Source organism: Setaria viridis, chromosome 2 (genome assembly GCF_005286985.2).
Source record: "Setaria viridis chromosome 2, Setaria_viridis_v4.0, whole genome shotgun sequence".
Classification (NCBI taxonomy): domain Eukaryota; kingdom Viridiplantae; phylum Streptophyta; class Magnoliopsida; order Poales; family Poaceae; genus Setaria; species Setaria viridis.
In genome coordinates, this window is record NC_048264.2 from 39855271 (window position 1) to 40131667 (window position 276397).

Consider the following 276397-nt stretch of genomic DNA (forward strand, 5'->3'; position numbering starts at 1 on the left):
TTAGATAATGGATGAAAATCCAGCTTCAGACAATCACAAAAGAGGATGCATCAGACCACAATTATTACAAAAGGTAGCCACTGTTACAGCACCAACACATGTAAGAGACAAGTAGCTTAAAACAAAAAAAAGAAAAGGATCCCTCCAAATTGCAGTTCGAGTAGTCATCCTTCATGGCTTGCTTCATAAAGTCGATTCCTGATGATCCATCTTCACACCAAGTAGAGCAAGAGTATTATCAGAGCTTGGCTAATTCCAAACAATGAGAGGTAATTCCATCAAACTTCTTCATCAGCTCGCTCATTAAGGCCATGACCACGAACAACTGGATAGACAAAACCAATTTTCACGACTAACACTGAGTAGAGAAGATCTGAGAACTTCGAAAACGACGCCTCCAAGGAGGGCACGACACCACCGCGTGTCGACACCATCTGTCCTGCACGGACAAGGTTTTCACCAAGAAGAACCCAAAATACAGGGGGAGCAGCCATGATAGACGCCTCACAGGAGGAGTACGGCACCCGAAGGTGTCGCCGTCATTGGTCCGTTGGGTCAACGAATAATGGCTTTCACTCAAGTGCTGCCCTAAAGTCGTCCAAGCGTGTCCCATACCATACCATAGCTAATCAACATAAATGGCCATGCCTCCACGCAACACAACAACCATTGCAGCCCTCCTCGACGAAGTGCGTCACTAAGGTGTTTTTACTTTGTTGTAAACTTTATTCGGGTTAGACAACAGTTGACCACATTTGTTTCAAGGGGGACATGTGGCTCGCTCGTCGGTGTGAATGGCCTGCAAGGCCTGATTAGAAATTGGGCCAAATGGCTACCTTTGAGCCCATGCCAACAACAGGCACGTAAAACTTTACAAAAGCCGGTCTCCAAAATCCAAGGGCAGAGCGTTGTTTTGGAAACCTCAGGTAAGGTGTTTACTGTTATTATAAAGATCAAACACTGAGACACAATTCAAACACCATGTACTGACATGCACTCCCTCCATCCTATTAATATTGCAATCCAAATTTTTTTTAAAAAAATCTTGAAACAGTGCAATCCTAGGATTCAATATCACGGACAGAGAACCAACAATCTAGCCCCTATCTGTCCAAACTCCGAAGTCCAAACACGACAGAATATTACACCATTTTTTTACCAACAGTGTATGGTTCTTATGCTAATATTTTATTTGTGGAATTCAGTAATATTGTTTGCAAATAGCTTTAATACGTGGATCGCTAGTGAATATTTACCAGATGTGCTACACATCTAGCCATCTAGGCATCTAGCTACGCACTACAAAGAACACGTAGACTGATTACTTCATTCACTAGCCGCGAGAGGCCACCATGCCTACTCCACCATCACCTCTCCAATCAAAACCCGATGCCGGGCTGCATGTTGTTCATGCACAGTTTCATGAATTATATATATACAAGCTGAAACCAGCTGAGCTGCAGCAAAATTGGACTAACCTCACATAAAAATTTGGGTGGAGTACGTCTTTGTCCGCGACCAAGGACCAACTGTGAAAGACCGGGAAATTGCATTGTTTTCTATAGGGAGTGTCTACTCCTCGCCCGGGTATTATTGGGCCAACAATCACCCGGATGATTTGCAGGGTGTAACACCCGGTTTTGAAGTAGAAAAAAAATCAGATGTTAGAAATAGATCTGTCACCTGAAAATTATGACTTTAGGATCCTGATCAGATGATGCAGAAAGAAAACAACTATACAAAGCACATAGTAAATAAACTGATGCAAAAAAGAGAAGGAAAAATAACATGCAAAAGGTAAAATTAACAACTGGAACAAATTTTTTCTATAGTTAGTCAGATAACAAATTATTTCTAACTGTGAGAAACCCCTCAAATGCAAAAATACAAATTAGATTTCAAAATTAAAAATTGCAACTCATTTACAAGACAAGTTTAAATAATTTACACCAACTAAAGTACTGTAAATTAATGTAATTCAAACGGTAAATGCTAGCAAACTCTACTGCCTCCCTTCAACTGGGCTTGCACTGCCGAGCATGAGGCCGCACGGTGTCTCAGCTCAGAATCGGTCACCGTGGCCTGGTCGGAGCATTGTCTGCCTGCTTGCAACAGATGCTCAAATGACTGCCTCCTGGTTGGAGCGCTGCAGGAAGCAGAGAGCGGCGCAGGCTGCAGCAGGAGGCAGAGAGCGGTGCCAGCTGCAGCAGGAGGCAGCGGGTAGCAGTAGGTGACGGGAAAGCGAATGAATGAGCACCACACATCATTAGATTGGACGGTACAAAATTCAGGTGTTGGGAGCTCCTAAAACACCCGGGCAATGGATAGCTTTTCCCTTTCTATAGGAACGAGGACAAGGGTCCCTGCCATTTTATTCTAAAAAAGATAAAAATGAAACAGATTTTACCCAAATATTGTCTTAGTTATTAGTCCCTTTGTTCAAAATTGTAATAAGGCGCTTTAACTTTGTCATAACCAAACGTCTCTACGTTTGTCCAATTTTATTAAAAAAATGCACAAATGTCTACAACATCAAACTAGTTTCATTAGGTACACCATGAATATATCTTGATATTGTGTATTTATTTGCCAAAATCAGACTGGTTTGACTCAGGACAAATATAAAACGACATAGCAATTAATTTGAAAAAGGAAGAAGTACTATTGCGGTAGTCAAAAGTGGTTATTATCAGCTTTATACTTCTCACGTTTGTAAATGTACTGAATTTTATACATTTATACTATCTCCAACGTAACTTCGACCTCCACTTTTTATATGAAGATGGTATGAAAATACTTCTACGGCACATCCAATGGCACCATATTTCCAAATGACCAACCTTCAAACCGGTGGTTAAAGTTAGAGAAGATTGGCTGTACCGTACCCATCATAGGATGCATATGCCAAATGATTTTACTCAAATACATTTTGAATGGTGTCGTTGTCAAGATTAGTGGATCAAGACTACGGCTAGTAAATTTCTTTTATGCGCGTAAGGCTTCGGATGGTGGCGTGAGAGGACACGGGGTTAGACTGGTTCGAGAAAGGAAAGCCCTACGTCCGGTATGAGGAGCAGCTCGTGTTACTCACGTAAGGTCTGTAGTAGGGGGTACAAACGGACGAGAGAGGGAGCCGGTCCCAAGTCTCTTGGGTGTGCACTGATGCTCTAGAGGTGAGTGTGTGGGTTCTGTTGGCTTGAGAGTCCTCCCGGTATTGGGGCCCCTGGTTCTCCTTTTATAGCGCAAGGAGGGCTCAGGGTTACAGGTGAACCGGGTGTGTGGAGAAGTAAAAGAGATAAGCTAAGTAAAGTAAAGTACAAGGAGAAGGACCAAGTCCCCGGGTCGTCGCCTCCTGCTCCGACCTTCGTCTCCTGTCAGCGCGTCCACCAGAGGAGGACGGCTGTCTTCGGATCCTGTCGACGATCTTCCTGGCGACTGCTGCCGCCAAGCATGATGATGGTGTTCGATCGTGGCAACTGTGCACATTGGGGGAGACGGCTAACCCCTGTTGTCCTGCTTACGGTCCGAGGGACACAGACGTCGCGTCCCTGTCGCCGGATACGCGGGGCGCGAGAACGGGCGGAGCTTCCTCCTGTGCCGGGCGGCGCATGCCATGAGTGCCTTATGACGAATCAGGGAGAGCTGCGGCCACTGTAGCCTGTGCGGTCGTGGCTACAGTGTTCCGCCCGGGTACTTGTGGCGGTCACGTCGAGGGGCGCGGGCGCCTGCGCGCCAGAGCCACGGCGCATTTATGGCAAGATCGGTGAGGGGCCCACGAGATCCATGCCCTCGTCTGCCGGTCTGCGCCTGAGGCGGACCCTTGTCTTGTGGGCCTGGATGAGTCTGACCCCCTACGCCCGGGGTCGGGCGAGGCGGAACCTTGCGGCGAGGGGTCGGGCACATCCGACCCTGGGACCGTGGGTCGGGCGAGGCGGGAGTTTTGCCATCGAGGGGTCGGGAGTGTCCGACCCCAGGACCCTGGGTCGGGCGAGACGGAGCTGGATGTTCCCTGCCCATGCTGGGCCGGCGGCAATCGTCATCACCGCAGGTGGGCCTGGACCTTCATGATTGTTGTTTTAAGGGGCATTAGGAGATCGTTAATATTTTTCCCATTTGACAGATGGACTACATAGTCACGTACAAAATTAAGGAAGCTCGTCATTTCAAACCATGCACGGCCCAAATCATTGTTGAGGTTGACCAGTTCAAGTCAGTCCCCGGCGGCACCACGTCGCTGTCAGAGGAACGCTCCCGATTCCCGAAACCATCACGCCATACACACAGCACACACGATTACGGGTATAAATCGAACGCACCTCCAGCTTGTCCAAACCACGAAGACGCGAACATCCCTAGCACCTCGTACATCTCACGTGCTCTCAGGCTCTCAGCTACCTAGCTAAGAGTCCAGGGGTGAGCAAGCTAGCTCTTGCTGGTGTCGTCGACGTCCATGGGGAGCGCTCCGGCAACCGTCGTCGGCGAGATCAGGCGCGCGCAGCGCGCGGATGGACCGGCTGCCGTGCTCGGCATCGGCACGGCGAACCCGCCAACGTCCATGGCTCAGGACGAGTACCCCGACTACTACTTCCGCGTCACCAACAGCGAGCACCTCACCGACCTCAAGGCCAAGCTCACCAGGATCTGTAAGCATCCATGCATCCCGTTTCCTTCCATCTTGCTTCGTCTTGTTTCAGAATATCGGAACAAATGTGAATGAGCGCGCGGCTATATATTTCAGGCAAGAAGTCGGGCATCAAGCAGCGCTTCATGCACCTCAACGAGGATCTCCTCGCGGCCAACCCGGACTTCACCGACCGCACGCTGCCATCCCTCGACGCCCGCGTGGACATCGCCTCCGCCGCCGTCCCGGAGCTAGCCGCGGCCGCGGCCGCAAAGGCCATCACCGAATGGGGCCGCCCGGCCACCGAGATCACCCACCTCATCTTCAGCACCTACTCCGGCGCTCGCGCCCCGAGCGCCGACCGCCGCCTGGCGTCGCTCCTGGGCCTCAGCCCCACGGTCTCCCGAACCATGCTCAACCTCCACGGCTGCTACGGCGGGGGCAGGTCGCTCCAGCTCGCCAAGGAGCTCGCCGAGAACAACCGCGGCGCGCGCGTCCTCGTGGCGTGCTCCGAGATCACGCTCATCGCCTTCTACGGCCCGGAGGGAGGCTGCCCGGACAACATCCTTGGCCAGTCTCTGTTCGGTGACGGCGCCGGCGCCGTCATCATCGGCGCCGACCCCGTCGGCCCCGTGGAGCGGCCCCTGTTCGAGATGGCCTTCGCCTCGCAGACCACGATACCGGGAACCGAGGATGACATCTCCATGGAGATCAACAAAGGCGGCATGGAATACCACATCTCCAACAAGGTGCCACGGCTGCTTGGGTGCAATGTTGAACGCTGCCTGATCGACGCGTTCGGCGCGCTTGGCGTCAGTGCCAAGTGGAACGACCTTTTCTGGGCCATTCACCCCGGCGGCCGTGCGATCCTGGACCACATCGAGGGAGTGCTCGGCCTGGACGACGGGAAGCTGGCGGCGAGCCGGCACGTGCTGAGCGAGTTCGGCAACATGAGCGGCACGACGGTGATCTTCGTGCTCGATGAGCTGCGCCACCGTCGGGTGGCCAAGCTGGACGGTGAAGCACCGGAGTGGGGAGTGATGATGGCATTCGGGCCGGGAATCACAATCGAGACCATGGTGCTGCACGCCCCTGCCAGCCTCGAGGGAAATTAGCAATGCAAAAGCTACAAACCGGTATAAGCTAGTATAGATAAGTATTAACTAAAGTCAGGTCCATTATCAATAAAATTCTATAAGCTATGGACCATAAAGGTGGAGCGCTAAATTAGTTCCTTAAATATCAGCGTGATATATCTATGTATTGATTGAATTGTTTAATGATAATGAGTCATGTCATATGTTGCATCTAGCGTGCTGAATTTTATACGTGTGGAGTTAATTTTTTTTCCTTTACGTAATTATATTTAGCTGTTCATTTGTTGTTATGTTTTTTTTACTTCATGAATAATCAAATAAATAATCCGGATCACACCATGCCAAGAAACAATGGAATATTCTTTTTGACTTATTTCAGGTAGAGAGGTCAAATAAAACTAATGGTAGTGTTGAAGTAGAAATGAATTGACTATCGTTTCCTATTAGTTTAACTTCTAGATTGAACTTATCAGGGTCACAGATCTCAAATTCAAATCTTGCCATACGTAATTAAATAAAATAGTTATAAAGGACTCATTTCCACTGTTTGTGGTATGATCGAGCCTGCGTGTGAGGAGTGTTGAAATGCTCACTTTTCATTGTCAAGTTAAGTTTTTATGTTAAAATGGTCGAGAAGGATTAAAATATTATGATTGTGATACAGAGCATCTCCAACAGTCTCCCAATAAATATTTCTCAATAACTAGTTAAAAGAAATATTCCAATATCACTTTCACCGTTATTAGGAGAGTTGCTTTTGCTGTATTGGGAGAGTCACAACCCCTCCTTTATGTAGGAAGAGTTGGGATGAATTATTGTGTTGTCCTAATAATTATTGGAAAAGGGGAAGGTTAAAGAGAGACTGTTGGAGCACTATTTTCTTATCAACTCTTCCAATACGTTAGTTGGATTAGGGATAGGAAGACTGCTGGAGATGCTCTTTCCAGTAAACATGAGTGTTTTATGTATGGCAAAATGAGTTGAGGGGCTTGAGCTCCGTATATGGTTCGAGGAGTCGAGGGGGCCAAGTTCCCCAATGGTCCGAGGGTCCCAAACTTAGTCTCCGGGAGTCTATTGAGTGTCTCAGATTTAATCTCTGAGAGTAATAGCCTGATTGGTCGGATTCCAATTCTTGTCAAGTCAAAAACAGGGCATGTCAAAATCAAAGCTTGTCAAAATCAGGGCATACCCAAGTTAGGGTAAGAAATTTAGATATCCATTGGTTTGGTGCCAAACATGACAAACAATACATTTTTCCCTGTGAACTTTAAGAAGTTTATAGTGACTTGTTACGATTTTTAGTATAAACTAGGATCGTACCCATGCATTTAATAATGAAATAATAATAGTTTGAAAATAAACACGAACATTCACTCAAAGTTAGTTACCTATCTACATCGAGTTGAAATTTGTTACCCATCTATATCATCTACGATACCATCTGCACGGAAAATTAATAATAGTTTGAAAATAAACACGAACAAATTAATAATAGTTTGAAAATAAACACGAATATTCACTCAAAGTTAGTTACCTATCTACATCGAGTTGAAGTTTTTTACCCATCTATATCATCTGCGATACCATCTGCACGGAAAATTAAAATCGCTTAAGTACATTCATTACGGTCATCTTCTTTCTAGTACCCTACCAAAAAAATCTGGATCTAGCAATATCCATTTGTTGATAATCCCCTTCATAAAAGCATATACACACCCATGGTGATAGGGACGCAAGAATACTTGTTTGAATCATGAAGGCAAAACAAAGGAACAACAGATGAATGCAAATCGGGAGAGAGAAAGAAAGATGAATTAGAAATTAGAATCTAAGGTGCAAATATTCCATAAAAGGTAGATAAATAAGTTGAGCGAGACCTCAAAAACTTAAGCAAGCATATGAGTAGTGATCTCACCATTACAGTGGCATGCACCTTATTTTTTCATCAAAATATATTAGGACAAAAAAGCACATGTAGCAGGCAAACTATGTGACAAGTGGTAGTTCACTTGCTCCGATTTCAGTGACAAAAAGACAGTTGGAACATTTAACAGCAGGAGCCCCAAAAGGATACATCAACAATTTATCACACTGTCCACAATACACCTTACCAACTTGATGTTCTGGCAATGAAGGGAAAAAAAGGTAACAACAATCTTTGAATGATAAGAAAGCGCATAGATAACTTTAACTTTAACGTGAGTTTGTAAAAAGCTATGGAAGCATTAATAAGCCTACGAGAGCAAGTTAATATAATTTTTTAGCAGAAAAAATATCAGGCAAAAATGTTGTGTAAAAAATTTCAAAGGGAATGTATAATGCAACTTAAAGCAAAGGATAAGAATTCTCCGCTAACCAAGTTTATGCTGATATACTTGGAAAATCAAACTACATCTGTAAAACTTAGACAATGATATATATAGCAACGAAATTTTTGAGACAAAAAACAAAGTTAAATAATTACAGCAGAATTCCTCCAAGTTCATCTAAGCCTTCTTCAGTCTACTAAATATAACTCCATCCCTAGTTCATGGAATCTTTTTTACTCAATTTTCCCTGTTTTGCTTCTATTTACATGCCACTAATCAATGGAAGTAACGATGCTGGCCACATGCCACATTAATTCTGTCAATGATTGATGGGCAATTTGGCATCTGGCATGCACCTAACTCCCACACATGAGCTTAAATGGATTTATATTGGGGATTAGAGGGACTAAGAAATAAGATGGTTGGTAATGAAGTTATTTCAAAGACAACAATTGCGAATAATGTACCAATAGAATAAGGAGAGACAATGTTTAACATAGAAATAGCACGTACCTTCCAATACAAGGTTTATTGTCCAACAACCAAAACACTGAACATGAACAACACCCCTGGGATATTGCAAGAAGCTAACGACAACGTCCACATACCATTTGACCCATTTCTGCGCAATTCACCAGCAAGGTCAAAAAATAACGCAACAAAACATACAAGTCCCACATTAAACAAAATAGTTTTTAGAAGAATAAATCAACATCAACATCAAAGCCTTTCAGTCCCAAGCCACTTATAAAGAGCAATCCATATGTACCTCTAAACCAAAGAAGCCAGATTCTGTACAAATGACGAAATTGGGTCTGTCATAACTCGTAATAGTATTCCATCTTTATGGTTATATCTAATATTGACTTAGAAGAGCTCTATACAATAGGGATTGTCAAGAAATAGTGATATCATGACATCTATGAGTATTGAAAGAGTTGTTTGAAAAGGAAAATATCATGTCCATCAACTAAGCTCCGTTTCCTAGAAGTTTTGTTCATCTAAATTATTCAAAAGTTCACATAATTATGGAGAATAATACAATTGCAAAACATATCAGGCATATTCAATGCAAAAGTTAATACAAAACCTAATGAATACGAGCATGAAGAAGGCAAAGGATGATGAACTTAAATTCTTTTTTCAGAGGCTGTATTTGTAGAGACTGTGCCTGTTGTTAGGTCAATGATTGATGGCTTCAATGTATGCACATTCGCTTATGGACAGACAGGGACTGGACTGGGAAAACTTTCACAATGGAAGGGGTTCCAGAAAATAGAGGTGTAAATTATAGAGCTTTGGAAGAACTGTTCAGAATGTCTGATAAGAAAAGCACATCCGTTACCTGCACATTTTCTGTAAGCATATTGGAAGTCTACAATGAGAAAATCAGAGACCTGCTTGATGAGAGCAACGATCAATCAAAAAGGTACATTTCCTTTCTTTGTCCTTTGGTTGAGGAAAGAATTTGTTGCTGACGCATGGTATCTTGTTGCATTTCAAGGTTGGATATTAAGCAAAGTGCTGATGGAATGCAAGAGGTTCCTGGAATGGAGTGTGGGAGAAACTCAAATTCGGCGCCAGAAATAGATCTGTTGGAATGACCAATGCTAATGAACTCAGCAGCCGCTCGCACAGGTGACTGCTGTGGTGTTGTTTTACCTCTTGTTTATTCATTCAAATTAATTGACATCATAATCTAGAATATGCTTCCATTTTTTAAGATTGCTCACTATCAATTAGATTCAGTTTGTCAACTTGGCATAGCACTGTCATTCCTACAGCACTGAGATAAAACATATTATGAATTTAAAAATTCAATTCCAACTACCATCCTAATTCAAGTATTAGGCACGAATTTCACATACCATATAAACATACGGATCCAAGAGGCCGCCAGTGCCTGCACACCGCAAGCCACCCTCCTGCTTCAGCAGCCTGTAAATTTGCACGCGCAGAAGCAAGCAGATACGAAGATTTAGGAAGCAATCAGGTAACGATTTCAAAACCGCTTCAAATGTGAGTTGGAGGCAGAGTCCTGCTCACCAGCGTATCGCCTTGCTCGTCCCGGAGTTGTCGCCGATGGCGGCGCAAATGTCGTTCTCCGTGGCCGGCCCAGTTTACGACCGCGAAAACCACTGCATGATTGCTTCCACCCTCCTCGGCGCCTTCTCACCACCCCCACCTCCGCCGCCGCTCGCCCGTGGAGGCCGGCGGCATCTCCCCGATGTGGCCGTGGAGCCCGCGGACGCGGCGGCCGTGACGGTGCTCCCCTCGCTGGCCACCGCGCTGCTCCTCTCGCTCTTGTCCTCGTAGTTGTCAACCTCGATCCACACTCCCTTCCGCTTCTTCTCTGCCCCGCTATGGAACAACGCGCCTGTGGCCTCGGCGAACATCTAGAAGCAACAAGCAGAGCCATCAATGCGAAACTTCAGAAGAAACAGCCTGCAATCGCGTGCTGGTAAGTAATTGAGGAACCGGATTCCCCACCTTCGGATTGATGCGGCGGAGGGAGGCGACGACGGAGAGCACGTGGAGGGGGTCGACGGGGCGGCCGCGCCGCGCCGAGTCGGAGACACACGACCTCGCCAACGCGCCGGAGTAGGAAGAGGAGGAGGAGCCCGAGTAATAGGAGAACTCGTCGCTGCAATGGGAGAAGCGCGCCGCAATGGAGGGTCGATTAAATATCGGGGCGCCGCCTGAGAGGCCCCCTGATCCGCCAGCTCCAGCTGCTGGCGCCCGGGGGGGGGGGGGGGAGGAGGGAGGACCGGGGCCACAGGGGCCGTCCTGCGCCGGTGACGAAGCCCAGTCGAGGAGTCGGCGGCCACCAGTGTCGCCGCCGGAGCCTTCTGCTTGCGCCGGCGGCCACCCGAGAGGAGAAGACGACGGGTTGGAGGAGGCGGATGGCGGCGCGTGCTTGGAGACGATGGCGGGATCGATGGCGGAGGCGAGGCGGCGGCAAGGAGAAGACGATGGGTTGGAGGAGGAAGATGGCGGCGCGTGCTTGGAGACGTGGTGGGATCGATGGCGGAGGCGAGGCGGCGGCGGCGGCGTATGAGCTGGGGAGGCGTCTTGGGCTCGATTGGAGGGACATGGATGGCAGCGGATCTGCGTGGGAGCTGAGGGACAGCTTGGAGGCATCCAAAGAATCAACGGTGTAAGCGTTGAGCGTAGATGGGCGCAGGGTCAGCGGACGGCAATAATTAGACGCAGCGCGGGATGAAGAAGTGGAGGATACTCGATCGTACTAAGTTTTGTCTTGGTTTTAGTTTTTTTAGGAGTAATTTTTAGGAGTATTAGTTTTTTTTAGGAGTACTAGCAGAAATACCCGTACATTACTACAGGTCATTACTTACTCTCACATTATTATACGTTTGTTCATAATATGTTACCTTCGGTTCACAATATGGTAGCATGTTGCTACTTATGCTCAAGTACTCCATACTCATCGAAAGGTTTGCGATTGAGCCAGGAATCACATCTCCCAACTTGTTTCCAGCCAGGCCAATGACCTTCAGATACAAGTACCGACTTGCCCTCGTGTGCTGGAATCCTCTCCCAGCAGCTCCGTGCACAGTCCCGTAGCTCCCGCACTAGGTAGTGCCCGTCGATGCTGAAATTGGCAGCATTCTTCTGCCACTGCTTGTACAGAACACCGTACCTCTCCTTCCCTTCATTCTTCAGCAGTCCTTGGAAATCAGAATCACCAGCTTGTCGCACACAGGCATTTCCACAAGCACCTGATAAGCATTTATGGAGGAATCAACAAGCTAATAGAATTGAATTGGGGCAAGCATTCCCACAAACGCAATGGCAGCACTGCAGAGACTCCACAGTAGAAGAGATAATTACCAGTTCCCCAACTCATTCAGGAGTTCATCATCATCATGCAATTGTCAGGTGCAGTTATTTGGCCCTCCATATAATTTCAGCAGGATAATTTACATGCCCCAAACAACTGTAGGCATCCCTGGAAGGTGGAATCACCTGCACCAAGTGGTGTTCAGGAATTTGTTCACTTCCTTCGACGCTTACAGAAGCAGCGCGTTGGTGCTGCTGCATCAAGCATGGCAAAGGGAGTTCAGAGTTGCTATTGCCAACAATTGTGCCACTTATCTGCTCCCATGTAATCAAAACAGAGAAAGGTATGTCAGATATAAAAAATAAGAAAATACTAAATTCCAATGGGTAATTTTCTTCTGGCATATGCAGTGCTATCAGAAAAAAAATCAGGAATATAGCTGATTTAAATGGCAAAACCATGAATTGGATCATCCAAATCATGGAATGACCTGATGAAATAACAAATCAATGCTACGATTAATCCATTCCACGAACCAATAAGTATTCCTAAATGACAACCGTGCAGATTATAGAGGCATAATAGCAAACATTAACCACCCACCACATGCGGGTGATTCCGTGAACAGTTCAATCTGTACATTAACAGCCAGTTTCATGCAAGGGGGGAGAGGGCATCGGAGTACCTCGGACGACACAGAGCAGGCTGGCGTTGGACAAGCGGGCAACCGAGGAGGAGGTTGAGTGAGCGGAGCCTCTCGTGTGCCCTGCTTGTCAGCATGAGGAGGGCCTTGCCCGTGATCCGGTGGGCAGTGGCTGAGCGGTGGCTCCACGGGAAGGCGCTGCCACGGCGGTTCCCCGTCGCGGAGGATGCGGCACACGCGCGCGCAGCCGCATGTAGCCCGGCGCCAGGAGCAAATGGGAAGCGGAGGTGCGCCGGCAGCGGGCAGATGGGGAGGAGAGATGGATGAAGAGAATGGGGACATCCAGATGCAAATCCTCCGCTCCATCACCAGCTTCCTCATCTCCTCCTTCTTCCCTGCGGTCATCAAGAAGCTCTTCCGTAGCCAGTCCACTGCCGGGCCCTGACGGGCTCCGGCCAGTCCACTGCCGGGCGGCGCCGGCCCGGAGCCGGACGGCCGGACGGAGTACAGCGGATCTTGATCCCCCGAGGGAGGGGGACGAGGGAGCTAAGCTCTTTTCCCTTTAATCCCTCACTTTCCTCTTTTTTCCACCCGAACCCCCCCTATATTCAGAATTGGACTGCGGGTTGATTTCACGAAAGTCTGAGGAGTTTTTTGCAAAACGAGCGCGACGGATGAAATTGTAGTAGCGAACCCATTGATAGCCAAATTTTCTTTGCATGCCCTAATTTTGGTTTGGCAAGAATTGAAACCCAACCAAACAAACCATAAACAAACCATAAGTCCTTTAACACCCCTTGATTTGTTTTCTTGATGGAGCCGACTTGATTGCTTCCATCGTGCAGGACATGGCTCTCTTTTGGCTCGATAGCCTCGTGCAGGGCGCAGACATAGTAGGGAGATGGTTTCGACAGGACGCGTGGAGGCTATCCGAAGGCTTGATGCATCAATAGAATTTTCTTCCCACCCGCTTCATAAAGAAAAGGAATTTTCTTCCCACCATAATAATACGGACCAACTAGAGCTCCAGAAAAAACAGTTCCATTCCACCAACTCTATCTTTTTTTACTCCACTCTATCAACTTCAGAAAAACATAGAACAATTTAATCTGTTTGGCTAACAATGTGACTCCAGCTCTAAAAATGGTAAGATTTGATGGGAATAGTCTTTCTTGCGCTTTCGCGTTGTATGTTTGGGGATATCTCTTTTAAGCCTTTTTTTATTTTTTTCATGTTGCTACAATACTTGTGAGGCTGCAATGGTTTTTGACTGCCTAATTACTTAATTTGATACCCAGGCAAAGAATTAGAACTCGCATAATCCCAATAATCGGGTTTGTTCGCTTCAGCTTATAATCTGGCTGAAAAGCTGAAACGGCTGATTTGTTGTGCGAGAAAAATACTGTTTGGTGGCTGATAAGCCGGCTGAATAAGCTGAAGCGAACAGGCTGATCAACGCCTAATTATTCAACGGTTTGATGCAATGAATATGCACTATTGATCATTATTTTCAGATATTCAATTATCAAATACCAATAGATCGAACACGAAGGCATAGGCTTGTAGATAGGCAGGACAAAGTCTACATAGCCCCTTCACCTACTGCAAGTAGACTATTTAATCCTCCAAACCTATTAAACCGGCTGTTTTATCCCTTCACCTTTGCAAAACCGTTTACTCCTTTGCAAAACCGTTTATGTAACACCTTTTAGTGGTTTTGCATAGTAGTTTTGCCCTGTTGGCACGCTGACGTGTACGGTGTTGCTGATGTGGATCAGATGATATGCTGGTCCCGCTTGTAAGTGGGCAGGTCAGATAGTACCTCCACGGCTCCACTTGTGATCCTTTCCTTCCCCAGCTCACGCGGTGGAGCGAGACCTACGGCGGCGAGGTCGAGGCATGTCGGCAGCCGAAGCATTCGCGGTCGAGGTGAGGCATGCGGCGGCAGGAGTTTGCGCGATGGAGGTGAGGCGCACGACAGCAGGTCTTGCAGCGGTGGCAGGACTCATGGCGGAGCAAGAGCTCGCGGCCGAGACGAGGCGCGGTGGCGGCGGAAGCTTGCAGGATGGAGGCGAGGCTGGGAGCGCGCGACAGCGGGGCGAGCGTCGCACCGGCCAAGCCCGCAGTCGAGTGCCGCTGATATTGGGAGCGCACCTGTCCACCGCCTGGGGATCCTTTTGCCCGTCCGCAGCCATCGACTCAGACGACGATGTCCTCCATGGTAGGTACAGGTACTAGATTGTTTTGGAGATCTTCAACACGTACAGGAACAGCTTGTGCTTGCTTTTGCACGGCGGGGACAGGCTATCATTTTGGAGTTTGGACAGGACGGACATGACTGCAGTTGAGAACACGCAACTGACGCTGAGAGCTGGAGCGAGGTTCCCATCCTCCTCATCTCCTCTCCCTGAAACTCCCAACTCGATCGAATCCGGCGTACTTCGATACAGAGATTTCAACGCTGTATAGCGCCGGTGTGCGGGAGCGGCACGCCGGCCGGTGGATCTGCGACCCTACAATCTCCACGGGGCGTCGCTTCACCGACTTCCTGAGCCTCGCCGTCATGGCCGCCGGCAACCTACACGGCCTCCTCAACTTCTTGTTGCTCTGCGAAGTGTTCCGCCGCTTACAAGTGGACCCACATCCCAGCATGGCTAGTCTGGCCAGCGTGGCATGCCACCGATGCAAAACAGCCTTACAAAACCACCTTTAAGTCTTGAGCAACTCCAAGAGACTGCTAATCTTACTCCCAATACCTATTTTAGGAAAAAAAAAAGAGAAAAAATGAACTCCAAAAGTCCACCAAAACTCCCCCAAAAAATTGGGGACACGAAAAAACGCCCCATCTCCCCGCATATTTTCGCGACCGCAGTGTTCCCCCAATCCGCCCGAGCTGCGTTCCCGCGTCCCCTTCCTGCACTCTTTTTTTTTTGCGCGCTCCTCTCCCGGCGCGATTTCCAGGCGACGACGTCCAGACTCCTCTCCCGGTGGTGCTCCCCTCCTATCCCGGCGGCCAGCTCCTCTCCCAGCGGCAGGCCTCCCCACGGCGGCGCGCCCCTCCTCTCCTCTCCCGGCGGCGGGCCTCCCCACGGCGGCGTGCCCCTCCTCTCCCGGCGGCGCTCCCCTCCTGTCCCGGCGGCCAGGCTCCTCTCCGGCGGCGGGCCTCCCCACGGCGGCGCGCCCCTCCTCTCCCGGCGGCGCTCCCCTCTCCCGGCGGCGCTCCTCCTCTCCTGGCGGCGGGCCTCCCCACGGCGGCGCGCCCCTCCTCTTACCTTGATCTTGGAAGAACATTCCTTTCTTATGGAGTGGATTTAAATATTTAAACATGATGTTACCTACAGATCTTCGTGAAGACAAGCACTACTTGATGGACCATGCTTTGTATTATGAAATCTTGTAACTCGCAGTTGCATCTTGCTTACTTTGGAATATTTCACTAACATGTAGAATGTCAAAGCTGTGTTTGATGCTGCCATCAAGGTAATAATCCAGCCTCCAACTAAACTAAGAGAAAAGAAGAAAAAGAAATCGCACAAAGGATGTTCAATGCTGTAAGTAAACATGTCATTTGTTACTATTCCCTTTCTGCAAGGAAACAGTATACCTTGGTGGTGAATTTGTCCACTGAATATGCAAAAGCATGTACCTTGGTGTTTTATGGCTTGGTACCTCTGTAATCTTGCTATGTTTGATGTTGCTTTTAAGAAACATAGTTTTTATCTAAGTTTGCTTACTCTTAAATGTACAGATGTGAACGAAACATGCTAGATTTCTTTCTGATATGGTTTGCAACTTTTTAACACCATATTTCTTGTATTACAATTGCAGGGACATTTTCTGTGGAAGAAAAATGCTATGCTTCAAATCCTGAATGCTTGAAGGGGGTCTTATACATGAAGGAATATCATGAGTATGACCACAAGTTTCCGAAGCTTGAAATCTGAATGTGCCTGTTGCACATGTGTATATTTGCACCTTTGGTTATTGATCACTAGAGGTAGATGATCGAAACTAGTCTGCTTAAGCGATGTGCACTGCTGGTATGGTTAGCTCTCTGAATTAGGCAGTTGGACAGAGTTCAAAGAGACAATGAGATTTTGTTCTTTCATGGTGGAGTCACAGCTTTTGTGAATCTGATCTCAATATATTATCTGTTAGCTTATCCCTTGATTCCATGTCAGAATCCATTGCACCATCCAAAATTTTGTTTGTCTTGAGCTTATAATTTTGTAGTTGCAGTGGAAGCTTGCAGTGAGACTTTTAAGCTGATTGTTGAAGTTTTTTTAGATGGATTGTCCATGTATATTGCAGTGAGTCAAGCTAGTAGCTAGGAAGGCATCAGGTATTCAAGCTTATTCTGGCGACCATTGATGGTTGTAGGCTGGCTTGTAGCAATGCGGTGAAAATGCTTGACATTTGTGCTTTGGCCATTTTTCCAACAGCTTTATCTGTACATAACCTCATGGCGAGACCGACTCTGACCGGTTCCAAGGGCCTCGAGTGGCTGGTGGCTGATGCTTGCGGGCAAGAAGCTGAACAAAAATGGGCTGGCGACAGGATCTGATCACGGTGGTGTAAAAAAAAAAGAAACGGATTAGGAGCCTAATACGATGACATGGCCTATTTTGAATTATTGGGGGTAGTTTTTAGCGTTCTGCTGTGGGTTGATATGTTTTTGGAGGAAAATTTTTTTTGGGAGAACTCCCAATACCTCGTTTTGGGGAAGAAATTTTTAGCAGCCTCTTGGAGTTGCTCTTAAACGCTCGGTTTTGTAGTTGAGGGTATCACGTAGTCCACGCGTAATAAATTGGGGGTTAAGTAGATTTTTTCCTAGACAGGTCAGTAGTCGATCCCTTGCTGATTCATGCAATTTCTTACTTTCGTTTTGGAGGCTTGCAGGTGTGATTGAGTTATAATCCTTGTCGTTGAAAACAAATATGAAGTCTCCTATTTACGTTCTCTAGTCGCATTTCTGGGCCATGGAAACCTAGTTTAATTAATTGTTGCTTTGTCTACTTGAACTGTATATCAAATACCAAAGTCAACAAGCAACACGAGTTGTCCAGCTCTGAATTTATTACACAAGCAGTCAACACAAGCAAAGTCTTTATTTGCACAATACTTTACACTGGCAGGAACGAAATGTTGACCAAGCAACATGCAAGGAAGCCTGATCCAAACCCAACACAAATACTTTGGTCACTGCACCACGTTCTCAAGCCACAGTCAGTTTCTCCTCTGCTGTGGCGCCTGTGGCCTGCGCCACGCACCGGTGCAGCACCATCGTTTCAACGGTGAGCCCGGGTCCGAACGCCACCATGACCCCCCACTCCGGCGCCCCCTCCTCTTCCCCCTTCTCCATCCGGCGCCGCAGCTCGTCGAGCACGAAGATCACCGTGACGCCGAACATGTTCCCGTAGTCGCTCAGGACGCGTCTGCTCGCCGCCATCTTCTCGGGCTTGAGCTGGAGCACGGCGTCGATCTGGTCCAGGATCGCCGACGAGCCCGGGTGCACATCCCAGAACAGGTCGTTCCATCCGGCGCCAATGCCGAGCGGCTCGAACGCGTCCAGGAGGCAGCGCTCGATGTTGTCCCCGATGAGCGTGGGGACCTGCCTGGCGGAGATGTTGCCGCCGAAGCCGCCTTTCGTGAGGTGCATGGAGACGGCGTCCTCGGACTCCGGTATGATGTTCTGCGCGGCGGACACGATCTCGAACAGCGGTCGCTCGGCGGGGGTCGCCACGGGGTCGGCGCCGACGATGACGGCCCCCGCGCCGTCGCCGAACAGGCCCTGGTTGATGAGCGTCTGGAACTGGAAGGGCCCCTCAGCGGGCCTGGTGAACATCAGGACGGTGAGCTCGGCGCAGACGACGAGCACGCGCGCGCCGCGGTTGTTCTCGGCGAGGTCCTTGGCGACGCGCAGCGCGGCGGCGCCAGCGAAGCAGCCGTTGAGGTAGAGCATGGTGCGGCGCACGGTCGGGCGGAGGCCCAGGAGCGGGACCAGCTGGAAGTCGACGCCCGGGATGTGCGCGCCGGAGTTGGTGGTGACGACGAGGTGCGTGATGTCGGCGGCCGGGCGGCCCCACTCGGCGATGGCCTTCCGGGAGGCCTCCGCGGCGAGCTCCGGCACCGCGGTCTTGACGATGTCCAGCCGCTCGTCGAGGGACGGCGAGAAGATGTGGTCGAGGAACTCCGGGTGCGCGCTCAGGAGCTCCTCGGTGTGGTGCAGGTAGCGCCTCTGCACGCCCAGTTTCTGGCCTGATGGGACACACGAATCCACATCAATATCATGCATCGTCAGAGAGCGTTTTGGTTAGGCCAGAGGTAAATGATACTGTACAAATCTTGTTGCATGCTTACAAACTCTCTTGAACTTTTCTTTGAGGCCAGTGAGGTGCTCGCTCTTGGTGGCGCGGAAGTAGAAGTCGGGGAAGTCTTCCTGGAGCACGCAGTTGCCCGGGTTGGCGGTGCCGATGGCGAGCACGGCCGCGGGGCCGTCGGCACGCCGTGCGCGGCAGATCTCGCGGACGTTGGCCGGAGCGGGAGCCCTTCCCATGGTTGCTGGCTTTCTGCTATGCTACTACTTGCTATTGCTACCAGCAGTAACACGGAGACACGGAGAGAGAGCTTGTTGAGTAGATGTTGCTGTCGCAGGTGGCTTTGCTGAAAGCCACGGGCGTCGTGCGTTTATATAGCAGCAGATCAGCAGATGTGCAGGGCACGGCCAGGACCGTTCCGCCTGACCGGGTCCATTTCGCCGGTGCGGCGGCCGGCGGCGAAGAGATGTGACACGGTCAGTATACATTTCCCGCAGTCTTTTGTATTAAGAGTCAGCGGTCGCCGCTTTGCAGCATAATACTGTAGAAGGGTACTCCATGCGTACGCATCCCTTGGGGGCGGATCCAGAACGGGCTACGCTCTAGCCTGAGCTGCTGATTCACACCTTCTAGACCTTCTTTTCTCTAATTGAGATCATAGGTTTTTAGTTAAACACCACATATGTTAAAGAGACTATATGAGCTCACCCCGGGCTGCAGCCCAGGCAGCCCGGGCCTAGATCCACCCCTGCACCGTGACATCCTGCATCCCGTATCCTTAATTATGATGATAATCATGTACGTGTTAAGTTTTAAAAAGATTAAATTTGTCATGCATGGTTCCTTAGTTGTATGCTTTGTCGTATACTTTAGAAATTAAAGTACGGCAAAGTTTTAAACAGTACATCTACTAATAGGTCATCGTATTCTGACATTGCTGGGCACAGCATTGCTTGTGTGCCCGGCGGCGAAGAGATGTGACGCGGTCAGTATACTCATCCTGCAGTAGTGCAGTTTGTTAATAAGGGTCAGCGGTCACCGATTTGCAGCAAACATACTGTAGAAACGTACTCCATACGTTTGCATTCCTGACATCCCACATTCCGCGCAGTTTATCTTTTTAGCCTGGTTCCTGCCCGTAATTATGATATCATGTAGTATGTGGCAAGTTTTTAAAAATTCAAACTTGTCATGAATGGTTTCTTACATGCATGGCATATATAGTACAAAGTACACATTAGATTGTTTATATATCTAACAGTAGGTTCTCATATTCTGATATACCATTTCTAGAGAACTCCGGTGTTACCGGCCATTCCGGTGCTGACGTGTTACCAAATGTGTAGCACCTAAACCGGTGTATCAAAAATTCAACTAAAATATGAATGAATAGAGCATGCAAGTTTCGTATATCCGTGAGCGCAAATACTCACTTCTTTCATCTCAGGGTAAATGGTAGACGCAGGAAAAACTTCATACAACTCCTCCATAAGGGAGCGGGCTGGATCTTCAACCACAATGACAAACATCGAGAACATCATGAGTGACCCCCCACCACGTACACGAGACTTCTCCTGGTCCGATCTTGATCTCCCGACGGTAGACCTGTCGTCGTTGGATAGACCTTTCTCTAAGGAAGAGATATGGCAGGTGATATGTCAGATGCCATAAAACAAAGCCCCAGGTCCTGACGGCTTCACAGGCCACTTCTTCAAGAAATATTGGCAGATTATACTGCAAGACCTAACTGCAGCTCAACTCCCTCTACAACTTGCGATGTCAGGATCTAAACCTGATGAACAAAGCAAACATTATCCTAATACCAAAGAAAGATGGACCGGAGGACATCTACGAATTTAGACCGATAAGCTTGATTCACGCGATTGCCAAGATCATCACCAAAATCCTAGCCTTGCGTCTTGCACCATTCATTAATGAGCTGATCTCGCCCTATCAGAGTGTCTTTATCAAAAAACAGAGCATCCATGACAACTTTCTCTATGTGCGAAATCTCACCCATAGGTTTCACAGAACCAAGATCCCAGCCCTCCTTTTGAAGCTTGACATCTCCAAGACCTTCGATTCGGTGCGATGGGACTACCTAATATAACTCATGCAACATAGAGGTTTCCCCATAAGGTGGCAGAACTGGATCGTAGCTTTACTCACAACCTCCACCTCGCGAGCAATGCTAAATAGAATCCCACTCAATCCAATCCAGCACGGGCGTGGACTGTGCCAAGGCGACCCGCTCTCCCCTTTCTTGTTCATCCTAGCCATCGACCCTCTGCACCATCTGTTACATGTTGCTATGGAAAGAGGGCTACTCAACAAGATTAATGGCCGCACCGCTAGATTCAAAGTATCCATGTATGTGTACGATGCCGTCATATTCTTAAAGCCCACTTCTCAGGACGTCAAAAATCTGAAAGACCTCTTACTACGTTTCGGTGCGGTAATCGGCTTACAAAACAACCTACAAAAAATAAGTGTAACGGCCATCAGTTGTAACAACATCGACCTCGACTCAATCCTTGCGGACCTGCCGATGGCACAAGCACCCTTTCCTCTTAAACCTCGGCCTACCCCTTTCAACAAGGAGATTGCAAAAGCTGGATTTCCAACCACTAATCGACAAAGCATCAGGCAAGCTATCCACCTGGAACGGAAAAAACCTAACGCATGACTCCGGGTCAATCTCACCAAATCGGTGCTATCTTCACAATCGGTTTATCTAATGACAATGCTAAAGCCAACAAAGGAAGTCCCGGAGGAAGTGGACAAGATCCGCAAGTGATTCCTTTGGGTGGGAGATAAGGCAATTTCAGGAGGGAAGTGCAATGTCAACTGGATCAAAACTATGCTACCAAAGCAAAATGGAAGCCTTGGGGTCCTTGACCTCGAGAGATTTGCGAGAGCCCTGCGCCTTCGATGGCTCTGGCACGAATGGGTTTCTCCTGAAAAGGCTTGGGTGGGAACTGAGGTGCCCTGTGACGAAACAGACATACTGCTTTTCACGGCATGCACACGCATCAACCTGGGGAATGGCAAGAAAACCGGCTTCTGGCATTCGGGTTGGATCTAAGGAAGACGTCCAGAAGATATTGCCCTGCTCCTCTTCGCTAAAACAAAAGGAAAGAAACGGTCGGTAGCGGATGCCCTATGCAACAATAATTGGATTCGCGACCTTAACCACAGGATAGGCTTCACAACGGCACATCTGCTGGAATTCGTAACCTTATGGAACCTCATTATGAACTACAACTGCAACAGGAAGACCATATGTAATGACCTTGGTCTAATCAACCGAGTTAATCTCAAGATAAATCCCAAATTGGCAGTTTCCATCAGCCCGACCCCTGAAAACCCAACAAACACGCACCGACCCAACAAACGGCAGCTCTTCCCTAAGTCCCAAAACCCGTGTTCCTCCAAATCTTGGAGCTGTGGGAGAACCAGAGACTGGATGGTGGATCCAAAACCAGATCCCACGGATCTCTCGAGTCAGACGCGCCAGAGCCCGCGTGCACCCCGCTTCAGAGCTTCTCCGCCGCGTGGCTCAACCTCCCTGACGAGCGCCGCCCCGCCCAGTCGCCGACCGCGACAAGATAGATCAGTGCGCCTCCTTCCCAATCGCGCGCGGAAGCCCCTACAGTCCTTTCCGCCTTGCCTCCCGCACCCATCATCTCGCCCAGATCCCCGGTCGCGCCCGCCGATGCCTTCCAGCTTTTCCATCTCCCCCACAGTTGCACCGCCCACGCGCGCGCTCCACGATGATACTGCCCTCGCCAACCCCGGCTCCGACAGAGACAGCTCCTTTTCTGCCTCGCCAGTAACGTGCCCTGGCAAAGCCGCTGATCTGCGCTCGCTAGCGTCGCCACTCGCCCTGTCACCTCGCCTGCAGTGCCTTTCCTTCCTTCCTATCACACGCTAGTCAAGTCGCCGCACCCAATCCACCACTTGACGTGACCAGACCATGCTCGCCCTCGCCAACTCTTCGTCCCGGCAAAACCGCGCCTGCGCCGGCTTTGTCTCCAGTGCCCAATGACCAAAGACCCTATCCCCGAAGCTCCGCTTTGCCGGCCAATGGAGACGCCGCCCAATCGCCGCCACGGCAGAGCACTCCATCCTTTTCGACCTGATCTTCGCGCTGCTCGAACTCTCTCTCTTCCGCGCAGCTATAAAAGGGAGTACCAGAGCTCTTACCGGAGTTTCCTTCGCCATCGCTGCCTCGCCGCACCTCACTCTGCTCGCACTTGAGCGCTGTAGCTTAAGCTCTTAAGGAACTTCCCCTCTCCGCTCAAATCACTTTTCCCAACCCACTAGCCGCCTGTTTTCCTCCGCATGGTGCTAGAGCTTGCTTGTTGTCCACAAGAAGCACCGCCGCCGCCGGAGCACCGTTGAACCCCGCCGTCGTCCAAGCCTTAGCGTCTTAGTCTTTCCGCCTGAGTCTGTTCCTTCCCGACCCCAAGACTTCACCGGTAGGCCTAAAGGTAAGCTGCTGACCCCCTTCCTGGTTTGCCCGACCCCTTTTTCCATCTCATCCGACCCTGTCTATTTCGCTGACCCTTGTCTGCTTTGTTCGAGAGCTCGGCTGTATCTTTTTATTTGACCCGAGGGTATCTGTGTAAAATTTCAAGGACTTCTCTGTGTTAAGTCTGAGGACCCCGGTATAGTTATTCCTTAGGTCTGAGGGTTAGATCATAAGTTTCTCCAACCCGACCCTTTTGTCCTGTTCTCCATCAACTAAAGCTTGGTCTTCCACACCTTTTCCTGTAGCTTTGCTACAAGTTTCTGAGCAAAATCTTGCAAGTATTGTTGAGATAACCAACTAAATATTTAACCCCTGCATTTGCATTTCCGTGTAGAACTAAATCTCGCTGACGGCACCTACGAGCTGCATTCGGTGCTAGAAGACGGAGCAGTAGCTGAGCCGCCGACCGCAGGAGCTGAAGCAGAACCTGCAGAAGACTAGTTTGACTCCACCCCGCTCGAAGGCAAGCCCCGAAGTATGACCCTAACTTTCTAAACTTGCGTGCCTTCCTTCGTATGTATGTGCATTTACGTTATAGGAGTTGTTTGAAACCATAGATGCATGACTTAGTTCCCGTGATCTGAATACTAGTCTGATAAGTCCGAGTAGTTGCAATGCTTAATAGGACTCGGTAAAAGTCGAGTGATTTCCTGTCACTCGCGAGTTATAGGAGTTGGTTGTCTCCTTCTGGTTACAACTATAAGGATGATGGACGGGGCAGGGCCTGTTGAACTCTTTTGGTGGTCAGTGGATCGCCCCGTCTGTCTATAAGAAGTTGCTTAAGGCCGGAAAGTGTTGGTGTTCGTGATCAAGTGTTTGAAAGTACTAATCTCATACCTATTATGGGATGGGGAAGCCTAGTACCTGATTGAACTAGGGCGTGGCTTATACCCCTGCTGTTTCTGGAACGAGGTTCCCATGGTGCATCATGTGGGTGCAAGTGCGGCCACAGTACGACAAGAGGTCGGGACTGTGGAGCATTGCATGCTAAGGGAAGTTTGGACCTGACACGTGCCTGGGAATTGATGGGGACGACCGACACAGGAAGCGACCCTTTGTGGTGCGCGGATGTCGTGAGATTAGGTTCGCCATGCATGGTTAAGAAACTCGACTCGATTCGTCTGCCTCTCAAAGTTTGAGACTGCTTGATCGCTATGCTACACTGAGTAAAGATGGAACATGATGATGATATGAACTTGATGCTTGTTGCTTGTTCTATATATTGATGTGGAAACTATGTTTGTTTCGCTTAAGTTGCCCATGTAGACTGGTTAATGAACTTAGAATCTGAGCTAAAATATTGAAAGTAAGGACCTACTGTAGACGTTTTTGGCAAAACAAACCCCTCAGCCAAAGAGCCTTGCATGTCTAGATGTTGGTGGAGTAGTTTTCCCCCCGATCGGTTAAGTCTTGTTGAGCTTAGCAGCTCAGCATTGCTTGTGGCATCTCTTTCAGGTGAAGTTGAAGCTTCTGAGTTGGCTGCTGTTGGCACTTGGCTGCCCCAGCTTCCTCCTGGATGGACGGTCGAGTGGGATCCCTCCTCGAACGGCGAGGAGAGGGATCATTGATGTCGTCCGAGGAGAGGGATCATTGATGTCTTGATCGGCCTCATCAGGGACATCCGACCCCCGGCGTTAGCTTCCGCTATTTTATCTTTCCGCTGTTTGAATCTTGTAAAACTCTAATTTTCGAACCAGTGTATAAAATTGTTGAACTAATTATTTGATCTGTTGTATTCTCTGGAACCACTCACCTTCGTGTGAGCTATGCTAACTCGGTCCTGTCTAAGTGGTTTTATCGGATGAAATCCGACGAATCGTCGAGTTAACTTGATTAAAGCATGTGATTCGCGTGTTAGGCGACTTAACCGTGCTTTAGCCAAGTTAATCCGAGGTGCTCCGCCACACCATATAGTTTGGAAACTAACCCCCCACGGCGAATACACTGCAGCATCAGCTTACAGAGCTCAATTCACGGGCTGCATCGCTAGCCAAAGATTGCGACTATCTGGAAAACGTGGGCTCTCCCAAAATGCAAATCCTTCGCATGGCTGATCCTTCAGAATCGAGTTTGATCTCCTGATAGACTAGCATGTGGAGGGTGGGATCACAGCCCATCATGTCCCCTGTGCAGGAGGACAATGGAAACGACACATCAACTTCTCTCGAGCTGCCATTATACGAGACGCGTATAGAGCAAAGTGGGAGCATGGATCGGACAGCCTAACCTCGACCCAGCGGAATGGCCGCAAAGCACGATGCCACTAAAATGGTGGGAAAACATCACAACGACGTCAGACATCTCCTGCAAGGCTATCCGTAGCCTAGCGCTACTTGTCAGCTGGGAAATCTGGGAGGAAAGGAACAGCAGAATTTTCAACCATCATGAATCATCAGTGCCGACCATCATGGCAAAAATCAAGAGCGAAGCATCATCCTAGATTGCGGCAGGAGCTAAGTGCTTGGCGGCCCTCTTAGCATGAGTGTAATTATGTACAGTTTTTTCCTTTGCGGGCTAGCTGGTTTGTAAAACCTCTTCTATTTCAATGAAATAGGCACAATCTTGTACCCGTTTGTTCAAAAAAACGAATAGAGCACGCAAGCATCTACTATCATGAGTTTGAGGTTGAATAAAATTTGTGCAAGAAGAAATAAAAAAATAAATCAGCATATGAATAGTTGTGAGTGCAAGTGTTCATGGCTGATCCGCGACAGTTCTTGGACTCTTTCATGTACTTGTCCTTCGTGAGCCTAGGAGAAAGCTCGAGTTGTTTGAAAGCATTATGTGTCTTGTCGAGCCACCACCGCGAACGTGCCAACCTGGTTATTCGTTGGGCGATAAAACCAAAGGTGTCAAATGTAGCTTCGACTTTAGAAGCTAGTGATTGGGAGCTTAAGCAGTCAAGTGGAGTACCGGCACATGCCATATAATCCAGTGTTTACATTTGTAAAAAAACATTAGTGTAACGATTAATTTTAATTTGAGTGGTTGAGCTATATATACCATCTATCACCACTCGAGTCGGAATTAAGAGGAAGTTTAGACATACTCAGAAGACATCGAAGCTAAGAAAGCTCTCAAATTGGCCATGTATGGCAATTAGCGTATCCTTAGTGAGTGATTAGCGTTACATTAGGCCTAACTAAGCAATCACAAGGTCATGATGCCTTGTGCTTTGTTTCAATGAATATCCATCCACCCTTCGAAAAGAAAATGAAGTAGGGGAACTCGTCCTGGGGCATGCAGCAGTTCGCCGGGTTTGCGGCGCCGATGGCGAGCACGGTCCCGGGGCCATTCCCACGCTGGGCGCGCCATGTCTCGCGGACGCCGGACGGTGGCCGGAACGCTTGCACTTCGTTCCACAGCTGGTTGATTGGTTGCGAATTTGCGATTGGTACCGGTACCTGCCTGCAGTCAAGAGTTGAGGTTGCTGCTTGCTGTTGCTGAAAGCCTGAAACTGGAAGGGCCGGACGTGGCCGCGCAGCCAGCCAAGACTGGGTCTTGTCTATTGTGGAGAGATGTGACATGGTCAATTGGTCAATCTTCAGGGTTAGCGGTCAACGTATGCGTCTGTAGACCGATCACAGCCGGGCAGCCGGCGCGTGTCGTGTCATACGCTCGTACGGTCGGCACGCCTGCGCGCATTCGGCTCGGCAGCCAGTCTCCCTTCACAATGTCTCCAAGGACGAGTTTTGAAAAGATTATCCCTGCCGATGATTCATATATAGCAACCACCGTTATGCAAGTTTTGGAAAGAGTTTCTTCTTTCTTGTACATCCACAACAAGGTCGTTTCTATCGTGACCATGGGCTGCTGCTGGTATGGCAACCGTTCATCAGCGCATTTGGTTCGTGCAATTAAAAATGGGCTATTATATCCGTACCATTACAAATTAATTTTGCCATCTTGAAAAATACTATAATGGTCAGAATCCAGGTGGTGCCATTATGCATGCGACGTAATTGTCATGTCTTTTTTTTCTCCAACCCGTTACCGGACAACAAGGACAATTTTTGCTACATCAGCACGTGGGCCGAATTTTGTGAATTCTCAGCCTACTAAAGCGTTAAATAGTTTTAACTAAGCCAGTTTTATGCTTTTTGCATGCATTGAACATGTTGAATGACTTCAATCAAAATTTTACTGACTCTAACACAACAATTTGAAGTAACTAATTAAACATTTTATGTAAAATTGTTCAAATACTACATTCAAAGTGTTAATATCTTACAGTCAAAATGTTGAACTAGTTCATTCAAAGTAATGGTTTTCTAAAAAAGAAATTTATATAAATATTAAGTTCTCATTTGGTTGCATTTATCATGATATTTTTTTAATTATCAATAGTATCACTATGCAACCTTGGATCTGTTATATGTCATGGTATGCTTGTACTGATGTATCTTGCATGATTGAAATATTGGAATTTTTATTTTGCGATGATGTATGTGAATTTATCGGCCGCTAATATCTCAAAATAGTGTCAACATTGCCTTATGCACGTTTTTTTTAAAAAAAAAACTGAGCTACCATTAAGTTTCAGGGGTATTCGGGTTAATTTTACATTCAGGATTGTCAAACGATCAACTTCTCTAGGCAGTCGCTTATCAGAAAAGCCCATTTCTTAGAAAAGCAAGTCTTAGAAAAGCGGTTCCAAATAGAGCCAGAATTCTGCTTTCTCATCCAGAACTTCATATTTTTCAATTACTAAGTGCTATCTCCACTGTAGTGGGCTGAAGTTCGAATTGGGCCAATATTAAGCTGAAATTAGGACTGCACAGTAATCATGCTGAATAAAAAGGTTTAGGCCAAAAAAAAGCTGAAATTGGGCTTTTTTTAATTCAGTGCACTTCTTATGAAAGAATAATCGATGTAGGTCATCAAGTTATCCCTAAGTTTTGGGCTATGTTTATTGGGTTTTATTGGGTTAGAAGTGTGTGAGGATTTTTTCTTTCTTTCTTTCCCGCCCATTGCAACGGCATATTTGCTAGTACAATACCAAACCAAAGTCAACAAGAAACAGTTGCAGCAAGTTATCCAGCTCTGAATTTGTTCCACAAGGAGTCAACACAAGCAAGATCTTTGCACGATATTTTACACGGATGAACGAAATGTTCACCAAGCAACATGCTTGGGATCCAAATCCAACACAAATTGGTCACCCGCAAAAAACAGTCAGTCCCTCCTCTGTTGGCGCGCCTGTGGCCTGCGCCGTGCACCGGTGCAGCACCATCGTCTCAACGGTGAGCCCCGGTCCGAACGCCACCATGACCCCCCACTCAGGCTCCCCCTCCTCTTCCCCCTTCTCCATCCGGCGCCGCAGCTCGTCGAGCACGAAGATCACCGTGACACCTTGCATGTTCCCGTACTCACTCAGGACACGTCTGCTCGCCGCAAGCTTCTCGGGCTTGAGGTGGAGCACGGCGTCGACCTGGTCCAGGATCGCCGACGAGCCCGGGTGCACATCCCAGAACAGGTCGTTCCACCCTGCGCCAATGCCGAGCGGCTGGAACGCGTCCAGGAGGCAGCGCTCGATGTTGTGGCCGATCAACACGGGGACCTGCCTGGTGGAGATGTTGCCGCCGCAGCCACCTTTCGTGAGGTGCATGGTGATGGCGTCCTCGGACTCCGATATGATGGTCTGCGCGGCGGACACGATCTCGAACAGCGGGCGCTCGGCGGGGATGGTCATCACGGGGTCGGCGCCGACGATGACGGCCCCCGCGCCGTCTCCGAACAGGGCCTGCTTGACGAGCGTCTGGAAGTACCCCTCCACGGGCCTCGTGAAGACCAGGACGGTGAGCTCGGCGCAGACGACGAGCACGCGCGCGCCGCGGTTGTTCTCGGCGAGGTCCTTGGCGACGCGCAGCGCGGCGGCGCCGGCGAAGCAGCCGTTGAGGTAGAGCATGGTGCGGCGCACGGTCGGGCGGAGGCCCAGGAGCGGGACCAGCTGGAAGTCGACGCCCGGGATGTGCGCGCCGGAGTTGGTGGTGACGACGAGGTGCGTGATGTCGGCGGCCGGGCGGCCCCACTCGGCGATGGCCTTCCGGGACGCCGCCGCGGCGAGCTCCGGCACCGCGGTCTTGACGATGTCCAGCCGCTCGTCGAGGGACGGCTGGCAGACGAGGTCGAGGAACTCCGGGTGCGCGCTCAGGAGCTCCTCAGTGTGGTGCAGGTAGCGCCTCTGCACGCCCAGTTTCTGGCCTGATGGGACACACACGAATCCACATCAATATCATGCATCGTCAGAGAGCGTTTTGGTTAGGCCAGAGGTAAATGATACTGTACAAATCTTGTTGCATGCTTACAAACTCTCTTGAACTTTTCTTTGAGGCCAGTGAGGTGCTCGCTCTTGGTGGCGCGGAAGTAGAAGTCGGGGAAGTCTTCCTGGAGCACGCAGTTGGCCGGGTTGGCCGTGCCGATGGCGAGCACGGCCGCGGGGCCGTCGGCACGCCGCGCGCGGCAGATCTCACGGAAGTTGGCCGCCGGAGCGCTCCCCATGGTCGTTGCTATGCTACTCCTTGCTACTGCTACCATAAGTCACTGCGCGTTTATGTAGCAGCAGATATGCAGGACACGGCCAGGTGCCCAGGACCGGGTCCATTTCGCGGGTGCGGCGGCGAAGGGATGCGACGCGGTCAGTATACATTTCCTGGCATCCTGCAGTTTGTTTTTAAAGGTCAGTGACTTTGACCGCTTTGAAGCAGAGTATGTGGCAAAGTTCTGAAAGGATCAAACTTATCGGTTTCTTATATGCTCTGCGTATATTGTAGAAATTCATGTCGTTTTTTTTATATATACATATAGGTCGTCGTATTTTGACATGGCTGCTTGCACTGTTTTTTTTATGAAATGGCTGGTTGCACTGTTGGAGAAGAGGATCAGAGATTCCCGGGGGGGGGGGGGGGGGGGGGGGGGGGGGGCAAACAAGAGGGCGTTTGCAGCCCACGTTTACTATTTTTCAAAGGTCTCTTTCGTGAGCCCAGGGAAAATCTCACATTGCTGAAGTGGAACCATCGCCACGTACCTGGTTATTCGTTCAGCGATACGACTACAGGTGCCAAATTATACCCTAAATCTCGAACTTGATGTGAATAAAAAAAATTGTACTAGTTTCAACTAGAGCTAGAGATTTGAGAATTTAAACGGTTAAGTGAAGTACTAGAATTAGATGAAAAACTTTAGGACCAATGAAGAAATTGAGTTGTACTAGAACAGTGCGTGATGTTGCCACGCAGACATAGCCCTCCATCTATTTGGTTTGGAATTTATATTTTTATGGTTAAATGGAGCACACAATATTTATGCAATATCAAAGAGTGGACTTTGAAAAATATCTTGTAATAAATTCATGCACGTATCAAGATATTGTATTTTGTTGTTTTTTTGCTAGATTTAATATTTTTCATTGGATACCTCTGGTTGTAACGAAGCCAACGAAAACTAACTAATATCATTTTTCTATGTTTCAAAGTGTGTGGGTGCATCATATAAGCCAAAGTGACACTCGATTTATTAGTTAACAAATTATCAATTTGTATCTCTATCATTTTTCTATGTTTTTGTTTCTATTCTGCAAAGTGGCAGTCAATTTATTAGTTAATAAATTATCAGTTTGCATCTCTATCATTTTTTTACATCTTTATTTATATTACTTGTGGGTTGGACGACGAGGTGATTTCGTTAAAGGTAGAGGGTTTTCTTAGGAATTTGTGTGAGAGACCTTGGATGGTGTGAAGGGTTTTTTTGAAAGATTATCGGGGCTCTCTGTATCTAGGCTGCAGGTTGGATTTTGACAAAGTTTGGGGGGTTTTTGAAAAAATTTCTGTGAGGCCTTTGGACTGTTGGTTCGATTTCGACAAAGGTTGGGGTGTTTTTGAAAAATTTTCAAGCCTATGTTTGACGACCTGGGCCTGCAGGTTGGATTTTGACAAAGTTCGGGGTTTTTTTAAAAAAAATTATGGGGCCTTTGGACTGCTGGTTCGATTTCAACAAAGTGCGGGGTGTTTTTTGAAAAATCACCATCCTCTGTTCGACGATCTGGTCTGTCCGCGCTCGATCCAACGGCTGAAATCTTTTATGGCGACGTGATAGCCTCCCTGGCCTTGAGTGCGACCAGGTTTAAGTCATTAAAGATTAGTTTTTGGAAAGTACAAACATGCTTCATTGAATTTGATGAATTTTAATTTGAAAAACTGCAAAGGTACACGCAGATTTTTAAGGGAAATTGGGATCATCTCCATTTCTTCTATGACTAGAAAAAGTTTCAAGAATATTGGAGGTGATTTGATTTACTCTTAATTTCCTATATATACGTATAAAATAGGGGTACCGGTTCCTGAGCCTTATCTAGAATGTCTTTTATATGGTAGAAATTTTAGAAACGCATGGAATATAATTAGCCTGTGCATCAGTCGTCAAGCCGCGTCAGTTTTACTTGTGTGGAAACTGGAAAGTCAATTTAGATGACGGCTTAAATCAATCTTCTTTGAACAAAAGAGTAGGTCTGTTCGCTTCAGCTTATTTAGCTGGCTTATCAGCCATCAAACAGTATTTTCCTCTCACAAAAAATCAGCCGTTTCAGCTTTTCAGCCGGCTTATAAGCTGAAGCGAACAGAACTTGTGGTGTTTAATTAGGCCAGTGCACACTTTCATTTACCAAGAGTGAGAACTAGGTAATTGTGCTAGCAGAGTGTTATGGGGATGAAACTCCTCTCACATCTGATGAAACTCTCCTCATAAATGACCTTGCTAAGTCAGCAAAATTGCTGACGTGGAATAAAATTTAATGCCTATAAAACTCTTTATGAAACTCCATTAAGACTGGCAGCACGTGGATGTATATATGCAATATACCACGTGTAGTCGCTTGAGGTAAAAAAACAATTTTTTCCTAATGGGCTAAGGCATCTCATTAACAATAAATAAAAAGAGCATATGCATCACACAGAGGCTAGAAACAAGCCATAAATTGACCCATGTGATTTTATCCATTGAAATCCAAGAATAACAAAATTATGTCCATCAATGATTCCTAAAAGATATATTTCATCATATATAGCAGTTAGCACAAAACGTGATCAGCTAAATAGTCCATAGTCTACACTGTTATGCAGCAAAATTTGAAAATTGCACTGGCGCATTAGCCCGATGAATGGTGTGACAAGCTTTCTCAGTGAGGTGTGGAAATTCCAACACTAGATTTCTTAAATTTCTAGAATTTAAGAGATTACCCCCAGTCCATTAGCATAAGCATCTCCAAGAAATGCCTAATAAATAGTTCCAATAACTAGTTTTGGGAACGAAAGTGAAAAAACCATGCTCCAACAGTTGTCCAATCTTGTGCCCAATTTTTCTGCACGCCCAATATTGATACCATCTAGAGCTAAATTTGCCCCCCTCCCCGTACTCCCAATCCTAGGGAAAAAATGGCGGAGAAAGAAAATCCCCGAGTTACTGTTCACGAAAGGGGGGGGGGAAAAGGGTGTTGAGCGTGCAGATGGATGACGTGGCAAGCAATTGTATCTTTTTGGGACTAATTTTCAGACTTTATTTAGAATTTTATTTTTTAGATACTCTGGAAGATGCTCTAACTGTCATAAGAATGGAATCTGCTACATGGGTCACCATACAGCAGTTAAATGAGGAGCATATAAAATGTGTGTTTGCGAGATTGGAGATTGGTTTCCATAAAATGTGTTTTCACTCCATATAATCTTGTTTCTGTAAAAAGAATAATTGAATAGATTTGAAAAAAAACATATATCAATAATACTAAACTTTGTATATAGGTAGAATTTTTAGATGAAAATGCAAAAATTTTCATTTCAATTCCACTACAGGCTTATTACACGGCTATTTACATTAATATATTGCGAAACAAAATTCCAAATCTGTCCACCTAAGTAATATGGTGGATGAAATTAAAGTTCCTGCTGGAGCAATCACTAGTGCCGCGAAGTCGCGAACTGGTGCTCCTAAGTGTCTCCACCGAACCTTAGGAGCAACAATTCGTCGGTAAAATGCATCTGAAATGTTTCGTGAAGGCCAAAAACCATCTGAACAAATAGGAAAAGCCATGAGGGGCATTTCTTAATCCAGATGGTACGGCAGCCAACACGGAAGATTACATGTGTGTTGTTAGGTTTGATACGAAGACGTTTCAGAAGATTATGCGATCCCCGTCGACCATATATTTTCCTCATGCGTCAATAACAGTGGCATATAGCTGCATCTACATAAGAAAACCAGCAAGTAGCTTCTGCAACCATCTCTGCTAAACCAAGTGGGTGCAAGTAAGCTAGCTTGAGCATAGTGATCAAGTGCTAGAGCACATATACAGCAGCTGATCGAGCAGCAAGAAGATCATCCGTGGCCATGCATGCAAACAACAGTAGTGCTCCTGCTACTAGGAATGCTGAATCTGAGATCGTCGATAACATGCACCCGTTCCTGCGCACGTACAAGGACGGCCGCGTCGAGCGGCTCGTGCGCTACACGTTCGTGCCGGCGTCCGAGGACCCAGGGGCAACCGGCGGCGTAGCAACCAGGGACGTCGTCGTCGAGCCTGCCACCGGCGTGTCGGTGCGCCTCTTCCTTAGCGTTGGCGCGGTCGCGACGGGCAGGAGGCTCCCGCTCGTCGTCTACTTCCACGGCGGCGCCTTCTGCACCGGGAGCGCCTTCTCCGAGCCGTTCCACCGCTACGCCGCCTCCCTCTCGGCGCGCGCAGGAGCGCTCGTCGTCTCCGTCGAGCACCGGCTGGCGCCGGAGCATCCGATCCCCGCGGCCTACGAAGACGCGTGGGTGGCCCTCCGGTGGGCGGCCTGACCCTTGGCTGGCCTACCACGCCGACCCCACGCGCATGTTCCTCGCCGGCGCCAACATCGCGCACAGCGTGGCGGCGCGCGTCGTCGCCGACGGTGAAGAAGGCATCAGCATCGAGGGCATGGTCCTTCTGCAGCCCTTCTTCTGGGGTCCCGAGCGGCTGCCGTCCGAAACGGACCGCCACGACGGGCCGGTGTTCTCGCCGGAGTTTGTGGACACCCTCTGGCCCTTCCTGACGGGTGGTGCCGCCGGCAACGACGACCCCCGCATCAACCCGCCGGCCAGGCAGGTCGCGTCGCTGCCGTGAAGGCGCGCGCTCGTAGCCGTGGCCGCGAAGGACGTGGTGCGGGACCGCGGGTGCCGGTACGCGCGGCGTGGCTGCGCCGCGGCGAGAGGTGCTGCTGCCGCGAGGTGACGCTCGTGGAGTCGAAGGGCAAGGACCACGGCTTCCACATGTACCGGCCGGAGTGCGCCAGCGCCGTGGCGCTCATGGACCGCGTCGCCGAGTTCATCAACGGGCGGGCAACGTCGTCGTCGCTGATCGCCGACGCCGAGACGGAGCATTTGCATGCGCGGGAGGGCAGGAAGACGACGTGCAGGGCCGCGTTTGGTGATGGGCCAGATAAGAAAGTCTGCGACAGCCCAGCCCCGGAATAATAATGCTGTGGTTGAATGTCCAAGGGGCCGAGCCAGTTCTACTGAGATGACCCAAATGGGCCCATTTGCTCCAGCAGCTATAGGAATGACTGTGGCTAGGAGTCGCCTGTAGCCGCTTATGGCCATCGGCATCGACCACCCGCCTATCGGCCTAATGTGCCGACTTGTGCTTATTCTAAAGCTTAGAGCTCGTGTCATGTTGATTACGACGAGTTGCTAAAATTGCATGTATCATGTATGAATTCATTGTATGATTATTGTGAAAACTAAAATCATAGTTTCATAATTGCTTCTTCGGCAACTCCTCGCGCTATTCGTTACCTGGTCCTCTATGGCACCCGATTCACATCCACAACGATCACACCGTGCACACAAAAATGGTAATGCGATTGAGCAACAATCTATATTTCTGATTGTTTACTATCGCTAATACCACCATCTTTCTCTTTCTAACCCAGCATGTTTTCTTACTCTACGTCAGCATTGGTCCAATGGTCACAATAATGCCCTACCTGCAAGCCTCTATCCCGGTGGTGTTCCCGCCGCTACGTCGACCATCATCCTCTGAATCTGGTAGGACACGCTCGATCTTGCCGCTATGCCACCAATCCGTGAGATGATCGAAAATTCCCTTCCCTTGAGGCAACAAAATGAGATGAAATTGTCCATCTGAGTTTTTCCTTCAACTAAAAGTTTTTCAAATATGAATCTTGATTTGAAAACGGAGTGCTAATAAGCTTTCAACAAGATATTTTCCACCGTGACCATGAATGCTCGCGCAAGTCCAGTCTTATCTCCAATCAGTACGTGTCAATTCCCAAGAGGATCATTTTCGATCAGTTGCAACTCCATTGTTTTTCTTCTTCTTTTTTTCTGGCAACAGTGTGCAGCTGGCGGCTGGCGCCTCCTCCAGTCCAGATGCTACTCTCGTATACTGCCAGTGCCAGAGAAGATTTTGCAGAGGAAAACGGGTGGACCGGGTAGAAGCGGAACGCAGGTGGAGTAGAGACGGTTGGGGCGTCCCCCGCCCTTGTCGTCCAGCCTCTGCCTCTTCCCAAGGAGGAGGAGGAGGCTCCTCGCTCCCATTGACCAAACCGAGCCTGGCTGTGTCTCTCCGGGTTTAATTTTATCTCCGCTGTTGCCGCCGCGCCTGTCGTCGATCGTCCTCTCCTCTCCTGGCGGTCGGGCTTGTCTTGATCTCTTCTGCCTTTTGCTGGCTGGGTGCTGGGTTGCCGAGGTCGGAGACAAGAGCGAGGGAGAGGGAGATGGAGTGCCTGCTGGGGCTGCTCAAAGTGAAGGTGGTGCGAGGGGTGAACCTGGCCATCTGCGACCCCCTCACCCACAGCAGCGACCCCTACGTCGTCCTCCGCCTCGGCCAGCAGGTAATAAGCCGACGCTCTGCTCCCATTCCCGCCGTCTCCCTCTCGCTCTTGCTATGGCGTACACCAAGCCACCAAGGCATAAGAGAAATGTTTACTATCCTCTTCTACAAAATATTAAAGATTTTAGTTTTTATCATGAATCAAACTTCTCTAACTTTAATCAAAATTATGAAAAAATACACTAACATTAATAGTGTCAAAGTAGTTTTATTAAATCCATCATAAAATATGCCTTGACAGTGCATTTTTGTTTGCGAAACTTGACAGCACATTTATTGATATTATAGATGTTAATAAATTTTATAGATATGATCAAAGTTAGAGATATTTGATTTAAAACAAAAACTCAAACCTCTTATATTTTATTCTAGAAAGGAGGAACTAACAAAGACTACTGATTGAGATTGAGAGGCCCGTCAGTATTGGTTTTGACTTTGAACTTTTCTTGTGACAACACTAAATTACCGACTCCGTTAATTATCAGGAATCATTGCTCAATATTATCGTTGTCGGGCTTTGTTTTTTTGTGAATTGGCAATGCGGGTGTCTCCTTAAATAACGTGCCATCTGAATTGCCAATTCCACCTCGTGGCATTTGACCACAAAAGAAGGGAGCAAGCAAAAGCTTGTTTAGAATCAAAGTTTTGGGAGTTAATCGGGGAGGAAGTCTTTCACGAGATGGGAAGCGAAGGGAGTGATGCCAAGCTAATATAAGGCTCATGCTTCACATTTTAAAGTTTCTGTGTGTATTTCTCTATTTTTAAGGACCTCTTGCATTGCCACCTTTTGCATCGTAGTCCTCCTTTAACATGTTATGTCGGCATTAATTTTCATATGTTGGGCAGAAAGTGAAGTCAAGTATAAAGTATCACACAATCAACCCAGAATGGAACGAGGAGCTCACCCTATCCATCACAAACATGATGCACCCGGTCAAGATTGTAAGTTCATCACCATGATCTCCATGAACACAATGCATGAAACTTCAACAGTCTCAAGGATCGTTTCAGTACCCCTGACCCTGAAAGTGAACTCTTCTTCTCCTGGCGCTTCGGTTGACATCACAGGAGCTCTTCGACCATGACACGTTCACCAAGGACGACAGCATGGGCGACGCCGAGTTCTGCATCCTGGACTTCGTGGAGATCGCCAAGCGGGACCTGAGCGACGTCCCCGACGGCACGGTGATGAAGACGATCCACCCGGAGAAGGCCAATTGCTTCGCCACCGAGAGCCACATCACGTGGAAGGACGGCAAGATCTCCCAGGACATCGTGCTCAAACTCAGGAACACCGAGACCGGCGAGCTCGTCCTGCACCTGCACTGGGTCAACATCCCCGGCGTCGCGCGGTGAACCCTCGGCGGGACGGCGACGACGGCTGCCCAGCTGGTTTTACATGAAGTAAAAGTAATGTAAATGTTGCTCTGTCTATGAGGTATCCAAAATAAGCAAACATCCTGACTCCTGCCTGAAGAGGTCATGGGTGTCTAATTTGTAAGGTATTCGGAAGGCTTATGCTACTGGGAGCAATGCTCTGTTTTCAGTTTGGTTCTGCATAATTTTCTGCCTTTTCTTGATCCACAGAGATATATGTTATGAAGGCATTTCAATTTCATACTGCAGTGATGTGTCTTATTGATCATTTATATTGACATAATTGATCATAATGACAATAACTTCCATTTATCAGTAGGTACCATGTACAACAACAAATAATTGCGTCAACAAAAACTGAAAAATCAGGTTTAGCCCACCGCAGGGCCCCTGCTCCTGATAAAAGCAGTTTTTGCAGAACTTCAGAGAAATCAATCGGTACAAAACTGACAGTAAGAATGATTGAACAATAAGGATAATTCAACGGCTGCAGTCGTAACATCAAATAGGATGAACTGGGTAATTTCTCTCATCTGATACCTCTCCTGGACTAAGTTTAGGAGCGCAAAAGGATACTAGTATATACACCATCCATGACCTAGCTAGTATGTACAATTTTGTCTTTCAAATCAGCAAGGGAGCGTAAGGAAGAACAAAAGAATGGAGCGAAACCAGGTCACCGTTGCTATCAGTCACCTAGCTAGGAAAGCAAATGTGGCGAGCTTTCATTGTTGCTGCTTCGAGAGCTTTCAGACGGTCGCTGATGCTTCGCCATTTGCACATCCCGGGTGAACTGGGTCCTTGATTTTGCATAAGGAGCTTCCCTTGCTGCAATGAAGTTCAATAAAGTTGGTTTGTTACAGCCTGAAACTTTGTAGATCATGCTTTCAGGTCAGATCGCTGTTCGCATTTCTTACCTGCAGCTAACTTTTGGGCGCGGAGAATGTTCTGCCGTCTTTTCCACCAACACGCTGCAAACACAACTAGAAAAAGAATAGCTAAAAGCACCCCGAAAGCCATGCTGATTTTAGCAGCCACGGATAGATGAGGGCCACATTCACGTAACCCAGGAATTCCACATAGTCCAGCATTATCGGTGAAGCTGCAATTTTATCACAGAACTATCAAGTTAACTTGCCATTCAAGTTGGTATTTAAGTAAATGATAACTCAGGCATGTGTATAGATTGGTACGAATGATGTTATGCATGAGGAAAATTTGGCAGCTTGTACACAATTATGTACAGTGAAACGTGGAAGGGGGTAGGTATTTAAAAAAAAAATGAATGACTTCTTACTTGAATCTAGCTCTGTGCAGAGGCCTTCCTCCTAAACTGGCTGGGACTCTTCCTGACAGACGATTGCCATTCAGATTCCTGCATACGAGCAATTCTTTTAGTTTTAGAGGAAGGAAATCACAAATTTGAAATGCCAATTCAGAACAGAGTAATATGCATAACTAATGCACTCACAGGATCTGTAGCGATGTCAGCTGGCCAAGGCTCTCTGGAATAGATCCATTAAGCTCATTGTATGACAGATCCCTGCGAAGATAGTTGCAAAAGTCAGCTTCATACGAAACTAATTATTTGATCCAAGTGTCACATAAGAAAAGAGTAGCTCCAAGCCTGCTGGCAGCTAATAAGCAGCCTGAAAAGTCCCAATAATCATGACATACAGGGGGCGCTGACAATTTTAATCTGAATCATCCGATGATGCCAGATCTATTCACTGCAATCATCTTTTCTGATGTTCTGTATCCTACCGTTACATAACATGCAAATATTTCAGCCAATAAATAAAATTTCCCTCCAACCACCTACCCAAAAGCAATTGGCATCATCTTTCAAACAGCTGGCAACCTAATGAACACTATGAAATATCATTTACAAAAAAAAAAAAACATACTCTTCATTTCACTAGAACAGCATATTATGACTTAGGCTGTCCTTGAAAGAACATAAATATCACATAGACACTGAACTACACAGCACTAAAGTGCACTTACAGTACTTGCAGTGCAGAGATGGTACCCACAGAGGTTGGAATGTTCCCCTTTATGCTATTGCCGCTCAAGTTTCTGTTGACCAAGATAGGCATTACTTCTGTCAGAGTAAATAGAAATGCTAGTACATTCTTATGAAAGTAAGGAACATGGTAACTCCATCTAGATTTGGTCGAAATGCTAGGCATCATATGATTTGAGTCCTTGCCACCATGGACAATAATCCAACCGTTTTTCATATTTTGAAAATTTAGCCTTTGAGTGATGGAAAGAGTTTGCAGTTTTTAATTATCAGAATATGAAACAAGAATAAGTCATATATAGTCAAAATTATTGTAAGTATGTTAACAGATCAACAAAATTAGTTGATTTCCATGCATGTGCATAGAAACATAATCAGTCACTCGGATTTTCTGTAAAGCCTTTCAAATCAACTTTCAGATGCCGTAGAGCAAATACAAAATGACATTACGTTACTTATTGATGCTTCAACACAATTCCTGTGGTCCTCTATGTGGCATGGTTTATACGCATATTAATAAAACAACTGAAGCTAATATTGCGAAAATGTTACAGGTTTCGAAAGTAAATTTTCTAAATGTGTCATAAACGGTAGACCTTCATCCACCCAGTTGAGACAAAATCTAGAGTAGTTCAGAAAAGGTGAACCATTAAAACCGCCACCATTGCTGCACCCCCCAAAAATGACCAACACATCTCAAGAATGGGACAACAACAGAGACACGAAGTGAGACATGAATATTTTTTTTTCTAAAGCTAAACCCATGACCTTTGACTCCAAAGCCATAGTGTTTCATCGACCAATCAATTTACCAAAAAAGTATATTGATGGAAGGCAGACAGTATACTCAAAAGATAATGAAAATTATTGCTTAAAAAAATGCTTTGAAGTGGTCATCTCTTCATGTCGGTGTTGTACACAAAAACTCACATGCTTTGCAGATGTTGCAGCTTAGATATGTCACCAGGTATAACCCCTCTCAAACCTTGGTTGTCAAGACCCCTGCATATTCAAGAGCAGTGTTAAATACTTGCAGCAAAAAGTATACCAATTGTCGTGGATGGAAAATGCATATAGAAAATAAAAAATGTTCTGGTTTAGCCCCTAAAGTCTGACCATTCAACAAGAACTAAGAAAAACCCTTGAACATGTGAATGATTAAATAAGCTTATAAAAGAACATAAATTGTTCAGATCAACTATACACTGGTAGATTCTAGCCAATCCTACGGGAAGTCACATGATCTAGAGAATACAACAAAGGTGCAAATTTTTGTAATGCGTCGAGTCAATAAAATTCTTACTTCAAGTTGTATTCAAAATACCTTAGGACACAATATATAGGGTATGTCAGTTGGTGTCAACTCAAGGGAAAATAGGGTAGTCAGTTAAGGACCAGTATGCCTCAAAGTTTGTCATCTATTCTTGGTTCTGACCTTTTTCTGTTCGTTGTGCTTAGCAATTAGGTTCTGTGATCAGTTTAATCTTGCACATACGTTTATACTAATTCGAAGTTACTAGAATGCATCTACCAAATTTAACTTTTCAGCTTCAAATAAATAAGCAGATAGTATTTGTATAACAGCATTATCATTAAAGTAGTGAAACATAAAAGGTTTTCTCAGTTTCAGATGATCAGAAAACAGAATCTGTTGCAAGATTTCTAACAAGCTAATCATAAAAATATCAATCCTAGTGACATGGACCAGCATGATTTAGAGAACGTACAATCCATCAATAACCCAATTCCCTTTGGTGTTGTCAAACTGACAATCAACTCCACTCCATGGATGCTGCTGAGGAACACAGGGGTCACCATTCCAGCCAAATCGAAGTGGAAGGCCAAGTGAACCCTTCAATGTCCGCAATGTACTCACTGTAGGTCATTGAAAACAAAAAGATTGATACGTGATAGTCATTTTAACAACAGGATATTTATTAGATTCAATAAAAGCTATGCATCACTAAACAATCTTTTAACCTTCTCCATTTTCAATGCTACATGATCTTCTGCAAGACTCCAAATAAAAGACTTGAAACAATTACTATTAAGTTTGTTAGTGCTAGAAACAATAGGAAAGTGAGTTAGGATTTGGAGGGCATTAAACAACCACCTTCTTGAGGCAAAGTCTTCTTTTCAGCTGCGATTATCTCAAACACCTCAATGGCATTAATAATGGCACGGGTTCCTTTCACAGGTTGCAAGATGATCTTAAGTGTTGTCCCACTGACAGCTACGGTTTTATTCAGAACAAGTGCAGTAAAACGCTCTCCTGTAATGCGGACTATATCAACATCCTTAAATGCAGTGTCTCCATTGATGAGTATATCAAATACTCTTTGCTCTTCTGCAGTTACCCCATTATCAATCTCTGCAAAGTGAAGCCATACTGAATAGTTCTTGTTTGGAGTAACATCCATTTCGAAAGACAAGCTCGGTTGCCTATCAGTGCCCACAATAGCTGATTGGTATAAGCTCCGAGGGTAAAAATTCGGAGCTATCAATGTCTCTGCTATAACATTCTCAGTTGATATAGACTGATCATCGGAACTGGATGATAAAGTTTGTAATCCTAACCAGAATCTGTCCCCACCCCAATGGATACCATGCAGATCTTCATCAAAAGCAGACTTTCCAGAGCCACATCTCAACCTTTTCGCTGTTCTAAGTACTGTCCCCTTTCCCCATGAAGGGCCAAAGTTATAGCCATTGTCATCAATTTGGAGAACTTCAATAGAAAGAATCGATGGATCACCATGACCTGTGCTATGGAAGCAAACTGATAAGCTAGAATCCTGAACAAAAACCAAAGCTTCTGCAAATGTCTTCTCATCATCGCTGCTCCAGCCCAAAAGCAAAGAACTGAATAGGGTGCCCTCAACAGAAACATCGAAAATTGGCTCGCTATCAAGATTAGGATTATCCAGCAAGGCAAAGAAAAGCCTGACTTGATAGTGCCCGTTGGGAACGTTGTTGATGTTATAGCAATTCTCAGGGCCATCAGATAGTGGGAAATAACGAAGTGTTTTCAGCGGAGGAATGATATAGCTCGGGCGAGTGGCATTTGCAAACCTGCCTCCAGTATAACCGAAGTCTCTGTACCACAATGTGTCTGTAGGTGACGTACGGACATCATCAAAACTTCCACAGCTTATTCGGATGGTGAATGGTTCTGAAAATAAACATTCATTTACAACCATAAGACATAGAAACCATGTGAGTTAGACAGAGCAAACTGTTCCTTTGAATTAGGTATGCCTAAAAAACTGGAAGGAAGGTTTGCATGTTGGTTTTTCTTCACCCCTACTTGGTTTCACATGCCCCCTTCCTATTTAGTCCTAGCTTGAGTAAGCTTTACCTTGAATATGGCAAAATTAGCAAGAAAGGGCAAAAAAAAAAGGTACTACTTACAAGTAGCAAAGAAAGTTGAGTGAGCACAAATTTTTCTCAACATGGGTAAGCCTCGGTTCCTCATCTCGTCAACGGCCCCAAATGCAAGAAGCGGGGGTGATGCTCAGCACAGAAATGGACCTAGAGCTAAACATAGATGGATATTCTAGGAAAGTTTCAGGGCAGGAACCAAACGGCAGGTTTGGTCTGGGCTGCAACACCAAGGACCGAAACACCAAGAATTGGGGGAACCTTTCTCTTTCGTGCGAGGAATCGGAGGAACCTAGCACTACTGGATTTTGATATAAGAAGGAAAACGCAAAATAAAGACAAAAATTGACTGGAAAGTCATAGATTTCACTACGGATGCAATACCATCAGCACAAATGCAAGAAGTTGGCAGCCACTATGCCGCATTTAGCAAGATTTCAGCAGGGGAACCAAATCTCAAGCTAGCAGCGAGCGAGGAGCAAGAAAGCTCACCTTTGCTAAGGTCAGCCGCAAGAACGCCAAGAAAAGCCGGCAACGCGGAGACCGCCAGCAGCCACAGCCGCAGCTGAAGCAGCACGGCAGGAGATCTCTGCCGCATTGCGCCTCCGTCCCCCTTCTCTCCCTCAGTCTTTCACTCACTCTCGGAAGTACGAGCCTTTTGCCTTCGGAGCGGATAGGATTTTTCTCTCCTTCAGAGCACGCTAACTCGCACGAATTTACGGAAGAACTTCGGTCCCCGTACAAATCCGAGAGAAACTCCGGTGCTTGTTTTCAACCGCTCCTTGTTCCTTTTTTCTCTCCACCAGAAAAAGCCTCGAAATGAGCTGTATGGATTTGAGAGCAGGAATGAGTCGAGCAACGGCGATTAGACGGAGCTAAGCATGGTTGCTTTTATGACAGTAGTAATGGCGACAGAGGCGTTGATGCGGTCACTGGATTTCTTTTTTCTTTTATTTAGTTTGGGCGCCACCAACCCGAGGAGGCGAGGATTTGAAAAGAATTTGACGGATCCGCCTGGTCGTGAGAATGAATGTCTAGCCTTGATCTGATTTATAATGAAAAATGGGCAAAGATGCCACGAGATGACGGAAGTGCGAGGACGTGGCTCAGGGTTCAAGCTAAACTCGGAATGACGGAAGTGCGAGGAGGTTGATTGGATTGGCAGGCCAACTTTGCAGAAGTTTTGCGTTCCGAATAGTAAAAGAACTCCTTTTGCGTTCTTTACTGAAATGGCCGAATCTAGCCGGACGCCGAAGCTGGTTTCGGTGGGTCACGTGCGAACAGGCGAGGGGGAGAGGGGGACAGCCGGGCAAGGAGCTGAGGTGATGGATCGGCAGCGGGAGCGCGGCTCGGCTCACGTCACATGCGAGACTGCGAGCGCGACGCGATCCCAGCGGCGCGCACCCGGACTAGAACGAACGCTGCGGGTGGAGCTGAGCAGACTCGGCTGAGCCGGTGAGCTGAGGTCTGAGGAATAGGTGTGAGCTCGGACTCGGAGGGTAAGCCGCGTCGCCACGCTCCCGCAGCTAAGGACCACCACCGACCGGCGTCGCTCGCGGTCGCGGGTGGTTGGCTGTGCCGGGCCGCCAATGGCGCCGGCATGTGCGCGGCGCGGCCCCAACAGCCGGCCGTTGCGGCGAGTTATGCGCGCCTGGATCGGACGCCAGGTCGTGCAGTATCGTGCGCCTCACGACTCCATGAAGGTTGAAGGACAGGCGCATCCAAAATGGTGGGGTGGCGCCAGTTGACTTGGGACTTCAGGGGAACGCTAAATCTCGTCTCGTCATCTCGTGTGCCCTCTCCACTTTGCGCCATGGGGATCAAATGGCCACCTACACCTACACGAGTACACGACTACACATTAGAACAAGGGCAACGTGATATGTGAAGACTGAAGAAACCTCACCAATGTCTTAGGATCAGGACGATCACATGGCCACATGTAAAGATTACTTCCTTTATTCCAAATTGTAGATCATTTTAGCATATCTAGATTCATAGTTTTTTTTCATCTAGCGTATATATACACTATGTCTAGATACATAGTGAAAACATTAAATATAGAAATGTCAAAATGATCTACAATTTGAAACGGAAAGTACATTAGAACGAGGGCAACGTGACATGTGAATGCACTTCACCAGTGTCTTAGGCATGCAAGGAAACAATAAGACGCGGGAAGACCAGCAAAAGGGTAAAATTAAATAACGAGATGCACCAGTGCCTCCTGCTGGCAGTGTTCGCCTACGCATCCATTTAGCGCGTTTACACACCGTGTAAACGCTACACAGTGCTCAAGGTTTACAGGATCATATCCGAAACACTCAAACACTCTTCTCCTCATTCAACTCCACTGCCAAATGAAGCTGAGGTAAAACAGAATTACCAACTACTGAACGGCCCTGCACTCTAGCGTATCTCAAACCTGAAACGTCAGGATCGGACGCACAAGATCCACTGGGGTCAGAAGACTCCCAAGACAGAAACAGGCCTCGCTCATAACGCGGAATGCATCCGCCACATCCAGCGGCAGTGAAGAAAGCATCACATCTGGAACTCTTTCACAGTGTTAACACCCTTTGTACAACGCTCAGACCAAAACCGGGGGACCAAAATACTTGTAGCAGGCAAAGGCATTAGGCATGCAACAGTGAAAACCGCATCCGCGGCAAAGGACAATTTCTCCATGGGACGCTTGATACAATAGTTTGTACAACACAAGACCACTTGAAATCAATAACATAAGACTTCTCTACAGTTATGTCGATAGCTTTCGCAGTTGCAGCCTCGCCTTATTGTACCTCAGTCTCCACCTATAAACATAAACATACTTGATAAATTGAGGACATGGAAACTAGATTTTCTGGGAAAATGGTACAGTATGTCATAATACCTTGTATAAGCTGAGCTACCTACTTCTTGTTAACTATATGGTACAAAGCCATCATCTAAGCTGGCGGTAGGGAGCGCCTGCAAGTTGGACACTCCATCTTAATGTCCATCCATCGTTGTAAACAGCCTGAGTGGAATATATGCTCACAAGGTGCCACCTACAGGAGGAAGGACAGTGAGTGCCCAGCAGTAACTTTCCACGAAGTCAAATGCCAAAAACGTATCACAATTACCATGTATTCACTTGTTCTCTGGGTAAGATCGATTGTAGTCATGCAAATAACACAATCGATGGGCTGATTCGTGCTATCCTCGACCTTCCTGTGGTAGCAGTATTTCTCAGGCAGGATCTGAAAAATAGCAAAAAGTTGATACAGCAGATAAATATTACTAAAAACTGATACTCATAAAACACGATGTGAGTTATCATACAAGGAACAACTCAACAGTGAGACACAAAAAAGAGCGGCAACAAAAACATCTTCTGAAGGAATTAGCTACAGAATGGCAAGAATAGACTGTATGTGTCATGGTAATATGGCATATTTATTACCTGGCGAGGAATAAAGCAGCGAGAACCAAGATAGTGCTGAAGCAAAAGCACTGCTGCTTGGATACCCATGAATACCGTAACAACTATGCACCATTTCTTGTCGGGCTCAATGCGCATGAAGTTACTGGGGCAACCAAATATATACAGTGGAATAGCAAGGCGAGTAACTGTCATGCCTAAAATATACTGTGGATGCAGAGGTTTTCTTGTATCCCTGATTATATTTGTGACAATTTGAGGTACCCAAAAGGAGTACATCAGGAGAAGAAGTGGGCGTAAGAAATTGTGCAACTCATACATTAGAAGGATTCCTCCCAAAAGAATGCCATCTGCAGAACACAAAGCAAATTAAAGAACATCTTAAAGTTGGTAAAAATGGATAAATATTGTTGAAAATGCAAAGTAGGTTGGCATACACTGAATAACAACATAATACTATAGAATATATGTTGTTTCAAATTAACAAAGGAAATGATCACTCTAATGGCTCTGACAGAATATCCAAGGCTTTCATTGATAGCAAGCATCAGGTACTTTGCCTGACTTAAACATGGGTAGCATCTCACTTGCCATTTACATGCAGCAGGTAAATGGGACAAGAGCCACCTAACAGCGGAAGGGTCAGTATTTGTCCAAGTATTTTTATGTTATACTTCTCGAACCCCACATTGATTGCACATAGAAGTTCTAATAGCAACAAATATGTAGAAAGGAGCATGCAACTGCATTGTATGCAAACTATGTTGATTGGGAATCTATTGACCTACTGGCATTATTCTTAGTGTGAAGAAATCCGATGAGTGTAGCAAGTACTTACAAAAGCGGCTGTAAAGAACAGACAGCTCTCGCCTCATTATCTCCCAACCTTCTCCACTGTTTAAAGGCCTACTTGCTTTCCATATGGCGAGAAGGTACCTCATTTCAAAAATAGAAAATACTACAAATTTGAAGAATGCAGCCGTTGCAAAGGCATTAAAGAGCGACTCTGTAGAAAAGTTAAACATGTAAGAAGAATGCAAGCTAAATAAAATTAAAAATTTCACAGAACTGACATTGACAGAAATTAGAAAATAAAATGGTGTCATAAGATTTTATTATAATCTCATGCAGAAACTGCAATAAATGTTAAGCAGACCAATACTTAATAATATGATTAATTGCAACGGAACTGATTTTTTTTATCTTACAAACATTATTATCACATAGCCACTGCATGTTAGATATGAGTTTTAGCAAGCTTATTATTGGATTAACTTTCCACAATCTCAACTGGGCATGTAGAATTAAGCCATTAACCATAATATACACAGCATTTGTCTTTTGCTCAGATTTCTTTTAAATTGAAAGATTCCATAGATTGAGCATAAATGACCAAGAGGGGACAGGGGACTAAAATATTACAGAAAATATAACCAAATACAGTCCATGAATCCTTTTGAACAACAATAATTGAAATCCTACAAGGTCATATTTTAGTTTACAATCAAAAGAGACAGAAGCAGTAGAGGATATCAGAATGGAATAGCCAGGAAGCACAAACAAATTATTCAAGTCATAAGACTCACCAACCAATATCCCAGCAGTCAGGTGAAGTAGACACAGATATGCATCCATGATAGCTTGTTGGCCAATCATTAAAATAGAAACCTTAGCAGCTCCCTGTAGGCAATACATAAGCACCTCAAACAAATGCGCATGGAAGCCATGTAATGCACGCAGTTTTGTTTTTGCTAAATGCTTCTCAAAGGGAAAAAGAATACTTACTGATTGAGTGTTGCTATGCTCCATTTGTCGAATCAGAAGCAGAACTTGAAGGAAAGAGATCTAGCATACCCTAGTTAAGGAATTCACAGACTGGACAAACCAATAACAATAAAATCAAAAAGGAAAAAGAGAGATGCCACAGAGGATACAAAAGTGACCATCAGTGTGTAGTTGACTGCTTTGTTGTAATAAACTTCTACATTCAAAGAAGTTGCATTTAGTAAGATAGGTGAGAAGCACTCTCCATCATCGCCGACAGCTGGACTCTCAATCAAACCCTCCAACCGGTACTTCTCATGTTCTGCATCTAGTTAACCAAAAAGTTTTTACAAAAGCAGACACTATTTTAGCTGTAACTAAAAGTGAAGAAATTACCAACTGAAAGCTTAATATTGCCACATGTGAATTATGATGAAGCATAACAAGTTGACAGTGGAAGAATGAATTTAATAGTAACGTAAAGAAATTATGTACCATTTGGGTTAGATGACACACGAACCACCTTAGCAGCTATTTCTGTGTTACAGTGTTTCTCCATGTCATATGTCAGAGCTGATAAGAAATAGCACGCATCAAAAATTGCAGAGGAGTGGTTTATAGTATTGAGTGTACAGTTTGAATCTTACAATTCTTCCTTCGGTTCTTCTCTTCAGAAGATTCTTGGAAAACTTGAGAGGAGAAAATCTGCAGCTGTTACAAATCAACCAGATAAAAAGTATATTCCATAAGCATGTTCATTAATTGTAAGGGATCTTTTGGGCATATGGACAAATGCACATTAAGAAGTTTGTCAAATCTCAGGAAGCAAAATATAATTGTGCATGATACATGATGAAATAATTCCCATGTACTATCAACAACACAATAAGTCAGATTTAAGAGCGTACCAAATGGTATGGATTTGAAAAAAAGTAATCCTCTTCTTGAAGTGGCTCACCATCTGCTCCACTAAAAAAGAACAAATACAATTCCACTAGGTCATATGACAAAAGGAGTTTGTCCAGAATATTTACATTTAACAAGAAACTTTCCATGGAAGAATAAAATGCAAACAGACCTTCAGTTTGAGAGAGAAAAAGGTCAGCTACCTGTTTGCTACCATCCGGAGTTGTCTAAAAGGCCATATGTACACTCCTTCCAATCTGATTTGAGCCACTCCATGATCGTGGGCATTGTCAATGACATCATGGAATGTAATTGATCCCTGCCAAACCCATGGTAAGGAAAGTAATCAGACAGCATGCAGAAGAAAAGGATCAAGCTTGTAATTAACATCCATGATTATAGTTAACTAAAAGCTGGTCATTTAAAAGGGTCATTTTATTTACTCTAACCTAAACAGGAGCAACCTCCATACAAAGACCAGGCTTGCAATAGCATTCTTGGTGATAGTTAACTCAGGTTGGACATGAAACAGACACCTAATTTCTTTCATGTGGGCTAAAATAGAATGATAAAAAGAAGGTAGGTATAGCCAACGCACAGCAATCGCCAATCGGTTCATGTGTGACAGTGATTTTATTTTATCAAAGGTAATATAAAATAAGGAACTTGATCTACCTGGACATAATGCACTCCGCTTATCTTTGTTGGAGTGCTCAACAATTCCAGAACCGAATCACCTTTAGATTTCACAAATTCAAGAAACCTAGACGAACCATTTGTGGCACCAGCAAAGGCCCAGCTCCCTAAACCATAAAATGATGATGTCATTACACAAATTGAAGCAATACTGACAAGTAAACAGTATTAATCAGCATATAGCAAAGCAAGAGGGTAATTTCAAGGGGGGAACAGTTGCCCACATTTTATTAAGGTCGTTTGATTATTTCAAAACTATGGTAAACGAGATAGCACTTAATACAGGATCATATAATATATGTACCTGATTCAGAAAATTCATAAGACTACTTTTGCTGAGAGTGACAAGCATGCAGCCATAGCTTCATTTGGTTTTGAAATGGCTTCCCAAAATCAACCCTTTATATGTTTCAAATTTGAATTCCTTAAAAGCATCTATTTCTTAAGTCATTACATGATGATCATGGACAGAGTGGTAAAAGTTCCAGTGTGTAACTAGATTCCAAAATGTAGTACTGCACAGCACAGCAGCAAAAAATGGACCCTAAGAACAAGACAGCTCAAGCCTCTCGGCGGTATTATATGCAAACATGAGAAACCACATTAGGCACAGCGATGTCTATTAAACAGCAAAAGGAGAGAAAAATATATCAATAGAATAATAAGGAGATGACCAATTTCGAAAATATGTGGTATAATACTACTAAAATAACATTTAACACCACTTTAATTTAATGGAATACCCTAGATAAAACAAATAAGCTTTGGTTTATTCCTAAAATCTGTAATGTAAAAACATCACATGTCCTAATAAAGTTTGGAAGACTGCAATGTAATAAACTCGAGAAATTAAGGGACATAATCCTATGCCTTCTATACTATTTGTCTACCAGTCAATTATTTTGGTGACCCTCGTTGGGTTTCATCTCTATCCTACTTAGTTGGGATTAACAAGCAATGTTGCTGTTGTTGTTGTATTTGTGTACCAGCCAACATGGCATATCTAATTTCTGGAGACCTGAAGACATGTAACCATCCTAATTTATGCAGTGAAAATACAAGGTTATTCACATCGAGCAGTGACAAAACTTTAAGAGAAAGGGAAACACAGAAACACAAGCATTGCATAACCATCACAAAAAAGAATGCACAGAACAGAAGTTACCTTTATATGTTCCCGTAATATTCCATGAATAGGGGCCTATATCATTCTCATCCCTTTTGAAGAAGGCGTGCTACACAAACACACGTATCACAAGAAACACGCTGAGTCGCACACATACCAGTAATAACAGATGGTACTAGTATCATCAGGGCTATAATCAGCTAATGTCTCTTCCAAGATAAATAGGAGACAATCAATCAAAGCTAGCATTTAACTACTATTCATCATTCAAGAGAAGAAATGTCCCACACACTTGGGTACTCCCAACTCCCTGGACTCTTTGATTTTTACAGTCAATTGAGCACACAGCATATCCAGTTCAAATGCCTATAATTTAGGTTAGATGAACCTAAGATGATTCCCAGCCGATTCCTACTCGTAGCCATCTAAGTATCTAACCGAAGGCCAAGGGAATAGTCTCTAGTGTAAGTCTCACGAAATGGCACCATCCAGCACCAAATTAAGTCAAAGCAAACCATCTTCCTCATCTCGTGCGCATCCGATTGCTCAACCCTAAGCTCCCAATTCATCAAACCCCCGCCCCTCGTACAAAAAAATGAGGGAAACGACTACCAACAGTATCAATCCAAGTACGGCAGCAGTAAACTCACCTCATCGCCCCACGAACCGGCGGAGGTGGCGGCTCCGGCGGACGCGACGCGCTCCCGGAGCGGCCGCAGCGCCGCGGCCAGCGGAGGGGCCAGGGCGATGCCGACCAGCACGAGACCCACCACAGCGGCCCTCATCACGGCGCCGCTGCCGGCCTCAGCGGCGGAGGGCCTCATCTACCTATCCCCCGATACACACCACGAGCGCGCGCGCAGACCCTCACGCCGACGCGTGGGCCACCATGCGGGCAGGCAACTGCTCTCCGGGCGGCGCGGAGGGGGGGTGTCTGGGGATCGCGCTAAACCTAGGAGGCTAGGACGGGGGCCGGCGGAGGAGCAGGCGGGGGAGGGGCAAGCGAGAGGGGAACGGGCGAGCCGGGGAAGGAGGGGGTGACGGCGGAGGGGAGGGAAGGGAAGGGAGGACGGCGACTTTGGTTTCGGCGGACGGACGCCAAGCGAACGCAACGCTTGCGCGTGGGGGATTTCCGCCTTCCGTGTGGTGCGGGGTGGTTGGTGCTGGGGGCGGCGGGGCTGGAGACGGGCTGGAGTGGGAGCAGCTCGGGGCCCGCCTGTCCGCGAGGGCGTGTAGCGCGAGGCCGCGTGAGGCTGTGGGCGACAGGCTCGTGCGCATTGTTTATGGCACCATGGACATTCGAATGTTCTCGCAGCGCGGAAATGATGATTAGGCGCGTACAGAGCGCGTTTGTTGGACTGTGAGTCACTGAGTCTTTGAAAATGATGAACTAAAGCCCGTTTGAAAAGTAGAGTTTGGAGAGATTTTGTAGGTTTATCAGGTCATTTCGAAGTTGAACCGTGTCTTTGCAAATTTTGGAGCTCCAAACAGACCGTAATTAAAAGTTCTTCTCTTGAAGTGGATGTGAAGTCTAGGCAAATTTGGGCGTGTTATGTTCCTGGCTGCAGTTCGCCACGCCTAAGCTTAGGTTCCGCTTCAGAAAGGAGGTCGCTAGTTGATTCTTTATTAACCTGCGGCCATTTTCAAGCATCAGCCAGTTCAGTTTTTGTGGCAGATTTATGCCGCCAAACATTAAGCGCAGCTACACTTGTCGTGTGGTAAGATGTGGTTAGCTACCGAGTAGGTCCTTTGTAGCAAACTTCTCTATCTAGAAGCAGGTGTGGGATCTAAGTCGAAGTGCCCTAGTTTTTGTGATTTCTCTTATATATTCGAATCGATGTTACTTTTATCTCTTATCAATTCCACCTTTCTTTTTTCCTTTTGTGTTCAACACATATAGGGCTCTCCGGCTTCGGCACCGTGGAGTACTGTAGCGCATCGTAGCGCGTGCGGAGCGCTTTGTTTAATGTTTAGATACTAATTAGAAATATTAAATATAAACCAATTGCATAAATAAAAGCTAATTCACGATACGAATCTATTAAGCCTAATTAGTCCATAATTTGACCATGTGATGCTACAGTAAATATGTGCTAATCATAGATTAATTAGGCTTAATAAATTAGCCACGGCTTATGCAATTAGTTTTATAATTAGTTCATGTTTAGTCCTTCTAATTGGTATCAAACATCCGATGTGACCTGACCTAAAAATTAGTTCATGGATCCAAACACCCTCTAAATTGGGTAAGCCACTTTTTTCGACTCCGCCGACTTCCCCTCTTTCCAGTTCATTTTTGCCTCATTTTGCGTTCCGACTTCACACTATAGTAGAAAATAGTGCAGCATAGTACCCGGCTACTGTAGCAAGAAGCCAAAGCCGAAACCAGTGCCAAAGGGGCCACAGTTTCCAACTTTACCGAATTGAAGTTAGAACTTACTTATTCCAAGTATTTCCCTAACACACTAATGATATGTGCGAAGAGGAAGCAGATATATTGGGAAAATTCTCTTCAAGTTGCATTGTTGAAGCATTCAAGCTGGGTATATATCTTAGAGCTCCAAAACAAAAGGAATTTCTTGTTTAAAAGACAAAAACTGAAAATAGCTACCTTTTTTATGTTACTCCCTCCGTTCCAAATTAGAAGTCATTCCAACTTCCTTGGAGAGTCAAAGCATCTCAAGTTTGACCAAATTTATACAATAAAGTACTAATATTTATGATACCAAATAAGTACCATTAACTTCTTCATTACATATATTTTCACATTATATCTATTCGGTGCCATAAATTTTTGTGATCCTCTTTATAATTTTGGTCAAACATAAAATAGTTTGACTCTCCAAGAAATTTGGAATGACTTATAATTTGGAACGGAGGGAGTACTTAAGTTGCATTGCATAGCTGTAAGAAAAAAAACTACATTTTAATTCAAAATCGGCAGAAACCGGTTCATCGTCACTTGTTTTACTAAAGAATAATACCACATGAACACGCGCATACATATCCCAATGTAACCGACAACTAAAAAAGTGTTAGCTAAAAATGCAAGCACCAACATCGAGTAGCCGAATATTTAAACCTTGATGAGCAAGTTCCATAAAAGAAACGTAACCAACGGTGATTACATATTACACCTTTTAACATGATTTGGAAGAACCCCCTAGCTTCTTGCCCTTAGTTTGTTGTTTCCTCGGCAAGTTACATCATGCAAGCTTAGGAAGCTGGGAGTCGGTAAAACCTATAACTTCAGAGCTGGAAGTTTCTACCTTTCTCATGCTACTTGTGCCGCAGCTGAGTTCTTTAAGAAGATGATGGTATACGGAGTACGCTGTAAACGCCAATCTTTTTTTTCAATCTTACTATCTTACTATTACTAATTGGAGGCTCCTTTTGAAGCCTTCAAGTGAAGCCACCTAGGATTCCTAGGTGGACTCTGAGAGAAATTCTAGAAATTCTCACAAAAAAGCAAAACATCCGACCATCGATCGATAGATTCAAATCATTATAGCCATTGGATCTACTATGTTTTAAAAAAAATTACCCACCTATGCCATTATGAAAATAGCCTAAAGCAACCCCCTAAATCTATATATAAATTACCCACCTCTACCATTATATAAAATTAATTAAAGTAACCCCTAATCTTCATCAAAATTACCCACTTATGCCATTATAAATAATATTTAAAATAACCCCCTAATTTGCAACTGAATTGCCTACCACTATTACTTAAAATTTTTAAGTAACCCTTAAATTTGCATCTATATTACCCACACATGCTATTATTAAAAATAACATGAGGTAATCCTACATTTTTTTCCATTGGAGACTCCACATTAGTTTCCAGAAGACAAGCTAGAAAAAAGAGAGAAATTCTCATAAAAATTAAAAATATTAAACACTAATCATGTAAACTCCAATAATCATAGCCATTGATCTATTATATTTTCTAAAAAGTTACCTACTACTGTCATTGTGCAAATATTAAAAAATAAGCTCTAAACCTATATCTAAATTACCGAGCTCAGCTATTATTCTTTATATAAAGTAACCTCATAATCTTCATCCAATTTACTAATACACATCATTATAAAGCATAACTTAAAATATCATTCAAAATTTTATCTATGTTATCCACGTATGTCGATATTAAAAATAACCTAAAGTAAACACCTAAATCTTAATCTAATTATCTTCATGTGCATCATACAGAAATATCAAAAAAGTAAATTAATATATGATTCTAAATTACCTATTTATGTCATTGTTAATATAAAAATATTAAGTTAAAGTATATACACATGATGAATGCCACCATTTAGACCATTTATACATGTATGTGAGGAATCGATGAAAAATATTGATTTGTATATTAAACATAATGTATGAAGGATTGGAGGTGTGATACAAAATGGAAAAGGTATGAATATGGATGAAAAAGTACATAGAGTAATTATTGATTAAAAAGCAATCATAATTGGAAAAAGATAGGTACATATCTATATAATTATTATGTTGAAGTATTGGAAAAATAAGAGAGTAGTAGGTAAACAATTTTGATTATTAGCTAAAAATTTAATTTTTAAATAATATTTATATATAGTAGTTTCTAAAAATATTAGTCCGTGCTCCCGTTGATGGACTAGTCCTTGATAATGACTGAGAAAGACATCTCAGCCTCGATGGGCCCTTAGTTTTGGTGCTTTTTTTTTCTGAGTCCATCAACGAATTCTTGGTAGACTTGCATTTGCCATGGCTCCTTGTGTGGACCGATTCCTGCCCGTGCTGCTGACTGAAATTAACAGCATGGCAAAGATGTGGAATAAGCAACTTCTAGACGGTTCGTGGAGCAACACGACAGTTTGATAATCGTTGAGAGCCGAGAGCACCCCGACCCCAAATCCCATCAGCCCCAACGACGTCTGTGGTTTCGGTAATCCTACATACATGTCGCATGTGTGAGGTGTCGTCATTCTCCTGGATTTCTGCTACGCTAGACAAAGAAAATTCATTCCTCCAAACGTGTGGCCAGAATGTTCGGTGAAGATACATCTCTGCGTGTGGCTGCCGAGCCAGCTGCCGGACAATCCGTCACATCCGATTGCTCGCTAATTAAACACGAAGTACACTTCACTAAATAGTAGTAGCTGCGAGTGACCATTTTTTGGGCGTTCCCATCAATCACTGATCACCAAACACGTCGTCGCTTCCGGTGCTCCGTTCACTTGTTCAGAGCGGCTGATTTGCACAGGCAAACCGCCATGTGGTCCGCAACGATTTCTGTTTCGCCTTCTACATACACCTGCTGATGATCATCTCATCTCCAGAAACCTCCTGCAAAGTGCAAACCCCCTACAGGCTACAGACTCCTCGTCCATTTTCGCGTGCTTTCGATGCTCTCAACTCCTCTTCTACATACAACATGTTCTCACCACCAGACACAAAAAAACATAGCTCGTGTGCTTTCGATGCACAACTCCTCGTCCATTTTCGTTACTCCTGTTACAGTAGTAAGCTGCGTGCAGTAGTCATGTTTTGCTACGCGACGTAGTTGGCCTTCTCCTCCCGCATGGCATCGGCGAGCTCGGACCACCTGGTGCGGACGGTGATGACCAGCAGGGCGCATGCCTGGCACGTGAGGCCGCAGATGAGCCCCGCCCAGAGTCCCCTGGCGCGGAGGTCCAGCTTGAAGGCGAAGAGCAGGGCCAGCGGCATGCCCACGAAGTAGAACGCCACCAGGTTGGTGACCGCCGCCAGGTGCTGCCAGCCGCATCCCCTGGCCACCCCCGACAGCACCCCCTGCGCCGAGTCCAGCACGATGGACACCATCATCAGCGGCGTGATCGCCGCGAACTCCGACGCGATGGTGGCGCTCCCGCTGAAGAGCCCCGCCCACAGGGTGTGGCCCGACGCCAGGAGCAGCACGAAGGAGAGGGCCAGGAACACCGAGAGCTTCAGCGTCACCGACACCGCGTTCTTGGCACGATCCACGTTCCCCGCGCCGATCTCGTTCGACACCCGCGTGCTGCCAAGGATTCAAGAAGCGATACCATGATCAAATCGCGCTGCACGGCGTTCCGTCAGGAGAAACTGGACATCGCAAGCTAGTGACCCACGTACCTCACGGCGGCGCTGAACCCGAACGTGATCATGTACGCGATCGCCTCCGTGCTAGAGCTGCACACACATTTCGTCGACAAAGGTGGTCATCAGTTTGTTTCAAGATGAACCGTGGCACGCATGCATCTGAACCTGATCGATCGAGACGAGACGTACCACATGGCGATCAGCGATGTGCTCACGGTGGAATTTGGGAGCAGGCCGGCGATCAGGACCAGGAGCTCGAACGCCCAGTACTCCAAGCTGCAGTCAAAATGAGGCACAGCCACATGAGCCAGAGAAGGAGAAAGCGCGTAGTAGTCTTCGCATAGTGGTATACTGGTATACACAGCAGAATGAGACACTACACTACTCACCAGACCATGACGGCTGAGGGCGTGGCGAGCTTGACGGTGGGGAGCACGTACTTGAATGCGTCTGCGGAGAACCCCTTCCACGTCTCGCTGAACGCCCTGGAGCGCGTCACGTACGCGAGCAGCATGAGGCAGGAGACCCAGAAGGAGGCGGACACGGCGGCGGAGGCCCCCGCGAGGCCCAGCCCGAGCACGTTCACCAGGAGGTGCACCAGCGCGACGTGGATCGCGAAGGGGGCCACGGAGCACACCACGAGGGGCGCCACCACGGACTGCGCCTGCAGGTAGCGGAGCAGGCACTGCAGGAAGGAGAAGGCGAAGAGGCCCGGGATCTGGCACCGGACGAAGGACGCCGCGGCGCGGGACACCTCGGGGTCCTGCCGGAGGAGCAGCAGCAGGGGCTCCGTGAACCACCACAGCGACGAGACGAGCACGGAGACGACACCCGACATGATGAGCGACGACTGCAGGTACAGGCCCAGCATCCGGTACAGGCGCGCGCCGTACGCCTGCCCGCACAGCGTCTCCAGGGCGCCGCTCAGCCCCGTCTGCAGGAAAAACACACAGCCATTAGGAGGTCATCATTTTTTATTTTTTATTTTACCTACTGCCCACAAGATAATCCAGTAACTATGGTCGTTATTACTGGTCGATGCTCATATTTTAACCCCAGCCAAACTGTTCTGCAATTGCGCTAGGTAGAAGCATTGATATGATATGACACTGCGACTTCATGAGCCGAGCGTGCTGATGATTGAATTGATCAGAGAACAGTTCAACCATTGATTATTTTTTCTTTGGAAACATCCAGCGGCCGTTAGCATATACTCACTCGCCCATTTCAGCTTATAATAAGCCGCCGTGACTCGTCAGCGTTTGCACGACCACGTAAATAAAACGGAGTAACGGTCTCCGTGAGCTGCCGTCACCAGAAACTTGACCGCGACCCCCAAGCAAAGCAACGTCTGAAAAATCGTGCATATCGCGCCCAGACCCGGAAAACATGCACGCGTTTGACCGCTGCTGGTTTCAGGAACCATAGAAAAGGGGACAAGATCAGAGCCGCCATGTCGTCATGATTCATGCTTTATCTTATTTTTTGCAGCTCAGTGAAGAAAAAACAAGGTTCAATGCATGCTAGCTTCAAGCTTTTTGTACCTAGCGTGCAATGCAATGATAATATAATGCAGTCGGAGTCGTCGGCGTCGCAGACTGTCGATCGAGTTTGAATCGATCAACCGGTTGCGGGTTTTCCATCCTCCTACCGCGATTTTCTACGAGCGGACACTTGCCTCCCAAAGGTCCACGCACGCGCGAATGCTTGAAGGGGCTAGCATCGCGTCGCATCGCAGGCACGCACGGTCAATCGAGATCCGACTACTGAGAAATAGACAGGTAGTCGGCTAGTCGCGCGCATGTGGCACATTCCGGTACTCATCATGCCCGTCGGCCTCCATGTACTACACTGATTGATCATCTGCGGGTACTACGTACAACGCTGCAGCTAGCTACTGTTCTAGACTTCTAGTAGGTACGTACGGCCAGTTGATGCCTAGCTAGGACCGATGACACTCGTTGTTTTCTTGAGGAGTACTGCAGTAGTTAAGTCCAGCCAGGACACGTACATCAGTGCTGAAAGTTACGGTAGACGGTAGTACTGTACAGTATACACGCTCCTGAGTCTGGGGACAGCACACAACGTGTGCTGTACATGCAGGACTCTCTAGCTTTACCGTGTGAGACAGGAGAGTGATGACGAGTCCTGAGGCAGGTGTGCATGCAGGACTCTCTAGCTTTATCGTGTGAGACAGGGAGAGTGATGATGAGTCCTGAGGCAGGTGGGTGAGCTAGAGACCTGACCCGTTCAAGCACCGTAGCCAAAGGTCACTTCTCCAGACTCGACACTTGTCCGAGTTTCTGGGCTCTCTGACCTGACCAGCTTAATTCACTACAGACGAGTTTTACCCACCCCATCAATTATAGAATGGTTTTCCGAGATCTGACGCACGCATGTCCGAACGACGACGACTTCGAACTATCGACCGTGATGATCACTCCACCGAGGCGACCGCCGCCTCGATCGCTTCCTCCGACCCAACGGACGCAAACGGGCGGCCGGGAAAGGAAGGAAGCCAGGAAGGGCGGTGAGACCACTTGCTGCGCTGCGCGGCCATCGAAGCGGCGTGCGACGGCGGCGCACGCACCTCGGGTTTGTTTTCTCTGGTTGGCAGCGACCGCGCGCGGGCCTCCGCGGGCGATTCGCTCGTTCAGGGCTTCAGGCTCAACCCGCGGCTGAGAAATAAAGCCACGGGGAAGGGGCAGGGGCTACAGCCTGCAGCATTGGCGTGGCGCGGGCACGGGCAATTGTGACCGCGAATCGGCCCGGCGCTCGGCCTGGCACGCGTCATCTATTTCAGGTGGATGGGATGAGATGGGGAGATGGCCACCAATAACAACAAACGAAATCAATGGCGTGACGCGCTGCGCGCGGGGGCCTCTGCCTGGGGCCTGGGCTACCAGCTTCATTTCCCAACCGCTCCGTTGTCCTGTCTCTGAACATTACTATACGTAGTAGTACTTTTGAATACCGGTGCAGCGGTGCTATACAACCTGTACCTGGAGGTAGAGTACGTACTTGCTGCCTTCGGAATGTTCCAGCTGTCAGTCGTCCTGGTAAAGTGTGCATACAATTGCCCGCACCCCAAAATGTCAACAAGGTACCGAGCGCGGGCGTTGAACATAGCGGTGGAGATCTATACTCGCATCGCGCGCCGGGATCGGGCATGATGCTGCTGCCGTTTACTTCTGACTACCGAGATGACAAGCCCATGACGAGCACGTCGTAGTATAGTATAATCAAACAAGGCAGCATGATTAAAGCAAACCAAAGCTCCGAGCGGTTGATGCTAATGATAAGTAACACGCTGCTTTTGACGCGATAGATCGATCAGTTACGCCGCGGGCTACGCTGTGATCACTACCATGATGCGTCTTAGCGTGTGCGCAAGAGCGAGGCGAAGAAGAACAGGTCCGGCCGCCGCAGGCGGGTTGTTCATGCGCTGTGTGTGTGCCGTCGGCGGCCGAAGCATCATCTATCACGCACACCACATGCGGCCGGCCGGGTGGAAACGGCCGGGTCGGAGTAATAACTAGCATATGCATGCTGGGATGGGATGATGCGGGGGAGAGAGACGGCCGCGTATACGTACCACGAAGGCGTAGCCGGTGACGGTGGCCCAGGAGTTGCCGAGCGTGGCACCGGCGAGCTGGACGTCGCCGAGGTGACCCGAGAACATCACCGACACCAGCGGGATGCCGTAGAAGGCCATGCTCGTCAGCACCATCGGCACCGCGAACCGCAGCTGCGCGCTCGCCTCCGCCGTGTCCACCACGCGCCCCAGCCACGACGACGCCGCCCGCGCGGCGTCGGGCTCGCCGCCGCCCTCGCCCTTGGCGCCGCCGAGCAGCGGGGCCGAAGACATGCTGCTGCTGCTGCTGCTGCCGTCGTCGTCGGACGGCGGCCCGGCCGGCTGCGGAGTGCTGCTGGCTCTCGCGGCGAACAGCAACGACGACGGATGGCCGGCTCGCCTCCTCCTCCCCGCCGCCGCTGTTGCTGCTGATGCTGGCCGGTGAGGGGTCAGGAAGCGTGGCGCGGTGGCGTTTATATGGTGCGCGCGGGCTCGATCTCGGTGTGAAGCAGCCGCGCCCCCTCTTTGCCTGAGGCGACCGCGGGGGGCGGTGTGGAAATGGGACTCAGTTGTGAGCATGGCGTGGACTAAACGGCGGAGATAAATGAACACCCTTCTATGCGTGTGCGCGCGAGCATGGCGTGGACGAAACGGTGCGCCCCCCTCCCCCCCCCCCCCCCCCCCCCCCCCCCCCCCCTTCTTTTGTTGGTACCTCGAATTATTTATTATTTCAGATTTGGTCCAACATCCTGAATTTATTTATTATTTCAATTGGTCCAACATCCTGATCTCATATTCCTATGCTTATTTCAAATCAGGATCATTCCCATGCTTAATTTTGATTGCTGCACGTCTTGCTCAAGTTCCATCATCTTCCCCTCCAGGGAAAAGACACTTCATGTCCTCTGTTAGAGGTAGTGGATGATGCGTTCTGGCTTGTGATGAGGAAACTTGCACGTGTCTATGATGATACCGATCGATCTGAGCCACACAAACAACGTGCGTTATTTGGTGTTGGTAGTTGCAAGTGTTCATCGTCCCACTTTATTTCCATTTTTAGGAACGATATATATGTCAACAACTCCGGTGAGAACATATACTAGTACCTTGCAATTTTATTTGTTCTGTTTAAGCATAATATGGTTACCTCCACCTAACAATAATCTATACCGGTCAAATCAACTTCTCCGTTTTTATATTATTATTCCAAAGTGTATCAAAAGTTTCACCGATGAGTTAATTTCGTCAAAAACAAATGGAAACAACAGAAAGTGCCAAGAAAACACAAACGTTATATTCATCATTATTGATATCACATATGTAGCCACTGCAAATCTGCAATTATGTCAAACAACTCTGACGAACTTTTAAGGAGTCCTATCATCTGTCACAGTGTGCAACTTGTACATTTAAACTTGTTTGGTGGCAAGTGCAGCATTATTTTTTTCAGTTAGCTAAGAAAGATTTGCAATACAAAAGGTTCTCATTGGAGATTGATAGAATGTATTCACTGGCAACTCGAATGTATTCACCGGCAACTCAGTGGCCAATTTGAATCGCGCCACCACCGACCACCCCAAATTAAAACCTAACTCTCTGGTCGTTGACGTGCGTTGTCATCCGCTCCAATGGTTGCGCATGCACAGGTGCACTGCTTGGCTCAGTCAGGTCGTTTGGTGGCATGTGCTTCATGCTCGATTGTTGGCAACTCTTGTCGCGCAAATTAATTAAGGGCATTGGGATCACGGCCGAAAAACCTTATGCTTAGGTTGTGGCAACAATTGTGACGCTCTTGTTGGAGGTATTGTTGCGGTGACCTCTTAACCTGGTCGTTGGGTGAAAACATAGTTCTTGAAATGCTAACAAGTTCTAAAAAATTCTAAGGCTAATCCCAGTGGGGGTTTCATAAAGGTTTCATGCACATTAAATATAGTGACACATCAGCATATGTGATGACATGGCATGATAGTTATGAAGTGAGAGAGGGAAGGAGTTTCATCAGGATGAAACTGCGTATACACTGTTTCCAAGACTATGAAACTTGCATTGGGGGTTATAGAGTTTCATTTCATCTAACCATATCCAATCACATGCCTCACAATTAAATGTCATGGTCATCCTATGAAATCGTGAAATGAAACTATGCACTGAGACTCTCTGTTTCATTCATGAGAATACACCTCATGGGATGATGTGGCATTCTTGGAAACATTGCGATGAAACCTTGCACTAGGACTAGCCTAATTAGGCTAGTTTCAATGTGACGAGTTTCATAAGCATTAAATTTATTGCCACATCAGTAAAATTGCTAACTTGGTAAGATCATTATGAGAGGAAGTTTCATCAGATGAGAGAGTAATTTCATCCCCACAGCACTTAGCTGGCATAGTTACCAAGTTACCAATCTTAATGCACTGAGACTGGCCTTACAATGGCACACCTCTTGAAACGAGACAATGATATAATGCAACAGCGGCATGTAGTATGTGGGCAGGTGGTTAGATTGTTGCGGCACATTTTTTAATCAATGGTGAGATGGATCACGAGTAGGTAAAAAGTATATGGATAGGTAGAGTTGTATGAATAAAATATAGGTGGATGTGATATGAAGAACGAGATATTGTTAGTCTGTTGGAACGCACGGAAATATAGAACAGATAGCCAAATGGAAAATATAAGAAAATGGAATTCGGCTAGCCTGCAAGCAGGCCATATGTGTTCTACCCATAGATTATGTTTAGGAAGAACGTGTGCTAAATTACTAAAATTAGCGTAGCATCATAATACGTGCATGCCCATGCAGCCATGCGTATTCAGTGTATGGGATCGAGGTGTGGCATGTGGGTTGGGTCTGACCTCGAGATCTAGCTTGATGATATGCGTGCGTGCTGCACATGCGCTCGGTCAAATGGTACCAGCTGCAATTTATCAGGAGAGCTGTGGGGACGCGTGCATGTCGGCCCCGGTGGCGGTTGGGATCGAGACATACCTAAACAGTTGGGCTTGATTGACTGGACCGGGCTGATTCTGACCCGTCTGGGCCAGAATACATACAAATTCACCCTGATCGGTTAGGCCCATACAGGGGTCGCACTCACAAACCCGCCAGTATTCCTCCTCGTTGTCGTCGGCGAGTTCATCATGCCGGAGGCGGAGGCAAAGGCGCCTTGGTGGGCGGAGGCGGAGGCGATGGAGGAGCGCTTGTCCATGATCAAGGAGAAGATCCGTCACCTCTCAATGACGATGAATAATGAGGATTTCTCAGGCATGAGCAAGGCTGAGCGAGCGGCGAAGCAAAGCAAGCCAAGGCCAAGGAGGAGCGCTTGGCCTTGATCCATATGAGTATACCCGGCTCAACTCTGTGAAGAAGTCTCCGGATTTCTCGGGCATGACCAAGGCCGAGCGAGCGGCGAAGGCGGAAAGACCTGCAGGAAGCCCGCCGCCTTCAGGCGGAAGGCCACCCCATGGGTCCGAGGCCGGAGGCCTTGGCTCACATCCGCGACTTCGATCCCAAGCAGCGAGGCGTCTACTACAACCGATGCTCCTTCGTCGACATCCCAACGTTCGACCTCGACGAGGAGTGTAAGTCTCCCTTTCACCTCAATCCTGCATTTCTATTGCTATATATTCCACTGCATCTTGTGCCACCCGTTAAATCTGTGACAAATTAATTAACGTAGCAGTAAATTTTCTGTGTTTGGGGATTGGGTTATTTTCATTCCTCTGACTGAAGGATTTTTCCTATGCGGCTATGCCTCAAATTTGATATGCACGATCTCTCTCGAGTTTGCATCTCCATTGGCCGAGCCAGAAAGCCAATCAAGTAGACGGTGGTTCAACATAAGCCAAGCACAATATACAGTAGTAATGCACACTAATAATGATCAGGCCCAACTGATTTCACATAACCTAATGGTAACTGCAGCATCACATAATCAAATGTGGCTACACCAGAGCATTTGGATCCTACCAATGAAGCTTAACAAGCTGAAATCCAGGGGTTCATTACCGACCAAACAACCTTCACCCTCATCCTAGTAGCACCAACAGTAATTTTATCTTCATCTCGAGTGTTAACCCTTGGAGTAAATACTACTTCAGATTTTCTGTCACCAGTCTGGGCAGCAATTATCAGCATATCCTTCACATAGCCAGATATAATGGGTCGCATAAGCTGGATAACTCCACAATCATAACCAGTCATTGCATCAGCCACTTCGCTATCATAAAGCACAAGTCTGTCTTTGATGCTGCTGGTGTAGGCAGTGGTTTTTCCATAAAAATCTCCCTGCAGAACTTCGACTGCAATAGTTGCCTCCACTGCATGTTTCACAACTGCATACATCACGTCCACAGTACTGAGCCTGGTAGCAAGAGATTTAGTTTCAACCACGCATTCCTCCAATGATCGACCTGCTATGCCCCTGATAGTTACCACTCCTTTACTAAGTTCTCTGCCCTGTCCAAGATGATCCTTGATCTTTAGATCGGTCTCAACATAATTATCATCTAACAATGCAAGTCCCCGTTTCGGCCCAATCAAGATCAATGATTCATTCTATGATAAAATTTACATGATACGTTAGTGGCATATTTCTACAAATAGTGCTGCACTGCAATGGAAGTTAATTAACTTTACAGCCACAGTATATGGAAGCACTTATATAGCTGGTGAAAATGTTAACAGTCTCAATCTCAATATATGGATCATCTAGCTGTTTCGGGAACGTATCCGGTGCAAACCATCTACCCAGTGCAACCTTGAAAACTATGAATCAAGACCACAAGATGCTAATCCAATGGATATAGTTAGTGGTGGGATTATTTTGCAGTTAAGCTCCCCCACCCGCCGGCCACTTTTGCCGCACCTTTTCCATGATATGCAAAAGTGGCCGGTGGGGAGCTTAACTACAAAATAATCCCACCACTAACCATATCCATTGGATTAGCATCTTGTAGCCTTAATTCATAGTTTCCAAAGTTGCACGGGGTAGATGGTTTGCACCAGATACATTCCCGTACCAGTAGCCCAGGTACATAGAGAAATGCAAAATCACCAGTGTCTACAAAAATCGCTAAAACACAAATGCATAACAAGCATATGCATCATTCTGAAAATCTGAAGTTTAGTAACATTATGGTATAGTTATATGATATTCGGATGATTAAACCAGTGGCGTGTAATATTTCCACTTTTGAGCCACCATCTGAATTAAAAAATGAGAAACCGAGTATGCACATCATATCAACTAGCAATGTTTACATTGTCCAGAAAAAATAGAAATCGATTGCAGCTTCGTGCATAATTTTAGCTTTTCTCTATAAGAAACAAAGAGGGTGCAATATGAGGTTAGCACACACATAATGCAAGCTAGAAGTTGTTGGTTTCTTTTTATAAAAGTTGTACCTCAGAGTTGATGAGTTGGCAATGGTCACTGTCACGGCGGAAGAGGTAAATACACTTTTCATCAATGCTATCCGTACACATAGATTGGGAAGCCAACATCCGAACTGGCTATCTTAACAGACAAGATGTTGATAGCCTCGAAAAGCTTGTAATCGCTCTTGCTTCTGTAGACTGCATCGGTAAATCTCATCGGACCAAGGGGCGCTGTGATGTGGAAAAACAAAGGAAATAAGGAAGATCAATTTCACGCTTACAATTGAAATTGATATAAATGCAGAGGGAGCTTAATGGCTTTGACATGCACATGCGAAGAAGTAAAGAACATGCCTCAACGCATGTGCACGCATGGTGACCGGGCCTCCTGGCCCGTTCCACCGCCCACTACGCCAGGGGACGTCAAGCAGCGCAGACGATACGATACCGGCACCGATGCAAATTAAAGGCCTGTTTGGCAACACGGTGTTAAAGTTTAACACCCGTCACATCAGATGTTTGGATGCTAATTAGAAGTATTAAATATAGGCTAATTACAAAACTAATTGCACAGATAGAGTGTAATTCGCGAGACGAATCTATTAAGCCTAATTAGTCCATGATTTGACAATGTGGTGCTACAGTAACCATTTGCTAATGATGGATTAATTAGGCTTAATAGATTCGTCTCGTGAATTAGCATAGGATTCTGCAGTTAGTTTTATAATTAACTCATGTTTAATTCTCCTAATTAGCATCCGAACATCCGATGTGACACTGTTAAAGTTTAACACCTTGTATCCAAACACCCCCTAAATCTGCTTCTAGTGGATTCGTTTCGCTCGGAAATCTAGGCGTGGGGGCCGACCGATGCTGCTTCCCTACGACGCCACCTCTCACTCCGGCACCTCGCCGGCGGTGACCGCCACGCCAACCAAGCAACACAGCGCATCCCTCCTCCATGAGCCCTGCTTGCCAACCACTCCACCATCCAAAACACCATTCACTCCACCTTCCAAAACCTCAAACACCTACCGGGAAGAAGACATCGACTTAGGGGGGTGTTTGTTTTTTAGTTCCTCCTAAAATTTCTGTCACATCGAATGTTTAGATACTAATTAGGAGTATTAAATATAGACTAATTACAAAACCAATTGCACAGATGGAGACTAATTTGCGAGACGAATCTATTAAGCCTAATTAGTTCATGATTTGACAATGTGATGCTATAGTAAACATGTGCTAATGATGGGTTAATTAGGCTTAATAGATTCGTCTCGTGAATTAGCCTCCATCTGTGTAATTAGTTTTATAATTAGCTCATATTTAGTCCTCCTAATTAGCCTCTGAATATTCGATGTGACATAAATTTTAGAAGATCCTAAAGATCCAAACACCCCCTTACTCCTTTACTCCTCACCGGAGTTTGGAGACACCCCATTGAAGAAGTTTGATGCCGAACCAACAACATTGAAGGATGCTGATAAAGGTAAGGCGGGTGTCAGCGGCGACGAGCGCCGCGGCCAGCTATGTTCTGTCATCATCAAGCTGGAGGGACACCATGTGTCATATAAGGATGCGCTGTTGAAGAGCAAAACCTACAAACCACACCACATCCCCAGCTCGGCGACCGTATCCCATCAGTGGCATGAGGTGCAGTCGCGGAAGGATGACATGATTCAGAGGTCAGTCTGGTCCTGGCTAGGCAGTGTGAGGAGAAGCATTCAAGACAACAGGTCAGGAACAGGCGGGGTGTGGAATCGACTCCAACCTGGCCTGAGGGAGGGACATCTACTTGCTCTGCTCAAGGCAAAAGCGGGGCATCGCTGCTTCAACTGCTTGGCGTTGGACCACCAGATTGCGCACTGTAGAGACCCCCCCAAGTGTCTCCTGTGCTCACGGTTCAGCCACAAGGCAAGGCAGTGCAAGGAGGCGAAGTGGGTGGAAACCAGGAGTAAGGAGAGGGGTTCGACAAGAGCGCCGGGTGAAGAAGAAAGAAAGCGGGAGCGGAAAGGTCAGCGGAGGATGGATTTCCCTGAACTTGTTCCGGGAGCACCGGAGCATCGCCCTCAGTTGGTGGTGGCTTGTGCGGCGAGGTCCCAGGAAGTCAGAGATGCAAAGCGCCAGTGCGAACTGCATGCCATCATGGGAGTGCAGATTGATGCTCGTGTCCCGCTTGGAGCTGGCAACGTGGCCCGGGATGTTCGACAGCAGCTTCACATCCTGGACCACACAAGGTGCAGGCTATGGGCCCGGCCTCCTTCAGCCTCAGTTTCGCCTCACCGAAGCTGAGGAACTCGGTGCTGGCGATGCACGCCATCCCGGCAGGGAGCACGGGCCTGCGCCTTATGCCATGGTCCAGGCGGGTGCGTGCTGCTGCCGGCTCTCTGTGCTACTGGGCAAGAGTTTGCTTGGAAGGAGTCCCAAGTCATGCCCGCAATTCGGACTCGGTAATTCAGCTTTTCAGTCCTCCATTCATAGATGAGGTTGATGACAAAGTGTTTAGAGAGGTAGAGAGATCCTGCTACAATCTGTGGGTTTGGTTGGCCGATCCGAATTCCCTGCCTAAGAAAGCAATACTGAAAATAGAGGAGCCATATGTTAGAACTGGGCCAACTGGGTTACCAATCCTCAGAAATGAAGCTACTCGAACTTTACATTATGAGGTCTTGATTCATCTGAGAGAGTGCTAGATTATGCACCACTACCAAGCAGCCCGTCACATGCAAGTTTTGAGAGTGATATCAGCGGCATTCCAAATGACAAGTTGGAAGAAGAGTGGCCGGCGAGGCATCTGTTCACCTGGTATGGTATCCGGGGGTTCCAGACGGTGAGCGTCTTCCTATCATGGGTGGTCGGGTCCCGGTGTGGGACCGCCTTTGTGGCTGCCGGGAACGATCACCGCCGGTTGGAGGGGGCTCCGGGGGTACTGGCAGCCCCCCATTCCGCCAATTTCCTTCGGCGACATGGCGTGACGTGCCGGGTGGCGGGGGTGCCGGTCAACGCCATGATCAGACTTGAAGCTACAGAGGAGGTCGTTTGCATGCTGTCGGTGAGGAACACGGTATGGGAGAGCAGAAGAGGGGCCCACAGCATGGGTGGGGTAGCGTCACTGTACCTGCACTGTTCAGGTCAAATGGGAAAGGGGGCTGTCACCTTTCCCTCGAGCAGATGAAGATTTCCATCTCTTTGATACAATGGCATTGAGGCAAGCTGAGGACCCTATGCAAGAGGAGGCATTTATGCAGCTGCAGCTACAGGGACAGGAGATGCAGATGGTGTGCTATGAAAAGCAAATAAAGAGGAGCAGCACTGTTACAGTGGAGATGGAGTGCCCGAGTGCACAAAGGATGCCAGTACAGATCCTGTATGACGACCCAATGGTTCTAGAGGCCTCCCGGAATTTTCAAACGTTGCAGATAGAAGCATCAATCCAGCCAAGTGAGAAAGCAAAGGGTGTTTCTTTGACAGGAAGTAGGAATGCTGATGAAACAACCTTCAGTGGAGAGGATACTTTACTAAATGTTCAGCAAGACGTAAACTTCCAGCAGCACCGGGAAGGACACCAAAAGGAAAGGCAGATCAGCAGCTGGGAGCCACAAGTGGAGGGGCAAGCTGATAATAAGCTGATGGAAGAAACAGAAGGTGGACAAACTAATGACCTCACCTTAAGCCAAGATGAGCAGCTTGTTGTCGGTCAGGCAACTGTTCGCGCCTCAGACATAGGAATTTACCAGAACGGTGATCAGGGGTAGGGGGAATCTGACGAAGGAAGACAGGTCAACATCTCAGAGTGTCAATGGACTGATGAGCCAGCACAGAAGCAGATAATCGCAAATGGTTTTGCAGCACAAACAACTGATCCTGCTCTTGCCGGACCGCAAATAGTTCCTGAAGCCATAAGAAAATCAGGGATCCTCATCACCAAACCAACCCTAAAGCCAATTATGAGCTTACCAGTAAAGGAGGCTAATACAAACTCTGACAAGGATGGTCCTAAGAGCACGGACTTGAAGGATGGCTAGTTCACACCTCGCATAGAGAAAAGAAACAAGGGGTTACATGGAAAAGAAAATGAACAGGGAAGATCCTCCCAGAGAAGGAGCGATAGAATTGCCAACAGACCGCATTCTGATCTTTCTATTCAAGAGCAAGCTACACAACTATTAATGAAGAAGTGTGGGATACTCAATGAGAAGAAGAAAGCTGATGACAGTGACAACCTCCAATTCAGGACACAATTTGTTGACCCACTAGTGGAAACTACAGTGAATGGGTTCAGAGAAGCTTTTGGTCTGAACAATATGGAAGATGGGCCTCTCAATGCGCTGGCATTAGAGGTAGATGAATAGAACCTCTCCAACAGCATCTGGAGCGGGGGTGGGGGAGAGTGTGGGGCTGTATCCATGTACTTGCTATGTTGTGTGTTGTGGTGTAGTTCGTTTTCAGTTTGGATTGGTGTCTGTAGCTTGTGATCGTTGGGTGTCTGTATGTTTAATTGTAATCCTTCTTTTAGTGTTAGATATTGTCTTTGGTTTGTTTCTCTATTTTGCTAGGTAGGAGCAGTGTCTGGAGGGGCTTCTCATCGTCAACAAAGGGATTACCTAGAACACAAAAAGGGAAATGTCAGCATTCTTATGGAGCAGTTTCTGTCAGAGAGAGCAATTGTTTGCTGATGAATGAACAAAATTGTCTAGTACTGAACTAGAATGTAAGGGGGCTAAATGACAGGGCAAGAAGAAAGGTTGTCATGGACCTTGTGGAGGAACACAGATGCACTATTTTATGTTTGCAAGAGACAGTGATGCAGTTGATTGATCCATTAATGGTCACAGAAATCTTGGGATGCAATTCCAAACAAATTATGCATATTTGCCAACATAGGATACTAGAGGGGGAGTTCTCATAGCTGCAAATAAAGATTACTATACAATGACGGCACATCATCTTGGATATAATACTGTAACCGTTAAATTGGAAGCAAGGATCACGCCTGTCACATGGTGCACGACAGGTATGGGCCACAAGGTGAAGCGGATAAATTGCAATTTCTGAATGAACTAAGAACATGTAAGCCAATGGACTGTGACATATGGCTTCTCATGGGGGACTTCAATATGATTCTGGCAGCCCAAGATAAGAACAACTCTAACATCAATAGAAGAATGATGGGTGCATTTAGAAAACTAGCTGAAGATTTAGAACTTAAGGAAATCAAACTGAGAGGAAGAAAATATACCTGGACTAACAATGTCACTCATATAAGGATTGATAGGGCTTTCTGTTCACTTGAATGGGAGATGATGTTACCAACGCTTATGGCTGAATCTTCCCTTGTATCGGATCACTGTCCATTGATACTGAATGCAGCAAACAAGTTTAAAACTTATAAAGGATTCAGATTTGAGTCCTTTTGGCCATGTATTCAGGGGTTCAAAGAGGAGGTTGTTGAAACTTGGAACAGAAATCTTACAATACACAAACCATTTCTTAGGCTGCATACTAGATTGCAGAGGACTGCAAAAAAAACTCAGACAATGGGCTAGAGCTAAAATTGGAAATAATAAACTTCTCTTGATGGCAGCCAAGCAGCTGATTGGTATACTTGATGTAGTCCAAGAATTCAAAGTTCTCAGCACACAAGAACTACAACTAAAAAAGGATCTCAAAAATAAGATAATTGCAATGGCAGCAGTTGAAAAACTCAGGGCAAGACAAAGATCGAGAATAACCTATTTGAGAGCAGGTGATGCTAACTCCAAGTACTTTTTCCTATCCGCAAATGGGAGAAGAAAGAAGAACTTTATTCAAAAATTGCAGACAGACCAAGGGGCATTGCATAGGCACGAAGATAAAGAAAGAGCTTTCCAATAGCACTTCTCTAAGCTCCTTGAAGATATGCAACCAAGGACTGCTACCTTGAACTGGGAGGTTATCAACATGCCCTCTCATGATCTGCAGGACCTGGAAACAGAATTTTCTGAAGAGGAGGTGAAGAAAGTGGTAATGGAAATGAAACAGAAGGCTGCTCTAGGACCTGATGGTTTCATAGGAAAATTCTATAGAACGTGTTGGGAAATTATAAAGGAAGATTTGATGGCTGTTGTCAACTTCTTCTATACATTACGGCAACATTTCCAACTACTTAATTCAGGCCATATAGCCCTGATCCCAAAAACAGCTGAAGCTTCCAAAATCTCAGAGTTCAGGCCAATCAGTTTGACAAGCAGTGTGGCAAAGATTATCTCTAAAGTTCTAGCTACAAGGCTGTCATAGTACTTACCAAGTCTGGTGTCCAGAAACCAAAGTGCATTTATTAAGAAAAGAAACATACATGACAATTTCTTATACACTCAGAATCTCATAAGGAACTGCACAGAAGGAAACAATCAGCAATTTTTCTCAAGCTCGACATTGCCAAGGCCTTTGATACTGTACGTTGGGACTATCTAATGGAAGTTTTGGAACAAATGGGTTTTGGAGCCAGATGGAGGAATTGGGTATCCATTCTACTTTCCACTGCCACATCCTCAGTAATGGTTAATGGAGTAAGAACACATTCTTTTAAACACAGAACATGACTCAGGCAGGGGGACCCTTTGTCCCCTATGCTTTTCATTATGGCATTGGAACCATTGCAAAGGCTAATCAGAATGGCGGAAGAAAATCAATGGATGAAACCACTAAACAATAGAGCAACTAAAATTAGATTAAGCCTCTATGCTGATGACGCTGCATTGTTTCTGCACCCAATAAGAGAAGACATTGACACCATAAGATACATCTTTGACTGTTTTGGTATAGCAGCTAGATTAAATATTAACTTGGCTAAAAATGCAGCATACCCAATTCAATGCCAAGACCCCAATTTGGAAGATATTTTGTAGAACATGCCCTATCCTATGAAATCGTTTCCACGCACCTATCTCGGCCTGCCTCTAGGCCTCAGGAAGCTCACAAGAGTGCAAGTTCAGCCACTATTGGATAAAATTGCAAATAAGCTGTCTGCTTGGTAGGGGAAACTTATTGGCAGGCCAGGAAGAGTGACCCTTGTAGGGAAAGTCCTATCCTCAATTCCCATTTACTTTCTAACTGTTTTTGCACTCAGGAAATGGGCAATTAAGAAAATAGACAAGCTGAAGGAATTTCCTATGGAAAGGCACTGATAAGGCAAATGGGGGTCACTGTCTCATTGCTTGGAAGAAAGTGATGCTACCCAAAAATCTAGGAGGATTGGGCATTCTCGACCTGGAAAGGTTTAGTAGAGCATTGAGGTTGAGATGGTTGTGGTATGAGTGGACAGATGAAGAAAGACCTTAGGTGGGAACTCAACCACCTTGTGATGAGATTGACAAACAACTTTTCAGCTGTCGGCAATGGAAACAAATCAAAATTCTGGCACAATTCATGGCTAAATGGAAAAGCTCTAATAGACATTGCACCCAACTTATTCAAATTAGCTTGGAGAAAAAATAGTAAGGTCAATGAGGAACTAAACCACCAAAATTGGACTAGGGGGCTCTGGAGGATGAATACAATTGAACAAATGACAGAATTTGTGGACCTTTGGGACCTTGTGCAAGATTACCAACTCAATGATCAAGAGGACTGCATTCGTTAGAAATGGACATCAAATGGAGATTACACAGCAAAATCTACAAATAAAGCATAGTTCATTGGTACCCATCCACCTTTTATAGGGAATGACATATGGCGAGCACACACTGAAGGAAAGCAAAAAATTCTTTACGTGGCTGCTAATGCATCAGAAAATACTCACAGCTGACAAGCTTCTAGCAAGGAATTGGCCTTGCTCTGCAATTTGCCCCTTATGTGATCAGGAGGCCGAAACAGCAAATCACATATGCCTGCAATGCTGTTATGCTAAAGAGGTTTGGTATCTGGTGTTCAATTAGGCTGCACCAGTATTCAGTATACCGGATGCCACTGTGACTGAATTTGAGAATTGGTGGGAACAAAATCTGAATCCAATTCCAACCAAGGTGAGAAGATCAATGGCAGCGATAGCAATGTATGTGGTTTGGAATATCTGGAAGGAGAGAAACAGAAGAATTTTCAACAACGAAGCGCTGCAGCCAATCCAAATGTTTGAGATGATTAGAGAAGAAGTGATGACAAGAGCAAGGGCCTGTGGGACGCCCCGGTTACGAGATGACCTCCTTCTATCTTAATTTTCATGTTTAAGTTTTCTAGCCTTGAGTGTCTGAGTTTTTCTGTTATATGTAATAGTCCCTAATGTTGTAAGTGTAAACTTCTATTCTTCTTAAATGCACGGCATTGCTCCTGCCAAAGTTTCAAAAAAAAATCTGCTTCAAGTCGGACTCGAACTCGACTCTCCTGTTTGCCTAAACACTTGCAGGTTGCAGCATGCCGTGCGTGTCGACGAACTGACGTCCGCTTCATCGTGAAGCGGACGCCCCGCCGGTGGACCGACGTGCCAACGTCCGGAACAAACGGGCCGCGCGCGGGCCTACGCGGTCGCCGTCGTCGCACATGCACCCGCGCGAATCGCCTCACGCAGCCTCTCCAGCGCCACCCGCGTCCCCCGCGAGGACCCACCCTCCTCCACGGCCTTCCGGCACGCGGCCTTCATCTCCGCGGCCTTCCCCCGCGCCCTCCGCCCCTCCTCGCCGCCGTCCATGAGGGACCTAACGGCGCGCTCCAGCTCGGCGGCCTCCACGAAGTTGCCCCGCTCCCTGTCCACCTCCATGGCCACGCCCACGCCCACCGCGGACACGAGCTCGAACGCGTTCAGGTGCTGCTCCGCGTACAGCGGCCACGGCGCCAGCGGCACGCCGTGCCACAGGCTCTCCAGCGTCGAGTTCCACCCGCAGTGCGTCACGAAGCCGCCCACGGCCGGGTGGGCGAGCACCTCCTTCTGCGGCGCCCACCGGGGCCACACGAGGCCCCTTCCTTCGGTCCGCTCCAGGAACCCGTCCGGGAGGAGCTCGCCTAGGTCGGCGTCCGACGGGTGCCGCGACCCGGCAGCGGGAGGGCCGCGCAGCACCCACCGGAACCGGCGCCCGCTCCGCTCTAGCCCCGTGGCGACCTCTCGCGCCTTCGCGGCGTCGAACCAGCCCAAGCTCCCGAAGCACAGGAACACCACCGACGCCCTCGGCTGCGCGTCCAGCCACCGGACGCATGCCTCGTCGGTCGCATCATCATCTCTCACGCCGAGGTCCAGCACCGGTTCGATCGGGTACAGTGGCGGCGACGGCCGTCCCGGCACGCACCGCCCCTCGGCTATCGCCGCGAGATGCCCCGGCTCGAGCTCCGCCACCGTGTTGACGATGATTCCGTCGGCGTCCATGAACCGTCTGCCGTGGTACACGAACCACGTGAAGTTCGGGCTGTCCTTGCGGCCCATGAACCCGGGGGCTCCTCGGCCGGGAGGTGCTGGAACCGGACGCCGCGACGCGCCGGACGTGCGCGTCCACCTCCGACGCGGACTCCGGCCTCGGCGGCCGCACAACGAGGACGGTCACCGTGAGCTCCCGGCGGGGATAGGCGCCGGCGCCGGCGCCGTGGCCCAGCAGGCGCTTCCCGGCTTTTGAATGAGCCTTTTCAATGAGCTCCTTTCAAGGCGGTTATTCTCGCTTAAAACATTTCAAACACCTATCGTGGTATCACATCCGCACTCGCACTCGCACTCACACGCCTCGAATCCTGAAATTTTCACCATTCCAGTCCGATCTAGTAGAAAAATGGGCAAAGCGTCTGTTTTTCTACACAATCGCTTGTATACACACGTACAACATATCCCTATAATCGCCTGTAAAAACTAAAGGTGATGGATCCGGAGATTGATAAAGTCATCGTCAACACCTCGCTATGACAGGCACGTAAAAAATACAGACATAGACGCCAGGGGCGGAGCCCGGGGGCACGCAGGGTCTGGTCCCCCCTACTGCTGTCATAAGACCACACACATGAGCGCTTAAATGTTTTGCTAATCGCGGTATTAACACCTCCCCTCAAACAGGACTCACGATTACCGGAGGCCATAACGAATCATTACCATGCTAAAGAAACCATATTGGCCCAAATAAGATTTTCTTTTTCTCACTAAACCCATCTATATTCTCTGTTATCCTAGGTTTATTTTTACTAGCACTCGATGGATGATCACAGTTAGTAGCATCACTGTGTAATCTATCTATATAAATATATTTAGGTTATAAGACTCATTCTATCGTAGAAAATCTAATATATAGTTTAGCAGACTTGTTTCTAGAATACCTTTGTAATCCATGTTATATCGGAATTCTTGAAAAAAAATATGAGATCATTTTCTATTTAATGTCTCGGCCCTCTCTTGTGAAATCCTAGCTCCGCCTTAACAAACACTCACGTATACTGAAGAGATTGAACCAACAAATCTTGAGATCGATCGAGTGACTACTTATACCTATGGTTGACGAGTACGTTGCTAACCACCGGCGTAGAGTATAAAGATCGAGCTTCGATCCCAAGCGGGCGTAGTGGCTGTCTGTTCTAGCGACAAGTTGTGCTAATAATGATCGCGGCGAGCGAGCACTGAGCAGACGGGACAGCTAAGGCCCCGTTTGGTTACTGGGACTAAAGTTAGTCCTTGTCACATCGAATATTTAGATATTAATTAGAACTATTAAATATAAATTAATTATAAAATTAATTGGACATATGGAGGCTAATTCACGAGACAAATCTATTAAACCTAATTAGTCCATGATTTGACAGTGTGATGCTACCGTAAACATGTGCTAATCATGAATTAATTAGGCTTAATAAATTCGTCTCGCGAATTAGCCTCCATCTATATAATTAGTTTTATAATTAACTCATGTTTAGTCCTCCTAATTAGCCTCCGAAGATTCGATGTGACATGGACTAAACTTTAGCTTGAGGATCCAAACACCCCCTAACAGTCTTCTTCTGTCCAGTCCAGGTCCACAGGGAATCAAAGTAGAAGCATCAAATTTGACGTGTGCAACCGAATTGCACTCTATTCCAAATTATAAGTCATTCCAACTTTTTTAGAGAGTAGTTTAATCAAATTTATACAATAAAGTACTAACATTCATGATACCAATAAATACCATTAGTTTTTTCATTAAATATATTTTTATAGTATATCTATTTGGTGCAATAAATCTTTGTGAATCCTTTTATAATTTTGGTCAAACATAAATAGTTTGACTTTTTTTTATTGGAATTACTTTGTAATTTGGAAGAGTGAGTATATGCCTTCTCCGGAATGGTCTGAACGGCGATGGCTCCGAGATAACACGAGGAATGACTCTTTGCCGGTAGGCCGTAGGGGCCGGAATAAGAGCACGGTTGCGGTTGGTCGGTTGCTGTTGTAGTGTTGTCGCTCACCCGTTGTTTATTTGCTTCCATGCTGGCATGGATAGCACAGCGACACCGTCCTGCGGTTCCCCGAACACCACTACACCAGCGCCACTTCCCGCCGCTTCTGTCAGCGGCAGCACATGATCAGGTGGCCGGAGGCCAGAGCCGGGCTCAGGGAGGAGGACGACGGTTACGTTCGCCATTGCCTCCGGTATGGCAAAAAGCTTCTGCCGAGCGCCCGAGCTAAACAAGCTATGGTGAGTGATGAGTGATGAGTGACGACACTGCTGACTGTTCTACAGCGTGTAGGTTACAGGATTCTTCCAGCGAGCCGGCAGAGAATGGTCTTCGGTAGCTTTGCTGCGAGCAATATAATTGGAGGATCCTAAAGTCCCTAGATAGTAGATACTCCACCACCATGCATGCATGCATATGAAGCACACCATTACACCAGTCCATGCATGCATGCCTGGTGGTCCCCACTACCCTCCTGACATCCTTTCAAACCACACGCTTGTTATTACCCCGAGCCGTTCACCGGGCCGTCCTCCTAAACAGCACCACCTTGTTGTCACCCCGCGACGCCCCTCCCCTGGACCCGGCGGCGCCCGCGCCGGCGAGGGGCTCCCAGGCCTTGCACCACTTCCGGACGGGCCCGCTGAAGGAGGCGGCGCTGCTGCTGACGGCCGTATCGCGTCGAGGAGCGGCTCAGGCGGGGAGCCACGGTGTCCATCTGCTGCTCAAGTGTGGCGACAGAGGCAGCCATTGATGGTCGCTGACTGCTTGATTGGCTTGTAGTAGCGGAGGCAATTGGCGAGCACGAGCAGCAATATTCCGCTACTAGCTGCAGGAGGGATGCCTCGCCGCCGGCCGCGCTAGGCGAGGAGACCGTGGGCGTAGGGCTTGCCCCGATCTTGTCCCGAGCTCTGCCATGCCGCGAGCTCGGCCGTCCGTGTCTCCGTGAGATAGCGCCGTCGCGAGCTGGGGCCCGTGTCGTCGGCGGCGGCGTCGCTGGACCCGCCAACGAGTCCAACTGCCCAAGTTTTAACGGCGTCACTGATTTTTGGGTAAAAATTAACGGCAATGGCACCGTAAGGGATGGAATATAAAATCTGATGGCACTGAAACGATGAATAAATTTTGATGGCATAGAAGGAATAACTATAATTTTCAATGACCGCCTGCATGCTACTAGTGCTGCAGCTCTACGAATCGAGTGCATTATATATTGATACTCGTTCTGTCTCGTTGTTATTGTAATAATTTTATTCTAAAGTCAAATCTCCCTACTATCTTTGGACATCAGTTCCTTAAAACTAGTATAGCTTGACATCATAAGATTTGTGTTCTTGGGTTCACCGGTAGAAGGACTTTCATAATAAATGATTTGCATGCTGTGAGACTATATATGAATTTCTATAAATTTACAATTAAAGATATAACTATTTGACTTAGGACAAGGTAAAATGAACAGAGTATCGTGGACTTCTCTATATAAGGAAAACGGAAAAAGATAAACGGCCTTGTTAGTTTTTCATGCTCTGGGCCTCAGGTCGTTGTTGATAAGTTGTCCACCACGACGGCCGCCTACTACCTTGAAGATGGCCCAAAAGGTTCGTGCGCGTGCATCGGGCCGGCTGTTGTCGGGCGGAAATCGCGTGGAATGGGCTGCAGCTGGATACTGGATCCTCCTACCTCCCGGGCCCGAAACTGGTTGAGGACTCGGGCCGGAAATCACTTTGCCCCGTCTGGCTGGCGGTGCCGGAATTCCACGCCAGCCGGCGAGTCAAACGGATAGGATTTGCCGGGGTGGAAACATTTGACACGGACGGACAGTGACGCGAGGACCGAATCACTCCGGCTTTGAAGCACGGGCAGCGACGGTCCAAACTGGGGGCGTCGCGGCGTGGCTTCACCGGCACTGCGACACCTTGAATCCCGATGCCTCGCTAGGCCCCACGCCAGCATCACTTGGCCAGGCCAAGCAGACGCAGAAACGTGCTGTGCTAGGGATCAGTATTCGGAATCTTTTTTTTTTATTGAAAAAAAAATGAATGATCAGTATTCAGATCTTAGCGGATTGTTTACAACGACCGATCGCGGAATCTGCTGGACTGGAGAAAGCACTTCACGCTTCCCGCGTGCTCACCAATTATGTTATCTTGACTCTTGAAGGGATCGAGCAACCGGGTCCCTCACTCCGACGCCTTCAGCTGCCAAAATCAGTGCCAGTCACTATCGACTAGCTCATCAGTCCGGTGAATTTCGAGAAGCTACGCAATCATCATACTCGTCTCGACCTACTTGCTAGTAGCGCAGTGCAGTAGAGACGCACGGCGGTCAGCACCAAATCAGCAGAGAGATCACACCTGCAGCGAGCGACGACAGAGGGTGCGATAATGGCGACGCCGGCGCTGGTGCTCCTGCCGGAGTGGGGCTCCGGCCACCTCATGTCCATGCTCGAGTCCTGCAAGCGCGTGCTCCTCAGCGGCGGCGGCGGCGGCGGCGGCAAGGCCTTCTCCATCACCCTGCTCGTCGTGCGCCCGCCCACCGACGAGGCCACCTCCGAGGTGGAGGCGCACGTGCGCCGGGAGGCCGCGTCGGGGCTAGACATCCGCTTCCACCGCCTCCCCGCCGTGGACCCGCCCGCGGGCGACCTCGGGGTCGAGGAGTTCTCCGCGCTCTACCTCAGCCTCCACGCGCCGCACGTCCGGGATGCCATCGCCGGCATGGAGTGCCCCGTCGCCGCGCTCGTGCTCGACCTCTTCGCCGCGACGCTGGTCGACGTGGCGCGGGACCTCGGGGTGCCCTCCTACGTCTTCATGTCGTCCACGGGCGCCATGCTCGCGCTCATGCTGCACCTGCCCGTGCTCCACGAGCGGGTCACCGTGGAGTTCGACGAGGTGGAGGGGGAGATCGAGGTGCCGGGCCTGCCGCCGGTGCCGCCGGCCAACATGCCGTGCCCCGTCGTGGACAAGAAGAGCCCCAACTACACGTGGTTCGTACGCCTCGGCGACAGCTTCATGGACGCCACGGGCATCATCGCCAACACCGCGGACGCTCTCGAGCCGGGGCCCCTCGCGGCCATCGCCGAGGGACGGTGCGTGCCGGGGCGCCCCGCGCCGCCGGTGTACCCGGTCGGCCCCGTGTTGTCGCTCGGCGACCGCTCGCCGTCGCACGAGTGCGTCAAGTGGCTGGACGCGCAGCCGCCGGCGTCGGTGGTGTTCCTCTGCTTCGGGAGCATGGGCTGGTTCGACCCGCCGCAGGTGGTGGAGATCACCGCCGCGCTGGAGCGGAGCGGCCAGCGCTTCCTGTGGGTCCTGCGTGGCCCGCCTTCGTCGGAGACGGGCGCCGGCTCCCCGGACGGGTCGGAGCACCCGACGGACGCGAACCTGGACGAGATCCTCCCGGAGGGGTTCCTGGAGCGGACCAAGGGCAGGGGCATGGTGTGGCCCAAGTGGGCGCCGCAGAAGGACATCCTGGCGCACCCGGCCGTGGGCGGCTTCGTGACGCACGGCGGCTGGAACTCGGTGCTGGAGAGCCTGTGGCACGGCGTGCCGATGGCGCCGTGGCCGCTCTACGCGGAGCAGCACCTGAACGCGTTCGAGCTGGTGGCGGACATGGGCGTGGCCGTGCCGCTGAAGGTGGACAGAAAGCGGGACAACTTCGTGGATGCCGCGGAGCTGGAGGGAACGGTGAAGGAGCTGATGGGCGGCGGCGAGGTGGGGAGGAAGGCGAGGGAGAAGGCCAAGCAGATGATGGCCGTGTGCAGGGAGGCCGTGGCGGAGGGCGGGTCGTCGCATGCCGCGCTGCAGAGGCTCGCCCAGGCGCTCCACGACGGCGCGGCGATGCCCAAGAAGTGAAAGGCCCGGCAGCGTAGCCGTGTGCTCGTCGATCGTTCGATCATGGCGCGTCCATGGATCACGGGCTCACGGTGTTTCTTTTCAGGATTTTACCAGTTGTTCGCGAGGTAAAGGTTGGATGCGGCAGAGTGATTTGTGTTCAATCATCAGTCCGCAATAATAAACGCCGGTTGCCTTTTGCGCGCGTCATCCGCATCCACGAGTTCCACGGGCTTTGCATCAACTACAGTGGGCACGGACAGTGATTCCACGCTATCGATCTGTTCCAACGATCCTACGTACTGTGCCGTGCCACACAGCGGCAAGCCAATGTGTGGTGGGGGCGGTGGCACATGGCAGACATGGGCTGACAGGGAGATGGCATGATGCGAACCAAAGACGCGATGCGGCGCCAACACCAGCAGCCTAATTTGACCCGAATCTGTGCAATACCCTTGCCTCACCGGCTCACCGCTCGCCGCCACCACCAAACGCCCTTCGCCGCATCTCTCCTTGTCGTGAGGGAAGCCCCCCCCCCGCAACCACAAAACCTGTCCGAGTCCGACACCTTTGCTAGTTACTCCGTCACCCGCCGCTTCCGGGCGCGCAGGGTTGGGGGGGGGGGGGGGGGGGGGGGGGGGGGGGGGGGCGGGCGGAGGTCGGAGGATAGATGCAACACACGCTGGCAGACGAGCAAGAAGTGCTCTTCTGTCCAGCTCGTGTTGTGCCCCTGCGCCCCTGTGCATAGAGCTAAGTAGAAAAGCGTAAGACTCCTGATCCGATTCAACTTGTTCATACGTTTGCAAGGCAAGTTTATGAGCTATTTGATTAGTTGAAATAAACATGTCATTCAATTTATACGTCAAATCCGCGTGCCAGGGGGTGGCTGCCGCCAGCCAAGCCAAGCCCAGCGCGTGGCTTATTCCATCTCCGGCATCCGGAGCAAGCGAGAAGGGGCGGTGGCAGGAGAATATTCTCGAGGGAGGGCAGGGAGTTTTTTTTTTCACGAAATGGTACGTGTAACTATGATAATGATTCATGAAGAAGAGATAGGAAATTTGTGCTTTTGAAGTACCTTTTGCGGTTGGTCTTTAGATTAACTTTTTTTTAAAAAAGGAATTGTTGGAACTATTGGTGTTTGCCTAGATAATTCGGAAGCGAATTTTTTTTTCCTAGAGCGGAGCATTCCAAAATTCTAAGAAACCAAATTAAACTATCTTTGATATCAAAGGAGGCACAATGAGCTGAGCTTGCTCGTCAGCGACCCCAACCTGTGCAGGCCGAATTGGCCCATTATACCCAGGTCTGCCAGCAGCCCAACTGGAGAGAGCGCGGCCCAAGAGCACCCGGGCCAAGGGCGGCCAGTGTAACGTTAGGAGTTCTTCCCTTAAAAAAAAAAACCTTTTTGCTATTGGCATCGGTGTAGTAGGTAGGTTAGGTTGACACAGGAAAAATGGTCCGTTCATCCTGAAATTTTCTCCCTTAACTCACTTCAACTTTCATCCTTAACATGACATAACAGTCCATTGGCTAACGGTGTTGGACCCTTTTGCCCCTGGGCGCTCGCATGCAGACTGGGCGCATGCAGACGCTGGGCGCATGCACGCAGACTCGCTGGCTGGGCGCATGCAGCCTGGCTGCCTGGCTACTGTTTTTTTCCCTCATTTTTGTACAGCATTTTTTATAACATTTCTACAGCATTTATTTCAACAGATACACAAGCTTTTTTTATAACAAACCTCCAGCATATAGGTCACAGATACACAAGGAAATGTTAAAAATGAATTCGATACACAAGGGGGTTAATTCTCCTGTGTTACAAATTAGTTTGCCAAAAGCTAAGTAAAACAAAGAATAAAGGGAGAAAAAAGGGGGCTAATTCTCCTATAATCAGTTTGTAGTTCGTTGCTGCCTGCTGCTGCTGCTGTCGTTTGTGGGGTTACTGCATTCGTTGCTGTTGCTGTCGCTTTGCTGGTGCTGTTCCTGGTAGTGCTCCTTGCATCTGCTTTTCAGTATGTGGGGCTTCATCTTGCTCATGTCTGATAGCCTCACTGGTTTTAGGAAAAACTCATCCGCTCCTTCTTCCAGGCATCTGATTCAAAATATCATGAAAAATGAGTCAGTGATTTTACCTAGAGTCCTAGATCAAGATGCAATTAAGTTCTTTTTTTACTTTTTTTGTTTCTGTCTGTACGTAACACGGATATCTACAAGATCAGCATGCGTATCATTCCATATCTTTTTTGTTATTTTACACCAGATATGTCGAGATTATAGTAGGACGGTGTGAGCTTGTGTCGTGTGGGGCGGTTCCTCTATTATACAACACATGTGACGCCAAATCACCAAGGATTCGGAGAGATATCCATATCCAGTTTGGTGCTAAACATATTCATTTCTATGCCTCCATACAGAAGAAAAGGAACTTTAACTCTCTAACAGTTTTCTTATCATGAAGTAATTTTCTAATATTTTTTCTTAAACGGTAAATTTGGTTTCTTGATTTACTTCTACTCAGCCACTGATTAGTATATCTTGACATTTGACTTTGATTTGTTCTTCAAAAATCAGGAGATAATCCGAAAAATATTATATAGATCCATAAGAATTCTCACCTATTGATCCTTGAAGGAATGTTCTCGGATGACATGATCAGCACTGGGGTATCTCTTAGAGACGATGATTCCTGCTTGAACAAAACAAGCATGTACATCTTTCTTCTTCAGCGGATCATACCAAGAAACACTAGAGAGAATATGGTAGTTACCTTGACCTTCTTGAGCAGATCATATCCTGTCAAGATCATATCCTGTCATGCCAGACATGCAGTAGTCTGTGATTATCAGGTTCACCGCGACCTCCTGATTATCAACAAAGCAGTAGCAGGACCAAGATACATCAGAAACCTTTCTTCAGATTAGGAACACAACTACACATGGTTTATTGATTTTATCAGGTCATATCATAGGAAGTAGAAGAGGAAGCCGTCTTCTTACCAGCTGATCCGCATGAACAGAAACTGGGCTGCTGTCCTCGCCATGGATCCCCAGGAACTCGAGAGCCTTGCTCCCGGAATCGAGTGAGTCTAGGGTTCGAGTCCCGTCCTGAATCGAGGGGAAACGGAGAGCAGGCACGGGAGAGAAAGTGACGGAGGGCAATTGTGACCCCCAACGAAATACCTGACAGGTGTCCCGGGGCATCGGCACTAATTAACGGAACGGACGGTGGTGTCATATTAGGTATGGAAGTTGAAGTGAGTGTCAAATAAGGTACGAAGAAAATTTTAGGACAAAGAAAGGAACGAGTTATTTTTTCGGTATCAAATAGGGAATTTTCTCTAGATTTTATTGGTGAGCTAAGAGTGTCTTGCGTGCATTCCCGGGTCCTCAATCATGTGCCATCGAGGAGTATCAAATGCTATTGGTTGACAGGCTTGGTTTGCCAGTGTGGGGCAGGAAATCACCTGTTTTACATGTAGCTGCTAGTACTGAGCAGGCCAAGCAAACACCTGCCTAATTTTTTATGGCTACCACACCTGTGGCTTGCCAAAGGCCAAAGGGTGGCCGAGAACCAAGCAGTGCACCATAAATCCACAATACCTTGTGACCTGTGGGGCTCTGCTTCTCGTCCGTCTGTAGAGAGGCCAAGTACAAAGAATCCTACCGATCTGGAACGAGCGGGTGACATGTGATGGCGTTAGGTGTTCGTCCATATCATATACATGGACATTGAAAAAACGTCCGAGACCGCGATTGTTTGTTTCAACTGAAATGCCAGTCATGGTGTCTATCTGGAAGGGTACAGAAGCTGAAGCCACAGTGGATGCAGTAATAACCTTCAGACTAGAAACTGACAGGATCAGATGAAATCCCTGCCGCAGACATGAACATCCTTGCTGGAGAAGTGCGGAACTGTGGGTTGATTATACAAATTCGTGGAACGTGCTTCAACCGTGCCTTCCTGCTCATGTAAAAATTTTACTGCTACTGCGCCACAAGTGAGCTCCGGGCTCCGGCCATCAGTGAGAAAATCGAACAGCTGATCGACCGTCACCATTCAAGCTTTGTACTGGAACACCGTGACACTGCACCTTCGACCCATCGCCCATGAGGCTGACATTTCACCGTGCTCCTTTGCACGCTCGAGGCCGTGCCTTTTTGATAAAAGAGGTCGCGCCATTGAAGCAGAGACAGCGGATGACGGGTCCTCTGATTTCAGCAAGAGCACTCATTTTGGATGCTTGCCTCACGTCGCCACTCGCCTCATAAAGCTATTCTAAACTTCCCAGGAAGGCAGAAAGCGACGTCTCGTGCGGCATCTCGTTGCCTTTAGATGATTTTTCAAGCACGGTGGGTGCCTGAATAATAAACATCCTGCAGTTGGGTGCACTTTCTGGTGCTTATCCAATCCAAGCATCTCGTTCCGAGAATTCGCGACGCTGGAGGTCCAAATCCTTGCCCATCCATGGCGACCCCGACAGTCGTGCTGGTGCCCGTGTGGGGCGCCGGACACCTCATGTCCCTGCTCGACTCCGGCAAGCGGCTGCTCGCCCGCGCCGGCCGCGCGCTCTCGCTCACCGTGCTCGTCATCAGCGCGCCCACGGAGCACCTCGCGGCCGAGGTCGCGGCCCACATCCGCCGGGAGGAGGCCTCCGGCCTCGACGTCCGCTTCGTCCACCTCCCCGCCGTGGAGCCCCCGACGGACTGGGTCGGCATCGAGGAGTTCGTCTCCCGGATCGTGCAGGTGAACGCGCCCCACGTCCGGGCGGTGATTTCCAGCTTGCCGTCCCCGGTGGCCGGGGTCGTCCTGGACTTCTTCTGCACCACGCTGCTCGACGTGTCCCGTGACCTCGCCGTGCCGACCTACGTCTACTTCACCTCCAACGCCGCGATGCTGGCGTTCATGCTGCGCCTGCCGGCGCTCCACGAGGAGGTGCCGGTCGAGTTCGAGGAGATGGAGGGCGCGGTGGACGTGCCCGGGCTGCCGCCGCTGCCGCCGTCTTCTGTTCCGACACCGGTGACCGACAAGAAGAACCCGAACTACACGTGGTTCGTGTACCATGGCAGGCGCTTCGCGGAGACCGACGGCATCATCGTCAACACGGCCGCCGAGCTCGAGCAGAGCGCGCTTGCCGCCATCGCCAACGGGCGGTGCACGCGCGGCGCCCGTGCCCCGAAGGTCTATCCGATTGGCCCGGTGATCTCGTTCGCGCCGCCCCCCGAGCAGCCGCACGAGTGCGTGCGGTGGCTCGACGCGCAGTCCCCAGCCTCCGTGGTGCTCCTCTGCTTCGGGAGCGGAGGCTTCTTCGCCGCGCCGCAGGCGCGCGAGATTGCCCACGGCTTGGAACGCAGCGGCCACCGCTTCCTCTGGGTGCTGCGCGGCCCTCCGGCGCCCGGCGGCGGGCGGCACCCGACGGACGCGAACCTCGCCGAGCTGCTCCCTGACGGATTCCTGGACAGGACCAAGGATAGAGGCCTGGTGTGGCCGACGTGGGCGCCGCAGAAGGAGATACTCGCCCACGCCGCCGTGGGGGGTTTCGTGACGCACGGCGGCTGGAACTCGTCCCTCGAGAGCCTGTGGCACGGCGTGCCGATGGCGCCGTGGCCGCTGTACGCCGAGCAGCACACGAACGCGTTCACGCTCGTGGCCGTCATGGGCGTCGCCGTGGCGATGAAGGTGGACAGGAAGCGGGACAACTTCGTGGAGGCGGTGGAGCTGGAGCGAGCGGTGAAGGAGCTGATGGGCGGCGGCGAGGAGGGGAGGAAGGCGAGGGAGAAGGCCATGGAGATGAAGGCCGCGTGCAGGAACGCCGTGGAGGAGGGTGGCTCATCCTACGCGGCGCTGCAGAGTCTATCCGAGGCTCTCTACAAAGGCGCAGTGGTTGTCGGCACGAATTAAGTGAGGCAGCGTCATCAATGTCGTGTTCTCCTATGCTTGCACAATGGCACATTGGGTGATTTGTTTGGAGGCATCACATGTTTTTGTATTTGCCAATAAAAATTACTGCCTCTCATACTAAACGATTTGTTTGGAGGCATCATATATTTTTATTTGCGAATAAAAAATACCGCCTGTCATACTAAACTAGTATCTCAACGTATGTTTCCACGTAGGTTAATAATTTTGAGAAATTTATTGTTGGCGCTAGAAATCAGCCGATTGAATCTCTAGCGTCGGACATACGACCCGGGAGAATCTGCTTAACTCCTGTTCGGGTGATTGCCCTGGTGCGGTTCGCGCGGCGTGCCAGCCAATCTGATCTGTTGATTGGCAAGGAAAGAAACGTGTCAGATCCCAGAGGTTGCGATCGGCTAAGGTTCCGATCTCGAGAAAGCTTATCAGCGAATCGGCCGATTTGCTGTAATAAAGAAATCGGTTATAATGCAGCCGATTACCAGGCAACGTTGGTAAAGAAAACTGCTAGAGTAATCTAAACAACGCTATAGTAGCAATACTAGGAATAGATCTGAATCGGCTATGTGGAAAGCAGTAAATTAAGTAACAAGATATGAGAAAGCCGAAAGTTCCAATTCCAAGTTGGATAATTGGTGATAAAACTAGAAGAACAGGTAAAACCTAGAATTCTAGTGATTATCGATAACTAGTGAATAAATCTAAACGAAACGACAGCGATGCGCCCGAAGTTAAAGCTTAGATATTACTCGATAAGCAGAACTTACAGAATGGGCCGGAGATCAAGTTGATGCAGCCCCACCAACCCGTACGAACTCGTGAAAAGAAGAAAAGTATTAGCGAAGTCGCCTGCTCGAAAGTAAGTGCGAGGAAATAGTAGTTTGTTGTATTGATTTGATGATGATTTCAGATCTATGAAGGCGGCTATTTATAGCCTGTTACAACCAATCTCTTAACCAACTAGGACTCTATCTCTAATTTTAAACGAAAACGAATATTTACAAGTACAATTCGTATTGGGTTGATCATCGCGTTCTCATGGGCCGATCTCTTCTTTATCTTCATAGTTCATTTTAAGCCCATATTGGTCCAATTGCTCCAGCCTCCCAATCGGCCGATTTCCACCAACTCCATCCGCCGAAATACTGCAGCACCGATCGGCCGATCCTCAACTGCAGCACCGATCGGCCGATCCTCAACCGCAGCACCAATCGGCCGATTCCCAATCGTGACTTCCGCGTTTTGCCGCGTCTCTTGATTTCTTCCCTTCTTGACGCCGATTCCATACGTGTCAAAATCCGGCGTCAACACTTATATTAAAAATTTATTAAAAAAATAGCATCTACGGCTAATAATAAATATTGTTTACCTTACAACTATCTCTCATTTATTAAATATTTTAACTCAATGCTCTTATGGATACGCGGTTGTGTTATACTTTAGTAAGTAATTACACATTTTCATCATTATTCATAGTTTTTTCTTCATTTTGCATCCCACCTCTATATGTGTTTTTTTTACCGAAGTCAGCAACGGAAGCCCCAACCTATTTTTGTATAATTTATTCATTCCAGGCTCATTTAATTCGCTCCCACTGGGAGTCGAACCCAGACCTGCTAGGGTGCTACTCAGATGATCTAACCACTAGGAGAGACCCTTTCACACCTCTATATGTGTTTGGTTTGTGTTCAATTACTCTTAATTCAAGCTATATGTTTAACATGGAAATCACCATTCTAGTTGCTTCATCTATACATCATCTATACATGTATTCATGGTAACATACATTATGTATATACCTTGAGTTAGTATTTTTATATTAATAATAGTGAAAATAGGTAACATAGAATTGTGTGTTGGTATACTTGGGATAATTTTTTTATAATGTCATAGATATGTTATTTTTAAAGATAACATATGTGGTTAATTTAGATGCACGTTGAGAGTTAGTGCTACTCCAACATGCTTAACATGGAACTTGGTGTTCCTGTCGCTTCCATAATGATACACATCATACATACATACTTAAGTTAGTATCTTATATATTAAAAGTTAATGGTAGAAACTAGTAATTTAGAATCATATATTGGTGTGTTTTAGGATATTTTATATAATAACATATGTAACTTATTTTTAATAATGGGAGGTGTAGATAATTTAGTTGTAAATTTAGGGGTTACTTTAAGTTATTTTTATAATGATATAGATGGGTAATTTAGATGAATATAGGGATGTTACTTAGATTATTTTTCATAAAATGGCAGAGGCAGTAACCTGCTATAGATTGAGGGGTTACTCTAGATTATTTTCATAACAACAAAAAGTGGATAATCTTTTTAGAATATAATAGATCCAATAGCTACGATGATTGAGTCTATAGATTGATCATTGATTGACACATGTTTCTAATTTTTTGTGAAAATTCTAAAATTTATTTTTTCTAAAGCGTCTCACGAGGATTAATGTGAAGATTCCGAAAGAAGCCATCAATTAAAATAGTAAGATAAGATGCCATGTTTTAACTGAGTAATAATTAAAGTTGATCGCTGATGTAAAAATGTTTACAATTTCAAGTAGGAGTAATATTATGTTTTGTAAAAATGTTAATATTGCGTGTTACAATTTTAACTGAGTAATATTAAAGTTGTTCTTAGCCGTCGCTGTTCCCGCCCTCTCTCGTCTCAACTGCTAGCTGACGAAGCATCTTGAACCTAACCCTGAGCCTTAAGCCCAAACCCATCAAGCTCTCACCGAAGCTGAAGACCATGCTATCAGCGTAGGATGATTGGTTAGCGAAATTCTTACGTGGAGAAAAATAAAATTGCTCGAATATGGTTTAGCAATTCCCAATAATAATGCTCAAACTTGCTGTGCGTTATGGACTCTTGCCAATGTCTATAGTAGTAGACACGACAAACAAAAGAAAACAAAGGGATAGTACAGCAGATGGAGGTTGTTTGGATGCTAGGCCCTAGTGTTGACACGTGAAGTCCGCCGCTACGCGATCCGAATGCGACTGAACCATCACCCTCACCGTCGATCCGTTCCCTGAAATAAGATCTCACCGTCCATCGCACCAAACCATGCTCTCGGCTTGGCACCATACCTGTTACTGCCTCCAATAGTGGACCCAAAACGGAGGGGATTTTAAGCCACAGCCTACAAGAACCAAGGCGCGCTTGCAATCTACCCGCGCTCGATTTCCTACTCCTCCAACATCTGTTCCCAATCACCACGACGCGGGCGCCAAAGAATGGCCATCATCTCAACGCCGTCGTCCCAGTCCGGTGAACCGGCGGCAAAGCCGACGGTGGTCTTGGTGGCCCTATGGGGCGTGAGCCACTTTGCGCCCATGGTCGAGGCCGGCAAGCGCCTGCTCGACCTCAGCGGCCGCTCCCTCACCGTCAACGTCGTCCTGGTGCCGTCGCCGACGGGGAAGTGGGAGGACGCGATCTTCGAGCGCATACGCCGGGAGGAGGCCAGCGGGCAGGGCATCCGCTTCCACCACCCCGCCGCCGTCGAGCCCCCCACCGACCACACCGGCATCGAGGAGTTCGTCTCCCGCTACGTGCAGCTGTACGTGGCCGACCTCAAGGCGATCGTCTCCGGCCTCGCGTGCCCGGTCGCCGCGGTCGTCGTCGACATCTTCTGCACGACGCTGCTCGACGCGCCCCTGGAGCTTGGCGTGCCGGCCTACGTCTTCCTCACCTGCGGCGCCGCCATGGCCGCAGTCCTGCTGCGCTCCCCGTCGCTCGACGAGGAGGTGGCCGCCGAGGTCGAGTTCCGGGAGCTGGAGGGTGGGGTGGACGTGCCTGGCCTCCCGCCGGTGCCGGCGACGAACCTCCCGTCGGGACTGGACAATAGGAAGATCCGGACGTACAAGTGGTTCCTGTACAATGGAAGGCGCTACCTGGAAACCAACGGCATCCTCATCAACACCATCGCCGAGCTCGAGGAAAGCGTTCTCGCTGCCATCACCGACGGGAGGTGCACGCGCGGCATCCCCACCCCGCCGGTGTACACCATCGGCCCGGTGGTCGCCATTGCCCCGCCCTCCGAGGAGAAGGACGAGTGCGTGCGGTGGCTCGATTCGCAGCCAGCAGCCTCCGTGTTGTTCCTGTGCTTCGGAGGCGGCGGGGGATACTTCAGCGTGCCCCAGGTGCACGAGATAGCACAGGGCCTGGAGCGCAGCGGGCACCGCTTCCTCTGGGTGCTGCGCGGGCAGCCGGAGCCCGGCATGAAGGTGCCCACGGACGCGAACCTCGCCGAGCTGCTCCCCGATGGCTTCCTCGAGAGGACCAAGGGCAGGGGCCTGGTGTGGCCCACGAGGGCGCCGCAGAAGGAGATACTGGCGCACGCCGCCGTGGGGGGCTTCGTCACGCACTGCGGCTGGAACTCGTCCGTCGAGAGCTTGTGGTTCGGCGTGCCGACGCTGCCGTGGCCGCAAGCCGCCGAGCAGCACTTGAACGCGTTCGTGCTGGTGGCCGAGATGGGCGTCGCAGTGGGGATGAAGGTGGACAAGGAGAGGAGAAACTTCGTGGAGGCGGCCGAGCTGGAGCGAGCGGTGAAGGCTCTCATGGGCGACGGCGAGGTGGCGAGGAAGATTAGGGAAAAGTCCGCGGAGATGAAGGCCGTGTGCCGCAAGGCCGTTGAGGAGGGCGGATCGTCGGTCGTCTCGCTGCAGAGGCTGTATGATGCGCTCATCCAAGGCGCGGTGGAACCAAAAGTGTGATGCCACGGTGCCGGTGCTTCGGAATTATGTGTCTGAGTGTTGTGCTTCGTTCTTCGATGGGTCTCGGAGCTTACGTTGATTTAAGGAAAAGCTATAGCTCACTCAATTTTTTCCCGTCCGATCGTTGTTTGATGGTTGTGGCGGCGTATTTATCTTGTTCCTACAATTGTAGATCTCATCAAAATATACAATTGTTATATAAAATTTATCTCCATTCGAACACAAATGCAAAAGTTACGGATTCTTGAAAGTCTGGCATGAACGAATGAGCTGTCGTGGATGTGTTTCTACAGTAGTGTCGTACCCACGCACCCTAAACCTACGATTATGTGAACCTACAAAAGATTAGCATAGTGATATTGCATTGAGATTAGCAAAACCATCTTAGCTCTTATCTAATTTTTAATGAACACGTCACCTAAAGTTTAAAGAGTTGCATTTTTTTTAACGGAGGGAGTATATATCTAGAAAATTATGGCCACATGTACTGAGTCTAAGGACTCAGAACCCAATAAATATGTTTTATCACGAACTAACCAACTGAGCTAACAAACAAAAGAAAAAAAAGAAAAAAAAGAAAAAAAAGACTATAGCAAATTTTAGGTTGGCACATTTTGGTAGTTGGTTACAAACCAAATCAGGATAGGTCGGCACATTTTGGTAGTTGGGCACAAACCAAATCAGGATAGAGCGATGCCAACTAAACAAATGCATAATAGCTAAAATGGGGGATATCAGATCATCAGTATCCCTTCACATTCTTCCGATTCTTTAAAACTTACTCCCTTCGTTCCAAATTGTAAGTCGATTTAGCTTTTTTATATTCATAGATATTATAATACATCTAAATAGTGTATGTCTAAATGCATAATAATATTAATGAATCTGGAAAAGTCAAAACAACCTACAATTTGGAACTATAGATGGCCAAACGGGTGGCTCGGCCCGACCCGGCATGGCACGAGCATAGTTTGACCCGGCACGTTTAGGCCCGTATAATGACCATGCCGCCCCGTCCTACATGCCGATATAGATTTCCATTTGGCACTAACACTACGGGCCGGCCCGAGCACGACATGAAGAAGCACGGCTCGAAAACGGCCCGGCCCGTGAGCCATCGTGCCAGTGCCAGGCCCGGCACGGCGTTAGTGCCGTGTCTGGGCCGCCAATTCGGCCCGTAGTGCCGGCACGGGCACGGCACGCTTAATGGGCCGGCCCGCATAAGGCACGGCTCAAACGGCTATTAGCCGTCGGATCCTCCGCCCCCGCTCCATCCGACCGTTGGATCCGACCGTTGGCAGGGGCGCGTATATAAGGAAGGCCGAAGGCGCGCGCACCCCCCATCCGTAACCCTAGCTCATTTGCGCCGCTCCTCTCTCTCTCTCTCTCTTCGCTCGCTCTCCTCTCTCTCTCCGGCTCTCTGGCTCTCTGCCTCCCTCCCCGGATCCCCTCCTTTCTGCCCTTCTCCTCCCCCTCCGGTGGCCTCCGGCCTCCGCCGGTACTTGCACACGGCACGACCATGAATACTCCTATCACCTATGGCTATTCTTGATCTCGCATTCTCGCTTCGCGTCATCCTTCTCGTCATCTCCGTGTCGACCTCGCTAGGTCTCGGCCCCGCGTCGATCTCGCCGGATCCGCATTAGAACTCGCCGGATCCGTAGTCGGTCTCGCTGGGTCTGTGCTTCGTCAACGTCGCCGGCGACTCCGGTGCTCCGGCTATCAAGGTAGGAAACCCTAACCCTAACCCTTGCTCAATCGACCCCTTATCCCTAACCGGCTAATCCTAACTCTTGTTTTTGTGTAGCCGTTGAGGAACCGGGGCGCGGGCGTGTGACGATGGCCGGATCCGACGACGACGAGACGGTTCAGGGTGGGTCGAACCAAGAGAGACGGCTTTGCGGGTTGGCCGGAGATGATGACGAGGATGACATGCACGAGGATGCCGCCGAGCTCTTCGGCCGTGTGGCTCAACCTCCCATCGTCCTCGAGCCATGCGATGACCAAGCAGTGGACGGGGACGGGGAAGAGAACAACGGTAAGCGCTCACACCCCTCTACCTCGGCCGTGTGGCTTGATTTCAAGAAGATATTCAAAATGGTGAACGGTAAGAAGGTAAGGTATGGAGCTAAATGCATCCATTGCTCTAAGGAGTACTCTGGGCGCTCTAGTGGTGGCACTGGTCACCTCACCCGCCATAGGGATAGATGCCCTAGAAGGCGTGAGAAAACTCACATGTCTCAGTCACAAATCTCTTTTAATCCTGATGGTAGTATTCGTAATTGGGAGTACTGTCCTATAGTTGCCCGTACTCAACTTGTTAGACTGCTTGCTAGGCTTGATGTTCCTGTCTCTTTGGGTGAATCTTATGCATTTGAAGATTACATTAGAACTTCTCATAATCCTAAATTTGTTGCAGTATCTAGGCAAACCTCCACTAGAGACCTGCTAAAATACTTCAATGATTGCAAGGCTAAGCTTGTTGAGATTGTGAAATCTGCTGGTGTTAATTGTGTGTGTCTAACCTCTGATATTTGGTCTGGTAATGCCAAAGAGGACTACCTCAGTGTTGTTGCTCACTACATAAACTCTGATTGGCAACTAGAGAAGAGAGTGCTTGGTCTTAGGCTGATTGATTGTTCACACAATGGTCAAAATATTGCTGATCGTGTTGCATCTGTGCTTGATGACTATTGTTTGACTGAAAAAGTTTTTGCTGTTACTTTGGACAATGCATCATCTAATGTTTCAGCCATGCAAAAGCTTAGACCTGTTCTTTCTAAATATCTTGGTATTGAAGTTGTGGATGATGATAGGGATGACAATGCACATTCAGTTAATTCTTTGTTCTTGCATCAGCGTTGTGCATGCCATATTATCAATCTGATTGTTAAGGAGGCTCTAACTGCTCTTAAGCCATTGATTGAGAAGTTTAGAATTGCAATATCTTTCTTAAACTCATCTAATCAGAGAATTGCTGCATATAAAATTTATTGCATTGCCACTGGTGTTAGGCCTAGAAAGTTTCAGCTAGACATGGAAGTTAGGTGGAATTCTACATATCTAATGCTTAAGCATTTGTTTCCTCATAAGGTCCCATTCACAACTTTCATCATTGCTCAATATCCTAGGGTTGAAGGTGATCAGTTGCTTTTATCTGATGATAATTGGGCTATGGCAGAAAAAGTGCTAAGATTTCTTGAACTGTTTTATGATGCTACAGTTACATTATCTGGTGTGTACTATCCTACATCTCCACTTATGATTCATTATCTTGTTAAGATTGCTATGCACTTAAAGAATTATGCTAATGATACTCACATCAGACATGTGGTTCAACCTATGATAGACAAGTATAACAAATACTGGAGGGACATACCTTTGCTTTATTCTTTTGCATTCATCCAGGACCCTAGAGCTAAAATGAAAGGTTTCAATAGAGTGCTCAGGAGGTTGGGTACCCTTACCAGTACAGATTACAGTGCTTACTAGGTTAGCACTAGAGCTCGACTTACTGATGTCTACAACAAGTATGAGGAGAAATATGGAGGTGTTAGGTTGAGGAGGACTGTACCTCCTAACCTATCTGGTAAGAAAAGGTCTGCTTGGGATGAAATTTATGATGATGATGATGTTGGTTCTGCTGGTGGCATGCATTCTCTAGTTGCTACTCTAAGCATGGCTAGAGATACATCTGCAACTGCCCTTCTGCATGCTGCCAGTTCTTCAGGTGGTAATGTTTCTGAACTTGTTTCTTACTTGGACTGTGACACAGTGAACCATTTAGATGATGATTTTAACATCTTGAACTGGTGGTATCAACACAAACTCACATATCCAGTGTTGTCAACCATGGCGGTCCAAGTTCCGACTCCCAGGTCGAGATCTCCCATCAAACCGTAATATTAAAACCGGGCCACCTACAGACGCTTTACGCCCAATCATCATCTTGTTCATTATTGAGAATAGGCCTCTTCTCACACCGTACCAGTTCTTTTTGCAGTTGAATCTTCCCGTTCTGGCTTATTGAGCGTATAGATTCTTTTTGAGAAACTTAGCCTCCGACCCGACCAAGAGAGAAGACAGGGTCAAGCCGACGCCGCCTAGCCGAAGTATAAGGAAAAAAATAAGGTAATGGATTTCAAAAGAAGAAAAGAAAAAAAAGATTTTAGCTCTGACTCTCGAGAGAAAGTCTTGCCTTTGGCGGGAGGACTCCTTCTTTTTGCAACTAAAACCTATCCACTTCCTTGAGAAATTCAATACCTACTTCGGTACGATACATACGGCCTCGGCAAAGCAGAGAAGGGATAGCGATGCGATTCCTACTAGTACTAACGATTCAAACCTAGCCCCTTAGACTGTTCCCATCTCCTTCCGAGAAATCCGATTTAGCGCTGGAGGGCCGTACCTCTATTTACGATAATTGCTTTAGGAGCAGGTGCCTTTTAGGATTAGGATTCGGAAGTACCGTTGTTTCCGTAGAGGATTTCGCAGCTTGTTTCGAGTCCTTCTTTTACTTTATCCTTCCTTTCTTTTTAGTCAAGATGTGCTGTAAGGATTAAGAGTGTACCTTATGTGTTTTCAATTCTGCTTCGCATAGCATATCTTATATTAACCCATCTTAAAAGGACTTCCAGACATTGATTTTAGGAGAGTTCCTTTCTGGTAACAAGAGATCCCATATCAGATTAAGTAAAGGGATTACCTAGCTAGCGCATATGAAAGACATTTTTATGCAATTCCATCGGTGCTAGCTCTGTTTTCAGCATTTGCAGGATATATTAACTGTTCCTGTTTCAACCATATCTTCAGAATCCACTTTTAGTATGACTGGCAGGATCATCGAGGAGCGGCGGAGGAAGCTAAAGCCTGACATGGTGGAGATGCTCACCTGCATCAAAGACTGGGAGGCTGCAGAAGCAAGGCTGCAACACATGGTGGAGGACAAGGAACTTGAAGAAGCTTTTGAAGAACTTTATCTTGATTAGTTATCATTTATGTAATGGGACTGTAATATTAAGTACTGGACTCATGGACTGTGATGAACTTTATAATTGGAGCTGGGCTGCACTCTTTTTTCCTGTCTAGGGTTTCTCACAAGGTTGAGTTTTACCTAGATAGGTTTTTAATGAGGCAGCTATTGCACTAAAGCTCCCAATAAAATGTTATTTTGTTATCTCTATGACTCTGTGTGACTGGGTTGTGACTTGTGACTTTCTTACAAATTTGTGAATACAACAAGATAAGTTCTAAATTGCTTGTGAATCTTATTAATTTTGAATTGTGCTTGTAATTCTGTGTAAAAAGAGTGGTACTGTGGTAGGCACACTTAGTGCCAGGGCCGGCACGGGCACTGCAGTGCCGTCGTGCCCTGTGGCACGGCACGGCACGCCAACTGCCTGTTAGTGTCGTGCCTGTGCCGACAGTTAGGCACGGTGGCACTACACGGCACGGCACGGCTAAGTAATCGTGCCATATAGTGCCATGCCAGATAGTGCCCGTGCCAGTGCCGTGCCAGGCGGCTCGTCTGGCCAACTATACATGCCGAAGAAGCGGCCCAGGTACGACACACTGCCTTCTTAGGCAGACCATGCCGGCATGCTGGCCCGGTGGGCCTTAACGGCCTCGCCTTGCTCGTGCCAGCCCGCGGGCACGACATCATCCTACACTTATCAAGAACAGATTCACCAAGAACAGATTCACCGTAGCAATTCAAATTTTATAGGTTTAAAATCAAATAAATTATTGTGCTAACGACATCACAATTCTCACAAGTCATACATACACATGCACAATAACACAAACACGTGTGAATTTAAAAGAGTTCAATATTATTTTGAGCTGTTTGTTTTGCTGCCTCACTAAAAAACTTTGTAGGTAAAAACTCACACGTCATGAGAAAACCCTACAAAGGAAAAAAGAGTACAGCCAACTCTATAATTGTTCAGATACATGACAGTTGCATTATATTTGATCATCAAGATACAAGTTCTCAAATGATTTTTCAAGTTCTAGATCGTCCACGGTAATCTCCTTGCTCCCAATCCTTGATCAAAGCCAGCATCTCCACCATCTTAGGGGCCAGACGACATCATCGCTCCTCAATGATCCTGCCAGTGGTACTTAAATGCAGACTCTGAAGATATGGTAGAAAAAGGCACAGTCATAACATCCCTAGCTAAGATAGAAAGAACATGATAGGATAACCTATACTCATGCCAGCAGTGCAATATGTTGAAGTCATCATCGTACTGGTTGACAATGTCACTGTCTAGATAGGCAGATAGTTCAGATGCAGCAGCAAGAGATGCACCAATACTAGCAGCCTACAACAAAGCACTTGCAATTGTTCTCCTAGATAGGGAAGAGGATGCAGAACCAGAATCCAGGCCAGCACCAAGGCTAGCAACAGCATAGCCAGATGAAGTACCTTGATTACCAAAAATCTTACCCCAAACAATCTTTTTCTTATCCGTAGACCCTGACTGTGTGGCCCTTGGCAACCTCACAGAACCAAACTTAGCATCATACTTGGAAAAGATTGTAGACAATTCAATCCTTACATGAATTAAGTAACAAGAATAATCATTTCCATTGAGCTGAGATAATAGCTAAAGAACATTGCTAAAACCTGTCATCTTAGCTCTAGGATTCAATATAAATGCAAAGGAATAAAGCATAAGTATATCACACCAATAATCTAAATACTTAGCCTTCATGGGTGCAACAACATTTTTGAGATCATCATCATACTCATAGGTATTAAGATGTCCAGCTATTTCAAGAACATGATGCAATACTAATGGAGTAGTAGGATAATAAACACCAGACATAACAACAGTAGAATCATATAACTGTTTAAGAAATAACAGGATCTTTTCAGCAAAATACCAGTTCGTTTCTGTCAGGAGTGGCTTTGCTGAGTGGTTATAAACACAGAAAATGTGTTCTTATGGGGCATTAGATGTTTGAACATGAGATAAGTTGAATTCCATCTCATATCCATATCCAAAGCAAACTTATGAGGACGGACACCAACAACAATGCAATAGGACTTGTATGAAGCAATACATTGGTTAGAAAAATTTAGGAATGAAATTGTTGTTCTAAATGCATTAAGCATAAGCTTGAAAACATCAAGGCCAACCTTAACAATAAGATTAATAATGTGACAAGCACAACACTGATGCAAAAACAGTTTTCCAACATAACCAGACAGTCAAGGACTGAGTTTACCAATGGTGACAATGTTTGCCGATGCATTATTCAACGTAACAGAAAATATCTTATCAGTTAAACCATATCATAAAAAACAGAAGTAATACGCTCAACAATATTATCAGCATTATGAGATACATTAATTAAACGAAGACCTAAGATCCTCTTCTCCAGTTGCCAATCAGCATTCACATAATGAGTAACCACACTAAGCAAATCTTCCTTAGCATTACTAGACCATATGTTAGATATAAGAGCAATAGAGGAAACAGATTGCAAAGAAGTTACAAGATTAGTACGATGCTCATCGAAATACTTACCAAAATCCCTGATGGTGGTTTGCCTCTAAATATACTCCTCAAATGCATCAGACTCACTAAAGCATAAGGGAAGATCTAGTCTAGCAATTAACCTACACAATTGGGTACAAGCAACATCAGCATTGTACTCCCAGAGATGGAGAGAGCCATCAGGATTGTACTTGAGTTGGGACTGAGCCATACGTGTAGCTCCTTGCAAGACTGGGCACCTTGGAAGGTGCCTATGCAAGTGTCTAGTACCACTAGAGGAAATACCATAATAGAGTTTCTTGCAATGGATGCATCGGGCACCAGTTCTTACCCTCTTGCCACTCTTTATCTCGTACAGTGGCTCAAAGTCATCCCATACCTTAGAGGTGCAAGAACGGCTCCTCTTGCTGCCCGTACTCTTCGTCCCTGTCCTCCTCGTCTCACCTACAGCACCAGCTGGAGGCGGTGGCAGATCTCCACCACCGGGCTGACCATTGGCATCGGTGACGGGGATGTTGACCAGCTCACGCCGATCCGCCTCCAAGTTAGACTCATCATCTCCGGTCTCCCCCATCAACCTCAACTCGTCGTTGTAGTAGGTTGGATAGTCTGCCATCGTTGGCTCCCAAGCTCCTCAACGGGTGTGCACTGAAGACCTGTAGAGACAGTCACACAGAGAAGCAGAGAAGCACATCAGCACGGTAGAGGAGAAGCAGAGAAGCACCGGAGTTTGACTTACCTCATCCTCGAGCGCACCTGGAGCACCGGAGTCACATTCGATGTCGTCTATCCACCCACAAGAGAAGCACCGGAGCACGGTGGAGGACAAGCAGAGAAGCACTGGAGTTTGGCTTACCTCGTCCTCATGCACACCCGGAGCACCGGAGACTGAGAGGGAGAAGAGGGGAAGAGCTGACTCAGGTGAGTCCCCGAGAGGCAGCTGCGAGGGGAGGAGCGGAGTCGACGAGGGAGACGGCGGATCAGCGAGGGCCGAGGGGAGGAGTCGATGAGGGAGGTGGAGGGGTGATACGACGGCGGACGAGGGAGGTGGCGGATCTGCGAGGGGAGGAGCGGAGTCAACGAGGGAGGCGAAGAGGCGAAACGGCGGCGGGCGAGGGAGGCGGCGGATCAGCAAGGGCCAATGGGAGGAGTCGATGAGGGAGGCGGAGGGGCGAGCCGGTGGTGGTCGAGGGAGGCGGTGGATCTGCGAGGGGAGAAGGGGAGGACGCGAGGAGCGCAGTCGATGAGAGATAGAGGAAGGCGGAGGGGCGAGGGAGGTGGCGGAATGAAGGTAGGGTTTGGGGGTGGGGGGAGGGGGCGGCTGCCGGCCGGTATGTATATGCCCACGGCGGCAGGCCAGGCCGGGTCAGCACGCGGGCTGAGAGAGCGGCCCAGACACGGCCCGTGGCATGAGCCAGGTCAGCACGGGCATAACAGCTGCCGTGCCATGCTTAGTCTGAACTAGGTTAAAATCTCGTACCGTGAGCCGGCCCACGTGCCACGGGTCATACGACCAATTATATTTGGAACGACTATATTTGAAACGGAGGGAGTAGACAAACTAGTTGAGCAGGGGTCCCGGATCCGACTGCGACGTTACAACTGCAGTGATCGTCAATCTCTTTATGTCGAGAGATCGTCATCGTCGATCTGACCTTCCCAACCTACCAACCTTAGCCGTAGGCTCGTAGCTCGTAGCAACCTAGTATCTGGGTCCCAGGCCTGATTGTTTTCTTTGGCGTCCTTTTTTATTTTATTTATTTACTAAAAAAGAAAAACAAGACCAAGTCTATCATTGATAACGCTTTCCTCACCCCTCTGCCCTCTCTGTCCCGAGCGAGGTCAGCCGATCAGGTCATCATCAGCGCGGACTTCACTAGCGAAGTAGCGATACAGCAATGGCTACTCCGACCGTCGTCTTGGTGCCCGTCTGGGGCATCGGCCACTTCGTGCCGATGCTTGAGGCCGGCAAGCGGCTGCTCGCACGCAGCGCCCGGCCCCTTACCATCACCGTGCTCGTGATGCCGGAGCCCATGTCGAAGCGGGCGTCCGAGATCGCCGAGCACATCCGCCAGGAGGAAGCCTCCGGCCTCGGCATCATCCGCTTCCACCACCTCCCCGCCGTGGATCCCCCCACCGACCACTCGGGCATCGAGGAGTACATCTCCCGGTACGCGCAGCTGTACGCGCCCCAAGTCAAGGCGGCCGTCGCCGCCCTGACGTGCCCGGTGGCCGGCGTCGTGGTCGACATCTTCTGCACGACGCTGTTCGACGCGGTGCACGAGCTCCGCGTGCCGGCCTACGTGTACCTGATCACCAGCGCCGCGATGTGCGCGCTCCTGCTGCGCTCCCCGGCGCTCGACGAGGAGCTGGAAGCCGAGGTCGAGTTCGAGGAGTCGGAGGAGGGCGGGGTGGACGTGCCCGGGCTCCCGCCGGTGCCGGCGTCCTGCCTACCCACGGGACTGGAGAACAGGAAGATCCCGACATACAAGTGGTTCGTGTACAACGGCAGGCGCTACATGGAAGCCAGCGGCATCGTCGTCAACACCGTCGCCGAGCTTGAGCCGCGCGTCCTCGGCGCCATCGCTGATGGGCAGTGCACCCGCGGGACCCGCGCCCCTTCGGTGTACACCATCGGGCCGGTGATCCCCTTCACCCCGTCCACCGGCGAGAAGGCCGCAGCACACGAGTGCGTGCGGTGGCTCGACTCGCAGCCACCGGCCTCCGTGGTGTTCCTCTGCTTTGGAGGCACAGGCTCCTTCACCGCGCCCCAAGCGCACGAGATAGCACACGGCCTGGAGCGCAGCGGGCATCGCTTCCTGTGGGTGCTGCGCGGGCAGCCTGAGCCCGGCACGAAGCTGCCCACGGACGGGAACCTCGTCGAGCTGCTCCCCGCGGGTTTCTTGGAGGAGACAAAGGGGAGAGGCCTGGTGTGGCCCGCGAAGGCTCCGCAGAAGGAGATACTCGCCCACGCCGCGGTGGGAGGCTTCGTCACGCACTGCGGCTGGAACTCGATCCTCGAGAGCCTTTGGCACGGCGTGCCGATGGTTCCATGGCCGCTCGGTGCCGAGCAGCACTACAATGCGTTCACGCTGGTGGCCGACATGGGCGTCGCCGTGCCCATGGAGGTAGACAGGAAGAGGAACAACTTCGTGGGGGCGGGCGAGCTGGAGCGAGCGCTCAAGGCACTCATGGACGACGGTGGCGAGGCCGCAAGGAAGGTGAGGGAGAGGGCCATGGAAATGAAGGCTGCGTGCCGGAAGGCCGTGGAGGAGGGTGGGTCATCCAGCGTGGAGCTGCAGAGGCTCTGTGAGGCGCTGGTCGTTGGCGCGGTGCTGCCGACAAAGTGACGCCGAGTTGCCGACAGAGTTCGGTGGCTTCTGTCCATTTCTTTCACGGCATCAGCATTCAAACATCGAATGACGATGTAGTCCATGTAATCTGTTTTCAGTAATCGCCCTCCTGAAGCTCACGTTGATTTGTTTATCAGGCCCACAGCTCGAACCATTGATTTTATGTACGGGCCAGAGCAAGAAATTTCATCAATAACAGGATTCAAATGGGAAAATGCGATGTAGTAGCTGAAAATCCTTGCCAAATCATGGCATGCAGTCTGCACCTAGTTGCATATGCCTTCCTTTTTTTATGCAGCACATGCCTTCCTTTTAAGAGTATGTTTTTAGATGAATTTTTCCAGTACTTGACATTTTCAGTTATCTTGTTTTACTTCTAATTATGATGTAATAATTTTTAAGATGTTCCATGCTATATTTAAGATTGCTCCAATAGCGAAACCTACTAGTACAATCCTATTATTCTTCTACACTTTTTGAATGTTCCATGCTGTGACTTTTTAGATCCTTTCATTTGTCCTCTCTTTTTTTTTTGAAAGGAACATTTGTCCTCTCTTTTTAACTCTGGTTGCAGAGAAATTGTTTTCTAACTATCGCATGTAACATGTGTCGGTTGTAACATACTGGGTCTGCACTCTGCACTACTAGAGGGTAGGTAGCTTGCGTGGGTCAACTTTTCAAGGGCCGAAACATCAAGCACTGTGTGGGTTCGGGCCTCCTACGTGGCTTATGGAAGTTCTTTAAGCGTGTTAGCTATAAGGTCCAATTGAGCCCAAATACTATCCGGCCATCCTCCGTCTATTTTGTTTAGCAGTCATTGCTGCTGATTTCTCTTTTTATCCGCACGATGGCTGTTGGACGCATGAGAGCACACGTGTGCATGTTACAACTTTTCTTTGTTTTTTCTCAGCCTCATTATATTTTTAATGCTGGTGATATTCACCTTTATCTCTAAAAAGAACATGAGTAAGTGCAAAGCTAGTATATTGAACATTTTAAAATAGTGGATTCAACATTTCTTCAAATATAGTTCAACAATTTATAAGATAATGTTGAAATAGTATGTCTAAAATGTTGAAACAATATATTCACAATGGTGAAACCATACATCCAATCTGTCGAACTTTTTAAATTGATAAATAACAAAAATATATATTCAAATTGGATCTCACTTCGTTGTATTAATTTTAAACAACATTTAGATTCAAACGGAATTTAAAGCAGATACTTAACTTAAGAGATAAAATCATTTGAACGTTCGGTTGATAACAAAATTCACAACAGGCTGGAGCAATCAGGGGCTGCCACGCCGCTGCTTATGGAAAGCACGGATACCGCAGGCTGCACCAGCAATCTGTGTTTAGATACGAGGTGCTAAACTTAACAGTGTCATGTCGGATGTTCGGATGCTAATTAAGGAATTAAATATGAACTAATTATAAACTAATTGCAGAACCCTGTGCTAATTCGCGAGACGAATCTATTAAGCCTAATTAATCCATCATTAGCAAATGGTTACTGTAGCACCACATTGTCAAATCATGAGCTAATTAGGCTTAATAGATTCGTCTCGCGAATTACACTCCATGCAATTAGTTTTGGAATTAGCCTATATTTAATACTCCTAGTTAGCATCCAAACGTCCGATGTGATGGGTGTTAAACTTTAACACCTGAAGCCAAACGTGCCCTTAGTTTTATAGATGTTCGATTTACACATGGTCACAAATGTCAAAGTGGAAGTTATATTAGCTTATCAAACTTCCGGAAGCTATACGCGACTACTGGTGTGGGCTTGCATTGCAAGTCCCCGCCTACACCCAACCAAACTGGACTGTGCGCTAGTTCTCGTCGTAGTAGTATCACAGGCCTTATTTGGTTGAGGGGAGGAGGTTCCGGTGCTCCAACACCACCCCGTGCCCTTCTAGGTTGTCGTGCATCTTTGGATGCATATTGGACGGTGCAGTTCGGATACACTTATGGGATTATGCTCACTGTGACAACGATATAATACACCTAGCTATAGTTGGCCATAAGGCACGAGCCCTATGGGCTGGCCCACGGCAAGGAAATTTGGCCTGGTACAAACCTAGCCAAACACAGCCTTTGACGTGCCCATTCTAGCCCGGATCATGCTTAATGCGGGGCCTGGCCGTTGTGTCAGCTCATGGGCCAACCCAGCCTGGCACGATTAATGGCTAGCCCGTCCGCTAGAGGCACGTTTAACGGCCTAGCCTATTACGGCCCGCATGCTTTCGAATATATTTGTGATTGTCTTTGAGAACCTAGTTGTATTTTGTATGTGTGTTTGTATGGGCAATGCCACTGAATGTATATGTATACGTGTTAGTATGTGCAATGCCTCTAATTTTTTTACCTTTAAAAATTTGATTTGGTGAAAGATTCTTTTACGACCGAGCCGGACTTACACGGGCACGGTGCGCCCTCGTGAGCCCGTTGGGCCACCGGTGTGGCTCGGCACGGCTAACAGCCCTTAGTGCTGGATCCGAGCCGCTGCTTTAGCCATGGGTCGATACGGCACGGTATAGCACAGTTACGATTCACGCTTCACCGGACCGAGCCTAAACGTGCTGGGTCAAAATCGTGCCTGGGGCGAGCTGGACCGGCGGTTTGACCAACTATACACCTAGCTAGGGAGAAATCGAGGTATTTCGAACACCTCAAGGCCACACTGCGACAACGGTACTGTACACATAGCTAGGTCGACCTTTGATCCAAGGGCCAAGTTGCTGTCGACACGCCGACACACTAGCTAGTCTGCTATGCATAGGCTTCCAATCGATCAGCTGTCTAAGCTACAGGACAAAACGGATAACAGCAGTGGGATCGGATGGAGCCAATGGCGAAAGAGGGAGCAGCTTCTAGGGAAAAAAAACTAGAGGCGGTTTTCCATAGAAAACGATGTATATTTCGGACAATTCGCCACGGAAGTCCAAGGATGGTTAGAGCCACAAGTGAGCGGACAAAATCTCACAGCAAGAACCATGCATGCTGACACTTTTTTGCTATCGAACCACAGAATCAAACTCCACGGCCTGATGAAGAGTTCACCAATCTCCAGTGCAAATGGTTGATATCATTGCGCTTGATGCCAATCTGCTATCATCGACAAGAACAACACTCACTAAAATCTTGTGTAATCGAATTACGTCTCTTGCTTCTTCGCATAAACAAAGCCACTCTTCTCTATTTCTTGCGTCCCTCAACCACTTAAGTCCTGCACTGGTACGTTTGGCGACAACAATCCCAGTCCATGATCAATCGATCAATGGCTGCCACCATCGTCTTCATCCCGTGCTGGGAATCCGGCCACTTCATGTCCATGATCGCGGCCGGCAAGCGGATGCTCGACGCCGGCGGCGGCGCCCTCTCCCTGACCGTGCTGGTCATGCGGGCACCCACGGCGGCCAAGGCTTCCGAGGTCGACGACCACGTACGCCGTGAGGCGGCGTCCGGCCTTGACATCAGCTTCCTGAACCTCCCCGCCGTCGAGCAGCCGACCGGCTGCGTCGCCCCCGAGGAGTTCAACTTCAGGTACACCCAACTCCACGCGCCCCACGTCGAGGAGGCCATAGCCGGGCTGGCATCTCCCGTGGCAGCGCTCGTCGTCGACCTCTTCTGCACGCCCCTGCTCGACGTGGCCGCCGAGGCCGAGCTCGCCGTGCCCCGGTACGTGTACTTCGCCTCCACGGGCGCGTTCCTCGCGCTCATGCTGCGCCTGCCGGCGTTCCGTGAGGACCTCACCGCCAGGCTCAGGGGGACGGAAGGCGCGGTGCACGTGCCGGGCTTGCCACCGGTGCCGCTGCCCTACATGCCGGCGTGCCTGTCGAGGAACAAGATCGGCAACTACGAGTGGTTCGAGGACTACGGGTGCCGCTTCATGGGCGCCAGCGGCATCGTTATCAACTCCTCGGTCGAGCTCGAGCGCGGGGTCCTCGCCGAGATCGCGGACGGCCGCTGCGTGCCGGGCCGCCCGGCTCCGGCGGTCTACGCCATCGGCCCCGTGCTCTGGTTCTCGGCGCTCGAGCAGCCGCACGCGTGCGTCCGGTGGCTCGACGCGCAGCCGCCAGCCTCGGTCGTGTTCCTCTGCTTCGGAAGCAAGGGGTTCATCGACAAGGAGCAGGTCGGGGAGGTCGCCGCCGGCCTGGAGCGTAGCGGCCATCGGTTCCTCTGGGTGCTGCGGGGCCCGCCGGCCGCCGGGTCCAGCCACCCGACGGACGCTGACCTTGACGAGCTCCTCCCGGAGGGGTTCCTGACGAGGACCCAGGGGCGCGGGCTCGTGTGGCCGGCATGGGCGCCGCAGAAGGAGGTCCTGGCGCACCCGGCCGTGGGCGGCTTCGTGACGCACTGCGGGTGGAACTCGACGCTGGAGAGCCTCTGGTTCGGCGTGCCGATGGTGCCGTGGCCTCTGTACGCCGAGCAGCACCTGAACGCGTTCGAGCTCGTCAGGGTCATGGGCGTCGCCGTCCAGCTGAAGAATATGGAGGTGAGTGAGGTGGAGCCCTTTGTGGAGGCGGCGGAGCTGGAGCAGGCGGTGCGGGGCTTGATGGGCGAGACGGAAGAGGGGAGGAAGGCGAGGGAGAAGGCAGCGGACATGAAAGCCGCGTGCCGGAAAGCCGTGACAGAAGGCGGGTCCTCGTACATTGCGCTTCGGAAGCTCATGAGCGAGATCTCATCTGGCGGAGGGGGCACCGCCTCCGTGACGGGGTGACGGCTGGGGAGAGGCTCGCCGTGCTATGGTCAGAAATAGCACGTCGGGTATGTGTCATGAACTCATAATCAAATTTGGTGCGATCTAATGGCATAATGGCGTGTTTGCCATGTTAAAAATAATCGAGAATGTTTATTATGAGCATGTTTGGGAGCACTCCACTCCAGAAAAATCAGCTCCACTCCACTAGCTCCACACTTTCCTAGCTCCACTCCACCGACTCCAAAAAAACATGGAGCTCCTGCACGTGTTTGGCTGATGGCAGTGCTCCAGTTCCAAAAACGTGAGCACTTGTTGTGAATGGTCTATTTTACCCTTTGTTAACGGACCCACATGTCATACTCTTCTATTTTCTCCTCTCTTCTTCCTCTCTCTCCTCTCCTCTTCTCTTCTACGGGCACCTGCCAGAAGATGGACATGGGCCGGCCTACGCCCCGGTCGAGCCGGCCGGCCTACGCCCCGGCCGCACCGCCGCGGGAGAGCTCGCCACGGGCGGCGCGGCGGGCGGGCGGCGGGTGGCGCACGGGCGGCACGGCGGGCGGCGGCCGGCGCGCGGGTGGGACGGGGCGGCGCGGCGGGCAGGCGGCGCGTCGGGGCGCGGCGGCCAGCGCGCGGGTGGGACGGGGCGGCGCGGCGGGCAGGCGGCGCGTCGGGGCGCGGCGGCCAGCGCGCGGGTGGGACGGGGCGGCGGCCGTCACGCGGGTGGAATGGGCGACAGGAGTTTTATGTTTCGCGAACCGGTACTGTGTACAGGGGTTTTTTTGGAGCACCTCTTGAGGTACTCCAAAAAAACGTGGATCTACCCCCCGGCTCCACCTTTTTCTTGGAGCCGGAGTTGCTGGAGCTAGACGCGTTTGGCTGCGAAATTTTCGGAGTTGGTGGAGTGGAGTAAGTTTTTGTGGAGTGGAGTGCTCCCAAACATCCCTATAGCTCGCTATTTCTGTGTTTATCGTCAACTAGAGTTGGATTGAATTTCGATTATCGACTTCTTTTTCTTCCACTCTAGCTCTGAGAATTTTCGGCCCTCTCCTGCTGGACTTTTGGCCGTCCCTGTCTAGTGTAGTGTTGGAAAAATGAACCATGAAGAGGCCATTTAATGGAATCCCAGTGGCATTCAATAATCCTGTGGAAGCCAATTTAAACAGAAGAGCTTTCTCACTTCTCTGAATATGTATCTGAAAGAGAGAATGGGGCTTGGGTTACACAATATACGCGCTTGCGTGTAATCTCGCCGGCTCTTCTCCTCGGTGTGCACCGAGGAGGAGGGTGAGCGGTACCTCCGAGCCGTTGCTGTCGGAAAGCCTGCACGAGGGGCGACAATAAGGTTTTTGGACAGCGCAACTGCGCGGCGCTTGAATCGATCGACTACGTTCTGCACTATCTTCATCGACGATCTGCACTGCGTCGAGTAACCCTGCATCCGAGTCTACACGAGGACAGAGCGTTTGATCTGTAAGTCCATAGTTTGGATCTGTTACAGTTTGGGCTACATCATGTGTAGGAAGGTTACATACTTAGAAGTTTTGGTTACATCTGCTTTGCTTATGCTGCTTTCACACTGTTTACATGAGTATGTTACGGGTTACTCCCGTCTGTTTGAACCAGTAGCACTGAGTTATATAGGGGGTGTTTGGGAACACCCTGCTAAACTTTAGCACCTGTCACATCGGATATTTGAATGCTAATTAGGAGTATTAAACATAGGCTAATTATAAAACTAATTGCACAGATGGAGTCTAATTCGCGAGATGAATCTATTAAGCCTAATTAGTACATGATTTGACAATGTGGTGCTACAGTAACCATTTGCTAATGATGGATTAATTAGGCTTAATAGATTCGTCTCGCGAATTAGCATAGGGGTTCTGCAATTAGTTTTATAATTAGCTCATGTTTAGTCCTCCTAATTAGCATCCGAACATCCGATGTAACACTGCTAAAGTTTAGCACAGGTATCAAACACCCCATAATATACCCTCATGTTTATTTCTGATAGATTTAAACACATATTTCCAACATGTAGCGGGCAGAGAAAATTTCAGATCGGTCCGAGTCTTGCTTGACACTGTAATATCATAATTTTACCAGTGCGATGTTGCTGGACTGAGCATTAGGTCCGAAATTAACCGAGCTTTTTATCGACCCGGATCAAAAGATGCTAGATCTATCAGACTACATTAGATTGTATCTTACTTAATATTTGAACTGATGGTCCGAGTGTGATACACTGATATGGACTCAGATTTACGTGAGGTCAAAAATCCAACATCCATCGAAATGAGTCGCATTCTGTAGAAGAAAGCTATCCAAATCTCATATTTCTCGCGCGCTGGCACCATGTTTTCCTTTTTTTCCTGTTTTTTAAACACCTGTAAATCTCTTCTATATTAATAGAAATAGCACAATCTGTACCGTTCGTTAAAAAAAAAATTCTCACGCGGGCTTCGAGTGATATGAAATCCTCGTGCTTTTTTTTTGAGGATAATGAAATCCTCGTGCTGATATGTATGGCTAGATCGGAGCATTTTAGGCCCCACCCAGGCCCATATGGCTTTGGTCCATAAATCAGGTCCGAAAAATATTGGATCGACCTGAACCCACTCTGACAATTTAATTTAATTATTTAACAATAAAAAATAGTGGGAAGTTCAAGCACGACCCGGATCCGATCACCCGGCCCACCGATGTTGTTCACGGACGACGAGGGACCGAGAAGCCCACGTGAGAACGTGACCGAAGAAGGGCTTCTCGGCGACATGGGCTTTGCGCCTGCATTTTGGTGTGGTGCAGCTGGGAATACGGCTCATAAATGGGTTCTGGTTCAGTGGGTCCACTAGTTTGCCGTTGCCCGTGGAGGGACAGGACTCAGGAGCGCATCAGTGGTAAGCTCAAGCTAGCGGTCCATGGCAACTGCATGAGCTCATGTAGTACTGTATAGTGTATACAGTTGTGACCTTCTGGGACCATGAGCTCATGTGTAACCATGTACGATATTTGGCGCGACCAGACATTGAATTATCTGAGCATCTGACATTCTGACCACAGCCATGACGGTTCCGGTTTTGATGATGCAAATAGCGCGCAAGAAAACGTGTGCTTCTCCTTAAAGCATTCGTAGTAAGAGAGAAATTCGGGAATTTTGCTACTCCTTCCGTCCCAAATTATAAGATTTCTAGATTCATAAATTTTTCTACTCACTCTAGATGCATATAAAATGTATGAACCTACAAAATACAAAATGACACATAATTTGATACGGATGGAGTATAAAAAAATGCATGACATATGCTAGTACCTTTCGAAGAAAAATAAATCAATTCTTAAAAAAAGAGCTTCATAGAAGAACGTAAAAAATGAAAAAAATGTACTAATAGAGTAGACCAACCCCTCTAGGTGAATAATGTAACTGAATCATTAACATCTTTGTTGAAAGTACAAAATTTCCCAATTTTGATGGCGGAAGGTTATTTGAGTTGAAAGTGCATCTTTCCTCCCGCTGAAAGATAGAGCCAGATGGATTGGAATCTCATTGATGACCTGAAAGTCAGTTGTGATGTGTGCTCACTGCTCACTATGGTAGGGGCGGACCACACCACCAAAAAGTACATGGAAGAATGGTCATATGTTCTTTTTTTTAAAAAAAAAAGAATGGTCATATGCCTAAAGGACATTTGCGACTCGCGTCACTCAAACAACTTGTGAACGTTATGTTAGATAAAACAACTTGTAACCAAGTGTATAACACGGGTTAGTTGAGATATTGCACTGGCTGTAGATAGAGGTTAGAGATAGATCTCCTTTGTTGTTTGTAATCAGGAGCCGGCCATATCCAAACTAACCTATGACTTGTAAACCAGGTCGGGGTGTGACCCTAAGGGGCAACACGCTTCCACCATTTTACATGGTACCAAGAGCCAACCTGTTGGGGGAAAATATTAACGACTTTGTTATTCTCCTTATTCGACGGTCGTAAGGGTCCGAGCCCACCTCCAGTGACAGTGACCTCCGCCGACTTGGCACGACCAGGGAATATTCCGCTTTGCCTCGCCCGACCCGTGGTCCTAGGGTCGGACGCGCCCGATCGCCCGAGGACTGCTCCACATCCCTCGCCGTAAGGTTCCGCCTCACCCGACCCCGGGCGCAAGGGGTCGGATGCGTCTAACCCCTCGCCGCAGGGCTCCGCCTCGCCCGACCCCGGGCGCAAGGGGTCGGACGCATCCGGCCCCATAGGTCAAAACTTCGTCTCGATCGAGGACATGCGCGGACCTGCATACGAGGACACAGATCTCATGGGCCCTCACCGATCTTGCCATAAATACAGATGGGACGCGCATGTCCGGAATACGGCTCTGACACACGGAGAGGCGCCCGCACTCCTCGACGCGACCCGCCGGAATGTTGGGCAGTGCACTGCTGCCACGACTGCACTGTTGCCACGACTGCACCATCCTAACCCCCCATTGTAACGTCCGCCATAGGGCACTCATCGCCCATGCTACCTGACAGAGGAGGGCGCGCCGCCCGGTTTCCTGCTCGGCCTGGCAAGAAGGGCACATCGGTCGCGCCCCCCGGCTAGCACGCGTGGCTACAGTGGTCAGCATCGCCCGCGACGTGCACGGCTAAGTGGCCAGTCATCATCATCAACTCGCACGGCTACAGTGGTCGGTCGCCACGCACGTCTCGCGTGCTCGGCTACAGTGGCCGACCGCTAGGTCATCGATGGGACCTAACGGCAACCACCCCTCCTCGGTGGCCATACTGACAGGACACAAAAATCAAAAGAGAAGGCGGCAACCCCGGTGGCTTGGCCCGTCTCCCTATGCTTTGCCTTCCTTGCTTACCTTTCTACCTTTTTACTTTCCTTACGCCCGGCTCATTTGTAACCCCTGTATCCTCCTTGCACTATAAAAGGAGACCGGGGGGCCCGAGGGCAAGGGATCGAGAGAGACCGAACCCCGAATTCACCCAAGTACGAACCAACCGAACCACCAGACGAAAAACACCCACAGAGACTTGGGACCAGCTTCCCTCTCTCGCCCGTTTGTAACCCCTACTACAAACTTGGCACGAGTAACACGAGCAGCCTCCCACACTGGACGTAGGGCTATTCCTGCCCGAACTAGTATAAATATCGTGTCCTCTCATGCAACCATCCGAGCCTTACGCGCATAGAAAACAAATTTACTTGCTGGAGTCTTGACCCGTGATTCTTGACACCGACACAACCTCAAATCCATATCCAATCCATCCGATCCATGGCGAGCTCGTCGACCTTCTCTGTGCCGCTAGGCTACCCGGTCACGGAGAAGCTCACGCACAACAACTTCCCATTGTGGAAGGCCCAAATCATGCCGGCTATCCGGGGCGCCTAGCTTGAGGGGTTCCTGGACGGGCCCTCCCAAGGAGATCAAAGCTCAAGTCAATGGGAAGGCGACCAAGATCCCAAATGAAGCCTATGCCAGGTGGATTGCATCTGATCAGCAAGTGTTGAGCTACTTGCTCTCCACCATCTCCAAGGAGATCCTCACGCACGTTGCCACCAAGGAGATGGCGACTGCAGCAGGGACCAGCATCGAGGAATTGCTAGCATCTCAAACCCGAGCACGCTCGGTGACCACCAGGATCACCCTCACCACCACGGTAAAAGGAGGTATGTCGATGGCAGATTATTTCAACAAGATGAAATCTCTAGCAGATGAGATGGCAACTGCCGGCAAGCCAATGGATGATGAGGAGCTGATGGGCCACATCCTCACCGAGCTGGATTCCGACCACAATCAGGTGGTGTCCGCCATCATAACACCCTAACGTTCTCACGGTGTAAAAGTCTACACGTAGCTCCTCACCTTTGAGCAGCGTGTCAATCTGCAGAGTGGCGAGTCTCAGTCGTCGGATAATGTCACCTCCAGGGATGGCCGTGGTGGTGGCCGCGGCTACAACCGTGGCAGTGGTGGCTACAATAGCAACACCAACAACAATGGACGTGGTGGTGGCCGTGCTCGCGGTGGCAACAACCGCGGGCATGGCAATGGCAATCGAGGCGACTACAACGGCAACTCCAACAACAACTACGGAGACAATCATGGAAAGTCCAAGGTGAAGTGTCAAGTTTGCTTCAAGGGCGGTCACTCAGCCACAGATTGCTGGTACATGTGCGATGAGGACTACGTGCCAGATGAGAGGAGTGCTGGAGCCGCCGTCAACTCGTATGGTGTAGACACCAATTGATACATCGACTCTGGAGCAACGGACCACATCAGTGGAGATCTGAACAAGCTCTCCATGCATGACACCTACCACGGCAACGAGCAAATCAGGACAGCAAGCAGGACAGGTATGAACATTGATCATGTTGGTCATGCTACTGTATGTTCTCCCAGTCGTAATTTACATCTCAAAAATGTCTTGCATGTTCCTGATGCTCGTGGTAAGCTTAGTCTCTTTACATCGTCTTGCTTCCAATAATCAAGTTTTTTTGAATTTCACTTTGATTTTTTCTTAATCAAGGATCAGGCAATGAAGAAGGTACTTCTTCGAGGCAAGTGTAGTGGCGGCCTCTACCCTCTTCCTTCCAGAATGCCCACAACCAGCAGCAGACAAGCCCTAGCCGCATCTGCTCCCTCTTCCACAAGATGGCATGATCGCCTATGACACCCATCATCTAAGATTGTTCATCAAATCATTAGTCATAATAGTTTACCTTGTTCAGGTTTTGAGAATAAAGACCTAGTTTGTATCGCATGTCAACAGGCTAAGAGTCATCAGCTTCCCTACCCTAGGTCGTCAAGTGTGTCGCAATTTCCTTTACAGCTTGTTTATTCCGATGTATGGGGTCCTGCTTCTGATTATATTGGAAGGAAGAATTATTATGTTAGCTTTATAGATGATTTCAGCAAATTCACTTGGATCTACTTATTGCATCATAAATCTGAAGTTTTCAAGTGCTTTCATGAATTTCAATCTCTAGTTGAGCGCTTACTTGATCGAAAGATTCTTACAATGCATACAGATTGGGGCGGTGAATATGAGAAGCTTAACTCTTTCTTTTAGCAAGTAGGCATTACCCACCATGTCTCCTGCCCTCATGCTCACCAGCAAAATGGATCTGCTGAGTGTAAGCACGGACACATCATCGAGGTCGGGCTGTCCCTTTTATCTCATGCTAGCATGCCTCTCAAATTTTGGAATGAGGCATTTATTACTGCCACTTACCTTATCAATCAAACCCCAACCAAGCTCTTAGACTACTCCACACCCCTCAAAACCCTTTTTTATGAAAAACCAGATTATTCTGCCTTGCGCATCTTTATGTGTGCATGCTGGTCTAATCTTCGCCCCTATAACACCAAGAAGTTTCAGTTTTGTTCAAAGAAATGCACCTTCATTGGTTATAGCAATCTTCATAAGGGTTTTAAGTGCTTGGATATTTCCACAGGCTGAGTTTATATTTTTGTCGTATTTGATGAAACAATCTTTCCCTTCTCTGAATTGCATCCCAATGCCGGTGCCTTACATCGTTCTGAAATTCTGTTACTCTCCTGGATTACTTAATACTTCTAGGACTACTACAGTACTTGATCACATGCCTCAATGTTCTCCTGATGCCCCTGATCCTTCTCCTAATTTTGCAGAGCAATCTGAGCTAATTTACCCCGTAAACAGCACCTCAGGGCATCATTTTATGCAGGGAGGTGCCAACGCAGAGCACGAGGTTCATTCAGGTGTTGCAACTAATTCGCTTGCAGGCATATCACCCTCGGGATCCAGTACCGATGCGGTCCCGCCTGCGCACGCCCACCCGCCTACTCCGACACCATCTGCTACTCAATCTGGGGTGGCCATGTCGCCTCCACTGTCCACCCGGTTGGGGCCTGCGCACGCGCGTGCCCATGGCCCCTAGTCATCGCCCGCGCGTGCCCATGGCCCCTAGTCATCGCCCGCCATGTCACCTCTATGGTCGGGTCCTGCAAGAACCCACGCGCCATCGTGTTTGCAGCTAGAGGGATCCTCTGTGGCTGCTGACTCTACAACCGCTCGTGCTCCAGATGCTCCTTCACATACCACTACTCCTCTACTAGAAGCTGTCGCTCTTGTTGATCCTGGACATAATGCTGATCCTCGACCCAAGACACGTTCCCAAAGTGGGATTTGTCGGCCAAAATAGTATATGGATGGCACTGTAAGGTATGGTTTCTTAACGGCTTTAGGTGAGCCTCATGATTTGGGTGAAGCATTAAGTGATGACAACTGGAAACGTGCTATGGACTATGAGTTTTAAGCCTTATAGAAGAATAGAACTTGGCATCTAGTACCTCCAGAACAAGGAAGAAACATCATTGACTGCAAGTGGGTCTACAAGATCAAAAGGAAGGCTGATGGATCCATTGACATGTATAAAGCTAGGCCTGTTGCTAAAGGATTCAAACAACGGTATGGTATTGATTATGAAGACACATTTATCCCTCTTGTAAAGGCTGCTACCATCATGTTAGTTCTGTCCATAGCAATTTCTAGAGGATGGAGTCTTCGTCAATTGGATGTGCAGAATGCGTTCCTTCATGGTGTTCTTGAGGAAGATGTTTTCATGAGGCAACCACCAGGTTATGAGGACAAGGGTAAGATACATTATTTGTGTAAGCTAGACAAAGCACCGTATGGTCTTAAGCAGGCTCCAAGGGGATGGTATGCTAGGTTAAGCAAGAGGTTACAAGGTCTCGGTTTTAAGTCTTCTAAGGCTGATGTATCTCTGTTCTATTATCACAAGGGTGCAATTACTATATTTTTGCTAATATATGTTGATGATATTATTGTGGCTAGCTCATCTAGTGCAGCAACCGTTGACGCTCGTTATTAGCACACTTTTACCCCTATTTATCTTCAATAATGACATGAATTTAATACCTAAACTATCGATCACACCAAATAAATCGGTCTTTTTCACAAGTGCAACGTATTTTGGAGGATGTTGTGTTTTTGCATGAAACTGGATCTAAAAGCATATTTTTGGATATAGCACTGAACGAGCGTCGAACCAGATGAAGACGAAGGTCAATGGGCCCAGGAAGGGACTAGGCCGATCGGCCTGGTATCTTCTGGCTCCCCTTGGTGCCCATATCTGGCAAGCAACCCTCCAGCATTGCTTAGGGGCTAAGTTTGTGAAGATATGACAAGGACCAGCTCGGGATCAAAGAGGAATCGGAGAAGATCAAGCGGAGATTTGGAAAGTCATTGAAGATCAATCTCATCTCGAAGCAACCGACGTGCCAGGCCCACATGCAAGTGAAAAGAAGATTCCAGAGCACCTAAGGAGACTTGAAGATGAAGCAGGGCGCGAGAGGGCAAAAGGAAGGCCCAGGCCGATCGGCCTGGGGGTTTCCTTCGCCCCCTCGCCTTCCAATTTTTGCCACGCACCCTCTGGACTATAAATATGCCCAAAAACCACCAAGCCCCCAGATTGGAGACAATGTACTTGATGTGAAGCAACAGAGAAGCAGAAAGAGCTTGAGGGACACCACTTCGGAGAGCTGAGGGCCGTGCAGTTGTCAGGGGTTAGCGTAGGCGAGCCTCTGCCAGCATGATCACCCTGCGAGGAAGATCACACTGGAGTGGAGCTAGGAGTCATCAAGATTTAGGTAGGATCCCGGTGGTGATCTTGTGATGTACAATCATTTATGGTGAAGTAATAGATGTGTTAATATTCTTAGCGATCTAGTCATCTCCTTCTATGGTTTTATGCTCTATTGGGTTTGGTTGCTTACACCGATGTTCCCAAACAACCACCGGATAATAGGTTCGTGTACTTTTCATGGTTTCTACCATGATATTGTTTTAATATGCTTCTAGATTCATTTATTGGTGCATGGCAATTTATTATTTCATTAATATAGCACTCAGTTATGTTGTAAACCATAGGAATTGTGAAATTTGAAACTTGTCTTTGTGTTCATTTTGCAACTTAGTGGTTTCTGACTATAGACTAAATTTTTTCTTGCCATTGCTTGTGTTCTATATATAATATATAGGTTCAGATACAGTTAACTTCACCTGGATTTATAGTGGTATTATTACTATTAATTTGGTGTTCTTGAACTATAATTATGTAAAATTTTCATAAGTACTATTTTAGCAGATAACCAAACACGTTGTTTAGGGGTGTTTGGATATCAGGTACTAAACTTTAGCACGTGTCACATTGGATGTTCGGATGCTAATTAGGAGAACTAAACATGAGCTAATTATAAAACTAATTGCAGAAACCCTAGGCTAATTCGCGAGACGAATCTATTAAGGCTAATTAATCCATCATTAGTAAATGGTTACTGTAGCACCACATTGTCAAATCATGGACTAATTAGGCCTAATAGATTTGTCTCACGAATTAGACTCCATCTATGTAATTAGTTTTGTAACTATCCTATGTTTAATACTCCTAAATTAGTATCCAAACACCTGATGTGACAGGTGCTAAACTTTAGCACGTGGGAGCCAAGCACCCCCTTAGTTTGTTGGCCATATGAATTATCTGTTACATGTACCTCTTTAGTTGTTTATGTCTTCATTTGCATCTTCCGGGTTTCACTAACTCTCCAGAACTTTTGTCATTTTACTGATCATAGAAATCATTTGTCTTTGTATATTCTTTAGTTGTGATTTAACATTTTCATCTGCCGGGTTTCACAATGGACCCCTAGACATTTGTATTTGACTGAACATAGAAAAAATCTGGCATTTTCTTGTTTGCCTAGGTTGTTGATTTTACTGTTTATGAGCTTTGATTTTTACCTAGAACCCCTTAAGTCTGTTATTTGTCTGACCATAGACAACTGATGCTTTGGTCGATGATTGTGATCCTATGTTTGCAGATGGGTTCCCTGTTTGCTCTGTTATTTGCTCTATTTATTTCTTAATTCTTTGCATGTGTCGGGGTTTGCCAGGAGCCCCAAGAATTTGCTATTTTACTGATCATAGATACCATTTGGCAAATCTGGTAGTTTTATCTGTGATTTCATAATTCTTTTTGCGTGTGGTGGGTTTGTTAGGAGCCCACTGAATTTGCTACTTCTTTAATTCCTATTTCACTGACTATATGCTACTTATTTAATTCCTATTTCGTCCGTTTCATTACAGCTTGGTGCTGTTTCATAAGTAAGTCTCCAAATGCTATTCATTTCTGTTATATGAAATATTTGCTCAACCTGATTGCTCTGGTTTTTCTTTAATACTATTTCTAAATTCATATATGATCCATACTGCTAATGTTTTATGATATTCTTGCTTATATGAATTGGGTGCCAATCATAATTTATTGATTTTACAGTTTTAATGTCACTGTAATTTCACCTCTTTAAGCTGTCATTTTACCAATATATAACTATGCTTCATTTCTTAGGTTTTTTACACTTACATTTGCTTTGTAGATGTGTTCTCTTGGACCTGGAGCTTTTGTTAGGGAAATGGTTCCCATAACATGCGATAACTACACTTATATTGGTATTAAGAAGGACCTTAGACAAGTCTGGTCCTAGCATAGTCCGAAGGCAATGCTTACCACAACCATTTCATGGTCACTGTTTGTGCTCTGGAGAGGATTGTTGGATCTAAAGATGTTCCACTCTTAGATCCTCAGCGCAACCATGGTTTCATCCTTTGCCCTGATGATGATATAGCTCAATCCCTGCGTGCTCCGTATGTCATGATTGGTGAAGAAAAGATCTTCGTTGACTTTTTGAAAAGTGTTAGCTTGTTAGCCTTTGATGAGGATGTTAACCAGCATCCTTGGGTTCAGTGGCTCATTTGTGCTCTGAAGGTTTTTATCAGCAACCTTTTATCTGATCCGAAAACCATATGTCATTATATTGACATATGGTTCTAGAAGCCATCATCACCATACATTACGTGGATAGTGTTATGTAATCTAAGTTATGAACTGTAAATTATGATTAATATAGTTATCCTATCTATTTCCGACTATAAAAATGTGGACTGCTTTAATCTCTGTTTTTGTTTCATGTATTTTGTATCTGTTTGTGAAAGATGGATGCCAGCTAATTCATTTACTGTTGCATCATATAAATCTGTTTGTTTGACAAATAAGATTTGTACCAGTTTCCCTCAGAAAGCCAAGTCATTTGATCAATATAAATTTGTAGTACAATTATTAGCCTTATTCTTCCCTTTTATTTTGGGTTGTCAGATTTGAATCTAAGGGTCCCTAATTCGTGTGTCAGCTGCTCTTGTAGCACATGAATTTTGTGTTGGTTGGAATCGTATGTTTCAGCAGCCAAAAACACCCGAGTGACCAGGGCTCCTGAATCACCCGAGTGCTGTATAGACAGTCCCCACTACACTCGTCGGGTTTTTTTTTAGACACCGATCCGTTGTTAATTTTGTAACACCGAATAAATCAAACCAAATTATCGTCGATATAAACCGAATGCCCAGCCCTACTAAATATTCAAACTAAACAAGGATTCCGATTTCGGTGGATTGGTAAGCGCGGCAGAAAGAGAATAGTAGAAGGCGGTGCTACGGTAGGAATCGAGAGGAAGTTTTTGAGCTGAAACGAGTTTAATGATGGTGGGCTCTATTTTCTTTATTGTGTTCCGGACTCCACCTGAGTTTTAGCTGTAGACACGGAAAATGAATAGTTATAGCTCAAAATATTTGAAGCCCACCTTGCTTGTAGTCAGGCCGGGCCATAGACATTATTGTCCTTGCCATACTTTGGTCTCTTGGAGAGAGGGTAACAGGGGCAAAGCTTCAGCACTGGTCGAAGAGACAGCTTCTTCGATCCAGTGCTCGGAGGCGAAGAACAACTCCAGCCACAATGGCAAGCGCAAGCCCTACTATCGTGCTCGTCCCGCTCTGCGTCCCCGGCCACCTCCCGCCCTTGTTTGAAGCCGGCAAGCGGCTGCTCAGCAGCGGCGCCATGTCGCTCACGGTGCTCTTCATGCAGATGACCATGGCCGCCAACCTGATGTCCGACGTCACCGACCTCATCCGCCGGGAATCAGAGTCCGGCTTGGACATCCGCTTCCACCACCTCCCCGCCGTGGAGCTCCCCACCGACTCGCACGGCACCGAGGACTTCATCATGCGCTTCATCCAGCTCCACGCGCCGCACGTCAAGGCCGCCCTCTCCGGCCTTGCCTCTCCGGTCGCCGCCGTCGTCGTCGACTACTTCTGCACCACCCTGTTCGATGTCACGCGCGAGCTCGCGCTGCCCGTGTACGCCTACCTGCCGTGCTCCGCGTCCATGCTCGCGCTGATCCTGCGGCTGCCGGCTCTCGACGAGGAGGTGTCGGGGGATCTCGGGGACATGGAAGCGGTTGACGTGCCCGGGATGCCGCCGGTGCCGGCTGCTCTCCTGCCGACGCCGCTGATGACGAGAGGCCCGAACTACGCGTGGCTGGTGTACCACGGCAAGCGCATCATGGAAGCCGCCGGCGTCATCGTCTACACGGTGGCCGAGCTGGAGCCGAACGTCCTCGCGGCCATCGCCGAGGGCCGCTGCGTGCCCGGCCGCCGCGCTCCAACCGTCTACCTGATCGGCCCGGCGCTGTCGGTCAAGGCGCCCGGCAAGCAGCCGCACGAGTGCGTGACGTGGCTCGACGCGCAGCCGTCGGCGTCCGTCGTACTGCTCTGCTTCGGTAGCATGGGCGGTAGCTTCCCTGCGCCGCAGGTACGTGAGATCGCCGACGCGCTCGAGCGCAGCGGGCACCGATTCCTGTGGGTGCTCCGTGGCCCCGTACCGGCCGGCGGTGCGCCGTACCCGACCGACGCCAACGTCGACGAGCTTCTCCCGGAAGGGTTCTTGGAGAGGACGAAGGACAGGGGCCTCGTGTGGCCGAAGTGGGCGCCGCAGAAGGACATCATCGCCCACCCGGCCGTCGGCGGCTTCGTGACGCACTGCGGGTGGAACTCGGTGCTGGAGAGCCTGTGGAACGGCGTGCCGCTGGCGCCGTGGCCGCTGTTCGCGGAGCAGCACCTGAAGGCGTTCGAGCTCGTGTCCGTGATGGGCGTGGCCGTGGCCATGGAGGTGGACAGGAAGCGGGGCAACTTCGTCGAGGCCGCCGAGCTGGAGCGTGCGGTGCGGAGCCTGATGGGCGGGTCGGAGGAGGGGCGGAAGGCGAGGGTGAAGGCCGCGGAGGCGAAGGCTCTGTGCCGGAACGCCGTGGAGGAGGGCGGGTCGTCGTACGTGTCGCTGCAGGAACTGGCACGGGAGATGTTACAACATTGCGGACGCGAGGCTGAGGATTCTGCAAGCCTGTAAGGCTGTAAAGCGGGCCCGGTTTGCTACTATGGTTTGTTGTGCACTGTCTGCATCTCCAGCATTTGCAGAACTTCCGTAGTTCTGTTTGGGACTTTGGCTTGAATAAATGGTCTGTTGAGTCGTTGTGTAGTGTACGTTGTGAGGCTTTCTTCAAGTAGTAATAATGTTATTTGATATTTTGATGTTCTTTCTGATCTGGAAATGTGAGAATTTCTTTTCTATGAGCAAAACGGAATATAGATGGTTCAAGTGGGTCTGGATGCAGGTTCTGACATTGAGCTAATATGCTACTCTTTCCATTCAAGGTAGTATATCTTTTTTTTAAAAAAAGTCTAAATTACTTCCCTCAAGTATAATTAAAGTATGGACAACTCTCTAAACTATTCCTTGATCCAATTTATCCTCTAAGCTATGATATTTGGTTTACTTTACCTCTAATACAATTTGTCCTTTTTGTTTCTCTATACAAAAGTTGATTTTTAATTTAAAATTTTGGTGAACATCACAATGCATGTAAAAATTTATATATTTCCATTATTTTCCATTTAATTTTGTACATAAGGATTAATTAATTATTAAATATCCCACCCTATCAAAATAGCGATAAAATTTATGATGTATTGTTTCTAACATATATTATGATGTATGTTATCATGTCATAAAATTTTAACTTAAGACTCCACTTGTGCGTTGAGAAAAAAAGATAAATTGTCTTAGGAGTAAATTGAACCAAATGACATATTTTAGAGGTAACTGGAAAAAAAATACTTTATTGAGCATTATCCGGACTTTTGTCTATAGTATAAGGGAAGTAATTTGCTTTTTTTCTTTTTATACATTGCTAGTCAAGTCGCACATTCTCTTATGACACCCAATTAGGAACATCAACCTCCATCAGTTCCTAAATAAACATTTCCTAATAACTAGTATTTGGAGAGATTCTAATATCAATATCAGGGTAAGTACATTGCTACACGTCAGCGGTCTTATAGGTCGTCTCATGCAGTGCCATGTAGGATTTTTGATGATGTGGAGGAGAGAGAGCAAGGAGAGAGAAAGAGGTCGTTGCTTCGCGAAACAACCACCTCATGAGCTAAATTGTAGGACTACGAGACAACTTAACAACCATTGTACGAGTTATTGATGCCATGCAACTCATAATATTTTATTTTTCTTATGCACAAATTAAGGAATTATATACCACTACCAGACAACTTATAGGACAACCCATTGTACAGGTTACCTGTTGAATCGTCTCAAGATTACGTGTCAATGTATGAGACCGCCTATTAGACGACACCAATGTACTTGCCCTCAGCAAGGAGAATTGCTGTCCAGCTAGGGGAACACTATTGAGGCTAGCCAACGCCAAATAACCTAAACCTCATAACTAGATAAAATACTTAGCGGCTGCTCTACCATATTTGGCATGTTCTAGTCTTCTAGAGGGAAACTAGATTGCCTGCCACACACCTCCACTCGCACATCACATTTATTTTGGGCAAAAATAGACATGCGAAGCTCTTTTTTTTTTGAACTAAGCGAAGCTCTTTTTACGGTGTACTCCTACTCATCAATCATCTAGTACTCACCTGATGCCTTCCTATCAGCATAAATTCCTTGACAAATTTAGTGAAGAAGACCGCGGCGCGTTGTGGACAGACTGGCTCGTAACAGCCACACGTCAATAACCCATTTTTAGCCGGGCAAGTGCTTTCAGCGCTACAGTGCGTGGCCACTTGTACTACTGGTTTTTTTAGACGTGTCTGAATACGATGGATGTGTACGGGTTGCATTGCGCTGTTGCGATCTGCCGCTCTCGAGGTCCCTCCCTTGCGCGTCGCCCCGGCTCAGGAGTCGACAAGAGCAACGAGCCACTTCACGGATGACCAATCCCCCCCCCCCCCCCCCCCCCCCCCCCAACACACACACACACACGTGTCCCTTCTTTCGAGAGAGCCCTGAAACCCATCGCCTCCATATAGGTAGGTGCCCGGTAAGACGAAACACCAGCGGAGAGGAATGGACGCCATGACGAGCCCAAGCCCAACCGTCGTGCTCCTCCCGATGTGGGCTTCCGGCCACTTCTCGTCGATGCTCCAAGCCGGCAAGAGGCTGCTGCTCTGCGGCGCCAGCGGCGCTGCAGCATTCAGCCTCACCGTGCTCGTCATTCCCCCGCCGACCGTCTCGCCGTCCGATGCCAGCAGCAGAGGACACTGTGAGATGGTCTCCGGCGGTGGTATCGATTTCCACCACCTCCCCGCCGTCGAGCACCGCGCCGACCTCCCCCGCCACCCTTCCGAGTACATCCGGCTCTACGCGCCCCACGTCAAGGCGGCCATCGCGGGCTTGGCGGCCCCGGTTGCGGCGGTCGTCGTCGACTTCTTCGGGACCCCGCTCCTCGACGTCGCCCACGACCTCGCCGTGCCAGCCTACGTCTACTTCCCGTCCAACGGCGCCACGCTCGCGCTCATGCTGCGCTTGCCGGCAATCCACGAGAAGGTGGTCGCCACGTTCTGGGATGAGAAGCAAGGGGTTATCGACGTGCCGGGGATGCCCCCGGTGCCGGTGGCCTCGATGCCGTCGCCGGAGCTGAATGACTACGCGTGGTTCGTGTACTACGGGCGCCGCTTCATGGAAGCCAGAGGCATCGTCGTTAACACGGCGGCCGAGCTCGAGCCAGGCGTCCTTGCGGCCATCGCCGCCGGCCGGTGCACGCCTGGTGACCGTGCTCCGCCGGTGTACCCGATCGGCCCGGTGCTCTCGCTGAATAAACCGCGCGCTGATGGTGATCAGTCTCCGCACGAGTGCGTGCGGTGGCTCGACGCGCAGGCGCCGGCGTCCATCGTGTTCCTCTGCTTTGGTAGCAGGGGATGGATGGACGCCAGGCAGGCGCGCGAGGTGGCCGCCGGCCTCGAGCGCAGCGGACGGAGCTTCCTGTGGGTGCTGCGCGGCCCACCGGCAGGCAGCAGCTCGATGTACCCGACGGACGCAGACCTCGGCGACCTGCTCCCGGACGGGTTCCTGGAGAGGACGAAGGGGAAGGGACTCGTGTGGCCGAGCTGGGCCCCGCAGACGGAGATCCTCGCCCACGCCGCCGTGGGCGGCTTCGTGACCCACTGCGGCTGGAACTCGATCCTGGAGAGCCTGTGGCACGGCGTGCCCATGGCGCCGTGGCCGCTGTACGCCGAGCAGCCGCTCAACGCGTTCGAGCTCGTGGCGTGCATGGGCGTCGCCGTCGAGCTTGGTGTCGGCACGGGAAAGGATGGCAGCTTTGTTGAGGCGGCGGAGGTGGAGCGCGCGGTGAAGGAGCTGGTCGGCGGCGGCGAGGAGGGGAGGAAGGCAAGGGAGAAGGCCATGGAGATGAAGGCCGCGTGCAGGAACGCCGTGGAGAAGGGAGGGACGTCGTACGCTGCCACGCAGAGAGTGGTGCAGGATATGATAGAAAGCTACGCGCCCAAGTAAAACCAGCAGAAGATATATGAAGATTGGATATGAATTGTCAACGTATATATATGATCGAAAATGGCCCAAGCCTATGTGATCGCACCGCAGGTAAAGTAGAGTGCAATTGTGCAATTTCACTGGTCATATATGTGTTTGTTATTACACATGCATAATATGTTTTCCTGAAATCGGCTCATTCCTATCTCTAAATATATATTTTTTATAATATTTGCACAATAAATGGAGATGATAATAATTATGTTCATGCCGCACCAATCTTATTAGCTGATCGATATCCACCATTGGATGAAAATCCAAGCACCAAAGCATCCTTTTCCTCCTCGCAATCAGTTGCGTAAGTTTTCCTTTCTCGTCTCTTCCCTTATCTCCAACGGGCAGCCGTAATCTGTGAGTAGGAAATTCGACATTTCAACCGTGTGTTTCACAAGAAAAGGAAAAAAGACGTTCGACTGTGCAAAGCTCAAAATTTCGTATAGGAAGCATGCACAAACGCATAAACTTGAGAATGTATGGATATTCAACTTTGTCACCGATGGTACTTCGTAACTACTTTGTTGTTTATCTCTCAAGTGAGAATTCAGTTGTCTTTTGACTAGAAAAATCAGTTGTCCTCGTTAACCATTTTTCACTAGATTTGCTTTAAGGTTCATTGGTTTTGATTGCCCCAAACAAAGCACAAGCGCAAAACATTATGTGATGCCGTATGTTTTTTTTTCACTCGTGGCACATAGACTGATAGACACTTGTCTTTGATAAATGTTGCATGACTTTAGGAGACCAAATTTTCGTAACGGTGGCTTATGTTCACAAGGGGGGCAATAAAAACCATCAAGAATTTTTTTTTTCTGTGACGCGCAAGGTGTGGTCCATGAATTGAACTGCAAATCGAAGGACAACATGGGCCAAGATATGCCCAAATGGGCCATCCAAATCGAATGAAAAGGGCCTTTATGCGAGCAAACGTGATGGAATAGATCGATTGTTTGGGCTTCACTTCTAGCGAGAGACAGTGAATTTTTTTTTTATTTTAGTATTTTGTAAAAATATGTGTCCAAAATTTTTTGCAAATCTATACCCGTAGTAACCTACCGCCAGTTGAAGCGGCTTAAATTGTTTACTTGAAGAGCAATGTCTGAAAACTCAAATGTGTACTCAAGAATGTAGAAGATATACAATTTGTACTTCACCTGAAAAAGATGGTTGGCCGCTAATATGCACGTACGTGAGACGGCAACCGGAACCGACAGAGTGCAAATTGAGCTAACAGTTAGTTTTTCTTTTTTTGAATCAATCCGGAAAACGACAATAATGTACTCTTTGTGACTTTGTTAATCTCAATATCTTCCGCACAATATGTCAATATGTAGCTGACGTTCACAAGGATGGATCTTTAGGGATGTGTGTTGGAGCTCGTTATTGCCACTAAATCTTATACTAACCCGCCATTTGGCACCTGAAATAACTTCATATTTACATATGTGTTGTATTTTGGATCATATTGCAAAATCACAGGAAATACGATATAAATCAATAGTTTTTTTACAAGATTGGATTTGGGTTCGAACTTTGGATATTGGAAGACAAAATCAGGAACATTGGACTACAGTCCCGCAAAAAACTGAACTTGCACGGGCCATATCTTCCTCATCCGAACTCCGATTAGGACGAATTTACAAAGAAAATTGCATGCCTCCAAAAGATCTACAACTTCCGTATGAAGCACTCGGTTATTGGAGGCCTGTAGAGGGAAGAACAATCAGCCTATGGGGTCCTAGCTGATCTGCTTGGCCCATTTTCAGCCCTGATCGATGTGGCCTTCGCCCCAAGGCACCTCTAGACTATAGATATCCCCATTCTCCATCGGCATGTGCATCCATCCACCAAAACTTGACGAAACCTAGAACATTCACTAGAGGGAGCTGAGGGCTACCGCAAGTCTTCGAAGTTGTTTAGGAGATGGCTTGGGCCAAACCCTAGCTGTCATGGCCTCCTTGTGTGGTTGTACCATGGAGGAGTTCAGGAGCAGTAGTAGATCATCGATGGTATGTAATCGGAGGTGATGATCTAAATACATCTATTATGTGAGAAATGTTCTTCATGTCATCCGATCTGTTAGCAACTTAGTGCCTCCTTTGATGCTTTCTATCTATCATGGATATATTTGTTCCTAGTCTAGTTCCAGATTAGATTATCTAGCATGCTTTGTGTAATCATGGTGATTAGATCTGTATGTCGACCCTTCATAATAGTTAGACATGTTCACTTGTGGTTGTGCCCTTAAACGGCTTGCACTGATAGGAGGGATCATGACAGGGTCTGCTTCCGTGTAAGGTGGGGATTTTCGGAGGTTGATCGGAGGTAGTAGTTTAAAGATTATTTTGGATGATATGCATGATGTACTTGCTTATTGGCTAGATCTGCAACTAGAAGATGGTAGGATGTGATCAACTTGTGTTCTTATCACTCATCTTTACATCAGGTTTACCCCTCGTATGCAATCAATGCATCATGTTAGCGTAGATCCGTTAGACTAGATGGAAAACCCTAGCCAGTTCGTTGCTGATTCCATGGATTGATAAACTTTAGATGGAATACTCTAAGACAAAAAGCTATGATGATCCATGCACTTGCGGTTCACAAACAAGCGCGCTAACCGTTGCCAACAATGTGGCAAGAGGTGTGTGGAGTAGTAAAAGAGTAGTTGTAAGGTCCTGTTTGGATCCACCCCATCTAAACTTTAGCCGGCTAAATAAGGCAAGTTAAAGTTTAACTGGGGTTGTTTGGATCATCTAGCTAATTGATGTTTATTTACCATGCTGCCCTTACTTTTGTTGAGCCTGATACGGACACAGAAAAATAGAAGGGCAATTTTATCTTTAAACATGTTTAGCTAGGTTGCAACAGCTAAAGGGATTGTGTACATTTTGACCTCCAACTAGCTGAGTTTTAGCTGCTCCCGTTTGGATCCCTAGCACCTAAACTTTAGCTGCTAAAGTTTAGCTGGTAGATCCAAACAGGGTCTAAAGTTTAGTTGGCTAAAGTTTAGTGTTTCTTTTTAGCTAGCTAAAAGGTCAACTAGCTAAATTTTAGCTAGGTGTGTTTGGATCCACCAGCTAAATGGTGGTTGAGGAGTTATTTTTCTATCTTATCCCTCCCACCTCTCATCTATCTTCTCTCTTGGTGATGAGACAGTCGGTGGGAGGGGATTTTCCCGAGGAAGGTGGAGAGGCAGTTCGGTCTTTTATCACTTTAGGTGGTTTGGCTGGGTTCAACTAGCTAAAGCTAAAATTTAGCATGGTCCTGTTTGGATTTCATAGCAGCTAAATTTAGCTAGCTAAAATTTAGCTGGTGGATCCAAACAGAGTCTAAATGTAGTTACGGCGATAGATGTAAACCCTACGCATCATAGTAATCTACTTCATGCTAGTATAGGGGGTGTTTGGATCCTTGGGTGTCACATCGGATGTTTGGATACTAATTAGGAGTATTAAACATAGGCTAATGATAAAAATAATTGCATAAATGAGGGCTAACTCACGAGATGATTCCATTAAGCCTAATTAGTCCATGATTAGCACATGTGATGCTACAGTAAACATGTGCTAATTATAGATTAATTAGGCTTAATAGATTCGTCTCATGAATTAGCTCTTATTTATGCAATTTTTTTTATCATTAGGCTATGTTTAATATTTCTAATTCGCATCAAGCATTCAATGTGATCCGAGCTAAACTTCTCAAAACACCCCATAGTCACCATTGAGGATCATGACGCCCCTTGCAGACCTTTATCGATTGACTCAAGGACTTGATGTTGACAATAAAACATGGAGTAACAAGTTATATTGCCGTCTACAAGTGGAGAGTTAGAGCATATTTGGTTGTTTGCGCAAGTTAGCCTCGTCTCGCCTCACTTTGTTGGCGCAGGGAACGAGGACCTTGCGAGCCATTTTGGCTATCTCATGGGAGCAAGGCAATTCTTGAGCTCCAAGATGACCTTGCTCAACATAGACGCATCAGCTTGCTCCGGTAGTCTAGCCCTTTATTTTCAGTAAAACATGGACCTTTGTTTTTTCCTTTTTCAAACGAACAGAACACATGGACCTTTTCGTTGACGTTTATAAAAGCTGTGAAGTTACTTTCAGATCACTCGACCACCTGCAGAGTCTTTTCCCTGCTGCCATTTCATTCACCACATCTAGATAAGCAAAATGTTATGTATCTGACATCTGGACAGCAGCTAGATGGATGGACAAGAAAAACTTTGGTACCCATCTGATTGACATGTACCAAAAACAATACGCGTGAGAGCCACCCAATATACCACTGGAACAAATAGCACATATTACCACGATTATCATCAGAACACAACATCATCATCAACACACAGCCTGCACGGATTACTGTTTAGCACAGGCCATCCGGCAATCCATCCACACACACTCACACACACAGAATTACTCTAAGAGTCCCTGCTTAATTTGCCTGCAGGTTAGCTTACAACAATCAGCGTAGTCTACTAGGATTTTGTGGCAGATCGACACACATAGCACGTCACGTTATTACAGGAGGTGATGTGCACTGCCAAGTTAATTAGCACGTAGTAGTGCACAACACAGTGGTAGGGTAGAGACACGCACGGGAATTAATTTGCGCTTAGCTGCATGACAGAAGAGAGAGAGCATGCTTAGATAGGTTTATCTGATCTGGAAGTGGTTCGGCGGCGGGTTCCCCTGGTGGCCCCGGCCGTCCTGGTCGGCGTGGCGGCACCCATCGCCGCCGCCGCTGTTGCTGCCGCCACTGCCGCCGCCGTGCGTGTCCGCCGAGCTCTTCCGGCGGCGCTCGTTGTGCCCCGCCAGGCGCAGGCGGCAGCTGCGCCTGGTCTCGTCGAACTCCGACAGCTCGTGGAACCTGCACAAGAAAAAACAGAGATTGTGAGTGCCAACAAATAAAGTTATTAGTACCAGCAGATGGGTACCATGGATGGCAACGGATGAAAGAAAACCACGGGCATTTATCTGAAAGCAGTATGAGTAACTTTTACTAGCTAGGGTACGTCGTCGGTCGATCCAAACGCACGCACTTACTTCCGTCAAATCTCATCGGAGGGACGACACCAGCCGGCGACGCGACCACGAGGGGACTGCGCCGCGGCAGCTAGCTCCCGTACGGCGAGGTACGAAGTGCACCGGCGAGCATTCAAAACGAATCGCCGAAAGCTATCTGCCTGCCGGCCATGGCATCCCGGGGGCTTCAATTTCACTGCCCGGAATCTGGTGCCGTGCGTGCGTGGGCACATGCGCGTGCGCGCAAAAGCGGCGACAACAAAAGCGAGCGTGGAGGCCGTATCAGTCCTATCGACGATCCATCGACCGACCCCAACTCCAACCAAGGGCTGAAGTAAGGGCCTGTCTGTATCAGCATAAAGATCGAAAAGCAAGCAACGTTGAAACTTCCAAGTTTCAACAGTAAACTTCCTTTAGCATTTCAGTTCAGGGACGTTAATTTGGATAGAGAGCACCTGAAGAAGATCAGAGCAAAGTGTTGTCTTGTCTGCTTCCCATTCTCGTTTCCAGCAGGCAAAAAGTTGTTAAACTTTACTCAATGGTGCATGAGCATGCTACTTTAACATCTAGAGTTTTCTTTTAGTTTCATGCTATATAATAGGGTACGTTTTCATTGATGAGAACCTTAGCATATATAAAGTTATTCTTAGCAACCACTACGACTTAAGGACACAGTCACGCACCTGCAACTGATTAATTAGGTTCATTAGGAGCATCATGGAGGCTTAAAGAACATGATGGACTCTGTCTAGGACGTACACTCTAGCACTAAATCCACCAAAGGACCACAAATATTTTGTTTGTTCTACTTAAAACAACCCCTGATGACTAGTGAGCTAGTAATACGAGAAGCAACTAGTGTAAACGCCATACACAGTGATGTCCTTATCGATGAGAGCCTCAACAGCGCTAGGACAGCATGAACAGTACCACAGTCTGCAACCAGGGACCAGCAAGAACTAGTCCTGCTCCTGCACATTAACATCAGGCTACATAGCTACCACCAAGTTTGCATACGCCCTGCTCATGTGGTGCACATGAAGACTTAGAAAAGTCTCCGAAATGCAGGAGAACAAGATCAACAGTGAAGTGACATAATCCGATCTAGAAAATCCAGTCCAGCATGGCATCCTAGTCTCCAAGTGCTTGCCACTTGCAGTTATACTCTGAAAGACTGAAACATAGAGCAACAAGATGGCCCAAGAAGCATATGTAAAGAAAGCATCAGGGGCAGAGACCGGAACTATTTGTTGTCCCCAACTTGACTCATCTAAGACAACAACTAGCGACGTTCCACATGATTAGCGCGCGCACACACACACATATGCCACTGATTAGGAAGCGAGCTCATCACTCATCAGATATCGCAAAGACGTGCAGGTTCGAAGCTGAATTGGGAAGGCCGAATCTGCCTACCCGGGAGAGCGGCCCTCCTCCTTGGCCGGTCAAGCTCAGCTCTTTCCATCGCCATGCTCAGCTCTCACACCCCCACCGACAAAAAGGTAACGCCAGGGCCCCAACGGAGAGCACAACCCACTATAGCCTTTCAAAGCAAGCAAGGGGAAAGGACAATGATGTCCACCATGTACGCTCTCATGTAGACGAACGAATTGAAATGGGAACGGCGATGCTTTGGTGCACCAGCAAAGCAAGAATCAGCTGAGGCGAAAGCATGAAAACCTAGTCAGTCCCTTTACCCTGCTTCCTCGCTCTTTTCTAAAATTACTACACTGCCGGAGGAAATGAAATGCACACATGATTCCGCTAAAAAAAGAGATGCTACCACTCGCTAGTTACTACTAGAACAGTAAGTTCCACTGATCCATTCTTTGAGTGCGTCAGGGTGTGTGACGTACGGACCATCTAATCAGTTTGGCTCACAGGATCAGATCGCTAGCTATAGACCTGTGCCTGCTGGAGTCACCAAAAGAGGAACTGCTATATCCAAATCCTCCCTGCTATGTCTATGTGACGCCTGATTCTGTGAGGGGTTATTTTGCAGCTGTGTTGGAGAGCCAAGAACAACAAAAACAGAGCATGGTCAGAGCAAGAGCTTGCATGAGAGAAACGGCTAGCTGCAAGATCTTGAGCTGAGACCAGGACGAGAATCTAACAGCTAGCTAGCTAGCTCATCATGTAATCCATGATATATCGAACAAAAGCTCGAAGCTTTAGGAGAATCATGCACCTCAGGGGGTGATGTTCTTTTCCTCTCATCAACGAATTAAGCTCGTTTAATTTAGAAGTACGGACCGAAAGTGGCCGGCGCGCGCTTTCGAGCAGGCCGAGCGCGGATCGCCAGCCATGTGGCGCGCGGCGCGCGCCGTGTGGGGAGGGTTTCGGCGGGGAGCGGGGCTTACCGGCTGCATTGCTGGCAGAAGCGCTGGCGGAGGCCGGCGACGAGCACGACGGGGGCCTTGGAGTGCGTCTGGCACACCTTGTGCCTCCGGTTGTACGTCGCCGCGTCGCTCAGGTCGGCGTTGCACCGCTCCGCCTGGCACCTCGGCCCGCCGCCGCCGCCAGCCGCAGCGCCCCTCCTCGCCGGCACCGGGGACGAGCTGGAGGCGCCACCCACGGCAGCCAGCTTCGCGGGCTTCTGCTCCTCCTCCCCGTTCGGCGTCAGCGCCTCGCCGGCCGACCCGGAGCTCGAGCCCTCGCCGGCAGCCGCGGCGGCGGCGAGCGCGGCCATAGACGATGCCGACGCCGAGCTCGAGGAGCCCCTGCGGGACTTGTCCTTGCGGTCCATGGCGGTGCCGGCGAGGGAGGAGGCGACCGAGGACGAGGCCCGAGAGCTGGCGAGGTGGGGGGTGGAGCTCCGGAGCTGTGCTAGAGCTAATTATGCTAAGCACTCATGAGTGGAAGACGAAGAAGTAGAGGGGGCTGGGAAAAAGGCTGAAAGGGATATAAAGGCGGGTACCGTGTGTGTGGAGGCAGGGCGCACATGTGGGCCCGGTATCGCAGCGGCTTCGTGTACGAACATGTATGCATACACTTGCGCATGTATATATAGTACATGCCTTGCCATCGTGCCTCTGCGTGTCTAGACACGTACGATCATTTCCAGCTAGAGTCACCAAACAGTGAGCCTGTTCCCTTCAGCTTATCAGCTGACTTATCAGCCACCACCAAACAGTATTTTCCTCTCACAACAAATTTCAGCCGGCTTATAAGCTGAAGCAAATAGGTCCACTGTCATAGAAGCAGTGGCGCGAACTAGAGGGAATTAGATTAATAATTTATTAGTGCTTAAGTGGTAGAATTAAGTGATTCTTAAACAAATTGCGTAAATCAGCGTGGGCATGGTCAACTTTGGCCATCACAAAGCTCTGCCACTGCATAGAAGCAAAGGTCAGGTGGACCTGGCTCTTTGGTTCAAAGGCGAACAGTGCCGCTGCCCACTACACCTCTCCCGCAGTTGAGGGCTCAGGGCTCAGGCCAGCGTTTGGTTGGGCACGGACAGAGCCTGGACGCATTGTCCTCTGATGTCGTCCAAACGTGCCTCTAGGATACTGAACGTCCCAATGTATAGCTGCTTAGTTCTTTTTTGCAATATCATGTAACAAACATTCGACTAGAAATAAGAGAATACATAATGGTATAGAATTTTGTTATGTAGCAAGCTGTTCATGGCCTTTTTGCTAAAACATCTCCCTTTGGGTTGAGTCAATACACGTGTGTATTTTGGAGTAACCGCGAGGCAATTTCTCCGTGTGACCAGATACACTTGGATATGCCTCCAACACTACGGTCCAAGATAAACACTACTAGCTACTTGGCTTGAGATACCGGAGATTCTCCCAGCAAACTGGGAGCAGGCCACTTCGGTCCATGAGTGGTGGACGGCTAGAGCGGCAACTACAGGACTATCACGTAAGGGACTACGATCGCTTATCATTCTCATTTGCTGGGAAGTGTGGAAGGAGCACAACGCTCGTGTTTTTGATCGAGTAGAGTCATCAGCATCAGTGGTTGCTTCAAGAATCAAGGATGAGTCTGCCAACTGGATTTTAGCAGGTGCGAAACATTTGGCAAAACTTGTGTATAAGATGTAATTTACTTAGCTTGTATAGCACCTGTAATTACTTTGGGCTTTCTAGCCTCTCTTTCTTTTCAAAAGACAGCTCCCCTGCCAGTTCGTTTCAAAAAAAATATATGTTAAGGAATTTTTAGCAATCAAGTTAGAATTGATAAATTTAAAATATAGTCTACCAAATAGATGCTAGAGATCTTTTTCATTGGTTATTAATTATATTTGACATGAACTTTTTCGATTTGTCTAGACCGTTAGATCTTCATAAAATTTAAGGGTGTACATTCTTCTCTTTTTTCAATTCACGTGATAATTTCTGGACCCTCTCGGCGAACGTGGTGTCTTCTTTTAACACTATTATATAATAAGATAATAGATTAATAAGCATGCTTTTATGTTTATTTTCAAGGCCCATGTACACCAACGACATTGCCACTTTTGCTATCATTAATTTTACTCTTGCTTGAATCTATGTGGCCATCAGATATTTTATTATTGTTATTTTTACCTTGAAATTTACACTATCATAGGAAATCTGAAGTCTGGAAACACTTTGCATGGAAAGACATGAAGATAAATTTCAACTGGGATACCTCATCTTCTCAATACGAAGAGATGCTGCTCGAGTCGGCACCAACATAAACAATAGAGACAGTTCCGAATACCTACATGAACTATCCCGTATGTTTGTGTTTTAACGTAAGATAAATATGGTTCTATCAGCTCTCAGTTTTTTTTAGCATCATAGAGCTTTCATTAATCTGAAGTAGGAGTACAATCACCAGCCGCTAAACATGTAAGCCAGTCTGGAATAGCATCTAGCCAGAAGCATGAATGTTCGATGGATGACACCACACTCGCGCAGGAGTGCACCACCGAGTTAGCTTCTCTGTGAACCCATACAAATTTAAAAGAAGAAAAACTCCTACTAAGCTCCATGATATCATGCCAAAGACCGCCTATCAAGGAACAAGAATCATCTATGGACTCCAAAGAAATTTTCAAGCTATGGCAGTCCACTTCAAGCACCACATTCTCCTAGCCCAACTCCACAGCGTGCTCCAAGCCTTCTTTCGCTGCCATTGCTTTCGCAGTCAGGCATCCGGTATATGATCAAACCAGCGTGCCACCGTTGCTACCACCCTACCAGAGTGGTCTCTTGCTACCACACCACTGCTCCCCATGTACGTCACGGTGTAGAAAGCAGCATCGGTGTTCATCTTAACCCAGCCCTCCTCCGGCGGCTTCCACCCTTTTGGTATTCTCGGTTGCTACACTTGAATCAAGACCTTCAGCATTGCTAGCTCCTCCAACATCTTAGATATGTATCTAACTGCAACTCCTGGTTCCCAGACCTTCCGGCCATGTCTTCTCGTGTTCCACCCTGTCCACAACGACCAAGCGCCACAGACTACCAAGGCCGTGGCCGGAAGCTGCATACGTCAGGGCATAGTACATCCGTCAACCATGTGACCGAGTGCAAGTCCGAAATTTTGATTCCTGTGAATTTCTTTGCCTCCACCTAGAACCTCCTAGCCACTGGGCATAAGAACACCACATTTTACAGGGACTCCTCCGGATCTCCGCAGAATTCACAGTGGCTTTCCAAGATCACATGCCTCCTCTTTAGCTTAGTCTTCGACGGCAGGAAGTTATGAATCACATGCCACCATAAGATGCGAACCTTAGGTGGTACTTGCAGTTTTCATACCATTTTCCACCACAGATCACCCCTCGACAATTCTGATTCACCTGTAGTGGACATCGCCTTTGCCATCTGCTCCTTCTTTAGCAATCTATAAGCTGACTGGACTGAGTACACCCCATTCTTCTCAAAAGCCCATACCTGTACATCAGACCCAATGTTTAGCGCCGGGTCTTCAGCACTTCCCCAGCATCCAATGTCATAAAGGATCTGTGCACCAACTCCTCACCCACACTCGAGTTCCTGGCACAAATAGATCGCTCACCACCTCTGCTGCAACACCCGGCAATCGATATATTGGCTGGAGCGACCGCGACCCCGGAATCCAATTGTCAGTCCAGATGTTGATTGAATCACCAGGCTCAACTCGCATGATCAGGCCCTTCCTTAACACATCCCTCCCATATAGGAAGACCTGCGCCATATGAGAGGCATTAAATACACGGCGTGGCCCCCCTGACCGCCCCATGCCAGAGACATGACCGAGCGGGAGGGGCTGACCTTTAACCAAGGGGTCTGAGGGTGAGGCTACACCCTTCGGACTGCCCAGGACGGCCTGCAGGATGAGGCCACGTGCGGCCGTTCACGCCCACACGCCCCGGCATCATCATCGCCTTCGCCATCAAGGAGACCCGTCAAGATCAAGGTCATGCCACCGCGCCAGGCCCGATACGGTCCAGTAGGTGAGGTGGGACCTAGCGACAGACGTTACGGTGAGGAGCGGTCGTGAGCGCACTAAAGAGGTCGGGGAAAGCCGGGACGAGCGGCGCGCCCCAGGCCACTAATCACGGCCCGTCCATTCGTCACCAGTACGAACGATAGCAATAGCACCCGTCCCGTTCACTGCCGCGGAGTTGACAGACGGGACGGGGGCATGCCACGGAGCTGGCTGAGCCATGCGTAAGCAGCCCATTCCGCACAGGAGCCACCGTACAAGACGTGCGAGGCCCACGACCAGCCAAGGGAATAGGACAAGGAATCCTCTTGGTGCAAGGAAGACCCGACCGTGCCGCAAACCCCGACCTCTGAGGTCGGGGACCCCCTCCATTTCTCAACGTTGTTGCCCGGTCCCTGACCTATATAAAAGGAACCGGGCCTCCATTCACTCTCTCTTGCATTCAACACATACACTCGCACATTGCACGAAAGCTTGCTTGAAAGCACCCCGTTGTAAGTCCAGTGCACTTGATCCAAGGAACACGACTCCTGTCGAAACTGGACGTAGGGATCTTCCCGAACCAGTATAACTCCTTGTCTCTTGTGTGCTAGCCATCGGAAGTGAGGAGAGAGCGGCGTACAATCACTAGTCGGCGGTACGAAACATCGACACTAATTGGGTGGACAAATAGCTACGTGGCATTATGTGTACTCCCCAACAGAACAAAGAGAGGGATGAAGATGTAGAATGCATGTTACATGAATTAGGATATTTGTATTATTTTTATTCTAAAATTTGTTATTTGTTATTTGTATTTGAGGCTCTTTATTCAGCTATTTTGCTTCCCAATTTGTATAGGAATCGACTGCCAGTTTCTTTCTTTAAAATTCTGAAATTAGATATATTTATTAGTTGTATTTGGTACAGACTCTTTGAATTTGTTTAGGCCGTTAGATCTTCATAAATTCAAACGGTGTATATTCTTCTTCCTTTTTTTATTAATGTGGTAATTTCTAGATCCTCTCGGCGAATGTGGTGGCTTCTTTTAATACTATTATATTAAGATAATAGATGCCTGATGATGCGTTCTAGTCGGTAAGTGGAGCGGTTTAGAGTTTATGACTAGCTATGACGGGTGATTCATGGAATGTCATTTTGGTTCTCCAAAACATAATTCTTTTTTTTGAAGATATACAAAATATAATGACTAAAATAAAGGTTTGCATTTTCGAAGTTTCTCATGATGATTATAAGTACATAATTCGATGAGACTCGCTACTCTGGTTCGTTCTCAACCACTCATGCACGAATTAAGCCGATAACCACATGATTACCTAGGATTTAGTTCGGCCCCACCTTCAACTTGCCGGGTTCTTGATGAGTTTGGTCTTTCAGGGCTTCAGGCTGCCTGCAACTTGCAAGACCAAAGCTCTAGGTTCAGCCGTCGAAGCACCAAAACAAACTAGAGAGGTAGCAGCTAGGAGTTATAGCCTTATAGGACGGTACACCACTACAGTTGCTCGCATCTCGTCATGTTTCCTTCACCGTCGTCGTGTGGTTGCAGGCAGCCGGCCGGGTGATGGCCAGTCGGTCGCGTAGGAATTCCACGGTCGCCTAGCAAGCTACTCCACGAAGACGTAGCTATCGAGCACAAGAGCGCAACATTATTCCAGCGGTGACGAGACGGGGCGCTCCCAATCATCTGGCGGAAATTACCCGCGTCCCGTGCGAGACCGGACGCCAGAGCATCGCACGAGCACGACATGGGCGAGCGAGCGATCGAAAGGGAGTGCCGGGGCCGATCGAGCAAGGGAGCCGCAGATCGAAGCGTACCACGCTTTGATGCGTGGGGTTGGGGGCCGGGGCCGGGGCGCATTCATCGCTGACTGGTACGGGAGCGACGACGCGTCGTAGGCCGGTGACTGGCTCGGCTCCTTCTTCGTACCGGGAGGGCGGGCGCCACCGAAGCTGACGCGCGCGGCCGGGACGGCCGGGGCCCCGCCATGTTGCTGCCCGGCGACTGGGCGGCCGGGCGCCGTACCGTGGAGCCGTGGAGAGAGGGTGGCCCTGATCGATGGAGTGCAGCGGGGCGGGTAACGACGAGAGGGGCACGGGGGCGGATGGACGGACGGGGACGGAGGAGGGACCCGGCCGGCCGGACGTCCGGACGGGCCCTGCGCCGGGGTGCTGCTGTTGTTCCGCGGCTCGGATGCCAAATGACCGTGGTAATTTCCGGGGGAAATTAACAGTGGTGGTGGTGCAGCGACCGAACGACTACCGGCGGTGGACCTCGGTCAGCGCTTTGTCTATGCAATAATGCAACATCATCATATACAAAAATGTACCTTTTTTTTAACTTAGAAACGGATTTTGTGTTATGTGAATGTTCCAGCAGACTGTCGGCCTGTTCGCTTCAGCTTATTTAGCCGGCTTATCAGCCACCAAATAGTGTTTTTCTCTAAAAAAATCAGCCGTTTCAGCTTTTCAGCCGGTTTATAAGCTGAAGCGAACAAACCCTGTTTCTTTCTCTTCAGTAACCCTAAAGTAGGAGTACGATACTAATTACTAGACCTGATGCTTAGGGGTTTCCTTTTCTTTTCATTTTGAAATGCGGGACTTTCGAAGAAAATACACACCTAGCTAAACATGAGCTTAAGATAGCTTTGAACATGGATTATAAGAGTACACACATTAACATCTCCCAACAACTAACTAAGTCAAAGGATACGGTTTATGAAGTTCAAGGTTACTTTCATATATAGATAACACAATCCAATAACATGCATCTATTCTTATAACCGTCAAAGTCACCGGCTGACAACACTAGCACACACCCACTCCGAAAATTGATAATTGTGGAAAATGGATGCATGCTCATACTGTATTAGGTAATTTAGGAGAGATACGGTAAGTTGCGTGTCAGTTTACATTTGCTCCATGCCTTGATGAGTGGCTTCGCGCACTCGTGAGGTAGTGCTGATGCCTTCCCATTTTTGGTAATTAAATGTTGGGCTATGCCTCCTTTTGGAGAACAAATGTTTACCTGTGTCCAGTACAAAGAAAGGTGCCGTTTTTTTTTTTACCTTTTTTCAGGATTCCTGCCTGTGTAAGGTGTGTTGCTTTCGTGGTTTCACCGCACCATCAAGAATTTTACACGGTAGCATATCAATCACTGCCGCATGTTTGGTTGTAGATATTCTTTTACAGGACAAGACGGGTATCAATCACATTTATTGGCCTTATTGGATCAAACTTGTCTAAAGGTGTGACTGGAATAGTGTGGCCTAAGAACCACACATCTCTTCTTGAACCTAATTGGGGCTCCTAATTTCCAGCAAAATGAATGGAAGCTCACCAGCTTCACAAAGATAAAGTCTACGAAATTTCTGCATGCCAGGCCAAACAAATCCTGGAGGACTATGTGAGCTTGTTTGGTCAACATCAGGCTAAATTTTAACGTTCATCAGAAAATTAGACCACCATTCGGTCCTTATTAAAAACTAAAAAGTTATTTGGCTTGCGTAAAACCCCCTCCATTTTTCCAAAAAAAAAAGAATGGACTTTGCCTGCCAATATTTTGCTTGTTCACAAACAAACGATTGTTTGTCTACCAAGACTTCGTCCATGTTTTAGACCTACGGTTAGGGCAATGCAAGGAGAATATAATAAATGGTGCTATGCAATTAGCTAGCCAAATATACTGAACTTTTTCTTTAATTAGTCAGTACTATGTATGATTTATTGCTGCTAGATGCTTTACATTTTTTCTTAAGAGAATGACATGTCGTGTCACAGTTGTTCATTGTAAGGCCATGGCATTTGGACATCTCTTTCAGCCCGTTATGCCTTCCCCCTTTCTTTTGTAGAGAACAACCTCTCATAGTGTCACTACTAGCCATCGTTCTCATTCGCCATTCGTACTGCGTGGAATAAAATTAGAAGTGCTGAGTAAATGGTCCCAATAATAAATTCCAGCGATTTGGATTGGGACTTAACTGTTTTGACGAGTACCAAAGGCAACCAAATGACGAACTGAGTGTAACTCCCGTCAGAGTTGGAGTTTTTGACTAGCACGGACACTCATTTATTTTTAGATTGATTTCAGTAATTAACTATACTATTCTCGAAAAAAGGTAAAAGCACTTAAAGTTCCATCTACCTTCACATTTGTTTTTTGAAAAAAAAGCATGATTCTGATTGAAGAGTGATGCACGACATATAACAAATAGTAGATGCGAACATACAACGGGCGATGATTAGCTAGCTCCCGGCACACTCGGCGTAATCAAATAATCATGTCGTGTCCCTTCAATTACTCCACTCGCTATACACGGAGGATGTGGCCAATTGACCGTCACGAGTTGACGTGAGCCGTCGACGCCGACCCAGCCCGTTGGCCGTTTGGTCTGGCGAACCATGCCGAGCGACCGAGCCGAGAAGAAGCTAGAGGTCGGCACGCACTGATTGGGCTGGGGCTGATCGACGACGTGCGGACAGCAACCGCACCGGATCGGGTCGATGTCGATCAGCTACGCGGAGGGCCAGCAGAACCATCGCTAGCCGCAGCAGAGAGCAGCAGTGGATGCTTCCAAGGCACGCGCTGCGAAGCAAAGCCAAGCGACCGACGACGGGCTTCGGCTACCGCTGTGATCTGCGACCGGGGCGAAAAGCCAAGCTACGCTACGCGCCTACGCGTAGATACGCCTTCATTCTGTGGTACGTAGTACGTGTACGAGCGCGCGCACGTTCCTGGCGTACACGGAGTACGGGCTGGGAGCGGTCTCGCTCGGCCCGTGGCGACGCGCCGTGCCGCCCGGGGACCACGCGACGGCCGGGCGGGGCACCAAAGGGCTCCGTGATCGCTCTCGCCTTTGCCGTTTTCCTCTTGGCGGGCAGTGCGCGCGTACGGGCAGCCGGCGGGCTGGCGGGGAGGACCCCTAGGGGCGAGGGCGAAGCGGATGCCATGCCGGAGCGCGGAGGCTGCTGCGCGTGCACGTGATCCGAGGCGGCTTTTTCGGCCACTGGCGAGGACGGGTGGACGGACGGACGGCGCCAGGAAAAAAGCTGATGCCGAGAGAAAAGTCTCCCCCTCCTCTCGTTCACATACTCGGCAGAAACGCTACTGATCTCTGAATGATCTCTGATGCAGAGATGCTGGAGCCGAGGAGAGCGACGATGACGATGGGAAAGCTAGCGGTGACCGCGCTGGTCGGTCGCGCACGCAACGCGCAGGCCGCGGCGTGAAGACGACAAGGATTCCAGTCAGCTGCTGTCCTCGTCGGGCCGATGCCCCGTACGATCTGCCTCCTCTCCTCGCGTGCCTTTCTCCTCACTCTCTTTTTCGCGCGCGGCAAAGACGAGACCGGTGGTGCCCTCGTTTGCCTCCTCCCTCGCCGAAACAGTAGCCTTTGCGCCCAATGTCTCGTCGCCATATTTCCCTACAAGATCCGCTGTTCCCTCCTCCTCCTGATTTCGTCTGCCCCAGCAATCTCCCTCATGTCCGCACCTACTTATTAGTTAATCATTTATTCCTCTGCTGTTATGTATTTCTTCCGTTTCAAATTATAGGTTATTTTAGTTTTATTAGATTCATAAACTTTGTTATGCGCTTAGATATTTTCTATGTCTAGATGCATAATAATACTATACATCTAGAAAAACTTAAATGATACATAATTTAAAACGGAGGGAGTAATCAGCACCGTGACCGTGCAGGTACTACAGACTTACCGCACGAGCTGTGGGGAGGACAACAAGGGGAGAGGACGTTTCTGGCCCCTGGTTAAAGGTAGCTGAGCAACTGGCTTCACAGTAGGAGCAGCCATGCCGGCCAAAGTGCCAAACTATGGTGGTGGCAAAGGGGCGCAGTCATCACGAGGAGCCAGGGCAGTGGGCAGGGGAGGCCGTGTGCCGTACCAGGAATCTACAGGAGTTGCACATTGGCCCCACGCTACGCACCATCACCACTTCACCAGCAGCAGCGCAGGGCAGTCAGTGCTGTTCTGATTCGTGCCCAACCCGGCACTGTGCTTGCGGTCCACGGCCAGAAGGCCGCCTCCTCTTACCTCTCCTCCAGTTCAGGGACTGTGCCGCGCCCTCACCTACGCGCTAGGCGGCAGGACGCTGGACCGGGCCTATACCGATAGCCCACAGTCCTTTTGCGTCGCTGACACGACGGGGCGAATCGCAGCCAATCTCCGTCGCCAGTCGTCTCGCAGTCGCACCAGCAGAGAGAGCCAGAGGCCATGATGAGGCTGCCGATGCAACAATTTCGTAAAGAAATGGGTTAAAAACCACCCACTGGGCTACCACTTCATGACTTCAACCTTAAAAATCAGACTCCACACACATGTTTATATCCTCAAAATGTTAGTCGGAGACATCAAAACTACCTACTCTTTTTTTTAAAAAAAACATGTAACGTTTTCAGTTTATTTTACATTTAAAAATACAAGGAGTATAAGAAATAATGTTTCTTAAAAAATATTCTAATATAATAAACATGGAGAGCGTGCAAGCCTGTAGATTGCAAAAAAACTCTTCCAACAGTTGGAGTTGCAGGCCACCTTATCCTAATGATCAATTCACGGCTGCCTCCGTAGAACATGATTCTAATAACTTTGTTGATAAAGGACTACCCACTGACTGTACGTACAAGATGAACAGGCCTTCCTACTTGTCCTAATTAAGTTTAAAGTGACAGCTTTCAAAAAGACAAAAAAAGTAGCAAAGTTATTCAGTTTAAGCACCGTGCAATTTGCAGCAGGTTATTTTCTTTGTTTCTCTCTTCGTGTCATGACTGTAACTTTGCAGACTCTGCTGGTTTTTAGGATCACATCGCCTACCAAGGTACTATGCCCGATCGAGTAGTAGACAAATGCATGCAACTCAAGGACATGATGTCGACAGTAACATGGAGTACGTGATAACGAGTTAGTATATTACAGTCTTTAAGTGGCAACTTCTTGATTTAGGGTTCTAGGCTTCTAGCTAATTGCATTATTGCTAGAATCATGCTTTGATTTGGAAAACAGTCGTCTTTCATTAGACGCCTTTCAAAGCCGTGAAATTAGTTTCAGATGAGCCAACCACATGCACAGTCTTGTTCCTGCTGTCCTTTCATTCACCACATCACGATCATCAAGTGTTTTATATATATGAAAGAGTACTCTATCTGAAAACTCCACAGCAACTAGGCAATTTAGAACTAGCAGGGAAAAACTTTGGAGTGCTAGGCTGCTAGCTGTTGGGTACCCTCCTATCCACCAAAAGCCATGCATAAACGTGTGAGACCCAGCCAATGTACCATTTGAATAATCAGCAAATTTTACCACAGTTATCAGAGCACAACATCATCATCAATACACAGCCAGCCCAGATTACTACTGTTTGGCACAGGCCACCGGATTACACATCCGATGATCCATACATATACACAAACAATTGCATGCTAGAATTCCCTGCTTAATTACCCGCTGGTGCTGGTTAGGTTACAATCAGCATAATATCGACTAGGTTATTTTGTGACAGATCGACATATATAGCACACACCCCTCCGGTGTAAGTCGATCGATCGGTAGTGCTAGCTGCATGACAGAAGAGAGAGAGCATGCTTAGATAGGTTTATCCGATCTGGAAGTGATCCCGTGACGGGTTCCCTGCTGGGTGGCTCCGGCCGTTCTGGTCGCCGCCGCCGCCGCCGTGCCTGTCCGCCGAGCTCTTCCGGCGCCGTTCGTTGTGCCCCGCCAGGCGCCGGCGGCAGCTGTGCTTGTTGTCGTCGAACTCCAACAGCTCATGGAACCTAAAAAAAAAAAGATCAAGAGTGTCGTCAAAGTTACCAAGAGAGAGATGGAATCATGCAACGCATACATACAACAAAATTAGACCACGTACGGCATCTGGAGCAGTATAATTTTTACTCTCTGGTACGCTGAAATTTCCAAGTTTTAGCCGTAAACTTTTTTAGCACTAAGAACGTTAATTTGGATCAGAGCACCTGGAGAAGATCAGAATGACAAGTGGTTGTCTTATCTGCTTCTCAGTAATCAATTGCCATTATTGCAACAGTGAGAAGGTATAAAACTCCACTTGATAATATACATGCACGATAATGCTACCTAAACATATATATACTTGCAATGTAATACCCAAGTAGAAATTTTGTTTTCCTTCTTTTTCTTGGGTTCTATGATAAGTACTAGAATAAAATGCCCGTTTTCTTTTATGAGGTACTCTAGATGGAACTCTGCTGTATGTATAAAGCCTAAAGTTAGGAAGCACTGAAGGACTGCCACTCAAAACGGATTAATCAGATTAATCAGGGGCATGATGATTGATGAAGACTGAAGAACATGAACGTCGACCCTGCCTAGAACGTACACTAGCTCTAAATCCAGGGACCACAAGTAATTTGTTTGTGCCACTTAATTAAAATCCCTTCTCACTTGTGAGCTACGTGTTGTGTAGTAGTGTACACGTCATATATATGCATGTCTTTATCAGAGCCTCTACAGCACTAGGACAGCATGAACAGTACTACCAGGGACCAACAAGAACTAGTCATCAGGCACATTAACATCAAGCTGCAAAGGCTACCAAGCTGCATGCCCTGCTCATGTGGCGCACATGGAGACTTGAAAAGTCTCAATATGCTGAAAGCCACAAGAATATGTACAAGAGAACGAGATCGATAGTGAAATGACTCAAATCTGATTGGGGAAATCCCAGCATATGACATCCATGGGCTGCAAGTGCTTTCCACTTGCAGTTTATGCTGTTTCATCGAAAAAAACAAAACTTGCAGTTTATGCTTCGGGACATAGAGCAAGGTGGCCCAAGAAGCATACGGAAATCAAGCTCTTCTAAGGTACGTAATACTACCACTTAGTCATATATAATATAGATAAGATTTAACCGTTCATTATTATAGGTAATTTAGTAATTATTACATTGTAAAATATGAGATTCCAAATGGAATGATCTTGAAGACTTTATGCTTATGTCAAAAAATATTATAGTGATATCATTTTATGTTCTTTTACGATGATACTCTTGTATTAACATACTACTCATGCAGGGGCAAGAGCCAAGGGGGACTGGCAGGGGCCATGCCCCCCTAATGATCCATATAAATAAGGTTGCTAGTTACTAAATCACTAATTATTATGGCTATTTTAACCTTCAAATAATGTTTTTCTAGTGATTAGATCTTCTAATTCTCTAGTTTTAACTCGCCGTAGATATTGTCCTAAACTTACCCATTTTCTCTTGGTTTGATTTATCTTAATTCCTGGTTCCACCCCTGTATTACCCCTACCACATGTGAAGTTTTCAGTAGTGTACAATTAATCTTGACCATCAGATATTTTTATACTAGTCCTTTTCGAATATTAGTATAGCCTAGTATTGTGCACAGTAAAAGAGCTAATGAAAATAAGCATCAGAGACCAGCTGAACTATTTCTGTGCTCACAACTTGACTCATCAAAGACAGCATGATGTCTACATTAGGTCGCATGCCACTGATTACTCACACAGGTGGCAAAGATATGCAGGCTTGCGCAGCTCAATCGGGAAGGCCGAATCTGCATGGGAGAGCCAGATCGACCGGCTTGGATGCGGCCGTTCGTTCTAGCAGAAGGCTGGCCGGCCCGGCCGCTCCCTCGGCCGGTCAAGCTCAGCTCTTTCTATCGGCTATCGGCATGCTCACCCGGTCACCCCCACCGACAAAAAGCAAGCAGAGGAAAGGACAATGATGTCCACCATGCTCGCTCTCATGTGAACGTACGAGATACGAACGGTGCTTAATTTGGTGCACCAGCAAAGCAAGAATAATCCGCTGAAGGTGAAAGCATGAAAACCTAGTCCGTCCCCTTATCCTGCTTCTATGTCTCTCTTTCTCTCTATACTAACTGCTGTCATGCTGTGCTGGGGGTAATGAGATGCACACAAAGTAAGGTTAGTTGCTACAAGTACAGCGTCCTAATAAGCTAGAACAGTAACTTCCACTGATCCATTTTTTCAGTGGGTCAGGGGATAGTTAGGCTCAGGATTAGACCGCTATCTAAACCAGTGGCTGCTGCAGTCACGGAGTCACCAAAAGAGGAACTCATATATCCAAATTAACCCAGATGTTATTGTTATGTGAATCTTGAATCTGTAAGAAGCTTGGGGCTATGATTCACTTTAACTAGTTGTTGCAGAGCCAAGAACCGAGCAGAACAGAGCATGTTCCAAGACCAAGAACTTGCATGAGGGAGACTGCAAGATCTTGATCTGAAACCAGGCCGAGAATCTAGTAATAGCTTGCTCATCATGCTATCCGTGATCCAAGAAAAAGCTGTATGCTTTTGACGATCCATGCACCTCAAGCTCTAGCTTTTTTTGTTAAAAAAAGAATTAAGCTCATTTAATTTAGTTACTACGAACTGAAAGCGGACGGTGCTTTTGAGCAATTCATGCCGTCCGTATTGCAAAATTGCAGCCATGTGCTGCGAACAATATCGAGACTCGAGAGGTTTCCGGCAGGACCGGGGTTTACCGGCTGCATTGCTGGCAGAAGCGCTGGCGGAGGCCGGCGATGAGCACGACGAGGGCCTTGGAGTGCGGCTCGCACACCTTGTGCCTCCGGTAGTACCGCCTCGCATCGTGCAGGTCGGCGGCGCACCGCTCCACCTGGCAGCTCGGGCCGCCGCTCGCCGCGACCGTCCTCGTCGCCACCGGGGGCGAGGAGCTGGAGGCGCCGCCCACGGCAGCCAGCATCGCGGGCTTCTTGTCCTCCTCCTCCCGTTTCGGCGACAGAGCCCCGTTGGCCTGGCCGTGGCCGGAGCTCGACTGCCCGGCCGCGGCGGCAGCGGCGAGCGCGGCCATGGACGCCGCCGCCGGGCTCGAGGAGCTCTTGCGGTCCATGGAGGCGCCGGCGAGGGACGAGGCGATCGAGGAGCCGTCCGAGAGCTGGCGAGGTGGAGCTCGGGAGCTGCGCTTGCTAGCTTGCTTTGCTCTCATGAGTGGAAGGCGATGACGAGGGGCGGGCGGGGGAGCTTGGAAGGGATATAAAGGCGGGTACCGTGTGTGTGGAGGCAGGGCACACATGTGGGCCCCCGCACGGTCGCACCATAGTGGGTTCGTGTACCTGCACTGCATGTACGTTCATACGCTTGTGCATGTACATGCCTTGGCAGAGTGCGAATGCGTATGTCAATACAAGGACATTCTTGCTCGAGTCTCTGTCAAAGAAACAAAGGTCAGGTTGACATGGCGATAATTACGGTGGATCTAGAGATTTAGGGGGACATCTATCCAATGTAGAGCTAGAAGCCTTATTTGAAAGTTCTCGAATGAAAATCCAAAGGAGATACGAAGTGTAAGCCTGTAGCTGGCCCTTATAAATAACTTTAAACGTGTGCAGAGAAGTTTGTTTTCAACTAATTTATTTGTCCTTAATTTTATATATTTAAGAATAGAGGGATAGTTACTTACACATACACAGACCTGATATGTTGGGCCTACTTGTTGTAGTTGCTATTCAATAGTTCTTGTTTGGTTAGTCGATGCATTTTAGACTAACTAGTACATCAATCCGTGCTTTGCACGAACTTGTATTTTTAAGAGATGTAAGCATTAGAAATTTATTGAATAATTAGGACTGATACCTAATAAGGAAAATTGATTTATGCACTCTATCTCTTATTTCTTAAATATTGTAACACAATAATCATGACTTACCTTTACTCTGGGATGTGATAGATTATAGTTAGTAATTGCTCCTTACATTTTTTTTATCCACGTGCATAGTTTTTTTCACTTTGTGTCGCACCTCAATATGGTATTTTGTATGCAATATTTTAAGTTACTTTTTATAATGGAATATGTGGATAATTTAGATGAACATTAGGGGTTACTTTAGCTTATTTTTCCAACTGACAGATGTGGATAATTTGGATATTGATTTAGGAGGTAACTTTAACTATTTTCATAATGGCAAAGCTGGGTATTTTTTTTAAAAAAATATTATAGATCCAATAGTCGTGAGAATTTTTATAATTTATCTTTTTTTCTAATATGTTTTGTGAGGATTAACCTGAAGGTTTCAAAAGAAACCTCCAATTAGTAATAGTAAGATTGCGTAAGAATCTTTCTCTCAAAAAGATATATATATGCATGGCATTTACTATGGGCCAAGGTAACACTAGACCTGATGATGTGTCGGAGCAATTTAGAGCCCACGAGGCCAATTTTAATGGGAGGTTTCATATTTATATATCTAGAAAATATCAGCGTATGCATATATGCATTTGGTTGGTGGTTGAAAGTTGAAACAATGTATTGTAATGTATTGCTTTATTTCTGTTGTTTCATACAGAACATATGTAAGAGGTAAAAAGTGTTTCTTTTTTTTGTTGTTTTCCATTATTTTTCTGCCGCATTATTACAAATGCTTCCATGGCAAAGAGTAGCCTAGCTATGACAGATGGTTTCATCAATATTATAAGCAAGCGTTCGGTTCTCTCAAAATATAAATTTGCTATATATTGTTTGATTCATTCTCCACCATTTCATGAACGAGCAAGCCAACAATGACAAGATTACCTAGTATCTCTGGCCCACCTTTCAACTTGCCAGGTTCTTGAATTGAAGCAGCTTTTCTAATCAGGCAGGTCTCTCAAGCATAACCTTTAGGCTCTTGGTTTTGTCGTCGAAGTACACTAAAACAAACTAGAGAGCTAGCAGCTAGGAGCCTATAGGACAGTGCACCACTACAGTTGCTTCGCATCTCGTCATGTTCCCTTCACCCTCGTATGGCCAGTCCACTCCGGCGTCGATCGCGTAGGAATCCGAGTGTCCCACTGACCACGGTCCCGTCGCCTAGGAAGGCACGTACATGCGCGCAACATTCCAGCGAGCGGTCCTCCGTCGTCGGGCGGACGGAGATGGTGGGATGAGACGATCGATCCCCAATCATCTGGCGGAAAGCAGAACACCCGCGCGTCCCGTGCGAGGCCGGGCGGCACTCGGAGCATGGGCGGCGAGCGAGCGATCGCGAGGGTCGGGCCAGGGCCGATGGCCGCACCGTCATCTATGGCTGACTCGTACGGGACTGAAACGACGACGCGTCGTACGTTCCCGGTGACTGGCTCGGTTCGGCTCCATCGTACCGCGAGGGCCCGCCATGTTGCTGCCCGGCGACTGGGTGAGTCCGTGCGGGCGGTCTCCGTAACGTGGCCCGTGGGGTTGGCCCCGAGCGATGGAGTCATGGAGTGCAGCAGGGAGGCGACGACGAGGGGCACGGGGACGGAGAGGGACCCGGCCGGCCGGAGGACTCGTCTCCCGCGCGCCGTGCACCGGGTGCCGCGGTTCGGCTGGCAAAATAACCGCGGTAATTTCCGGGGAAATTGACAGGGGTGGTGCACTGGTGCGGCGATTACCGGCGGTGGATATGCCTTCCCTTTTTCTTTTGAAAAGAGCAATGTTACTACTGGCCGTCGTTCTCATTGGCCCATACGCTAGTACTATGTGGAATAAAATTGGGAATTATCATGGCTAGAAAGTGTAGAGTGAAAGGTTGGAACCAATTCCAGCCTTTCGGATTGGGACTTGACTGTTTCAACGGGTATCAAAAGGGCAACCAATCATATCCTTCAACATATTTGTAGATGCATATATATGCTACCTACTTTCTCCGATGTTTAATATAATACTTTGACTAACAATTTATCTATAATATATCTTTTTTGCCGTCACCAGGTACAAAATTTCAATATTGGTAATCAAAGCTAAAGAATTCACTTATAACAAATCTAAATAGACTTATATTTGTGATCGGAGAAAGTAGGAGTTAAATAGCTCTTGCATATGACTGACCAAGATAAACATCTTGCAAAATTGAAGCAACTATTTGGTATGACAGACGCAATAGAATCCAATAATACATCAAGACACCTGATGTTGGTCAAGTAGATACGCACGGTGGCACACCACATAAACTAGCATCAGGATGGAAACCACGCGATGAGAAAAAACACACACGCGTACTTGTTATAACGAGGTTCGCTAACACACACCTACCTCCAATATCTACATAATACCATAGATTGCATCATACAACATAAATCTTATCCATAGTAGCGAAAAATCTGCTAAAAAGCATCATACAATGGCTAATCGTGACGGTAAAACACTGGATGTCAAGCGGAGAATAGAGGCGACCTAGCGGTCCGGATGTCCTAGAGCAGGCTAATAACCAGGTGAATAAGGCAAGAACAGGGTTTGATCTTTAAAAAAAAGCACAATTATGACCTAAGAGTGATGCGCACATGACAATATATACAAAGGCTGATACTATGCTACGACATACGAGGAGCTAGCGATGATTAGCTCCTCGAGTAATCATGTCGTGTCTCCTCCAGTTGCATCCTCGTTTTGTTTTTTCTAGATAAACATATTTTTCTATACATCTACATATAGATTATATCTAAATACATAGTAATATATATATTTTTAGAAAAGCTAAAGTACTTACAGTTTAAAATAGAAGGAGTACTTCACAGTGACGTGAGCCGTCACGGCCTGTTGGCTCTTTGATCTGCCGAACCACGGGCGGTGCCGAGCGAGCCGAAGAAACAAGAAACTTTTTTTTAACGAACCGAGCAAAGAACTACCGATTATATTAAAAAGAAAATGAAGTCTGGATTGGGTGAAAACAACAAAGGAAAAAATAACACAAACACCAGCATATTGGATTGGGTTGTCAACACATGCCACACCAAGTCATCACACTCAACTCAACTAAACAACACATCGGCCGATTGGATTGGGACATCAACACGCGCCGAACTCAACACATCTCAAGCGGGTTTTACTCCGTCTAACAATGGCAGCAGAATCGAAACCTTACCGCAGCACTCACCAACATCCACACTCATGTAGTCGCTGAAACCTCCAGGTGTGACACAGGGAACCAAAAGAAGCAGACTGCATAGCACTGAGAAGACTACCGCTATGCGGGACCCTCCACCGTAGTGCCATTGCAGCACCACACTCCACCTGACGGAGTGATACCACCGAATCCAGACCTCTCGCAGGCTTCCTTATAGTCGCCACCACGATAACACAACGCGCGGGGGCCTCGCCACGTCCGCCGTTGGACTCTACCTCGCTCTCATTGCCTCGAAGAAACACTACACGTGGGGTCCTCGCCATGCTCACCACAACACTCCACGTCACGGATCCGTTTCTTTTATCACCGTAAGAGAGGTAAGCAATGTTGCCCCGCTCCCCAAGATCTCCATCGATCAGCCAAGCCGCCACCGCAGGTCAACTTTGCCTCGTTGCTTCACCCGCGCACATAGCCTCCACCGTCGTGTCAGCAAGCCAGAGAAGTCGCTTGCGGCATCTTTCAACGATGTACCGCACCAGATAGGCAAGCCAAGCTGAGCAACCCGCCGCGATCCGCTGCAAGCTTAGTCGTCCCACGATGTCGTTGCCGCAAGCGCCGTCCTCCGATGCAGTCCCATGCCGCACTGATCGTTGCCAAGCAACGCCAGCCGCCGTGGCCCGCTGCAAGCAGCCAAATTCGACAACCATGCGACAACCCCTAGCTACCACCATAACTGCGATCGCCTACACGTGGGCTTAGCAACACCCGTCCAACTTGCCACGCGGTGGAATTGCCACCACCGGCTGCGGCCGCCCATGACCAATGGACCAGTAATGCCACAAACCGAGTTGGGTCTTTAAAGATGACACCTCCAAGGAGCGCACGACGCCAATGACGCCGCCGTCGCTCGTCAAGGATCTGGACAGGGTTTTCACCCAGAGAACCCTGTGCAACAGGGTTGTAGATCCAGCATGACACCCCAACGGGGGAAACAACACCCAAGGGCGCTGCCATCATCTCCACCAGCAAGACGCCGGCGAGGGCTTTCACTCGGAGCATCCCATCCCCTCGATGCACGCTCACGGCTTGGCACTCCTGGACCACAGCCCAGCAGCCCATCCGGGGCGGCACCGCCACCGCACCTCCACGCACCACGCCGTCGTACCTCCACCTCCGCTGCGCTCGCCGGCCAGATGCACCACAACTCGACCTCCGCTCCTCGCACGCGGCCACTGCCGTCAGGGATGGCAGTCACACCCATGGGTGCGGGTGCCCACGGGTTTGGCATCCGATGGGTGCAGATGCGGGTGCAAAATTTCACCCATTGATGCCCAAAATCTCTTAAGTCGTTGACCCTAACTTCTGTTAAAATATTAAATTATACTAATATAATGAACTTTTGAGGTTGAATATTTTGTCTAATACATTGTGAGGTGAAAGTGTAGATTACTACCTTGCTGGACTATATTGGTGCAAGATTATTTATATACTATCATATGAAAGTTTCGACATGCTAGCTTTGTTATCGTTGCTATCGTTGCTGGACTATTCTTTTATAAGATGAAACATGAAAGTTTGACCCTAACTTCTATTAAAATATTAAATTATACTAATATAATGAACTTTTGAGGTTGAATATTTTGTATAATACATTATGAGGTGAAAGTGTAGATTACTACCTTACTGAACTATATTGGTGCAAGATTATTTATATACTATCATATGAAAGTTTCGACATGCTAGCTTTGTTATCGTTGCTATGACTATTCTTTTATAAGATGAAACATGAAAGTTCGACTTCATACTTTAGTATGTTGTTCAAATTACATTATGTGTATCAAATTCGTAGGATATTACTTGATATCATATGATATGTTGATATATTTTGAACACTTCTTTAAACAAACCCAGTGGGCACCCAAAACCCGATAGGTGCCCAGTGGGTGTGGGTGTAGGCGCGAAAATCCACCAGTTAGCCATTATGGATGTGGGTGTAGCTAAACGTGGCAGGTTTCGCCATGGGTGGGTTTTGCTCCACCCGCACCCGACCCGACCTATTGCCATCCCTAACCGCCGCACCGCCTCATCACGCGCGTCTCCTCGCACGCGGCTACCGCCATGCCGTCTCTCTGCCGCACGCGCAAGTGCCGCCACGCGGCCTCCTCACGCCGCAGCGAAACGCCCCGCCACTACCGGCGCACGTCCTCGGCACCGCGCCAGCCATCTCGCATTCGCCGTGCCGGCCGCTACCACTTGGCCTCCACGACCCGCGCCGAGCCACCTCACACCCGCCAGCACCAGCCCTCCGCTGGTCCACCTTTGAGGGCACCCTGGGCGCCGCCGCTGTCACCGCCCCGCGCGGGCTGCCGCCAAGCTGCCGGAGCGCCACCTTCCTTGCCGAGCCCCCCACTCGTGCGGCCTATGGCCTGCGCCGCCGGCAGCCGCACCGTGCAGATTTAGCCCTGGGGGCATCGGATCCGGTCTGCCGCCCTGGGGCGCTGCCGCTGTCTCCATGCCCGGCACCGCCGCGTCGTTTACCAGGGGCGGGAGCACCTCAGGTTGACGGGAGAAGCCCCGCCACCGCCTTCCTAGTAGACACACGGGCTTCCGATGCGCTGCTCCGGCGGCGGCGAGGTGCAGAAGAGGCCGTGAGGAGGGTGGCGGCGGAGGAGGGGGCGCCGCTCAAGTCGCCCACAGAGGAGACGACGCGGGGGCAATAACGCAGAAGAAAGACATGATCACAGAAACAAGAAACTGAGGTCGGCACGCACTGATTGGGCTGATAGACGTGCGGGCAGCAACTGCACCACACCTAGCTAGCCCGCACAGCTTCAGTTCGTGGAGGGCTTCTCGCAGAATCGTGTCATCGCCTCCGTGGCCCGTGGCCGCCCGTGGACCACGCGACGGCTCGGCCACGATCGGGCAGTCGGGCAGGCGCCAATAGGTGGGTGGGTCGGTCTCGGATCCAGCCGGTCTCCGGGGTCTCCGTCTCCAGCCTGACGCCGGGCCCTACCCTCGCCTCGATGGCTCGATCAGTCGATCGCTCTCGCGGTCTCGCCTCGCAGCCTCCTTCCTCTTGGCGAGCCGGGCACGGGCAGCGCGCCACGGCCCCACGCGCGCGCGCTCGCTTGTACGGCGTAGGGACGGGGACGGGCCCGGGCGCGAGGGCGGAGGCAGGAGCTGACTGGCGCTGGGCTGCGCGCGCGTGCACGTGATCCGAGGCGGCTTTATCGGCCACTGGCGCCTGCTGCTGAGTACGACTCGCGAGGACGGGCGGAAAAAGCTGACGCCGAGAGAAAAGCTAGTCTGCTGCCCCTCCTCTCGTTCGTCTCTATCGTTCACAAACCCAGCACAGCAGCAACGCTACTGATTAGTGATTACTGAACACGAATTCCTCTCAGCTCTGATCACTGGTGCTGAAGCCGGCCGGGGAGAGCGACGACGATGACGATGGGCTAGCACCTAGCAGCGGTGACCGCAGTCGTTCGCACGCGACAGCGCGACACGCAGGCCGTCGGGCCTGTTCGCTTCAGCTTATAAGCCGGCTGAAAAGCTGAAACGGCTGATTTGTTGTAAAAGGAAAACACTGTTTGGTGGCTGATAGACCGACTGAATAAGCTGAAGCGAACAGGGTTGTCATCGTCGGGCCGATGCCCCCAGTAGGTCAGTACGACCTGCCGCCTCGCGCTCCTCTCTTCCTCTTAGCGTGCAGCCGTGGTCGTGGCGCAGTGCGCGCGGCAAAGACGAGATCAGTGGTGACGCCGTTTGCCTCCTTCCCTCCCCTCCCCTCTCAGGGGATGCGGAGGGCGCCTCCAAAGTAACAGTAGCCGTTGCTGCAATGTCCCGTCGACATCTTTCCTACAAGATCTGCTGTTCCTTTGCGCCTTTCCTCACGGAACCGAACAAGACATGATAATGATATATGCTCCCCTTTTTCTGGCTCTACCCCCGGCCCAGCAAAGCAAATCTCTGCCAAGTTTTTCACTCTGCTGTAATCAGCGCCATGGCTGACAGCGGTAGCGATCATCACCCAAGTACAGAACAAGCTGGGGCCTGGGGGTGGTGGGCAGGACAAAATGGGAGAAAACGTTTCTACCCCTGGTTAAAGGCTTCAAAGCAGGAGCAGCCAACCTGCTGGGCCTGGGCTGCTGGCAAAGTCACGAGAAGGGAGAGGCCGGCAGGTGTGTGTGCCGTACTAGGAATCTACAGGAGTTGCACATGGGCCCACGTACACACCACCACCACCAGCAGTGCAGTGCAAGTCAGTGCTGCCTCCTCCCTTCTCTCTCTTTCATTCATTCAGGTCCCCTACGCGTTGGGCCAGTCACCAGTGGGCCGGGCCTAAGGCTGTAGGTCTGTAGCTCTCCGCACCTCCTCTGCAGTCCTGCCCTCCTGCACTTCTTGCGCCGTTGACACGACGGGGCGAACCGTACGTAGCCCATCGCCGTCGCCACTCATCGATGAACCATACAACAGACCTGACAGTGTTCATGTTTAGTCACAGGCCTCAGAACTACTACGACATATACCAGGAAATGTTTCCTGATAAAACATTCCAATAATTGGGGGGAGCGTGTGAGCCGGTAAGTCCGCTGCCAACAGTTGTTGGCAGCCTCCTCGCTATCAGAGTTCAGGGCTGCCTCTGAAGGACTGTAGCTTTATTGGCAAAGGATTCCCCAATAGAGTGTACTACAAAGATGAACAAGTCCTTGCTACATGGCCTCAGAGATACCTAGCGTTCAACGAGACGGAACAGGCAACTATTCAGTACATGCGTAGTGCAATTTTACAGCAGCGAGAGAGCGTTCGTGCCTGTGCCTGATCATCCCAGACTTCCACGAGCTATCAAATATGCTCGCTGAACGTCTGTCCGTAGGGAAATACTAGTCCTTCGTTCCGACAGAATCCTAGAAAAACAGAGCAGCGCGATATTTTTCACTCTTTTGGGACCTCGGCTCAGCTCATTCGTTCTTCTTCTCGAACTTCGCCCTGTCGGCGCCGCTGTAGGGGGCGACGTGGTATGCGTATTGCTGGATGACGGAGAACACGACCATCTCAAGGATCACCAGCACGTTCTGGATCGCCTCCTGGATATGCTCCACGTCCAGCCAGAAATGGTGGGACTGGATCACGCCTACTTCAGTTAAAACATTGAGCGCAATACCCTGCAACAAGAGTAGACAATGGCTGCCAAGGTGAAAAACTGGAGATCAAAATGGTACTGTAACCAGGTTCCCTCCAAATCGAATGCCACCTGATGCACCCACAAGACGGAGTGCACTGGCTATCAAAATGGTACTGTAACCAGGTGGATGTCCTCCAGCTTTATAAAACTACATATTAAGCTTGCCTCGAAAAAGGATGAAATACCTAATATTGACTGGTTTGTTTCAAAAAAGTGTTTCAACTTTAGCTTTCTCTTCAGCAACACCTTTTCTAGAGCCCTTGCTTTCTTTGTCACACACAAAGTAACATGTACTTGTGAGTTGTGACTGTTTTATAAGGGAAATTATTGCGTCTGAATATATAAATACAATTGCATGGAAACTAAAACTGCAAATGGAGGTGACAATGGTTATAAGCTTCAGGTGAAGGCATGTCCAATCGCTCCAAAGGACCAAAAAATCATCTAAAACTATCTAAAACATTAATTTATATACGAGTTTTCAAAAAAAATCATCTGGTGAGTTGTCTAGAAGCAATCATCAAGAGAATCGCCCATGCAAATTTATAAAAGAGCATTCAGAAACCATGAACGATTATTTTAAAACTACTTCCCATTCAGGTCAAGATGATTTACCTGCCAGAAAGAGAAGAAGACAATCCCTTTGATGCATAAGAACTTTGCAAGCGGCTTGTGAGGTGCCAGCTCTTTAGCAAACAAGTGGTAGAAAAGAACCAAGGCATATAATGCCATGGAGACTGAAAAGTTCAGTATAATTGTAAACGTCCAGCTGACCCAGCTTGGGTACAGCCCAAGAAGCTGGAGGGTAATAATCAGAATGGAGCATACTGGCCTAATAACAACGAATTGCCAGGTCCAGTACTTCAGAAGCTTCAGTGTCTTGTGCTCCAATCGGACAGTGCGAGGCTGCCATAGTAGAGTGCATCAGATTACTAGTTCCTTTCAGCAAAGATAGAAATTCAATCAACCAAAACAAAAGAAACCTGTACACTCAAGTACAAACTGAGCTGCTAACAGTTAATGAAATTCTGATGTAGATTATAGGTGCAAGATATAACCGTTTAAGGAAGATGCAAAGCAAGTTGCCAGACACAGCATTATTTAAGTATATAGGCTGTGGCCTCTGGAAAACTAGAATTAAAGAAACTGGAATTCAAACACACCAAAAAAACATCTAAGTACACCAGAAAATTTGGAAAGCTGTTTACTGGCGAAACTGGATTTCAAATAGAAGACAAATGGTGTAAGATTACTAACCATTAAGTACATAGTTCAATCAGCCTATCTAAACTACACGAATAACTTTGCTAATTGAGAAGTGTAAATGTTCTTGTAAAGACTGGAAATAATTAGAGTTCATCTGAAAAAAAAATGACACATCCTTCAACTCCATAAGGTTTCTTATAGATATCCCCAGGTATGGGCCTAACATAACTCACCATAACACAGGACACATCGCAAAAATTTAAGCACAGATTATAAAAGTTCAGTTATAAAAAAAAAGTATTCTGTTCCAGGGAATAAGAAAGGTACCAGGAAAAGAGAAACAGGGAAGGAATGATGAAGAACCCTCCCTTTGATTTCATCAGGGACTATGTTTTTGCTGATGGATATATTCAAGTAGCTGTACATCAATGCCATAAACTTAGCAATGACCTGCATAATTGAAAGGAAAATATAAATGTTACTGTGTTAGTAAAATGCCAAGCTACATTTAGGCCTAAGAATGATGTTGACCCAAAGAAGACTCACCAGTGCCTCATAGCATTCTTTAACAGCATCCAAGAATGTGAAAAAAGTCTTGCTTCCCTGAATATCAAGAAGACCCACAAAGGAAGAGATAGCATATAATGGAGCCATTAGCACAATAATAAGTATAGCTTTCTGCTCCTTGGGGTTTTTCCAATAGAAAAGATGTTGTGACACCAATTGCACAGTGAAATGCATAGACAGCATCACACCACCAGCTGCCCCAAGGAGGGTCAGAGTTGAGGCATCCATTTTACTTAGATCCATCCCCGGGAACGGAGACATGAGTGACATGGTGCCTGAAAAATATAGAGATTTAGGTTCTTCATCGAAGGATACATTTATGTTGATGACAAGTCAAACATAGCCCCTTGTAACAGGGAAACCAATGACATTATACAATATGATACTGCACAAATATTTGATTGAGCCCAGGTTTAGTACACCCCCATTTGAAATGCACTTTGCGCACTTACAAAGTTTGTAAAAAAGAAACATATACTTTGTTACAAATGTTAGAAATGCACTTTTTTAAGAGGGTATAGGTGACCTCAAGCTCAGCCTGGCTACACAGTCTACTGAACAAGCGATCAATCACATGTTTTGCAGGCACAATTTGAATTTAGTTAGAGCTGTATTTTGGCTTCAAAATTTAAATTAATCCGGCTACCATTCTTTCTGTAACTAGATTTTGTCTAGTGAAGACCAAGCACAGAACTAGAAAAAGATCTAGAGACAGATGCATTAATGAATCCCATGGTAGCTAAACAAGGATATATACGGCCAATGCATAAAGCTATAAATGTTTATAGAGAAGGACAAATCAGAGCTTCACTTTAGAATAGGTACAGGGTATTGTGTGACTATAATAGCTGTGTCCTGATCTTGTGTTTCCTCCATTGGATATCTAATCTTATTAAAAATAGCGTGATTCTTTAGAGAAAATCTACAGCCTGAATTCTCATCAGCACGAACACTAGCACCAGCAGGAGCAGAAGAGAAATTAGCACTACTGTTCAAGATCTGATATTGGAAGGTCCTCCTAGCCCTGCCCTAAACCTAAGTGCTAAATCAAAAATCAGATGAGTGTTGGAAGCAACATCATACAGGCCAATTCACAATCAGTAGGGGAATCAGGCACTCAGCCACTCCTCTCAGGACAGATCTAGAAAAAGGAGGAGGTGGTGTCAGATTCAGGGCCCTAAAGCTGCCGCACGACAATATGGAGCAAGGAGGAGCTAACAGTAGGGTACGAAGGAGGCAAGAGAAAGACGCAACTATGGAAAGAACCACTGCATGCCAGGCAAGGCTGTGAACAATGGCAGTGCCATACAGTATGTGTGGTTGTATTTTACATATATTTCAAGTAATTAGGTGGTATGAATCTGAAATTAGCTTCTGGCCTAATAGTTTGTTTACTTAACTCCGGCGTGCAGTAAGAAGGCTATTTCCTAAACAGTTAAATGGAGGCTTGGTAAAGGAAACTAAAGAATCAAGAAATTTTAGGGAACATGTTCGGTCAAAGTAACTTAACTTTTTTTACAAGAAAACAAATAGCATTATACCTCTATGCATCACCAGCTAATGACTTCACACTATCCGCTCAACTAAAATGGGGGTAATTAAGGCACACTGTTTAGTTGGAAAATAAGGAAGCCACCTATTATGTGCAGAGTGCTATAACTTAAAAATTACTGTTTAGAACAAGGATTGCATTCATCAGAGATGGTTTCCAGAATGAAAGGAGAAGTACCATACAGCTATGACATTTTTCTAAACAGCTTTTGCAGGCTGCTTATCACAATATCAGCATAAGCCTTTCATATATGCACAAGACAGAAGACAGCAAGGACTATACTGAGAGTATTCCACTCGACCAAAACCTCAGCCTCTGCTCAACAACCATCATCAAGAATTCTGCCTTGGACTTATCAATAAGCAGAGTGAGCTATTACATCTAGAAAATTGCATGATGAGATATTCTGTTCTTTGTTCAGCTCACTTGCACAAAAAGGGTTCATGCCGGTTGAAGAGTAAACAGATACTATATTCATAAATCAGAATCTGGTAACAATTCCAGACGAGAATTGGTACTCAGGGCCACATGATACACCAATTCTAACCGCAATCCTACATCAGGCAACAAATTTGTTGGGGGACTGGTTGACGAAACAGCCATGAGGATCCAAAGAGTAGTGGTTCGCAGGCGAATCACTCCTAGAATACTACTGCAGTCAGTCAGTAACTAAGGTAGCAAAAGGTACTTAGGTAGGATGGAACTTGGCCACTCGAAGGTCAGTAGCTGACTATTCCTCTCCTCTGCCTCTACCATCCTCCCTCCCCCCTCTCCCCAAATCTACGCACTGCCCGGACGGCGCCGGCGCACCCGTGCGTCAATCAACTACCCATCCTACCAATCGCGGAGGAGCGTCGCCCGCGCCGGAGGCCGGACCAAAACCCCCCGCGGAGAAACCACAGGGCGATCGAGCCAGCCATCCCAACCAAGGAGTCCGTCGGCACACGGGGAAGACGACGCGCGCGTCCATCGCCGAGGAAAGCGAGGGAGATCTCACCTGTCCGGAGCAGCGCAGCCTGCGCGCGGGGTCGTTGGAGTCGCCGCTGCCGCCGTCGGATGAGCTCGCCTCGCGACGCAGGGAGGCCACTCGGTTCCTTCCGCCCGCGCCGGTATAAAGGCGAGACGACAGAGTCGGGACTCGCGGCTCGTGATTCGCGTGGCAACTTGGCAAGTCAGCTCAGCATAGGTTTCGGTCCACTTAGACCTTGTTTAGTTGTTAACTTTTGAGTGTCAAAATTATTGTAGCGACATTGTAGCGTTTCATTTGTATTTGTAAATTATTGTCCAAATATTGACTAATTAGGCTTAAAAGATTCATCTTGCAAAGTACAATAAAACTGTACAATTAGTTTTTGATTTCGTCTACGTATAATACTCCATACATGTACCGCAAGTTTGATGTGACGGGAAATTTTTTTTTGCATGGTGCCAAAGTTGTATTTGAAGGTGAACTAAACAAAGCCTTAACAAATGATGCGGCTGCAGGTGGGCCCTCTGATTTCGAGAGGGGTGCGATCTGGCCTTCTGGTAGCACCCGCGCGCGGCTCCGCCATCGCCGCCGACGCCCGGCCCCGGCGGTCGCGAGCCGCGAGACAGGTGCGCAGGCTCGGGTTCAATGCCCACCACCGGCCGATCTCCGTCGGCACATGGGTCTGAGCCTGACGGACCGCCCACAAGAAAACGACTGAGCGCTAAGGAAAAAAAAATGCCTGCCTGGCCAGGTCATGTTCTAGAAACGGACGTTTTTCTTCTTCGTCTGACGCGTATGGTTACGTATGGTTTCGGAAGATCGGATTTGGGGGGTTCTCGGACGCCCCGACTGACTGCATCCTGATTCGGATTTGGGTTTCCGCCGGACCTCCTCCACAGACTGCACAGCCCATTAGTTCTTGGAAGCCCATGTGCCAAAAGGGCCCAACAGTATGGGCCGAGCCCACGTGATCGTGTTTGTTTTTCACTAACGAATCGTCCTAGCAAAGAAATAACGAATCCCTCTCAAAAACAAAAAGAATCGGACAAGGTTTTGCCTGGACGCGCGTTGCCGACTGTTGTTAGCCAGTCGCCGAGTCGAACAAAACAGCCGGCTCGGACTCCGGTCACCCCGTCCTTAAAAGCAATCGAACCCGCACGCAATCAAGAAGACATCACGTCGATCCCAAGTATCGCCAGCGCTCGAGTTCTCCCGGTGCTTACTCGAGCTTCTCACCACTCGCCCGGCGATCGATGGCGCCACCGCCGCGCATGGCCGCCGCGCAAGCCACCAGTCGCTCCAAGGGGGACTCCCTCCTCGTCACCGCCGTCTACAGCGCCGCCGACACCTCCCGCGTCGACGTCAAGCTCGTGGACGTGGCCTCCGGCGCCATCGTCGACCAGCTGGACGGACAGCGCACCGGCCACCTCGCCGCGGCCGGCGGCCTCATCTGCCTCGTGCGAACCGGCGGCGCGGCGGGCGTCCGCGTGTTCAACCCGGCCACCGGCGCCGTGACCGACATCCCCGCAGGCACCACGACGGTGGAAGGCAGTAACCAGACCTCGTCGGCGGCATACGTGTTTGGCCAGGTCCCCGCAACCGGAGAATACAAGGTTCTCCGGATCAACACAGCCCGCGGCAGCCATGGCGAGCCCAAGCAATCATGCGAGATCCTCACTCTCCGCGCCCGCGGACAGAGCTGGAGGCCGGCGCAGGGCCCTCCGGCGGCCGTGAACACGACGATCCCCCGGCAGAGGGCGGTCGCCCAAGGGTTCGCCCACTTCTTGACGACTTCTTCCGACATGGGCGAGTACGACGGCATCGCCTCGTTCGACCTGGCGAAAGAGACGTGGAGGCCGAGCCTCCTCCGAGGCCCGCTCCCCTCTAGAAGCCGCAACTGCTGCCACTCCAACCTGAGCCTGGTCGAGCTCAACGGCTGCCCCGTCTTCGTGCACCATGACTACCTCTCCTGCTGCATCGACATGTGGCTGCTAACGGACTTGGAGAAGGGGAACTGGTTGAGGATACAGTCTCTGCCTCTAGGATCGATCCTGCGCGGCTGGGGTGAGCCCGCCAAGGGCCAGCCGGCTCCATTGATACCGGTTTCACGGCTTCCACGAGAGATCTTTGCGCAGCCATTGATGGTGTTGGACGACGGGAGGATCGCCTTCTGGGTGGCAGTTCCGAATGGCTCGGTGAGGGTGTATGATCCGAAGGCGCGCAGATGCAAGGAGGTGGTGGATATGGGGAGAACTTGTACTGTTGTTGGGTTGTGCAAGGGGAGCCAACAGTTGGGGTGCACGAAGTAGGTCAAGGAGAGTGAAAGTGCTACGATGTGTTTGTTGGTTTGATGTAATTCAGAATAATGCATTTTATTTCTCTTTTGTTTTACACGTTTTAAAAATTGCCGCGAGACCACATCAAAAGTTTATATATGCACCATTACGCTTCCTCCGTTTTTGCCTTGTTTCTCCGTATACGACCGTGCCACCATATGCACTGACCAAGAAAAGTACTAATTCTATGTAAAATCTGATTTAATACAATCCATACCTCTATAAAATAATATGATACGATAAACTTCTCTTCTACTTTTAAAACATTTATTAAGTAACAGAAGTGAGTCGTAATAATTAAACCTTTGATAATTTTAATGGACAAACATTATGAACTCATGAGGTCATGGACAAATATAGCAGAAGAGAGATCTTGATGTATTTTGTTGATCTTAACCCTAAACCGCCAATAAATACATTTCTATTTCATTTTCAGTATCTATTTTGCGCCGTCTTATCTTGATCGGGCCGTCCAAACGCGGGCATTGCAGCTACAGAGCCTCATCCCGAGCGCGGCTTCTCCCTGTCCTCCCGCGCAGTGCTCCAGCTAGCGGCCGGCGACACGCTGATGCGCAGGCCACGGCCCACCCCAGGCGCCCCCGCACCTCCAACGCTGCTGCCGCGTCCTCCTCCAGGCCACCCTCCTCTCCTGCTGCAGAAAACGGGAGCCACCGTTGATCCGCAGCACGTCGGCGTACCACTGGATGAAGCGCTCCGGCTCCATCCAGGTCGCCAACGCGTACGCCTTCGATGGTGACGGTGACGCCGCCGCAGGCTGCTCCAAAGCAGCGGCGCTGTGCGGTCGGCCCTGGCCAAGCTCGCTAAAACTGGGCGACGCGCGCGCCATCATCACAAGCGGGGCGGGCGTGCCGCGTGCGTGTGCTGCTGCTGGGGACCGTGCCTTGTGCAGGCGACGCACGTGCGCGTGCTGCACTGGTGGCCAGCGAAGAAGTATGCGCCCGCGCCGTCGAGTTGGTTCTCTCTTGGCAGTTCGGTACTCATGACTCCTGCAGCAAGTAAAGTCAGCTCCTCTCCCTGCTCAATTTTTCCCCTGCACACCAAGTGTTTGTGTTATGTCCTACCTGCCAAGCTTGCATTTTCTTTGGCTGTAGACACTCATTCGTGAGTGTTGAGGCCAGTTTCCTATATTAAAAAAAACTTGCATTTTCTTGGTTACAAAGAGTGGCTGGCGATACCTATATAAAACAACAACAGAAAAGAGTGTCTGCCCGTACAGAATAAGTATCTCAATTTATCATCCGGTTATTGACACCAACATCTCAGTTATTGTTCATACTTCACAGGTCGGTACTAAATTATCATTTTTTTATCTTTTTGCAGCAGTACATTGTTTCAACATGTATCACCTGCTTCTTGCGAGCAGCTTCTTTCTGGTGGTGAAGAAATGGACTTATATCAATACAACCATTGCGTTTCTCAACTGAGTTGTAAGTTGTAACTCCAAGGTTAGTTCGAAACACTTAACTTCACCAGCAAATTTAGTTTGTTCCAATCACAGTGACAAGTTCATAAGGGTTCAAAAATTTTAAGTACGAACTCATAAAAGAAACTGTCAGTTAACTTCTCTTTAACCCATTGGTACTGGTTTTCTTTAGTCCTCCATCTTCTAAACCCCATTGATACTGATTATCTTTAGATACAGCAGGGTTAAATTCTCCTCAAACCCATTGATACAAAAAAAATAGTTTAGATACAGGAGGGAGAAGGATGATTTTCAGATTAAAAGGTGGAGGGCCTATTCTTAGTGTACCATTAAAAATGATAGATGCCACCGTGCTTCAAGCCAAGAAATGGAGAAGAAGCTATCTGAGAATAACCATTATTCATGGTGCAAATGGCACGCCAGATGATTGCTCATGACAGTATTCTTCGAAGACCTATATATTTCAAACTAAGTTACAGGGGGCTCAGCAAAGCACGCCTACCGTACCAAGTATAATATATGGCGTGTTCCTCATTGGTGTAGTGACCTGTTTCTGATCTATCGGTCCATCGTCGTCTCCATCATAATACCATTGCCATTTTCAGGGTATGCCATAGTGGGTGCTCAGTCACCATTGTTTATATTATTGTTATTGTGACAGTAGGACGGCTCGGGTGTGTTTGAGCGATGTTCCTGAGGGCACACTCTGCAGCTATTCCTTCAGATTTTGTGCATTGGCAATGCCACAAGGATACACAAATCTCTTTGAGGTCTAAGAGGTGCTCCATTCCGACAGGCCTGCAACCTTCCCATTTAAGCAATGCCATACTGGTTTCTAGCTCAAGCCGTCGCAGGTTGGGCATGGCTCCTGCCAAAAACATCAGGACCTGCAGAGCCATTCTCCGTTGGCACTTGAACTGAAAATTTACAAGAGTTGGGAACAAAAATCTTGTGCCGCCACGTATGGTGATCTTTTCTTTAGGGACTTGCTGGATCTGGAATTGGAGGTGCATGAGTGAGGCCGTTCCCAAGGACACCAATGTCGTCCTCCATCACCTCCCACTACTGGAAAACTCGGCATTCGTCCCAAGGTTTAGTACCGGTTGATTTTTGACGCGGTACTAATGTGAGCATTATCACCGGGTCTAACGGCTAGTTCCCCAGGAGCTCCCGTGACCCTCTTTAGTGTGTTGGAGGCTTCAACCGTTACTAAAGGTCACCCATTTGTACCGGGTGGAGCCTCCACCTGGTACTAATGTGCCTGAGGGCCTTTAGTACCAGGTGGAGGCTCCACCCGGTACTAACTTCCCTCCTGTAAATCAGGTGTCTTCCTCCTCCTGCCCGAGCCATTTCCTCTAGCTCGGGCTTCATCCATTCATAGCGAAATGGGGGAGGTGTTGCCAGATTTTTGACCATTTCATGCGGATTTCACTCATTCAAGTGTTCTAAAGCTTAGAAACTTCATCCTCCCATGATACATGGTTAGTATACTAAGTTTTATGCTTTAGAGCTAGAGTAATTTGTGATTTTAGAATAAGGTACAATGGAGAAATTTTTCATTTATATGCATGTGTTATTTAGAGCTCATATTTGTGATTTTTAGAATAAGCTACAATTTTTTGGATGCTATGTTTCTTATTAGTCAAAGAAATTGATATGAGGTTAGAGGAATAATTTCATAGTTTAGTCCTTTACAAATATGAGCTAAATAAATTATGGAGAAAATATAATTTATTCATATTTTAGTCATTTGTAAATATGAGCGAGATAAATTGTGGTACATAGAGATAATAAGATGAAATAGAGGTATGTAATTAGTTATTTTTAGAATAAGCTACAATGGAGAAGTTTTTCATTTTATGTTTGAGCTAAATAAATTCTAGGGAAAAATATAATTTGTTCATAGTTTAGTCATTTGCAAATATGAGCTAAATAAATTGTGGTACATAGAGATGGCTACTGCTGCTGCATGTAGTGGCAATGGTGGGGGCGATCGTCGTTCCTCTCGCGGCAAGGGGAAAATCATAGTTGGCCCTCATGATAAGCCAAAGAAAATGAATACGTGGGAGAGAGCAATACTTCGTTATTTGGAAAGATGTCATAAAAATGTTGTTGGCGGGTTACGAACCTCCTTGTTATCGTGGTTGATCGAAGCATGGTCTATATCCTGGACTCTGTGAGAATACATCGACTCATAGACATGCTTAACGGAGCATGAGCTTGCTTCCGTCAACATCACTCAGGTGAATTCAAGGAACAACTTCATATCCACTCTGAATTGCCGGTATGTATTGAATTTGCACATCTCGTGTCACTTCCTTGAACACAACAAATTTTTCATAACTTCATTTGCCATATATATAGTGTTTGAGACAGAACCCATGGCTTTGTACGTCCCAAGTGTATAACTGACATGAATTCAGAGTACGTATACAAATTTCTTAATAATAAATTAGTTCTAATTGTGCAGATCCATTGATCTAATATAATAACATTTGCTAATGACATAGATTATGCACATGAAGGAAAAACTCCTCGAGATGGAAAAAAATCAGGGCAATTCAAGAACAACTTAGTGGGTTTCTTTTGGACGAGGTAGTAAATCCAGCGGGAGAGTTTCATAACGATGAATCAAATCTGCATCACTGTCAGGACTCAGCTTCAGAATAGATGATCCAAAATGTTGAACTTGGAAAGCTGATGCAATGCAATATTATTCATATATGTGTATGCACAATATGTCTATGTATAATATTATCTCAAATGTAATATTATAGATCAAATATAACTTTATATATTGCGTATTAGAACTAGTATACGTAAAGGAAATAAATATGAAATACTAATATAGAATAAAATAAATACAAAATACTAATATAGAATAAAGAAACAGATAAGAAAATAAGAAAAGAAACAGAAAAGAAAAATAATTTAGTACCGGTTGGTCTCCCAAGAACCCTTTAGTACTGATTTAGCAATATCAGTTGGACAACTCGTACCAAGGGGGGTTTGGATCCGATTTTGAAGATGCTTTCCCCAGTGTCCCTAACACAAAGATCCAAGGAGCAGAGGTTATGGAGCTCAGCGAGCCACCTAGGAACCCTGGAGAAACATCACGCTAACAGATCAAGTGTCTCCAGACGGTGGGGAGGAGGTGCCAGTGAACTTAGCATGTCATCCCGGATTTCAGGATATCTCACCACGGATAGACATCTCAGGTTACTGCCACCAAGCTTTCCAAGGGATGAGCGCAATGCATTCATTGATGATCTCCCATGTGCAGTGTCTAGTAAGAATTTCTGAAAACATCATATCTTCAAATTCATCAGGTTTGCGAGCTCTCCTAGTCCATGAATGTTTTCCAATGAGTTCTCTGTCAAGCCAAAGTATTGCAGAGTGCGCAGGGATTTCGCGTTACTGATCCCACCAGGAAAGGCACCAGGTGTTGATGCAATGTCGAGATGCAATAAGCCCGGTAGATGAAAAACATCCGATGGGATACCACCAACAAACCCGCAAGACATTTCAAGTGTCTCCAGATGGCGTAACCCTTGAATCTCCGTGGGTAGCTTCACACAACTACTCCTTGCCTCTACCTTCAAATATCTCATTAGAACCAACTGCCGGAGCTCAAGGACAAGAACTCGGAGAAATTTGACTCCGGAAAAAGATGTGCACACGCAGGCATACAAGTAGTTGCACCGAACAATGCAAGGGATCGAATTTGTGATTGGCTGCCAACTGCCTGAACAGCTGAAATTGTGAAACCTTCCGCACCATTCAGGTTGAGGGAGAGTCGACGGACCTTGCTGTTTTGCAGTTCTCTCATGCCCTGGGAATCGTATAGCACATTAAAATTGTCTTCCGTGCACTTGCTAAGGATCAAATCGAGCATCATGTCATGCACTCGACAAGACAATACCTTTCCATTATAGTCAATCTCTTCAGGTTGAGTCATGCTTCTGTTTACAAGCTCATCAAAGTAGCTATTCGCTAAATCCTCTGCATCTTGCCTGCCAGAATTACTCACAAGACCTTCTGCGACCCATTGTCGAACTAAATCAACTTTTCGAATTATGTGATCCTCTGGATATATACCTAAATACAGGAAACATGTTCTGAGGTGATGAGGAAGATTTCTGTAGCTGAGCCTTAAAATTTGTCTCATCCCTGCCAACGTGGGGTGTGTCCCAAGGTCGGAGCCTAATGAATTTCGTATCTTCTCCCAATCCTCCTTTTTACTTGTTGGTTTGCTGGCTAATATGCTTGCAACAGTAATTATTGCAAGCGGCAGACCGCCACATTTGATGGTATTCCATGATATTGTATCCCACAAATCATCAACTACTACTAAGTACCTGTGAAATTATTTTGAACAGATCCTGTGTTGATTAGGATAGTTGCAATTATATAACGAAAGCATACTAAATTCTTCAATAGACTCAGAAGATGAACATTTAAGGAAAGGCTATTGAATTCGAACCAAGTTCATGAATATTATTTTGGAAATGGATGTCTGCTTAAGGGACCACTCCATGAAAGAAATGGATGTCTGCTTAAGGGACAATAGGTAGGAAGAACAACGAAATCCTTATAGTTTTCTAGAAAGAACAATAAATATATCTTTCTCACGCGCTTATGAAGAGTTTACGACGAATTTGTTCCATTTATCTCTAACATTATTCTGGAAATTGACTTGTTAAAGCTGATTAGCTGAATTGGTAGTAGATACAAGATCGAGTTATCGTCCATGCTGTTAAAGACATAGAGAATAAGTACCTCTTGTGCTGTAGATGTTCTCTAACATTGTCAATGAGGTCCTTCACCTCACGAGGGTAAGAAGACTCCTGCAGGCCAAGTTTTAATCTTATGCTGTTGAGAAGCCTTGCCATATCAGGTCTTTGTGAAACTGAAACAAACGCATGAAAGTCAAATTGTCCCTTAACCCTGTGATAAACCTCATTTGCAAGTGTTGTCTTCCCTAAACCTCCAAATCCTACTATAGTCACTCCTTTCAGTTGTTTCTTTTCATCCCTTGGACCATCAATACCCATCTGATGAGCTCATCCCTTGGACCATCAATACCCACAAGATTCGCTGCCTCCTTGCAGAGTGCTGGCAATCTAGGATCAATACCTGCAGAACTAGAACTAGCGATGCAATGTTCAAGTCTGTACCTCTTACGCCGCTCATTGATCTCTTGCAGGCGAGTCTTGAGCTCCTTGATGTGCTTGGCGGTCTCAAGACAGGCTCTCAAAGTACCGATGAAGTGAGCAATCCTCCTGAAGAAACCTGCCCTGGCATCGACACTGGCAACCCGGAGAGCAAATTCACCTCGATGTCATAGCCGAACTCCCTGACTTGGTTGCTCCAATCCTTCACCTGTGGATCAAGCGCATCTTCATCTTCATGGTCCAGCTTCTTGAGGAGGGCATTTATGGTGCAGAGCTCATCTCGGAGAAAGGCGGTGTCGCTTGACAAGTCTATGAGGTTGCTGCACTTGTCACCCATCAGCTGTGCGAGCTTTGCGAGAACGGACTCCATCGCTCGCACACTTCGATGCACTTAGGTACTGTGTTGCAAATTGGGGAGGTCCTGCGTTTGAGCAACCTTAGAAATGGGTTTCTGAGTTCAGAGAAACCGCACATTTCTGCTTCTGGAGTCAACCCTATCTCCTTTGTTTCCTGGTACTTGGTCCTGGATGTCACACATATTACCATCATCTTTTCTGCTCCTTTTTTCTCCATTCCGTTTTGTTTTGAACTCAAGACTCAGGATTGTTCCTGTCAACATACTACTGGCCCCATTCGCACGTCATGATTGACTACCAAGCACAGTTTTTTCTCGGCGCCCATTTGCACGCCAGTATTAATTTACGGCCCAGTTGATGATGTTATCATCATCCACTTGAAATGCAAAGTTGTGCAAGTGGCCGTGGCAGATGCTTTCCTCCTCGCCTCCTGCCGCAAGTGACCTCCTTGGGCATGTCCGCACTTGACTCCGCAGCACAAGACCCGTGCGTGCCCGGCTCCAACAAGCTACGCACACGTACTGCATGCATGAACGTCGTAGCCAAGCCTGTGATGTTTGAGAGCCCTTGTGGTGCCGTGCCCAGACCCCCAGAGGTTTGCAAGTACTTGAGCATCATAGACAGGTCGGTGCTAGTACTAGATACTCTGCTAAGGGCTGCCTTTGGCACTCTGCAGCTATGGTCCGGTCAGACTTCATTTCCCTAACTAAGCGAGTATCAGAGTATGAATAATGCACAGCAGTTTTCGATGGCCAGTTCAACTTATTAGCTGAGTGGGGACTACACACACACATGATTATGATATATGCTATTCTCAACAAACAGAGGACTACACTAGGCATGCGCAAAAAAGATACTACTAAGCAGCAGCACCACACTAGTCGCTCATGGTAGCTGAGACCCTGAGACGTGACCTTAGAGCCGGCGGCACGCGTTTGTCATGGAGAGATGGAGAGAGATACAGTACCGAGGGTTGTTGGTGACAAGCTCATTACCAGGGCCCAGAAGCAAACGACCTAGCATCACAATAGTCCCTGACATGGTGCTGCACTTGATGGCTGCCCCCGACCCAGCGCTGGCAGCTAGCTTGTGATGAAGAGATGACGAACACTGATAGCGCGCTTCAGGATTCGTCTGATGGTCTGAAAAAGACGGTATGAGGATGCGTAGCCATCTGACATGACGCTACATTGCTGAGCGTGAAGGTGCAGTACACTATAAGGGCTAGCTAGAGTTTAGGGAAATGAAACATATAATCGCTTCATGATTCGTCTGATCGTCTGAAAAATTACGGGTACTTGACTGGCAGCGTTGAAATGGCAGCACGTAGCGACGGATCGGAGCAGGAGAGAGCCGAGACCATTCGCGCTGTCAATCATTTGAGAGATCTTTGCATGCTCTCGACCGCTAGTCCTGGACCAGCAAGCGCGGAGCCAGCGATTTGGTCTGAACAAAAGCGCCAACATATATGTACTATCCAGGAAATTAGCAGGACAATGAAGCTCAAAGTAAGTGCTACTTAGTGAAAGCCCATTTTACTTAAATGAGGAGCCCTGATTTGCCTGTGGTTTATATTAAGCTAGAGATGTTTTGAAAACACATCACAGATTATTACAAGAAGCTGTTTGGTAGAGAGGATACAGCAGATATACACATGAATGATGATTTGTGGCAAGCAGACCAAAAAGTATCTGAAGAGGAGAACAGAAACCTGACAAGACCATTTACTTTGGAAGAGCTAAATGAAGTCATGAAGGGGATCAAAAACAATATGGCACCGGGGCCTGATGGTTTCTCATTTGAGTTTTTCAAGGAGTTTTGGCTGCAGATTAGAACACTTATAAAAGAAATGTTGGACGACTTGCATGCTGGTGTGTTGGATCTGTGGAGATTAAATTATGGGGTGATAGTGCTGATTCCGAAAATGAAACTGCCAAACAATATCAAGCATTTCAGACCGATTTGTTTGTTAAATGTAATATATAAGATCATCACAAAAGTTCTGACAGTGAGACTGATGAGAGTGGCAAGTAGGGTTATCAGCAGATTCCGAACTGCCTTTTTACCAGGAAGGAACGTTCTAGATGGGATAGTAATCCTGCAAGAAATTTTACATGAACTAAAAGTCACAAAGAAAGAATGAAGGAGTCATAATCAAACTGGACTTTGAGAAGGCTTATGATAGAGTTAGCTGGAATTTCTCGGAAGAGGTGTTAACCAAGAAAGGTTTCTCACTGAGATGGATTAGTTGGATGATGAAAGCAGTGCAGGGTGGGCGAGTTGCAATCGATGTCAATGGAGAAAGGGGGGATTTCTTCAGAAGTTTTAAAGGACTAAGGCAAGGAGATCCCTTATCACCGCTCTTGTTCAATCTGGTCGGGGATGCGTTCTCAGCCATGATGTCGATTGCTTGTCAGAAGGGAGAATGGACTAACTCACCTACAATATGCGGACGACACTATCATATTCTTGAAAAACAATACTGCTTTGAAGCCATGTCGAGCATGAAAATTAACTTTGATAAAAAGTGAAGCTTTTGTTATGGGAGCAGAGTTAGAGGAGCAACAAAGGGTGGCGGGAGTGTTTGGTTGTAAGGAGTTCTACCAATGATATATCTAGGAGTGCCAGTGAGCGATCACATCATTTTAAAGCACAGCTGAGTTATACTGCGGATAAAGCAAACAGAAGGCTGAGTACCTGAAAGTGTGACACCATGTCCTCAGGTGGGAAAACAATTCCGATAAACTCTTGCCTGTCTAGCACACCGAAGTATACTATGGGAGTGTACATGCTCTATGAGGAAAACTACCAAGCCCTGGATTCAATCAGATCGAGATTCTATTGGCAAGGAACGAATAAAAAAAGGAAATACCATATGGTGAAATGGGAAGCCTTGGCTAGACCTAGGGACTACGGGGGCTTAGGCTTTATGGATGTTAGAGTTATGAATACCGTCTCCTAGGCAAATGGATTGACAGATTGGAAAACGAGGATGACATCATCTGCATTGAATTACTGAGGAGGAACTATTTAGGTAACAAAAGTATCTTCCAAATAACAAAGGGCTCAGGATCTCAATTATGGAAGGGTTTACTCAAGGTGAGGAGCTGGTTTCAGTGGGGTAGAGTTATAAGGGTGAGGAGTGGACAGCAGACTAGATTCTGGGAGGACACGTGGTTGGGTGACTGTGCGCTAAAGATTGAATTTGACAAATTATACACATACTGCAGGAACAAAAAGATATCAGTGCGGGAACTGTTCGGGGTGGGGGTGTTTCCACTTGACATTTGGAAGGTCTTTTAACTCCGGGGGAGATGCAGGAGTGGTACAGACCGAAGGAAATGGTGAATCAGGTGAGGCTGGATGAAGGTAGAGATGAAATGATATAGGTTCTAGAGAAGAAAAAGCAGTATACAACCAAATCATTGTACAAAGTTATGACTTTTGGTGGTGTGAGGGACTTGGTAATGGAAGTGGTGTGGAAGTGTAGAGTACCTTAAAAGATACAAAATTTTCTTTGGATGGTTTTCCATGACAGAATTCATTCAGCAGTGCAACTGAAAAAGAGAAAATAGACTGGCCCTGGAAACTGCAAGCTGTGTGAAGAGTTAGAAACAACTGACCACATCATGTTTCGTTGCCCTATGGTAATATTCTTATGGACTTTTATTAAAGAAAACCTGAAGTGGCCGTATGTGCCAACTTCTTGCTGGAGTCTAGTAGAGGCAATACTAAAGAATAGAAATGGTAAAATATGTTCGAAAAACTTTTTTGTGTGTGCAGGTGCGATGTGGACATTGTGGAAAACAAGGAATGATATGGTGGTGACCCTGGAGACGATGACGTACAAGCTACTAGCTTTTCTTGCGTACTGGAAGCCATTGCTGAAGCAGAAAGAGACTGGAGAGGTGGAACTGATGATCGGCAAGCTCACTCAAGGATGTCAGGGAGCAGGCGTGGAAGTGTAGAGCGCTGTTTGTGAATGGAGTTTTGCTTTGGTGACAGCCCCTAGTGCTTGTGTCGGTAGAGTTATCTCGTGCGTCTTGGAGAACGTTACATTTATTAAATGTGCTAGGTGTCTTTTGGACCCGTTGTAAAGTGGCTGGTAACCCAGCGTAACTCTGGCCAAATGTAAACGCTGTTTAAGCTTTCACTAAAGCTGGGAGGAAGCCTTTGGTCGTTGGAACGCTTCGAACACAAATCAGTTTGTTATCCTTTAATTTCAAAAAACCGAACCAACTCTTTCGCTGCCTCCTTTTACAGGCGAGCTAAGACACCTCTGCGGGTTTCCCTCCCAGATCACAACAGGACCTGGCGTTTAATTGGCTGCATCGTCATCGCTCTATCATTACTTGGAAGAACAAAGTCAAGGATTGCTGCGTCATCGGCCGCACATCATCAGTGGCGCCGCGCGTGCCCCGCCTGACACGACACGGGCCGGGTGACCTGGCGCCGACTCGCAATAAGAAGAGATGCTCGCGCGGCACTGCGGCAGGCTGCTGCCGCGCGTGCCGGACTGGACTCGCTTGTCTTGGCTCGGCGCGTGTCCGTCGCCTTCGTGTTGGCGCGGATCACCGACCACCTGCCCGATCGGAGCAACGCGGGCATCGCCGTGGAGACGAGACGACGAGCCGTCAATGGCGGATCGATTCGTCGATGATAGGTGGCTCCCGATCGTCCAGCAGGGGAGACGGAGATGGTGAACGTACGTACGCGCAGATCAGATGGATGCGCCGGGGCCGGACGGACGGAGGGACAGACAGACAAGCGAAGTCAAGGCTCTATCGGGGAATTCGGGATTGTGGCTGTGCGTGCGTGCGTACTGCGTCGGCGTTGGGCTGGGTCGGCGTTGCCGGGTTGGGCTTGCGCCTCCTTGCTTGGTTGGGGCCGAGACGCTGGCATTGTTGTTGGTCAAGTTGATACCTACCTTCTATGCTGAATTTCTCAACACTTGTTGCTTGCTTGGCCAACCAAACAAAAAAACTTTTCACATCCCGATGCAACACTTTTTTTTCTCAAACCATGGTGATAAATAAAATAAGGAAGAAAAAGTATGTACTTGTACCGTGTGCCATGCAGGTGGTTAAAAGAAGAAGAAGAAGAAGAAGCATGCGAGCTAGAGTGTAGCTCAGCTGATAAGGTTCTTTGTGGTGGATCCACCTATCCGGATTCGAGTTCGTGCTGAGTGCTCGTATTTTTCTAGATTTATTTTAGAATTTAACCCGCGCTATTATTTTAGGGGTATGCGACGTGTCCGTCGATAGCAAGGCACTAGTGGTGACTCTGTTAATCTCAAGGATTTGACAGCTCAATTTTCTGGATGTGCTCTAAGAGTAGGGTTGTGTGCGTGTGTTCGTAGGGACGAGTGTGCGTACATTCATGTGAATGTTGGCATTAATATGTGATTCGGAAAAGAAAAAGAAGAAGCATCGTCTGTAGTACTGATGTTCCCCTTAAAGGCTTAAACAGTTCGTATTCAACATCCATGCGTCCTTCTTTTTTTTCTGTCTGCGATACATAAGAAACTGTTACGAGGCGGACGTGTCGCGAAATGCATGCCAGCTCAACAAGATCTGTTCGCCATCAGCGTCGTCTCTATATATTCTCTGGCTGAAATTCTGGTTGGATCCGTATATATCTGCATATTTTATGTATCTCCATAAAATATTCGAAATTGGGCACTAATGTAGCGTGTCTCCATCACACGGAAACCGCAATTCGAACCTGGCTAGAGCTTAAAGTCAGCTAAAAGATGAGAATCCAAAGGGTGACAAGAACCGTGAGAATGGATGACAAAACCCCCAATTTTCTCAGCAGGTCTTGTCTGGTTGTCGGAGAATGATAGGAGAATCTACATGTATATATATACATATAAATATAAATATATATAGTAGATGCATTTTCCAATGAAATGAACAGGTTGGCCGAGAGCTTTGTTGTTTTGTGGATTATTGAGTTGTGGCTTGAAGGACTTTAGTCTAAAATATGCTGTCTGTGGGGATCAGACTCGCTGTGCTCTCAGCTCCTTGGTGCGATTCCTTTGCAATTCGAATGTGACAATCTCGATTCTGAACGTGGAACATACACTCGAGCATGTACGCAACTACTACGCATTTCGAATCTGGCAATCTTTGTAAAATGGATTTTTTTTTCCGTAGGTAGGTTACCAAGATGTGTTATTTTGGGAATCATTTGATGAGTTAGTTGGCTTCAATTCATTGGCTGGTTGGCTCGATTATCCTCAGAAACGAAGAAAAGCAAGTGATGCCGTGTCCGTATTATTGGTGCAACACTGACTACTCTTTGGCACGAGGGCACGTACGTGTCAGCAGATTTGGCAACTTTCGTGGATCGTGGTGCGTGTTGATCACTTGATCATGCTCTCGTCTTGTATCGAGTGTAGCAGGACAAAATGTCACATCTGACTGAGGTGAAATTTTTTTAAAATGCTCCGGGGTTATCGTCCCAATGTACATGGAATTCAGTGGAGACCAGTAAAAATACAGGACACATCTTCGCATATATTGTACAAAAGTCACGTGCCTCAAATACATATCACAAAATGATTTCCCCTGACCCTATTGTGTCTATTTTTATCTCTGCTAGTGATCTAGTGCATGCTACTGCATATATGGTTCTTACTTGATTGTTGGGCAACAACAGGGTATACGTGATCAAAAACTTTAAAAAGCAAACGCTGCATCTCATGAGTTGGTCCGTCCCAACTTGACAGGAGAGTTTTACCGTTCTATTGACCTTTATTAAGGTGCTACTGCCCCCCTTTCTTTTCACTCAATTCAACAGCTTCTCAAATTTGAGATCTTCCATTCTTTTGTAGTTCTCCTGTCGTTGCTCTATAACTTTTTGAATTTTTAGTGAGCATTACTTTTATGAGATTGACATGATGACTAGTTGACTACCCCGAGTAACTGTTCATTTGGAACATAATTGAAAAACACGCATGAATCAATAGGATGCAAACAGAATTAAAAATGTTAAAAATTGTCATGATGGCTACTTGTTGTGTTGCTCAAAAGAATATGTTAACGAGGTTAATTAGATAGTATACCATTTTACAAATTCTCCAAACATCACCATTCTATAGGAACTTCATGCCCAATTCTTTTAACTTGTTCCAAAGGACTTTATTTATAGGCAATTTCCATAGGATTTGAATAACTTGAAATTTCCTCCATTTGGGAGAAATTTTACACATGTTTAGGGATTCCAAACTAATAAAGTATTAGGCCCTTTTAGAAAACATACAGGAATTTGTCAGAAACACAAGTGGAAAACAGATTATTGCAAAACACTGAAAACCATAAAAGAATGGCTATTTGGATGACGGGTGTGAAAGGAAAATAAAAATAAGATCCAGAAGGGAGGACACAAAGTAACTTTATTAAGTTGGGTCTCATGTTAGAAGTCCTATAAAACTACTGAGGTACAATCTATTCCATTATACTCCCTCCGTCACAAATTATAGGTCGTTTTGTCTTTATTAGATTCATAGACTTTGTTGTGCACTTAGATATACCTTATATCTAGATGCATAATAATATCCATGCATCTAAAAAAGCAAAAACAACCTATAATTTAGGACGGAGGGAGTAGCTTCATGACAATTTTGTAAACATTTCTCCTCTGCTCCAAATGCTTTGGAACTCCCAAATAAACCTCCATAGGAACACAGTAGCAATGTAGAGTGCCCCAGGGCCTACCTTTTGAACCATCCTACGGCTACACAAAAGCATACAGAACTGCTGAAGAGGCTAATCGATGGTTGGCAGCCAATACACGTCAAAAACTCCGTCACGGATTAGCTAGGACGATTAGAAGGATGATCAGAAATAAAGAAGGGTTGATTAATCAGTACATGTCTGATTGTCTCCTTACTTATTACAAAAGAAAAGTTTATAACCAGGAAAAGGACATTTTGATTGCGACCCTACACTTTTTGACACCATTTCTTCCTCCAAAAATTAAATTCCTCCTCCCGCAGGACGCTTTCAGAGCCCCCACAAGATGCCAACCTGACGACTCCAACGTCAGCATTCATCAGTTTTCTCTGTCGTATTTAAATATATTGGCCATATATATAAACATATTAATTTGCCAAGCATCTTTTTTTTTGGATGGCTTGTTGCAAAAATACTGCTCGTGCATAGTAGATTGGTAGCATGACAGTGACCACACGTCGACATGCTGTAGAAGACAATGAGAGAAATGCTGCTCATGTGGTGGCTTGCAAATATTTGTCCGCCGTACTGCAGCGAGAGACGGCGTTGTCGCCCTCGCTGTACAGCAGGGCTACACTTGCCCATCGTTGACGTAGCCATCCCCCTGACTCGATTATTGGCAATGATGGTAGTGTCCAAAGTTTAAAAATTGATTGTATTGTTGTTATCCATGTACTCTCACGGCATTTGTTGCAGCTAGTAACATGTTTCTTTTTGGTTTGGCGGTGCAAGTGGAAAAAAGGTCACCAAATCTAGGAAAATGGTAAATGTCATGAATTGGATGGGACTATACATGTCACTATATAATGGTTGACTGTAATAGTTTAGAATTCAATAATACTATCGTGAATTTTGGAGGATCATGAAAATTAATTTCACGGGAATTTTAAAGGAATATTGTAGTTAATGAGGGGAATAAGGAAAACTTATGCTGTTTACGAAATTAAACTATACATATACTACTATAATATACAAATAATTGAACTATAACAATTGGATGGGAAATTAAGGAACATAATAATTTCACGGAAATTTCCGAGAAACACTGCAGGAGCTAGGAAATCCTATGTTTGGCAATGGGACCAAGCTTCTTTTGCAGCATTAAAGTAAGGCGGCTAAATATCGAGGAAAAAAGAAAAAAAAATGAACATCCACAATCCTGAATCTTGATTTTTTTTTCTCCATAGACTTAAAAAATGATAGAGAACACAATAACTCGCAATAAAACTACCATGTGCCCCATCCTGTCAAAGTAAAGTACGCAATGCATCAAACCAAACACTTCTAAATATATTTTTAAAAATATCTTTACCATCTTTATGAACGTATGGTCTGGCCCCATATCGAAACGCCTCATATATTTCCCCAAAAAAATATTTCCGTAAAAAATATGCTACGTTTTTTTATACTTAAAAATATGCTACGTTGAGGCCACCGTGCAAACAACACGACGAGCCCTGCAACGAGAATCAGAGCCGGCCAGCTGTATGTGTATCAGTGTATGTACTGCTAGAGTGCTAGACAGTATACAGACATGCATTGCAAACTTTTATCACAGCACACTCTCCTGCACGACTACCGATGAGGCCGGCGTCTCGGCGAAGCCTCCATTCCTGAAACGGCCACGGCTTCCCCTCTCTGTCGCTCTGTCTGGTCTGCCTGCCTGTCCGAGCAGACGGGGGCGGTTTTAAAAGGGCCCGTGCGGGCGGTGTGGTGTAAGAATCTCGGAAGCAACCGCAGTGGAGACATGCCCCCTCGCATAGGGGTCGCGCTTCCTGTCCCGCGCCGAGGAGGTGGACGAGGAGCGGGGAGGCGGTGACGATTGCGAAACGGAAGGCGCGGGTCTTGCGGGGGCGCCTGGTTCCCGGGTCTTGTTGGGCGGGCGCGGGGCGTCGTCGTCCTCGACGGCGTGGTGTTAGTTCTTGGCTGGCGTCTTCGTCCTCGCGGGGCGCGGGGTTCAGGCGGAGGTGAGGTCATTGGAGTTCTCTCTCCAGTTTCTTCGATTTGAGTTGCCTCTTTGGAGATGTTGCTCTGTTTCTTCTCCTTTATTTTCTTTTCTCAGCGATTTGTGGGGGCGGTGGGTGGTATCTGAATTGTGCGGTTTCATGGTGATTTTAGCTTGGTTCTTGGGGACCCAAGTGAAGTAGTAATTCTGGTTCTTCTGCGGATACAATTTCAGTTCCGATCGATGGGTTTGGTGATTTAAAACACTAGAATTGGATTGCCTGAAGTTTGTGTTCTTGAAGGTCCTACTTCTAATCCTGTTTGTACTAATTGCTGAACCTGTGGACTGAACTTTTGTCCCTTATGATTTTCCAGCGTGATCACCAACTCTTCGGGAGGCCGCTGAACAGGGAGGAAAGGAGACGGGTGCACGGAGGGGATCGGCATTGGGTGGTGCAGGGGACTCCGGGGATGGATCGCCGGAGCTGGCTGTGGCGGCGCAAGTCGACGGACAAGAGCCCCGCCGACACCGAGACCTCGGCCTCGGCGTCCTCAGCATCCGAGAGGCTCACTGACGAGCAGGTGCGCTTTGCCTCCTGGCCTTTCTTCTCAACCTACCAAGCCTCACAAAACTGATGTGTCAAAAAAAAATAGTAAATTTAACATCCTCCATCTAGTCATGCTCTGAATTCTGCATTTGTACAATGTCAAACCCAATTTTAGAAGGGGACGCACAGTGAAAGTCATTTCTCCGTATTTCCGACGCGTTTAGTCAATTCAGTATTAGATGCGTTCAGGGAGAAGAAAGATGCAAATCAGGCAACAGTAGCAGTCTTCACATTGAAGAATAATGATCCCCGGTCTAGGAGTGAACCGCAAGCAAGCATTGCCGGGTGTTCATTTGACTTTCCGAGTCCTGCAATCCTTCAGTTAACAGGTCATGTAGCATGTGCAGTGCATGTGAGGTTTCATCCAGCGCCAGATCCGTAGGGCCTCGGGCCTCCCATTCTCTCAAGCCTGGTAATCTACCACCAAGTTGCAGCACAAACTCTCCAAAACCCCGTAGGGTTAGACCGGGATTTCCGACGACGGGTCAGTTATACCATAGACAAAGTCCCTGCTGTTCCTGGCCCTGAATTCTGATCCCATGACTGTGAGCTATAGGAGCCTTGTGTTTTGTACCTTCAGATGTTTCAGCAATTCTGCATAGGCATAATTCATTGCCTGCCAAAAACAGGATAATTGCGCGAAATACAGGTAGACCCGCAAGCAGCAGATCAATCATTTTTGGCAAAGGCGCACCGACCGTACTCATCATCTATGCGCCCACATGGCGCCGAGGGCCAGCAAGATTCAGTTTCTCATTCTTCCCTCCTCCATGCATTGCTGACCAGATCTCTCTGTTCATGATCATGTGAGAATTCCATTCAGTAGGAGGCCACCGACTGGACTGTGGGGGTAGAGACCGTCCTGGTGGTTTCCATGCCATGCCCTACCAGGGAGGCTCGGCTGGGCAAGGCAAGCCCTGCCCATGGACAAGGAGGATGTGGGTGTTGGTTGGGACTCGCTTTTCCTCTGACACCATCATGGCTGCGCTTAAGCAGGATGCATTGCTTGGTTGGTTGGCTGGCCGTTCGGCCGTTCCTTCCATGTGCTTCACTGCATGTCTGTGGCATGGCCTTTGGCCCAACCCAAATGGCTCATCCTGTTGCTGCTGGGTGCCGGCGCAGAGCAATCAAGATGCCTCCCTATCTTTCTTCCAGCTCTGGTCCTGCGCTGTGGGCTGTGCATCAGTATTCAGTACCTGGCGCCATTGCTCCTCCTCTTTGACCGGAGCTTCCATTCGCCATGCTAATGTCAGTTGGGGCTTTCAACACCCTGACCAAGTACTGCCTGCCCTGCCGTTTAGATGTTTACTGCGTGAGTAATTGGGATTCATGGGGTAGTGATGTGTGCTGAAAGCTGTGGCTGACAGCCTTTAGGCTGTAGGCTAACATGGTGTCGCCAAAGTACCATGCCGTGCGTTTCGATGTGACGGCGTTCGGTGCCTTGACAGCGATTCTGATAAATCTTTCTATAGCTTCTAGTAGAGCTCGTCGTTATTGCATTGCTGACATTTCAAATATTCAACCAACCATCTCACTGTTGTGTAATACTGTTCCAAGCATAATGCTATTTCAAATCGTCAGCCTACATTTGAGATCGATCACATTCCTTTTCCTAGTTTCTGCAAAACAAGCAGGTTAATCTGCAGGATGTTTGACAGTTTTGGGGTTCTTGATCAGGATACTGCCAAGAGCTCTCCAAAATCGACGCAGTCACCGGAGATCTCATCGAAGGAATTGGAGGACGACAGCAATGTAAAAGTGAAGGTGTTGAGCGAGAGGCTGTCATCCGTGGTTCAGGACATTCGTGCCAAGGATGATCTCGTGAAGCAGCATTCCAAAGTTGCAGAGGAGGCTGTTCTAGGTACGCTCCGACACAAGAGTGAATCAGAGGTTTGCAGTTTCTTCTGAACATAAAGTTCAGACAAAAATCTTGACTGCATTCCTTTGTACTAGGATGGGAGAAGGCCGAGAAGGAGATCGCGTCGCTGAAGACGCAGCTGAGCGCTGCGACGGCCAAGAACTCTGCGCTGGAGGACCGGCTCGTCCACCTCGACGGCGCCCTCAAGGAATGCGTCCGGCAACTCCGGCGAGCCAAGGAGGAGCAGGACCAGACGGTGCAGGACGCGCTAGCGCAGCAGGCCCGGCAATGGGAGTCCCACAAGGCCGACCTCGAGCTGCGCATCATCGAGCTCACGGCGAGGCTGGAGGCCAAGTCCGAGCGCTCGGCGGCCGCCGACGGCGACACGGGCTCCAGGCTGGCTGCCATGGAGAAGGAGAACTCGGCTCTGAAGGCGCAGCTGCTCGCCAAGGCGGAGGAGCTGGAGCTCAGGACGATCGAGAAGGAGCTCAACCGGCGGGCCGCGGAGACGGCGAGCAAGCAGCAGCTTGAGGGCATTAAGAAGGTGGCCAAGCTCCAAGCCGAGTGCAGGAGGCTGCAGGCCACGGCGGCACGGCGGCCTCCCATGAACGCCGAGCTCCGGCGCTCCCCGAGCTCGGCCTGCGCCGAGTCGGTCACGGACTGCCAGTCGGACTGCTCCGACTCGTGGGCCTCGGCTCTGATCACCGAGCTCGACCAGTTCAAGAACAACGACAAGAGCGGTAGCGCGAGCACCAGGGCCGCGAGCCTCGCCGCCGCGGACATCGCCGTGATGGACGACTTCCTCGAGATGGAGAGGCTCGCCTCCGCCAACGAATCGTCGAAAGGCGACGCCGCCGCCATCGAGGACGCGAGCGGGCAGGTGGCGAAGCTCGAGGAGAAGGTCAAGAGGCTGGCAGCCGAGAAGGTCGAGAGAGAGAAGGCGCTGCACGAGGCTCAGCGCGAGCTGAGGAATTCCCGCCACCGGGTGATGGTGGCGGAGGAGAAATCAGCCGAGCTGCAGCGGCAACTGAACCTTGCCAATGGCGAGAAGCACGCCATGGAGACCGAGGTGGAAGCCGCCGAGGCTAAGAGAAGCGAGCTTCAGGGTAAGCTTGAGCTGGCCCGCACCGAGATCACCGGCTTGCTGGACAAGGAGCGCATCCTGGAGGAACGGCTCGAGTCTGAGAAGGCGTTGACGCTGGAGCTCGCGGCCAAGTACCAGGACATGGAGGCACTGGGAGCGGAGAAGAGTGAGCTGAGCGCTCAGCTGGAGGCATCACGGTCTGAAGCGAAGAAGTTGAGTAACAAGATCACTCTGTTCGAGAGGAAGCTGGAGGTGGAGAAAGCCTTGTCGATCCGGCTCGCGACGAAATGCCATGGTATTGATGCTCTGGAAGCGAAGAAGAAGGGCGTGGAGCTCGAGCTGGAGTCGGCACGAGAGGAAATTGCATCACTGCACAAGAAAGTGAGTAGCCTGGAACTGGAAGTTCAGGAAGAGAAGGCGTCGTCTGCAGAACTGGCAACGCGGTGTGAAGAATTGGAGGCGTTGGGTAAGCACAGAGATGAGCTTAGAACCCAGCTTGAGTCTGCAAATTCAGATATTGTTAAGCTGAATGGGAAGGTTAACATGCTCGAGGATGCAATGGAGAAACAAAGGCCAGTGGCAGTGGAATTGGAGTCTCAGCTTCAGTCGAGACAAGCTGAAATAGAGAGCTTGAAGGAGAATGTTGGTCTGTTGGAAAAGAAGCTGGAGAGCCAGAAGAACTTGTCATCGGCTTACATATCTGCACTAGGTGCTTCTGAAACTGAGAAGAAGGAACTGGCTACTCGGTTTGAACTCAAAGAGAAAGAAGCCGAGGAATTACTCAGGAAGATGAGTTTGCTGGAGGAACATATTTACAAAGAGAAGGCACGATCGTCTGAATTTGCAGCGAAATGCCTGAAGATGGAAGAACAAGTGCCAAGCAGATCTCTGGGTCACGAACCAGTGAAGTCTACGTCAGTCCAAGATCTTCAGATCAGAAAGGTAAATTCTACAGAACCAATTGGCATTTAAACTGCCCATCTGTTTATGTTATCTATCGTGATAAATTATGGTAATGGATGCAGTAGTTTCAGAACTTTCAGTGGTGTTGTTACTCATGGAAACTCAACCCTTTTTTGCAGGAGAAAGAGCTGGCCAAGGCCGCAGGGAAACTAGCAGACTGCCAGAAGACCATAGCTTCACTCAGCAGCCAACTGAAATCCTTGGCGGATTTCGACGAATTCCTCCCTGGAATGGAGTCCGGTGGCGCCACCTCAGCCGACTCCTGGGACGGTGGTGATCCGAAGCTGCTCCAACCAGCGAGCTATCCCTCTCAATTTGGTTGTTTGGCAGTCACATGATCCTCGTGGCAAGTGGGTTTCGCCGCATGATTGGTGTGATGAGATTGCCATGATCTTCCACCCACATGTCATATAGAGTTAATTTAATAGTCTATAGGTGAGCAAATGTTCATATGGAAAGCTGTTTATAGAGTTGGTGGTGAAGCCTTAAGGGAACTCGTATTGAAAAGAATACAATATCTTTGATCTCCCTGTCCCATGGAAATGGCTTTTTCCCCCAACATGTGTTGCATCTTTGATTATTCTGCTGCCTATTGCTATCTGCAATCTGCAGAGGATTGGATCGTGTAGTGAATGAAATATTCAGTTAGCTTTGAAACATCCTCACTGTCAGAAGACTCCAGAAATACGGCCAAAGGTTCTATCTCATTCGCGCAGCCGCATCTTGCTGCCCACTCCCCAATCATTCGTATTTGACAAACAAAGGCTAAGGCTATAGCGTTGCTCAAACCGAACTAAACCCTTGTTGCCTAGATAAGGAACTTTGAATGAAGAAACATGTCGGGACAGATGACCTGGATATCAGGCAGCAGACACAGGAGTTAATATAGTATTCCCTCGGGTTATAAATACTTGACGTTTCAAATAAAGATCCAATTAATTCCCCAGGAGCTAAATTCGTTGATGTGCTGCCCCCTGAGGCGAGAATGCACCGGCAGTCAAAAGGAGTGGCACCCACTTCATCGCGGCGACCAGTCACACCAATGTGTTGCACGGGCAGCCTGCCTTTAGCCAACCTAGATCCTAAGCAAGATACAGATAGCTGAAGAGAGACACAGGAGAGGCAGGTGACATGAGGTAAGTTCTTGGCTTCTTGGGGGCAGTCTCACTTCAATCTCAATTTATAAAATATGTTGGATTAGGTCTAACAGAAATAGCACAAGCGCATAGTTCCATGTGGCAATGGCATAGTACGCAACAATTCGTTTTCTATATATTAATCATTAAAAAGGAAGAATGGAAGGTGCAACTCACTTGCTGAGTTTCAAATGGGATCACAAAATTATGTCTCGGATAAACTACAGCACAAAAATGCATAATTCTACAGAATCAAGCACAAGGCAGGTAATGAGATAAACGATACTCAGCCTAGGCAATATGCTGTTTCTTGCTCTTCTTCAGGGATTTGCTTCTTTCTCCAGATTTTCTTCTCTTGGGAGTGCACATTTCATCATCGCTATCTCGCTCCTCATCCTCTTCAATCGTTCTACTCTTCTTTTTCTTCTTTTCTTTCCTGACATGCATTTCGCCATCACTATCGTAATGGTCGACCACTCCGACTTGCTCCTCATCCTCTTCAACTGTTTTACTCTTCTTTTTCTTCTTTTCTTTCCGAACTACAGCCTCAGCCTCAGTCTCATCCTCTTCAATTGTTTTACTCTTCTTTTTCTTCTTTTCTTTCCAGAATTCAGCCTCAGCCTCAGTCTCATCCTCATCAATTGATTTACTCTTCTTTTTCTTCTTTTCTTTCCGGAATTCAGCCTCAGCCTCGTCCTCTTCAACTGTTTTACTCTTCTTTTTCTTCTTTTCTTTTCGGACCTCAGCCTCAGCCTCCACCAAAGACTCTGGTTGCTTGGACTTTGTCTCTTCAGGCTCTGGAGCAATAACAGTGTCAGCATATGACCCCCCAGATGCCCTTGGAGGAAATGCAATTTGATGGGTAATGACACTTAAGGTCTATGAGTTTTATGATTCTAATGATAAGAAAAATAAGATGTTTTCCAGAATTAACATTGCCTAATGTTAAACTCATCAAAACTAGGATATCGCATTTGGGAATACTACAAATACGAAAAAATTGGTGATCAGTGACAACTGTTGAGAATAGATAATAACCTTCAACAGAAAAATGTGAATCAATAACCACAGTTGTAAGATGCTGCTTCAGAAAGACCTGCACAAGAAAAAAATGAGACAACAAATTATCCATAGAAATAGCTCAACATACACTACGAATAAGTCATTTTCATTTAAGTAAAAAATTGAAACAAGTATATCATCATCTCTCAGTGACTACCTATTTACTTTATTTTGTTTGTCAAATAAAAAGAGGCCCAAAATTAGTTCACCATGCAGTAAATAAAAAAATAACTCCAAGATGTGCTAGAAAGTTATGAAAGCAGCTGTTAAGACTTACCGCAGAAAGCAACTGTCTTGTGTTTGTGTCCCAGATACGCAAGTAGCTATCCAGTCCTACAAAGATGGGCGGTATCCTGAGTAATCCAGAATTCTGAAACTTGATGTTTTAATTTCTAACAGAAGCTATCTGGAATGCCAAGTGAAACCAAAGCAGCCCCCAATAAAAAGAAACGGGCCTCTGGAGGTAGCCTCACCACAAGATGCTATCAAAGGTAGCTCCGGATGCCTAACGATTGATCTAATACTTCCACTGCATTTGCCAATATAGCATCCCAGCAATTTTCCTGAAAAAGGGGAAATGTTGATTTTGAAATTTTAGTTACAAAGGAAAAGGAAAATACTGATATAAAGCTGCCAAATAGTAGCTCATCATAGCTTTCACATGTGATTCTTTTAACAACACAAACATGGAGAGATATGTAAACCTCGGCTAGTCATTATACATATTGGGCAACTTCCTTCCTGTTAATGATAACCTATTGCTGATAATATCTATATACTTAAACTACCATCTGAAAAGCAGTTTTAGACAAATAATAGTCCATGTTCAGCCTGCCAACAATTTGTATCAGTAGACATGTAGGTCACCATTGTTTTAGTTGTAATAGATCATATTAGCTGCAGATTATTGGCTAACTGAGATAAGCAAACAAATAGGTTGACCAGAACCTATGTAGGAACAGTGGAACAAAAGGCGAATTTAGTTGAAACCATCCAAAGCAAGTTCCAAAAATAGAAACTAAATATGACATTCTAAAGAAGGCAACATATGATCAAGTTTTCAATTTTGTGTATAAGCAGAAGATAACATATAGCAGCTTATCATACCTGTTCTCATGTCAAAGGAAGCAAGGTCCCCTGTTCCTGTACCGATATAGACATCATGCCCATTAGGATCAGCAGCAACTGCCTTGATTGGTGACTCCCTAAAATCAACAGAGATTGCAGGTCTTCTTTGCAATGCAGTATCATACAAGCGGACCTGAAAAAGGTACACACATTCGCATAATATTGTCTAAGTATCATCATCATTGCATTAGCAAACTATGGAGAGATGCCAATGTCTTTATGAGAACATGCCTTGCTAATCTACAGCCTAGAAGACTGTAATGACATAAGTGCAATGAATTGTCTTTTACTCTATAAGCTACGAGGAAACTACAGTATAACACTACAGTCAGTTAATAGGTGCCCGAGCAGCCAAGTTTGTTGTGATGAGGATAGTCCCATCACATTGGAAGCTTTGATGCAAGTACTATTATCAATATAATGCCTTTTGGCACAAACATTGAGCCAGGTTAACCACTTTATGCAAAGCAAGGATGAAATTACAGGATTCTAGCTGTTTGTAGGCCTGCCCCATTTCCGCAAGTTTTGGGTCTGGCATATTAGATATTGGAAAAATAGCATGCATCTCAACTAATGCACATGCACTTATAAGCTTACTAACATCCTTGCAATACAGGCACATGATCAGCCGTTGAATCAAAACATGCTCAATATGTTCAAAGTTTTTTCTTGGCATATCAAGAGATATAGGCATCAAGCTTTCATTACCTGATGATCATTTGTGCAGGCTACAATTTTACGATGATCCTCCTTGCACAAGAAGGTTCCAGCAGTGAACCAAGGCCGAGTGAATATACCAAGGCTATTGGCTCGGGGCTTCAAACAAAACAAAGAAAGAAAACCATTTAACAAAGTAAGGATTTGCTATATTAGTACCGGAGAGAATTAACAAAGTCAATGGGTGCTTACAGATTTAGCAGACCACATCTTGCTACAAGATGTGATATCCCACAAGTTCATTTCTATACCTTTCCTACAATAAAATGGGGCCATTATTTCTGGAACTCAAAATTTGCTTGGACTTTCATGTCACAAATAAGAAAAACGCTGAACAGAAGCAATAAAGCTCAAGCTCAATTTTTAAACTACAGCAGATAACCATACTTCAGATTATTTAAACTCACCCTCCAAACATGGCATAGCTTTCACCATGATCCACTGAGCAAAATTGCACATTACCCCCACTGCACACGTCCCACGTGGTTGATGGCCCAGCACCCGAGCCTGAAGCTGCATTTTCTTTTGTGATGGACCTCATAGAAGCTTTCCCCTTGTCCGTGCAGGCAATAAATGTGCCTAACCTGTTGTGCACAATCGGGTCAAATAACTTGGGTCCCCACAAACACAAATGATCCATGAATTTTGCGAAGTATGTGTAATCGTGCAGGTGAAGCACAGCACAAACTAGAAATCTAGAATGACAACAGATGGGACAATATCAGGATGGAAAATTACATTGAGTCTGAAGACTGTCTCGTGAAAAGGTGCAGCGCGACGAGAGGATCACCTTCAGCTCCACCATCAGTTGGTGCTGGTCCCACGGTCTTGACAGCAGCCAGAGCATTCCCATTCAGCGGATTCAGCAACTCAACCTACACGAAATCACCGAAATCATACACCAAAAGGGACATTGCAAGCGGCGCATCAATTCCGTAGAGCAGCAGCCACTCACCACGCCGTTCTTCCTTGCAACAGCCAGGACCTGCGGAGCAGCGACATCGATCGACAATTAGAGGCACTCCCTGATGGTAAATGAATCTGAATATCTGATAAAGCTTCAGTCGGAAAGGAAGCGGGGCGAGGGATGCTCACGGGGTCGGCCGCTCGGTCGGCGAGGGAGGCGGCGACGATGGCGCGGGAGGCGTCCGGGGCGCCCCATGTCTCCACGATCTTGGCGGCGCCCGCGGGCTTCGCGTGGGCCTCGACGACTGCAACCAGCGGGAGGCAGGCGGGGTCAGTGCTGAGGAGCAGTAACGCGCAGCGGAGGGGACGGGAGGAGAGAAGGGCCGCGGGCTACCTTTGACGAGGCCAAGGATGTCGGTGGTGAGGGCGCGAAGCGGCGGGCAGCCGGGGCTCTCCACCACGGTGGTCCGCGGCATCCTTCAGCTCCGAGGTCGTTTCGGCTCGCCGGCGCGGGGGAAACCTGGTGGGGGAGGACGAAGCGAGAGGGCTAATTCTTTTCTAGGGTTTTACAACGTGCCGTGCGCCGCCGGCCCGCCAAGCCGCGCGGCGCGGGGGCGGGGAGCTACGGGCTCTTTTGGGTTGGGCCCGCGGTTTGGGCGGACGCTCGAACACGAAGATTTTGACGCGCCGGGCCTAATGGAAAAGGCTGCAAGGAAGAGTTGTTGTTCGGCCCGGGAGGGAAAACGGGGAGGATTTAGCCCTGGGCCCGGAAAATGGCCAGGTGCGTTGAGCTTCCTGCCCAGCAGCACGATTTGAACGGCCAGTTTGAACGAGGTAAATGATTCAGGAACACTTGCACACATTTATTACATTTGAATATCAATTTTTTGGCTTTCATAACATAGAAAATTATCTGACTCAAGTTACTTATTTTTTATAAAAAAAGGAGAACCTCAAAATCTGACTCAACCAGATGAACAAATACAAAGTGAAACGACAGTGACGATAGAATGCTTTATTTGGAGCCTTTAACGAACAACAATATGTTACAACTTACAAGTTACAAGCATTGATCCCCTTTTGTGGGGAGTCCCCAAAACGAAAGAAGATTAAACACAATATCCGACAGCAATAGGGAGGCCAGCAGCCTGACAACATAAAACCCTTCAACACTGACATACAATTGGGAGGCCAGCAGCCTGACAATGTGCTAGCACAGGAACTTGACAACAATCACAGAGATGTCGTCCTTGCTCTTCCGGTTCACGGCCAGCTCCGTCAGGTGCTTCGCGGCTGCCTGCGCGTCCTTGAAGTCCTTGATCTCATCCACCGCCTCCTGGTTTGACATCACCTGCACATGTGCCAGTCTCGCATTTCGATCATCACTGGAAATGGTAAACACAAACTCGAGAGATTTTGCAACTCATACACGGGGGCAACAAAGTATTACTACACGATCGGCCAGTTTGGGTCGAAAAAATAGCAATTAGCTCACGTCCATAATGCAAATGCTATTGAAGAATTAGAAGAATCATTGTCCGCATGATTAATAAATTTCATGGCTTATTTTAAAGACAGGTGTTGCTGATATAAAGGCCCTGTTAAGTTGCATCCAGGATCAAATTATATCCCTCATGCACATACATTATTACACGGAGAATTAGCTTAGGTATGCAATACACCATGCTGCGAATCAGGTAATCACATAAATCCTTCAGGTAAGATTTATACGAGATCCATATCCATTACCTTCCATAAACCATCGCTTGCTAGAATTAGAAAATCGGAATTTTCATTGATAGTTTCCTCAATTACATATGGATCAGAGCTGAGGTGCTTCTTCAAGCTCCGGTCTCCGAATGCCCTCGCAACTGCCAGCTGCCCATCAACACGTGGTACATCACCTGCAAGTAAACAAGTTTTTGGATTGAACTCAATAGATCAAGATCACATGCATGTGGCTGTAATATGAAAGTAGTTATTAGTAGGGTCAGCATAGGTGACATCCACAAGCAGGTAATGAATAAATTCTGAAGTCATCAGAAAACATCTGATTCGAAACCTAAAGTCATGATGAGAAAGTTTTTCTAAACATACAGCTCAATGGAACGCAATGACAGAATATCATTTACCTGGTAGGTTTGATACAAAACCACCCTTTTTCTCAATCGATTGTCGCTCCATGTTTGGTTCATGGTCAACTGAAAGCTGCTCCGCCACACCGTTTTTGCTAATAACTGCCCGTGAATCCCCAACATTCGCAACCACAAGCTTCACGGACTTGTCACTGCCTATTAAGATGGCAGTAACAGCTGTGGAGCCTCCCCTTCCCAACTCTGATGCTTTCTCCAATATTTTCTGATCGGTGAGTTGGTATGCTTTCCGTATAGCAGTTTCTGGGTCACTCAAGAACTCTGGCTGAGGAGGCAGGATTCAATAAAATAATCAGCACAGTTGCGACTTAAACTACACTCTACCACCTTAGACATGATTTATATGTCGCTTTCTTGCTCTTAATATGACTGTTGCATGAAAATTGTAGGTTGCAGGGCTACCATTATTCCTAGTATATACACATTTCACAAAAAAAGCTCCTTTTACCTTATTTTTTTTATAGAAAACATAATTGCTCAAATTTTTCATAGAAAACAGTCAGCTTTAGATTTAGACACATCACTGGCAGAAAATATTTATGCTACATCAAGTCATTATCTTCATTCCATCTCCATAGGGCATAAGTATGAAGCTAGAATATACAAACGCTTGAATCATAATGCACAAATACTAAAATCATTTGAGCATATAGCAAAAGGCAGCTATTACTGACATCAGTTAAAGTCTAGGAAGATAAAAAAGGCAACTGAAGTTGAACATTACCTCACTCAAGATGTTATCAAAAAGGTGGGAGCGCAGAAAGTCTGGAACAGTGTGGCCCAGGTGACCATCAAATATTGCAAACAAACCCAAATCATGTTCACCAACTTGCCGATACTCTGCCACTAGATAGTCCTCCATTGGATGATTGGACTTCCCCTTCACCAGATGGTAACCATGTTTGACACGCTTGCCTGATAACTTTGTCTTGCCTTTCCCTGTTTCTGGTCCTGATGAACTAAAAGCATCTTTGACCTGTCGGAAAAAACAGGTACTCCCATGTTGATCATATTGTACTAACACAACACTAAGCAGAGCACATAAATAAGCATGTTCAAGACATCAAGCCTATGCATGTTAGCATGATACTAGCGGAGCACAACACTAAGCAGAGCACATAAACAAGTATGTCCAAGACATCCAGCCTATGCAGTGTTAGCATGATACTAGCATAGTACACATAGCTGAGCAGGAGTAGAAACTGCACAAGTGCACATATCCAATTTCGAACAGTTCAGTCCATTCCTGATCCTGGCCTATTTGTCTCTGATAATCTATAGAATTGACTTTTGTTTCAAGCAAATGAGAACAATATATAGCCATGGTACAGCATCCAGATTCCAGAAAACAAATTTGCATACTAAAACTAAATAAATGCTTAGGCATGCGCGCATTCACAAGCATGTCAACTTAACTATCTCCATCAGCCAGTGTCAAGAAGCTGTTTTAATTTTTAAAACAGTTTGGAAACAACCAGGACCAGAGTGTGACAAATGTTCTCCAAATGAAAATAGTGGATAAACAAGTTTCAAATGCTGCAAATAAAGTAAGAAATCCATACAAACAAGCAAAGCTACATATTTTTTCCAGTAAGTAAAAGAACATAAACTTAAGCCAATTATTGGCTTATTGTTCATTAGCTTGTGGTGTGCTACCAGGCTCTCGTGGCAACAGATTGAAAAGTCTGCTCTGTCCTACTTAAAATAGTTCGGAAATAACCAGGATCACAGTGTGACAAATGTTCTCCAAATTAAAATAGTGGGTAAACAAGTTCCAATGCTGCAAAAAAGCAAGAAATCCATACAAACAAGTAAATGTACATATTTAATTTTTTCCAGTAAGCAAAAAACATAAACTTATGCCAGTTGTCAGCTTATTATTTATAGCACAGGTCTGCTATCAGGCTCTCGTGGCAACAGATTGAAAAGCTCTGCTCTGCCCAACAAAAATTTAGTTCCTGGTCCTGCTCTTTTAGGTGATACTGCTGAAAAAAAATTGCCTCTTTTTACTTCAAAATATGAGCAATAAATAGTTTTTTTTATTATCAATCCAATCATTCAGAACTTCAGGTAGTGAAACTATGACACCGATGTAAGATACCCCTCAAACCCCCGATTCCCGAGTATGATATTAATTAAAGATTAGTTTCATCAAGACCCAGTTACTAAGATTTTCATTTGCCGGAATCCAGTGAGTCCCCAACTGGATCATCACCGCTCCAAAAATCTCTCAAGACAATCTAAACAATCGCCCTCTTAAATCGCTGCACCCCATATCTTGGTGCAAGGACCAGAAAAGGATACTTACGGAACAATGATAAACCTAACTGACCATACACCAAAACCAAGAGACAATCAATCAGCAGGGGAAAAGGGTTGCCATAAGCGAAAGAAGCAACAATCCGCTTCTTTTCCATTTCTTATTACCTTGTCCTTCACCTTGTGGTAGATTTCCTTGCCAGCCATTGGTCTCCTTCCTGAAAGCCCTGAGATTCAGAGCTTCTGGCCTGAGGTAGCAGAAGCAGCAATGGGTCTTCACTTCTTGGAATTTCAATACCCCCTGAATCACTCTCCTCCGATCTCTCCCACCAGAAATTAATGCGTCTGATCGTTTCTTGGATCAGCTTGGGGTCAATGATAATATTTTTATAGGTTTATAATTGAGGGAGGTGGGTTGGTGATGGTGGGGGCTAGTCTGTATGAAGGGAGAGGAGAGGGGGGGGCTGGATCTCGGATAGCGTCGGTTGACCTGAGGTTGGGGAAGATTGGAACACGGACATGTCAAGTGGGGACAAGAGAGCGAGAGGCGAAAGGAACTGGTTCCTGCGGTCTGCCTTTCCATGTTTCACACTCAGCAGGATCGCCTGCCAAAAGCAAGATTAGGATGGATTTCAGGTCTCAGGCATACGTAGTTCCCGATTTGGTATCTGAAATCTGGAGTTTCATACGGATACTTCAACCATGGAGTTACCTTTTTATCGCCTTAGTTACGATTTAGCTTGGTAAGAAGGGCTCCTTTGGTAGAGCTCCGGCTCCGACTCCGCACGCTTGCTGAAGCACGAAGGAGCCGGAGCCGCACCAAACGGCACCAAGCGCGGAGCCGCTTCTGGGCATGTTTAGGAGGAGCCGGAGCCATTTTAGACTTAAATGGCGGAGTAAAAAAAAAGTGGCTCCGCGGCTCTGACTCCGCACGCGGAGCCCCCACGAGGAGCCCTACCAAAGGAGGCTGAAATTTGACTCCCGCTCCACCTCAATCGTACAGTGGAAATATAATAAGGTTGCTGCCGGATACTTTAATTTTTTTGTCACGAAAAGGACAGAGTCTCTTTGTAAGTCCTGATACATAATTGAGCAGTGGTACACATACTAGTACTTTCGAGTTGTATTCATACAATCGGGATTGGGCACAGCATGTCAGATATTTTAGTATGTCCTCTCTCCATAACAAATTATAGATTATTTTAATTTTTTAGATACATAATATTTGATAAATATTTAGACATGATTTATAGAAAAACTAAAATAACCTGCAATTTGGGACAGATGCAATTTGGGACAGAGGGAATAGCTTCTCATATCTCCCTAAGAAATTATATTCATTTTACCAGCTTCTCGAGCTAGTTGGAAAAAAAAACCTTCATTCTGTCATGGCGAATTCAAAGTTCTGAAAACAGTTTGCAGCCCCTTTTCGCAAAATTAAAGACTCACGCACTGTTTTTCTCGCGTCCTTGATGCTTCACACGGAGATTTACGTAGAAAAGGAAGCAAGTGGTCTTGGACACGTCACATCCCTATTGACACGAGATGCATTCAACTTACGGTATTGATACGAGATGGAGGCTGTTCCTCCTCCTCCTCCTCCTCCTTCTTCTTTGAAAAACAGGCTGGTTGTTTCTGAAATTGTGGCTCAGACAATAAGAGACCACAACATCTCCATTTATTCAGGAAAAAAAAGCTGACGACCAGATCAAAAGTGCTAGTATATTTTACCCCGAAGCATACTGATTTTAGGAACCAGCTTTTGGAAGAACAAGTCAAATCCTAACACGTGGTGATAATCAGCTCAACGGCAACCAAAGTCGTACAGAAAATACATTTTAAGTTTTTAACAATCAACTTGTGAGGAAAAGGAACGAAAGGCCTTTTGTTGGGGGGGGGGGGGGGGGGGGGGGGGGGGGGGGGGGGGGGGGGGGAAGGCGACGAGTAGCCAGCTTTGCGGTCAAGAATTATCTGTTCAGACTCAACTCGTGAACATCAGATGAAAAGCATTTTCCTACCTAGCCAAGAAGTGGCTGCTCATGGCATCTGAAAAAAAGAAGAAGAAGAAAATGCTCAATTTTCTGCAGCGTGAAAGCACGCATCAATCCTTCTATTCGTAATTTGTGATTGGCCTACCCAACCCCTGGTCAAATTCTTTGAAAAAAAAGGGGGCTCGTACGCACACGCTACCTGCAGAGAATTGAACGAGTCCATCGCATTTTTGGAGGGGCTAAAAAAGGGACCGCGATGCGTGAAGGCGACGGGGTCGTTTCAGAAGGAGGCAGTGTGTTTCGTCTGCTGTCTGCAAACTCCCACTGGTTTTGTGCAGGTCAAAGCCATTATTTGCCAGCAGGGGTACGAAGACAAGCATGTGACAATGCGAACGATACTTTTTTTTTTAAAACGAATGCGAACGATACTCGCCGATCACAAACAACACAAAAAACTTTCCACTGCGAGTGCAGAATTGAGTGCGCAGACATGTGATCGACACGTGGGCATGGTTGCTGTTCATGTATATGCGGCCTAGTTTGCACAGTTTTTTCCCCATATAATCTAGTGACTGCACAGATTTAAAATTTCGCTAATAAGCTCAACTTTAAAACTAGCCCAATTTCCTTGACATTCTATGTTGGAGCTGCTATAATCTTATTCACGCAAGGTAAGCGACTTAAGTGACGACTGACGAGACTGAAAATCAATACAAGGTATCCATATCAATCATACAGATATAATAATTCACAGACACAACACACACACACAGTCTACAAAAATCAATGCAACGTATCCATAAAGGGAATAAGTGTAATCATCGAGATCATAAATACACAGACACACACACACAATCTACAAACCCAACGGCAGTCACCGATCCTATCTTGCCCTCCCTACAGGAGCAGTGTCAGCTGTGTTGACTGACAAGATCAGCACCCCGCATAGAAAGAATCATAGTAGCCCATGACAACAGATCGACGGCAAGATAGGGAATGATCTTGGCCGTCAAAGAAAGAAGAAAACAACAAGCAGTGTGTACAGAAGTACAACTACGAAAAGAGCTGGAGGGGATCATCTGATGAAGGCATGCCTCCTCGCGCCTCGCTCGTCCACCTGAAGCTGCGGGGACTTCGGACGAGTCACCTGCTTCATCGATCTGTGAAAGAAGTAGCAATCGCCAGTCCATCATGAGATCAACCTTCAGGTGGCTGAACATACATGTGGATGACAAAGTTTAAATGTTTTTACTCACTTCTGCGGCCGGAACGGTCTGTCGAACTTCGGGAGAGGCCGCGCGTGGGGCACCATGGATCTCCTCAGCTGCTTCAGTGCCTTCTCTTCCTCAATCTAAAGACATATTGCATCAGTCGATCAGCAAAAGCAGGTTCAGAGAAGTAACCACCTGGGGAGCAAGAAAGATGTGTACCTTTTGTGCGAATTCATTCTCCTCTCTCAGCCTTTTGTAAGTCTTCTCTTTCTCCTTTATCTGCATCGCACAAAAAGTAAGTAAAACTTTTTTTACGTGTGAAGAGCTGTTTCACAGGTACTAACAAAGATAGTATGCTCCAGTAAATAACTAAATAAAAAGAAGATCTATATTGAACACCGACTGACCATGTTATCGAACTCTGATCTCTGAACTGCTCTCTCATCAACATGCAACGCAAATTGTTGAACTTCAGTGAGAGGCTTCCGCTCTTTCTCTGGAAGTGGTATAGGATCCCTGTGACGAGATTACAAATGCTGTTTATGTATCTCACTAACTAAAAAATAAGAAGGAAGGATTCTTAGGAGAAATGGTTGCATGTGCTACTCACTCTTTCAGTATGGGTTGAGCTTTGATGATTCTCCTTTGAGCCTCTTCCTGCTCCATTCTCTCCCTCTCTTCCATCAGCCTTTGCTGCTCTAGTTCATGTCGGACTAAACTCTCCAGTTGAAAACCTTCTGGTCTCGTGCACGGCTTTGGTTCAGGTTTTGGCGGCACCTGAACAGGGATTTTGTTAGACAGGATGAATCAAAGAGATGGCTGCAACTGAAAATGTTCTGAAGTGAAATTTTCACATACCACCGGATAGTCTGTGGTGTATGGGTATGGGTTAGCTTTGTGAACCCTGGCCTTTTCCTCCTCCATCTTCTTCTGTAGGAGCTGAGCTTCTAGCTGCCTCTCTTTTAAATGACCTCTTTCCTGCAACAAGGGATGCACATTATTTTGTTGCAGCAAACATGATGAGAAAATAAGGGATATCATGAGTGCTTGCTTTGAATCGAAAGTTCACATTTCACAAACCTCTGTGTGTAGATTGAAAGGGTTTGGTCTGGTGAGTCTGGGCATATCTTGCCTGTTGTTGTTTGAAGAACAATCAGAGTGAAGAGATAGCTGCAAAACAGGAAAGAATTTAATAAGGTCTGAAAAACACCTTGATCAGTAAATGGTCATGCTATAACCACAATATGATTTCCGATAACAACCTTATCAAATAAATCAGCGACTGAAGGAGGGCCCAAGCGAACATCGGTAGAAAAATGGAACTCCTTGGGAGCTGTCACTTGAGGCTTTGGATGGGCAAACACACCAATGTCTCCCTTGCTCTCGAGAATCTGCATGAAACAAAGCCCAGAACTGAAGCTCCAAATTCATAATCTAATAAATTCTATATACTAATAAGAAAAGTATGGTACCTTTTTGTTCAGTGGCTTGGCCTTGAACTTGGGGGCCTTCTCCAGTTCCTCCAGTTCAAGTTCCTGAGAACTTTTCACACTGTTGAAAGATGATGTTAGAATTAAGCATTATAAAAAAGGCCAATGTCTAATTAAAATGATATCATTGCTTCTATGTGGCAAAAGCAAACCTTGGCGGCCGAGCACGCATTGCTGTATGCAGCCGTGGTGGGTTTGGTTGTGTCAATTTGAGTGGCTTACTTTGACTCTGCAAGATTGAAGCACTGAACTTAGTAAAAAGAATAATAACTACATCCTAATATGGCAGCTAGGCAAGTAGCAACATTACCCGAATAGTATCAGCAGAAGAAATTTCTGAACAGGTGTCCGCATATCGTGTTGCTCTCTCCATTGTCTTAAGATGAAACTCCTATAGTCGATGAAAAGGCACAGAATAATCAATTAATGAAAGGAGTGTCTTTTTTTGAAACGATGAAAGGAGTGTCTTTCATTCATGAATTTGCCACGACGATAGAATACACACATTGAATTCAGGGACATGTGGAGTTTTCCTTGGAAGCGGAGGGAACGATGGGGCTTCAGCAATCTGAGAGCAGAAAAAAGCAACTAGTCAGCATGCAGTTAGAGTTAGACAATCTTATTTCATTTTTTTGTAGTGAATATCGAATTCTAAATTTAGAGGCCCGGCTGCCCCTATACAGAAATAGTTTTCTCGATTGACCGACTTAACATACGCGTTTTCGTTATGGACATAGTCAGCATTAAGTTATAGTAAGACAATCTTCTTCCAAGTGTAAGCAAATTCTAACCTTTTTGTTGAATGGCCGTGCCCTGAACTTGGGGATCTTGGCCAGCATTTCCTCCTCTAGCTCAGCAAAGCTCTTCACTCTGACTGCCCGGACTCTGTGGGAAGTCTGAAGCTCGGGCTCCTTTGGTCTTGTTAAAACAAGCTTAGGCCTTCCCTGTGATGATGCATCCTCCTGCATAATTCATAAGCAATCTGGATGTCAAGCCACTTCCCTTAATTAATTATCAATGCCATTTTCCTGATTCAGTATTCCAGTTGTAATAAATATATGCAGCAAAATGGAATTGCAATGTATGTAACAATGACGAGCTAATGATAGAAATGGTATGTGAATACATACATGAGAAACAGATCTGCTGCTACTGATGCTAAGCTTTCTAGTCCCTGATTCAAACTTCTTAACCAATTCTGCTGTAGATACATATGGAGTCACTTCCTGCAAAGCAAAACGCCCCAGGATTCCTTTATCAGATTCCGGAAAAGAAAACATGTCACACACTCACCTATCCAATCCCCCACTAAACTTTAAAAGCAAGTCACTCATTAGTGGCAGGGGAGAAATTTTGCAGATACCTTCATAGAGTGCACATCCTCATAGGCCCTCCTCATTTCATAGGTTCCTGCTAAATCAGCTCTCCCCTTATGAGGCAGCACCCTGGTCTTGACATTTAATATCTGAGCACAACAGCAACAAATGGATTATTAACATCACAATAACATGGACTTTACAAGTTCCATATGAACTTTACAAGTCCCATATTCAATCTCATTCCCTTACCTGTCTGGCCTTTCCATCATCGAGCTTCTGCCTCTTCACTGCCTGGTTTTCTTGCACAATGTCAGCAGCAGCTGCGGCTGCCTTTCCAGTCCCCAAATCACCCCTGAAAGACAATGACTCAGACAATGGAAACAATCTCAGGATTGTACAATATGTACAGGTGAGCTTGACTCTTACTTGACCATGCTCCTCTTGATGCTCATCGAGCCAGCCACAGGACCTGCTTTGCACAGCGCCTGTGTCTTCGGCGTGCGAGCCTCAGTCTTCAGTGTGGATCTCGCGCATGTTGAAACCGCAGGTGCAACTTTGATGGTAGGAGGAGGAGGAGGAGGCCTCTGCATCTTAGGCGTGCTGGCCGAAGCACCATCCGCTGCTAAGGCCATGAGAATGTCGAAGTCAAAATTCAGAAACCACAATTTCCTCCCACAGAGTTAGCAAATAGCAACTCACATTTTGCCGCGGGGTCTCCGGGCGGGAGAAACTCGAAAGATTTGGGCGACTCCTCTTTCTCTTCTTGAGACGCCGGTGACACTGACATTTCATCAGCTGGTGGCGATTCCGACATTGCCTCAGAATGTGGAGCGCTGGCCAAAACAAGGAGGGCACGACTTGTTCAATATAAGCCAATCACTGAACACGAAATGAGTACGAGACACAAATTCTTAGTCAAAAGAGGTTACCTTTCCTCCTCATGGTGGTTCCCAGCATTGGCACACGTCCCACCAGGATTGCCTTCAGATAGCTGAAGAAAACTTCAGATGTGAGCACCACAACTACTACTGAAAACTACAGAGACGACGCTGACAATCAGGAACCAATTCACGTACAGATCCGAATGATGGGTCCTTCTTCTCCTGCGTACTCCTGAACACACATAAGAAGAGGGGAACAGGCAATTAGAGTATAATTGAGTAAATTGCCACCATGATGAATCGCAGGTGAATTTCTGAAAGGGATGTCTCCGTCGCTTACCCCTCGATAGCATCTGCTCCGTGGTTGGCGGCGCCTCCTGCTACCCCCTCCACGGGCTCCTCCTGCACAACCGCAAATGCACAAATCGCAGGATAAGAAGGACGGCACGAAATAGCCAAAATCGGGGCGGAACCGGACCAATCCCATTCCGCTTATTTACCTTCAGAGCCGGCTCCTCGGCTTCCGCTAGATCGCAGAGGATCGCGACCTTGGCCTCCGCCCTCGACTCCTTGATCCTGGGGTTGAATGCTGCGATCCGGAACAGGGAAAAAGGATCAGGAAAAATTCAGCGAGGGAAATCAGGGGCGGGACGGGGAGGGAGGGAGGGCGATCGACGAGGAAGGCCGCGGCGGCGCGCGGGTACGTACGGGAGGGAGCGTGGCTCTGGGCGGCCTCGAACCAGCTCTCGGCGGCGCGGACGGCCTCCTCCGTCTCCTCGTTGATGAAGTCGAAGAATCTCGGCGCGGAGAACTCGTAGGCCTCGTCGATCGCCGCCGCAGCCGCCACCGTCCCCGTGTCGGGCGCCATGGGTGGATGCGGAATTGTAGGCCTAGGGCTTGGGGGATCGGACGCTAGGGTTCTCTCTCTCTCTCTCTCTCTCTCTCTCTCTGATTACGCGGTGGCCTCCTGAAGCGGCGAGGGAGACAACTGAAGAAGAAGAAGGGGAAGCGCCGCGGTGGAGGGGATCAGGAGCCTGGGGGGCGGGGAGAAGAACGTTGGGGCTGGTGGGATAGGGGTAGGGGTCTCCAACGGTCGGGAATTCGAACACTGTGCCGAAGGGGCAAGGCTTTAGAATGGGGTTGCCATGGGTGGGTGGGGTGGGTGCACGCGCCCGGCGCGCAACGGCTATTTTCCGGGTGAGGCTGCGGGTGGGCCCCGGGGGATTAACGGTTGTGGGACAGAGATTTACTGGCAGATCACGGAGGGGCCAACCGGCCAAGGGCAGAAACTGGGCGCAGAAGGAAAGGATGTCGTCAACCCGGCGTCCAGCTGCGCGTCTCTGACAACACGTCGGCCGCTCTGTCCCGGTCGAGCGCCGAAGTGGGTTATAGTCGCTGGACAGTGGGACCCGGCCGTGTAGCGGGCGTTCGCGTTGATGCACCCGACCGACGCAAACTTCTCGGGACCGACCCCGTTCAAGAATGAGCGATCCACAGTGAAAGCTAGTGATGAACTGAACTGACACCTGCTGATATACCGATGGATATGTCAATCCAGGCCAATCCGGCAACCAAAACGTACGCCCTTTTATTAAGACACCGGTAGCAGAAATGCAAGCATTTACCTGCGATTGCAGTTCGCTAGCACGCGGGGAGTCGGAATGCTCACCCTAGTCCGTGGATTGCAGCGTCTGCCATGATCAGCAAGTGATTAGTAGCCGGCAATCAACGAGGAGCGTAATTGCAGAGTGCGTGCCAACAAGTTAGGCTGACCTTGCCATCGTTCAAGCTTCAACCAGAATTGCGACTTGCGCGCGCAATCGCCACTTCCACTAAATGTTCCGCCTAACCCGAAACTTATTAGTATACGTTTAAAACAAGAGAGATTTCTGAACAAAAATCACGATATTTCAAGTATTGGCAACTGGTAAAATTTGGATATGTCGGCGCTGTTCCTGAGATGTTATACAAGTACGGCGGTGGAAGTTACATCAGAAAATGAGCAGGAAATATGCTATTCACCATGAACACAACAAATGAAACAACAGATGCCTGGAACCATATAGCTGAAAGAGAGTTCTAAAGATTGCATTATGTACACTCAAAATTAATTATACACCGAATCAAAGATGAAATATCTCTTCTTTTTCTATCGCATAAATCAACCGGAATTGAGATCTTGCGAAACTTGGTTTTGCCACCTGCAACAACGGCAGAAACTCATTCCTTGTTATTGATATACTAAGCAAGGGGGAAAACACAGGAACTGCAGACCAACCTTGTGAGAAGGAACCTTGCCAGTGGGCTTACGGTAGGAGCAGCCAATGGTGGTGTATTAGTCAATTTCTTGTTGCTTGCTTGTTCAGAGGGAGGTTCAGACTTCTTTGCAAAAACTGAAGCTGCCGTCTCCTGAAGGCCTTGCAATGAGGACTCCTTTGAGCTGCATCGCAGGTAACATAAGCCATCATGAGATGAGAGAATGAGCAGGGTCTATTCTCGAGCGGAAGTATGAGAACAAGTGATGCCCAACCTCCCTAGCCGGTGTAGCAATCTGCCAATCAGTACTTCGCATGATCCAGGTATCTCAAGTTCTAGATCCATCAAAGAATCAAGGAAAGCATGAACAGCAGGCCGTTCAAACTTGTCGCCAGTAGCCTGCAGCATAATTGCAAGAAATTTCAGAGTTGGAATAGATGACTGGGGGGGGGGGGGGGGGGGGGGGGGGGGGGGGGGGATGATTCAAAGATATCAAGACAAGGCTTGTCTCAGCAAATGCACTAACACTGCTAAACCATTGTCAAACATGAGGATGAATTAATCAATGTGGAGATTTTATAGGTAGAATGAACTTGTTAGTAGAGTCGAAGTTAGCAAAGAACTACTCCCTCCGTCCCAAATTACTATTCATTTTACTTTTCTACCTAGATATATATTATATCTAGATACATAGCAAAAGTTATGTATCTAGAAAAGCCAAAACGAATAGTAATTTGGGATGGAGGGAGTAAGAAAGAATGAGGGAGCATGCCAAACACATTACCTCTTTCAAAGAAGGGATTATCAATGATGAGATTGCAGGTGAAGCTACAGAACTAGAAGCTCGAGAAGCTGATTGTCCATCAGGTAACTGCCGTGATTTGTGACCTTTTTGCATGTCGACACCCTCACTGTGATAAGAACATAATTTTGTAAAATAACACTTAAATAATGAGGCACAATGTTTCTATCTTTGAAGTTAAACCACAGATAAAAGTAAACTCGAAGTACCTTTGGAGCTCTTGACTATTTACTCCAGAAGATCTATGCTCATGTGATTCCTTTTCATACCTGTTGACAACAGGCCTTTCTCGAGCATTTCCCTTTCTTAACCCAGCCTGCAGAGCAGCCTTTGCCTGTATGTACCACGCATTAACTACTATGCATGTATCAATAACCACAAACAGAAAATAGGAAACAAAATTGTTCACGTGCGTCACCTCTGCAAGGTTAATAGCACTATCCTCAAGTGAAGAGCTTGATGCCTTTTCTTGGATCCCCAGCCTTGACCTTGAAGATCTTGGAGTTTCTGGGTCTTCACTTTGACTCCGAACAACTGTACCACTGGAAGACATGTCTTCATATGAGGAGAATCTGCTGGGAGGCTAACAAGTAAGGTGTATCAGTTGCTGCTGCTCACTGGACAGTAGGCCTCTTAATTTTAAAAATCTAAAGACGACCTTTTTTAAGTTACCTTAGAACTGTGGTTGCTAGCTGCGGATGCTCTCGGAGACCGTAGCACAACAGTTCCTGACCCACTTACAGACTGGTCATTCTGGCAACGAATTATAGTTAGTAAAATCATCAAAATTTAACCAAGTTGCATGCCACAGATCAAAATCTCACATCATCAGTTGAGCTTTGTAGTCTCCCACGTTCATTCTGTGTATCTCTCTGAGAGAGAGATTCTTCAGACCCAGTATATGATGTCCTCCACTGATTTTCTCGATCAGCTGTACGTCTTGGTGTAATTGGACTTTGAGGCGTATCAAATCTACTATCCTTGGTGGAGGCAGCCTGAGGGGGCCTTGAAACAACTCGGACAGTTCCTGTGCCCTCTGATCTATCAGGCAAATCCCAGCCTGTAGCTTTCCTGACTGTTCCTTGACTACAGTAGGAAAAAGGAATCAGGCATGCGAACACAGCAACAAAGTTTACTTGCTGTTTTCTTAAATCTACCTCAAAGGTGGAGCTGCATCTTTTGCCCTATCAACCTTGATAGTACCTGTACCAACATCATCTTCTTCAACATGTGTTTGGCCATTTTGTGTGGCATCCATGTGTTTTGCTGCAAATTTTGGCCGCTCTCTGCCCATACCAGTAATATCACAACGTGAATGAGATGAACATTGATACAATTCAATTGTAAGTTAAAACAGTGTAGCCATTAAACCTTATTCTCTCAAGAAGCTTTGGAGTCTTTCGGGCATTTTTTATGAACCGATGCTTAAGAAGTTCCTTGGCACTAGGTCTCTGTGAGAAAGTGACAAAGAGAACATTAAACACAAGCGATGAAGAATATAAAATTGCAATGTCATTCCAGCCTACATATGAAATTACCACATTAAGTATTGCCAAATAAGAGACCATGCCACCTGCCCCCAGGAAATTTATCTAAATTACAGTATAAGCAACTAAAATGGCATGACATATATGCAAATTAGGTACATAACGGTGCAGAGAAATGACTCATGGCACAGTTAGAAATACAGAAAAAGGTTTTTTACCTCTGCTGGATTCTTCCTCAAACATAGTGACACAAACTCTTTCATTGGTTTAGAGAAATGCTCATCAAGCTGCATATTAACAAATATCATTTATCCTCTTGCATTGAAACACATAGCGATGCTTTTGGTAAGTTACAACAAACTCGGTAACAATTGCTGAAAATTAAGCAAATGACCTGTGGAGGATTTTCACGAGGTATCATGAAAAGAACTCTCATGGGATGAATATCTGCCAAAGGGGGTTCACCTTTTGCCATTTCAATAGCAGTAATACCTAAAGACCAGATATCCGCCTGCATCGAGACATAATTACCTTCTGCCATTGCTAGTAAAGTGCTAGATAGGAATATAACTGTTTAACCAATGCACAATTACCTTTTCATTGTACCCTTCAGAATTTTGAATAACCTCCGGTGCCATCCAAAAGGGAGTTCCAACGAATGTCTGAACAGTTCAAACTCGTTAGCAACAGTACAAAGGTTCACTCTTTAATCTATGTAAATAGCAAAACACACGCGCCATTTGAGAGATGTAATGATTAAAAGATACTACGCTAACAACATGCTCCATTTGAGCAAAACAGGATCATATATGAATGTCTAGCAGCACAGGACACACATGGAAAACACCAGAAGTTTTGTTTTCAATAGAGACTGACAGTATAGTCATCTAGAAAAGGTAGCTAATCAATTTACCTACAATAAGTAACAAGGCGGTTTGATTCTATTATACTTTTACTCCAAGGATTTCATTAATGAGTAGAAATGTAAAATTGATAATTTAGGCCAGTCAATTTGAGCTATAGTCGAGGGTTTAAAAGTTTCCTGATGCATACATAGAAACATTGAGCAACTTGACATAATAGAAGGATGGTTAAAATGGTACCTTTCTCCTAGACATTGTTTTAGTCAGCTGTGCAGAAACCCCAAAGTCTGCAACCTATGGAATAAACATGGTAACATCAGAATATATATTATAGGCTAGATGTCACAATGAATAAGATTCCTAAATGTAGAATCTTCCACAAGTCTTAGAAAATTTAAACCTTCACATCTCCACTTTCAGTGAGGAGGATATTTGCCGCTGCAAAATATCAAAAAAATTATCATTTGCAATATGCATCATACTTGGCATTACAAGAAAACGCAGAATTAGCAACAACATATCGATTAATTAGCCCTTGTGCAACAACATGATCATCTCTATTTATGCAACCAGTTCTATGCTTGACAGTATAAAATATAATGAATCCTTACATGTCGCGCTGACTAGATGGTTTGGATTGGCAACCATAGGATTGCATGCTAACCTTATATCCTTTCCACACATAACTTTTAAGGTAGATCTATTTGACCTAATCCTCCACACCACTATACATGTGGAAGGGTATCACCAGCTGTCCACTAAACATGTACCCTTTAGATTTGCAAATAGGGTGGCTTGATATTGGTTTTGATCTCGCTCTGCATCCACCAGCACCTCTAAATTCTCGAATCTATCCAGCCTCATGCTACAACAGCGGTAATGATTCTTCACCCACCGTTCAGCATCTTAACCCAACTAAATTTAAATTAAGTAACAAATAAGATCCATTTTTTTCATACAAGCAAGGAATTTAAATGGAACAATTAATAAAAGGTCAATTAACTTTTTCTATCAACAAATCCATTGTCATCTAACTTGACATGCAGTATTATATGTTCTAGACATCCCAGGGTGAGAATGGAGCCACTACTTAATTATGGTAGTTTGAATGGAGTGGATAGGTTTCCAGAACAATATTTTGTTATCCAAGAGTGATCCTAAGAAATCGTTAACAAGCTACCTTTGATGTTTTCCTTGGAAACATGTTCCACAGGAAAGACAATGTCCGTCCTTGAGACTATCAGTTCTTATAGAATATAGGAACACCATCCTTATAAAAAAAAAAAAGCTTCCTGTCCATTGGTTTTAGTTTCTTCTGGTTGGCAGACAGTCAGACACTCAGTTACTGAAGATGCAATAGACCACTTCAGTCTCTGCAGCTGCAACTAAATCGAATGACCGTGTATCCTCCAGATACATACATTTACTTCCATGACAATGACGTATACCTAACTAGCAAAGAGATTACTAGACCAACTGGAAAAGATTTATCAAGATATATCAAATACACTAGGCAATGAGGTAAATCAATCTGGAAATATTGTCCATTACCACCTAAAGTAAACACAGCTTGATGGAAGACTCATTCCAGTTTACATCCTCATAAGATTGATGTGGCTTGGAGAGGTCTATTGCTATTGGTTGGTAGTTGTTCCAAATAGTTGCAGGTATTCAAGAGAAACATCCAGGTAAGAAAAGGGAAAGGGGGGAGAAGACCTTTAATATCACGGTGAATTTTTCCTTCAGAATGCAGATATTCAATTGCATGTAACAAGTCCCTCAGAATGCATGCAATAGACATTTCATCCAGAGGAGGGCCGGCTTGAAGCTGTCACAGAAATGAGCCAGAACAACACCAAATTATCAACCAAGTATAGCTTATAATGATGCTTGACAAATGACAATAGAATGGCACACTAACTTCACTTCTATTTGCATTGTATATTTGTATTAAGCATTGTGCTGGATCGAGAAAGGATATACAAAACATACAAGGTCAGCCACAGAACCACCAGCCATGTATTCCATCACTATCCATAGCTTAGTCTGGTGAAGATAAGAGCCGTAATAATCAGTTATATAAGGGCACCGGCATTGTGACAAAACAGATATCTCCTGCAATAGGAAATAAAGCCTTTTAGGAAAAAGAATTTTCCATATCAGCAACATGTTAAGTTAATCCTATGATAACCTAGTATCCAATATAGAGCACAAGGTGAACTACAACCTTTTGTATGTCTTCAATGTCATCCTCACTGCATAAAATTGGTTGAAAACGAAATTAGTAAATTGGAATAAACTCTTGGTGAAGAGAAGAAACCAGAAAAGACAAAGAAACTAGAATGAGAAGATGTGCCAATTACTTATGCATTTCTTCAAGGAAAATTTAGTTACAGATGTGGAATGAAGCACGCAGCCTAGTAATTTTTCTACATTACATACACAGATTACTTTCATGCTAAGGAGTTTCTTTCCAAGAAAATGTGGTGATGATATAGTTATATGACAGTTTCTGACATTAATTAGATGGAGTGGCAATAAAAAAAAAGAGGGGGTGGAAATGCGGGTAGACATGGGCATCCATTCACAGAAAAGCAAACCTTCTCCAAATTTTTTTAAAAAAAATGTGTAGAACACAAGTTAAGGTATTCCATTACAATCATTCTTTTTATATCCAAAACAAATAAGCATTGTTGTGGAAAACAGAGGGAAATAATACAGGTGGAGTGAAACTAATAATTAATATGTTGATAAGGAAGTCAAAGTAAAATTGATGTTAGATACTCACGCTTCTTCCAGATCAATGACTTTTATAGCAACCTCCTTATTCAGTTCCTTGTCAAACCTACAAAAAAGAATTAACACAAAATAATATTGAGTAAGGGTTGAAATTCAACATAAAAGTGAGACAAGAGAAAGAATAGAAGTATAATTCATGGGCAAGTTTATGTGAACCATATGCCTACTGATATTATGAGAGAAAATATTCAATAGCTTTTAAAGTTGATGAAGAAATAAGGCAAACATTATGTCATTCTTCATGCAAATAGCATGCCAACTTCGATGTGCATTATACATTTATTGACGAACGATACAAGCACATGGCAGAATTTTCATTTCACATGCTAACTATTTTTTACTCAAAGGTAAGACTTTAAGTATAGAGAAAACAGCATATGGAAGTTGCCTAGCAGTGAGTTACAAACAAATTCTGAACCAGTTTCCCCATGCAACATGCTAAGCCCTTTATTTTCGAGAACACATGAAGCTCGCCATCTTTTCTTTTAAGTTTTGAGGAAAATCAGCCAGTAACAGCCTATCCCTCACTTAAGTGTCTCACACCATAAAGTGCTTATCTTATAAGTGAACAAAACAATTACGCCTTCAATCATTTGAGCAAGCAGCAAGCATATTCCTCAGTCCTCACATGAACAACATTTCACACATAACGATAGCTAACTAATATATAGAAAACAAGTCGGATAACCTGTGATCAATATTTCAAAGGTCAGCTACGTCGCTGCCTGGGCAGCACTTAGGCGCTAGTCGCCACGCTCCTGCCGAGCTCCAAAGTTGCTGCCTATCCTGCCTAATGGGCCATTACTCACTAGGTGCCACCTGTGTGTTGGTTTTTTAGAAGCAAAGCTGCCATCTAATTTAGAACCACCCAATTAAAGCTGCCATGCCATGCAAGCTCATATCAGTTCACCACTATACCAACCCGATTAGCACCGTCTGTTCAACCAAACTCCCTCACCCAGCACTCAAACCGCATCATTTCACCCCAGATCCCATGAAACCACCAATGCCACCGAACTGCGACGAACAGGCAGGTGTATAACATCACAAACGCCACTCAGCAGGCCACTCGATCAGCTAATTCCCAGAACTCGACGCACGAATTCCCCGCTGGACCCAGCCCCACCTCGAGCCCCGATACCCAAATCCGCAATGCCGCTCGACCCGAAGCAAAACTGAAGGCTCAATCGAGCGCCGCCACCGCCCGCCGCGCATCAGCTCGGAAAATCCGCGCGAGGTAATAAGAGGCTGGAAGGAAAATTTGGGGGTAGGGAGTGGGAGGCATCCTCCGTACCCTTTGTAGACGTCGCCGAAGGAACCGCGGCCGATGAGGTCGCGGCTGCTGAACCGCGCCTCGATGGCGGCCGCCATCGACGCCGAGTCCGACATCCCTCGCTACCCCCGAGATCCGGCAGCGGCGGCCGCCGGGATAGGGTTTTGGAGGGCCGGGACCGGTGCTGGGTTCGCTCGCCGTCTTCCTCCTGGCGCTAGGGTTTGGATTCGTGGGCGGCGTTCGTCTCGCGCTACTCGCTGCCTCCGGTTTCGCCCATTTCGACAGGTCGCGAGATTTGGCGTTGGTGCCTGGTTTGCGTCTGTTCGTCCGGGAGGGCAGGCTGCAGATGGTGGGGCCGGAAGGTGGGGCCGGGAGGTGAGAGAGGCGATAGACGCTGCAGAGGAATGGATGGATGCTTGTTTTGAGAAACGACTGAACTATTAATGTAATATTACTTTTTATTATATTCCTCGTACGCACATAATCACGTAAAAACGAGGGATTAGGTCAATCTTAGGCGGCAACCCACTCCTAAACTTAGTACATGTCACATCGAATGTTTAGATACTAATTAGGAGTATTAAATATAGTCTAATTACAAACTAATTGTACAGATAGAGTCTAATTCGCGAGACGAATCTATTAAGCCTAATTAGTCCATGATTTGACAATGTGGTGCTATTAAATATAGTCTAATTACAAAACTAATTGTACAGATAGAGTCTAATTCGCGAGACGAATCTATTAAGCCTAATCAGTCCATGATTTGACAATGTGGTGCTACAATAATCATTTGCTAATGATGGAGTAATTAGGCTTAATAGATTCGTCTCGTGAATTAGTATAGGGGTTCTGCAGCTAGTTTTATAATTAGCTCATGTTTAGTCTTCCTAATTAGCATCCGAACATCCGATGTGATCCTCCTAAAGTTTAGTACATCGTATCCAAACACCCCTTAGTACCTAGAATTTGAGTGACTAATAACCTTGAAATCTTGAAATTGAGGACATGGTCATCGAACAGAAGTTGAGTGACTAATAATGTTGAATGTTATTGTGGAAAAAATTCATGTTGTCTATAACATCTTCCAAAAAATTACTCCTTCCGTTCTAAATTGTAGACGAATTACAATTTGGAACGGAGGGAGGAAAAATCATATGTGATCTTTATTCGTTAGGCTATCGATCATCGTCACATTCAGCTATCAGTCAGTGGTGCTATAAGAACGGTTCCTTTGCCACTCCAAAATATTCCCTTTTTATTGAAGTAAAGTGTGCACAACCAACTAAATGTATTTATGCTTTTGCAACTAATAATGACCGCGACTTCAGTCCTACCAGCTGGTACATGTTATGTGACTTTTTTTTTAATAAAGGATGTTATGTGACTTTATTTGTGGATTATAACAACACTGTGTATTGCTAGAGTCTTAAAGATTACGATGATACCTAACCCCACCTCTTAGGTAAAATTGTTAGTTGCTCAAGGAAATCAATATCATGTGATAAAACGAGGCATTGCTTTGGTTAAGAAATGTCATTATCGTCTTTGCTTAGGCCTGTTTTCTCTAAATATTTGGAGATAAGTTCATTGAACATACAAATGATGATGGGCTGTCCTCTACTATCCATTATCCGATCCTAAGCAAATGCTTAGTTAAACGTGCTGATCATTGCCGCCTCGTTCTTGGCACATGCATATATATACTTATTCCAAAACGATGGATAATGTGATGAGTGTTAATCCATCAAAGTAGTGGTACCGTAGGCCTCACCGTCTAACATGATCCCTCAAACCAGACATCGTACTCCCTCTGTCCCAAATTAAATTGTAAGTTATTTCAAGAATCTTGGAGAGTCAAAGCATCTCAAGTTTGACCAAAATTATAAAGAAAAATATGAAGATTTATGACATCAAATAGATATACTATGAAAATATAATTGATAAAGAATCTAATGATACTTAGTTGACATCATAAATGTTATTATATTATCATATAGATTTGGTCAAACTTGAGATACTTGGACTCTCCAAGATTCTTGGAATGACTTACAATTTGAAAACGGAGGGAGTATCTAAGAAACATGCTTGCATTAATTTGGCCAATTTATTTCGGCTACTGTGCTTTGCGTGGTGAAGATTGATAACGATCCATGTTCTCGCCTGTCTGCAGCAAGCGTGACAGTGAAGAGTGAGCTGCCATTAGTTGTTGCTTTGATGAACAAATAGCGCACAGTACGTACGTACGTACGTACGGTCCTATAGCATCAAGGCTGTGTGAGGATGTTGCATAAACAGGACGTGAATAGTGCAAATACTAGGAGATGTGATCCATCCATCTATAGCGCTAGCAGGCATCTGCATCGGGTACTGCTGCAAATTAACGTAACAGCTAACAAGTAAACGCGCCTGGAACTCTCATGTTCACTGCGGCCTCCTCGTCAGCGCGATGCTCTACCCCGCCGTCCTCGCTCCCTTCCTGTGCGTCCTCAGCCCTTGGATGTCCGAGTGCCAAGGAAATGTTCATCGCGCGAGCCGCCGTTCTGCATCGCCCCATCAGGGCATGACTTGTGTGTAAAGGGAGGGGAAAAAATGGAGAAACTTAATTTTTGGGAGGGGTTTGTGAAGATTGTTCAGAAAATATTCGAAGACAGCGAACAGGGGAACTAAAGCTGATCTGCAACCTTACGAGTACCAGTGCAGTAAACCACAGTACAAACAGATGAAATTCCAGGCAAGCAAGTACAGCAGAACTAAAAATCACACAACCTTACAGTTACAATCATATCAGGTTTAGGCAAGGTGAAAGATGATCACAGCTCGATTGGGTCAGACGCGAGACCCCTTCCCGTACCAGTGCTTGAACCTCTTGACCTGAACTCAGTGCCTGTTGCTCCTCCGGAGCAGCTTGCCGCCTCCCTCCACAAGCCGCCGCTGCCTCTTCCGTTCCTTGCTGCCTCTCTCGTCGGCATCCTGCTCTTCCACCATGCTTTCCACGCGCCCTTCCCGCACTGCCACCTTCTTATTCCTCCGCATGCAAGCGCACTCCACCATAGGGTTGCTGGTCAAGTCACCATTCTGCGTCGCAGCATCAGGTGCAGTGACTGGGGCTGCTTCAGTCTCTGGATCATGCAGCACTTCTGTTGCTGCTTCTTTGTGTGCCAGTTTGGCAGGAGGGTCTAGTGCAGCCTGTTCATGAGGTTCCGAAGACCCTTCTCTTCGAGCAGCATCGACTTCTTTGGGTGGGAAGACTTGACGAGTTCATGGATCCGAGAAAGGGCCCTAGCTACCTCGTCTGGGAGTGACTGCTGCATGAGAAAGCGTTCAACGATAGGGAATTCTTTCTTGATGCCTTCCACCTGCAAATGAAATGGCAATGTCACTCTAAAATGATCTGTAAGGCTGACCCTCGTGTGCATTACTATTTATGAACTAGAGGTTACCATAGTCATCAAACTGAGACCAAGAGATGGTTGTGCTGTGGCTGCTGGAGCCAAAACCTCTGCTGCACTATGAGTGGCGGGAATTGTTGTATGATCACAATGAGTCGTATTGGTCAGTTGTTGGAAATGTTTGATATCTGAAGCATACTTGAGGCTCCAGTCCACCATTTTACTCCAGGTATGGCGTCGGAACCAAGGGACACCATTGAGCAGATGCTGCTCTTGCCCGAACTGGCGAGCATACCGATCTGGGACATATATCTCCCTTATGTTAAAGCTGATTAGCCATGTTCTGGAGAAGCAAATGGTATCCGGTGCAGTACAGATCTTGGGAATGGATGCAGGGTCCATGTCCTTGTAAGGTTCCCAGTTGACCTGGCATGATATCATTCAAGATTCATATGATCAAATGGCTATGTAAAAGTAAACTATAAAATATGAATATTCAGAAGGTACACTCACGTCAGAAACCTGAAGTGAGCTGAAATTTTTTTTGTATAGAAACATCCTTTGTTCGTTTAGCTGTCGTGCTCCCAATCCACCTGCGCACTCCTGCATTGGCGGACCCAGAAACGGACCACGAGGGGGGCTAAATCATAGGCCAAATTTTTTTTTCTCGCTCAACCCAGTACACTAATAGATATAGCTAAGATTGATTTAGAGTGCTCAAAGGCAAAGATACATAGAATTATGATAATAAGTATAGAAAAATACCAAATACATGGAGTCTTGCATCTTCAAGAATTCACACCACTTGAACCAATAATTATTATGATAATAAGTATGTAGGCCAATAGTATGATAATAAGTATAGAAAAATACTAAATAAATGGTTGTGCTGGGCAGTATGTAGGCCAATAGTTATTTATTTTGGGCTGGGCTTTTGCTAAAAAGAAAACCTGTTAAAAAAAATTTCAGCCCAAGGGGGGGCTGCAGCCCCCCCGTGCGTCCGCCAATGCACTCCTGGGAAAATGGGTGCTGGAGCATCCTCCATTACAGGACGCACCACTGGAATATGCTCATAAATCCACCCCTTCACAGTGTTCACACAGACGCAAAATACATTACAGCATTTTATGGTGGAACAGTAGAGTAGGAACTGTGAACACTTGATGCAAAATGAGTACAAAACAAAAGCACGATCTTTCACCAGTCATGCCATCCTAATGATTGTATTTCCCTGTAGAAACAGTTTTTGTCGAACAATTTCAACAATTTTAGGCATTTCCTAACAAAATTTTGCCAGTGAAACGGTTCTTAAAATAAAATGCCATGTGTATGGGAAGTATTAATAGTTTAATATTGAGTCCTACTTTTCATTTTGCTGCCGGGGTATTCCCAACTTTCTGTACATGTGTATCTAAACCCTTTTGATCTATATCAATGCTTTCCATTCTTCTCCAAATTCCAACCCTGCGAATTTCTTCAGTAAAGGAAAAGGATATGGAGAGTTCCATATAACTGAAAGAACTTCCCCCCTTTTTTTGAAACTGAAGTGATATTGGTCGATACATAATGATAACATACCATGAGCAAAGTCGCCCTGCCAGATAGCTTTTTTTTGAGGAAGGCATCACCAAAAGGGAGAGAGACTTGTATAGATGAGCAAGAGCAGCAGCCCCCCATGCATATTCCTGTATATTCTCAAAGTCCGACAACAGTGGCAAGTACTTCGGAGATACATAGTCCTTCTCTCTTTCTGGAAACAAAGTTGATCCTATCAGGCACAAGAGATACGCTCTCTGGTGCTATACATTATTTCATCATCAGTAGGATGCTCCGAGAGCTGGCCAAACTCAGAGAACAGCCAAGAGAGCTTCAAAAGACCGCTCCTGCAGTCCTTGAGATCAGGGATTCGACCCAAGTATTCGAAACAAAGATCTCTGACTGACTTGTTGACCACAGTTCCTGTTGTCACTACATGGCCCAACACTGGAATCCCCAATATGTAGGCTGTGTCCCTTAGTGATGGAGCCATTTCAAAGTCATGAAACCGTGCTGTATTGGTTTGTTTGCTCCACATCTCGCAGAATGGCAGAAGCAAAGATCGATCAATGACCAGACCTGCCGCATGTATGAGGTTGCCAAGCCTGCTGACATCAAATAACAATTGCTGCCGTTCATTCAGCTTCCATTCCTTGATTTTCTTTGTCGTCTGAGATACCAGTAATCCATGTTTTCTCTGTGTGATTGAGCGTCACATTTCATGATTTTAGCAAAAAATATACATACAAAACAAAAGCAAAGTTCAGCAAACTGGTATCAATTTGCTGCTGATAGCAATTACCCCATTGCAACTTTTGTCTGCTTCTAATGCCTCTGCAAACTCCATCTAGTTCTGCATAAAGATAAATCACAATAAACATTTAAATCAGCAGGTTGCATCACATAGTAAGAGTCAAAGGAGGCAAGCAAAATTTGAATCAACACACAAAAAATTATAGAAGACTCATGACTCAATCACAGGTTTCTCAAATCATGTACAATGCAAAGTTGCAAACCTCAAATAATATATAACACTGGAATTATGACACTGTTATGAACCACTATGAACCACAGATCATGTTGTCCAGATTCTATTCCCGTCAAGGAAATGCAAAAATAGCTGACACAGAAGCTGAAATAACTTCGTAAATAATGACTCGTTGATTTCTGGTGCAGTTCAAGATAACACGAACCTGTTATGGTCTTATGGAGGGTTGAGTTCAGGCTATCGTTGGTTCTCTTTCAGACTCATTACAGTTGTCAAAACCAAATATTGGAATGCAGATAGAAAAAGAGAAAAAAAATACAGAACGAGTATTTTAAATAACCTTCAAATTATGCAGCAAGAAAAATGGTTATTCACTACGCGAGCACGGTTACATGGCATGTAAAAGTGATACTCCAGCTGAAAGCCCTGACGAGTGACGACAAGGCACAGAAGGACCTGATGAATCCACATCAAACTGTAGGCTCCAAGCTTCCAATAGCACAAGTGGTCAGAACAAATCCCTCTATCTTTGTCTGTCTTGCACCGTGGCAATCACACACCCAGCAACCCAGATCCACCATACATTGTGCACCTAGCCTATCATGCGCATGTACACACATATGCAACTATGTTCTGAAGTTTGGAACGATTCCTATCAGAATAACATCACAATAATTCTCCATGTAGCAGCATGAAACAGATTTAAGACCACCGCCTCTGTTACGTACTAGTGGATAAACAAAGTTTCAGATAAATGCATTTAACAAACATGAGTTTTGCTGATAAAGGATGACTTATCGTCTCTCAAAGACGAACCACCATGGCATATATCTGGAAAGATAATGTGTTTTTTCTTTTTTTTTTGGTGTGGGTATAAGGGGCAAGGGATCGGAAGATGAGGGCAGGAAACTCCCTAGCTGACACCATCAGGAACAAAGATTCGTTGAAATGACATATGAAAAGAGAAAGAGAACAAATAACCTAAATGAAGAAGCTGCCGTCTCAAATGCACGCGTGATCCAGCCAGATCACCACGATCAAAGAAAGGAGACTGCGGGTACTGGTACTGCCCGCATCAACGACCTTGGGAGAGGGGGAAGGGGCCAGGTGGTGTGCCGTGTGGGGGGCATGCCGAATGCTGGATCGCCGGAGGAGATGAGCGCCACCATGCGAGGAGCAGTGGGCATTGGGCGACGAACGGCCTCCTCGCAGTCGCTGCACTTGCGCTATCGGCCAAGATCGTCGCATGGCGGAACGTGCCGTCGTCCCCTCATATCAGCGGCGAAACCCTTTGATGGTGGCATGGTGCTACCAACTCTGGCGAGAGTATATGGTAATGGTAAGAGGAGTAAATGACCGATCAGAATCTGGAAGACTGAAGGGTGAGCCTAACCTCAATGGAATGCTCGCGCGCTGCCCCGAAGTATCGCCCGTGGCCAACAAGGACATTATCACGTTCCGCGGCGCTGCCCACATCTGCCTTCACCGTCTACACTAACGAAAACGGTTGCTCTCACCAGCAAATCGGCTACTCGCCTTGATAACTAGTAGTCCTCCGTTGTAGTGGTCCACCTAATAACTTGTTCGTATAGAAGATAATTGGAAGGAAATGAAGGGGATTGAATCTAAACTGAACTAAACTACTCTCCGATCCTCCAATTCCACTTTAATCCATTGGTATCTAAACAAGGTCTAACTGGTGGCGTGTCTCAGTTCACCGTGTTATCATTTAATATGCCTAACTATCTCTCTCCATTCCCACTTATTCTCATATATTCTAGTAATCTAATACAAATCCTAACACTAACCCGCTACTTTTTCTCTAACTTCGACTAGTAAGCCCTTGCACTCCTATGGGCGGTCACCACTATACCTCCAATCTGAGAGAGGGGTGGAGGGAGGGGGCAGGAGGGGGAAGGGGAGGAGGATGTGAGAAAGATATACCTTGTCGCTCAGAAGGAGAAGACATATTCGAAGTGAAGAGGTGTGGATCCGAAAGACGGGTGGATGTACCCACTACTTTTTCTCTAACTTTGACTAGTAAGCCCTTGCGCTTCGACAGGCGATCACCACTATACCTCTAATCTGAGAGAGGGGTGGCGGATCGAGGGAGGGGAGGGGGAGGAGGAAGAGGTGAGAAGGACGTACCTTATCGCTCGGAAGGAGAGGATAGATCCATGAAGTGAAGAGGTGTGGATCTGGAAGACGAGGATGTGTCAAGTAGGATGCATGCATTTTTTATTCAAGAGAAGCTAAGGGAGGAGGAAGGCTTGCGTGGCATGTTAAATTAGCTATCATAAGAATGTTTCTACGGTATTCCATGAATGCCAAGGTGCTTGACTCAGTTTTTAATAGCTATGTTCATCTTTTAATAGCTATGATGGATTGTGACTTTGTGATGGTGTGGTAGGTTGATTCAAGGCATTGGTTTCGATGAGGTGTGCTGTGCTCTTTATTTGGTAGTGTGTGTGAAATATGGTTATTGGTTGAAGTATGGTGCTTATTTACTTATTGTTTTTAGGTACTAAGCCTGAGAATAACCGAGTATAAACAATATTGTCTGAATGCCTTAGCTTGTGATTTAGTCTCTTATTTGGAAAGTGGAACACGTTTGTTCTCAACAATTTTTTTTAAAAGGAACCGACTGGAGACCTTACCCCTATTTTTTATATATAAAATAGTAAACTTATTAATTGTGATGTTGAGAGATTACAAATAAGATGAGCCCCTCTTCTATCATATATACTCCATCCGTCCCAAATTGTAAGATCACCTTAGCTTTTCTAGATATCTCTATGTATCTAAAAAAGTCAAAACGACCTACATTTTGAAACGGATAGCGTATTTGTTTAGCCTAAAGTGCCCATGGTGTTCTAGTTTTATTGTCCACTACTTTATTATTGGAATTTTCCTTATTAACATAATTTTGTATTATAATTGTCTCAATCATGGTCATTATACCAATCATGAAGTATCCAATTGTGCAGGTAAAAGTTGGCTTGTGTCTTGTATAAATAGAATAATTTATTATGTTCTGAATCTATTCTTTGAGATCCAAAATATTCTCTATATTATGAACATAAGAGGGGAAGCTTTAGATCTAGGAGTCCTTTTGCGCTTTTACAGGCTTCTCCCACCATGCTCGCTCAAGTGATACATTATATCTTCAATATGATTGAAGAAGCCATGACTTCATAGCATATGCAACACCCATATGATATGTTTATTTATTACCTGACATTCAAATTATTAAGACAAAATTAGTAAATGATCGTTAGGTTGTTTATTACCCGATCGAATTGTTAGGACACCATCTCTTTTAATGGTATCAACAATTATTAGAATATTTTAGGTTTGAGGTGTGCTACCTTCAAGAAAATGCATATATAGCTTCTTAGCACCTCCAACTACCACATGAGCAGAGTATCCAAGCCAAGTCCATCAATCAAACGTAGAGCCCCATACATTAATTAAAAGTACTAACAATTGCAATAGTGGACACAAGCTTAGCTATTTGCAATAGGACATATTAAGTTACATGTGCTAACTGGTTGCGTCCAAAAACAAGGCTACCCTTAAGCCTTAGCTTAAAGTGCGAGTGAACAATATATCTTTTATCAAATTGTATTTTTCGATATTCAAACTTGAGGTCTTTGAGCTCTGAGACCATGTTGAGCTACATACTCGAGTTAATTGCACTGATAAATCTAAGATGATAGGAAAAGTTGCATTCACTTATTGGCACCACATACGCTACATACCCAAAGTATAATCCTAACATTTGGCTGCATAACATATAGGGGTATTGTTACTTGAGTTCTAATGGGGTTCTCAATGTTCTTTACCGACCGCTGCTTACTATAAAATATATCACATATCAAGACAAAAAAGTCCTCATTCTCTTCACAGAAAAAGTATCCTCATTCTCACATGGGATATCATTGGCCTCACTAATAAAAAAGCACAATTTAGCCCACCTTCTCGATCTTTCTCTAACACATGGCAAAAATTTAGGGGAATTAAGCATCCAAGCGGTGTCTAAATCAAGAGAACACCCGATCCACTGTAATGAGAGATACACCCTTAATAATACTGATGGAGCCTTGTATAGAAGGCAGTGTGTACAGACAAACGGCGCCGTCGATAATCTAACATGTGAATCTTGCGTTGATCGCCGGTTAGAACGAAAGATTGGGAATCCAAACATGTGGTTCTTGCATCAAAGGGTTGGGCCATGGGGCGGTGCTGGTGCTTCCAACCAATCACACGATGCGAAATGGCAACTGAATCAGATGGAATGTTCCTGATTACCAGCATAAGTAAATACCAAAGCGCACAATACCTAACCAGCTCGAAAACACTGCTTATGCTATGACACCACAAACGTGCTAGCCAGCTTTGATTCAGCAATCAGCAGTCAAGATTCAAGAATTGACCATGCTTGCGAAACAGGCGCACTCAAGCTTAGCATCATCATCATCTGGAACCAAATTTGTACAGCTGCAGATAAACTAGGGAGGTCATCGTCCAGGCTAACTGTCAGGAACACCAAGAAACCTAAAAGACCAGCTAACTGTCAGCACTCAGAAGCGCAGCAAACTATCCAAGTTTTCTCACTACTTTGTACAATAAGAAGGCCAAGAGATGGTAGTCTTCATCAGAGGAAAATCGGATTAGCTGCCTCGACATCCACTCCATCCCTGTGCTTGAACATTTTCAGCTGCACGCATAGCCTTCCACTCCTTCGGAGGTCATCTGTGTCCCTTGGAATTTGAGTTTCATCCCCATCTTGCTGACCCTGCTTCATTGATTCTGGTGAGCTTGAATCTAGAGATGAGGACGAAGGGGTCATTGTCAAATGGGAGATTTGCCATGGCTCCATGGCCTCGTGTTCTTTGAACTCCTCACCCCCATTTAGTAGAGGAACGGTGCCATCAAACACCGTGTCACACTTGCTTGCCTGATATGGGACTAGCGCACCTGGATACTGATGAGGGTTCGATGGATCCTGAGAGAGTGAAGGTTTCCCCCTTTTCCTTGGGTTCTTTGACCTGACAGGGCCAGTTTGCCCCTGAGCTGCTTGATGTTTCCTCCGATTGCCCTGTGGTGGGGAGTAGTTCTTGATCATTGTGCCCACCCTCTCTAAGAAGCTTGCAACCTCTGCAGGAAGTAAGTGTCCCTCAAGATATCGATCAATTACTGGGAGATCATTCTTCAAATCTTCAACCTGCAAGTCACAAGCAATAAGCACATCGAGGCCTACCATGTAAGCAAAATGCATAAGAGATAAACATTCTGTTAAGGCCTTACCATTGAAGAAATGTCATGAGAGGTATTCCGATTACATCCAGTAGCATTCTGTCCAGCTACAGGCTCATCTGGTGGTAGGGAGTTGATATTGGTTTCTGCTGAAGGGGTGAAACGGCAGCCAACCAATTGATGGAACTCCTCAATCTCACGAGCATACTCAACCCTCCAGTCTTTCCACTTGCTCCAAGTTCTTCTTGCCCACATTGGCACGCCATGGAGGCGACCCTGTTCCCTTCCAAACTGCCTAGCAAACCTGTCAGGAACATACACCTCCTTTATGTTAAAGCTGATCAGCCAAGTCCGGGAGTAGCAGATGTTATCTGCAGCAATGCAATATTCTGGAACAATTGCTGGATTCATGTCCTTGTAAGGGTTCCAATTGACCTGAAAACACAATCAGGATAGTATAACTTAACAGTTTAAACATTGGTATGGGTAGTATATCACAACAGTTGAAACAATGGTACACAATTACAAGTCATTAATTTTGGACTTGCCTCAGATAACTGAAGCTGCTCGAAAACTTTTCTCCACTCCATAACTTTTTTTCTTTGCCCACGTGTTGCTCCTCCAAAGTTCCACCGGCAAGCACGGGGCAGCAAGGTGCTCTGGTTCTTCTGTTGTGGTTGAGTTATAGGAAGGTACTCGTAAATCCAGGCCTTGTGGGAACAAAGGGAAGCCCTGATCAGTGAAACGGATAATACAAAAAACCACAGATAATAATCAGAATTCATTCAGATAAAGAGCACACCATCAGCAAAGTTGCACTGCCAAGAAACTGCGTTGTGGCATTAGGTGTTACTGCAACAGACAATCCCCTGTACAAATGAGCAAGGGCTGCAGCCCCCCAAGCATACTCACGAATCTTCCTAAAATCCGCCAACAGTGGTAGATATCTCGGGGATACAAATCCCCTCATGGTGTCAGGAAATAAGGTGGAACCAACCAGGTATAGAAGGTATGCTCGAGTGCTATATGCGATCTCATTAATGGTTGGATTTTCTGGCAGTTGACTGAACTTCCTATACAACCAAGTCAACCTAATTAAGCCACATAATTGCTCTCCATTTCCAGGGCTCTCCCCTAAATAATGCAAGCACATTCGCTTCACAGCTTCATCGCCAACTGGCTCTGCAGTCACCACATGACCAGTCACTGGAATGCCAAGAATGTATGAAACATCACGAAGTGATGGTGCCATTTCAAATCCCATAAAATGTGCAGTATTTGTTTCATTGTTCCATCTCTCACAAAAGGATGTAAGCAAAGAACGATCAATGGTAAACCCAGTGGTAAGTGCAAGATGTCCAAGACCACTAGCATTAACAAGCTGTTGCTGCTGATCAGTCAGAACCCATTCTTTTAGCTTTCGAGTCTGCTGGCTTGGAAGCAAAACACCGTACCTCTACCAAATTTAGAGTATCTCAGTATGTAACTTGTTTAAGATGCCCAAGTAATACAAGGAGTAAGGAACGAGAAAGATACGTACTGTCCAAATTTGTGAGCTACCAACTGGTCTTCGACTATTTGCCTTCTGTTGCTGTGCTAACAAACCTTCTGATGCAGGGTCCATTTTGTCCTGAGAAACATAATTGCAGTGGTAAGATGGAAGCAGCAACAGTTAACACATGAAAACAAAAATGGAATACGGGATAGAAGGATAATACAATCATAGTTTTCCCATTCCTCCATTCTCTGATACTTTTATTGCCACTCTATTCCAAATCTAAAAAAAACTAACAGTGCAGACTTGGGAAAATGAAACTGATCAGAGTCTCTTATGCAAATATTGCGAGCAGCTGTAGATATCATGGGGCGACTAGAAATATATGGCCACTTTCTCGTGTTATACAGATAGCCCTTAGGGATCCAATGATTGTGTCAGTGTCACTCCCACGAGGGAGTGATTGTATTGGGTAGCAATGGGTGGTCACTAGCTATTCCTTGGCTGGTTTCCTGCCCTTGGTTGGGCTGATACCAAGGTGCCGTCAAGCCAGCAGTGAGATGAGAGACTAGAGAATAGAGTGAGACAACAGGTTGATCCTTCTTAATTTCTTCCTACTCCAGCCAGATTACAATCCCTGAGCACAAGCTAACAACCCAATGTAACAAATTAACAAACCAATGTAAACTGACTAGGAAACCAAAACCTAAAGATAAGGGATCATGGCTGATCTGGAGTTGCAGCCTTGCAGACACCTGAGTGAGACGCTAATTCCTGCGATACTGAATACCACACATAACAGATCGAGTTGAATATATGGTACCTCCCTCACAGCAAAATGAAAAGGTTAAAGGGAATTATGCCTGCCAGGTTCAGTATTACTCTGCCTGTATAGCAAAACAAAAATAAGAGGACCATTATTTGTAGTATCCAGGACATGTTTAACCTCCTTTTCTAAATCTTTCCACTTCTAATGATGCATTAACTTTTGATTTCATTCCTCCAAGCAGGATGGTTCTACAATCTTCTATTATAATCATCCTCTTATTAACTATTTCATCCAATACCATACTTACTATTTCATTGCTTCATTCATTAACATCTTAAAAAAATAAGCATAAACCCCCAAACTAAACAGCAGTTATGCAAATCAGATGACAGGTTAAAAGTTAAAACATGGAAGACTGAAATTAGAGTGTGGTCCAGTTAAACCATGATCACTTTGAGCAAACAGTAAAACAGTTTTTTTCCCCTTCATATTCTACATTCTGGGGCATCTGGCATTAATCTGCCCGTCATAAGTCTTGTTGAGAACCTCTACAGCTCTCCTGAACTATGTCTTTTAATCTGCCCGCCATAAGTCTTGTTGAGAACCTCTACAGCTCTCCTGAACTATGTCTTTCTCTTGCGGCGAGAAGTAACTATTTATGCCAGCAAATATTGTTGAAGAATCTCATGTTACTATAAAGAAGAAAGAAAAACTAACTAAATATGCAAGCAAATAATCAATATAAGAAGAGCAACTGCAATAGTTTGATCAAAATATACTGCTCCCTCCATCCCAAAGTATAAGACGTGGTTTGAATTGGCATGGTCTCCAAAACTACCATTTGACTCCAAATTCCTCCTATACTACAGTGTTTGTAGCAAAAAAAAAAAATCATAACCAAATGAAAGTAGTTCAGAATGTCAATAATGATTTTTTTGTAAAACAAAACGTACATTACGTGAGCCTAATGGTTTGTCAAATATTACGAGGTTCGAGTATTGAAATGCATGCACGCCTTACATGATACTCCTAATTTATATTGAATATTTTGATTGTACCATACTATACTGTTCCAAATTTATACTGCATACTACGTACAAATTGCACATTTCAAATCACTGGTAGCCAGAACTATGAATTAGTGCATATCTATTCCTCCTAGAAATTCCACATCTGATTCTGACAAGTGAAACAGTCCAAGTGCAGACACCCTCATCAACCCCACAACATGCTCAATGACGCGAAGCCAGCACAGAGCAACCAGAGCCACAGCAAATCAGGGAGGCATGAGGCATCCCTCCCCAGAAAATGCTGCCAGTATGCAGTACGCTCACTTCAATTTTGCACAGCATTTCGCTGCATTCCACACATGACCTACTCCTACTGTCCTACATTCCTAGTCCTGCCACGGCCGGGCCTTACCACGCGAAAGACAGGTGTCGCTAAAACCAAGGGTTCTCAGAAGCTCTGGAAGTGTAATCGGTGCATCGATCGACCAAGAATCACCAACCAAGCGTTAGCCCGGATCTGGGCTTGAGGCTCCCCTCGACTCCAACAATGATGGGGTAAGAGCAACAACAAGGAGGCGGCGGCGGATACTGCTCACTCACCAGCGAGGAGTCCGAGGGCGCGCCGCGCACCTTCGCCTCCGGACCTCCGGTGGCTGGGCGCCTCCTACCCCCTCTCACTTCCTCGGTGGAACCGGCGAAGAAACGAAGCGACCGTGGGAGAGAGAAGAGAGAGAGGTCATCAAGTGAGAGGGCGTCTCTTCCGCTGCCACGCGGGGTCCAGTCCTCAGGTAGCAACATGGGACCCACTCTCAGTGGAACGATGCTCCATTCGAGCCCGACCGATAGAGCGAGTGAAGGACCGGGTCCGGTCTAACCGAGAGGCACCCTCCCTGTCGTCTGTCTCGTCGGTCGGGTTCGCTTCCCACGAGCCCGAGTTAAAACCCTAGCCCCCCGCAGCCCCGCGATCCCCTTTCCATTTCCCTCACACCGCCCGCTCGCTCGCCGGTGAAGAGCTGCAGCTGCGTCAGCGGCGGCGGCGGCGGCGGCTTTGTTAGCGTGCGCCTATCTCCGACCCGCCCCGCGCCGTCGTGGGATCTGAGGAGGTCGGGGGAACGCGAAGAGGGGAGGGGGCCTCCCGGCCCTACGGGGGGCGGGACTCGCGCGGCAGCCCCGCGCTCTCTGCCACGGCAGCGCGGACACCAGGTTGGTTCTTCTCTTCTTGCCTTTTTGTCTCGAGAGGACCGGGCAGGCGCTGTGGTTGGGTCGTTTGACCCTGGCTCCAGGGTTTCGAAGCTGCCATGGGGCTTGCTGTTGGGCGTCGGTGTAGTTCTGTAGATTGGGTTGGATAATTGGGTGATTGGCGTGGCCGTGACGTAATTGGGACTTGTTAGATTATGTTAAGGATTTGCGTTTATTGTGTAAGCTTGGTTTGTGCCACATGCGGAACAGCGGAAATTGGGCTTCTAGGACTAGGCTTGGGTACTGAATGCTCGTGCCGTGGCCATGGAGTTATATGCTCGTAAATCACCGTGCTACTTTGATATCTAGTAAGTTCCTTGAGATGATTGAATTGTTGGTAGTCCCAAATGATAGAGATTGATATTTAGTAAGTTCCAAGAGGTGGAACATTTATATAAATCGTAGAGATTGATGTGCAGAACCTTTTGTTTTGTAACCATGGGTTACCTTCAATGCAAGCGTAGATTGCATGGTTTTCCTGTATGGGTGGTTGCACTTGTGGTGAGTTGAGGTAGTTGAAATGGAATATTGGACCAGGGTAATATATAAATGTTCCACCATGTGAAATGAAATATTTAAAGTAAATATTCACTGTAGTTAGTGGCAACATGCAATATTAACTCAAAAATTACCATAGGGAATTTAGATGTACATACACTCTAGCATATAGCGCTGAAAGAAGACATGCCAGAAAATGAAAAGGGATTGCTTGCTTTCATAATGCTACTTAATGTATAATGTGTGGTTAATGCATCTGAAAAGGGTGCATGGTGTATATTTTCTTTTTTTTCTTGAGGAAAAACAGCCATGAGACCATGAAGCATGATATATGTGCTGGCTTGGTCTTTTTTTACAATATACTGGGAAAACAGCCATAAACTTAATTTCAAGCCAGCAAAACTGGAAACATACACTACGTGTTTATCTTTTAGAAAAACAAAATTCTGCAATCTTTCCCCTTTTGGGGATAAGAAGATCTTGTTGGTTATCATTCTGTTCCAAAAATGGTTGTTTAACATTGTGCGTAGATTACTTCTAGATTGCTCGTGCAGAAAGCAGTCCCTGTTCCCATTTTGAGTAAATTCAATCTATACTTAGCACTTTAGCAGCTAGCAACTCGAGAGATAAAAATGAAATGGAGTAGCATTTCTAACTGTATATGAAGTACGATCATTGCTTAGAGTATTGGATATCCTACATTGGCAAGCTGTTTCAATGAAATGCACAAGACAAAAAAAAACCTATCCCAAAATGTTCTGTATCATTTAACCAGTTATTGTATAGGTAGTTTTAGTTGTCGTCATGCAAACTTTTGAATAATTATACTGTCAGAAATTATGTAAAACAACTCCTGCTTAAAATAGACTGTAAGCAATTTGTGTTACTGTTCTGCTGTTGTTTCCTTTTTGGACTTACCACTTTATTTGGTGCATGGCATGTAACTTTCTCCTGTATCAATCTTCTGTTTTCAGCCCTACAGAGGATGTGTTGTGTGGCTATCTGAGAGGTATTGACAAGTCTGAAGTTACTGGTTAACCAGAAAGCAAGTATTCTCACAAAACACTTTGAGCTCACAAGAGTATAAAAAGAGGAGGGCAGTTTGTATAAGCAGTGAACCAGAACGTTCTAGTACAGATTCAGAGGTTGGAGAAATAACCTCCCAAAAATCTGAGGTGACATCACATTCCATATTTGAGCACCAATCATTCACCAAGAGCATGGCTGAAAGCATGAATGTTAGCAAGACAAGGCTGTGTGGAAAAATTCTGAAGAAGCTTATGGATCACAAAGGTGGTTGGCTTTTCCATAAACCAGTTGACCCTGTTCTTTACGGGATTCCTGATTACTTCGATGTTATCTGTAATCCAATGGACTTGGGTACTGTTAAGAAGAAACTCACAAACAAGCAATATGTTACAGCCAGTGAGTTTGCAGCAGATGTGAGACTTACATTCGCAAATGCGATGAAGTATAATCCTCCAGGAAATGATGTCCATGCAGTTGCCGAACAGTTAAATAGAATATTTGACTCGGAATGGCGATCAGTGATAAGAAAATGGAATGGCAGAAACCCAGTACAAGAGCAGAAACCAATGAAGGCAACGAAGCCTGAAGCTGCCATGAAATCGAAGTCTTTGATTCCTAGAGGGCTGGTCACATGCTCAAATTCACTGGCAAAGGAACCATCAATAAATGCAATATCCTCCAAAGTAGGATAATTATATACCTGTTCACTTGATGGTATTTCTTTTTTAATGACAATATCATTTTAATGTATTGCTATCTGCTGTCCACACAGGTAAAAATTAAATTTTTTGTCCGTGGCTGTGAGAATACCTCTCTCAAAGGTTTGACAAATCTTCTCTCAATTTTTGATTCTCATCATATAGTATAATCTACTAGAGGATTTTTAATGGTTTGCTTTTTTTTTGTGGGGGGATCCTTTCATGCAGCTGGTATCCAAGAGCACTCTATAGATAATTCACTGGATTGCACCAAGGTTTTTGGCTTGACTGCCCTTATTTCTATTTGGACTTGTACCTATCTTTGTCTGGATGTCTGATAGTGTCATCAGTAGCTGAATGATTGTCCATCTTTCCTCTTATACAATATCTTCTATCTTCAGGGGAATGATAAAATATCAAGAATACAATCAAATGAGAGCTGCGCTTTATCAAATGGTGTGTTGATGATTTCAACCAAAATTTATGAACCTATATACCATGTTATCAGTTATCTAACGAACTTCCTTGCGACCGTAGGAAATGAGTCACCGTCTTGCAATTCTACTTCACCTCTTGCTTCCTGTGAACAAGGTAGTTGTTATCATAGATTTGTCACACCTGCTTGTATTTTAGTTTTGGATTCTTACGTTGTTGTTATAACGGCCTGAACTTGTGGCACTATTTTCTACGTATAATTGTTTGCTAATATAGTACATCTTGTGATGTAAATTCTAGGGGAGGAAAGTTATTTACACCTTGAACCTTTGTCACCAAGTAAAGCCCTTCGTATAGCAATGCTCAAGAGTCGTTTTGCTGGAACAATTGTGAAGGCACAACAAAATGCACTTCTGGATCATGTAATATTTCTGAATACATACTGGACATTGTACACTACAACTTTTCAGAAGATGTTTCTCTACGGCTCTTACTGGAGCTGTTTTGATTTTCTAGGGGAAGGAAGTAGACCTTGCAAAGTTGCAGTTAGAAAAGGAGAGACTGGAAAAAAGTCAGCTAGAAGGTATGCAATCTCCTGATGGTTGTATGTGCTTGATGTGTTCTTTTACCTCTACCAAGTTTGGTCAATTCAATTGTGCCTTAGTATTCATGAAGAGCTCTCACTAGTCCTGTTCCTTTTTTTTAATACAAAAATATACGTGAGTAGATTGTTGGTGAACTTGCTATTCCACTTAATATCCAAAATTTTGCATTACATCTCTTGCTACATAGAATTTCTGCATAAACAATGTTCCCACCATACTTTTTTGCTTGGATGGGTATTCCTCCTGGATTGTGAGTGAAATTGCAATTTTTATGCTAATTTGAGGTGATTAGATCTAATTCGCCCCTATCCAGACATGGCCCTAAGCGCCAGGCGTGCCCTATGTTTTAATATGGTCTCAAGCGTGTCACACAGTAGCATGATGCATGATATTTTGTCGTTGGTAGGGAGCTGATGGAGGGGCCTTTGAACAAGCCAGTCAATTCTAAGACTGGATTTTTTTTCTTCAATTTTTTCTGTGAGGATATTAGAGGCCAGTTTGTTGATCATTGAATCATTCTTGGAAACGATCTTAGTATTTGTGAAGTAGTTCAAAGAAGCTAGCTGAAGAAATGATCTTACAGCATTTTGAATTTTGGGGAAAAAAAATTCTGGAACAGTCTTGAGTTATGTATGGATAGTGGGGCGTTGACAACATATGATGAGCTGCAATAAAAGTTGTAGAGCATTGCATATCTAGACTGTAAGATGATGTTCTTAAATACTAATGGTTCCTCAACGTTAACCATTTTCATAAGGAAAAGAATTAATTTACCTCTTATTTCGAGTCAGCTGCCATGGTGAAATTGGTAGACACGCTGCTTGTAGAAAGCAGTGCTCTTGCGTCTCGGTTCGAGTCCGAGTGGCGGCATTCTCGAAAAAATATAAAATAGAGTAGACAATTCGACATGGTGGGGAACTTGCTTTAGGAAATAATGTTTTAGTAGCTTATATGCTTTGGGAGGGTTAGAATTTTGAAAATGCATTTGACCCATCTTTCTCTAGCTACTGGCAGCAATCAGCCTAATCAATGACTGGTTTGCAATTGAAGTTTCACAAATTATTCTAGCAATTTCTTGTCAATAACTGGCTATCAACAGGAACTGGTTAGAGATTTTTTACTCATGGCATGTTAGGAACTGTCTGAAATGGTGAGGTGATTTGGGGAGTTTTCATTGGCTTTTAACATTTTATCATTGGGTTAACTGCAAATTTGTTAGGATTTTTAATTGGCTTTTACTTGATCATGATTGACATAGTTAGTTGCTTACCAGTTAGTGAAGTTATGCATGTAGAACCTTCCACTTTTGAACTTTATCGGTATTCAGTTGTAAATACGAGGAGTTTATATTGTATTATGAGTGACAAAAATTCCTCCTAAATTGCGAGCAAAAAATTTGGAGTATCAGTCTGGGTTTAGGTTGTAATTTTGGGTGCTGTTTGTTGAGTATATTAGACAAGTGAATAATTTTTGAGGGCATTTATGCCTTTTATTGCCTGGTATATAGTTAAAAAACTTGACTAACCTTGGAGAAACTAGGTGGCATTGTCATTAAGAAAGTCACCTAAATTCCACACCTGTGGGGTGGGGGCGTACTCTTGCACCTTTCAGCAAATGAGCTAGGCTCAGTTCCTTTGGTGCGTGTATACATCGGGCAATTGGACAGTAACCTGAACCCACATTAGAACTCTTATCAACCGCCCTGCCCCGAAAGCTGTTGCCACTCTACTGTCACCTCAAATCCTTCTCCGTCCTGCCTTATTGGCGTTGCCTAGATCTATTGCTCCCACCCATTCTTTCTCCAATGTTCTTTGTTGCTCGGTCACCATTGGTGATAGTAGCAGCACCTTGCTTCATTGGTGCTGCTGCTACACCTTAGATACAGCCAGTGATTGGAGGGTCCTTGGTCGGGTCTTTCTTCTCAGTCATAGGTGATTAGTTTCAATCAGTAAGTGGGTGTGTGTGTGGGTGTGTTTGGGTCTCTGTATGACTCCTTTCTCTACTATTAATACAATGATACGCAGTTCTCCTGCGTATTCGAGAAAAAAAAGATACAGCCAATGACCCTGTGATAGGCTGACAGCTGCCTCTAGAATCTATGTGCTTCTTTGGTTGGATAACCTGAATATTTTCATTCCCATCAATCAGTATCGCAGTACCTCTTGATCTCCATTGGAGACCAACCATTTCTACCATGTTTGGTTCTACTAGTTGCACTACCATTTCACTCCATTGACTAGTGTGAATTACATCAGCTTCATTTACATCGTCATTTGCAAAATTTACCAGTACCATTGTGAGCACCGTATTCAATCAGTGTTACATAGGTATGCTTGTCCAGAATTTTACGTATTGATGCGTATACACCAGACTCTTCTTGTCGAGTCTCAACTTTTCCATGGCTGGAGATGCAAGAATAGAGAATCAGATTTTTTTTTCCCATGAGGATGAAGAGAAAAGTGACTCGCATATTGGAAGATTGTGTAGAAAAGGGTGAGAGAAGGGTTAGAGGGGGGGAAGGGAACAGTGCAGTTTTTTCCTTGCTCTGTTGTATATACTCCCTCCGTTTCATTGTATAGCAAGCTATGTGCAGCAACCAATCAATGTGAAATGAGCGACCATGCCCCTATTAAATAACATAATACAACCACGACTGTTCTTTCAAAACATTTAATCGGGTGTATCTATTGGAAACATTGCAATAACTACACTCTGGATATCCTCAACCTCAATGGTCAAGCATGCTGCAGACAGTTTAACGGAGGGAGTACTTTGCTTATGTGCCGTGCTGTTGCTAGACTTTTCTTTGCTTTAGGACTATTGTTTGGAATCTTTTGTAGCTCTAGTTGAATCTGTGGTATGAAGATTCTATATCTATATTATTTTCATTGACCTAAAATTTGCAGACCTAATTTAAAAGTTAAAATATAAAATATATCTGAAGAGTCCTAGAATCCTATTTATTCAAGTTTGCCTAATCGGACCAAAACAGTACATTCAACGGGGTGATGCCCTTTACCTTTGTTGTGTCAGGTGCACCCCCAATTCGATGCCTTGTGGTATATCACCCACGCATCATGTGGGGCATTGCCTATATGGGTCGCATGTCATCAAGAGAGTTGCCACCTCTATGACTTACTCATGTGTCTTAGTTTGTGAAAAAAAATGTGTTGTGCTTCTAGCTTGCTTGGTAACCATCCTTGGTAGGTCGTTGGTGTAATATCTTGTCCCCAGACTTGCGATGCAGCTCATATATTTTGTTCATACTATTGGGCACAAATTATGATTGTCTTGTCATTTTTGACCCGGCTTTATACTTCTTGTCGATTAGTCGGTCTCATCTTTTCTTTCCTACCCCTTTTGTCCATTCCACTTCCGCCTTTTGGGGAGGCCCTATTGCTACCACAACCTCCAACTCTTGAGCCTCTTTTTCTGAAAAGTGGTCCTTCTATGCTCTTCGAACTTTGATTGAGATTTGTGGTTGTCGTTTCCATGGTTTTTGAGGCAGTAAGGTGAGACCCGGCGACCCACCCCCTTCCAGATGCTTAGGCATTTAAAGCACGAGGCGAGCCGACACCATACACATTAACATATGATGAAGCAGCAGAAAACACCAAGCACAAATCACAGTCCTTAATGGAGGCACAGATAATTAAACTAACCAAAAGCAGTAAGCATAGGCATGAGGCAGACATTGCACTAAGCACATGCTATGTAACAATTGAGCAATGAGCACAAGTAAAACATAGTGGGAGGTGTAGGCACGTGATCCTACCCCCGCCTCTGTTGTTAAACGCTCCAGTTATTTTGCTGTACCACATTGCGCTGCGCTTTTTTCCCTTGCGGGCGCAATTCCCTTTCTGCGGGCTGCCAGTTCCTTCTCTTCTCACCTCGCTTTCTCCTCCCTTCAATTGGCGTTCTGCTGGCAAGGCCACGGTCTCGCACGAGGAGTAGGTGTGCATGCAGTTGCCTTTTTCGCTTGTGTTGCTTCGACACCTGGGCGGCGCCTTTCTGCGTGAGGCGATGACATGCAAGGAGGTCACGGCGGATACGAGGCCATGATTGAAAAAATCGTTGAGACTCCTAGGTAACGCCTTAAAAGGCATGGTTGTTTCCCTATAGTTTGAAACATCTTATTGTGATGCTACATACGTAGCACCTTGAACAATTGATTAGGACTTTTGTTGTTGTTGTGCTCTAGAGGGGAGGGTAGAAGGGATCTCGTTCTCATTCCGCTCCTGCAAATGTCTCCCATTATGTACAAGTAGGTGGACATGTTTTGATGACACTATTTGGCCTTTCAAGACCTGTTTGCATGTTTTTAGTGAGAGTATGACCATATCGTTGCCTTTTGCTCAATAGCAGTCTCTTTGCTGTTGCAACAAGAACCACTTAGGCCCACATGTCATCTTTTTATTCCCCTTTGCAATACTACTTGAGTATCATGCAACTTTACAATCAAACTAGAAAGGCTTGATCCTACGATTCTAGTCAATAAAACCTGCATTTCTATGATTTGTATATTTACGATTATGTGGTTGCGATCCTACTTAAGACTTTCGATTCAATATTCTTAGAATCAATGATTTTTACAAAGGTTGGAGAGTTGGCATTTATCGACATTAATGCATAGGCGTCACGGTTGTTACCATAAGCTATGTGGCGTGCCATATGTGATCACTTGTGCTGAGCTCCCTGGAACCAGCATGCGTTACTGCTAACCAAAGGAAGGAGAGAGAAGAAAGTGATGAAATGTGGGCCCTGATGACCAGTGCCATTGGACACAATGGGCGGCATTGGAGAAACCGTCTCTAAAGCCGCTGTAGAAAACAGGTAGCATTGAAACGACTCGCATGTCCATCAATATTAGCATGACACTAGGATCCACCTAAATATCAAATGAGTAAGGTGGACTAGGAGATGGTTTCATTGATGGGCAGGCTATGTGGATGATGACATGGCATTGACTTCATGTGCGGTGCTTCTCTCTTCTTTTTCCTCTACCTTTCTTCATCCATTTCCCCTTCTTCTTCCTCTTCCAGCCCCACATATCATTTACCCCTCTAGTGATTCTTAGGTGGACATGAAGAATTTCTTTCGGTAATTGTGTCGCAGGCTGGGTGATGATGGTGGCCTGGGTATCTGTTCTAGAGGGTAGTGTTCCTAGAACATTAATATGGTGGTGCATCTTATAAGTGTCCTGAAGCTCCATAACCTCAGGGTTGCTAAAACACTGTGTAACTGCATTTGTGAAATTCGTAATTGGGACAGAAGATGGCGAAGTGCAATGAGTTGATGGGGGGGGGGGGGGGGGGGGGGGGGGGAGGTTAGGGATAGCTGTAGCCTAAACATTTGCTTTGACAACTAGCACAATCGATAATTGATGGAGGTAGCAAGGAACAATTGCCTTTTTCATACGTTAATGCTTCGCTCCGGCCGTCCGATGCGTGGTGAGAATATTGGACGCGGGTCCACACGGAAAAACATGTGCTGCCTCTCCACCACATGTTTGGTCCTTCACCCATTGATTCATATCCTTTCATTCCTTCCACAAGAGGGAACTGCTCCTTTTGCTCATCCACCTCGCACACGCGAACGCGATAGGTGCTGGTGAAACTGCAGTGGCCGCGCACCATGGTTCCCAGAGCAGTGCGCCGTCTTGCTCAGCCATTTTGAGCATTGAGCACTCCCACCGCCTTGGTTCATGCTCACCGATGGCCATGGAAGGAGCACAGGAGAAGCCTGTTCCTAGATAGGTGAAGAAAGTTCTCCTCGATGGTCAAGTTGCATTAGGTACCCCATGATTTTGCAGTAGGGATTTTTGGATGTTGCAAGTGCTATAGATGTGTGCCAGTGAAGACAGTTCTTGACGGTCATGTTGCATTAGATACCCCATGGTGTTGTAGTAGAGGTTTTTGGATGTTGCAAGTGCTATAGATGTGTGCGAGTGTTGCGAATGAATGCATCTTGCGATGTTGCATGATTGAATTTTTAGATGTATAGATGTTGCAACAGTTGGCTTTTGGTGTTTTATCTATTGATTTTTCATTTTGCCATGTTTGTTTTTAGTGTTTCACCATATAGTCTTGCAAAAGCCAACTGTTGCAACATCTATACATATGGTGATTTGCTTGGAAATGTTGCATGAAACATGTTTTAATTTTGCTGTGGGAATTTTTCCCCATTGAATGTGTTTACATTGAGCTATTTTTCGCATATTTTTCAATGTTGCAATCACAGATTTTTAATGTTGCAAATGTTTTGTTTTGGTGTTGCAACAGAGCGTCCGATAGGAAAATTCCCATCGGTGCCATTTTTCATATCTCTCCATCCTGCCCACTTCCTGTTCATGCCAATAGTCTTGCACCTGCATCATATTTCTACTTAACTATACACTGGACGCTGCAAACTTCACTAAAGAAAAGAACTCCAACAACGCCAAACTTTCAAATTGATTTTAAAAAAACTTTCAATTTGGGACATAACTCATGCACGACTCAGCTTTTACCCAATATTACGAGACATCACTCATGATATTAGCCGACCTTATTTTGATGTGGATTCTTCTTACGACATGAATTTGCGTGTAGATCAGCATGTTTTTACCCTTCTGTATGCCTTCAGAACTCTGAGCTCGAGTAAGTTGACATCTTCCTGAAGTCCAGGATAGAGCAAAACATAGCTTATGTCTCTCTAAACTCTGTTGCCATTCTACATTTCTATTCTCTAAACATACCGTGTAATAGATGCATTTCTTTCTTTCTTGCTCCTGTTCGTGTTTATTTATTTCACTATTTGCCTATCAGCCTTATGTTATGCTAGCTACTTTTGCCCGTCCTGTGAATGTTGACCTGCATGGCTTCATTTTTCAAATTTCTTCCATTTGACAGAGAAAGCAAGAATCGAGGCACAGGTAAAGGCTGCTGAAGCTGCTGCACAACTAAAGCTAGAGGAAGAAATGAGGATGAAGCGCGAGAAGGAAAGAAAGGCTGCACGACTGGCACTGCACATGGTACTTCCTGCTTGCCATTTCCTTACCAGAATAATTCTATGCTTGATCCGGCACTATGGTTATTCAAGCTGTTCTCTTTGGCCTGTAGATGAAGAAGACCGTTGATATTGACAATAGTGACTTTCTGAAGGACCTGGAGAACTTGTGCCAAAAGTGGCAGTTGAATCCTCCAAGCAAATTGATCGTAGATTTTGTCCATGGGATTGAGTTGCCAGAGGGCTTAGGGAGCCCACTGGAGGCACTTGGCCTGTTCATAAAGAAAGATCTTGAGGAAGAGGTTGAACAAGAACTGGAGGACAGTTTGTCAACCTCCCTGAATGCCGATGTCGAGGAAGGAGAGATCAGCTGCTGTCAATAGCATACCTTTATCCAGACTGTTAACCTGGGATTGTAAGATTATGTGTGTGCTATGTAATCTATTCCGCCTCCATGCAACATCATAAGCGGAGCAAAATTGGTGTCAGTTCATGTGGTCTGATGTGTCATCTAACCTAGTTGCCCCAGAATGTCTCTGTCGGGAGTAGAATAATTTGGGCATCGCCATCAGTTTTGTGGTTGTCATGTGCCACTGTATGTTTTAGGTGGTCATAGGCTATTCACAGGAAGCTCTTGATTGGACTTTCTAAAAAAAGAAAAAAAAATAGAGAGATATCAGTGTATATTGTAGTTATATGGTGTTACCTGTTAAGCCGGATGTTTGACATTCGTATTGCTCTTTTCCCCCGTTCTGCGCCCATTATGAATCTGAAGTTGCCCAGAGGTGCCGTTTATGAATTAGTGATGTGCTAGCTTGCAGCAAGACAAATAGGAAATAGTATTTGCAGAATAAAAAGAGAGTTTTTCTGTGGTTAAGCAAGTATATTTTTATGTCCTAAATTTGTGACATCAAATTCACTGAAGTTGGTTACTCAAAAAAAATCACTAAAGTTTCATATATAATTATATATCTTTAGAATTATAATATTAGTTCTGTAAACATTAATCAATAGATTTATTAGCATCCATGCGGGTGTCGTCGCAAAAAAAAAACATTCGAGTGAATCGTAAACTTGCACTTTGCAAAGAGATTACTAGGATTGTTTTTGGTATTACGATACCAGAAAGCAAGCATCCAATGTAGTTTAGTGGTGAGAATTCCATGTTGTGGCCGTGGAGACCTGGGCACGGATCCCAGCAGCCATAGTTAAGTTTTTTTTTTCTTTGTTGTAAAGCATTTTGACAGATTACATGTTTATGATGTCGTGGGCTCGAATCGCGGCAGTCAGTGTACAGACATCGACAAAAGGAACTTTTGAAGCACCTGCACCCTGGATTTAACAAAATACGGAGATCAAATATACGACGTCCATTAACAGTTCTCTGCTAAAACCAGTTGATGCAAAATCTGGTCCGATGCACCCCTTTTTTTTCTTTTGTTTTTTCACTTCTCGATGCTGTAGCTGTTACATTCACGATCATGTGTGTTCTTGTGTTTTGCATGCGGCATAGTACAGGCTACATTACCTCATGAATTAGCAAGGCTATTGTACAGGTGATTTCAGCCTAGCAACGCAGTACACTGCTAAAGTTTAGTACTCCCTCCGTTCTTTTTTATTTGACGTTGCTTAGCTCAAATTTGAGCTAACCAGCGTCATGTAAATCAGAACAGAGGGAGTAGTTTACTCGAGGTTTTATCTACAAACCCATTTTTCTGGGCCTCAGATATGTTGCGCCCTTCTTCAGACCAGGCATAGCAACCTGCTGCTGCTGCTTAGCTCTCTTCTCCCGCTCCTTCTCCTTCTCAATTCGCGCCGCCTCGGCTTGCTCCTGCCTCAGCTTCTCCATCTCTTCCTCCATTGCCGTCTTCTCTTCCTTCTGCCTCTTCTTGTGGTCCAGAAGGGAAGTGTCTGTCTCCTTCACTGAGAAAAACATGGGACCCATCTCCGCTAGCCATTGCGGGTCAACCGCGGTAACGCACTGCATGTACTCCTTGGTGGTCAGGACAAGCTCGTGGTAGACGACGTAGTCTGGAGTGTAGCCGAGGCCGTAGAGTGCACTGCTGGGGTGCAGATGGCAAGGCATCCCGTTCCGGCAGTTGACATACTCCCCGACACCCTTCAATCGGGCAGAGTTGTGGAAGTAAGCAGAGCAGATAGCTTTCCTCACCACGTCCCATTCCATATGGCATGATGTAAGGGGGATCTTCAGGGTTTTCAGTATGTCCAGCAGCTGAGATCTCACTTCCCGAGCCTTACGGAGACCCTTGACATGGAGGAAGTGATCATTGCACCAGTCTCCTCGGTATTGGTTAGACTTCCACTGAAGATACACGTTCAGGAGTGTCAGGTGGTCGGACTCAGGGACAAAGAACTTCTCCCGTGCTGCATCACTCTCCTCTGCTCGATCTTTGGGCCGGAAAAAAACCGAGGGTACCGATAGCATGGAAACAATGGTCAGCACCTCATCAAGGCACCCTAGCTGCTCTCCCATGAGAAGCATCTTTGCTAGAGTCGGGTCCAATGGGAACTCCACCATCTTCCAGCCAATTTCTGTAAGGCCACCAACATTGTTCAAGGCTCCTAATACCCAGAGTTGATACATGGAGTTGAGGATATTCTCCTGGGGAGGAGGGTCCATGAAATCAAAATCAAGCAAGTTTTCAACTCTCAGAGATTTCAGTAAAAGCACCACATTCCCCAGGTTGGTCCTTTGGATCTCTGGCACAGGGTTAGGGAGCATCTCATTCTGGTAGGCTGATTCTGTGAACAGCCTATAGCAGGTGCCAGGGCCAGTTCTTCCTGCTCGACCCGCACGCTGGTCAGCAGCTGCCCGACTGACAGGGAAAACCTGGAGGGCATCCATACCCATCCGTGGGTTGTACACCTTCATCTTCCCATATCCAGTATCGATGACGTAGAAGATACCATCCACTGTCAATGAGGTCTCAGCAATATTGGTAGCAACTATACATTTGCGAGCACCCTCTTCAGCCTTCTGAAAGATCTTGGCTTGCAAGTCAGCTGGCAACTGCGAGTAGATCGGCAGAATCTCCAGCTTAGGCACAGTCTTGGTGGACGATGATATCAGCTGCTCCATGCGTTCAGCAAGAGCATAGCAGGTAGCCTCGATTTCCTCCTGCCCAGTCATGAAAATGAGAATATCACCAGGGCCACTGGTGATGTGGATAGTCATTGCCTGCTTCACTGCCCCTTCCACATAGTCCTCGCATGGCGTTTTGCTGAACATAATGTTAACTGGGAACGTCCGGCCTGGGATATGGAATACCGGCACGCTGCAAAGAAAGGAGAGAGTTAGCAAGCTTGCACAGGTAAGCATGGCAAAGATTTTACTTGGAATAAAGATACCTATCAGGTTATCTTACCCTCCAAAGAACTTGGAGAACTTGTCTGCATTTAGGGTTGCAGATGTGACGATTAGTTTAAAATCCCGTCTGCGTGCAACAACCTTCTTCAATATACCAAATAAAACATCAGTGTTGAGTGACCTCTCATGTGCTTCATCCATGACGATAACACTACAAAAGAAAGGCGAGGGGGGGAAAAAGCTTTAGTATGGCAAGTCATATTAAAACTATCTGATATCCCATGCTCTATCAAATACTGAGAAAGGAAGGGAGAAGTTAGCAACATACCGATACTTGTCAAGGTCAGCATCTTTCAAGGTTTCACGGAGCAGCACTCCATCTGTCATATACTGCAAATGGGCGAACAAATTAACTTTGTTATTTGTCAGGAAGGTAGGAAAGCCGTACTAAGCAACTAAAACTTGACCAAAGTTGAAGTAATTTAATTTACAATGTAAATCTGGCCCAAGTTTCAGCCAAGTGGTCAGATGTGATGACAAAGCCAGCAATTAATTTTGCTATTTGTCAGGAAGGCAGAAAAAAACATACTAAGCAACTAAAACTTGACCAAAGTTAGTGTGACTTAATTTACAATGTAAATCAGGCCCAAGTTTCAGCCAAGTGGTCAGATGTGATCACAAATGATAGTGCTTTGCCTATAAGACCTATAATTAGCCCTCCTACAAGGCTATATTCGAGCAGAAACACATGCAGTACCTAAAGTCCTAAACACGTAATAACAATAAAGAACACTAAACCCTGAGATAGAAGGACAAAGGTCTAAATGTGCTTGAACTTCAGCCTATAAACAAAGAAAGTCACTAGCAGTTTACCTTTATTATAGTGTTTGGACCAGTGACATCCTCAAATCGTATGGCGTATCCAACTTTATCTCCCAGCTCAGTCTCCATTTCCTCACTGACTCGCTTAGCAACACTCATGGCAGCCACACGCCTTGGTTGGGTACAACCAACAACTCCTGTGGTAGTATATCCATCCTCATGCAGATACTGAGTTAGTTGAGTAGTCTTCCCAGAACCAGTTTCACCAACAACCACAACTACTTGATTTTCACGCACAACCTGCCCAATAACATGAATAAGACTAGGTTATTAACAAACTGGGCTACTACATTTCAAAGAAACTAAATATAAAAATTGAAGTATTCGCCTCAAGCATGGCATATGCACAAGGAATCCAAAAGGATGTTTAATATAAAATTATCAGAGTTGTCATTTCTCCTTATGCATTGGTGTTTCCTCATTCACCAAAGGCATAGCTCAAAATTTCAATCCTTTTGGATGTTGAACCTTTACAGTATACAGAACATATGGTACAGATTTCAGATGCACTAAATTCCATGAAGTAGACGAAAGTAAGATGAAAATCACAACACAACTAAAAAGCTCGTGATAAATTTACAAACCCAAGTACAAACCTGTAGCAGATCATCCCGGACAGTAAATATGGGAAGATACTGTCTTTGTTGAGCAAGAGATTTTGATTTGGCAAAATCACTGACAGCTTCTACTTTTTCCTTCATATGTTGAGAAAACTTTGCTTCTTCTTTAAAATTAATCTCTCCTTGGTCACCAACAACAGCAGTATCTGCATCAACCTGAATTTTAAAAGGTGGGTAAGATAAAGGATATGGAACTGTATTTTCAGAACACATATACAATGTGGAAATAAGCTACCTGTTCAGCCGTTTTCTCAACACCCAAGATGTTCCCAAGCTTAGATCCAGCAAGCTCCCAAAATCGTTGCCTTGATTTATTCATGCTCTGCTTTTCACGGATTTCCCTAACCAGAGTAGAACCTTTGCGTGAAATAATAGCCATATCGGATGTAGGATCCTTCAGCGGCATTACAGGTTCTGCTTGTTTTGTAAATACAACTCGTCCATCCAGGAACGGAGGCTTTGTGTCTGCCAAAAATTAAGTCGTTAGCTTCTCAACTTCAACTGCATCAGGATACTGTAAATAGGCAGGAAGCCTTGTCCACAAGTAAAAGAATAATATGTTAACACACATGTTACTTTATCTTTCTTTCTTATGTAGTACAGATAATGGCATGAGGGCCCCAGATTACGATAGTATTAACTTTCCGGTTGACATAAAATTGGAAAATGTGTTTACATTCATGTTGGAAAATGTGTTTCCAACATGCTTAATGTTTTTCACAGGAATTGTTTACATTCATGAAATCTTCCATGTAACCAAGGGATGATTTCTAACATAGTAACATGTGTGGTGTGATTAAGAAGCTTACTGAATCACAAATCTCAAACAACTAGAAGGAAGCCTTGATAGGCAAATAACATACCATGCACAAGAAGTATTACTTTCCGCTCATCCTCATCATCAAATTCAGTCTGGACTTCTGTTCCTTTAACAGCTCCAGATCTCAACAATTGTCTATCCTCCCACTGAGCATTATCAGCAGTCATCTGTGACATCTTTTTGCTTTGAGCAAGGGTCATCAGACTACCATCTCTGCGAGTCTGCAACAAAGAGAAATAGCTGTCAAAAACAGAGTACAAGTGCATAGCACATACCGTAAAAGTTAAGGCAACAAAACTACAATCTTTACTGGAACAATTGAAATATTGGGGAAAAAATCTTGGATTAGCGTTCAATTTCTGCACGCACAGTTTGGCTACACTGAAAGTAGTTATATCAAATTATGACCCATACAATAAGATGAATACAATTTCCAGTGATGGTGCACCTCATATGCTATCAATCTCATCAGGATCATGAATTCAGTAGGGGTAAAACCCAATATGTTGCTAGAAGATAGGAAGTCGAAGAATAAGACCAAGGAAAACAAAGCATGTGTCTAGGATGATTGTATTGTTATTGCCTACTATCAGTTTTTGCTGGCATTTCGCTAGTAGAATATCAGGTGGCTACATGAAATGTGAAGCCAAAGTACAGGGCAATTTCAGTAGGCCCAAATCTAGCTAGAAGCACGGCATCTGTTCTCTTTATCTATTTACCATCAATGTTCACATCTTCACAGTTCTATAGTGATAAGCCCGACTCATAAAGATTAAAGGGCCAGAACTATGAGGGTTACGATGAAGACTTGGGAGTACCATATAGGTAAACAAAAAAGGAACTTACCAGCTTCTTCGGCATCTCTGCTTCCTTCTTTTTGTATGAACTGTCATCATGATACATAGCATTATCACCATCGAACATGGTGGTGTGTTCTTCACAGTCATACCTGAAGAATTTGCAAAGGTTAGAGGAGTGGTTAATTATATTTGGTATTCTATGACCACTAGAACAGTGAAGAAAGCACGCTAAGGTACAATAAATTGGGATTGTGTGCTAAATACAAATAGAAAATGTTCACAATTGATTTCAATATGTAAACTAATAATTATATAAAAAGTATACTTTGCCACTAGCAGTTTGGAAGCAAACATTGCAACATGCAGAAACGGAAAGCTTTTGCTTATATGCTTTTGTGCCAACAAAGATCATACAGCACCTGTAACATTGACCTTCTGTAAAAAAAACTAAGCAATGTTTATAAGGAAAATTACCATGCACGATCAGCATTATAATCCATCTCTTGCATCATTTCCTCGGTTAGCTCATGGTTCCTATCAGGATTTGAGGGGCTTCTATCAGCATCGATGACCTGGGATAACAAGGTAGCAGTTATAGACTTGTAGCTTATGATAATGTTGAGGAAATAAAAGGAGAACGTTGCAAGAGTCTAAAAGGCAAACTAAAGAAACATGGAATTCAATGATCATCAACTCACCAGGTTGCTATCAGTATGTTGATTGACTATACATAATAAAAATTCACGAAGTTGATTGACTAAATGACTATACATAAAACAAAGATTGATTCCTAATATGAGAATTAAGAAATCCTAACCATAGATTACCATAAAGCTATTTATATAGTAATTAACCACATACTCAATGACAATCCTAGATCATGACTGCATTGTTCAATTAAATTTAAGTATGAATCAACCTAAAGAAAGAGGACCAGCATAAAACAGGCACTGAGGTGTGCATGTTCAGCCAAACAAAATAAATAAATTGCATAGACCCTCGCGTTACAGACTCTACACTAGAAGTAGCCACTGACCCTTGTCAAAAACACTATAAAAATGGATGGCTGTATGGCTGGACAAAAGCATATACTTGATTAAATTATGCGGTAGAAAATAGAATTCAAATTCACATGTGATAGCATGAAGTGAAAGTATGTTGTATAAAATCAAATTATAGCTTACACTAGAACCAGTTGTTGATGAAAAGGTGAGCTGGTGCGATCTTCCACCGGAACCTGAATAAGAAGACCCTTTTGAGGAACCAGAAGCACGTATCGGGGCAGGTGAAGGGGATACATTATCCCACGGGGATGCTGGACATTCACAACAATACGATATGATTAGTTTAGTGATTCATTCAGGTTACTGCAACAACAACAACAACATAGCCTTTCAGTCCCAAGCAAGTTGGGGTAGGCTCATTCAGGTGACTGCGATGTAAAGAATATATTGAGTGTGTTCAGAAGTGCTTGTCTGCACAGCTCAAAAAAGAAATATGCACAGCCAGAGAGTGCTTATCTGCAGCAGCTGCAGCTGCAGCTGCAGCAAGCACTTCCGAGCAGGCTCATTTAATAATTAGAAACAAAGCAGTCTTGAAGATATTCTAGCTGAGCTCAATTTACCTGCCGAACGTGGTGTATTCCCTCCTAACCAAGGAGACACCAAGCGTGCATCTGGGGATGCAGCAGCAAGCATAGGAGATCGTGTTGGATGCTGCCTTCGGGAGCCAGGTCGATCGTCACGGTAATCTCGACGAGGTGTATCTTCCCATTCCCAGCGTCCATCATCCCAATCAGATCTTGCTAACATTTGCAACGACAACCATACTCATATGAGTGAAGTGTCAAGCCAGTGAGTTAGTTAAAAAACAATGCGAAGCCAGAAAGTTACCAGGTGTTCTTGAACTTCTCGAGCCATGCCCATGTCGACTTCTCTTGTTAGCGTAATCAATGGACGTAGATCTCTCACGCTCATCACGCCTAGTATGAGATTCCCTATCATCATGGTATCTTCGCCTTCCACTGCTGCTATAGCCAATGGATGCAGATCTCTCATGGTCACCACGATTATCACGGGATCCTCTATCATCATAGTAGTCATAACTACGAGGAGTGTCATGAGCACGTGAACCTTGAGAGCTTCTAGAGATGTGGGCCTGTAAAGCAACACACATAGAAATTTTGACTTGTTAATAAGGCCCAGATAAAACTAATAAAATTATTGATGTAATTTCCAAACAAACAGGCAGAAATGTATTTTCCATGTGATACTGACCTCTTGCCGGCGGGCCTCATCCCGACGGCTGGGTGTTGGGATCCTTTCATCCTCATCAGCAACTGTTGGTTCCAAAAACGAAGAGAAAGATTTAGTTACAGCTTACAGATGAGTGCAAATGAATTACCATAAAAACATAGCACTAGAAGGGTCTATATATCAGCTAAAGGAAGCATTATACATTAGGTTACTCTTTCCTGATACGACTTCAGTAGACAGCCTTGAAAGGGATTCACCCGAAACACCCACATCCTCCCATCTCCAGCGGTGTTCCCACCACCAGATTTGCCACCGCCACACCACTCCTCCCTCACTAACCACTCGGTTTTACCATTCCCCTTCAGTCAGCACCGCTGACTCTGGCACCTCGCCACACCACAGCACTGCAGCACACTGCCGGTGCAGCTGCCGCCTTGAGCCTTCCTCTAAGCTCCACAGGCCACAGCCACCAGAACCTCAAACCTGAAAACCACCCTCCACTAACGACTAACCTCACGGATGGTGATCAACTAAAAGTTTGGACATTTTTGGTCGCCACGCTATAGGAGTTGTGATTAGATTAATACAGCTCAAGTATTTCATTCAAGAACAAGACGCACCATTCGAAGATGTTTTATCATCAGAACCACTTCCTCGATAGCGTCGTGATGAATTACTGCGACCTGCTGTGGACAGGCTCGTCGTATCATTCTCGCCAGGTGCTGGCTTCTCATCTTCATCAACGGAATCAACCGCAACAGCTACCTTGGGAGGGGGTGGCTTAAACACATTGCTGCCTTCCGATCCCCGCTTCCTGCGGGCGAGGTCGTCAAGACCTGCCAGAGCACAGACCTAGAGTTAGTTCACTGAAACTCTACAGCAACGACAGGACTGCAATCACTAATCAGTTCACAAGCCTGCACATTATTAATCAGGCCAAAGCAAACTACCAAGCAAAATGGGTCATACTGCACCTAAGCATTCAGTAAACGGACACCACACACTGCACAAGCACCAGATTCATACCTAGGACGGACTTCCCTGTCTGCGGCCGGTACATGACCTTACTCGGCAGAATCAGCCCCTGCGCCGTGTTGTCCTCTGGGCCCAGGGTGGTCATCGTCGCGTCCAGGTCGACCTCCCCGTTCCCGTTCCCGTTCCCGTTCCCCTGCACGACGAAAACGAAGCAAACACGGAAGCCGTCTCAAACGTAAGCGCAAGCACGCAAACGGCCTCGAAGCGCACACGCACTAGCTCAGTTTAGCGTCCGTTACCTCCATGGTGATGGTCGCCGGGGACGACTCGGAAGTCGGGGACCAGCACTGAGTCGCCTCGGATCGGCAGCTCGGGGAGGTAGGAGGCGACCCCCTGCTGCTGCAGCGGCGACGGCGGCTAGGGCTTGGCCGCGATGCGGCGGCGCGCGAGCGGCATGCGGGGAGAGCGCGGGCGACGGTGGCGGCGAGAGAGGCCGGGGGAGGCGGCGAAGGTCGCTCGAATTTGGGTCCCCGAATCTGAAGGGGAGTGGGGATTGGGAAATTTTTGTGGATAGGCGGGGTCAGTGTGCAAATTGTCAAAGCCAAGTAAAGCCGTAAGGTCGGTTCGGTTAGTCATGTCGGTATTTTTTTCGAAATTATCATGTCGGTATTCGGTAGGGAGGGAGGGACGGATTTGAATTTGAAATCAATTTGAGAAACAATCAGAAATTTGTATACTCAGGCTTTTGGAACCAAGAATATGGTTCTCAATCGTGCAAGAATCGATAAAAAAAACTCTGATGCTTCATTGGGATCATAACTTTTTTATAGAGTAGAATCACACATCTATACACTTTTCGAATAAAAATCACATCTATACACATTCCAATTTGTGTCCAGGCATCCACTTGGAGCATTTAACTATTCCACTAAGCAAAACTTAGGTTTATTGGTTAAATTCGACGTTGCAATATCATCTCAAGCTAGACTAGAAATCAAGAGTAGCTTATGTTTGCTTCTAAATTTATGAGCTCCAATGAGCTGAGTCCAAACAACCCAATGTTTTCTCTCATATATGTAGGAATCAAAATGAAACACAGAGAAACTCGTTTTATTGGAGCTTGTTTTTGAGCATTATCATATTTTAGGGAAAAGTGAGAACCAAAATGACAACCATAAAAATGAAAAACAAAAACAATAAAAATCCTAAAATTTGAAAAAAAGAGCCCTTTTAAATCGTTTCACTAGTATTTTTCAGTGATAAATTTCCTATTTCTTTTCCAACTTAACCCAACCACCTGGCAAGATCCAAGAGGGCAAGGGACCCTATCCAACGTGGCCAGAGCGTTCGACCGCATGCCTTAAAACAAAATTTATGTTGCAATGTACTCTTTTCATGATACTATGTGTTTGGAGGTGCTGCCATGCTGTCCAATCCATCTTTTTGTGTGCACTAAATAAGAAATTCAAAAGCCGATTAAAGTTCACTAGCCGTGAGTAGATGGTTGACGTCCATAGCCCTCCCCGATCAATCAAGCTTGGAGCATGTCAACCAATCACTCACATGGTGTAGCTTTGCTAAAATAAAATTGCAAAAAAACAATGCTACCACACTTTTTATAGCATCTTGTGCATGCACAATCAAATCTGAAATTTAAATCTGGAAAAGTCTCGTGGGATAAATATTGACTTATAGTTAGACAAAATATTTAAAAAACGCGAGCCAATTATATATACACATCTCAGTTGTTGCTTCAAAATCATTTTTTGATGTAACATGCACTAGAAGCACATAGAACCATTCACCACATTGGCATCTCCTTGTAGGATTTTCTCCTGCCCCACACAAGAAATTAAAGAACCACATATATGAATTGATTCTTTTGAGTATCTGCTATACTCCATGGAGCCAGGAAAACATGACAAAAGGGCCTCGATGTTGTAACCAATTTATCCAAGTACCAAAAGAAGTGCATTTTATATTAGTTCACTCATGAGTCATGACATTTTGATACCATGGTCAACTCCTCTCAATGCATGACGCTTAATTGATCTAAAAGCTTTCAACCATCACTGAACTCCATACAATACATGATGATAGGTAATACCAACAAATCATGAACAACAGATGTATAAACCAAATGCATTTGATATCCTCGAAACTGAAGCAGATTATGGGGTCATATTGAATTATACTCCATCCATTTCAAATTGTAGGTCGTTTTGGCTTTTCAAGGTGCATAGTTTTTGCTATGCACATAAATATAGTGTATGTCTAAATGTATACAAACATCTATAAATCTAAAAAAGTTAAAACGATCTACAATTTGAAACAGAGGGAGTATACTAGTCAAAAGCATGCAACACTGTGGTGAAAAAGTCAATCTCAAGTAAAGTTTATAACTCTGAAAAACTAATTTTAACAATACCATGCTTTTAAAAACTAGAAGATTTGCTGTATCCAAACACCCAAGTACACAACATCTTCCAGAAACTAAAGTATTCTTCAGAGTCGCAGTAACTTACAAATACTCTAAAAGTACTTGGCATCCAAACAGAACATAAGTATTATTACAACTCAACCTTCTTCGTCTACGTACCCGGCCATTATATATATCTATATCTACATAATCTTACCCAACTTTCCAATGATCTAACCGCTTCCTGTATTAGTATACAAGAACTCGACACTGCCGTCGTGTTAAAAACGCCGCCGTCACCCGTCGTCGCGCGTTCCGGTACCCACAGACCATCGGCCAGCCGCAGCCATGTCGCCGACGGGGATATCCGTGTCCACCGTCGCCGCCGCGGTGTCCGCCACCGAGACGCACATGCTCAAGATCGAGGGCTACAAGCGCCTCAAGGACATGCACTGCACCGGCAAATTCCTTGAGTCCAGCCGATTCCAGGTGGCAGGCCACGCGTGGAAGATCCACTTCTACCCCAACGGGGACTTCAGGGAGAACGCCGGCTTCGTCTCCCTGTACCTCAACCTCGACGACGACGCGGCCGTCCCCGCCAAGGACGTCCGCGCCGAGGTCACGTTCTCCCTGGTCCGCCGCCCCGGCGCCCCGGCGTCGCTGCTGCCGCCGCACAGCGAGAGCTTCACGTTCACCTATAACAGGGCGAAGGCCGTGACCAGGCGAGGCGTTGCGAAGTTCATCGCCAAGCAAAAGCTGGACTGGTTCTCGGGGTACCTCAGGGACGACTGCGTCGCCGTCCGGTGCGACATCACCGTCGTCGAGAAGTCGGCGGCGAAGGAGGGGGAGGCCGTGCAGGAGCGTGACGTGGAGGTGCTGGGGCTAGCATGCCACTGCAAGGACGAGCTGTGCAAGCGTCATCACGCGAGGGGCGCCGCGAGGGTCGTCGGCTTGGGGCTCAGGCAGGCGTTCGTCAAGTTCTTCTTAAGGTGTTTTCAAGTATGAACGAGCATGGAATATAATCTAGTCGTATGAGCTAGCGTATTCCAAAACCTCTCGATAGGATGAATTGGTAATGGTTTTTATGAGTATTTTTTTTCTTTTCGGATCGCGTGGATGCTATACACGTATAATTATAATATTCTTATTACATAAATAAATGACAATGTCCCCATATAATGATGATAATAAATTTGTTCTACATTCTTAAAATGCATGTGGTTCGCAGTTTGCGCTACAATCTATTGTAGTTGGACAAAACTCTCTGAGGATTTTTCCATTAATTTGTGTTTAAGTCGGTCTTGCCTGACTCCTCCAACCCATAAACACACTTCATGCTGAAAGTTTGGTTGCGTTGCCATACGTTGGTGATCTGTGTCTACGCGAGCGAGATGAGAGCGATGAGTCAAAGCACTTACAAAAGGTTCATCGTGCTAGCAGAGGGGTTGTGATGTGAAACTTACCATATCATAAAAAAAAAAACTTTGTTTAGGCGAGACACCCACATGCATGCATATCACGTTTCCAAGTATTATGAGAGCTTGGTATTTGGGAGAACCCAATGCTCACAATATCAATTTTCTTTTGATTGGAATTGCTCCCTCATCCCTTGAACACAGTTCCAGGCTAAAAGTTTTGTTGCGTTGCTATATGTCGGTAATCTCCGTTATATCAGCGAGATGAGAGCGATGAGCCTAAGTGATTGCAAAAGACATATATCATCGGCTCACAGAGTGGTTCTGGCTGCAAAACATACCACGTCACAACTTATAATCTAAATGGAAAGAGTATTAGTCAACGAGAGATTTAACTTTTGGTCTTCACTTTCTCCCTTAGCACCATATTGGACATGTATTAAAGTGCGGCTCACGCAGCCACTATAAAATTATCTCTGTATCAAAGCTTGAGCCAAAATGCGGTGTCTTTCGTTGCCCCTGTGAAGATTATTCTCGGTTCAAAACTTTGAGCCAAATGCACCGAATTTGCAACATGCTTATAAGAAAAAAAAGTAAAATCCATCGTAAGTTTCTAATTTTGCTTTCGCTCTGTCAACCGGGTAATCAAACTTCCAAATTACAATTTTAGGTCCCAAATTTTGTTAGGATCCACCTAAGGTTAGTGACGGATTGGTTACTGTGATAAATGGATCTTTTATGCAACATTTTTCCTGATTTATTAGGAATGGGATTGTTTTTAAACAAATAAGGGCATGTTTGGAATGTAGGATACAAAACAGAGGAATGGGAAAAAACGAAGGAATATGATGAAATGAAAAACTACAGGATTTCAAAACACAGGAATGGAAACTTTCGGGTGTTTGGATCGCAGGAAAAATAATAGGAACTTAGTACCCATGAAACAAAATCTCATCATATCCACTTTAATTAAATTTTTCAACAAACACTTTAATTAAATTGAGTTTTCATGCTGATACATGAAGATAAGATTAAGATCTTAGTCCTTCCTCTTTTCTCCTCTCGTTTCTTCCTTAATGCCCCATCATTTTCTGTTTCTCTACAGCTACCACGCATGCCATTCACTTGAGCAGTGACAAGAGACCTGCTACTCTGAAGTCACTCATGGGCAACAACCATACATGAAGTATTTTTTAAATCACAACCGTGAAGCATTGAGTGCAGCGAGATAGGATAAACTCTCCAGTAAATTGCAGTGCAGTGCTAGCTCACCCGTAGGAAATTTTTCCTTAGGTTTCATTGGATGCTTTTTTTCCTACGTTTTGTGAAGGACCATGAGCCTTTCCTCAGGAATGGGAATCAGTTTTCCTCCGTTCCAAACATCAAAACTAAGAAACTTTTCAAAGGAATCCATTCCTTTTACTTTTCCTATGAAAAACCTCCGTTCCAAATACGTTCTAAAATTCATGTACTACACAAAATCCGGCAAACAGGCCCAAGTTATTCAGATTTGCACCGTTCAACATAAATCCTTTCGTGCAAAATAAGTTCCGAGGTGGTTCGTGCAAAATTCATCCTTTCCTGAGCTCTGAAACAAGTTTTTGGGGAAAACAGTCGTACCCTCACCACGCCATCGGTAGGGTTCCGGGCTTCCGGCGACTCGCCATGGCCGGCCGCCACCGCAACCCACTCCCCCACTCCTTCCCCCGCGGCGGCGGCGCTGGCAACCACCCGCATCCTCCTCCGCTCCACCACCCGCACCACCCTCACCTCCCGCCCCACCACCACATCGACGACTACCGCGAGCCGCCGCGCCTGCCCCCGCACCACCACCCCGATGACTTCCGCGACCCGTCCCGCCTGCCGCCCGGCCACCCCGACAGCTTCCTCGAGCAGCCGCCGCATCTCCGCCATTTCGCGGGCCACGGCCACGGTGTCGGTGGCGCCAGCGGCCCCCTGCCGCCCCAGCCGCACGTGGTGGCGGCGCTGGAGGAGCGGCTCGGCGCTGAAATCGACGAGGCGCACGCGCTGCTAGCGCAGAACCAGCGGCTGGCCGCGACGCACGTGGCGCTCGTGCAGGAGGTCGCCGCCGCGCGGCACGAGCTCGGCCGCACCGCGCGCTCGCTCGCCTCCGCTCAGGAGGAGGGCGACCTACGTCTTCGCGAGGTGCGGATGCTCTCCCCCACGAGCTTTAGTGTGGTGAATGTATCTTCTTTTCTATGCATTGCAAATTTGGGTGCAAATACGTACTTATCTGGAAACAGCATGCTCAATTGGACCCAAGAATTGACGCTATGTAGGGCTTCAGCCCTGAAGGCTCTCTTATGTTTGTTTAGTGTGCCTAAATTGCTCCCAGTCTTGCAAATGTAGTGCTAAATTTGACGTTGCAGTGTATATTTTGTGTTGCAGTGGATCTATTTGGGACTGGTCATGTGAACTTTGAACTTGTAATGCCATTAATCAATTTTCTGTTCTGTATGACACTCCTGCCTTGTATTTGGAAACTGCAACCTTTTCATGACAAATTTGTGCATGACATTAGGCCACCAAAATCGTGCAAAACGATAAAAGCATGCATGCATTCCCCTTTTTTGGCTTGTATGTACCAGCAGCTGGAACATATAGAAGTGCTACCTGGACACATGTGTCCTAATTTTTTTTGCCGAATCAAGCACCCCGCACCCATGTCGAATTCCTACATCTGTGTTGGATTCCATTTGATATTTGTGCCCCACCCCCCACACACAAAAAGAAAACAAACTGCTGAATTGTACACCCGCACCCATGTCCATGTAACACTAGATATAATTGATGGAGGCAAGTTTGCCTCATAGTCCAGTAGGTTTTGGCTGGCTAAGTGGGTTTGGTGGCTGCCAAGGCAATGAGGGAGCTAGGTTGCGATTGGGTGCTAGACAGGAGGGCTGCCTAGTGCCTTGGCTAGCTTGGCAGCTGCCTTCTAGAATTGTGGAAGTGACAAGCCACAGAATTAGAACCCTGGATTTGTATTTATTTTCATGTCCATGTCCATGACATTGTCGCAATTGAGGTAGAAAGCGTATCAGTTTGCACTGGATTGGAACTTCACACCCCTTAAGCTCATCTTCTTTTTAGTCTCCTTCCTCCTGTATGTAAATAATGGAGATAAAGTGAAAAGAGAATAGCTAGTAAAATATGGAGGAAATTTTAAGCAAGGCAGAGAAGGCAGCCCTTTTGGTACAAACCACCAAGATTTCTCCCCTTTAGATGCTAAGTTTGCACAACATTTATCCACTCATTTTTGCAGATACATTAAACAAGCCAGATACTGTGGACATGCTTATGTGTATGTAGGTCTTTTTCCTTATATTTGCTGTTGCTCAACAGTTTCCAAATTTGCTGTGTGTTATACAGTCCAGGCATATCCTAATAAATCAGTTAGATTCTGATAACACACTGCCTCGGCCTCTAGAGAGATCTGGAAGTTGTCCTACTTGGATTCTTTGTTCATATGAGGTTTTCAAGCTCTATATTCACGGCTTTGATATAAACTCAACTACTTCTGCTAGACTATTTTGTTTCTCCGCTTATGTTTTTTTTTAAATATGGTAGCATGTGCATGCTTATTTTCTTTTTACGAACTACCTGTCTAACATCATGTGCATCCACTCTTTGGTTCGAAGCCACAAGATTCACTGTGTGTATTCTGCTTGCAGAAGCAGAACCAACCCGAGTTCATTTATCCTTTATTTTTATTAGTTATTACACTTTTATGTGCATTTCGCATGAAATTGCAAACCTTTGCATTAGTTGTAGGTTTGAAACTGCATAACTTGAATAAGTGGAATTTTTATGTTTTAGCTTAAGGTATGACCCCATTTTCAGGCAATATTTTCAAATACTTGCATTCTATATTATCATGCAAGTTCATGTACCTTTGAATCTATGACGCTATGACCTGCCCGACTTAGTTGAATAAGGCGGCTCTGCTCGTGTCAAATAAAATTAATTTATGGTTATTTTAACAGGTCTATGAGAGGTCAATGAAGATGGAAGCGGAGCTCCGAGCAGTACATGAAATGAGAGCAGAGCTTGCGCAAGTTCGTCTGGACATTCAAAACCTGGGTGCAGCGAGGCAGGAACTTATGGGCCAGGTCCAGGGGTTAACACAGGATTTGGCTCGTTCAGCAGAAGACTTGCAGAAGGTCTCTGCGCTAAAAGCTGAGATCCAGGAGATCAAACACGAAACACAACATTTGAGGTAGGTCTCTATTAAATCTTTCACCTACTCCCTTTCTTTCAAAATAGGTCTAAGGTTTTTCAGTATTGGACAACTGAGTAATGTTTTATCTGCTCTTCCCTGGTTTATCTTACCTCTTCCCCATCTGGTAAACATTGTCTTAGCCATTTTTCTCTTCCCTTTCACCTAGTCCTGTAACCTTGGCTGTTCCGCCTAGTCAAAAAACGCACCTCACTCCAAACTGGAATGATATGTTCAACAAGTAGATTAAATAGAATTTCGATCATCTGTTGAGCAATAGAGAGAGGCAGGTTTGCAATGAATGCCTTTGCTTTCTTCAACTTGTATGATATTTATGAGTCAACATGCAGATCTGGTATTGAGCTTGAGAAGAAAGGATATGCAGAGAGTTATGAGCAGGGACAAGAGATGCAGAAGAATTTGATTTCAGTGGCTTCTGAAGTGGAAAAACTTCGAGCTGAGGTTGCTAATGCGGAGAGCAGGTCACGGGCTGTTATGTCTGCAGGCAATCAAGGTATGATCTGATTAGGATGCTATCTTTTTCATGTCTATAACTTTTCTGTTCCAAATGGTAATTCTGCAACTTACTTGAACAATCAGGTGGGATGGCCTTGATAATAAAACTGTGATAATGTTTTAAAAGATGCCACCGGAGTGATTGTGAATTTGAGATGCAAAAAAATATGTATGCTAAAATCTAACCTACGGACCATATTCTTAATTGTGCTTAATGTTGTATTGTCTGTTCAATACCTGGCGCAATAGGTGAAGCTGATTAGTAATCTGGCATAATAGGTGAAGCTGTACCCAAGTTCAATCTCTGTATGGGGCATGTGCCTACTTAACATGGCGACTACCATGCAGGTTATGTTGGAAGCTATGGGAATCCCAAGGCCAATTTTGCCCCAAATCCTTATAACGCTGGGTACAGCATGAATCAAGTACGTCTTGTGGCTTCTACTCCATTTTCTGCAGAACCTCACATCCCTTAATCCTCATTTGAAGCGGCTTCTCTATTGCAGGCAAGTGCTGCCGATTCTGCCTCCCAGTATGTACCTGGTGCAACGCACGCTTGGGGCGCCTATGACATGCAAAGGGCACCTGGGCGGAGATAAATATCGATTTGCTCGCCCATTCACTGAAGTGTACACAGATTTGGCCGTGACTTCCATTTGAATGTTGTGGTAGATAGAGCACAGCTTGACAAATTGCGCACAGATTTACTTTTAGCTTATCTTCCTATCAGCCTGTATAAGTGAATATATATAGTTTCTGCAGGTGATGTCTGAATCGTGATCGTTTGTCTATGAATCGAGATAAGATATTGAATCAAGCGTGAATCGTTCTCCGTGGGGTACAAGTGATGTGATGTTCAATTGTGCAAAGCGTTTAACTACTTAGGTCTAAGTTGAAAATTCGTCTCTTACGTCATTGGGATGTCCATCGAGTTGCAGATGCATTCATGTTTAACATGATATGTTCATGTACTGCATTTTTGGGATATTTGAGCGCGCAAAACCCAACTCAGCTGTTGATAAGCCTAAGAATTGAATTGAATCCCCTTGTGATAACAGCCATATTGCCGCAAATATCATATGCTATCAGTTGCCATCCCACGATCTCGACTATCTGTTGGCCATCCAATGATCTAAATTTCTCAACTACTGAAGTCGAGTAAAAAGAAAAATAGTTTAGCATGGCTGTATCCGGTGGAAGCCCACCTGACATCTCACTTGAGGTAAGCTGAAATTCTGCAGGTTGAGTAAACGGATCACAGCCCTGATGCACGATGGTATCAATAGAAAAAACATAGCAGAACGAACTACTGATGCATAGCCAAAACAAAAAGGGGCAAGAATCACTTTACATTCGAAAGGCGTCAGTAGCAGAGGAAGGGACAAGCTGAGTCTACGACCTATGCTGCCGGCGAGCACATGATAGATACATCGATGATAGTTATACATATGCAAAGCCGCATCTTCAGTGTGCGCGCAGGCCCCGTGCGCAGACAGGTCTTATCTAAAGTCTAGACAACCACAAGAATATAAGATGTACAAGATACAAGCATCAAACCGGTCACAAGTTACATACAGGCTTACAGCTCCCCTAATGCCAAAGCTTCATGGAATGCCATTTGCTACCAGCAAGCACTGCACAGTGGAAACAGATCGACCTGCTTACCATCTTATGCTTGCGGGAAAACTTTATTTGGGGGGATATTTTCGCGCCGCTCAACATAGGCAGCTGGGAACCACCCGGCCTTCCCTCGGCATTCTCCTTCGGCCCAACCATTGGGAGCAATCTGTTGCAGGCAAGCAGAATAGTATTGACAGTCAATGAGTTGAATAGATTTGAATGGTTTTTGATTGGACAGGCTAATTCATCCCTATATTGCTTCCACCATGTTATGGTTCTTTTTTTAGTAACTGACGGACTGATTCATCCTATCAAGCCTGTAGGCAGTCACTGTGGACTCACTGCAGGAGTGGAGGGCAAGTGTCCATATACTAATTGGTAAATCTTTGACATGATAGTAACTTGTGATTGTGTTAACAGTTCTGCAAGACAGAGGGATATAGATTGCTTCCACAGCTGAAATTGTTAAGAACACACTGACCTGACGAACAACAACATAATCACCAACAATTAAGCTAAGTTCCTTCTCTGTCGTTCCATTGAAGTTATGCACTGCCTGCAGCAACAAAAAGATTGGTTAGCATAAATGGAAATATCATGTACTTGCTCTTTACTGCTGGTTACTCATTTTTCACCTCAGCAAGGAAGTATTGGGCTTTCTCAGCACGCTTATGCGAAGATATAATAGGCGGTGCCGATTCTCTCTTCTGCTTCTCAGAGGACATCTACAAAAAAGAATTCATAAAAAAATTAGGAATGCAAACGAATTTTCAGAACTTACCAATCAAAGTGAAAAGTCCTCTACCTCAGCCTCAACGTCATCAAGTATTGCAGCTAACCTCAGATGGAATAGTTTTTCTGCTTCTACCTTCAACAAGATGAATGGCCAAGGATAAGAAACAAATGAATGAAAAAAAACAATGCCAATAGAATGACCATTATTATAAGCAGGCAATCTCACCATGCCAACCAGCCGCTGAAGGGTTACCCGTTGCTGCTGAGATTCAACAGCCGCAAGCGCAGCTGCTGCTTCCTTTCCTAACACAGCCATGCTTGCTTTGTGCTCTATCATTTTAGCTTCAGACTGTTGAAGCTTTGTAGTGTGCTCCGGAATTGGAGCTTCTCTGACCCGTGCCTTTCTTCTAGCAATTTCAGCAGACTGTTGAACAAACAAGAAGGATCAGGGTGCATGCAAGTAACAATAATCGAAAGCTACTCTTCTGAAGCAAGGATCAAGTCAACAGTACATACAAGGATCTCAGCTTCATGCCTCATCCGGCTATAACGCTGTGCAAGACCGCGAGCATCTTCCAGGGGTGCACCCATAGACATTGCCCTCAATGGGTCTATAGTCTGAAACGCCAACAAATGGAAGAATGTATCTAAATGAAATCAAAATATCTAACACACACAGATGTTCTTATATTTATATCAAAATGGAATATCTTTCAGAGGCTGAGCTCAAATTTGAACTGATAAAGGCTGTTCTACATAATATAGAATGATATAGATTTTTCACATTTCGGTTTTGATGAAACTAGACAATTCTATCTATGGGCTAACTGAATCACCATGGGCTTGCGGAAATTTTACTAAAAAAAATCCAACATTTTCGATATTCTGGGCTGTCAGTACAATCTCTGGTAGCCAATGGCAACTTCCAGTAAAGAACTTAAAATGGATCCATTAATGGAATTTCTAGAATTTCCAGAAAGTAAAGCCATGCTAAAATAAGTCAGTTTAAAGGGCTGAGATGCTATCTTCCATCAAAAAGGTATTTGATTCCATTTCAATTGGCAACCCTACCAAGGTTTGAAATTGTGAGAGCTATACCCTCGAATATGCATTCCTCATCCCACCTATATTTCCTGTCCACCTAACAGGCAACCAAACAAGAGACTTCAAAAGCCCCTACACCTAAATTCCTAAAAATTTCTTCCAACTAAAGAGGACCTGTGTGGGAAATAAACTCGAAGAACACACAACAGTTACCTGGGAAGATAAAGTTCTGTTGAAATCTTCATACTCTTTCTCAATATTTCTCAAAGCACCTCCATATAATGATGCTGCTTTTGCAAGGGCCTCATCGCTTGCACTATTTTCACCTCCATATCTATAGCAGTCCTCTGAAAATTTTGTTCCTGTGACCAAATGAAAGAACAGATGCAACTGTTTCACAAACCATTTCACTAGATGTTTAGTTAGGGGATTTGCATACGAGCTCCGAAGCAGAACTGGAGCAACTAAGCTACAAATAACCTTTTATAAATATAGTGGCGATAACTTTGAAAAGGAGTGGTTCACTGATTCTTCTCAATCTCAAGTTAGCAAGGGCATCCATTTCTTTTTTTGTAAGCCATAGTAGGATACGAGGAAGTCTTTCCAAGTATACTTTGACCATTAATATCTCTTATGATATATTGTCAATTGATATGAAAACAAATCTTATTCACAGATACTTGAAATACGAATCTAACAATACATCCTTTGTATACTCCCTCCGTCCCACAAAGACTGTTCGTTTAAAAAATTTTAGACAAGATGGTAGCAATGCTAAAAGTCCAAAATATCCCTAATAACTCTTCTTAATCGGATGGATTACTGAGTAGAATTAATTATGCATGCACGCTTGCAGTAATTGTCGGACCTATTAGCCTTCCTTATTTAGCGAGTCTGGCATTGATGGTGGGAGTAAATGATCGATTCGTTAACTGGGCCAGAAGGTATTATGAGGGCCTTTGTTGGATGGTTTGAAAGTTATATGAATACTCTTTGTGGGACAAGTTTTGAAGGCTAAATGAACATTCTTTATGGGACGGAGGGAGTACTAAACATGTGTAAGATTTGACAACAGTTGTTCAAAATTTGTAATTTTGAAACCTAACACACCCTATATTTTGAAATAGAGGCAGTATAATCCAAGATAGCTACAGGCAGAAGTTAGCATTCTAGTTCATAGCTTCATATTAAGCTAAATTATGGAAGGTCGAAATCCTATTTCTAGCCCTAACTAATGGCTCTACCATGCAGAAAAATGTAAATAAGGCAATAAAAATAGCAATAGCAGTTTTCCTATTCTGTGAGGGAATCTCAACCTGACATAATAAACCAAGAATAACTGACATGAACCACATACCCACTTCAATATGCTTGTTTCCAATAGATACCAAACCTTCACCAGCTCTAACAATGTCCTTCTGGAAATCCTGTTAGTGTGTATACATCAGATAAATTTAGCAACTACCATCATGAAACTCATTAAAGCATATACTGCAATCATATAACTTTCACTTCCATTTCACTACAGTACAGATGGTTAAAGTTTATTGCTTAGCATTCTACAGTGAACAATGCTAATGAAACACCAATTTTAGTCCACGTGTTCACATCAGGTAGGTCTTATGGCTTTCTAGAATCTCCCAGTCTTACCCTTCCAGAACGAGTAGAGCTATACAATTTATCGAGCTGTTGATGTCTCTGTAGTTCAACCTCATCAATTACAACAGAATCTGAGCGCTCATAACCAGTAGTACTGAACTGCTTTATAACAGCCTGAAAATGTCAAGTCACAAAATGTAAGCAAGGAAAGAATTAACCTTATAGCACCAGTAAACATTGCATCACAAATTTGTAGTTTCAAAACAGTAGCATCAGATATAAGGCCATACATGAGGTCATTTTGGAGTTCTCTATGTTTCATATTTGTGATATGACAGTTGATGCCTCAATTGAGGACGTGTACAGAAGAACTGAGGAAACTACACATAATCAAACTATAGAATACCCACTTTAGTCAGTCTGCTTCAGATTTATAAGCATGGCTTTAGGGAACAACCAACAAGTAAAAACATAGCAGGAATCATTTATGTCTCCTGGCTTCTTGTAATTAACAAACAAAAAATACTTGAAAAAAGAAACAGCAAAAACAAAAAAAAAACTGTAAGTAGCATGACAGCTTTCTATTGATACCATTATGGTAGTAAGTGCAGATAGAAGGAAAAGTTCTGTTGTTAGAACACATGATTGTCCAAGTACAAGAGAAAACTGTATCGCAGATAACTTACAACATAAAAAATGGCTACTAGCCTATTAGGAATGCAATTATGCAATCAATATACAGAAACAATTGGAGGAAACAAAACCATTCATCATCCCGCGAAGCTAGGCATGCCATTCCTGTATATTTGTGTGAATATGCTGTCAATCAGACTGCCACATCCACATTGGCAGGAGTCGAAGGTTATGCATACAGATTCACAAAATAGGCACATGTTTCCGATTACTAATGCAGACATGTCGCCTCAGTCCCAAACATAATGAGGTACTGAATCTTAATTTACAGAAAGGACATGTTCCCGTACCTACAGCAGAAGTCAAATCAGTGCAGTATAGTATGCTTCAACCAACTTGACAAAATAATCAACCAATCTGTCCTTACAGCGCTTCCATCAGGTAAGGACTTTCTAGTCCATACAGCGGCATGATTATTACAAGGGATGCCTCGCCTTACACTAGAGCTGCAAGTGCTGAATCCAGTGCCTACTCGAAACATAAAACCTTATAAAAAATGCCTTTTTACCTCCCCTGCAGCCATGGAATCAATGAACTGCAACCGTGGTTTCACACTAGTGCTACAATTTACAATTCACAGTACACTCTAAATTCGCAAGATTCAACAGAACACAAGAAGTCCCATTCATCCTAAAAACGCAGCCCGTGGGTTCAAGCTCCAACCGCACGGCTCGCAGATACACGCGGCCCAAGAACCGCAAATCTGCATCGAAACCCCGAGATCCAGCCATAGGACAAGCGCGAGGCCCCTAAAACCGGCAGCAAACCTCGCCGCCATAGCCTGGCGGCAGCCTCGCAACACATTGCGCAACTAAACCAAGAAGGATCACGCCCATTTTCTTCGCGCACCGGCAGGAACACGGAAGACGGAACCGCGAGGCGCAAGGAAGAATTGAGTGTTCGGGTGTGGGATCCGGACCTGCTGCTGCTTGGCGACCTGCTCCTTGAACTTGTTCGCCTGCTTCCTTAGCGCCTCCATCTCTCCCCCAGCTCCTCTCGTCTCCCTCCTCGCTCCGAAACCCGCGCACAAGCCGCCGTCGACGCTACCCAGACGGACGGCGGCACCGTCACCAGACACGCTGCCGTTCCAAACGATCCACGACGCCGTCCGTCCGCCGCCGCTTCTAGACGTCGTCACAGACGCCGAGCCCGGCCCATGAAGCCCACCTCGATATTCTTCTTCACGAGTGAAGAAGGCCCACTACACTTCCTGCCCCCTTGCTTGTTTCTTGGTCCGAAGTACGCGTACGCCAGTCTCTGACAAGTGGCCCCGTGAGGGGCGCTTCAGGCCCGCGCCCACAGCAACGGCCGGGGCGATTCAAAATTTTTCCCCATCTGGCCAAGCTACCAGCCTTCTTCCAGCATCTCCACCTCGCCGTTCCCGTTCCCCGCATCGCCTCACAGGCGCGAGAGCCAGCGGAGAGCTGCTCGCCGCCGTCTCGCGTCCGGCGATCGCCGCAGGGTTCGATCCATAGGCTCTCCGTCGACGGTCATGGTGATCCTTGCCCGCACGCCGGGCGGCGCCTCCAGCCCGCTCCGGAGGTCCTCGCCTAGGGTTCCTCGGGAGACGGCCTCGCCGCCCTCCGACCCCATCCTCCCATACCTCAGGTAGTCCCGAATCTCCCTCGAGATCTGCCCGCATTACTTGGATTTCGCTTAGTGTTGTGCGAATCCGTGTGGAATTTGCTTCCTCAGTGTGTTTCAGTGAGAGATTCCGCCTACGGGCGCGTGTGCTCGTATCTGAGGGTCCACCGTTGTCTGCTTAAGCGTTTGCGGTTTGGATTGCGCGGCTCTAGCTCCGCGATTCCGCCTGTGGTTGCTCATGCGTACCATGTGGGATTGAACCGGGTCACCGGGATGCACAACTGTGTCGACTCCGGACTCAAATGTTGTGAGGCTGCATTGGTGTGGCAGCTTGATTTCGTCTCTGATTTGGACATATGAACTCACGCAGTCACACGCATTGTATGCCACTCTTTGTTTTGTTTTCTCGACTTCTCATACATAGTTTTCAATTACATATGCAATTTGTAAGATTATCACTTATCACTGTGATGTGCCTCCCCGTCAGTGGCGGAACCTGGTGTTTGATGTATCTTGGAACTGTGCATTGCTATGTTGTGTTATGACTTAATTTAATAAATTTATGCGTAAGTACTTGTGAAAATTCTAGTGCTAAATACAGTAAATATGCATGATTTTTGACCGTTTATACTACAAGATGTGGATCACGTCATCCTGGCCTCCTTTTGATTAGTTCCTGGTTCTGCCACTGCTCCATGTTGGCATGAGCTTCTATACATGTCCCTAGTTTGCTAAGGTTGGTTTCTGGGTTTGTTTTCAGGTCTATCAGCAGGGCCATGGATGAGCTCGGGACAGGGTCACAGTGTGACGCAGCAGCTTTAGAACGCCTCAAGTGTTACTTGACCGAATGCATTAAAAAATATGGGGATGAGTACCAGTACTCCACTGACCCACGACTCCTCAACATCTGGATTCTCTATGTAATCTGCTTTACTTCAAATATCAACTCTGATCTCATTCCTTCAGGGTTACTGGTTGTTCTTTTGCTTATTTTTTTTGGGGGCCTTTTATGATTCTTGCTGTCTAGGCGGATGTAACTGAGGCCTTCCCCAAGGTTTACAAACAGCTGGAGGATAAAAGAATGTTCTTGGAGCATGCACTGCTCTATGAATCATATGCATTGCATCTCTGTGCTGAGGGGAAAGTGCAGGAGGCTGATAAGGTGTATGCGACCGGTATCTCCAGGTTAGTGCGAGTGGAAAATATTTTCCACTCGAAGTTCACTTCTTGCTGAGCACATACAACTGATGTTCTCATGTCGATGTGATGGTAAATTACGTCTGTGGCTTAACTAGGAAAGCGGAACCCCTGGATCATTTGAAGAAAACACACTTAACATTTTTGAAACATTTGGAGCATTTTGTAGAAGAGGAAGATGTGGATGCACAGGTGAGGTAGCTATGTGATCTGATTTAGTTGTTTCTATCCTGCATGTTGAGCACCACACTTTTGTATTCATCAAATGTTTCGATAATTCATATTGTTTGTATCCATGAGTATGTTGACCATTGAAATAGCTCATAGGTATGTTGAGCATCACATTCCTGCCTATTTCCAATAACTCATGGACTTTGTATTCAATTGCAATCTTCATATCAGGATCTCATGGCTGCGCTTTGCCATTTGATCTATGGTCATTAGACTGTCAGTTCTGTATTGCCACTGGAGTTCTCAGCGCTCTCCAGCAAACGTTCTTAACTGCTGTAGAACCAGAAAAAATTACATTGTATATTTTAAATCATGACCATACATTACTTCCAAGTCTATTGATACATTCGTATGACCAGAAAATGGACTAGCTTAGCACACCTCTCTTGCTTAGACTGGTAATCATATTATGAGTGAGAAATACTGTTGGTTTAGGATTAGTCATAACTGGGAATGAATTCCAGAATCCACTTTTCTTTTATTCGTACTGTTCATATGTTCTATTGTGAATTTACTAGTGTCTGCTATAGAAATTTTTGTTATATGGCAAGATACAATTTGCATAGCTTTAGTGTACCAAGCGTTAGGGATATAAACAAAGAAAGGGGGATATGTGAGTTTCTTTTTGGTAAAGATATACCACTCCACAAGGCTGTGAAATAATTTATTCAAAATATCATTATATTCTTTTCTTTAACCCACATATTCTCTTTTTAAAGGTTTCATCATCGTACATTCTTCACATAGCATCATTTTCATGCATATAGTTGCTTGATGCCTGTCATCCTAGTGGATTAATATTCATTCTTCACTCTGTTTTTTGTTTTCTCTTGTCTTCAGCCATCTAAAAAGCAGAAGAATGAACCTAGCGTGGTAGATCCATGGTCTGCATCTACTAGGAACACTTTACTGGAAACAATTAACAGTGACCTCAGGAAGTTTGCTGTAAGTTCAGATGCTAGCATGTATAGTTTTTCTGTGTGTCACTTAACTCTCATCATGGGATGCACAAATCCTTAACAGGGATACTACAAGAGTAACAAGGTCTACTACGGAAAGGTGGCCTTAACTTCTTCGCTGAATATTTTAAGAAACAAGGTCATTGAGTTAGGTATAACTGTAATTATTTTGTTTCTTTCTTGCACAAGATGTCATACATTCTGGATCACGTTCCTAGTTTGACTAACTGATGATTGATACTCCAAGTTGCAATGAATACATTATAAGAATTTGCAGATATGTCCTCTTCTTTTGCAAGCTCATTTGTATTGTTGTTATTACAAAATGCAACTACAATCCCCTTTTTTGTGTCAAGGTGGCAGAAAGTATCAGATCAAAGGATCTCCTGGCACTGGTGCTTTTGCTAAAGTATACAAAGCAACTGTTGATGGTAATGCAGAAGAAATGGTTGCTTTGAAGGTGAAAAATGTTTCCATTGTCTTAGTGAAACTTGCCTTTCATAGTTTGTTGCACTGTTAAACGTCATTCATATTTGCAGATTCAGAATCCCCCATTTCCTTGGGAATTTTACATGTATCGCCAACTTGATATGCGTATATCTGAAGTTGAGGTACAAAATTTCGGTTTAGAGAAACCTCAACATTCTTTCATTATATCATAATGATGTTTATACTATAAATTGTTTTACTTCCAGCGACCAAGCTTCGGATATGCTCATGAAATCCATATCTTCTCTGATGTCAGCGTGTTAGTCTGTGATTACCTGCCGTATGGAACCCTTCTGGTAATTACAATACAAAAAGTCCTTTAGAAATCAGCTCTATCAAAACAACTTTTGCGTGTTGATTATCTATGTTAGGGAATATGCAACTACAGACAATCGATGTTGCAAAGACGTGATGAGATATAACTCAAACCTTTTGCAGGATGTTATAAATTCCCACTTAGTAGTCGGTCGGTACATGGATGAGGTCCTGTGCATGTATTATACCATCGAGATGCTGAAGATGCTGGAAACACTGCATAGTGTTGGCATAATCCATGGTGATTTCAAACCTGATAACATGCTTGTTTGCTACCTAAGGTAATAACGATACCATTGCTGTTGCCACTTTATTTGCCCCCCTTTTCCTGTGGTATCTGTTTACTCGGTAATACACATGCAAAATGCATTTATTTTCTCTAGTATTAAGGATTCAAACTGCAAATCCCAAGCACAATACCTGTACAGTTGGACCATTGTTGCCATTCATGTTCTCAAAGACTCTTGTTTTAGGCGAATCCTGGTGCTTGTGTTATTAGGATGACATTTAGCTATGAGTCCCACAAACATATGAAATGCCTACAACTACAAATAGGTCAGCTAGACTTAGTTCTAGCTAAGAAAGTTAATTATCGATGTGAATATTTGAGTTGTTTGGCCATGAAAAAAGCATAAAGTTCATAATCACTCCATTTGCTCGCCGTAAGTGCTGGAATGGTGGGTTGGCGAACCTTAATCGTTTACTGCATATTCATTACCTCCTAGCAGTAATGGGCATCCCATTTCTTATGCTCTTATTGTAGCTTATCTGCTGAATGGTTATGTTCTGATCTGTTGTTCTATTGAGATAACAGCAAACTAGGCTGTAGTTCAGGTAGGCTTTATATTTGGAAACATGATTTTGATCCCTTTTGTCAAAGGTAAATCATAACAAAATCTTTTTAACAAGTCTATAGCCCATTCCTTGACACCCCCCCCCCCCCCCCCCCCCCATGTTTCAGTTCAACATGTAGCCTTCGTCAAGTCATTTTAATTGATTTGTTTCTAACTGCTTTACTAATCAATGTCTTTCTTCACTCTTGGTATGTAAAGTGGAGATATAACAGAAGAGACCTTCAGAAGCGAAACAAGGGACGAGCAGAATCAGGTGAGCATATCCATCCTAGCACGCAACTTGCTTAGAGCCTTAGAGGGCATTGGAGCCCTTTTTTCTGATGCTTTGTGAAATCTGCAATCCAGGGGCTCTGCCTTGTTGACTGGGGTCGTGGCATTGATCTGAATCTTTTCCGTGCCGGCACGGAGTTCCACGGGGACTGTGGAACGTCAGGATTCCGCTGCGTCGAGATGCAGGAGGATAGAAACTGGACGTATCAGGTCAGGACTCAGGACCCGCCTGTGCTTTCCTCTGCTGCTCTAAAAGTTACTGAATGCCTACGGATACGATGCGCTGGTCTCTTCTGCGTGCAGGTCGACACATACGGCCTCTGCGCCATCGTGCACATGATGCTACACGGGGCAGAGATGAGCGTCCAGAAGGTGCCCAGGGCAGGCGGGGGCTACGAATACCAGCCGAGGCTGCCGTTTAGAAGGTGCGCACACCATTACTGCGAATCCTTTTGTTCGCCTCTCGCGCGCGTGAACGATGTTACTTAGCAACGGGGCAGTAGATTAATGGGACTCGACCGCAGGTACTGGAACGTGGAGCTGTGGAGGAAACTCTTCACCATGCTGCTGAACGCGCCCTCCAACGGCAGTGACGTGACGGCGCTCCGGGGCCTGCGCGCGTCCTTCCGGGAGCACATGTGCAGCGACCGGCAGCTCGTCGGCAAGCTGAACCAGCAGCTGGCGAAGCAGAAGGCCTCCCTGTGCTCGTCCTGATAAGATGAGGCGCACCGGCCGACGTATCCCATGCCGTGTTGTGAGTTGTGACAGTCCCCGGGGAGCCTCCCCGTCTAATCCCGAGCACTGCTGGTGCCTGCGATCCCCATGTAATGTATCTCCTACTAGCGTGAACGGAAAATCTGTCACGTCAGTTAAGTTATGGGGTATCTATCTATCTGTCTAAACGAAACAACAGCGCCCAAAAGTCAAATGAGTTTGCAAATCAGCTGAGGCGAGCGGCAGCGACAGCATACGTGCTGCCGCGTGGCTCTAGGGCTCTAGGCTAAACGGCTCGCCGGGTCGCCTCGCTTGGCCTTGGCGCTCGTGCCCTAGCGTGAGATCAATTCAGCGATAGTTCGTGTTCGTCCTCGCGAACCCGAGCCGTCCACCATGGAATGACATTGGCGTGGCCGGCGCGGCCAAGCAAGCGACGGCCACGACGAAACAGGCTTCCCTAGTTCCCTCCCATGCTGGCGGCGGCGGCGTGTTCGCTTGGCCGGCGGGCACGGACGCACGGCCCCTGTCCACCTTGCTGTGCGTTTGGACTTTGGATCAGCCTCTCATGCTTACGTGGGCTGTTGCGTGTTAGGTGGAGTCGTGGGCTTGTTGGACTTGCCGGCCGGGCTCGCGAGAGGCCGACAACCGCCATCGAGCCCATCACCCGATAACACACCTAAATAGGCGAGCCCGACGCGCCCCCGATTCACCGGCCCAACCCGATCCCACCTTGTTCTCCAACGGCGGCTCCCCCCCGCCCCTGGTCGCCGTCTTCCCGCACGCGCCGCTCGCCCCTTCCCTCTCCGTCTCTGGCGCGGCGGCGCTGCCTAGGGTAGTCAGGGTTCCGGCAAGATGGGTGAGCGTAAGGTGTTGAACAAGTATTACCCGCCGGACTTCGACCCGTCGAAGATCCCGCGGCGGCGGCAGCCCAAGAACCAGCAGATCAAGGTGCGCATGATGCTCCCCATGAGCATCCAATGCGCCACCTGCGGGACATACATCTACAAGGGCACCAAGTTCAACTCCAGAAAGGAGGATGTCGTCGGAGAGGTAGGCAACGCACCCGGACCTAGTTCTTTTTTTTCCCCTATTAGGTTGTCGGAGAGGTAGGCATCTCACCCAGACCTAGTTGGGTTTTTTTTTTGAGTGGAATGAAATTCCATTAAACCACTGACACGGCGATGTCGCTGGCCACCAAGTCCGCAACGTCGGCTGAAGCTCCGTCCCAAATAAGGTCGGAATTACACGGGCACTTACAGCCCATTGCCGCTAGTAGGGCATGTGGTACCTTATTACATTCACGAAGACAGTAGGAGCAGGAGGAGAAGCTAGAAAAACAAGCTATCAAGCTTTTTATATCAAATATGATTCCTCCAGTTGGTGCCAAGCTGAAATTTGCTCCCTCCAGAGCTGATTTATCCATCATACGGTCCGTCTCCAAATCCACATGCTGCATTTCCTTGTCACTGGCACTGTCGCTAATAGGAATCACTCTTTGCTCTTGGTGGTGCTCTCGTTAGGCCCAAATTGTTGGATCCACCGCCACTATTTGTTACGACTTAGGACCAGGGAGAGCAATGCTAACATTTGTTACACTTAGGTGATAAGCGATATATCTCTGTGGTTCATAGTTCCATGCTGTCTGCTAAGCAATTATTTTGCCACCCACCATATCGACATCATTTTTTTTTCTGAATGAAGCCATTGCGCTAGCTGTTTATCCACTGTATGTTTTGTGTCGTGCGACCTATATGATTTAGTTGTACAGAAAACAGAAATGAAATGGTTGCCTAAAAATTAGGTGTAATTGTGAAAACTGATGACAGGAGTTTGGTTTTTGGTACATACATCAGCTGTGGATGATTCGACCACACCAGCAGGGTATTTAGTAATCTACATACTCCATGGGTTATGGACTAATATTCTTAAGAGAGATTTGGTGCATATTACTGCTAGATACTTATGCTTTTGCTTGCTTTATCTGTAGAAGCAAGCAGAGCAGATGATGTATCCTAAGTGCTGTAAAACACTTCCTAGCTTCACAGAATTTTATTGCTAGAGCTATTTGAAACACCACATTATTCTAACTCCGAACTAATTATGACATATAGAAAAGGGGTCAAATTGAGAGGGTAGCAGAAGTGCAGTACTATGAAGAATTGAAGATGTAGCCTAGATTAGTGATTCTAGTTGTATAAATGCTCTAGGCAATCACAAGAAAAGTTACAAATTAGATTATCTAGTCTATAGTATCCAATCCTTCTGCTTGTAGTATTCACTGTAGCATTTGTCATCCACCAAGTGTACATGCTTACGTGAAATCTGAAAATCAAAAGCTTCCATCCGTTTCGAACTGCCATTGATCTCCAAGTCCTGTCTTCTAGATCCAGTTCTACAGTAATTTGAAGAGGTTATGCATGCTAGTTTATATCATATTTTTTTTATGTCAGCCCTTATACCTTTAAAAGTGTGCCTGCTCTTCTAGGTTGTGTGGTGTTTTTTTTAATAAAGGGTTGTGCAGTGTTATCTTTGTGCTTTTGAATTTATAACCAATTTAATGGCCCAGCATAATCTTTTATTTGGTTGTCTGTTGTCCTGGAACTACAGAATTTCATGTCTGCATCAACTAGTTCGTATTCGGGTTACTGTTTGTATGCTAACTCGTGCTAATGCTATTCCACTCTTTTGGGTGCAGACATACTTGGGAATACAAATATTTAGGTTTTACTTCAAGTGTACTAAGTGCTCTGCTGAGATCACTTTCAAAACAGACCCTCAGAATTCTGACTACACAGTGGAATCGGGGGCTAGTCGAAATTTTGAACCTTGGCGTGAACAGGATGAGGTAAGTGATTTTGGGGCATATTATAAGGACAGCTTATACGTTTCAAGAATTATGATCTTTAATTTGATCACCATGATGCATATTCTTTTGTCCAGGCAGCAGACAAAGAAAAGAGGAAACGGGATGCTGAGGAGATGGGTGATGCAATGAGAGCATTGGAGAATAGAGCAATGGATTCAAAGCAGGATATGGACATACTTGCTGCTTTAGAAGAGATGCGGTCCATGAAGGTTGGATCTAGTTCTAGGCCAATCTGCTGTATAGTAGGGCTTTGCTGAATGCTGATGTTGTTTTCTTGTGCTGTCTGCAGTCTAGACATGCCGGTGTCTCTGTCGACCAGATGCTTGAAATTTTGAAACGTTCAGCTCATGAGAAGGTAAGACCTTAGAAACATTGTTTGCTTTATCATTTTAATAAATGTTTGAAATAGAACATTCAATCTTTTGATTGTTATCTACTTATTTAGAATAATTTGGTTATATACCCAATGTCATTTTCCTACATATTCTCTCTCTTAACATTGATATTCTTTGTTAAATGAAGGAGGAAAAAGCAATTGCAGAGCTGGATGAAGAAGATGAACAACTTATCAAGTCAATCACTTTTCGAGTAATCCTCTATCTCTGTATAATTTGTGTGTGGAGGGTGTTAGTGTTACCTTCTGAAACTACAGTTTTCGAAGTGTTTCCAATGATAACATCTCTTTTTAACTTGCAACCCTATTACTTAATGCAGAACTCCGGATTTTATGTAAAGCGGATAGAAGATGATGATGACGACGACGACGACGATGACGATTTGGTCCCAGGCCAATCGAGTAAAACAATAAAGGTAGGTATTTATTGTATTCATCCCCCATTTTTCGCTTTCGTTGCTATTTTGTTTTGTGGTTCTATATCCCAACTCATCAATTAGAGTAATCTACACTTAATTAACGACAATGCATGTTATGTACCATTAATTTACACTTAATTATTTGTAACCTCAAAAGGTGTGGTTGTATGTTCTATTATCATTGATGGCGCATTACCCTTCTTGCAGTTTTCACTTAATTTTTTAAACATATACTCCCTCCGCCCCAAATTACTATTCGTTTTGGCTTTTCTATATACATAACTTTTGCTACTTATCTAGACATGCATACATCTAGGTCCATAGCAAAGGCTATGTATCTAGAAAAGCCCAAACGAATAGTAATTTGGGATGGAGGGAGTAGCAGCTAATCATGTTAAATTGAAAATCCAAACATTGTTCTGTAGGTTTCTATAATATCTGGTTTGCTTTAGGTTGAGGAAACTGTCGTAGCTAAAAAGGGGAATATCCTTTGAAGATGGATACGATGATAAGAGTAAAGTTTTGCTGTCGAGCATTGCGCAATTTGCGAATTGTAGCCAACATTGGCATACCAGTGAATTATTGGTGTTGTGGAGTATCCAACTAGTTATCACCGTAGCATCCTTCCTATGAACATACTATGCACTTCAGTTGTGAAGAGGGTGTTGGTCACTTTTGTGTCTTGCCATAAATGTATATATTTTATATATTTTTCATGTGAAATTTCTTGAATTGTTTGCTTGCTTGGCTATTTTTTTAAAACTTTTTACAGATCAACGGATCTTCAGAATCAGTGACAAAGCCAACAGATGTTTTAAGCAAAACTAATGGATCAGAGGGTGCCAATAAAGAAGGTAAGCACCAAGTAGATTTATCATTAATTTTCTGTATAGCTACATCAGTCTACATGAAGCGCAAAAAACGTCCCATATTTCATATTTGAGAACTGCGACATGTCTTACCGTTTTACAATCAAACCTGTGGTGTCATAGTATGCTCTTAGGCAACTTGTTTTGGCCATGACAATCATGATTCCAAATTGTCAATATACAACCTGCTTATTTTGCATTTTGCGATGAATTTACCTGCATTCTTTTCTCATTTACCTGGTTAAAATAGTCAGCTTTTGATTTTTGAAAACAAATGCCATATTCTTGTTCTCTTGCCCCTCTGATATACAGCTTTGCGAGATATTTTCATGTGAATCTTACTGTTGGGCACGTGTTGCAGGGAGCAAGAGCTGGATGCCCAAATTTATAGTAAAACCAAAGTCGACTAGCGCAGATCCTAAGAGACAGAAGACTGAATCCACGGCTGTCCAAGACAACGGCAAAGCACCAGTAGCAGAACAAAAGAGTGAACCTGCAATGCAAACCAATGTTCTCCAGTCCCTCTGCCAGAACTATGATAGCGATGATAGTGAGTGAGGACAACCCCTCTTGAAGCCATAATAATACTGGATGTCCATGATGTAACATTATTGCACCAGAGGATAGTTGGCACGTAGTTCCCAAAACCATTGTGCTATCGTTGTATAGCTTATGTAAGTCTGACAAATCTCTGGCAGTCAATGGCTCAACTGCAAGTATTGACTCTTAGTAATCTGGATTGTCTAGATATAGTTGTGTTATTGGATATCCGAAAATGTTACAGTATTTGTAAAAGTGATGGTCGCAAAAAGTTCAAAATTAACTCAGGGTTCATAGGCAAATCCTTTCAACTTGTTCCCTGTTGCAGCAGCATGCAAAATATGGATGGAAATGGCATGTTTGGATAAATTGTTGTTAGGTAATAGCTGTCTGGGTACTTTTACCCATCTACTGTTTGTGAATTGAAACAACGATCTGCAGATTCTTATGCAGGTCATTGAAATAGGCCTGTTTGGCAGAGCTCCCGCTCTGAAAAAACAGCTCCAGATCCATAGATCCAGCTAGCTCCACCATAGAGCTGCTCCACCGTGGATCTGAAATCTCAAAAAGCGTTTGGTAAAGCTCCACTCTTGTCTTTGTCTCACCGGTAATTTGGACCCATGCATCAGAATTAAAAAAAAGAAAAAACGTCTTCTTCGTGGTGAGTGTGACCTCCCCACGCCTCCGCTGCCTCCCCTGCCGCGCCTACGGACCCGCCGCCCTCCTGCGCTCTGGCGGCAAGGGCGGGCGGGGCTCCAGCGGCAGGGGCGGGCGGGGCTCCAGCAGGGTGGGCTCCGGTGGCAGGGGCGGGCGGGGCGGGCTTCGACGGCAGGGGCGGGTAGGGCTCCAGCGGGGCGGGCTCCGGCAGCAGGGGCGAGCGGGGCGGCCTCCGGCGGCAGGGGCGGGCGGGGCTCCAATGGCAGGGGCGAGCAGGCGCGAGCAGGGGCAAGCGGGGCTCTGGCGGGCGGGGCGAGCAGAGGCGAGCGGGGCTCTGGCAGGCGGAGCGAGCATGGCGGGTGGGGCGAGCAGGGGCAGGCGACACTCTGGCAGGCAGGGGCGGGCGGCGCTCCCGCAGGCAGGGACGGACAACGACAGAAGATAAGGACGGCAATGTGTCGCACGGAGAAGAAGAAAAGAAAATAGAATGAACCGGTCATTTTCCACTAATGAGTGGCAGTGGTGGGTAATTTTCTCCAACTCCACCAAATTTGATTTGGTGGAGCACCCCCTGAGGTGCTCCACCAAATTCATGGATCTGGGGGTAGATCCACCGTTTTCGTGGAGCAGCTCTGCGGTGGAGTTGCTGGAGCTAAAACTATTTGGCTGAAAAAATTGGGAGCAGAGCTGTTTTTGAGGATCTGGAGCTACGTGAAGCTCTGCCAAACAGACCCTAATCATTATTTGTTTCAATAGTTATTTGGCTTTGCTTGTGAAAACAGAATGGAACATGTCAAAATGCATATGAAGTGATTTGTGCGGTTTTGTCATTCTAGATGTGTGGAGAACTTCAAAAAAATTTGATGAACCTTTGTAGGTACGCATTCATAAATTGGGAAAATTAGTCTATGGCCATGTTTGTATAGGATTCTAGATAGGATTCTAGTCATTTTAATCCAACTAACCTTCCAAACGTTTCGATTCTCGTTCGATTCTCCAACAATCTGATTTTCCCCCGAGCGACAGTTATAACGTGAGACCCACAATCGGGAGAATCGGACGGCGGAGGAGGCACTTGCGGGAAAATCCACTCGATTCCCGAGCGCGACCGCCCGTCTTCCCCACACCATCCCGCTCGTCCGCCGCCAGCCCCTCCTGGCCGGTTCGCGCGCCGACGGCCTCTCCGCGCCCACTAACCTCCGGCGCCTCCGCCTGCTCCGGCCCCAAGCCCCCTCGCGCGGCCCGCCGCTCCGGCCCCCAGCTCCGGCCGACGCTCCCCGCTTCGGCCCTCAGCTCCCTCGCGCGGCCCGCAGCTTCGACCGGCGCTCCCCGTTGCAGCCCCCAGCTCGGCCAGGAGCTTCGACCGGTGCTCCCCGCTGCGGCCCCCAGCTCGGCCCGCAGCTCCGGCTGGCGCTCCCCGCTCCGGCCCCCCAGATCCGGTCGCCGCTCCCCACTCCGGCCGGCACTCCCTCGCGCGGCCCCCAGCTCCGGTGTTGTCGGCGCGCCCCTAACTCCTCTGCTGAAGCTCCCCTGCTGAAACGTCGGGGATGAGCCTCTGTGGAAAAAATCGACAATGCCAAACGCTTTGCTTCTCTTGCCAGCGATTCTTGAGGAAGCAAATTCTTGTACTATCAATCTTCTTGGAAAATCGATTCACAGAGAAGCTGAAACAAACACGCTCATAAACATCGGGGAAAAATACCATCTTACTAAAATAACGCGAAAACGCGAACATTTGTCATAAATAGCACTCTATAACATGTGGCAGCACTCTTGAGCCACTGCCGCTCACATGGGCCATCCACTTTGGGCGCTACAAAATTGGGCCATTCACTTTGGGCGCTACAAAATTGTTGCTGCACGCGTTGGTGTTCAACTTGGAGGCTGAATCAAAAACCTCCCACAGAAGATTCGATGCACAAGTGGAATTTCAAATCGGTGGCGAATGAGAAAGAATTAAAATAAAATCAGGAACATATCCAGTTCTATCAAACATGGTAGCACCTAATCCGTTGTATGAAAAAATCATCCAAAATATATGAATAGAACATCTATCGTCGTGCAAATTTTATTGTTAATTTTTCAAAAGAAAAAAATTATTTGTTAAACTAAAACTTGACAAGAGAACATTGCCTCAACTATCCAAAGTGGTGGTTTCTTTTTTTTTATCACATGTGTTTATCCATCTACATTTTTGAAAGAAATTTTCATGAAACAGTTTAGATATTATCATTTTTGATAGCATAGTCAGATAATATTGTAGCAGATTCTTGTGGACGATAAGTAGAGGGGTGAGGTGCATACAGACAAGGATAGAAGGAGCAAGGCGAGGTGGAGGGCATAAACACACAATGAGCTACCTTATGAAATCACCTCGAAGGTTTACTTTAATTGATAATCAAAGGGCATGAAAATTTATACGTATTAGTGTAGCGTCAAATCAAGAGAAGAACATGCAGAATACGACTTTCGTTTTAAAATATAAGACATTTAAATTTGATTTTTTTAGATAAAGGAAATAGTTTCCTGTTTCTACGAATCTAAATCAATCTCTTATAACTTTAATCAGCACATATAACATCAAATTAGTTTAATCGAAATTATCATAAAATATTATATCTTTATTTAGTATTATACATTTTAATATATTTTCTATAACGTTAGTCAAATATAAATATTAATTTAGAATAAAACTAAAATGTCCTGGAACGTAGAATATTTTACAGTAACGTTCGATGTACAATTTTTGTAGTGTTTCGTAAAATAGAAATCTTTTGAAAAACGATTATCTTTCGTGGTTATTATGGACTGATTTTCCTTCGTAAATGGAGTACTACGGAATTTGGTTTCCGCACTAGCAGGCTATTTCTTTCTCCCCATTCACCTCCCGCCTTCCCGGTGCCCTCTCTCCCCTCTCTCGCGATCTTCTTCCCTGGCGTCGACGGCTGGGCGAGCGGCGCCGTCTTCGTCGGGCACTTCGCCGGCATCGAGCATCCACCAGGTACGCCCCCTTCCCTCGCGTAGCAGAGCACCGCAAGCCCTAATGCAAGCTCTTTGTATTCGGATCTGACCCAATTACATGCATATGCCACAACTTCGTTTTTTTTTAAAAAAAAAATTATCGGATGTGCATGTATACGATACGCCATGTACTATACTGGATTCGCCCCTGAGGATGCCGTAGCTTGTTTGAACGCATTTCTTGTTCTGTTCCTTTTCTGCTGTCACTCTGAAATCCACGCATTCTGTCTTGTATAAGTTCATTTTGTTGCGGATCTGATTACTGCGTGGTTCTCCGCTGCTGCTCGTGAGCCTTGAGCTGGTGATCTTACTCTCCTGCTTTTGCGTGAAGGGTGGAATAGGGGAGGACAATACACCATGGCGGATTTCTCGAAGGTGCGAGGCTGATTCTTCTACTTTCTGTTGTTACTTCGTACTATCGTTACCCTTTCCTTTTGTTTGTGCTCATTATTTTACCTGAGAATGCATTTACAGGCAATGTACATGCCTGTCGTTTCTGCTTTTACCAGAGAATTGTATTTTTGTTGTACAGACGGTGGACTATGTAGAGTTCAACTGATGCCTATTTTAGATCTGATTAATCAGCAGAGCTAAATTTGATTGGGAACCACCAGACTGGATCATCACTACTTTCTCGTATATAATGTGAACTCAGTTCTATGTTAACTGAAAATAAACGAAGAATAGGAGGGGGAAAAAAACTTCAGAGATGGTATACTTGTCTAGCAAATCACACCTTTTCCGAGGGGCTTTTTGAAACTTGTTATTTGTAATGCTGTAGTAATCCAGTTATCTCATTCGATTATGCATGCAATCATGTTTCACTTAAATAGTGTGATTTGCTGTCAGTGCCTTCCAAAAATGTTTTCATTTGAGGATTTTTAGTAGTACCATCAACCTGTATTACAAAGTTTCTAACTATGTTATGCCATATGAATAGTTTATTACTATATTGCTTACTCTGAAAA

At 46.3% G+C, this 276397-nt stretch overlaps 32 protein-coding genes, 3 long non-coding RNA genes, 1 other non-coding gene and 5 pseudogenes across 42 annotated transcripts; 20 read left to right on the forward strand and 21 right to left on the reverse strand.

The window, feature by feature from the left end:
- The first annotated feature begins 4328 nt into the window (after positions 1 to 4328).
- On the forward strand, positions 4329 to 5942 carry LOC117843158 (bisdemethoxycurcumin synthase). The gene is made up of 2 exons (XM_034723717.2): positions 4329 to 4643; positions 4739 to 5942. The coding sequence occupies exons 1-2, from the start codon at positions 4451 to 4453 to the stop codon at positions 5734 to 5736; spliced, it is 1191 nt and encodes a 396-aa protein (XP_034579608.1). The 5' UTR covers positions 4329 to 4450; the 3' UTR covers positions 5737 to 5942.
- A 1001-nt stretch (positions 5943 to 6943) lies between these two features.
- On the reverse strand, positions 6944 to 10406 carry LOC117844389 (uncharacterized). Its single transcript, XR_011897392.1, has 4 exons — positions 10074 to 10406; positions 9896 to 9965; positions 8541 to 9572; positions 6944 to 7841 (listed from the first exon to the last, which is right to left on the reverse strand). It is a non-coding gene; the product is annotated as an uncharacterized lncRNA (long non-coding RNA).
- Positions 10407 to 11343: 937 nt separating this feature from the next.
- LOC117842244 (uncharacterized) lies at positions 11344 to 13029 on the reverse strand. The gene is made up of 3 exons (XR_004637481.2): positions 12515 to 13029; positions 11880 to 12143; positions 11344 to 11767 (listed from the first exon to the last, which is right to left on the reverse strand). It is a non-coding gene; the product is annotated as an uncharacterized lncRNA (long non-coding RNA).
- Positions 13030 to 17561: 4532 nt separating this feature from the next.
- On the reverse strand, positions 17562 to 19123 carry LOC117845618 (bisdemethoxycurcumin synthase). Its single transcript, XM_034726684.2, has 2 exons — positions 18833 to 19123; positions 17562 to 18730 (listed from the first exon to the last, which is right to left on the reverse strand). The coding sequence occupies exons 1-2, from the start codon at positions 19026 to 19028 to the stop codon at positions 17688 to 17690; spliced, it is 1239 nt and encodes a 412-aa protein (XP_034582575.1). The 5' UTR covers positions 19029 to 19123; the 3' UTR covers positions 17562 to 17687.
- Positions 19124 to 28346: 9223 nt separating this feature from the next.
- Positions 28347 to 30057, reverse strand: LOC117845895 (bisdemethoxycurcumin synthase). Its single transcript, XM_034726970.2, has 2 exons — positions 29632 to 30057; positions 28347 to 29527 (listed from the first exon to the last, which is right to left on the reverse strand). The coding sequence occupies exons 1-2, from the start codon at positions 29858 to 29860 to the stop codon at positions 28482 to 28484; spliced, it is 1275 nt and encodes a 424-aa protein (XP_034582861.2). The 5' UTR covers positions 29861 to 30057; the 3' UTR covers positions 28347 to 28481.
- Positions 30058 to 33700: 3643 nt separating this feature from the next.
- Positions 33701 to 34804, forward strand: LOC117844390 (2-hydroxyisoflavanone dehydratase-like; annotated as a pseudogene).
- A 950-nt stretch (positions 34805 to 35754) lies between these two features.
- Positions 35755 to 37747, forward strand: LOC117842236 (protein C2-DOMAIN ABA-RELATED 5). Its single transcript, XM_034722612.2, has 3 exons — positions 35755 to 36186; positions 37032 to 37127; positions 37254 to 37747. Exons 1-3 carry the CDS (start codon positions 36070 to 36072, stop codon positions 37539 to 37541), a joined length of 501 nt encoding a protein of 166 aa, XP_034578503.1. The 5' UTR covers positions 35755 to 36069; the 3' UTR covers positions 37542 to 37747.
- Positions 37748 to 38001: 254 nt separating this feature from the next.
- LOC117842234 (receptor-like protein 4) lies at positions 38002 to 44049 on the reverse strand. Its single transcript, XM_034722610.2, has 9 exons — positions 43462 to 44049; positions 41702 to 42760; positions 41316 to 41463; positions 40519 to 40590; positions 39570 to 39641; positions 39034 to 39105; positions 38860 to 38937; positions 38480 to 38664; positions 38002 to 38390 (listed from the first exon to the last, which is right to left on the reverse strand). The coding sequence occupies exons 1-9, from the start codon at positions 43565 to 43567 to the stop codon at positions 38263 to 38265; spliced, it is 1920 nt and encodes a 639-aa protein (XP_034578501.1). The 5' UTR covers positions 43568 to 44049; the 3' UTR covers positions 38002 to 38262.
- Positions 44050 to 45502: 1453 nt separating this feature from the next.
- Positions 45503 to 52019, reverse strand: LOC117842235 (transmembrane E3 ubiquitin-protein ligase FLY2). 3 transcript variants are annotated; one of them, XR_004637479.2, is made up of 15 exons: positions 51536 to 52019; positions 50925 to 50994; positions 49739 to 49866; positions 49267 to 49382; positions 49066 to 49126; positions 48805 to 48868; positions 48653 to 48730; positions 48328 to 48479; positions 48179 to 48238; positions 47980 to 48073; positions 47232 to 47399; positions 46415 to 46743; positions 46095 to 46211; positions 45863 to 46019; positions 45503 to 45782 (listed from the first exon to the last, which is right to left on the reverse strand). XR_004637479.2 is itself a non-coding variant. In XM_034722611.2 (15 exons), exons 1-14 carry the CDS (start codon positions 51707 to 51709, stop codon positions 45918 to 45920), a joined length of 1719 nt encoding a protein of 572 aa, XP_034578502.1. In that variant the 5' UTR covers positions 51710 to 52018; the 3' UTR covers positions 45503 to 45782; positions 45886 to 45917. The 3 variants fall into 3 exon arrangements, 1 of the variants encoding a protein (XP_034578502.1); XR_004637478.2 differs by having other exon boundaries at positions 48328 to 48485; positions 51536 to 52018; XM_034722611.2 differs by having other exon boundaries at positions 45886 to 46019; positions 48328 to 48485; positions 51536 to 52018.
- A 3946-nt stretch (positions 52020 to 55965) lies between these two features.
- LOC117841974 (protein DETOXIFICATION 19) lies at positions 55966 to 61212 on the reverse strand. The gene is made up of 5 exons (XM_034722303.2): positions 60571 to 61212; positions 57365 to 57909; positions 57165 to 57251; positions 57009 to 57065; positions 55966 to 56913 (listed from the first exon to the last, which is right to left on the reverse strand). Exons 1-5 carry the CDS (start codon positions 61126 to 61128, stop codon positions 56427 to 56429), a joined length of 1734 nt encoding a protein of 577 aa, XP_034578194.1. The 5' UTR covers positions 61129 to 61212; the 3' UTR covers positions 55966 to 56426.
- Positions 61213 to 74351: 13139 nt separating this feature from the next.
- LOC117844391 (malvidin galactosylase UGT88C3-like) lies at positions 74352 to 77484 on the reverse strand. The gene is made up of 3 exons (XM_034725105.2): positions 77347 to 77484; positions 75354 to 75525; positions 74352 to 75322 (listed from the first exon to the last, which is right to left on the reverse strand). Exons 1-3 carry the CDS (start codon positions 77482 to 77484, stop codon positions 74421 to 74423), a joined length of 1212 nt encoding a protein of 403 aa, XP_034580996.2. The 3' UTR covers positions 74352 to 74420.
- A 1802-nt stretch (positions 77485 to 79286) lies between these two features.
- LOC117846068 (malvidin galactosylase UGT88C3) lies at positions 79287 to 81333 on the forward strand. Its single transcript, XM_034727169.2, has one exon. The coding sequence runs from the start codon at positions 79681 to 79683 to the stop codon at positions 81142 to 81144; it is 1464 nt and encodes a 487-aa protein (XP_034583060.1). The 5' UTR covers positions 79287 to 79680; the 3' UTR covers positions 81145 to 81333.
- Positions 81334 to 82848: 1515 nt separating this feature from the next.
- LOC117845972 (two-component response regulator ORR10-like) lies at positions 82849 to 85258 on the reverse strand (annotated as a pseudogene).
- A 163-nt stretch (positions 85259 to 85421) lies between these two features.
- Positions 85422 to 87207, forward strand: LOC117845971 (malvidin galactosylase UGT88C3). Its single transcript, XM_034727067.2, has one exon. It carries the CDS (start codon positions 85588 to 85590, stop codon positions 87019 to 87021), a length of 1434 nt encoding a protein of 477 aa, XP_034582958.1. The 5' UTR covers positions 85422 to 85587; the 3' UTR covers positions 87022 to 87207.
- A 2921-nt stretch (positions 87208 to 90128) lies between these two features.
- Positions 90129 to 91882, forward strand: LOC117842414 (malvidin galactosylase UGT88C3). The gene has a single exon (XM_034722869.2). The coding sequence runs from the start codon at positions 90290 to 90292 to the stop codon at positions 91766 to 91768; it is 1479 nt and encodes a 492-aa protein (XP_034578760.1). The 5' UTR covers positions 90129 to 90289; the 3' UTR covers positions 91769 to 91882.
- Positions 91883 to 101057: 9175 nt separating this feature from the next.
- Positions 101058 to 102945, forward strand: LOC117842382 (malvidin galactosylase UGT88C3). The gene has a single exon (XM_034722801.2). The coding sequence runs from the start codon at positions 101175 to 101177 to the stop codon at positions 102624 to 102626; it is 1452 nt and encodes a 483-aa protein (XP_034578692.1). The 5' UTR covers positions 101058 to 101174; the 3' UTR covers positions 102627 to 102945.
- A 2630-nt stretch (positions 102946 to 105575) lies between these two features.
- LOC117842925 (malvidin galactosylase UGT88C3) lies at positions 105576 to 107504 on the forward strand. The gene has a single exon (XM_034723450.1). It carries the CDS (start codon positions 105903 to 105905, stop codon positions 107358 to 107360), a length of 1458 nt encoding a protein of 485 aa, XP_034579341.1. The 5' UTR covers positions 105576 to 105902; the 3' UTR covers positions 107361 to 107504.
- Positions 107505 to 113078: 5574 nt separating this feature from the next.
- LOC117846645 (small nucleolar RNA Z247) lies at positions 113079 to 113214 on the forward strand. The gene has a single exon (XR_004638374.1). It is a non-coding gene; the product is annotated as a small nucleolar RNA Z247 (small nucleolar RNA).
- Positions 113215 to 119824: 6610 nt separating this feature from the next.
- On the forward strand, positions 119825 to 121943 carry LOC117843012 (malvidin galactosylase UGT88C3). Its single transcript, XM_034723562.2, has one exon. The coding sequence runs from the start codon at positions 120187 to 120189 to the stop codon at positions 121630 to 121632; it is 1446 nt and encodes a 481-aa protein (XP_034579453.1). The 5' UTR covers positions 119825 to 120186; the 3' UTR covers positions 121633 to 121943.
- A 1618-nt stretch (positions 121944 to 123561) lies between these two features.
- Positions 123562 to 125344, forward strand: LOC117843071 (malvidin galactosylase UGT88C3). Its single transcript, XM_034723636.1, has one exon. The coding sequence runs from the start codon at positions 123655 to 123657 to the stop codon at positions 125095 to 125097; it is 1443 nt and encodes a 480-aa protein (XP_034579527.1). The 5' UTR covers positions 123562 to 123654; the 3' UTR covers positions 125098 to 125344.
- Positions 125345 to 129421: 4077 nt separating this feature from the next.
- On the reverse strand, positions 129422 to 133050 carry LOC117846312 (squamosa promoter-binding-like protein 13). Its single transcript, XM_034727457.2, has 2 exons — positions 132527 to 133050; positions 129422 to 130011 (listed from the first exon to the last, which is right to left on the reverse strand). The coding sequence occupies exons 1-2, from the start codon at positions 132910 to 132912 to the stop codon at positions 129798 to 129800; spliced, it is 600 nt and encodes a 199-aa protein (XP_034583348.1). The 5' UTR covers positions 132913 to 133050; the 3' UTR covers positions 129422 to 129797.
- Positions 133051 to 143846: 10796 nt separating this feature from the next.
- LOC117841934 (uncharacterized) lies at positions 143847 to 147573 on the reverse strand. Its single transcript, XM_034722259.2, has 2 exons — positions 147099 to 147573; positions 143847 to 144360 (listed from the first exon to the last, which is right to left on the reverse strand). Exons 1-2 carry the CDS (start codon positions 147560 to 147562, stop codon positions 144183 to 144185), a joined length of 642 nt encoding a protein of 213 aa, XP_034578150.1. The 5' UTR covers positions 147563 to 147573; the 3' UTR covers positions 143847 to 144182.
- Positions 147574 to 156070: 8497 nt separating this feature from the next.
- Positions 156071 to 161099, reverse strand: LOC117845143 (uncharacterized). The gene is made up of 5 exons (XM_034726073.2): positions 160941 to 161099; positions 158371 to 158666; positions 158152 to 158274; positions 157234 to 157524; positions 156071 to 156598 (listed from the first exon to the last, which is right to left on the reverse strand). Exons 2-5 carry the CDS (start codon positions 158659 to 158661, stop codon positions 156395 to 156397), a joined length of 909 nt encoding a protein of 302 aa, XP_034581964.1. The 5' UTR covers positions 158662 to 158666; positions 160941 to 161099; the 3' UTR covers positions 156071 to 156394.
- A 974-nt stretch (positions 161100 to 162073) lies between these two features.
- On the forward strand, positions 162074 to 163366 carry LOC140222009 (uncharacterized). Its single transcript, XM_072291981.1, has one exon. The coding sequence runs from the start codon at positions 162167 to 162169 to the stop codon at positions 163220 to 163222; it is 1056 nt and encodes a 351-aa protein (XP_072148082.1). The 5' UTR covers positions 162074 to 162166; the 3' UTR covers positions 163223 to 163366.
- Positions 163367 to 163720: 354 nt separating this feature from the next.
- Positions 163721 to 174405, forward strand: LOC117845914 (uncharacterized). 3 transcript variants are annotated; one of them, XR_011897394.1, is made up of 5 exons: positions 163721 to 164270; positions 164591 to 166977; positions 167058 to 167117; positions 167204 to 173870; positions 174007 to 174405. It is a non-coding gene; the product is annotated as an uncharacterized lncRNA (long non-coding RNA). The 3 variants fall into 3 exon arrangements; XR_011897393.1 differs by having other exon boundaries at positions 163721 to 164265; XR_011897395.1 differs by having other exon boundaries at positions 163721 to 164265; positions 164594 to 166977.
- LOC117845913 (disease resistance protein RGA5-like) lies at positions 168155 to 170237 on the reverse strand (annotated as a pseudogene).
- A 5189-nt stretch (positions 174406 to 179594) lies between the features above and the next one.
- On the forward strand, positions 179595 to 184978 carry LOC117846354 (uncharacterized). The gene is made up of 5 exons (XM_034727496.2): positions 179595 to 179929; positions 180282 to 180488; positions 182192 to 182375; positions 182468 to 184398; positions 184539 to 184978. The coding sequence occupies exons 2-5, from the start codon at positions 180378 to 180380 to the stop codon at positions 184755 to 184757; spliced, it is 2445 nt and encodes an 814-aa protein (XP_034583387.1). The 5' UTR covers positions 179595 to 179929; positions 180282 to 180377; the 3' UTR covers positions 184758 to 184978.
- Positions 184979 to 185669: 691 nt separating this feature from the next.
- Positions 185670 to 189917, reverse strand: LOC117846355 (uncharacterized). Its single transcript, XM_034727497.2, has 12 exons — positions 189763 to 189917; positions 189558 to 189673; positions 189418 to 189447; positions 189201 to 189337; positions 188870 to 189046; positions 188655 to 188718; positions 188454 to 188561; positions 187725 to 187878; positions 187091 to 187180; positions 186895 to 186950; positions 186594 to 186651; positions 185670 to 186352 (listed from the first exon to the last, which is right to left on the reverse strand). The coding sequence occupies exons 1-12, from the start codon at positions 189842 to 189844 to the stop codon at positions 185847 to 185849; spliced, it is 1578 nt and encodes a 525-aa protein (XP_034583388.1). The 5' UTR covers positions 189845 to 189917; the 3' UTR covers positions 185670 to 185846.
- Positions 189918 to 190357: 440 nt separating this feature from the next.
- Positions 190358 to 194296, reverse strand: LOC117846356 (probable protein phosphatase 2C 62). Its single transcript, XM_034727498.2, has 5 exons — positions 193949 to 194296; positions 192246 to 192497; positions 191501 to 191786; positions 191118 to 191272; positions 190358 to 190719 (listed from the first exon to the last, which is right to left on the reverse strand). The coding sequence occupies exons 1-5, from the start codon at positions 193985 to 193987 to the stop codon at positions 190579 to 190581; spliced, it is 873 nt and encodes a 290-aa protein (XP_034583389.1). The 5' UTR covers positions 193988 to 194296; the 3' UTR covers positions 190358 to 190578.
- A 2250-nt stretch (positions 194297 to 196546) lies between these two features.
- LOC117843705 (protein TPX2) lies at positions 196547 to 201774 on the reverse strand. Of its 2 annotated transcripts, none has more exons than XM_034724380.2 (23): positions 201381 to 201774; positions 201173 to 201261; positions 201013 to 201074; positions 200868 to 200904; positions 200721 to 200782; positions 200491 to 200624; positions 200218 to 200410; positions 200041 to 200143; positions 199836 to 199937; positions 199603 to 199698; positions 199264 to 199434; positions 198978 to 199040; positions 198783 to 198863; positions 198625 to 198701; positions 198455 to 198533; positions 198245 to 198373; positions 198063 to 198152; positions 197841 to 197960; positions 197593 to 197759; positions 197390 to 197498; positions 197202 to 197261; positions 197028 to 197122; positions 196547 to 196931 (listed from the first exon to the last, which is right to left on the reverse strand). In XM_034724380.2, the coding sequence occupies exons 1-23, from the start codon at positions 201538 to 201540 to the stop codon at positions 196847 to 196849; spliced, it is 2364 nt and encodes a 787-aa protein (XP_034580271.1). In that variant the 5' UTR covers positions 201541 to 201774; the 3' UTR covers positions 196547 to 196846. The 2 variants fall into 2 exon arrangements, with proteins under 2 accessions (XP_034580271.1, XP_034580270.1); XM_034724379.2 differs by having other exon boundaries at positions 200218 to 200413.
- Positions 201775 to 202558: 784 nt separating this feature from the next.
- Positions 202559 to 210501, reverse strand: LOC117843706 (uncharacterized). Its single transcript, XM_034724381.2, has 20 exons — positions 210174 to 210501; positions 208869 to 208925; positions 208308 to 208335; positions 208073 to 208195; positions 207797 to 207908; positions 206481 to 206518; positions 206321 to 206374; positions 205811 to 205879; positions 205612 to 205728; positions 205436 to 205504; positions 205102 to 205181; positions 204888 to 205016; positions 204555 to 204816; positions 204403 to 204483; positions 204149 to 204313; positions 203940 to 204064; positions 203713 to 203839; positions 203203 to 203327; positions 202951 to 203112; positions 202559 to 202873 (listed from the first exon to the last, which is right to left on the reverse strand). The coding sequence occupies exons 1-20, from the start codon at positions 210266 to 210268 to the stop codon at positions 202834 to 202836; spliced, it is 2058 nt and encodes a 685-aa protein (XP_034580272.1). The 5' UTR covers positions 210269 to 210501; the 3' UTR covers positions 202559 to 202833.
- Positions 210502 to 213222: 2721 nt separating this feature from the next.
- Positions 213223 to 215789, reverse strand: LOC117844393 (protein MAIN-LIKE 1-like; annotated as a pseudogene).
- A 4710-nt stretch (positions 215790 to 220499) lies between these two features.
- Positions 220500 to 225414, reverse strand: LOC117843378 (protein MAIN-LIKE 2-like). 2 transcript variants are annotated; one of them, XM_034723957.2, is made up of 6 exons: positions 225202 to 225414; positions 222868 to 222957; positions 222130 to 222783; positions 221876 to 222037; positions 221379 to 221762; positions 220500 to 221295 (listed from the first exon to the last, which is right to left on the reverse strand). In XM_034723957.2, exons 1-6 carry the CDS (start codon positions 225397 to 225399, stop codon positions 220726 to 220728), a joined length of 2058 nt encoding a protein of 685 aa, XP_034579848.2. In that variant the 5' UTR covers positions 225400 to 225414; the 3' UTR covers positions 220500 to 220725. The 2 variants fall into 2 exon arrangements, with proteins under 2 accessions (XP_034579848.2, XP_034579849.2); XM_034723958.2 differs by lacking the exon at positions 222130 to 222783.
- A 104-nt stretch (positions 225415 to 225518) lies between these two features.
- Positions 225519 to 236787, forward strand: LOC117843379 (transcription factor GTE12). Its single transcript, XM_034723960.2, has 10 exons — positions 225519 to 225804; positions 227313 to 228050; positions 228140 to 228188; positions 228294 to 228340; positions 228467 to 228521; positions 228603 to 228656; positions 228801 to 228922; positions 229017 to 229083; positions 235996 to 236117; positions 236206 to 236787. The coding sequence occupies exons 2-10, from the start codon at positions 227559 to 227561 to the stop codon at positions 236473 to 236475; spliced, it is 1278 nt and encodes a 425-aa protein (XP_034579851.1). The 5' UTR covers positions 225519 to 225804; positions 227313 to 227558; the 3' UTR covers positions 236476 to 236787.
- Positions 236788 to 237489: 702 nt separating this feature from the next.
- Positions 237490 to 246324, reverse strand: LOC117843377 (pre-mRNA-splicing factor ATP-dependent RNA helicase DEAH7). The gene is made up of 16 exons (XM_034723956.2): positions 246072 to 246324; positions 245824 to 245965; positions 245418 to 245633; positions 244819 to 244880; positions 244435 to 244699; positions 244167 to 244346; positions 243727 to 243857; positions 243017 to 243114; positions 242589 to 242691; positions 241786 to 241963; positions 241158 to 241387; positions 240899 to 241078; positions 240294 to 240542; positions 239749 to 239810; positions 239479 to 239631; positions 237490 to 239388 (listed from the first exon to the last, which is right to left on the reverse strand). The coding sequence occupies exons 1-16, from the start codon at positions 246075 to 246077 to the stop codon at positions 237792 to 237794; spliced, it is 3852 nt and encodes a 1283-aa protein (XP_034579847.1). The 5' UTR covers positions 246078 to 246324; the 3' UTR covers positions 237490 to 237791.
- A 2215-nt stretch (positions 246325 to 248539) lies between these two features.
- On the forward strand, positions 248540 to 249196 carry LOC117844394 (BTB/POZ and MATH domain-containing protein 3). Its single transcript, XM_034725106.1, has one exon. It carries the CDS (start codon positions 248540 to 248542, stop codon positions 249194 to 249196), a length of 657 nt encoding a protein of 218 aa, XP_034580997.1.
- A 1979-nt stretch (positions 249197 to 251175) lies between these two features.
- LOC117842680 (protein FLX-like 1) lies at positions 251176 to 255176 on the forward strand. Its single transcript, XM_034723180.2, has 5 exons — positions 251176 to 251772; positions 253611 to 253843; positions 254194 to 254357; positions 254708 to 254784; positions 254866 to 255176. The coding sequence occupies exons 1-5, from the start codon at positions 251272 to 251274 to the stop codon at positions 254956 to 254958; spliced, it is 1068 nt and encodes a 355-aa protein (XP_034579071.1). The 5' UTR covers positions 251176 to 251271; the 3' UTR covers positions 254959 to 255176.
- Positions 255177 to 255653: 477 nt separating this feature from the next.
- LOC117842681 (SH3 domain-containing protein 3) lies at positions 255654 to 261153 on the reverse strand. The gene is made up of 10 exons (XM_034723181.2): positions 260970 to 261153; positions 259409 to 259531; positions 259116 to 259185; positions 257972 to 258120; positions 257231 to 257332; positions 256941 to 257138; positions 256785 to 256847; positions 256615 to 256704; positions 256461 to 256535; positions 255654 to 256145 (listed from the first exon to the last, which is right to left on the reverse strand). The coding sequence occupies exons 1-10, from the start codon at positions 261027 to 261029 to the stop codon at positions 256029 to 256031; spliced, it is 1047 nt and encodes a 348-aa protein (XP_034579072.1). The 5' UTR covers positions 261030 to 261153; the 3' UTR covers positions 255654 to 256028.
- A 224-nt stretch (positions 261154 to 261377) lies between these two features.
- LOC117842679 (mitotic checkpoint serine/threonine-protein kinase BUB1) lies at positions 261378 to 266892 on the forward strand. The gene is made up of 14 exons (XM_034723179.2): positions 261378 to 261658; positions 262395 to 262554; positions 262662 to 262819; positions 262930 to 263023; positions 263903 to 264007; positions 264086 to 264173; positions 264378 to 264481; positions 264561 to 264632; positions 264717 to 264806; positions 264949 to 265106; positions 265878 to 265932; positions 266025 to 266159; positions 266253 to 266374; positions 266474 to 266892. Exons 1-14 carry the CDS (start codon positions 261543 to 261545, stop codon positions 266661 to 266663), a joined length of 1647 nt encoding a protein of 548 aa, XP_034579070.1. The 5' UTR covers positions 261378 to 261542; the 3' UTR covers positions 266664 to 266892.
- Positions 266893 to 267359: 467 nt separating this feature from the next.
- LOC117842682 (splicing factor YJU2) lies at positions 267360 to 272053 on the forward strand. Its single transcript, XM_034723182.2, has 8 exons — positions 267360 to 267713; positions 269359 to 269508; positions 269604 to 269738; positions 269819 to 269884; positions 270052 to 270117; positions 270244 to 270339; positions 271115 to 271196; positions 271573 to 272053. The coding sequence occupies exons 1-8, from the start codon at positions 267516 to 267518 to the stop codon at positions 271767 to 271769; spliced, it is 990 nt and encodes a 329-aa protein (XP_034579073.1). The 5' UTR covers positions 267360 to 267515; the 3' UTR covers positions 271770 to 272053.
- Positions 272054 to 275255: 3202 nt separating this feature from the next.
- LOC117842606 (coatomer subunit zeta-2-like) overlaps positions 275256 to 276397 on the forward strand; it is a 3820-nt pseudogene continuing 2678 nt past the window's right edge.

Excerpts from the sequence above, each read along its gene's own strand:
- LOC117842235 (XM_034722611.2), bottom strand. The coding sequence starts at position 51,709 with ATGAGGCCCTCCGCCGCTGAGGCCGGCAGCGGCGCCGTGATGAGGGCC. Across the intron at positions 49,867-50,924 it reads TATTACGGGAACATATAAAG|GGAGCTGGGCCTTTGCTGGT; the intron begins GTAACTTCTGTT and ends TTTATGGTTTAG. Across the intron at positions 48,239-48,327 it reads ACACACTGATGGTCACTTTT|ATCTCTTTCCTTCAAGTTCT; the intron begins GTATCCTCTGTG and ends AGGGTATGCTAG.
- LOC117841934 (XM_034722259.2), bottom strand. The coding sequence starts at position 147,562 with ATGAGAGCAAAGCAAGCTAGCAAGCGCAGCTCCCGAGCTCCACCTCGC. Across the intron at positions 144,361-147,098 it reads TTCTGCCAGCAATGCAGCCG|GTTCCATGAGCTGTTGGAGT; the intron begins GTAAACCCCGGT and ends TTTTTTTTTTAG.
- LOC117842681 (XM_034723181.2), bottom strand. The coding sequence starts at position 261,029 with ATGGAGGCGCTAAGGAAGCAGGCGAACAAGTTCAAGGAGCAGGTCGCC. Across the intron at positions 259,532-260,969 it reads AGGTCGCCAAGCAGCAGCAG|GCTGTTATAAAGCAGTTCAG; the intron begins GTCCGGATCCCA and ends TGACATTTTCAG. Across the intron at positions 256,848-256,940 it reads TTCAGCGGCTGGTTGGCATG|GTAGAAGCAGAAAAACTATT; the intron begins GTGAGATTGCCT and ends ATCTTGTTGAAG.
- LOC117846355 (XM_034727497.2), bottom strand. The coding sequence starts at position 189,844 with ATGCCGCGGACCACCGTGGTGGAGAGCCCCGGCTGCCCGCCGCTTCGC. Across the intron at positions 189,338-189,417 it reads TTGCAAGGAAGAACGGCGTG|GTTGAGTTGCTGAATCCGCT; the intron begins GTGAGTGGCTGC and ends GATTTCGTGTAG. Across the intron at positions 186,652-186,894 it reads CAAGACAGTTGCTTTCTGCG|GTCTTTCTGAAGCAGCATCT; the intron begins GTAAGTCTTAAC and ends TTTCTTGTGCAG.
- LOC117845971 (XM_034727067.2), top strand. The coding sequence starts at position 85,588 with ATGGCGACCCCGACAGTCGTGCTGGTGCCCGTGTGGGGCGCCGGACAC.
- LOC140222009 (XM_072291981.1), top strand. The coding sequence starts at position 162,167 with ATGGCGCCACCGCCGCGCATGGCCGCCGCGCAAGCCACCAGTCGCTCC.
- LOC117841974 (XM_034722303.2), bottom strand. The coding sequence starts at position 61,128 with ATGCTCACAACTGAGTCCCATTTCCACACCGCCCCCCGCGGTCGCCTC. Across the intron at positions 57,910-60,570 it reads TCACCGGCTACGCCTTCGTG|ACGGGGCTGAGCGGCGCCCT; the intron begins GTACGTATACGC and ends TTTTTCCTGCAG. Across the intron at positions 56,914-57,008 it reads GGGTTCAGCGCCGCCGTGAG|CACGCGGGTGTCGAACGAGA; the intron begins GTACGTGGGTCA and ends AATCCTTGGCAG.
- LOC117844391 (XM_034725105.2), bottom strand. The coding sequence starts at position 77,484 with ATGGCGAACGTAACCGTCGTCCTCCTCCCTGAGCCCGGCTCTGGCCTC. Across the intron at positions 75,526-77,346 it reads AACCGCAGGACGGTGTCGCT|GAGCTCATTGAAAAGGCTCA; the intron begins GTGCTATCCATG and ends CCGCCTTGAAAG. Across the intron at positions 75,323-75,353 it reads CCGGCGCGTCGCGGCGTCCG|GGTTCATGGGCCGCAAGGAC; the intron begins GTTCCAGCACCT and ends GAGGAGCCCCCG.
- LOC117843379 (XM_034723960.2), top strand. The coding sequence starts at position 227,559 with ATGGCTGAAAGCATGAATGTTAGCAAGACAAGGCTGTGTGGAAAAATT. Across the intron at positions 228,522-228,602 it reads GAGCTGCGCTTTATCAAATG|GAAATGAGTCACCGTCTTGC; the intron begins GTGTGTTGATGA and ends TTGCGACCGTAG. Across the intron at positions 228,923-229,016 it reads AAAATGCACTTCTGGATCAT|GGGAAGGAAGTAGACCTTGC; the intron begins GTAATATTTCTG and ends TTGATTTTCTAG.
- LOC117845618 (XM_034726684.2), bottom strand. The coding sequence starts at position 19,028 with ATGGGAAGGGCTCCCGCTCCGGCCAACGTCCGCGAGATCTGCCGCGCA. Across the intron at positions 18,731-18,832 it reads AGAAAAGTTCAAGAGAGTTT|GCCAGAAACTGGGCGTGCAG; the intron begins GTAAGCATGCAA and ends GTGTCCCATCAG.
- LOC117842680 (XM_034723180.2), top strand. The coding sequence starts at position 251,272 with ATGGCCGGCCGCCACCGCAACCCACTCCCCCACTCCTTCCCCCGCGGC. Across the intron at positions 253,844-254,193 it reads CACGAAACACAACATTTGAG|ATCTGGTATTGAGCTTGAGA; the intron begins GTAGGTCTCTAT and ends GTCAACATGCAG. Across the intron at positions 254,785-254,865 it reads CTGGGTACAGCATGAATCAA|GCAAGTGCTGCCGATTCTGC; the intron begins GTACGTCTTGTG and ends TCTCTATTGCAG.
- LOC117843706 (XM_034724381.2), bottom strand. The coding sequence starts at position 210,268 with ATGTCGGACTCGGCGTCGATGGCGGCCGCCATCGAGGCGCGGTTCAGC. Across the intron at positions 205,182-205,435 it reads TGAGGAAGAATCCAGCAGAG|AGACCTAGTGCCAAGGAACT; the intron begins GTAAAAAACCTT and ends ACTTTCTCACAG. Across the intron at positions 204,817-204,887 it reads GATGCAGCTCCACCTTTGAG|TCAAGGAACAGTCAGGAAAG; the intron begins GTAGATTTAAGA and ends TTCCTACTGTAG.
- LOC117843012 (XM_034723562.2), top strand. The coding sequence starts at position 120,187 with ATGGCAAGCGCAAGCCCTACTATCGTGCTCGTCCCGCTCTGCGTCCCC.
- LOC117845895 (XM_034726970.2), bottom strand. The coding sequence starts at position 29,860 with ATGGTAGCAGTAGCAAGGAGTAGCATAGCAACGACCATGGGGAGCGCT. Across the intron at positions 29,528-29,631 it reads AGAAAAGTTCAAGAGAGTTT|GCCAGAAACTGGGCGTGCAG; the intron begins GTAAGCATGCAA and ends GTGTCCCATCAG.
- LOC117846356 (XM_034727498.2), bottom strand. The coding sequence starts at position 193,987 with ATGGCTGGCAAGGAAATCTACCACAAGGTGAAGGACAAG. Across the intron at positions 192,498-193,948 it reads ACCACAAGGTGAAGGACAAG|GTCAAAGATGCTTTTAGTTC; the intron begins GTAATAAGAAAT and ends TTTTTCCGACAG. Across the intron at positions 190,720-191,117 it reads CAAGCGATGGTTTATGGAAG|GTGATGTCAAACCAGGAGGC; the intron begins GTAATGGATATG and ends GCACATGTGCAG.
- LOC117842236 (XM_034722612.2), top strand. The coding sequence starts at position 36,070 with ATGGAGTGCCTGCTGGGGCTGCTCAAAGTGAAGGTGGTGCGAGGGGTG. Across the intron at positions 36,187-37,031 it reads TCCTCCGCCTCGGCCAGCAG|AAAGTGAAGTCAAGTATAAA; the intron begins GTAATAAGCCGA and ends TATGTTGGGCAG. Across the intron at positions 37,128-37,253 it reads TGATGCACCCGGTCAAGATT|GAGCTCTTCGACCATGACAC; the intron begins GTAAGTTCATCA and ends TTGACATCACAG.
- LOC117844394 (XM_034725106.1), top strand. The coding sequence starts at position 248,540 with ATGTCGCCGACGGGGATATCCGTGTCCACCGTCGCCGCCGCGGTGTCC.
- LOC117843158 (XM_034723717.2), top strand. The coding sequence starts at position 4,451 with ATGGGGAGCGCTCCGGCAACCGTCGTCGGCGAGATCAGGCGCGCGCAG. Across the intron at positions 4,644-4,738 it reads GGCCAAGCTCACCAGGATCT|GCAAGAAGTCGGGCATCAAG; the intron begins GTAAGCATCCAT and ends TATATATTTCAG.
- LOC117846312 (XM_034727457.2), bottom strand. The coding sequence starts at position 132,912 with ATGGACCGCAAGGACAAGTCCCGCAGGGGCTCCTCGAGCTCGGCGTCG. Across the intron at positions 130,012-132,526 it reads TTCTGCCAGCAATGCAGCCG|GTTCCACGAGCTGTCGGAGT; the intron begins GTAAGCCCCGCT and ends TTTCTTGTGCAG.
- LOC117843378 (XM_034723957.2), bottom strand. The coding sequence starts at position 225,399 with ATGTTGCTACCTGAGGACTGGACCCCGCGTGGCAGCGGAAGAGACGCC. Across the intron at positions 222,958-225,201 it reads CGCCCTCGGACTCCTCGCTG|GACAAAATGGACCCTGCATC; the intron begins GTGAGTGAGCAG and ends TATGTTTCTCAG. Across the intron at positions 221,763-221,875 it reads AGCAGCTTCAGTTATCTGAG|GTCAATTGGAACCCTTACAA; the intron begins GCAAGTCCAAAA and ends TTGTGTTTTCAG.
- LOC117842679 (XM_034723179.2), top strand. The coding sequence starts at position 261,543 with ATGGTGATCCTTGCCCGCACGCCGGGCGGCGCCTCCAGCCCGCTCCGG. Across the intron at positions 263,024-263,902 it reads AGGAAGATGTGGATGCACAG|CCATCTAAAAAGCAGAAGAA; the intron begins GTGAGGTAGCTA and ends TCTTGTCTTCAG. Across the intron at positions 265,107-265,877 it reads ATGCTTGTTTGCTACCTAAG|TGGAGATATAACAGAAGAGA; the intron begins GTAATAACGATA and ends TGGTATGTAAAG.
- LOC117842414 (XM_034722869.2), top strand. The coding sequence starts at position 90,290 with ATGGCCATCATCTCAACGCCGTCGTCCCAGTCCGGTGAACCGGCGGCA.
- LOC117842682 (XM_034723182.2), top strand. The coding sequence starts at position 267,516 with ATGGGTGAGCGTAAGGTGTTGAACAAGTATTACCCGCCGGACTTCGAC. Across the intron at positions 267,714-269,358 it reads AGGAGGATGTCGTCGGAGAG|ACATACTTGGGAATACAAAT; the intron begins GTAGGCAACGCA and ends TTTTGGGTGCAG. Across the intron at positions 269,739-269,818 it reads AAGAGATGCGGTCCATGAAG|TCTAGACATGCCGGTGTCTC; the intron begins GTTGGATCTAGT and ends TGCTGTCTGCAG.
- LOC117842234 (XM_034722610.2), bottom strand. The coding sequence starts at position 43,567 with ATGCGGCAGAGATCTCCTGCCGTGCTGCTTCAGCTGCGGCTGTGGCTG. Across the intron at positions 42,761-43,461 it reads TGCGGCTGACCTTAGCAAAG|AACCATTCACCATCCGAATA; the intron begins GTGAGCTTTCTT and ends GTTTATTTTCAG. Across the intron at positions 38,938-39,033 it reads CTGACATCGCTACAGATCCT|GAATCTGAATGGCAATCGTC; the intron begins GTGAGTGCATTA and ends GCTCGTATGCAG.
- LOC117845143 (XM_034726073.2), bottom strand. The coding sequence starts at position 158,661 with ATGTCACTCATGTCTCCGTTCCCGGGGATGGATCTAAGTAAAATGGAT. Across the intron at positions 157,525-158,151 it reads TCCCTGTTTCTCTTTTCCTG|CCTCGCACTGTCCGATTGGA; the intron begins GTACCTTTCTTA and ends CTACTATGGCAG. Across the intron at positions 156,599-157,233 it reads TCTTCTTCTCTTTCTGGCAG|GGTATTGCGCTCAATGTTTT; the intron begins GTAAATCATCTT and ends CTCTTGTTGCAG.
- LOC117843705 (XM_034724379.2), bottom strand. The coding sequence starts at position 201,540 with ATGGCGCCCGACACGGGGACGGTGGCGGCTGCGGCGGCGATCGACGAG. Across the intron at positions 200,905-201,012 it reads GGAGCAGATGCTATCGAGGG|GAGTACGCAGGAGAAGAAGG; the intron begins GTAAGCGACGGA and ends ATGTGTGTTCAG. Across the intron at positions 198,374-198,454 it reads CCAAGCCACTGAACAAAAAG|ATTCTCGAGAGCAAGGGAGA; the intron begins GTACCATACTTT and ends TGTTTCATGCAG.
- LOC117846068 (XM_034727169.2), top strand. The coding sequence starts at position 79,681 with ATGGCGACGCCGGCGCTGGTGCTCCTGCCGGAGTGGGGCTCCGGCCAC.
- LOC117846354 (XM_034727496.2), top strand. The coding sequence starts at position 180,378 with ATGGATCGCCGGAGCTGGCTGTGGCGGCGCAAGTCGACGGACAAGAGC. Across the intron at positions 182,376-182,467 it reads TGCAGAGGAGGCTGTTCTAG|GATGGGAGAAGGCCGAGAAG; the intron begins GTACGCTCCGAC and ends CCTTTGTACTAG. Across the intron at positions 184,399-184,538 it reads AAGATCTTCAGATCAGAAAG|GAGAAAGAGCTGGCCAAGGC; the intron begins GTAAATTCTACA and ends CCTTTTTTGCAG.
- LOC117843377 (XM_034723956.2), bottom strand. Across the intron at positions 241,079-241,157 it reads TTGAGAAAACGGCTGAACAG|GTTGATGCAGATACTGCTGT; the intron begins GTAGCTTATTTC and ends TTTAAAATTCAG. Across the intron at positions 239,811-240,293 it reads GTCCAAACACTATAATAAAG|TATATGACAGATGGAGTGCT; the intron begins GTAAACTGCTAG and ends GCCCATTTGCAG.
- LOC117842382 (XM_034722801.2), top strand. The coding sequence starts at position 101,175 with ATGGCTACTCCGACCGTCGTCTTGGTGCCCGTCTGGGGCATCGGCCAC.
- LOC117843071 (XM_034723636.1), top strand. The coding sequence starts at position 123,655 with ATGGACGCCATGACGAGCCCAAGCCCAACCGTCGTGCTCCTCCCGATG.
- LOC117842925 (XM_034723450.1), top strand. The coding sequence starts at position 105,903 with ATGATCAATCGATCAATGGCTGCCACCATCGTCTTCATCCCGTGCTGG.